This window comes from Emys orbicularis, chromosome 8 (assembly GCF_028017835.1).
Source record: "Emys orbicularis isolate rEmyOrb1 chromosome 8, rEmyOrb1.hap1, whole genome shotgun sequence".
NCBI lineage: Eukaryota > Metazoa > Chordata > Testudines > Emydidae > Emys > Emys orbicularis.
In genome coordinates this window covers 3055378-3335621 of record NC_088690.1, presented here as the reverse complement: position 1 = coordinate 3335621, position 280244 = coordinate 3055378, and the positions used below count along the sequence as shown (strand labels likewise).

The 280244-nt window shown below is 57.1% G+C and overlaps 5 protein-coding genes and 3 non-coding genes across 10 annotated transcripts in view; 3 read left to right on the top strand and 5 right to left on the bottom strand.

Moving 5' to 3' along the window:
- The window catches only part of EIF2B3 (eukaryotic translation initiation factor 2B subunit gamma), a 149826-nt gene extending 59029 nt beyond the window's left edge, over positions 1 to 90797 (top strand). For all 3 annotated transcript variants that reach the window (XM_065409141.1, XM_065409142.1, XM_065409143.1), the window contains 7 exons: positions 18096 to 18185; positions 45810 to 45937; positions 49082 to 49272; positions 53513 to 53593; positions 59999 to 60147; positions 77396 to 77499; positions 90595 to 90797. In XM_065409141.1, coding sequence (XP_065265213.1) covers positions 18096 to 18185; positions 45810 to 45937; positions 49082 to 49272; positions 53513 to 53593; positions 59999 to 60147; positions 77396 to 77499; positions 90595 to 90647 — 796 coding nt within the window. In that variant the 3' untranslated portion in view covers positions 90648 to 90797. The remainder of the gene's footprint in view (positions 1 to 18095; positions 18186 to 45809; positions 45938 to 49081; positions 49273 to 53512; positions 53594 to 59998; positions 60148 to 77395; positions 77500 to 90594) is intronic.
- Positions 90798 to 120019: 29222 nt separating this feature from the next.
- PTCH2 (patched 2) lies at positions 120020 to 163551 on the top strand. Its single transcript, XM_065409233.1, has 23 exons — positions 120020 to 120124; positions 121350 to 121542; positions 143514 to 143703; positions 143909 to 143978; positions 144436 to 144527; positions 149763 to 149958; positions 151627 to 151748; positions 152772 to 152919; positions 153782 to 153913; positions 153990 to 154145; positions 154666 to 154758; positions 155148 to 155273; positions 156615 to 156733; positions 157140 to 157536; positions 157782 to 158094; positions 158539 to 158681; positions 158802 to 158982; positions 159366 to 159649; positions 160615 to 160752; positions 161306 to 161448; positions 162154 to 162253; positions 162703 to 162969; positions 163108 to 163551. The coding sequence occupies exons 1-23, from the start codon at positions 120020 to 120022 to the stop codon at positions 163549 to 163551; spliced, it is 4152 nt and encodes a 1383-aa protein (XP_065265305.1).
- A 5619-nt stretch (positions 163552 to 169170) lies between these two features.
- LOC135883164 (U1 spliceosomal RNA) lies at positions 169171 to 169334 on the bottom strand. Its single transcript, XR_010561608.1, has one exon. It is a non-coding gene; the product is annotated as a U1 spliceosomal RNA (small nuclear RNA).
- Positions 169335 to 173280: 3946 nt separating this feature from the next.
- On the bottom strand, positions 173281 to 173444 carry LOC135883208 (U1 spliceosomal RNA). The gene has a single exon (XR_010561645.1). It is a non-coding gene; the product is annotated as a U1 spliceosomal RNA (small nuclear RNA).
- A 6387-nt stretch (positions 173445 to 179831) lies between these two features.
- LOC135883163 (U1 spliceosomal RNA) lies at positions 179832 to 179995 on the bottom strand. Its single transcript, XR_010561607.1, has one exon. It is a non-coding gene; the product is annotated as a U1 spliceosomal RNA (small nuclear RNA).
- A 6295-nt stretch (positions 179996 to 186290) lies between these two features.
- BTBD19 (BTB domain containing 19) lies at positions 186291 to 246416 on the bottom strand. The gene is made up of 8 exons (XM_065409268.1): positions 246328 to 246416; positions 234207 to 234435; positions 228159 to 228212; positions 205173 to 205232; positions 189105 to 189173; positions 187940 to 188071; positions 187052 to 187177; positions 186291 to 186413 (listed from the first exon to the last, which is right to left on the bottom strand). The coding sequence occupies exons 1-8, from the start codon at positions 246414 to 246416 to the stop codon at positions 186291 to 186293; spliced, it is 882 nt and encodes a 293-aa protein (XP_065265340.1).
- A 4002-nt stretch (positions 246417 to 250418) lies between these two features.
- On the top strand, positions 250419 to 255298 carry DYNLT4 (dynein light chain Tctex-type 4). Its single transcript, XM_065408859.1, has 2 exons — positions 250419 to 250501; positions 254554 to 255298. The coding sequence occupies exons 1-2, from the start codon at positions 250419 to 250421 to the stop codon at positions 255296 to 255298; spliced, it is 828 nt and encodes a 275-aa protein (XP_065264931.1).
- A 4713-nt stretch (positions 255299 to 260011) lies between these two features.
- Positions 260012 to 270120, bottom strand: PLK3 (polo like kinase 3). The gene is made up of 15 exons (XM_065409450.1): positions 269893 to 270120; positions 268345 to 268452; positions 268103 to 268219; positions 267054 to 267183; positions 266851 to 266938; positions 266210 to 266305; positions 265060 to 265258; positions 264400 to 264526; positions 263739 to 263848; positions 263418 to 263535; positions 262679 to 262762; positions 262019 to 262181; positions 261253 to 261382; positions 260813 to 260923; positions 260012 to 260206 (listed from the first exon to the last, which is right to left on the bottom strand). The coding sequence occupies exons 1-15, from the start codon at positions 270118 to 270120 to the stop codon at positions 260012 to 260014; spliced, it is 2004 nt and encodes a 667-aa protein (XP_065265522.1).
- Between the last annotated feature and the right edge of the window lie 10124 nt (positions 270121 to 280244).

Sequence of the window (280244 nt, the reverse complement as noted above, 5' to 3'; positions counted from 1 at the left end):
GGTCTGTGATACGTGTCCTGTGTGGAAAAGGCCATTCTGGGCCACTGCACTAATATTCAGGAACTATTTTAAGTCTGGATTAGTAACATCTCTTCTACCAATTTAAGCATGACAGTCGTGGTATGTCTCCAGACAAAGCAATCTGCCAGTACACCCACTAGAAAACCATAAAGTTCTTATTAGTTACAACTAGAAACCAGACTTTGTAATTGCAACCACATAAAACAAAGAAATGACACCAGTATTTACATTTTAAAAATACAGTGATGGGCACCATCTTGTTGGCTTTCAAGACAGCTGCTTTTCTTTTTTAAAAATGTTTCTTTAAACAGACAAAATCTCTGCTTTGTGGAGCTCAAAAAGCTTGCCTCTTCCACCAACAGAAAAGTTGGTCCAATAGAAGATACTTCTTCACCCACCTTGTCTCTCTCATATCCTGGGACCAACAAGGCTACAACAACACTGCGAAAATCTCTTGTATTTATTCTAAAAGCAGTTCCCCCACCCTCAACCAGTCTTCTGCATTAAATAAGTGAACAGGTGAAGCACAAGGTTCTGTTTGCATGGAGCTTCTACTCTGCAGGAGTCATACAGAGGAAGGAAGGTACCCTACTGCTCTAAACACTGGCTTAATCCGTGGGGTTAGCCAAGATTCCTGCTCTAGTTTTCCTCCGTCCACTGTGGTATTTTAACCGCAGTCTGGTCACTTTGCAAAAGGAACAAAATTACCGGCTCTCATTCTTGAGCAGTTATGCAGGCCCTGGTAAGCGAGTGAAAGATGAGAAAGACTCTTTAAATACCTAGACCTGTCTTCAGTGTGCGGTATATATGGTATGTTGACATTCAGTTGGGGTTTAAGGATGTAGGGTTCCAACTTTAACATCCTCCCAAAAGCATTTAAGGTGTAAGCTCGTTTCTTCCTAGTAAGTAATATGATGCACTGACTTCTGTTATTGCCATTAAAAGATCTGGAAATTTTAAATCATGAGTAATCTATTCTAAACAGAAAATAAGCCACTGTGGTTCCAACCGCTGTAGTTATGTGTTTAAAAATGTTAATTTGAACTCTTGGTGAACATCTTATTCTTTTTGCAGTAATGATCGATTTTTCTTGAGCTTTTTTTTCCGCTGACACTTACATCCATGGCCCCATGGTAGTTCTGAGGGTGTTCTTTATAAACTAATTAATAATTAAAATGTTTACATGCAGAGAGTTCTATCTGAATTAAAGTGATGATCTGAGATCTCTGTTAATTGGTTGTAATGTAATTCCAACTCTGCTTTGTTTTTAAGTCTGGTTAGAGATGGCAGTCGTACTAGAGTTCTGTCTTTTCTAATTACTAGTTTAGTTTTCATTAACTTGTTATTTTATACCTTTGGAATATCATTAGACAAGAAACAAATGTGTCCTGTGTAATTTATGGCTGTTGAGGAAAATATTATTTAAATATCCTAGTGTGTGTTTGTAGCCCTTATTACGGAAAGGGTATAACTTCACTGCCGGGCTCTAATCCGGGTGTTGCTCCTATCCCCCCCTGCCGTCCACACACCTCTCACCTGGGCTTGTTAGCCCAGGCTCGCATGCATGACTGAGGAATAGGCTTGGGCCAGGGTTTCACTGAAGCCTGGGCTGGCAGCCCACCTATTTTGCAATGAGGATGCGGGCTAATCAAGCTTGGGTGCTGGTTGTCGACCAAAGCCTTCCACAATTCTAGCTGGATGTATTTGTTGCCCTCTACCTCACTAGCACAGTAGGGCTTTCCAGTAGGGATGTATCACCAAGGGTAAGCCTGGGCTCCTCTGCAGTGAAGACATACCCAGGCCTTGGCTACACTTGTGAGTTACTGCACTGTAAAGCCTCCCCCAGCGCTGTAACTCACACCCCGTCCACACTGGCAAGGCATTTGCAGCACTGTATCTCCGTGGTTGCAGCGCTGCATGTACTCCACCTCTCCGAGAGGAATAGCGAGTATTGCGCTGCCGCTGCATCCCTGCGGCACCAGTGTGGCTGCCCAATGCACTGTGAATGGCCTCCAGAATTATTCGGCAGTATCCTACAATGCCTGTTCTAGCCACTCTGGTCATCAGTTCAAACTCTACTGCCCTGGCCTCAGGTAACCAACCATGTGACCCACCCTTTACATTCCCCGGGAATTTTAAAAATCCCCTTCCTGTTTGCTCAGCCCGGCGTGGTGTGGAGTGCTACCAGCGAATCTTTCCAGGTGACCATGCCTCCACGCGCCAAGTGAGCCCCAGCATGGAACAATGGCGAGTTGCTGGACCTCATCAGTGTTTGGAGGGGAGGAAGCTGTCCATTCCAGCTGCGCTCCAGCCGTAGGAATTACGATACCTTCGGGAAGGTATCAAAGGACATGATGGAAAGGGGCCATGACCGGGACGCCCTGCAGTGCAGGATTAAAGTGAAGGAGCTGCGGAGTGCCTACCGCAAAGCCCTCGACGCAAACGGCCGCTCGGGTGCTCCCCCCGCGACCTGCCGATTCTACAAAGAGCCGGATGCGATACTTGGGATTAACCCCATCTCCACTCCGAGCACCACCATGGACACTTCAGAGCTGGTGTGGGGGGGGAAGAGGAGGAGGAGGAGGAAAACGGGAGTGATGGTGGTGGGCCGGATGGAGACACCCCGGAATCCCTGGAGCCATGCAGACAGGAGCTCTTCTCGAGCCAGGAGGAAGGTAGCCAGTCGCAGCAGCCGGTACTTGGTGGAGGACAAACAGAAGAGCAGGTTCCCGGTAAGCGTTTTTTTTTTTTTTTTTCCGGGAAGGAATTTTTTCGGTGCGGGCTCTTTGGGAGAGGAGGGTTAGGCATGCATGCCTAGATGCGGAATAGTGCATTGATGTGGTTTATCACATCGCGGTAATCGGCCTCGGTAATCTCCTCGAATGTCTCATCCAGAACGTGTGCAATGCGCTTGCGCAGGTTTATCGGGAGAGCCACCGTGGTCCTTGTCCCAGCCAGGCTAACGTGTCCGCTCCACTGTGCCGCGAGGGGCGGGGGGACCATTGCTGCACACAGGCAAGCTGCATATGGGCCAGGGCAGAAGCCGCATTGCAGTAGAAGACCCTCCTTTGCTTCCCAGGTCACCCCCTGAAGCTGTTGGCTCTCCCCAAGGCACAGAAACCCAGAGGACAGTGCAGCCCTGAAACAATCAGTCCCCCTTACTCACCATTTTGAGGCTCCCGTGGGATATGTGTGCTCTGTTTCGGACGGGAAAATTATGCCATTGTGTAGACCCTGTGTGTTTTCTACTCCTTAAGTGTGGGGGGGATCATTACTCTGTCTGGTATAAACAATGCTGCCTCTGTTAAATGTTGCATTTTGCCTATACAGCTGCATCAACCTTGAGACCTCAGCCGTCCCTCTTATCGCCTGCTCAGAGACTGCAAAGACTCAGGAAGAGACCGCGAAAAAGCAAAGACGACATGCTGCAAGAAGTGATGCGGCAATCTATTAAAGAGAATGAGAAAGCACAGAACTGGAGGGAGAGAGAAAGCAGGATCCGCCAGGAAAATGCAGCGCACCGGCGGCAAAGCATTGATAGGCTCATAAGCATCCTGGAGCGCCAAGCAGATGCTATCCAGGAGCTGGTAGCCAGGCAGAAAGAGGAGCAGTACCGCGAACGCCACCCCCCCTACAGCCCTTGTCCCAAAACTCTTTCCGTTGTGTCCCACTGTCACCTCCAACCCACTTTCCCCAACTTCCGTGTTCTTCACGCCACCCGCTGCCTCCAACACCAGTATCTTCACCACCCAGCCCTGAAAACCACGACCCTTACCCTCTGCACTCAACCCCCATCACCATGCAGTATAGCTGTCCTGAAGTGCAGCACTCACTGCACGGCACACCAGACAGGACATATGTGAATCTGTGATTGTACCGTTCCCCGCTCCACCCCCTTGTTTCTTTTCAATAAATAATTTTTTTTTCTTTTCAATAAATGGATTCTTTGGCTTTGAAAACATTCTTTATTATTGCATAAAGTAAAAGACTCCTTAGCCCAGGAAATAAACAGGCACTGCAAGTCTGCTTGTCTGCTTAGCAAACACTGATTCCTAAAGATTGGAACTACTGCACTTCACTCCCGTGCAGGGCACCAGATAACACTGCTGGTTTTCAGCCTCAAATTGCTCCCTCAAGGCATCCCTAATCCTTGCAGCCCCGCGCTGGGCCCCTGTAATAGCCCTGCTCTCTGGCTGTGCAAATTCAGCCTCCAGGTGTTGAACCTCAGAGGTCCATGCCTGAGTGAAGCTTTCACCCTTCCCTTCACAAATATTATGGAGGGCACAGCACGCGGATATAACCGCGGGGATGCTGTTTTCGGCCAAGTCCAGCTTCCCATACAGAGATCGCCAGCGGGCCTTTAAATGGCCAAAGGCACACTCCACAGTCATTCAGCACCGGCTCAGCCTGTAGTTGAACCGTTCCTTGCTGCTGTCAAGGCTCCCTGTGTAGGGTTTCATGAGCCACGGCATTAACGGGTAAGCAGGATCTCCAAGGATCACAATGGGCATTTCAACTTCCCCTACCGTGATCTTCCGCTCTGGGAAAAAAGTCCCGGCCTGCATCTTCCTGAACAGCCAAGTGTTCCGAAGATGCGTGCGTCATGCACGTTTCCGGGCCAGCCTGTGTTAATGTCAATGAAACGCCCACGGTGATCCACAAGCGCCTGGAGAACCAGAGAGAAATACCCCTTCCGATTAACATACTCGGATCCTAGGTGGGGTGGTGCCAGAATAGGAATGTGCGTCCCATCTATCGCCCCTCCACAGTTAGGGAACCCCATTTGTGCAAAGCCACCCACTATTTCCTGCACGTTACCCAGAGTCACGGTTCTTCTGAGTAGGATGCGATTAATGGCCTTGCAAACTTGCATCAACACGATTCCAACGGTTGACTTTCCCACTCCAAACTGGTTTGCGACCGACCGGTAGCTGTCTGGAGTTGCCAGCTTCCAGATTGCAATAGCCACCCCCTTCTCCACTGGCAGGGCAGCTCTCAATCTCGTGTCCTTGCGCCGCAGGGTGGGGGCAAGCTCCTCACACAGTCCCATGAAAGTGGCTTTTCTCATCCGAAAGTTCTGCAGCCACTGCTCGTCATCCCAGAATTCCGTGACGATGTGATCCCACCACTCGGTGCTTGTTTCCCGAGCCCAAAAGCGGCGTTCCACGGTGCTGAGCATGTCCGTGAATGCCACAAGCAATTTCGTGTTGTACGCGTTACGCGGCTCGATAGCATCGTCGGACTCCTCACTCTCACTGTCACTTTGGATCTTAAGGAATAGTTCGACAGCCAAACGTGACGTGCTGGCGAGACTCGTCAGCATACGCCTCAGCAGTTCGGGCTCCATTTCCCGCAGACAGATCGCGCTGCCCAGAAACCGTTGAAAGATGGCGCCAAAGGTGGACGGAAACAAAGGGATTTCTGGGATGCGAAGCGATGCACCACGGGGCGTTGGGACAGGACCCAGAATCCCCCGCACCCACGCCCCCTTCCCACAACCCACGGCGCCAGAATGGGAAGAGATGCTCTGTGGGATAGCTGCCCATAATGCACCGCTCCCAACAGCGCTGCAATTGCCGCAGATGTGGCCACGCCAGTGCGCTGGGCAGCTGTCAGTGTGGACAGAGTGCAGCGCTTTCCCTACTCGGCTGCACGAAGTCGGGTTTAACTCACAGCGCTGTACATCTGCTAGTGTAGCCAAGGCCCCAGTGACGTTCATTAACTTCTGCCTAGTCTGGAGCCATTCAGTTGATTGCCCTTACCTGACCGACTAAATATCTTTCCATTCACACATACTGAGTGAGATCTGTCAAGGAGCAGGGCGGGGCTGCTGTGTTACCCCCTAGCAAAAGGGCAGCAGTTCTGTGACTCTGCAGTGCGAATCTATTTGGCTGCTTGGTTTTAAATCCTTGTTGTGTATCAAAGGTGAGACAGAAGCACTAGGCCTCGTAGGGAAGTCGAAGGGAATTGCAGTTCAGAACACTAATTCAGCAGGGAGTGACCACAGGGAGCATGAAATGAAAGTACTTCCCTCACCGTATATCAAGGTCCAAAGAAGTGACAGTGCTACCAGTTTTACTGCAGGGGAAGTCCTGTATGGGCTTAGATTGAGACACCTTTAATAATGTAAAACATAAGAATACTAGAGTTTTTCCCTTTGGGTTTATATATGCTTCCTGTCCCCTCTCTCTTCCCTCCTACGCTGTAAGCTTTTTGTAGGGCTAGAGACAGTCTTACCCAAGTTTTGTACAGCACCACACTCACAGCGCTAAATAATGATGAGTTCATAAAAACGAGTTTAAAAAAAAAAAAAAAAAAGCCCAGAAAAAACCTCTCCTTCTACCAGCCAGTCTTTGCAGGCTCTCCTTGGGCCCCATGGAATGTGATTATGGCAAAAGAGATGAATGTTGTGATGGATTTGCCAAGCAGGGGACTCCAACTCCCTTCAGCCTGCTTCCCACTGCATCCCCTTCCTCCTGGCCAGGTGAGGGGAAAGGTCCTAGCCCAGGAATGGCTGGGCTCAGTTTGGAAGCCTCTGCTGTACGTTGGCTAGCCAGGAGCTGCAGAGAAGCTGGAGCGAAGCGGAATCCCTAGAACTGCCCTGAGAGCCGCATGTGGAACAGGCTGTGGCTGCCGGATCGTACAGCTGGCTGCAGGCCTGTGTGGGACTTGCTGGGGAGCTGCAGTGGTTGGCGGGGAGTCAGTGCAGAGGGGCCCCAATGAGAGATGGTAACTGAGCCTGGACTGGGGAAGGCACCCCAGGCATTATCTCTGAAGAGTCTTGACTCTTTACTGGACTGCCCAAGGGACCCAGAACCACTGCTGCTGTTCACTTTGAATTGTAACGGTCTAAGCCTCTGAACCTAGGGTATTTGCAACCTTTTCCTTTCCTGCCCCCCCCCAGTAAAATACCCCTTCCCTTAGCCATGTGTGTCTGAGTGGTTATTGGGATCTACCGGGGTTAGTGCCGACAAGGCCCAGCTGCTGAAGCAACTCCAGTGCCTGCCTGAGTCACGGTGCTACTGGCATCCCACAGGTTGGGTGGCCTCTGGCACTGAGCAGCCACAGTAGTTATGAAATTAAAGCCGTGTGTTTTGCTTTGTGTTTGCGTTGTAAAAGCAGCATGTGAGGGGGAGCGGTATTGGCTGGCGTTTTATGAACATGCCGCTTTTAGCTTCAAACGCTCTTTTAAAAGAAGCTCTTTTAAGACTACACAAGTTCAGGCTTGAAAAACCCCATGCTTTCGAAATGAGGATTTCAGCGCTGTGGCACTCACTGCCCCTCTGCCCGTATGTGGGGCTAGGCACAACAGGGGCAGGGGGTGGAGGGGTTTTCAAATCTTTCTTTAATGAATTGATTGGACAGAAGGGGATGGCTTTGATTGGAGGTCCATTAGGTTGGCACCCAGTGGGAGCCATAGAACGCTGTGAAAGCTGTTGATGTCATCCTGCTGCTGGCACCACCCAGTAAAAGGGACGCACTCATTTTCACCTTGTTTTTTCTGCCCCCAGTTAAGTTTTTAGTTGCATTGTGACTATTTTAGTTGCAGTTTAGGGTGTTTGTTTTAATGACAGTGTGGAGCCCAGCAATTGCTTTAAATCTGCAGATTTTGCAGACCATAGATTTCCTTTCATAGAATATCAAGTTTGGAAGGGACCTCAGGAGGTCATCTAGTCCAACCCCCTGCTCAAAGCAGGACCAATCCCCAGCTAAATCATCCCAGCCAGGGCTTTGTCAAGTCGGGCCTTAAAAACCTCTAAGGAAGGAGATTCCACCACCTCCCTAGGTAACCCATTCCAGTGCTTCACCACCCTCCTCGTGAAAAAGTTTTTCCTAATATCCAACCTAAACCTCCCCCACTGCAACTTGAGACCATTACTCCTTGTTCTGTCATCTGCTACCACTGAGAACAGTCTAGATCCATCCTCTTTGGAACCCCCTTTCAGGTAGTTGAAAGCAGTTATCAAATCCCCCCTCATTCTTCTCTTCTGCAGACTAAACAATCCCAGTTCCCTCAGCCTCTCCTCATAAGTCATGTGCTCCAGCCCCCTAATCATTTTTGTTGCCCTCTGCTGGACTCTTTCCAATTTTTCCACATTCTTCTTGTAGTGTGGGGCCCAAAACTGGACAGAGTACTCCAGATGAGGCCTCACCAATGTCGAATAGAGGGGAATGATCACGTCCCTCGATCTGCTGGCAATGGTCCCCACTTATACAGATCATTAGCCTTCTTGGCAACCAAGGGCACACTGTTGACTCATATCCAGCTTCTCATCCACTGTAACCCCTAGGTCCTTTTCTGCAGAACTGCTGCCTAGTCACTCGGTCCCCAGTCTGTAACAGTGCATGGGATTCTTCCATCCTAAGTGCAGGACTCTGCACTTGTCCTTGTTGAACCTCATCAGATTTCTTTTGGCCCAATCCTCTAATTTGTCTAGGTCCCTCTGTATCCCATCCCTACCCTCCAGTGTATCTACCACTCCTCCCAGTTTAGTTTAGTGTCATCTGCAAACTTGCTGAGGGTGCAAGTTCACGCCATCCTCCAGATCATTAATGAAGATATTGAACAAAATGAGCCCCAGGACCTTGTGGCACTCCGCTTGATACTGGCTGCCAACTAGACGGGAGACATTGATCACTACCCATTGAGCCCGACGATCTAGCCAGCTTTCTATCCACCGTATAGTCCATTCATCCAGCCCATACTTCTATCCTTTGAGCCAACCACTAGTAAAATCCACCTAATCTCGGAGATGACATTGGTGAAGGGGACTTGAAAGAAAACTTCACCAAGAGCACACCTGGAGGACCCTGTGCAGTTTCTGCAGGGAAGAGGATGGGGCTGGAGGCAGGTCCACGATGCAGCGACCTACAGCTTTGACCCAATTTTTAGTTTCACGATTTCCCATGCATTCACTGTAATTATTTGATTTAAGAAAATATATCGGATGTCTACTGCTTGGCCCTTTGGGAACTGGCGTAGGAGCGAGCAACTGGAGCTGCTGTTCTTCAGTAGCATCCCTACAATCCTTTGACTTCTGATGTTTGCGTAAAGCTTGTTCCCCTTATGGGTTGCCATCTTTTCAGTCCTGTTGATTTCATGGAATAATTCTTTACCCAGGTGACTTTCCACTTGAGCACATGTGTTGGGAGGGATAAAAGGAGCTAAAGGTTGTAAGTCTTTAAGTTGCAGAACTTCAGTTGTTACTCCTTCCTTAATAAAACAGAAAATCTTCCAAAGCTTTATTAGCTTCCTTAAATCATTTTCTAGCCCAACATAAGAAAAATGAACTTGGAGACTGGATCTGATCCAAACTGACTAAATCAAGTTCAGTTCCAGTTAGAATTGAATCACTTTTAGTATGCAATAAATGGCTTTGCTGTTGGCCCGATTCTAGGTGCAGTTTCAGATGTTCTATGGAATGTATATTATATTGGTGCTTACCATTTGTGGGCAGTGCTTTACATGTTCACAGCACTTGGCAAACATTCGAAGGAACTTTTCCCGTTGTGTATGGAACAAATAATTGCCAGAGTTCCAGTTTAAAATCTGTGAATGCCATCTCGCCCTCTCCCATTCCCTCCCCGTTTCACTGGCTACTTCTCTAGTCAGTCTACCCCCTCATTCATACTAACCCCTCCATTGCTTAGTGCCTCCTCTCTGGCACGTGCTCTCTCCCTTTCGCTGTCCCAGTTTCAAATCTGAGTAAGCTACAGCAGAACAACATGTCTACCCTAGGGGATTGCATCAGTGCGGCTACACTGGTGCAAAATTACCCAGTGCAGGTAAGTCTTTCCACTCCCTATCCCGCATCATCTCTCCATCTCTTTCTCTGCATCCCTTTTTTTTTTTTTTTGCGTGCATGTGTAAGAAGGAGAAACATCAGAGAGAGGGAGGATGGGATAAGGGGAACTCTGTGCCCCCTTTTCCCCTGTCACTGTTCCCAGTGAGCGTCCCCAGGAGGGGAATCTGACCTCTGCTGCTCTGGATCCCCAAGGCTGTGTTAAGCTCCTAGAGCCTCCGCAGATTGCAGCACTGGTTTCTCCCTGGCTTGTTTCCAGGGCACTGACTCTGTGGAAATGGGGCTCCTAAGCCCCCAAGGTCAGCACTGCCTGAGGTACCCCAGTCACTTAAACACTCTGCCAGAACTGCACCCAAAGGTTGGAGTTTACAGTGCTAGTCTCCTTGGGCATGTAGACTTTGCACAGCCGAACACTTCTATGCTCCGTTATACTTACCCAGCTTCTGCGACCTTGCTGTCTCCTGGCCTGAGCTTCCTCTTCCTTCTGGCCCCCGTTACTGTGTTTCTCTTAATTTTTAAACCCCTCCTCGTCTCCTGGCCCTTTTTGTTCTTCTCTTGATAAATGTCCACTGATCCTACCTTACTGCCTCCCTTCAGAGGAGTCACCTACACTGTTTTTTCCCCTAAGGATGCAGTTGCTTTTTTGCATAACCTTTGAGGCTTAAGTATTGTCGTCAGCCTTAAGTATTTTGCTTTGTGTCTGTCTGGGGCTATCTGCTACAGGCCCCATCCGCAATAATGGATCCACACACAGACAGGCACTCAGAGTACAGCAGTCTTTCATAACACAACGTCACAGTATCCATCTGGATTAATAAATTGTACAGATCCATCACCCACCCACCTCCATTCAGCCACTGGCCCGGGGAATGGCCAGGAGGACCTGCAGAGCCAAGTGGAGGAAAGCGCTGTCTGCAGCAGCAGGCGTTTAGCTGAGTAGAGAGCATGGGCACTCACCTACAAAACCAGCCGCAAGCAATGGCACTTACAGTGTCCCTGGGAATTGGGGAGGTAGATAGTATTGCTATTCCCATTTTACAGATGGAGGAACTGAGGCAAAGTAAGTGATTTGTGCAAGGTCAGACAGTGAGGCAGTAGCAGTTCCCTGTCTAAAACGTAGATGCAGGAGACGCTGGATGAAATTCTCCAGCCCATGTTATGCAGAAGGTCAGACTTGATCATCAAGTTCAAGGGTTCAAAAAAGAACTAGATCAATTCATGGAGGATCGGTCCCTCAATGGCTATTAGCCAGGATGGGCAGGGATGGTGTCCCCAGCCTCTGTTTGCCAGAAGCTGGGAATGAGTGACAGGGGATGGATCACTTGATGATTACCTGTTCTGTTCATTCCCTCTGGGGCACCTGGCATTGGCCACTGTCGGAAGACAGGAGACTGGGCTAGATGGACCTTTGGTCTGACCCAGTAGGGCCATTCTTATGTTCATATATCACTCTGGCCTAAAACTCTATTTATCCTGTGCTCTGCCCATTAACCTATGCAGCTGTATACCCTGGGTAGAAATGTTTGTCATTTCTCAAGGGTAATCAGCTGTAAGAAGTGTTCTGTTGAGAGGCATTGTTTATCAAACAGTTCCATGGTTGTAACGACCAGTGTTGTATGGCATTCTTAATAATGAGTATTGTTTCAGTTTAAAGAAATCGAGAGCTATGGCATTATCCTTTGTTTTATCACTTGCATCATATCTAGGAGTTGGGAGAGAGAGATTCTGAGTCATAATATCCTGAGACCTTTATTTCTGACAAAAATGCATCACAAACCATTATGGTAAATCAAGCCACCTTACCAGGTGCTGTACAAATGCAGTGTCTCTTTGAAAGCAATAGTGTATTAAATAGCTAGGTGCAAAAAATAATAATCCTCATGTAATTTTTTTAAGATCTCTCCCATCAGCTGGTGGTAATCTGCTACTGGAATTAATTTGTGAATATGGCATATCCACTCTTTATAACTGTCCTAAGAAACCAAGTTGCGTCTTTCCTCTGTTGTCAGTAGCTAATGTTCTAGCATGGTTTGGGGGAGTCCGGAGCTGCTGCAGGTGCCGTATTTTGGATGAAATATAAAACAGTCCTGGTCACACATGCTCACGACACATTTTGTAAGACTAGCAGTATTAGCTGGTGTCGTTGTTAAATTCCAGTTCGGGTAATCCCATCTCTGCCAATTTACATTCCTCCCACAGTTTCCTTTGGATAGAATATTCACTGCTAATTGTAAACCAGTCTTCCAAACTTGTCATGAAAACTTACCAGTGCAGGCACAAAATCTACTACTGCTATTTTATTCACCCATCCAAAAACATGTCTGGTCTGGTGTGGGTGGGTGAATAGAATTTTGCAAGGCTGTCCTTAAACTGTGCACGGTAAACAGCTACTGCATTTCAGCCCAGAGGTGGCAGCATTTTGTTGGTGGGCAAAGTGCTCCGTAGTTACAAGTAGGTACATTCATTTTGTTATGTGCTTTGGGATCTCTTGGATTAAAGACACTGTATCAAATTGAGGTCATAAAGTGGCTGTGATTTTTGAAGAGCTGAAGTAAGTGTGTTTCCCCCCCCCCCCCGGTAATTTTTCCAGCCAAGAGCTGTACTGTAAATGAGCCATACATTTTATATGGACTTTCCTCCTTTAAAAAAAGGAATGCCTGTGATATTTAAAGGTTGGCTAGCAGCTTTTGCTGTAAGATTTCTGTTAGCTCTGAGCTGCACATTGCTTTCACATCCACAGCTTTACGTGAGAACGGCATCTCTGTGTAAACAATCGAGGAACAGTGATGTACATTTGGAACAGGTTCTGACCCTGTGAGAGTGTAAGAACATAGCACGTAGTGCAGGAGATATGAAAGACCTGGTACAGTGTGTGGGTTATACTGTATGTCCTTGAGTTAAGATGATGATTGAGGAATGTGATGCATACTTAGAGCATTTCATGGTTTGTTTGTTTTTTAAAGGGGAACAACACACCCTAACCACCCAGGACTACGGAATGCCCATAGATCACATGTCAATTAGTTCAAAGGTCAGAGGCCAGTTTAATCATTGCAGGTGTGAGTGCCTTTTCCTTAGGACAGTGCTCAGATTAGCGTTAGAATATGGATAACTTCAAGTCCTTGGGCTTCGTCGAGGGTATTTCTGCTCTCCATCCAAGCTGTACGAAGTTATGGGGAGAGGCCACAGGATTCCTCGTGCTCAGCTGGTTTATTTGTGAGGTGGGTGGGGTTAATGTGGCAATAGCCCATGCTTAGCAGAGAGACTTGTTGGCTTTAAACATTCCCTGTGCTCCCTGTAGATTTATGATTTTGACCCCAGACTGGAATTACCTCACTGTCCGTGGGAGTGCGAGGCTGGTTTGAACCTTAAGCTCTTAGTGGTCGTCTCTCTTAATTAGTTTACAGTTCAAACAAGTGTCCATTTTTTTCCTTCAAACAAGAGGAGTCTCCACTATCAGTGGCTGATTTCCCTGAGGGAGGAACTCCTGAGAGAGAGGTTATCAGGAAGAAAAAGCGTATAGAGCTCCATTTTCAAAGCGGTGGGAGGGGAGATGTCTGCATGAATGCTGTTAGTGCTGCTTACCGTTTGAGTGGGGTGTGAGGAACTGCATGCACAGACTTTTCTGACTGCTCATGGGGGATTTAGTGCAGACACATCCAAACACAGGATTTTATAGAGCCACCTGCCACTGAGCGCTAATTTGACCAATGAAATGACTTTTTTCATTCATTGCAAACCTCTTCTTTTCATCCCCCATTTCCCCCTGACTTCTCATAACATCACCATTGTAGATTTCCCTCCAGTGAGTCCCTCAGACCTCATCATTAGGGCTTGATCCTTCAAACACTTAGGGTATGTCTACACTACGGGATTAATCCGAATTTATATAATTCGAATTTAGGAAACCGATTTTATAAATTCGAATGTATTCGGCCACACTAGGCACCATTAATTCGGTGGTGTGCGTCCAAGCTACCGTAGTAGCATCGATTTCCAGAGCGTTGCATTGTGGGTAGCCAATAACATTGAATTGCCAATAACATCGAATTGCGGCCACACTAACCTTAATTCGGATTAACAATACCGATTTTGACGCTACTCCTCTCGTCGAGGAGGAGTACAGAAATCGAATTAAAGGGCTCTTTAATTCGAATTAAATGGCTTCGTTGTGTGGACGGGTCAAGCGTTAATTCGAATTAAAGCAGCTAAATCCGAATTAAAGTCGTAGTGTAGACCAGGCCTTAGTGCCACGCAAGGTGCTTATTTCTGTGAGCAGCCCTGTTGTCGTCTGCGGAAATACGCACAGTAGTAAGCACTGTAGCCTGATCCTGCACCATTGCATTCAGTGGGAGTTTTGCCATTTCATTTCAGTGAGGCAGGATCAAGCCCTAAGTTCAGTAGCATTTGCTGGACTAAAGTGTTCCTCAGTAGCTTGGTGCGATTTGTAGGAAGGTTTCATATGTGACATAAAAGAATTCAAACAGCGGAGGTTATCATCACGGCCCATATAATGCTCCGCCCAGAGAAATGTCTGGCAAGTTTTTTACCAAACAAACTGGCATTAATTATTTAACGCTTACCCAACTGCAACCAGCTCCTCCCAGCAAATACTATGTGACTTTGATGATATAATTAAAGGCTACTGCCTTATCTTTTCAGGCTGATAAACCTGGGTGTATCAGTGTTCAAGACATGGGTTAGTCAGTATTTGTTTCTCTCCCTATCAGCTGGTTCTTGTGGCTGTGACCCATTGTAAAGATTGTAGCAGGATGCCATCCTGCTTTTGATCTTCGTTTGAACTGGTGATGGAGTTTGCTGCCCTGTGAATCGATTAGATTACTTGCCTCTTTTTACTTTCACCTGAAGATAACCTTGGCTTAAACACTCTAATACATTAAATCAAATTTTTTCCTTAGTGGCCTGTTAGGATAGAGCAGTATTAGCAGTCTAGTTTAGTGTGGCTGTCCTCACCACAGGTTTACAGTGCTTAGACCAGAGCTTCATCCGCTTGACATTATAATCACAGCTTCAAATGGCATCTGTGGCTCTATTCTGCTGCAAATCACTTAGGTGATCTCTGGAGCACAGGAGTCCTCATCGAGAGATCTCCCTGCTTTAGCCAGCCTATTGTTCTGTTCTTGCCCAGTTCTGAACGCTAGCCTGGATACTTACCATCAGTTTGTCTTGCTGATGGAGCAGATATTATTTGACGGAGTTGTGAGCAGGATATCCTTTGGCTTCTGGCTGTATAATGTGCAGGACTGTAATTTTGTAACAATGATAGTTGGACTTAAATAGATTTTTTTCAAAATGTTGCGCAAAGATCAGCTTGTAAACGCTCACAATGCCACAGGGAGGTAAGTACTATCCATCTTGCCAGTGGGGAAATGGACACCCAGAGGTTGTGACTGACCCTGGGCCACACGTGAAGTTAGTGTCTGAGCCAGTATTAACTGAGGAGTTCCTGGTTTCCACTCTTCTGTTTGAGCCATGTAATAGGGTTGGCTGCCTCCTGAGCGCTCCCTCGTGGCCAGAGATCACTCTGCAGCACCGGGCCTCTGTTTCCCTCTCTTCAGGACCTCTTAAGAACGGTACATAGGCTTCTCTCTGGGTTAAAGCCACGCCTGCCTGGGGCTGGTTTAATAACGCAAACAGTTCAAAAATCCTCAGGGTCCCAAATTAAAGTCCATCTCCACAACCCAAAAGCTCAAACTTAGCTCTGGCATCTTCTAGCCAGAGCTCATCTTCCCAGTCTGTTCTCACAGCCCGTTCTCCCAGCTCTTCCTAGCTGGAACTCGGCCTTCTGGCTCTGGCCTCAAGGCCCAAACCCAGTCTGGGTTCCCCCAGGAGCCTCCTGGGCTCTGGCCTCCAAACTCCCCTGATGTCAGCGTGTTCCCTGCAGGAGCCTTTCTGTGTGCAGTTTCCTGAGCTTCCCTCCCTTTCTTTGCAGCTTCCTGCTGCTCTTTGTAGGGCAATCACCTGATCCCTCCCAGGTGTGGCTCCATAGCTGGCCCCAGGCCTTCCAGCCCTTAGGGTAAGCCACCCTGATCGTATTTACTAGACCTTTGTAGCCCAGGCAGCCTCCACTCTTCACCTTTGCACTTAAGGGGGATTGCCAGGCCATGTGCATTCAGGAAGGGGAAACCCAGCATTGTGTAGGGGAATTGGGCTTCTTGAATTAAGCCCTAAAGCTGGGAATTGTCTCGTGTTGATTTCCCTGCTTTCCCCCCTGCTTTGTCTGTCTCTCTTTTGCTCAGCTGCCTCTTCCCTTATCTGCTGCCTCCTCCCATCACTTCTCTTGTTTTCCCCTCCCCCTTCTCTTGCTCCCTTTCCTTTCTCTGTGTCACCTTTATATTTTCTCGGGGGGATGGGCCTGGCCTTTTGCAAACCTGTTTTTGTGAGCGAGACTATCAGAATTCTCCATCCTCCATAGAAAGGAGGAAACCTTTCCCAGGGTGCTGTGCAGGAGGGAGCCCTCTGGCTTTCAAATGCAAGACCTCAAAACTCTTTAAAACTAGTGGGATTCCCTATCCTCTTTGCATAGAGAACATTGCTATTAGGGCTTCCTTTCATAGCCACATCCGGCCCATTGATAACATCGGTCCTGGGCATTAGTAGGTGAGCTCATGTTTTTGTTAGTGAAGTAATCCCCTCCAAGGTTATAGATCAGTTTTTAGTGTAACACACTTTACATTACAGTAAAGTGTTACACTATTATTGTAAGATCTTTCCGTTACAAGTGGGATGTGAAGACAAATGAATACTTAGTTCATAATATCTTTAGCTTGAGCTGAATGACGCACTTGAGAAATGCTCCTAAATTAAAGTAGAATTGTCCTGCTTATGTGCCTTGATAGTCCAATCCAATAAATAAGAGACATACACAGAAAAACATTTTCAACAGAACACTCTGGTGTTCACCATAGTCAGGTGTAAAGAAATGTTCCCTGCCTACTAGTATTGTGAGTTTCTGTCATGCTCTGTACAGTGAACTCCTCTTTCCACCTCATCCCAAGACAACCGGCCCAGAGTTGTAAGTGATCCTTTTCCTGGCCTAACTAACACAAGTAAAAAGGCAAGTGCTCTTGATCCTGGTGAAAGCAGAACAAGAGTGGGGGGTGGTGTAGGGGGGAGTACACACTGGTAGGATGTGTTGGGTCAAACTTCATACAGTAATTGTATTCAGACATCAAAGGGGAAAGAGCTAAAAATAAAGTCAGATTCAGGTGTGGATGGGAGTTTCCCTCCTTACTAACCCTTCTTGGTTGATGAGTCTCATTAAAACTATCTCCCACAACTTGATAGTGTTTTATTGTTATCGACTAGCCTAGCACAGTCCCTGTGTTCTGCTCTGATGATCAGACATCCCTCTCCTTGTGCCAGAACGTTTTTGAATGAGACAAGTTTAGTATGGAGAGGAAAGTAAAATCAATGTGAAATGCCAGAGTCCTTCAGTACAGGGCTTCACACCGTCTTTAAAGGGAAAGAGGATGCGCAGGAGGAAGGAATAAATACGCCTCACTGCTCTAGAGGATGTGAACTGTCCTTTGTTCTTAACACTGATTCGAATCAATAGAGAATACTGAGAGTTACCAGAAATACTACCGCTGCGACCAGTTATAGGTAGGGCCTCCGCATTCACAGCTCGTCAGCGAGGGCCAGTGAGGAGAGTATTTGAATGGCCTTTTCTGTGTGACTACATCACATAACCACATGCGCTGTACTCGAGCTGTGACCTAGTATGGTGTTCCAGTGGGAAAGGTGAGCCGCCCCCTTCTCTCAAAGGCCCCCCAACGTGGTGTTGGAAGAAATACAGTTGTTGCCTCCTTGAAGTGAGTTGTGTTCATTAGAGGAGTATGACATTAAAGGGGGCTGGAGCTGCAGTGCCCACAGGTTAGTCTTTAAATGACTGTACCCTGACATTACTCGCTGTAACTTGGAACAGGCTGGGCCCGTTACCTGGGCTTTCTCCCCAGCAACGTACAATCTCAGCTTACAAAGGAAATGTAGCAGAAATAATGACTTTTGGGGGGAAGTGTTTTCCTGTGTAGTCGGTCAGTGCAGAGCCAGCAGGTGTACGTTTATAGGCAGATTCCAGTGATGGCAGCCATCACAGTTCACTTCTTTGTTAAGCCTGCAGTAGGTGGGTAGGAATACATTTGCGCCTTGTAAACTTTTACCATCCATTGCTTTAACAATAAGGTAGAGCTCTTAAAAATGGCTGTGGAATGCTGTGGTGTGAGTTCCCTGTTTTCTTTTCCCTTCCAGGCATCCTCGAATGCACATCAGGACAGGGCTGGCGGATGCCCATCTATACTGCCTGAAGAAGTACGTGGTGGACTTCCTTGCAGAAAATAGGTAAGGCATGGGCAGAGGGAGGTGGTGATGCCAGATGTTTAATGTGATACGTAGCTGTCTAGCTGCAGGGTTCTGTTAAACAGCGTTTTGCATCTGTTTCTAAAATCAAATAACTTGTCCAAACACTTAGCTGTGTTTAAAAATCGGTGATTTCTAACCAGAGCTTTTGTTTTAAATCCTGCAACAGCAAAATTTAAAAGCAGACAAATTTGCCTCCGTTCTGATAATCTCACCGTGTCCCTTGCTTCTACCTACACTGCTGTACTTCCTAGGCTAGTCCTCTCTTCTAGGGTTTCTTCACTGGGTAGAGATGTAAATACATTTCACGCCTATTTCTTTTTCTCCAGCACACGCTCAGTAATCACCTTTTCTCTCCCCCTTCCCCACCCACTAACCCTGTAGGCAGGCTATCTCTGTAGCATCCTATGTTATTAGTTTGTGTTGTTCCCATGTGGAAACTCTGAGACCACCCACCAAGGGTAAGGAAAACATCCATTTATGGAAGACGCGAGTGATCCTGGCTATAACATTTCATGAAACAGGAAAAAAAAAATTAATGTGTTTACCTTAAACCAAACACAGCTAGTAGTTCAGCCTGGGGACGACTTTCAGTTCCTAGATCTTCTGTGGCATCTGTCATGCCCACTCCAGATAGTGAATGTTCACTAAGTTCTCAGATATATTTCCCCCTTTGAAGTGAGATGGAGGCTAAAGGTCATAACTAGATGTTGAATTTGTAGCCATATTTCTTAGCAGAGAAACTGACAGGAGAGAGAACGTTGAGGAAGGAAGGAACTTCTAGTGGCCTTGATCACAAAGGAAGGCACAAATACAGGTTCTCATGATGCACGCCCTCTCTTGGGTATTTGGTTGGAGGTTGCAGGCTCAGGACTGTATGTGTGTGTCTTTTAAATGGAAAATCAGTGACAAATTCCCAGGGGACTCTCTCACCGCTGTTGAGTGTAGTGCTTCTCTATTGCTGGGGCTGGCACTTGGGAGCATTGGTACCAATCAGTTGAATTAATCATAGGCATTGGAAACAAATCTGCAAGATGGAAATGCTTGATTGGCCACGGGTAGTTGGTACTGGGAGCAGCCAAAGCTCCCAGTGCTTGGTTAGAGTTCATTTTAGAAGGCAGGTGGCATTGGTGGAGTCATGTTTATGGATCACATGACTTCAGAGTGAAACGTAGTTTGCGCCTTTCTTTCCTAAGTGAACACATAGGGTCAAATTTTCACAAAGGCCTCAACTCATTTAGTTTTACAGGTGCAAATGATAATGTTAGATGTCTCATGCATTTCACTGCCTCACTGTCTCTATTGTGCCCTCCTTGTCTGTGTCTTCTCTTAAACTTAGCTGGTAAACTCTGGGCCACCTCTGTTATATTGTTTGCACAGTGCCTCACATAACTCAGTCCTGGTCCCTGTGTGCTATACAAATAATAATTTCAGAGGGATAGAAACCAGCATTTTTTTATTGGCATCCATAAAAGGCCTGTGCAAAATTAGATCTCATTTTTGAAAATTTGGCTTGTAATATTTTTAAGGCTTGTAGCATAAAGCATGAAGCCAGGTGGAGGTTTGACTTCAGCAAGAGCAGGATTGCACTTTCTGTTATGAAAATGCCAAATTCTGTTCTCCACACCTGTAACCGCTCCCTGTCCTCTTTAAAACAGCTTTTCATTTGTGCAGTGATCATTGGTTGTCTTTTATCTGTATGCTGAACATGCCCACATCTCTTAAATTAGGTCTTATTTTCTAAGCCCTTTAAATTATAATTGACTTCTTGGCTTCATGTATCATACCATTTAGTTAACATTTTCAAGGCTTGATAACAAAACTCAGATTATCAACCACAGGTGTCTGCTAGTTTATCTTTATTCAGCTACATGTTTATTATTCAACCAATAATAGGGTGACCAGACAGCAAATGTGAAAAATCGGGACGGGGGTGGGGGGTAATAGGAGCCTATATAAGAAAAAGACCCAAAAATCAGGACTGTCCCTATAAAATCGGGACATCTGGTCACCCTAACCAATAACCAACTGCAAGAGAGCCAATCACAGTACAGTGTTGCCACGCTTGGAAAATGGGATTCCTGCCACAATGAATAACCCGGTTTTCAGGCTTCCGGCACTGGTGGGCATTCTCAGCTTGTTTTTCTTTTCTGGGGGAAGGGAAGGACAGTGCATACTCAGAGATCTTTCCATGCTCAGGAGCAGTATTCCAGGACTTTTGAAAGATCCTGTGGAATATTTTTGCCTCAAAAGTACTGACGTTTATATGATTGTTTTTTAAATACTTTGTTTTTCAGTCCAGAGAAAACTTTCATTAAGATTTTACTTTTCTTCAATTCCGTGCTGGGGCTGGAGAAGCTTAGATGCCTTGTTTAAGTTTGAGTGTGGTTAAAACTAACTGCAGAGCCTGAAGTGAACAGTGAAGCTGTTGTACTGTGCCAGGAAGCACTGACACAGTGTACTTCCTTGGTATTGCAATATTTACACTGTGTTAATATTGGAACCTGGGGGTGTGATGGTAGGAATTACTTGTCTTTTTTCATTGTTGCAGCATCAGTGAGGGATCCACATTTTGTTTTCATTGTATTTTAACATACACAAGCAGAAAACACCTTGCCTAGCAGTTAAAACCTCGGCTCCTAGGGCCAGCTATGGTGCAGCATGTTGCAGAGGAAGATTATGATTCCTGGCAGGTTGCGGGATCGCCTGGGGAGCACAGAGTGCCTGTCATTCCAGATAGCATAGGGGCCTGGTCTACACACAAAGTAGCACCAGTTTAATTGAAGATGTGAGTTTTAAACTGGTTTAATTAATAGATTCTAGGACTGGAAGGGACCTCGAGAGGTCATCGAGTCCAGTCCCCTGCCCGCATGGCAGGACCAAATACTGTCTAGACCATCCCTGATAGACATTTATCTAACCTACTCTTAAATATCTCCAGAGATGGAGATTCCACAACCTCCCTAGGCAATTTATTCCAGTGTTTAACCACCCTGACCGTTAGGAACTTTTTCCTGATGTCCAACCTAGACCTCCCTTGCTGCAGTTTAAGCCCATTGCTTCTTGTTCTATCCTTAGAGGCTAAGGTGAACAAGTTTTCTCCCTCCTCATTATGACACCCTTTTAGATATCTGAAAATGCTATCATGTCCCCTCTCAGACTTCTCTTTTCCAAACTAAACAAACCCAATTCTTTCAGCCCTCCTTCATATGTCATGTTCTCAAGACCTTTAATCATTCTTGTTGCTCTTCTCTGGACCCTTTCCAATTTCTCCACATCTTTCTTGAAATGCGGTGCCCAGACCTGGACACAATACTCCAGCTGAGGCCTAACCAGAGCAGAGTAGAGCGGAAGAATGACTTCTCGTGTCTTGCTCACAACACACCTGTTAATACATCCCAGAATCATGTTTGCTTTTTTTGCAGCAGCATCACACTGTTGACTCATATTTAGCTTGTGGTCCACTATAACCCCTAGATCCCTTTCTGCCGTACTCCTTCCTAGACAGTCTCTTCCCATTCTGTATGTGTGAAACTGATTTTTTCTTCCTAAGTGGAGCACTTTGCATTTATCTTTGTTAAACTTCATCCTGTTTACCTCAGACCATTTCTCCAATTTGTCCAGATCATTTTGAATTATGACCCTGTCCTCCAAAGCAGTTGCAATCCCTCCCAGTTTGGTATCATCCGCAAACTTAATAAGCGTACTTTCTATGCCAATATCTAAGTTGTTAATGAAGATATTGAACAGAGCCGGTCCCAAAACAGACCCCTGCGGAACCCCACTTGTTATACCTTTCCAGCAGGATTGAGAACTATTAATAACAACTCTCTGAGTACGGTTATCCAGCCAGTTATGCACCCACCTTATAGTAGCCCCATCTAAATTGTATTTGCCTAGTTTATCGATAAGAATATCATGCGAGACCGTATCAAATGCCTTACTAAAGTCTAGGTATACCACATCCACAGCTTCTCCCTTATCCACAGGACTCGTTATCCTATCAAAGAAAGATATCAGATTGGTTTGACACGATTTGTTCTTTACAAATCCTGGCTATTCCCTACCATCTTACCACCTTCCAAGTGTTTGCAGATGATTTCCTTAATTACTTGCTCCATTATCTTCCCTGGCACAGAAGTTAAACTAACTGGTCTGTAGTTTCCTGGATTGTTTTTATTTCCCTTTTTATAGATGGGCACTATATTTGCCCTTTTCCAGTCTTCTGGAATCTCTCCCGTCTCCCATGATTTTCCAAAGATAATAGCTAGAGGCTCAGATACCTCCTCTATTAGCTCCTTGAGTATTCTAGGATGCATTTCATCAGGCCCTGGTGACTTGCAGGCATCTAACTTTTCTAAGTGATTTTTAACTTGTTCTTTTTTTATTTTATCTGCTAAACCTACCCCCTTCCCATTAGCATTCACTATGTTAGGCATTCCTTCAGATTTCTCGGTGAAGACCGAAACAAAGAAGTCATTAAGCATCTCTGCCATTTCCAAGTTTCCTGTTACTGTTTCTCCCTCTTCACTGAGCAGTGGGCCTACCCTGTCTTTGGTCTTCCTCTTGCTTCTAATGTATTGATAAAAAGTCTTCCTGTTTCCCTTTCTTCCTGTAGCTAGTTTGAGCTCATTTTGTGCCTTTGCCTTTCTAATCTTGCCCCTGCATTCCTGTGTTGTTGTCATTACATCAGTGCGCGTTTGGATGGGGAAGTGCTTAAATCAATTTGAATGTCTTAAATTGGGCTACTTTAAATCAGTTTGTAATCCATTTAAAAGCATCTGATTTAATACACTGAGTTGCAGTTTAAATAAACTGGTGCACACACTGTATGTAGACAAGTCCAAAGTTGCTGAGCATCAGCTTCAAAGGAGGGAAAATATCGTTTAACAACAGCTTAACCAATTCACTGTTGGTTGAAGTACGATTGTTGCTTTGGATATGAGAAGGTCACACCCCAGAGAAGCCATCCAGTAGTGCAAGATTTCTAGAGAAGACACTGGTCTTGTGGTTCAAGAGCAGGATACGGTATCAGAATTCCGGCGTTCTGTTACCAGCTCTACCACGGCTTCCTTCATGACCTTGGGCAAGTCATTTCATTTCTCTGTGCCTCAGTTTCCTCCTCTGCCCGGGACTGTTCGGAGACTAAATTAATCAATGTTTGTAAAGTGCTTAGAACTATCTGATGGAAGATGCTATGAGAGGGCAAATTCTTCTCAACCAGTCCATAACTCAGCTCACAGAACTAAAGGCTTGATAATGTGTTAAATGTGAACGAGTAACTGATATTCCTGCCAGAAGTTCGGTTCTGTTATAGCAAAGTCTGGTGGCAAAGCAAACAAGTTCTAGAGCTTCCGAAAAGCAAGGTTCCCTAGTGCATCTGAATGATGGTCGGTGAAAACTGCCATTATTTTTGTCTGTGTATTATGTGTACATCAAATACTGCAATATTTGTGTCCTTGCAAAGTCAAGCGGTCACGCACCCTTGCTATTGTTTAAACCTGGGAGAGGTTTTTCAGGCTTTATTTCTTCACAGAAGGAAAAACACTCTTTGCGTGTGAAAAAGTAGATCTTTTTGGCAGTTAAAATGCCCCCCAAATCCCACGCAACTCTCAAACACTAGCCCAATTTTGAATTCCAGCGGAATAGGTCTATAAACTTGTGACAGTCCCACCCTGCCCCTGGCACGATACACACATTACACTAAAATGGTCCAAACTTGCTGTCTTCCTGGGGAGTTACCTGTAATGTAAACTTAAACAACAAGAAACAGACTTGGTCTAAAATGTACCCTGAGCTAGGCTGTTCCTAGGGATTTTCCCTGCAGGACCCTCTGTTCCCTCTGCCTGCGAGAGATTGGAGCTAATGGGACCACCTCGGTATTGGTGCCATGGTGAGTCAGCAGAATAGCCCTACATCTCTGAGCAGGATCCCTAGACCCTGATACCAGCGTGACTCAATAGAAGATCTTGCTTCTCTATGCAGGGTCCTAAACATGGCACCTGTGAGAAAGTTTTCCTTTAATTAAAAAAAAAAAAAAAAAAGCCTCCTTTTATGAGGATGTTAAAGATAACTCGAGGGCCAAATTGTTAGTGCTAGGAGACCCTCGGAGTGGTGAGGGAGAAGTGGAACAGTGCTGGCCGTGTGTTAATTACAGGAGCCATTCTGCCAGTGTGGGGCTAGATGGCTCATGGTGAACACCTGCACCTCATGGAGAAGTGCACAGTATTGCTTCTCTTAAAAGGATCAGCATGCAGCAAAGGCCAGCACGCTGCAGACAGCTGCAGAGGCTGAAGCTGGCTGGGGGCATACTCACACCCCACAGCTGGCAGGCCTCACACCCTTGGGGCTCTGTGGTGCTGGCCAGCACAGTAGCCAGTCCCCTTTTCTGGCACTCTCTCTTGAGCACTAGGTTGGAATCCTGCCTTCCTGCTGCTTATAGGGGAAATGGAAAAAGAGTCCTTATTCCCTTTTCCCTTATGAGCACAATCGGTAGCAGAGGGAGGATCTGAGCCTGTGCTCTTCGAGCACGCATGCTGTATAGGCAGGTGTTAATATCAGTGCAGTACGTGCTCAAAGTTGGCTTGCTTACAATCCCCAGGAAACTTTCAGTGGAAAAATAGTGATCTACATGAAATAACATAGTAGATTTTCATTTGTTCCTTTTCCAAAATATTTCCGAAGCTCTACCCTGGCAGAATTTCTGTTTAAAAAAATAATACAGCAACTTTTCTGCTTTACAGAGCTTATCATTGACTCCCCAAAACTCCTGTTGTGAATTTGTCCTGGCAGAGTGGAGAATGGGGGTCTGTGTAATTGGTGTGGATTCGTGTGCGTGCGTGTGCGCAATGTGTGTTTAAAGTACACAGGATGTATCAATGATATCGTGCCCACAGTCAGTTACAGGCACAAAGGATAGTATTTATGGTAGATGGCTAACTACTTGATTGTCCCCACAAATGAGGCCTCATCATCTGAATGCTATCATTTTCACCCTCAATTGATGGTGGGCAGTAAATTAGAGGCCAAGTTGAGGCCTCTTTAAAAAATATAGCCCTACTTATAATTTTCCCCAAAAATCATTTTTATTGTGTATATATAATATATGAAAAAATGTGGTTCTTGGCTAAGCTCACTTTTGTCAGACTTCATCCTACTGCAGATTTTTTCTGACCCCATAAAATACATGTTCTCCTTCGAGTCCGTGTCCGTGTGGATCCCACTGGAGCTGCACATGCACCCCATGGATGCGAGCTCAGAATCTTTTGCCTACCAGGTTGTGTCTGGGCCGCGCATGTGTCCTGAGTCACCTCATGCTCCCATAAGAAGGCTGAAAGAGCAAAGCGGCCCTGTGCTCTTCGATTCCCTCTTACCACTCATGGCAATGAGACGCAAGGTGGACTGTATCTGACCTGGTTCTGACTTTCAAACCTTACTTCAGTAAAGAAGATTCTTCCCTGATTCCTTTTTATTTCTTTCTGTATTTTAATTTTCTTTAAGAACATAAGAATGGCCCTACTGGGTCAGACCAAGAGTCCATCTAGCCCAGTATCCTGTCTTCTGACAGTGGCCAGAGCCAGGTGCCCCAGAGGGAATGAACAGAACAGGTAATCATCAAGTGATCCATCCCCTGTCACTCATTCCCAGCTTCTGGCAAACAGAGACTAGGGACACCATTCCTGCCCATCCTGGCTAATAGCCATTGATGGACCTATCCTCCATCAATTTATCTAGTTCTTTTTTGAACCCTGTTATGGTGTTGGCCTTCACAACATCCTTTGGCAAGGAGTTCCACAGGTTGACTGTGCATTGTGTGAAGAAATACTTCCTTTTATTTGTTTTAAACCTGCTGCCTATTAATTTCATTTGGTGACCCCTAGTTCTTGTTTTATGAGAAGTAGTAAACATCAGTTCCTTATCTACTTTCTCCACACCAGTCATGATTTTATAGACCTCAATCATATCTCCCCTTAGCCATCTCTTTTCCAAGCTGAAAAGTTCCAGTCTTATTAATCTGTCCTCCTATGGAAGCCGTTCCATACTCCTAATAATTTTTGTTGCCCTTTTCAGAACCCTTTCCAATTCCAATATAATTTGTGTGCCGCCGCGCGCCCTTCCCCCCCCCCCAAAAAAAAGAGAGCGAGAGAGAGAGCAGTTATAACAGACAGAGGGGAGACCTCCCTGTACAGTGGGGTGAGGTGCTTCTTGACAACCGCTAGTTATGGCGGACTCCAAATCTTTGGGGTTTAAACCCTGAACCCACCATAGAAGAAGACAGCAGCTGCCTGTTCTGTCTCGGGGAAGCACATGTCCCCAGCAAGTCTGTTATCTGCTGCTCCTTTTTGTCTTGCATGCGAAAGTCCTGAGATATGAGTCTCAAGTTACCCCTCTTGGAGCAACCCATGAGGGTAACTTCAGCTCCAGGATCTTGGCTGTCCTCCAGGATTCTTCGAGTGCTGTCTTTGTAGGGGCTCCACTTCAGGTGATGGTGCCTCCTGGCACTGTTGCTCATAGGCTGTTCCATAGCTGTACTCGTCCGGGCCATGCACGCGCTCTACAGCTGTCTCACGGCGCCTGTCTGTCCCGTTGAGCGCACGTTCCTTCTCAACCGTCCTTGGCTGAAGACGGAGCTCTCCGCAGTGCGACAGCCCTTTCTCCCTAGAGTATAAAAAAATAGAAATTAGTAGTTAAATAAATTTTCTTTTATTGTTTCATAGTTCGTTTAATTTTTTTTCTTCAATACTTAGATCTGTTAGTTCTCCTTAGTTCATAGTCCCCCCTCAGGGCATGAACATTAACGACTATGCCAGGTTCCCCTGGTTTTAAGAGATGCGGCTCCTGCCGCAAGGTAATGCCTAGATCCGATGGACACACTCAATGTGTGAGGTGCCTCGGAGAGATGCACATTCCTTCTAAGTGCGTTCCTTGCAGCAACTTGAGGGCATGAGCCCGCCGAGACCGGGACCTCCGCCTGAAGATGATCCTAATGGAGAAATCACTTCTCCCAGGATCAGACAAGGATCCCCCAATCACTTCCTCCCCCTAATAAGGAATAAATACATCTGAGTCATGACAGGCAATGTAGCATGCATGTTCTACATCAGCAGACAAGGGGGGGCTCGATCCCACTCCCTGTGCACCGAAGCCATGATGCTATGGGACTGGTGCAGCCACTACAATATAGACATCTCAACCTCTTACCTTCCTGGATGCCAAAACACCACCGCCGACACCCTCAGCAGACACTTCTCACGGGAACACGAATGGGAAATGAACCCCACAACCCTCCACCGAATATTCAGATGATTGGGATTCCCTTCCATCGACTTATTTGCCATGTCCCAGAACCGCAAATGTACCCGGTTCTGTTCCAGAGCAGGACTCTGCCCCCGATCCCTTGGGGATGCCTTTCTAATTCGGTGGGACAACTCACTTATGTACGTATTCCCACCAATACCACTAATCCACAGAGCCCTACGCAAAATAAAGGAAGACAAGGCCACAATCTTTGATTGCTCCAGCGTGGCCCAGACAAACATGGTACCCTTACCTGTTATGTCTGTCGATCTGTCCGCCACAGACTTTCCCATTAACATGAGACCTTCTGTCGCAGGACAACGGACAAGTCCTACGTCCACAACTAGAGAAGCTCCATCTGAAAGCGTGGTTCCTCCATGGTTCCACTGTTCAGAACAAGTGAAAAATATTTTGCTAAACAGCAGACACCAATCTACACGCACTGCTTACCTGCAGAAATGGAAGCGTTTCTCCACGTAGTGTTCAAACAACAGATCGCTACATGTATTGCACCATTACCAGCGGAACTAGACTATTTGGTCGAATTGAAGAATTCAGGACTATCGCTAAGCTCTATCAAAGTTCACCTTGCGACGATTAATACTTTCCATAACACAATCGAGGGGTTTTCAGTTTTCACACACCCCATTACAAAGCGCTTCATGCTTGGTCTACAAAACCTATATCTGGAGATGCATTCCCCCACCCCCACATGGGACCTCCATTCGAACCAATGGCTACCTGCTCCTTACTTCACCTGTCCATGAAGGTGGCTTTCTTAGTAGCCATTACCTCCACTAGATGAGTTAGTGAGATTGGCGCACTAATGGCCAACCCACCCTACACCATCTTTTTCAAGGACAAGGTCACATTATGACCCCATCCAAAATTTCTCCCCAAAGTGTCATCAACCTTCCATATCAACCAACCCATTCACCTTCCCACATTCTATCCCAAGCAGCGCATGTGCTCACAGGATGCAGCACTACACACCCTAGATGTCAGACGGGCGGTAGCCTTCTACCTGGACAGGACGAGATCTTTCCGAAAATCACCGAGACTCTTTGTCTCGACAACGGAATGTTCCAAAGGGTCAGCAATATCCAAACAACGACTTTCGAAATTGATATCGAACTGTATTCGTCTGTGCTACGAAACAAGGGAAATAGAACCCCCTACGGGCCTCAGATCCCATTCCACACGTGCTATGGCAACTTCTGTGGCTTTTCTTCACAATGTACCCATTTCATTTGCAAAGCCGCCACTTGGGCATCAGAACATGCCTTTACCGATCACCATTACACAACACTCCAGGGATGATGCCATACTTGGCCTTCCAGTCCTCTCTACTTTGGTTAGCCATATACCTCCAAAGTCCCCCCATCCTTCATGGGTACTGCTCTACATTCACCTGAAGTGGAGCACCCACAGGGACAGCACTCGAAGAAGAAGAAGAAGAGAAGCTTACTCACCTAGTGCAGTAACTGAGGTTCTTGGAGATGGTTGTCCCTGTGGGTGCTCCACTACCCACCCTCCTCCCCTCTACTTTGGAGTTTGATACGAGGACTGTACGGTAGAGAAGGAACAGAGTGGGGGTGGGCCGCACATGTGCGCTCAATGGGACAGACAGGCGCCACAAGACAGCTGGCCCGGCCGAGCACTGCTATGGAAAAACCTCAGATCAAGGGCGCCAGGACGCACCATCACCTGAAGTGAAGCACCCACGGGAGGACACATCTCAAAGAACATCAGGTACTGCACAAGGTGAGTAACCCTCTCTATTGTCTCAGCGAGCCCCTTGGCTGATGGGCACCACACTCACTTCCAGCAGGGAAACAAAGGTGGCAGAACCTCTGACATCAACATCCCTGACACCGGCTGCATTAACCTCGGCCCCAAGGTGTTGGCACCACTCCAGGGCAGAGAGACCCAGCTCTGTCCCCTGAACACCAGGCATAAGCAGCTCTAAGTGGACAACACATCCACCCCACAGGGAGGACTCTAGGTCAAGGAAGAAGCCCTCAGCACTACACCACAAGAGAAATTGAGTCTGGCCCAGTTGTACCGACTTCCATGCTGGCGCCAGAACCTTTCACGGCACCGAGTTATGCTTTTAAGCCTCCTTCGCTGCTCCTCTCAGTACTGGACTTGGCAATGGCCCTTGCACAGGCCATTCATCATGTAGGCATTGTGAGCGGATAGAGCATGTCCAGTGCACATAGACTCTTGGAAGAATTTAGCTGAAAAACAAAAGTCTCTTCTGAGCATGTGTGAACTGTGGTGTGGTTTTTTTTTTTTTTTTTTTTTGCACTCTTATAACTTGGCCAGATTTGGACATTTTTTCATGGGGATGGCAAATGACACATCCCTGACACAAAGGTGAACTTGTGCCAAATTTCAAGTCTCTGCACCAAAGCATGGAGGAGTGCTAGAGCTTCTCAACTAAATGTGTTTGGTTTCTTTTAAAGGTCGGGGGGGGGGGGGGGGGGGATGAATTGTTTGTTTGTTTTTTAACATGGACAAAACAACATATTTTTCCCTAATCTCATTCTTGGAAACGATTGAACTATTTTTGCTGAAACTTTCCAAAAAAATATCAGCCTGAGGCAAACACCTGTTATGAGTTATTTCAGCTGAAATGGTTAACGTTTGGCAAAGTTCATAAGCAAGTGAAAACAAGGTCTTCTACTGGAAAGTGTTGGTCAACTTTAACTTTGGGTGGCACCACTTGCCTGTAATAAACATACATGACAACTTAGGGCCTGAGTTTTCAGAAAGCAGATACTGTATTGCATTTGCCCTTGTGTAGTTACTTTACCTGTGCATGTGAATCTTGTGCAATTTGTGTGCACAATTGTGGTAATCGCATTTGCTAATGCAAGTGGACCTTTGGCCTCAATTTCCTGGAAATCAGACTCTTAAGCATGTGTATAAAAGAAATGACCATGGTTACCAACAAATGCGTTTCTTGCATATTGGAGCATTTCTCCTGTTCCTATTTCTTTTCAAGATCTGGGTATAATCGTTTATGTATCTGTGCATATTAAAAACCACATCTGTGCTTTGAACCTAGGAATCTTGAATTGTTTGATGCAGGATAATCTATTGCTTTTCTTTACAGCCACTTGGACACTGGACAGTTTTGTTTCATGGCAGGACTCCTGGTACTAACAGGGCAAATTAGAACCACAGTGAAGGACAAATATAATAGAGAGCGATTGTGTGATTACTTTGGAAGGTCTGACTGGGGAGAAGTAGGCATGATAGCCTCAATTCCCCCGATACAGTTCACTTGTCACTCACCACCCTAATGTCTCCCTCCCTCCCCGCTGAGTACTCTGCCCGCAGGGGCTTGCTGGAACCAGAGAGAGCTGATTGAGAGCTAAGGGAAAGGATTAGATCTTCACCAGTTTTCCTCAGGACTGTGGACCTAACAGCCAGGGTTACCAGTAGTAAACTGTTCCCAGAACTGAGAGCTAATCTCCTTTGCAACAAACTGTGTAGTGAAAGTCCAACTCGATCCGCTGGCTCACTTTCAATGAAGCTAACCGTTGCCTTTTGCACTGCTGAAATAAATAGAAATAAACCGGGCTTTTTCTCCCCTGTGGAAAAAAAGGGACAGCAGAGAGACAACATGGGTCTTTTAAAACGGGGTGAGGGTGAATTTGTATGAAGGCTCCCGCTTGGATGGCTGTGTGGTAGGTTGTACACAGAGGCCCCTTGCAAGTTTATGCTAAGGTGCTGCAGACTAAACCAGTGCGTTTTTTCCTTTTTCCCCTGTAAATGCCTTTTTATCATTCAGACTGTCACCTGTGTTTTCTGGCAAGCGCTGCTGGCTGGGGGAGGTCTGGCAGAGCTAAACTCCCAGCTTGGTGGTCTTTGTACGGCCTTAAAAACAGAACCTGCTCTGTGAATACCTGCAAGTTCACATGTGTCAGCCGTATGGTTGGAATGTTTTCTTCTTCGCTTTAAAGAGGGGTTTATAATGAATACTTTCCTTGTGATCAAAATGGGTAAATAAACAAACAGCTCCTGCAGGAAGTGTACTGTGTGTAGACAGAGCAAATAGATTGTAGCTCTCCAAACCAGCAAAAAAATCCCAGCCTCACCCAGCCGTGTGCATTTAAGCAGTTAGAACATGAAATGTGAATTGATCTTCTCCATTTTCCTTTCACATCAGATGTTGCCCCTTACCAGGCATGACAAGACTCAGAACTTGCCAGATCATCGTCTTTTTCTGGTATTGATTCAGCTTGTTGATGCAAAATTCCTTTATTGAAACTTAAATGGAAAAAACCTCAACTGTTCAAACTAGATCTGAGCAAATAATTCCCAACAAAATTGTATCTCTGATGAATGCAGCTTCTCTTTCTGTGTGTGGACTATCCACAAGCAGACCTCAGCTTCCGTGAGTTTGCTTATATGATTGGGTCAGTTTAATTCTGTGGCTTGATCATACATAGATCCTTTGGTGGGAGAGCTCAATATGCCATATTTGAAATATGAGCCTTGCTGGGGTGTTATGATTGGTCCAAAGTCACATGGTGGTGTTTCTGATCCCTGACTGGGTGAGCATGCAGGCACCTCTGTGACAAATACTTGAAAGTGAAAATGTTCCCATTTGGTTTCTGTAAATTCTTGTGCGTATGGTGTTGAAATTTGCCGTCCATGAGCATTTGTGCTAGTACGATTCAATGGGCCTGATCCTTAGCCATTAACTTCAGTGGAGGCACTCTGGCTGAGGATCGGGCCCATTGACTCTAACTGCGGAAAGTGAATTTCGAAAGGACATGAAAACGACCAACACTGATTCACTTAACAATTAAAGCAGTTTTGATAGGATTCTTTTTGCATTATTCTGCTACCTGTAGCCTCAGCGATTAGCCCCCAGTCCAATTGGACTTTGTCTCCAGGTAACCTTTAGTATGTTTTTTGAGCCAGTTATGTGACTCTAACAGGCCTGTCTCCTCTAGGCTTTTTAATCTTTGTCTCCTGGACAGTATTATCCAAACCTCCCCATACCTTCTTCTTTTCCATACAGTGCCACTTGTGCATAAGGCAGGATTTTTGTGTGGGAAAAGTCCATTTACTCCTGCCAGGCATTCCTCACTGGATGACACAGTCCCATGTGTATGATGTGACAGCATACGGTACCTGTTTACAGCTGAGAATTGAATAGCCTAAGACTTTCCTCTCCCAGGTTTTTCTCCCATGAGAATTAAAAACTGACATAATTTCTCCCTATTTATACCAGGAAAATAATTACCGGGTGGGGGGGGGGGCGCTAGTCCCTCCCTCCAGGGTTAATTTGGAGGCTGGCTTCCAGTTCTTTTCTCTCCACCCCAGATCCATCACAAATAGTCTGATCCACCTGAATGATCTCGATGTCCTCTCATCCAAAGCTTGATTTTTTTTCTGGAAAATTAAGGAAAACTGTAACAATTCCCCTCGCTCTCTCTCTCTCTCTTTCCCCACCCCCCGGATTTTTCTAAAAATGTTTGGTTTCCTCATAACTCTAAACCCGTTTCTATAGAAACGTCAAACATCAGTGCTCTGTGGCAGGGTTAGCTGAAACAATGGGGAGACGCACTAGAGCTGACAAGTGCAGTGGGAAATGACCTACTGCCGGCAAAGCCCACGGCTCCTTCACAAGTAGTAGGTACTTTCTTAGCTTGTGGAGATGACGGAGATATTTTTGGTGCTCTTGCAAAAATACGAAACTCAGACATATATTGTGAGAATATAAAATTCACAATAAATGTATATACATCTATCCACTTACTATAGATATGTCTATATTTTGAAGTGTATACATTCTATAGGTACATCTTTTAAAGTGTATTTTATATACATTTATCTAAAGGTATACATACGTATCTTAAGTTTACATAATACACCATTTTTTTGATATACAGACACCAGTTTGACTGGTGTGTTATTTACACACGTGTTGTCTAGGCATAATATCAGAAAGCCTCTGTTTGATGCACACTTTGCAAATTGAGCCTGGCCCCTCAGGCAGTTTGCAGACAGTGTGTGGCTCAGATACACATGATGCGGGGGAGGTGCTGGCAGGGAACTGCAGGTGGGGCTGATCTGGCAGAAGAAGGGGATGCTGTCTGGGAAAGATTGTGATCCATTACTGAGCAGTTGGTGAGGACTGCCAAACTCCCTGGGTGGCCTTCAAGGGCAGCAGAGACTTCCATTAAAGAGCAATTCTGAAAAGCTGTTGGCATTCCTAGGCAAAGTATTTGGTTAACCTGGAGCTGTCTGGTGTTCCTGTTGTTTTCTGGGTGGCTCTAGGTGGGCAGAGTTAAGGGTGTTTGGGTGATCCTGGGGATATATATATATATATATATATATATATATATATATATATATATATATATATATATATATATATATATATATATATATATATATATATATATATATATATATATATATATATATATATATATATATGTGTGTGTGTGTGTGTGCATACTTTCAAATGGTTTGGGCTTTTAGTTAAGAGGAACCTTCATTTACATGGTTTGTTTTTTAGAAAGCTACTTAGTTCTCTTAATGTTATTTGGCTGAAGTAGGTCCCTGGGAATATGACTACTGGCCTAAGTGAACCCAAACATTGATGGAACTCAAGAACAGTTTTGCTTTGTCCTGCCTTCACTCTATCGCTTCCATAATTTAGTCCACCCTACTTTCAGGTTGTGCTGCCTGTGATCATCACATGTGTGCTCCCTCTGACCAGTCATCACCACCAAGAGTCCTGAGATTTTAGAGGCAATTCTGGGGGTTTGAGAAATTCAGAAACTTTGGTCTCAGGTCAAAAGCCCGAGGCTAGGCAGGAACGCTGAATGATGGCTGTAGATAGAGTCACATGCAGGTGGTCAACTTGTCAGAACCGAAGGTCCTAGTTATCAAAAATCTGGGATAACAAGGATGGCAGCAGGCAGGAGGAATTGTCTTTCAACAGAATGTTTCTCAAAGTTTCCATGACTCATTTGCGGATTTTTAGCTCCATTAATATAAAAGATGCTCACAAATTTCCTAATTAACGTGAGATTTAAAAAATATAGATTTACTGTTTGCATCAAACATTTTTGTAGCAAAACAGGGACAAAAATGAAAGAAGCACTAATGTTTGTTCAGTGCCCTGATTAATGCTGTGGGTTATTAGGTGAGGTACAAGGAACTGCCTAACAGTTTATTGGCCCACCTGGTTACTTTGGAGTTGTTCTTTTATTGGTTAAAATTAGTCTTGGGTTAGAACAGTGGTTCCCAAACTGGGGTTCGGGAAATGTTACTGGGGGTTCTCGGGGAAAAAATTCCCTAATGGCGGAGAGAGCTGGTCTTAGGGACCCCGGGCAGCACGGGGCCAGCAGCCCAGAGCCCCTGGACTTCCAAGAGCTAAGCAGATCAAAGCAAGCATATCTATCACACTCAGGAGATTTAAACTCCAAGACTCCTTATAAGAAATGGAAAGGGAGGTGGATATTTTTAGCTGTTTTTAAAATGAAATAGGCAGCTAGTATTGTTTTTAAAATTATGATGAAGAACAAGTTTAAGCTTTGTTGTAACGTGCGTTGTTTGCCTGGACTGCTCAAGACCTGAATGCTTGTGTAGGAGGAGCTCTTTGAGTTGGCTTCTTAAATACCTTCATGCTGTTTCCCATCTGATACTCCTTGATGAAACATAGGAGCCTTGTCTTATAACAGGCTTATTCAAAGTGATACAAGCTACGAAAGTGAGATCTTGGAAGAGTGTTGCCGTTTTCATAATGTAATAAAATACTGTAATGATAAATAATAATAATAAATAGTGTGTAATAAGCATGTCACAAAAACAAATTTTATATTTCCAAGATCACTGCTTTTATCATTTATACTCCGGTAAAGGAGAAAAGCCCTGGAAATATTCATTTTTAGGAGGGGGTTTGCGAGACTTGACATTTTAGTGAAAGGGGTTCACAGGTTGTTAAAGTTTGGGAACCACTAGGTTAAAGAAAAACGAATAGGGAGAGAGGTTGTTGAGAGACGTGGGGCAAAATATGTCTTATAGCAGAACGCAGCAGAACCCCCGCCCCCCACCCCGATCATGCTGTTTAATTTTTGCTACTTTTTTTTCCCTTCTACATATAATCCACATTTGCTAGCTCCAAATTCTTAGCATGTCTCAGAAATTCCAGAGTTTTTTGCCCTGAATCAATAAGGAGATGGGAAAAAGGCTTGTAATTGCTTCTTCCATTGTGCTCGTTAAAACCACATTGTGGGAAATGGACCCAAACACTGTCTTTTAAGTGGTGTTGAGTCTGAGGCAGGTGGTATTAACTCAGGACTGCATTAACTCTTTTCAAATCTCTTTCCTATTTCCTTGAGGAAACATGCCTGGAGTGTCTATATGGCAAGGGCTGTTTGCCTGCCTCTTGCATTGACATTTTAATTTGGTCCATGATATAAATATCATTTCCCTAATCCTCCTTGCCCTGGCCTTGTTTTGTCTTTTTCTTCAAAGTGAGTTGACTTTTTTCTTTAAGGGAGAGTGGTGGGGGGAGGAGGGGATGGGAATGGTGGCTGCTGCTCTAGTTTAGAGAATTCAAAGCTGGGGGGGAAATCTCAGAGTAACTGTTGTTTCTTTCTTTGTATTCACATGGAAATTTTTAATCTCCATCAAAGGATCAGGAGAAAATAACATTGAGATTCAACAAGAGAGCTCCTGGCTTACATGGAATTTTTAAACGTTATTTGGCTTTATCCCTTAAACGATGAGAACCATGAACTATGTTACCTACAAGCTTCATCATTAACTTTTCTCTTTCTTCCTCCACCCCTCTATTTATTTTCCTCTTTCCCTTTTTCTTAGATCTTTATTATCCTATGTAACATGCAAAGCTCATTTTGGTCGATGCTATAATATTCCGTAGGATTTGTTTAGTTGTGTATATGTAAACACTTTGAACTTTAACCAGAAGTTCTGATTTGAAATATTGCACCATATTCTACTTTTGATGTGAATCTGGACTATCTGCAGCGAAGTCAATGGAATCACTCCGGTAACAGAGATCAGAATCTGACCCACTGCGTTACATAGCGCTACAAGAGCTAACATTATACTGCTAAAAAAGAAAGGGACAATGCTAGATAAGGAAAACACAAACAAGTTTCTGCTTTGTGGTTGTGAATCATAAACACTGTCTGCACCTATGGAAATAGCTGATTCAGTGAGACACCCCCCGCTCCACCCCCACTTCCCAGTAACTAACCCGTGGAGAAGGATGACAGATTTTACAGGTGGGTCCTGGCAACAACAGTAGATTTCACGCTTCCTCACAGATAAACTTAAAAAAAAAAGGGGGGGGGGTGTATTAACATGAAAATTCTCATTAGTACTGTTTTATGGTGTTTAATGTTAAACATGGAAAATAAAAATGAATGAGAGCCAGTAAATGGGACCGACACTTCTGTTACAAACTTCTCCAGCAAGTGAAAACTAGCACAGTGAAGCTGTGGGTGCTTACATTCCTGCTGCGGGTCAAGCCAATGGCACCATCCTAGCACCTAGACTTAATGCATTTTCGGGGGGGGGGGGAGTTTAAATAGGCAATGTGGTTTGTGATTTTTTGTTAACAATGTTAAGGAGTATTGTGACACAGGAAATCAAGGTTCTAACCAGTTTTGGTTAATAAAAATCACATCACACATTTTATAGCAAACCCAGACTAAATTCCAGGTTAGCTGATCATATTCTGCCTCCTTAACTCCACCTTCTGCTTCAGCTGGATCCATTGTTCTTCACTTCCTTTTATAATGCTGCCATGTTCCATCCAAGAGGTGGCTGCATTTGGTGGCTTGAAGTGATTCTTCTGTTTGTGAGTCTGTGTGCATTCAGTGTGTGTGTGTGTGTGTGTGAGAGAGAGAGAGAGAATGTCTGGAAATGCACAGCACAATCGGGACACTCAAACAACCTTAACTCTGCTCTGTCATGGACTCCTCTAACTTTCTGTACAGTTAAAACTCATGGAGATCTTGTGCAAAGGCTACATTTGAGTGCTATTTTGAGGAATTAATGATAATTTTTCTCCTTACTCTTCTTCATAACCAAAAGTTTCTCCTCTAGCAGAAACCTAAACTCTGTCCTATAGTGACACCATGCAAAAATCATACGATTATGATTAAGGCATTCTAGTGTGTGGGACCCTGATTAAATTAAAGTGATTTTTAAAGACACATTGGATTCTCTCCCCCTGCCCATGGTGTCATCAGGGGGCAGAGTTAAGGTTGTTTGGATGCTCTAACGATTCTGTTCCATACCTTAATGTGTTTGGATTTTTTAAAGTTTAACTTTCATTGTGCATTTCTTAGGTTTAGAATGCCTTGGTTTTGGGATGATTGCAACATCCTGGTATTATCGTTTAACCTAAGTTACTGATATTACTCTCAACTTTAACTCCATTTTAACGTAGTTTTGTTTGGACTTTTTTTTTTTAAGATTTCATACACAAACCTCTCAAAATTCCACTTGTCTCCTGCACCTCCATATGTTCCCCTGTCCACACACCACCAAATTTCCCCTGCCCATGCATCCCAGCTTCCCCCCTCTCCTTTCTACATCACCCTGCAAACACACATAAATACACCCTTGTTTCCCCCTTCCTCCTGGCCTGCCTGTTGAGTAGCTTTTGAAGGTATTTGGGATTAATAGTCATTTTTTGGCTGTTATTTTTCATAACTGAAAGTTTGAGTCATTATGAATTGACCCCTTTCAAAAGAACCACCATCTCCCATTGTTCTCACTGGGACTGGAGCTCCACTATTTTGTTCACTCTCTTTACACTTGATAGAGTAGCAGCATTTCTAAGGACTGGTCTATACTAGTCTGTTATTTCAGAATTAGCCAAGTTAATTCGGGGAAAAAAATGATTCCGTCCACACAACCAAACCGTTTTTTTGATTTAAAGGGCTCTTTAATCCGATTTCTGTACTCCACCTCGGCAAGTGGAGTAGCGCTTAAATCGAGATCGCAATCCCGGGTTAAAGGTATTGTGGATGCAATTCAACGTTATTGGCCTCCAGGAGCTATCCCAGAATGCTCCCTTGTGACCGCTCTGGACAACACTCTCAACTCCGATGCACTAGCCAGGTGGGCAGGAAAAGCCCCGGGAACTTTTGAATTTCATTTCCTGTTTGGTCACCATCAGCACAGGTGACCATCAGCACAGTCCACCATCACAGGCGACCATGCAGAGTCCACCATCACAGGAGATCACGCAGTCGTGGATTCGCAGACAAGCTCCAGCATGGTCAGAACGGGAGGTACTGGATCTCATTGCATGTTGTGGAGACGAATCTGTAATGGCAGAACTACGTTCCAAAAACAGGAACGCAAATACATACGCTAAAGTCTCCAGGGCCATGACGGAAAGAGGCTACTCCAGGGACACAGAGCAGTGTCGTACAAAAATCAAGGAGCTCAGGCAAGCGTACCAAAAAGCCAGGGAGGCGAACGGGCGCTCTGGGTCACAGCCCCATACATTCCGCTTCTACCGTGAGCTGCATGCAATTATGGGGGGGTGACGCCACCACTACCCCACCACTGTCCTGGACACCTGCAAGGGAGGAGTTGCATGGAGCGAGGAGGAAGAGTCATTGGAGGACAAAGAGGAGGAGAAGGACAGTGCACAGGCGGCAAGTGGGGAATCCGTTTCCCCCCCTAGCCAGGAACTAGTCTTAACGCTGGAGCCAATAGCCTCCCCCCACTCCCAAGGCGGGCTCTCGGACCATGACCCTGGAGAAGGTACTTCTGGTGAGTGAGAGCCTGATCAGAACCACGCGGTGGAGGGTGGGGGGAAACCCAGCCATGCTGGGCAGTTCGCGTTTAGTTTAAAGGGCTTATTCCTGCTCAGAGCCTCATCGGAGCCACGCGGTGGGGACGGGGGTGATGGTGTTGTGTGAAGCGATCATCCCAGAGAGCCCGCAGGCCCTCCTTTTATATGGCAAACCCACCAGGCATTGCTTGCTATGGGAAAGGGGGCCCAGCAGTTTGAAAGCATTGAAATGAATGCAGAAGAAGCAGAACCCTGCGTGCCCCTAGGCTGCCTGCAAGCTGAATTCTGTTGCCCGGCCATGTGTGATGGCTTACTCACACCAAAGTGGCAGGCACTTCAGTATAAGAGGCAAAATGCTAACTTATACAGAAAGAGCATGTGCTGTGTACTATGAATTGCCTGTTTCACTGAGAAGGAGTGTCCCCTTTGTTCTCTGAAATGTATCTTTTAAAATACTACCCTCCCTTTTTCTCCTCCAACAGGTGCAAATGTTTCAACGCGGCCCCTATCTACTCCGTTCCAGAGGCTGGTCCAAATTAGAAGGCAGAAAAAACGAACTCGGGACGACATGTTCGCCGAGCTCATGCAGTCCTCCCGCACTGATAGGGCCCAGCTGAATGTGTGGAGGCAAACAATTGCGGAGTCCCGTAAAGCATTACAGGAACACGAAGAGAGGAGGGACGCGCACAGTGAGAGCACGCAGGATGCTATGGTCAAGCTCATGGGGGAGCAAACTGACATGCTCCGCTGTATGGTGGATCTAATGCGGGAAAGGCAGCAAGACCAAAGACTGCCACTGCAGCCCCTGTATAACCACCTTCCCTCCTCCCCAAGTTCCATAGCTTCCTCACCCAGATGCCCAAGAACACGAGGGGGGAGGCTACGGGGACCCACACACTCAACCCCAGAGGATTGCCCAAGCAGCAGAAAGCTGGCATATGCGAACTTTTGATTTGGTTTCTGGACTTGTCCTTCCCTTCTCCTCCACCCCCCTAACCTAATACCCCTCCTCCCCCGGTCTACCTTCTGATTTCTCTCAATGTGTTGTGCAACAAATAATAAAGAACAGTTTTTAAACAATTTTGACTTTATTTCCTTTCATATATATAGGGGGCCGGTAACGTCAAGAGAAACAAACACAACTGTCACACCGTACCCTGGCCAGTCATGAAACTGGCTTTCAAAGCTTCTCTGATGCTCAGTGCACCCTGCTGCGCTCTTCTAATCGCCCTGTTGTCTGACTGTGCGAAATTGGCCACCAGGCGAGTTGCCTTAACCTCCCACCCCGCCATAAACGTCTCCCCCTTACTTTCACAGATATTGTGGAGCACACAACAAGCAGCAATTACAACTGGAATATTGGTTGTGCTGAGATCTAACCGAGTCAGTAAACTGCGCCAGCGCGCTTTCAAACATCCAAAAGCACATTCTACCACCATTCTGCACTTGCTCAGCCTATAGTTGAACTGCTCCTTACTACTGTCCAGGGTGCCTGTGTACGGCTTCATGAGCCATGGCATTAAGAGGTAGGCTGGGTCCCCGAGGATAACTATAGGCCTTTCAACATCCCCAACAGTAATATTCTGGTCTGGGAAGCAAGTCCCTTCCTGCAGCTGTTCAAACAGACTAGAGTTCCTGAAGATGCGAGCGTCATGCACCTTTCCCGGCCATCCCACGTTGATGTTGGTGAAACGTTCCTTGTGATCCACCAGTGCTTGCAGCACCATGGAAAAGTATCCCTTGTGGTTTACGTACTGGCCGCCCCGGTGTGCCAGGGCCAAGGTAGGGATATGCATTCCGTCTATCGCCCCGCCACAGTTAGGGAACCCCAGCGCATTAAAGCCATCCACAATGGTCTGCACATTATCCAGAGTCACTACCCTTGATAGCAGCTGGTCAATGATTGCGTTGGCTACTTGCAGCACAGCAGCCCCTACAGTAGATTTGCCCACTCCAAACTGATTCCCGACTGACCGGTAGCTGTCGGGCGTTGCAAGCTTCCGCAGTGCTATGGCCAGTCGCTTCTCAACGGTGAGGGCTGCTCTCATTTTGGTGTCTTTGCGCTTCAGGGCAGGGGACAGCAAGTCACAAAGTTCCATGAAAGTGTCCCTACGCATACGAAAGTTTCGCAGCCACTGGGAATCATCCCAAGACCTGCAACACTATGCGGTCCCACCAGTCTGTGCTTGTTTCCCGGGCCCAGAATCGGCGTTCCACGGCATGAACCTGGCCCAACGCCACCATGATCTCCCAATCGCCACATGCCGTGCTTCTAGGAACGTCTGTGTCCATGTCCTCATCAGTACAGTAATCGCGCAGTTGTCACTTCCTTTCCCGGTTTTGCAGGTACTGCACATACTGCTGGATAATGCGCGAGGTATTTACAATGGTCAAAACTGCAGCGGAGATCTGAGCGGGCTCCATGCTTGCCGCGCTATGGCGCCTGCACGGGTAATTCTGGAAAAAGGGCGCGAAATGTAGGAAAGCTGTTCGATTCAAGATGGCCAATAAAAGGCGGTAAATGGTTGTCGTCTGTAGCTTTCACGGAGTCGGGAAACTCGCTAGAGCTGCAAGAGCAGAGTTTGCGGCGGAAGCTGTGCGGCTCAGTTCACGATGGCCGAAAAACGGCGGGGAATTGTTGCCTTCTGTAGCTTTCACGGGAGCCCAGGACCGACAACATGGAAAAATTAGCTAGCAATGCAAGAGCGGGAGAGCAGAGTTTGCGGCAGAAGCTGTGCTGCTCAGTTCACGGTAGCCAAAAAAAGGTGGGAAATGGTTAGATAAAAGAGTAGATAGAAAGACGAGAGGACATGTGAGGTGGATTCATAGTGCCAGGAGACAGGCGGTGCACCGTACTGCACCGTCTGCTGGCAGTATGGCGTCTGCCATAGCTTTCACGGAGGGAGGAGCGAGTGACGACACACACCCAGAAACACCCACGAGAATGTTTTTGCCTCATCATGCACTGGGAGCTTAACCCAGAATTCCAATGGGTGGCGGGAGCTGTGGGATAGCTTCCCACAGTGCACCGCTCCGACATTCGATGCTAGACTCGGTACTGTGGACGCACTCCGCCGACTTCACGCGCTTTAGTGGGGACACACAACACCGAATGTATAAAATCGCTTCCGAAAATTCGAATAGAATAAGTTCAAATTAATTTCGTACTGTAGACGTACCCTAACACTTGGGCAGCTATATTGAAATCCTACTTTTTGCCGAGATGAAAGCAGACAGATATGAACATTTAAAAATAAAATCGTAGGGAATGGAAGATGAAAATGGCTTGTTACTTTAATTACAATTTATGAAAGTCCATTTGTTTTAGCAAATGTTTCTTAAAAGCAGGTACATCTGCTTCTTATCCCCCATTTTTTTCTGTTGGGTGTCAGAACACAGTCATCCAGCCATGGCTCTTGACAGGCTTTTTCCCTTAACTTTGCATTACCCCTCACTTCTTCACTCTGGAAATAGTAGAGGTTTCCTTATGTCATTTTCATCGTGTGTTTCGGCCTTCCTTGGTGCTTGAGTCAGGGTGGTACTGATACAAACGCATGGTGATAGAATAGGAGAGACTCCTTTTCCCAGATTTAACAAGCTTATCCTTTCTTCTCTGACTCTTTACATAGGCTCTTGTAACTGCTCTTTAGGATTTTATTATTACAAGAATATTTTTTATAGCACTGGGCCAGAAACCCTTTCTTCTTTAATTTTCCTGAATCTATGTGCAGGCCAGTTGGCCGCCACCCAAATTCTTGTTAATTTTTTCCCCTGATTAAGGTTTTTCAGACCTAATCCTTCTGTCTCTCATTCCTCACCTTCATTCTTGCCTCGGCCAGATGTTTGTTTGCCACTTTTCAGACTCTCAAAAAATGTTCTTACATGGTCACTTTGAGTAGCCACATTTGCAAAACATGTCAAGAGAAATTTCCAAATCTTGATTACCAAATGCCTCTCTGCTAATATTTTAAGACCTTCCAAAAGCAGGTTCCCTTTAACAGTTCCATTAAATCCTGTTTAAACAGTGTGAGAGTGAGATATTCGATAGGTGACCGGAGTTAGGCCCACCTTGTAAGTGAGGAATATGGATAGCATTTCAGAGAATGCTGGGAAGACTGTAAAAGTATGGCCAGGAAAGAATAAAACATCCAAAGTAGGGCAAAACTTTCTTTCCCCATTTCCACCTCTTTCTCGTCCTACTCTATTGTGTTGTTCTCTGCTTCAGACTGTTTAAGACTGTGCCAAATACTCAGATATTTTATAGGTAATGGATCCCATAAATGCCCTGGCCAACCTCTGAGGGAAAAACATGATTGTCGGTTTTGGACAGAGTAGAAAACCCAAGCAGGAAATCGTTGCTGAATGGCACAGCTGAAAGCAAACATTTTAAGCTAGTAAACTGCCCATCTGCATACCCACACGTATGTCAGAATGCAGGGCTAGGGAGACCATGGCACAGAGAGTCTGTAAATGGTTAGCGGTGAGAGATTTTGTGATTAAAGAACGAAGAGTTTTGCTTCATTAGTTCCTGAAATATGGCTACCTCAAGATGATATATAATTATGTTGTTTAAGGACAGATTGCCGGATAGAGCACATGAGCTCTTGCTCAGGACAAAAGTGAGACGATCAAAGGGTTAGATTTGGGATGGTTCAGATGGTTCCATATGCAAAACCTAAAAAATTACAGGGCAGGATATATAACATAAACGTTGCCTTCCAACCTCTGTTGTCAGTATGCCAGGATAGGGCTTCGTTCTGGTCGTTGTGGTAGGTCTGATGATCTAATCTGAACTTGCCCAGGGAAGCTACAGATGGAGAAGTCCTTTTTGGTTCCCAAACCCATTCCAGTGTCACACATTGCAGAGGATACTGGTGCGGGATTGTTCTGTGCTGCATATTTTTCAGGACTTCCACCACTTGAGAGTCTGTTCTGATGTCTAATAGATCTCACTACCCAGAAAGCATTTTCCTAATATTCAACCTAAATAATTCCTCCTTTAATTGAATCCATAGTTAACTCCTAGTTCTGCCCTGGGTACCCGCTTTCTTTCTCTGATGTCTGCACCCTTCCACTGATTATGGATATCCCCTGCTATCATTTAACCAAGCTATACATATTTGTTTCTTTTAACCTTTCCTCATACGTTACAGAAGTTATACAATCCCCTTTGTATAGGTCAAGTTGGATTAGTTTGCTGAATGGTTTTCCCAGCCTTTAAATAATTAACAGGCCAGCAACAAAATGCATATTGTTAAAGTAATGAAGCAATAACAATAAAACTGGTTTCAGACCCAACGTAAGGAAGTTATAGGCCACAGGCTGCTACTTCTCACATAGTACATCAATGATTACATGTGTGTTATTTTCAGACACTTTTTATTGCAACTTCAAATGATCTTCCAAAGTTAACTCTCCAATAAAATAGTAGCCTTCCAAGCTCATGTGTAATAGGCACGGCATTGGCCTTCCTGGGGGTGGGGGGAGAAGCAGGCTTTATTTGTTGTATAAAAGCAAAGGAGTAGCCCAGTGGAGGGCACTAGCCTAGGACTTTGGAGACCTGGCTGTAATCCTGCTCTGCCACTTACTGCCTGTATCCCTTTGGGCAAGTCACTTCATCTCTCTCTACCTCAGTCCCCATCTGTACAATGGGGATAACAGCCCTGGCTGGCCTCAGAGGGGATGAGGTTTTGAGGGTAAATACAACAAAAGATTGTGAGGTGCTGAGTTTCTTTGATACTGGGGCCAGATAAGTACATAAGACAGAAAGAGCCAATGCCCAGTAAAGTCAGTGGGACCCCTTCCATTGACTTCCGTGGCTGTTGGATTGAGGCCCTTAAAGAATATGACACCTCATTCCTGAACTTGTTAAGATATGTGTTAAACTTCCTTTGGTTAAGGAAATAAGTCTGAAAATGTTCTTTGGGTTTTCAGATGTGCAGTGGAACAGGACACCGTTATGGCTTGTGATTCATTGTTTTCATTTAAGGATTGAGTATTTCAAATATTCTTGAATGTTTCACTGTTCAACAAGTAGTTTCTTTATTGGTTTTCCCTGAGAAGGGCGTTGCAGCAGGCGCTGGATTCTCTTATTTTCCTGGCCCCACTTTGTGTTGTCGTTTGCAGCCATGCACAGTGGGTTCCAAGCATCACCATTGTGATCCAGTAGTGTTTCACACTCCCTTTGCAGACCTGAGGGACTCAAGTTAGAGAAACGGGGAATTTGCTGGGAAGGTCAGAAGGTTGTTTTGATTCCCCATCTCGCAAAGAAAGTTGAGTGAAGTCCCTTCTAGATTCATATATAGTAAGAAAGCACACATTTAATGGAAGCTGTCTGGGTACCAGATGCTCTTGAGCATCTGGCATTTTTATTTCTGCTAAATAAGCAACTTGCAAAATGTCTGGTAGATCTTCTGTGAAGAAATCAAATGGATGGCAGCACTTAATGTTCATTGATTTCATTTGTGGACATTGTTTTTTCCTAGGTCGTTAACATCTATCCGAAGTGAACTGATTCCGTATCTAGTTAGGAAACAGTTTTCCTCTCCTACATCATTACGACAAGGACAGGACAACAAAGAGCAGGATCAAAAGAAGGATCAAAAGTCATTAGGTGAGTGCAAGAATCACCTGGTTTAATGAAGATCTTGAATCATTTATGCTGCAGTTGAGCTACTGGATAGACTCCAGAGTTTGTCTACATCAGTGGGTCCTTTTCTTTTTTATGTATTCAACATGCTTATTATGGTAATGCTTAAGGATCAGGCAAGAGTGGAGCAGCACTGTGCGAACCACTGCACTAACACAAAGTGGTAGACGGTCCCTGCCCCGTAGAGCTTACAGTCTAAACAGACGAGACAGGTGCAGGCTTAGGGAAGAGGTGGAACACACAAGCAGGGTGAATAGTGTGATGGTGGTAAATGTCATGTTAGTTCCATTCTTCTGGGGAGAGGGATTGGGGGGTTACTTAAGAGGGGATAAGCTCAATGGAAAGAAAATGGAAGGGCATAATTTGTTGGGGAAAAGTCAACATGGTTTTTGTAAAGGGAAATCATGCCTCACCAATCTACTAGAATTCTTTGAGGGGGTCAACAAGCATGTGGACAGGGGAGATATAGTGTACTTAGATTTTCAGAAAGCCTTTGACAAAGTCCCTCACAAAAGGCTCTTAAGCAAAGTAAGCTGTCATGGGATAAGAGAGAAGGTCCTGTCATGGATTGGTAACTGGTTAAAAGATAGGAAACAAAGGGTAGGAATAAATGGTCAGTTTACAGAATGGAGAGAGGTAAATAGTGGTGTCCCCCAGAGACCGGTATTGGGACCAGTGCTATTCAACATACTCATAAATGATCTGGAAAAAGGGGTCAACAGTGAGGTAGCAAAATTTGCAGATGATATAAAACTACTCAAGATAGTTAAGTCCAAAGCAGATTGCAAAGTGTTATAAAAAGCTCTCACAAAACTGGGTCACTGGGCAACAAAATGGCAGATGAAATTCAATGTTGATAAATGCAAAGTAATGCACATTGGAAAACATAATCCCAACTATACCTATAAAATGATGGGGTCTAAATTAGCTGTTGCCATTCAAGAAAGAGATCTTGGGAGTCATCGTGGATAGTTCTCTGAAAACATCCACTCAATGTCCAACGGCAGTTAAAAAAGCAAACAGAATGTTGGGACTCATTAAGAAAGGGATAGATAATAAGACAGAAAATATCATATTGCCTCTATATAAATCCATGGTACGCCCACATTTTGAATACTGTGTGCTGATGTGGTCACCCCATCTCAAAAAAGATATATTGGAATTGGAAAAGGTTCAGAAAAGGGCAACAAAAATGATTAGGGGTATGGAACGGCTGCCATATAAGGAGAGATTAATAAGACCTGGGACTTTTTAGCTTGGAAAAGAGACGACTAAGGGGGGATATGATAGAGGTCTATAAAATCATGATGGGTGTGGAGAAAGTAAACAAGGAAGTGTTATTTACGTCTTCGCATAACACAAGAACTAGGGGTCACCAAATGAAATTAATGGGCAGCAGGTTTAAAACAAACAAAAGGAAGTATTTTTTCACACAACGCACAGTCAACCTGTGGAACTCTTTACCAGAGGATGTTGTGAAGGACAAGACAGGGTTCAAAAAAGAACTAGATAAATTCATGGAGGATAGGTACATCAATGGCTATTAGCTAGGATGGGCAGAGATGGTGCCTCTGTTTGCCAGAAGCTGGGAATGGGTGACAGGGAATGGACCACTTGATGATTCCCTGTTCTGTTCACTCCCTCTGGGGCACCTGGCATTGGCCACTGTCGGAAGACAGGATACTGGGCTAGATGGACCTTTGGTCTGACCCAGTATGGCCGTTCTTATGGTCTTTGGCAGGGGGAAGGGGAGAAGAGGATAAGAGGGGCAGGTGTGCACTGAAGCAGAGGTCGAGAGTGGGACAAAAAATAGCCAACTAGCCCAGGGCAAAGTCCAGTCAAAGCTATAGAAAGTTCTCTGAATGGCCAAAGGTCCCTGGTTTGGCTGCTTCCGCCCCTTCCGGCTGGGGTCTCTGGCTGGCTCGTCTCCGCAGTTTTCTCCCAAGCCCACATGACAGTAAAGATTGTAGTAGGCTATTTTAATCTGTACATTTCCGGATAGTGCTGTGGTAAAACTCTGCACCCTGTCCCATCAGTCACCTCAGTCCCCAACCCAAAAAGCCATACTCAGTATGGGGTGAGAGGCAGTGCTGCCTCTGTTCTCATGAGCACGTTTTCTTACGTTCCCTCCACGGCCCCAGAGCTAAGCTGCTATCCAACCAACACTTAGCTGCGTCCTGCTGGCTTATTCCAGGTGAACAGCTTGGAGCTTGTCATGGTGGGGCCTGTGGAACCGACGCAAGCAGTGGGCTGGGAAATCTGACCTCTGGGATTTAGAATTTAAAGGCAGGGGTAGGATTATTTTCTTGCTTTGTTTTGTTGGGCAAGAGGAGATGTAGGCAAACGCTCGTGGTCATAGGTGGGGCTAGCATGTAACGGAGTGGCCTACGGAGCTCTGTCTCTGAGAACCTCCTCTAACCCGTCATTGCAAAGTCAAACATATTACAATTGGCTAATGTCATTTCAAGCGACGTAAAAAACCAGAATTATTCCCTGTTTTGTTTGCCCGCTGTTTTTAAAGACCTAGAACCCCAAGATTTCTTGGTGTGCTTTCTGGATTTCCCCTTGTTCAGGGGTTGGAAAGTCAAACTTCCTTGGGCATCGCAGGGGAGTTTCTGAGATGCAGGCTTCTTCCCCGCTGGGACAGGAGGATGCATTATGGGGTTTATCCTGATCTCCCTTACGTTGGTGTAAATCAGGAGTAACTCCATTGTAATCAGTGAGTCAACCAGATTCTGGCTCTGTGTTTTTCTTCCTATGCCACAGTGCAAATCAATGTAATTGTGAAAATATGGGCAGTGGGTAGGGCACTAGACTGGGATTTGAGACCTGGCTTCTGTTCCGGTCAGCCACAGACTTCCTGGGTGACCATAGGCAAGTCACTTAACCTACCCTGGGCCCCAGTTCCTCAGCTGTAACATGGAGATGGTCACACTTCCCTACTGCATGGGAGAAAACCCTTAATGATTGTAAAGTACTCAGGTGAGGGCCCTGGACAGGTTTCCCCTCCCCAAGGATATTTTAAAACCGCTGTGTCTAGAACCCTTCTGTGGAGAGTGTTGCTATCTCTGTGAAGCCTGTCTCACATTGCATGTGTATGTTCTGCAGACATCTACAGTTACGTGAAGGGTGATAGCTTGCTGGAATTTGCTCCTGATAAATCGTGTTGGAATGGTCACAGCATAGATCTGAATGAAGCCTTGCACGGAGGAAAAGTGCGTTGCTACGTCCATATCATGAAAGAGGGGCTCTGCTACCGAGTGAACACTCTTGGGTTATACATTGAAGCAAACAGACAGGTAAGGAAAATATAAAAATTGTATATTGGACTAGAGCGTGCGTGTGTGTGTGTGTGTAATGTTGTTATCTGTAGGGATAGCTTCATCAGCGACACCCCTCCTTTTGGTGAGGATCACACGGGGACTGCTTCCAGTATCCAGCTGCTGACCGAGCACATCACCCCTTTTAGCAGCATAGGGCAACGCGGCATGGTCAGCTGCAGAGGGTATGCGACTTGGGGTTTAGTCCCAGTTGTAACCTCTGACTCGCTGGGCAACCTCGGGCAAGTCATGTAAACCTTCTGTCCCTCACTTCCCCCCCATTGTAAGCTGGGGATGATGATACCCACCCCTGAGAGCTACGGATGAAAACAAATGTGATTGTTATTGGGGGGCGCAGATAGCAACCCGCATATTTAGGCTGCCTAATAGCTTCCATTCTAAATGTACCATTGCTTGAGCAGGTTTCTGTCCAGGGTAAATAATGTAACGCAGGGCACTCCAGCTGACAGAGAAGATAACATCGATCAGTCACAATTCCAGTTCACACTTACCCTGATATAGAGCGTCATTAAATATGGGAGCAAAGGGAAGGGTTAAAGAGAGAGTGGCGTTAGTAGCAGGTGTTAGTGACCTGAGGATTAAAAGCTTTAACCCCCTTAGGATCTCATTTTTTGCCAAACCGTACATATCCTCACTTCCCCTATCAAGTGATGGGGTGTGTGCAGGGCCGGCTCTGGCTTTCTGGCAGCCCCAAGCAAAAAAAAACAAACAAAGCAAAAAAAAAAACAACAACCTGCGGCCCGGCCGGAGCCAGGGTGCAGGGGGACTCCCTGCCCTGCAGATGTGCCCTGGCTAGCAGGGGGAGGAGCCATGCCCCCTGCCGGGAGGGCTCCACGCCACTCCGGTCGGTCGGCTGGGAGGGAAGGACGCTGGCTGCCCTGCCGGGCTTGCTGCAGGGCGCTCCCGTCCTCCACGCCGCTGCCCCCTACAGAGCGGCCGGAGCGGAACAACAACAACAACCGTGCCGCCCCAGGACTGGGCGGAATACCGCCTCCTACAAGCTGCCGCCTCAAGCACCAGCTTGCTCGGCTGGAGCCGGCCCTGGGTGTGTGCAATCAGGACTGGCCGATTTCTTTGGCGTTTGGGGAGGCTGGCGAGGACTGGAGGGATGCTGCAGGGGAGGAATCGGGGACTGTGGCTGGGAGATGAAGGGGCTGGATTGGTATTCCTGGGGGTGGCCAGTCCTGTCTCTGCCTCCTGGATCCAGTTGTGGTATCTCATTGGAACGGATGGGTGACTGAATGCAAACCGTAGCTGGGGGCAGGGCAGAACTGGTACGAACCCAGGAGTTGTGGGCTTAAAGGCTCTGCATGCGCTGGGTGGGGAGGAGCTGTTTTGGTGCCTGTAGTCGAGCACACAGAAGGTAGGAAGGGCACAGTGCTGCTGACAGAGGGCAGCGAGCGAGTTCTGTTATAAGCCCAGGACAAGTGGGTCGGAAGGGTTAAGGGAGAGCACCACTTGCTAGTGGAAGTGAGCATGTGCATTTGGCAGCAGCCGCTTGAGTGAAAAGTTATTGAGTTGAGCCAGTCAGGCTCCATGTGGTTTGGGGTTTTTTTTAACCTAAATATTCTACATTTTGGTCAGTGCTGGAAATGCATTTGCTCCTGGGTGGTACGTAAAGTTAGTGCTTTGAATTCACTTTGGGACCTGCAATGTTGCAGAAGATTTTCCTTGAATTTTTAACTTTCCAGAATGGTAAGGTTCCTAAGGAAACTCTGCGGAGGTGAATCATATAACAGAACTGAACGAGGAGCCCTGGAAAAGGAGCTCTTGTCCTCAGTCTTGCTGCATTTTGTTTCTCTTACCACTGCTGGTAAAAGATGCACCCTTCATTTTATCTGTGGTTTTTACCTCTATTTTGTTGTTCTGCTCTGAGGACCCTTTGAGTCTCAGTTGCTCTCCTCTTGGGCTTTGTAGACAGTTCTGATGCCTTCTCTCTAAGGCTGCTACTGGCAGCTCAAAGCGAGCCGTGTGTTAAGAAGGCAGGCTTCTGACTACTGCACTGTACTGCTACTGCCAGAAGAGGAGCAGGGTTCTAAGCCATTGACCTCCTGGGGAGGAGACACTGAACCTGAATTGTTTCACTTCCAGCTGGGTTGCTGGATGCCTGAAGCCAATGTGTGGGCAGTGGGTTCAAGGGGGAGTTACCTTCAATAGCAGGAAATAGTTTCCTTCTAAGATGAATTAAAAGCAAAACATTAAACTTTCCCTTGACCCAGACACTCCCTCTAACTCCTGCCCCATCGCTAGCCTTCCCTTTCAGAGCAAAAATGCTTGCGCTAGTAGCCTTCTCTAATCATTCTGGTCACCTCCCGCGCTGTGCTAGCCTTGACTGATTTCAATCTGGGTTTTGCCCTGGCCACAGATGAGAAATCATTCTTCATCTATGTAACCACCTCCTCCTTTCTGCTGTTCAAGGCTGCCTCTCCCTCCTCATCTCCCAGACCTCAGAACAGCCTTTGACACAATGGACTGTTCCAGGCTATTTCATAGCTGTTCATTTCTCTCTTGGATCCCTTCTGTCATGGCTGCACTACTGTGTCTCAAGCTATGACAGCATCCCTGGGCCGAGGCAGCACCATTGGGGTAAAATTGGCCTTGTTGGGATGGCTCGGTGAGCTGTTGCTTTTCAATAGTGGCTGCGTCTTATGCATCAGGATCTCGCCTTTCATCCTTTAAACAGCTCCGTCTCTAGCTCTGCTGGTGGCAGAGACACCTTCAAGATGTGAAGAGTGACAGATGCAGCAGTGTCTGCCTGGGGCTGCTGGCAGCCTGAAACGGTTGCTCTCTGAGAGGGGTGAATTTAGCCATTCATCTCATTGCGGGGTCCACTCTGAACCCTTATGACAGTTTAAAAGCCAGCGTTGTGAACTCTTTCTCTGGTGAGCAGAGCATGTCAGAAGGGAGAGAGCTGATCATCTCTGCACAATCCACTGCGAATGGCATCTCATTGTGAGACCACAGGTTATTTTCTTTTATCTGATCCCTACACCTCCCACCTGATGGAATCCCCTGAGGTTCAGTCCTCTGCCTTCGGCTTTCCTTTACCGACCATCTCCCTTTTGGTGATCGTACTTCTACTTTTACCTTCACTGCCACACTTGAGGTGATACTTGGTTGTCCGTACAAAGGTGCTACTCACACTCCTCTGTCTGTCTTAACCGAATGTGGCTTTCTCTCAGCTCCATTCACCCGAATATCTTGAAAGAAGCCTGAGTATCCTGAAACACAGCCCCATGACCGCTCTCTTCTCAACATGGGCCTTTCATTGTCCATGACCGTGGCATCATTCCCAACCCTGAACTGTTCTCCTCCTGCATCTCGCATGTCAATCTGCCCCTGGCCACCTCTGCAGCATTGCCTGTATGCCCAACTGCCCCGCCGCTGCAGTCCTCAGCCACACTGTCATCTCCTGTGCCCGCCTGCTCCAGGCTGACTCCAGCGGGTACAGAATGCCCTAGCCTGCCTTCCCTCCTGCACAAAGAGGAAGGTGGGATTATCCCATCCTCCTTTAACACTAGCTCCCCACTCATTTCAGGAGCCAATTCAAAATTACTCTCCATGGATTTGTCCCTGGCTACTTCCTGGACCTTGTCTCTCTCTATTACTTTCTCTGCTATGTCTGCATCTCTAGCACCCGCCTTTTCCCCTGCAGCTTCTGCTCTCTGGAACAGACACCTCATCACCTTTGTGTTTTCCCCTCACACATCTGAAATAGTTCTTCTCCCTTGCCTGTGCTTTAGCTAGCTCCCTTCTACTAAATGCTTTAACTTAGTCATCCTAGGATGTCAGAGTACTCGGTTGTGTAATGTGTCCTGTATAGTTGCTGTGTTGTATTAAAGCATGCTGAGTTACATTCTGTACGAACTCAAATACTGCATGTCCTTTGAGTTCTGTGGGAGCCTGGCAGCTTGCTGCTGATTCCTGATTAGACCTAACTAAGCAGCAGGGTGTGCAAAGAAGAGACATACTAATAGACTGTACTGGTACAGTGCCGGCTATCTTCTCCTATGGAGTGAAGAGGGTAACTACCATGCATCTGTTGCAAGCATAAACCACAGGTGATAAAATGATGTCTTCTGTAAATGAGCATGTTTACACTATACCTGCCGTGAAACATAAGCCGCTTGGATTTGTCATGTAATATACTGATGTATCATTAGCTTGTTCACCTGTGACTTGGGATCTCCTCTTCCAGGTTCCTAAGCTGTTACCTGCTCTTCTGTGTCCAGAAGAACCATTGGTTCATGTGTCCGCTCAAGTCATGGACAGAGGCCTGGTGAGTGACTGTTCCTGCAGAATGTGTGAGGGGAGGTGGAACTATCTGCTATGCCTTAATTTCAAGAGCTGCCTCTTGTAATTCAACTTCTGTCTCAAAAATGTAGCCGAGGTTCTAAAGCACTGAGCTGAGATATGACTGAACGCAAAATAAAATGTCCTGAATGTGTATTCTCTTTCAGCTGCGTATTCTAAATACTACTGAGTCAAACAGAGTAATGGAAAACAACCCAAAACACCCACATGTCCTTGTCCATCAGTTCCTGCCCTTCAGTCTTTATTCATTAAAAACATGTTTTACTGTTTGTACTCTACTGTTTGATACTATACAAATTTTACCCAAAACCACTGCAGCGTCTTGTCCCCCAGCAGGCCGATGTGAGGTTTGGCAGATGATGATAGACAATCCGTTGGCTTTCCAAAGGCTAGCAAGCTTAGCGGGGTTTAGTATTTTAGTGCTGGCTCTTAGCTAAAGTATTTTAGCTGAATCCCAGCCCTAAACCCCTATGCTTTGGGCCCACTTTGGTGAGCTCTGAACTCACACAAATAGTCACACTGACTTAAATAGGACTACTCACATAGGTCCTTGCCTTCATGTCTAAGAGTTATACAGCTGGGGCCCTGTGTACTGAAGTCTTCCTGAGCTGGGAGGCTTGGGGAAACTGGCCAGCTGTCTGTTTGGGGCAGGGCCGGCTCCAGGCACCAGCCCACCAAGCATGTGCTTGGGGCAGCGCCTGGAGGGGGGCGGCGTGGCGGGGCGCTCCGGCCGGTCAGGGAGAGCGGAGAGCCCCGGCCGGGCTCGCCTCCCGGCACTCCGGCCGGTCGGGGATTGCGGGCCCGTGGCCGGGCTCGGCGCCCTCCCCTGCCGCGCTGGGGGAAGGCGGGGGGGCGGCGGGTGGCTTTTTTGCCTAGGGCGGCAAAAAAGTCAGAGCCGGCCCTGGTTTGGGGAATGGTCACCAGGCTGTGCTCAGTCAGGGGATCCTGTTGAGCTGGCCACCTCAATTTATCCAAACCCTGGAATCTGTAGAGGTCTTAGGTGTTCTCCAAGACATTCAAGGTCCTGCTTTGTATGTATTCAAGGTTAATATCTTATCCCTCTGCCACTTCCTGTATTCCCCATTCTTCTTTTTTTTTTTTGATGCAGTATTGCTCTGTGACTGCCTATTTCAACACACGGCTTGTCTCCGGGAACATTTAGCTTGCAGCAAGCTGGGGTGTGAATTTCCCCCGCACTAGCCTGTCGCTCACTAAGTATCCATGTAGACCCTGCTGCCGCACACTAACAGTTCCCTACTGTGCTTTGATCTAGTCCCATTTCAAAGCGGGATAGATCAAAGCGCACTACAGGGTCCACACGGACACTCAGGGCAGGTCTACACTAACCCCCCAATTCGAACTAAGGTACGCAACTTCAGCTACGTGAATAACGTAGTTGAAGTTCAAAGTACCTTAGTTCGAACTTACCTCCGTCCAGACACGGCAGGCAGGCTCCCCCGTCGACTTCGCGTACTCCTCTCGCCGAGCTGGAGTACCGCAGTCGACGGCGAGCACTTCCAGGTTCGACTTATCGCGTCCAGACAAGACGCGATAAGTCGAACCCAGAAGTTCGATTTGCTTGCCGCCGAACTAACGGGTAAGTGTAGACCTACCCTTAGTGTGTGAGGGCTTCCTGCAAACTAAGTGTTCATGGAGACAAGTCCATAGATTATTCTTTTAAATCTGCACCCTACAGATCGTACAGCATGCTTTAGACATGTCCACCAGGCCTCACCCACACGTACTCACTTCTTTGAGGTATATGCTTTACTTCCAAAACTGCATACTGGGGAAAAGATCTTCCCCTTAATCAAGAGTAAGATAGTTAACCTATGAAGGGTCACTTTTAAGTGGTGGTCTCATCTACGAACAAAGTCATCATAGATTCATAGATTCTAGGACTGGAAGGGACCTCGAGAGGTCATCGAGTCCAGTCCCCTGCCCGCATGGCAGGACCAAATACTGTCTAGACCATCCCTGATAGACATTTATCTAACCTACTCTTAAATATCTCCAGAGATGGAGATTCCACAACCTCCCTAGGCAATTTATTCCAGTGATTAACCACCCTGACAGTTAGGAACTTTTTCCTAATGTCCAACCTAGACCTCCCTTGCTGCAGTTTAAGCCCATTGCTTCTTGTTCTATCCTTAGAGGCTAAGGTGAACAAGTTTTCTCCCTCCTCCTTATGACACCCTTTTAGATACCTGAAAACTGCTATCATGTCCCCTCTCAGTCTTCTCTTTTCCAAACTAAACAAACCCAATTCTTTCAGCCTTCCTTCATAGGTCATGTTCTCAAGACCTTTAATCATTCTTGTTGCTCTTCTCTGGACCCTTTCCAATTTCTCCACATCTTTCTTGAAATGCGGTGCCCAGACCTGGACACAATACTCCAGCTGAGGCCTAACCAGAGCAGAGTAGAGCGGAAGAATGACTTCTCGTGTCTTGCTCACAACACACCTGTTAATACATCCCAGAATCATGTTTGCTTTTTTTGCAACAGCATCGCACTGTTGACTCATATTTAGCTTGTGGTCCACTATAACCCCTAGATCCCTTTCTGCCGTACTCCTTCCTAGACAGTCTCTTCCCATTCTGTATGTGTGAAACTGATTTTTTCTTCCTAAGTGGAGCACTTTGCATTTGTCTTTGTTAAACTTCATCCTGTTTAACTCAGACCATTTCTCCAATTTGTCCAGATCATTTTGAATTATGACCCTGTCCTCCAAAGCAGTTGCAATCCCTCCCAGTTTGGTATCATCCGCAAACTTAATAAGCGTACTTTCTATGCCAATATCTAAGTTGTTAATGAAGATATTGAACAGAACCAGCTTTCAAGCTGCCTTCTACTTTCAAATTCTCAACGAGTTCCTCCCTATTTGTTAAAATCAAGTCTAGAACAGCTTCCCCCCTAGTAGCTTTTTCAACCTTCTGAAATAAAAAGTTGTCTGCAATGCAGTCCAAGAATTTGTTGGATAGTCTGTGCCCCGCTGTATTATTTTCCCAACATATATCTGGATAGTTGAAGTCCCCCATCACCACCAAATCTTGGGCTTTGGATGATTTTGTTAGTTGTTTAAAAAAAGCCTCATCCACCTCTTCCACCTGGTTAGGTGGCCTGTAGTAGACTCCTAGCATGACATCACCCTTGTTTTTTACCCCTTTTAGCCTAACCCAGAGACTCTCAACACTTCCATCTCCTATGTCCATCTCTACCTCAGTCCAAGTGTGTACATTTTTAATATACAAGGTAACACCTCCTCCCTTTTCCCCCTGTCTATCCTTCCTGAGCAAGCTGTACCCATCCACACCAACATTCCAATCATGTGTATTATCCCACCAAGTTTCAGTGATGCCAACAATGTCATAGTTGTATTTATTTATTAGCACTTCCAGTTCTTCCTGCTTATTACCCATACTTCTCGCATTTGTATATAGGCATCTAAGATACTGGTTTGATCTTTCCTCCCAGTTTTGTCCTGACCCTCCTTTCTCTCTGCCAATATAGCCCACACTCCCTCTCGTTTCCGACCCATCTCCCAGGTCTCCATGTTCCCCACTTACCTGCGGGCTTTGCTCCCCTGTCCCCGTCGAACCTAGTTTAAAGCCCTCCTCACTAGGTTAGCCAGTCTGTGTCCAAATAGGGTCTTTCCCGTCCTCGAAAGGTGAACGCCATCTCTGCCTAGCAGTCCTTCCTCAAATAGCATCCCGTGGTCTAGGAAGCCAAAGCCCTCCTGGCGACACCATCTTCGCAGCCAGGCATTCACCTCCATGATGCATCTGTCTCTGCCCGAGCCCCTACCTTTGACAGGAAGAATCGAAGAAAATACCACCTGCGCTCCAAACTCCTTCACCCGTACTCCCAGAGCCCTGTAGTCACTCTTGATCCGCTCAGTGTCACACCTCGCAGTATCATTTGTGCCCACATGGATGAGTAGCATGGGGTAGTAGTCAGAGGGCTGGATAATCCTTGACAATGCCTCCGTAACGTCTCGGATACGGGCTCCCGGCAGGCAGCATACCTCCCGAGATGAAATGTCAGGGCGACAGATGGGCGCCTCCGTCCCCCTCAGCAGAGAGTCTCCGACCACCACTACCCTACGTTTCCTATTCGCAGTGGTGGCAGCAGACCTCCCAGCCTTAGGGGTACAAGGCTTCTCCTCCTTTACTGTAGGGGGTGATGCCTTCTTTCCTGTATCAAGAAGAGCATAACCGTTACCTATTACCACAGCGGGAGGGTTCGGAGCAGGGGTGGAGCACTGCCTGCTGCCAGAAGTAACCAGCTGCCAGTGTCCACCCTGAGCCATCTCCTCCTCCACCAGTGGTGTATCAGCAGTCCTGTGTACTGGGACAGCTACCTCAGCTGTCTCCACATGGACACTGTCCAGGAATTGCTCGTGGATTCGGATGCTTCTCAACCTAGCCACCTCCTCCTGTAGCTCTCCCACCTGCTGCCTGAGAGATTCCACCAGCAGGCACCTTTCACATTGGATGGTCCCCCCAGCCTGGATATCAGTAAGTGGAAATTGCAAGTTACAGTCTCTGCAAAACCACACCAGGATCTGGGTAGAAGCATTCATGCTCAGGCGCTCTGTCTGGCTACAGGCGCAGGTGGAGGAGACAGAAGCAGTGCTGGCACAGGTGTTGCGGGTCTTCCTAACCATCGTAAGCCTCCCTCTGTCAAACTCCCGTCTGCAGCCCCCTGTCTGCTGAAAGGGTTGTTTAAGCAAGAAGTTTTAGGTTTTAAGGGGAATAAAGGGAAAACAGATAGAACCGGCAAGGGACCCGCGCCCCTTCCCACTCCCCTTGCGAAACTCCCTGTTCGCAAAAGCTCCCTGGTCGCTTGTGCGCTGCTTTATAAAGCCCTGGCCTGTATGAATGCCCCGCCCACTGATTAAGGCTCAGCCAATTACCAGAGGCTTCTAGCTTTCAAACCTTCCTTTGAAGCTCACAGCTTCCAACTGCCAGCCACAGTACACGGTCCTTCAAACAAACAACCAAACAAACAGACTGACAAACACAAGCTCAGCACACAGCAAGTAACCCCCAAACACAAACAAACACACACTACAGACAGTCACTTACCCCAAAAGGGTGCTGTATTGCTCCTCCTTCACCTGGAGAACTCCCTTGCGAAACTCCCTGTTAGCAGCCCCTGTTTGCATCATTCACTCCTGGTTATGCTGTAGGTTTATGAGAGAAGCACTGTACAGATGAGATCTTTGTTTTAGTTAACACGATAAAAAATAATTTCTTACCCTTAACTGTGCTCTAGACTGAGAAGACATTACAAGCCTTTGGGTAGTTTGAATTTTGATGTTTGCTAGGTTTTTTGAAGATGCAAAATACGTTGACGCCAGTAACTGTGGAAGTGTCTTGTGTGGGCACAAGTAAACAAGGCCTATCACTGACCTATAGCTTGTATTATTCATGGTCAAAAAAACCATGACCATGACCGCCTCTGCACACTACGCAGTGTGCAGAGGCGGTCAAAAAAGCAAACAGGATGTTAGGAATCATTAAAAAGGGGATAGAGAATAAGACTGAGAATATATTATTGCCCTTATATAAATCCATGGTTCGCCCACATCTCGAATACTGTGTACAGATGTGGTCTCCTCACCTCAAAAAAGATATTCTAGCACTAGAAAAGGTTCAGAAAAGAGCAACTAAAATGATTAAGGGTTTAGAGAGGGTCCCATATGAGGAAAGATTAAAGAGGCTAGGACTCTTCAGTTTGGAAAAGAGAAGACTAAGGGGGGACATGATAGAGGTGTATAAAATCATGAGTGATGTTGAGAAAGTGGATAAGGAAAAGTTATTTACTTATTCCCATAATACAAGAACTAGGGGTCACCAAAAGAAATTAATAGGCAGCAGGTTTAAAACAAATAAAAGGAAGTTCTTCTTCACGCAGCGCACAGTCAACTTGTGGAACTCCTTACCTGAGGAGGTTGTGAAGGCTAGGACTATAACAATGTTTAAAAGAGGACTGGATAAATTCATGGTGGCTAAGTCCATAAATGGCTATTAGCCAGGATGGGTAAGAATGGTGTCCCTAGCCTCTGTTCGTCAGAGGATGGAGATGGATGGCAGGAGAGAGATCACTTGATCATTGCCTGTTAGGTTCACTCCCTCTGGGGCACCTGGCATTGGCCACTGTCGGTAGACAGATACTGGGCTAGATGGACCTTTGGTCTGACCCAGTACGGCCTTTCTTATGTTCTTATGTTCTTATGGTGTCTAGGTATATGGAGAATAGTCATGGGTTTTTTGATAGAGATCCTATATGAAGAACATTGACTTTGGGGATAACTTAATATACAGCCATGGTGGTTTGACTAAGTTTCCACTCTGTTCCTCTCTAGGTTGGATCTGACAGCATCATTGGTTCATCCACGCAGGTTGGAGAGAAGACATCCATTAAACACTCCATCATCGGCTCCACATGCACCATAAAAGACAGAGTTAAAATAACTAACTGCATCATCATGAACTCTGTCACAATCGAGGAAGGGTATGTTACTTCTCTGTATCTCCCTGTCCTAAGCTGCTTGTTTCCCTCTTGTAGAAAGGCACTGGGTTGCTGGCTGGCCTGTGAAAGGCTCCTGGGCCATGGCAGTTGGTCTCAGGAAGAAGTTAGTTTCTCATCTCCTGTGGGATGTAAGAATGAATCAGAAATAAGTTTTGTGTAATATCAGTAGGACGCTAATAACAAGGGAGAGAGTTAACTAGAGGGGTCCAGATGGGGAGGATTAATTCCATCCCATCCTTCTGGAGAGCCTGTTATCTGCACAACTTATTTTAAGTCATATAGATGGAATGGATTCACTCGTCTGTATGAGGTTACGTGGAATCCTTCCAGTACTGAAGGCTTATTTTAATGGCTTAGACTTTAAGATTTTTGGTATAAATATCTGCATACTCCTATAAAGCTGCTGATTTTAAAAAATTCCACATTTACCAATAAAAATCTTCCTACGGCCTTGGTATTTTGAGAGCCTCCACTGACATTCTCTTAGGTCTTTTCATTGTCATCTTAAATCTTTACATTAGCATTACAGTTGCTGGAAAACAGGGCAAATAAATAAGCTTTCCCAAAAGGAAATCTGTCATCCGGTAGAGGTTCCTTGTGTAGGAGACCCTAGCTAATGAAGGGGTATCCACACAAACAGTCACCACTGATACTTGGATGTTTAAAAATGAGACCTCCTCTGTCTTGACACCATTAAAATTCTAGCTGGTCACTATGGCAGGATAGAAGCAGACTCGTTAACTCGTTAGCCTCATTAATTTGTTAGCCTGGCATGCTGGAAGGGCTTGCAAACTGTAAAAGATTAAACCAATAAAAATGAACAGTTTTGAAGCTAGTTGATCTTTCATCCTGCCTCAGTGCTTCCCAAACCTGGAAAATCAGTCATTACTTGCAATGTCCTCTTCATGAGAGGATCTGCTTTGCAGATCGGAAGAAGAATCAGCCCAGTCATCAAATGATTCCCAGACTTATCTTCCACAGATTCCCCCTGCCCCCCAATACACACACGTTCTGGGGCTCCTGTTCTCTCATGTATCGGGGGGTAGCCGTGTTAGTCTGTATCTACAAAAACAACAAGGAGTCTGGTGGCACCTTAAAGACTAACAGATTTATTTGGGCATAAGCTTTTGTGGGTAAAAACCTCACTTCTTCAGATGCATCTGAAGAAGTGAGGTTTTTACCCACGAAAGCTTATGCCCAAATAAATCTGTTAGCCTTTAAGGTGCCACCAGACTCCTTGTTGTTTTTGTTCTCTCATGAGGGTCTTTGAGAAGTGATCTAGGTGCATGTAAACATTGCTTTGTATGATGTGTGTTATATATTCAGGGAGGAGCTCGCTCTGCTCCTAGTCTCCAAGGTAGATGATATTTATCCCACTTGTTTCTGTTGTGCTACTGAAACATCCCTTGACTCTTCAGTGAGGGGAAAATGACTAACCAGTTGCTGCCTGAAAGTTCCCACCTCCTCTTACAAGCCGGCTTCCTATGGGTGTCAGTGGAAAAGAAACTGCTCATTAGAGTCTATACAGGCCTTTATTAATTCCCTGCTCCTTCATGCCATGAGGTTTGCTGAGGGTCCTTGTGGGAGAAGTCAAACCCTTAAAAAATGCCAAGTTGGCTCTCACAGTCACATGCTTGAAAACAAAAAACCAAAGGATGTTGGGTCGGTGGAGAATACTACTGTTACAGAGCTAAATTACAGGTAAGTAAGTATGGTACATCACTGCCAGGCATTTAGCCTTTAATAGAAATACACAGTAATTTCAAGCACATCATAAATCAGAATTCCTTGGTGTGTAGATAATAGCTGGTCTCCAGTTCACTTGTAAATGGCTCCAGTATGGCAGTCTCACAGAATTCGCCGTCCTCTAAGTACCAGGAAATACTCTGATTTGACAACGAGCTACGCTGTTGTCTTGATTAATCGATTGGTACCACAGGCATTCTGGCAGGGTTTTGCATACGAGGTAAGCCGCTCTACGGTGAAATCACAAAGGGGGCTAAATGTATAAATAGGTAGCTAACAAAAGTAGCTAACAAAATCCGCATGTGTTCCTCTGTATTGAATATACAGCAATGTTCTGTTCTAAACCCTCAATAGGGATTGTTATCAGAATAATCATTATTCAGAGTGTGCCTTTCAGTATGTTCAAATATTGATTTGAAAGCAAAATACCATCGTGGGCACACTGGTTTTGTTTTCTGACTAACCTCCTCCTCCTCGCCATTATTGTAACAAAGCCAGTGCAGTCGCTCTCAGCAATCAGTCTTGCTCCAAACCGTAGCAACAGCCTTGATAGTTCCAAAAGTCCATCAACCAGAAGAGTCTCAGTGCCTTTTCTCTGTGTGGAATGTACATTATACACTATAAAGGTTTGTTTCAAAGTGCAACATGGTTCATATTGTATGTGATAAGCTTGTGTAAATATTGTGCTGATACCTTATTCCTGTATCACATTATGTAAATCTCTTGGGTTTGCTGGTGTGGGAAGCCTCTGGTGAACATCTAGGAAGGTCTGGAAATGTATCTGGAACCTGAGTTTTGGTAAGAGAAACCTTACTCATAACTTAATGAAAAGGAAAAATGACTGCTGTTATTTCGACCTTCATGTCTTTCAAATCCTTAATCACAGCTGGTGGATTTTTTTGTGTGTGTGTGTGTGTGATGTGTCCATGGCTGTAGCATCTGGATGCAGCACATAGATTAACTTTGCTGATGGTGTTTTAAACTACCCCCAATAGACAGCTCCCCTCCACAAACAGCTTCCCTATCTCTCGTGCTTCAAACATCTATAAGTAACCCAGCAATCATCCCAGAAAGGGCTTGCTAAAATGATGTCTTGCACTGTGGGCAGAAAATCAGTAAACTCTGGCTCTTCCGTACCAGCAGAGGGAATGATTTTCTCACATGGGGACCATCCAGTGACAATGTTCTGTCTCCAGTCCCCCAAAGCTGTGCTAATGAGTTCCAGTAGAAGTGCCACAGCATATCGAAGCCATGTTGGTGTTGCATAGGAAGAGAGGCAGTCCTAAGGCAAGCCAGCTCCATCACCAGGTAGGTTTTTAGATATTAGACATGACACCTTTGAATTGCACCTTGAAGTAGATGGATGTGCTGTTTATAGAACACAGGTATATTGTTGCAAAGTTTGTATCAAGGAAAGGAGAGAGAGCTAACTTAGCTAACCAAAAGATGTAAAAGTCAAGTGAGCCACTGCTGCTCCTTGGGAATCCAAGAGCTGATGGGTGCCCCAAAGTAGCCCAACATTCTGAGCCTATCGGCAAGGTGTGTTGATACTCTAGGGACACGTGTCACTGCCCTTGGCAATACCTTTTCTTGCTTCCCCTTGCCAACCGGTCTTCACCACTCACATTTCTGGATTGAACCTCTGCTAGTTCATTTTTTCCCTGGTTCAGATCTTTGCCAGGTATAGGGAAAGCAGAGAAGCCGCCCCCATCTGAATCGGATTGAAAGGTAATGTAGAATGATCCCTAGATATTACAGTGATGGTTGTCTTAGAAATACAAAAGAAAAACAGATGAGTGTTGTCAACATTTTGGTGGCACTGCAGCCCAAAATACTTCAGTCTAACGGTTCCATGTGCCTGCTGAACTGGAGCTGAGAGAGAGGCCCTGTATGAGAAGTCCTTTAAGGCTGCTGAGCAACTACTCCATACTACCCACTGAGGCCTATCAGAAAGAAGGGAGAAGAGTTACCGAAAACCAAGCCCATGCACCCTACCTGGTCTCTTGGGCTCGTCAGCAACAGCTCATGATCCGCCAAATCAAGAGCTACCGGAAAAGCTCAGAAAGTCAACATGCATACCCAAACTTGTGGGCTGGATCAACTGGTGACAGCAATTCAGTCCCCGTGTTATGGCCAGTCCTGACATCGGAGTGTTAGGGATCTAGAGAAGTCGGAGTGATTTAGATCAACCCGGAGCCGCCTCACTGTGACCTTTCTAATAACTTTGCCCGAAAAGGAATGTTTATGGCAGCGCACTCATGGCAAGAGCACAATCACCAAAGGGTGGTTTCTTGAGCAAGGGCCTAGTCAGCATTTGGTTAAGGGATATTGCCCTCCTTGAAGGAACCATTCATGATCCCTGTCAGTGAAGGAGGTACAAACCTTCCAGCATCCATGGGCACCTGGCTCCATCTTGCCGGTTAGCGCAGTAATAGCCCATCTGGGGGTGAAGCCAGAGGCACTCCGAAGAACCTGCATGAACGCTGTAGAGTCTGGTTACAGTGTTTGAGGCCAACCTCAGAGGCTTTGATTCACTAAATAAAGTGCAAGGGAGGCCAGGAGGTTTTTCTCTGAAACTCCTGGGCACCATCACCTTGCACTTCCACGAGATAGTGCAAATGGTGGTGATTACAGTGCGAATCCAAGATGCTGTAGGAACTGCTGCGTTTCCTGATATTTAAGGATTCACAAAATTCCATTTCCCAACCAAAGAGAGTTTTTTGGAAGCCTCCTCGTGAAATTTAACACCAGCTCTTGGAGACGGGTAAATAGCTTCCATGGGAGCAGATGGGACTGTCACAAGGTGCATCCTCATAAAACTGGATTGACGTTCTGAGGTTTTGGTTAGCTAGTCATGCAAAAAACTGAGGTAATCACCTGGATGATACTTCCAGACTGAGGCAACTTCTTCCAAAAGAAATAAACCGAGGAATTTTGGGCCCTGTTGTACAGCGGCATCTTCATACTGTTTTCAGATTTCGATCAATTTCTCCATTGATGATTTACATAGATCGGTCCGGCAGACCAAAAGCAGTTTTATTGTGGAATCTTCAGAAGAAAGCAGGCGTAGTACGAAGTTATTCTGTAACCTGGCTCTTGTTAAATGATTTGGGTGGACATGAATCCCTGTCCATAAGAGATTACAAAAGGATTAAAGAAGTTAATAATGTAGGGGAAATAATCAGCAGTTCCTCCTTAATGTGTTTCCCACTGCACAGCTAATTCTTCCATCAGTTAGACAATAAAATAACAAATATTACATATGTGCTGAATGATGGACATGCTTGACCACGTTTGGAGAGACGGGCAGCTGAAAGCTGCTAGAGGAGGTAATTCATAGAACAGTGCAAGCGCTGAGAGATGCTGAGTGCCCAGGTGACATGCTGCAGCATGGAAAATGTTCTTGTTCCCTCTGGACAGCTCCCTGGAGCTCAGTGACAAATGACTGCACTGAGTTACATAGAGGAAAACTACTAATCGAGCTGAAATAATAGGTCATCTGAAAACTCCTGCCTCTCTATCTACACTGCACAGTAGCTGTGGGCATCTTCAATCTGTCTAGCAGCTGGGGCTGACCTTTCTACTTATTGTTTTGGTCAGGGTGGAGGAGGTGCCTTACCACGGGGTTCTGAGATTTGTGTGTGTGAATGTCTTTGATGTAAAAGTCCTCTGACTACAGGTCATTTATAGTGCAAGCACCCACGGCAGTGCCATCCTGACGACGATTGAAACTAGTTACCTGAGGAGACGCTGCTGATTACAGAGAGAGCTGGTATCACTAAGTTCCATCCTGATCCCTCTGCTGAACAGAAAGTACTGCTTGTAAATAACCAGCATGATGCTGAACTGAGCTCCCTAAACTTGTTTCATGTAGTGTCTCGGAAGTAGACTGGAGCTGTGGTCACTTACATAGATCATCGCTCCCAGCAGCTCCCAGCGAAGCTTGACTTCTCTGAAAATCAGGCCGCTTATTTAGGTGTTTTAATATGGATTTAGGAGCCTAACTTTAGCCCCCCATTTTTTGAAATCTTGGCTCAATCTTGGTCCTTCAGTTTTCTACACTGTGGGATTTATTTGGATTGTAAACTCTTTGGGGTGTTTCTGTTCTGTGTGGGGGGTCCAGGTCCATGACTGGGCTCCTATGAGGCGGGGCTTAGCTGAGGGCGCAAGACGTCAGGAGCTCAGACCAAGTAGCACAAGGTTCATGACCAGCTTGATAAGTAAACACTATTTTAGAATTGTCTTGTTGAATTTTGGAAGTCAGTACAATAGTAACCATATGGTAGATTTATGAACCGAAGATACATATTTTGCTGCATCCTTGACTAATATCTTTAGCAAAGCAGCAGGCAGGCATAACCAACTCTTGGTAAGTAAGAGTTTCCACATCAGCCATAGATACTGTGTTTGGCACTTTCCTTAGAAAGCAGGAAGCCATCATGGAGGTGATGGCAAGATGCTTATGATCCAAAATTACCTCTGGATTCCCAATTAAATCAACACCTATGAGGCCTGGACCTTCTGAGTGCAAGCCCAGGAAGCGCTGCCTGCTGCACCAGTGCTTTAATCAGAGTGGCTGGAAGCAAAGCCATTATTCAGAGGGTTTTTTTAAGGCCAGAAGGGACCATTACGATCATTGAGTCTGGCCTTCTGCATAACACAGGGTAGAGAATTTCATCCAGTTATTGTTGCATCCAGCCCATCGTTTCTGCTTGAGCTGGAGCATATTGTTCAGAAAGAGACGTCCAATTGTGATCTAAAGAGTTCAAGTGATTCGGAATCCACCCCACCCCCCATTGGCTGGTCATTCCAGGGTTTAAGTTACATGTTTGTTAAAAATGGGCACCAGAAGAATCCAGTCTTGTCAAGTTACAGCTCCTGTCCTGAGGCGCTTACCCTCTGAAGTCAGTATGCTCCAGCATGGATGCAGTTGCCACATTAAGGTCTAAACCTGGACAGTCCTCAGGGGAGGGGCTGTAGCTCCCTTCATGCCTTGTGTGCTCAGCCCTGTCATGTGGACACTCCACAATAATGCTTTGCTTGAAACTCTGTAAGTTCTGCGCCTTCAATTGTAAAAATGTCACGTTTCGCCTAGTCTCAGTTGCGTGGATTTATTTTAAACTGATGTGTCATAAGATTCCCCAACAAAAAATGCTATTAATTCCTCAAGCAGAATGCCAAAAAGCCAAAAGGAACCAGGGAGGAAAAGATTCCTTTCTGAAAGGAGTCAGCCAATCTGACACAATTGGCCATCTCGGTTCAGGAGAGCCGCAGGACTGGAATTGCAGAAGGTGGCTCATGTCAAGTTTAAAGCGCTTGACTGCTTTATAGCCTGGCTTGTTTGAGTGCAGCTAACTGGAGTTTACTAGGTGTTGAAAGAAATAGCGTAACAAAGTTAAGATTTTAAACAGATTGTCATTTCTGGCAACTAAACGACAGTGAAAAAACCTCTGGGATGTTCAGATGAGAGAACATTATAGGCATGTAGGGTAAGTGACTAAGTTGTTACGTGTGCTGGTTAAGCTTTGGCTCTAGGGAGTCGTGACTCACCACAGTGCCGTATGTGGTGAAATTATACTAATTTGTCAATGGCAAACCCAAAGCGTAAATGTATTTCAATTCTTGTGTGTCGGAGTGTGACACGTGCATGGGCAAAGAGAGATGCGGGATTTCAGTAAGATTCTTACTCTCACCGTAGTGTGTAAGGCATAACTAGGTGCGTGGCTTATGATATGAGCATTTCCGTGCTAGTGGAAGTCCTCACCAGTGGCAGTGATATTGAGCTCATTGCTAAAGGGAGCATGTTTGGCAGGGTTCTGACATTGGGTGGTCTCTGCCTATTAGCCAGATTTATTTTTTATATTGTATGTATAATCAATAGATTTGACAAGTAACAAACATGACAATCTTGCAAGCCCTATGAGCTCAGCCTTTCCTTGCCAATAGGCCTTGTCGATGAGAAGGTGTATCCTCTTTCTTCAGTGTATCATGAAATCCAAGGGCAAGGGCAAGCAGAATTGGCAATTTCCTGGGGAAAAACTAGGTGAGGACAGTAAATACAGGCTTAGCCCCAGGAAAAATAATTGTATCAGTGTCCAGCAAGCATAGAATGAATCTTTTCAAACTTTGGGTACATCCATTCAGAACTGAGGAATAGGCTCGGTCAGTCCGCTACATCAAAGTTGGTCTTCTGCGACAGAATGCTGCGTGGCCAAATGGACCTAGACTGGTCGTCTGCAAGGCTGCGTGCTTCTGCTTGCTTAATGCTGCAAGCCTACAGCACTGCATTATTGGTGTTTTCATACTATTGAATGTTTCTGACTTTTGTTTATATAATACTCAAAACAGAAATATGAGTCATGCCCTGGAACTTCCTTGAGAGAAAACCCAACCAAAACGTATACAGACATTCTAATGTTCAGTACTACAATTACATATATTCTTACTATGCCCACTGCAGTTTTATTGGTACAACCCTAAATTAATCTATGAATCTACTGCCTTATGTAGCCACAATTTGAATATTTAACTAAAACTATATGTAATGTGGTGTGCATTAATAAAACAGTACTTGAAATAGAAAATGCCTTAAACTGGGATTAACTGTTTTTTCCCAGGGAGGTAAAAACCACCTCTATTAAATACCATGCTATCCCTGAGTGCAAGGAGTATGGTTTATAGATTAGATTGTAAAAACTTCTGAGCAAGGACCTTGTCATCTTATGTATTTGCAAAGCTATTACATGTTGGCACTATATAAACAAATATGAATATCATCTAAACCCAACATGGGTTGAACTCTCCGGGTCTCTCTCTTCCAGTGCTGAGGGGGAAGAGAGAAAAACCCATATGCTTTAGGTCAAATTCACCACTGGTGTAAACAGATGCCACTCCATTGAACTCCATTACGCCAGAAAGGAATTTGTCCCTTTGGTTCTAAGACTGTTCCAGTATGTGGTAAAGAGGGGTTGATGATGATTTCCAGAGATGGGGCATATTTGTGTCCTTCACAGTGTCTCTGTAAGGGAAGGTCTGTCAAATCAGCAGACAGAATTTCAGCTGTTATTTGACCACACACCAACAATGTCTGGACATCACTAAGAATGTTGGGTTCAGATATCTAATGATTGTAAAGAGACATTCTCACCTGTACAGCCATCTGACCATGCCCATCTGTGTAAAGCAGTGGTTTTCAACCTTTTTTTCATTTACAGACCCCCCTAAAAATTTTCAAATGGAGGTGTGGACCCCTTTGGAAATGTTAGACATAGTCTGTGGACCCCAGGGGTCTGCAGACCACAGGTTGAAAACCACTGGTGTAAAGCAGTCACTTCCCGTTCTCTCTCTCACGTATGTGTACTTATCACAAAGTAAATGCCACATTATTGCTGTATCTGATTTTGTAACCCAGAAGAGCACTAGTAAGAATACTGGCTCATTAAAGGAAACTTAGTTATAGTTCTTCCTCTTCTTCTTTTAGTTCTATTTATTTTTGCAGTAAGAGCTATTAGGATGGGGGCCCCGTTGTGCTAATGAACTATGCAAATGCATTCGAAGACACGGTGCCTGCCCCATTTAGCAACCAACCTAAGTAGACAAGGTACATATTAAGGGGAGAGGAATACAATCAAGTATATACAAAATATGTGTAGGCATGTATTAATGTGCAGGTTTTCATAACTATATGAATTAAGCTCCAACAATTCCCATCTGTGCCATCGTGAATAGGCTGAGTCCTTGGGGACTTTGCAATGCAAGTGGGTTTGGAGAGATCCAGAGGATTTATGTGTCTCTTTAGGGAGGCTGTTTCACGTGTAAGGAGCTAAAAGTAAGACCGAACAGAAACGTGTGTGAGAGAAGCTGGCCCGTGTAGTAAAGGTGAGCAAACAAACAGAGGGGTGGAGTTGTGAAGGGCCTTGAGGACAAGAAGCTGATGTGGTGAACCAGAGGGAGCCAGTGCGGGATTCAGAGATCGAGGTGAGGTCTTAGCAGCTGTCTTTGATATAAACCTGAGGTGGGACGGAGAGGAGGAGCTTACAGTGATCAGGATAGGAGTTCTGGGTGCATAGGAGAAAGAAAACAGTGACTTTTAAAATCAGTACGGAGGAGTAAGCAGCAAGATTTGGACATGACCTGGTTGCACAGGGCAAAAGATGAGCAAGAATTATCACCATTGATTCTATATTGACCAAACTGGGATCTTCCCTGGTCAGACATAGTGAGATAATAAGCTACGTGTTGGATTTTGTTAAACAAGTTCCAGCTACCTGTCTTGAAGCAGAGAGCACACATGCTTGCTATAGTTGTTACTCAGTAAACGGACTTAAGAGGGACCACATGTGTCTAGTTAAATGCTGTTCTAGTTTACCACATGTCTCCAATTTAATGCTACTTTCTATGAGAACATGTACAAAGGGAGAAAACAACAAGCAAAGCAAGCTGGATTGACTACTAACTGCAGATTGATTGTGAAGTTTATTGGTTGTTTCCTTGATAGTGCTAAATCAGCACCTGATGTATGAAGCTGGGAACGATTTGAAGAAAGTTCTAATTAAAACCAGGATGGAATGGAGAATTTTATAGGGGTTCAGCACAGAAGGGGTCCTATTTTTCCCTTTGGATATTACCAGTACAAAGGAGAGATCCCACTGCCAAGGCACCATTTGTGTGGCATTGTAAAATACGTTTTACAACACGTCCCCTCATGAGAAGGAATGAGGACATGCAGTTGCTTCGAACCCAATAACTTGCAAAGCTGGAAATAAAATTATGCTCATGCCGGGACCCTCAAACATTTTATATCGTGCACCACTTTTAAGATGGCAGTTGTCTCCTCCAGCGCCACTTCCACACGTTCCCTGTGGCAGCAGTAGAAGTAGTCAAATTAGGACAGTTACGGAGAAACATTTCAGCATGTGCTTAATAGGGATGGACTTTATGTACATGCTTAAAGTTAAGTAGGTTTGTAAGTGCTCTGCTAAGTTGGGGCCTGAGTTTCTTAAATGTGAGCTGCATGGCTGCTGGGTTATGCAGCCTGTTCTGGGCTCTCTATTTCTTCTCCCTGAATGTAGGGCATTACATTTAGCAAATCTCCACTGCAAGGTCTAATCTCTCTGGGTAATGCTGCAACTGGGTTCTGTCCTCTCTCGGTCTCTGTTTGTTGCGCCTCCAATGTTGGATGTTGTCTGCACATTGGATCAGTTATTGGTTTTGGTGAATTATTTGTTAACCAACAGCCACATGCTTCGTGCCCTACAAGGCAATGAACAAAGTACAATCCTTGCCCCAAAGAGCAGATTGTCTAAATGATGAAATGGAAAAGGTGGGTCATTCCGGGAACCTCTAGAAAGGAATAAGTTTGAGCTACTCAGAGGGCTGATTTTTCAGCCACCTTCAACTCTATTGAAGTCCACTTTGTCTATATTTAGGGCATTCCTCCTCATAAAATACCTACATCTTGTGGATGGTTGAGCTGTTATCAATAATCTCCCCAAAGAGATTACTTTTGGCTAACATTGTTTTACATCAAGCTGCATTACATATATTACCACTTTTTTAACATGGATACAGATGTTTCTCTGATAGCACAAGGAACTCTTGCCAGTTTTCAGAACATTTGGTTCAAATAAAAATTACATCAGAGGCTAAGCTTAAAGCATTGTTGCACTCTGAAGAGTGACTATGTGAAATGACCACTTCCAGCTCTGCTGATCTGCTCCTTGTGTCCTGCCAGAGTTGTCTGGCTTCAGAGACACTAATAAGCTTCTGCTCCTGCTAGCCGTGTAGATCCAAGAGGGGAGACTTTCAAAGGCACACGTGGCAGTTAAGCACCTGACTCCCATTGACTTCCAATGGGAATTCTGCACGTGGGTATGGGAGAGCGAGGTGAACTTCCGTAGCATCAACACAATTGTTAACCAAGTTCCTGTGGGAACGATGGGGTTGCACAGGTGTAATGGAGGGTGTCATTTGAAGACCATGACAAGTGAACAAATGTAGCCTAAGGCAGAACTGGGCTGCAGAACCTTTTTTACTGTTAATGTGAGAGAAGGAAAGAACCTGGCTTGGCTGTCAGGTTCCAGCTCCACTGGCAGGACAGGCATTTAGAAAAAAACTTCTCAAATGGGCTCACTTTGAATGGAGGTTAATGTGACATCCTAAATGGGGTACCCCACAATACCACAAAGAACTGCACTTGAAAAATCCCAAGGAGAGTGCCATCCTGTTATGTACTCCAAATATCACGGCATCTGCTTGGGGTGGGTCAGCTAGCAAACCTGTGGATTAAATCAGAGTTGGAAATTAAAGAATAATTGTTCTGTTTCGAGCCTTTGAAATGAGGAACAAATGACTTCTGCATCAGATGAGTATGCATGTGATCGCGGGCAATACAGCACTCCTAAAATAAGACCTGTAAACGATTGAATCCTGAGAGACAAGTTGTCGTGTACTGTGGTTCCTACAATGAAAAAGGCTACGACAGATCTGCCATGTATTACAACTGGACTTTTAGCTAAATGAAGGGCCACAGATGAACTTACTCCAAGATCAACAAGAGGTAACTAAACTGAAGTGTCAGAGGTGAGGAACCACTTCCCAGTCCACCTTGCCCAGAAACCTGTATTTCACCTTCTAAAACCAGTGATGGTAGCTCAGAGGCAGTTCTTCTGGGTCAGTTATGTGAAGGATCCCGTGAATTGTAACTGGAAAACATGAATGCAGGCAAGTACACACAGTGCATAGTTCAATATTTAGGGTGTGGGGCAGGAGAAGTGTATAGCAATCATACCATTGTAATGAGCACAGTATATAGACCTGGCTAGAAAAGAGACACAAAACAAGTTCCTCAGCAAACACACCCTCAGAGATCATACAAATTGCTTAAGAACTTAGGGGGTTGGTAGGAGTTTTGTGTTACTCCCCTAGAGGGAGAGCTGGAGATCAAAGCCCATATTCTTTTAACAGACTGGTTCCTTTGAAAATTCTCTCTTAAATTTAAGCACATTCAGTTGTCATCTACTGTAGCCTTTGGGATTTACTTGAGTGTATAAACAGAGGAGTTGCATTATCCCAACTCATTATTAACATCTGAAAAGGTATTTTTATGAAAGTGAAAGTTCAGGATTCTCTAGGTTCCTGACAATGGGCTTGGGAGCTCTCCATTTTTTCCATGATCTTAGTGTCCGACCCCTTTGATTGTGTGTCATAGCCCCCATGCCACTGGCTAAGAAAGACTAAGCGGGACTCCTTTGGAAGGTATTGGCAGCTGCTAGAGCACCAAGCGTTTCTCTTTGTTTCCTTGCTTTTCATCTGCCACCATGAAGGCCTCTTGTGGTGGCTGCCATCTTTCTGGCCAAGCAGGACTGGCTGTACCTCCTTTGGGATGCATCAGTGCTGCCCTCTATTCAGCCGGCCGTGTAGCTCTCGAACAGCGCTCCAGGCTCCATGCCTCTTAAAGCTTGTACATCTCCATTCCACAGCCCGCTCGACCTCTCCTCCACTTCTCAAGCCTTTGTGAGAAATCCTCCATCCGATGTGTAACACACCTAGCTTGCCTTGTTGCCTATCACCTTTTGTTGCACAACTGGATTAAGCTAGCGGCCCTGGATATTTTCCATCTCCATTTCAGCCGATTTGCTGTAAGGCAAACCTGTGACATCCATACCTTCCTAAGTTTGTACGTCTAGGGCCAGCGCTCCACTTGAGGTCTTGACCTCCGTTATTTAAGCCCCTTTCTTCCAGGAACGTTCATCACTTTAATCATGGAGTCCTAAATAATCAGTGGGTAGCCTGTAATTATGGGTTGTGTGTTGGATTCCTGCAGACTGATCCTTGTGTGCTGAGCATTGCATATTTTGTAAAGGTTAAGAAGAATACAGTACCACAATTCCTGGGAGAGCTGACTACCTTAGGTGGTAGATGCTTTGCTTTTCTAAAGTAGCATGTTGCAACTGCAATTGACAGATTTGATTTAAGAGTTTGATTTATAGACTGATAGCCAGGCTGAAAGTCATCAGTTCCAGGGCTTCATAAATCAGCCTGTCTCTGGGACTAATATTTCCTTATTTATAATTTTGACAGGAGATGGAATTCTTTCCCAATTCTTTACATTGCTTTCAAATGCAATCGACCACCCTGTCCTCTGGTTTAAAGCTATGAGATTTTGCCACAAATTGGGGGGCGGGGAAGGGAGAGAAGTATGCCTAGTCCAATAAAAGCTCCATGTTGTGTGTTTGGACACTGGCTCGGCCCACACAAGAGATGGACTGCGTTTTTGGCTTTCTTCTCCCCTCCTCCCCCCCTCCCCTACAATCTCTGACCTTTTAGAAAAATAAATAGAAGATAAAGAAGGGCCTGGAATGTTGCCGAATGTGTGTACATTTTGCTCTCTGTTGTTTTCTGCTGGGATTAGTTGTTTACAATGTGGGGAGGAGGGGAGAGGAGCTGGGGGGTAGTGTGTGGCCGTACTGAAATTAGTGGCATTTCAGAGTGATCTTGTTAGGTGGTCTGCAGCTTAAAGACCTAAATCCTTGTAACCCTCCCACCCCCCGCCTCCTTGGCCATTACTACTCTTCCTCTTGTTCCTCCCATTTTTTAAAAACAAAGTCAGTCTCTCTGTCTTTGAGACACACACACTCGGTCTCTCACTCGCGCATTGTACCTGTGGAGCAAACGAATACGCTTTAGCTAGCCGCCGTCTACATCTGTTACCACTGCAGGACTGGACTTGTAAAACACTCGCTCTAGAATGCAGACGCACACTGCATAGGTCTATTTATTTTCAGCAAAATACCCAGCTGCCAGACTTTCAGCTGTGCAATCTCACTTAAAACAAATTCTAATTGAAATTTCAGCTGTAAATCAAACGACTCAAATTAGTTGTTCTTGTGGGTTTGAATGTCGTCCTCGAGTTTTAAGGTCAGAAGATATCCATTTTCACAGTGCTGAAAAGTTGAAAAATATACTACGTTTTAGTAAGAAAAATGTGGTTCCCATTAGGATGCAGTAAATCAGTGTTCATCAAACTGACTATCAGAGCTCCTACCAGGATAAAATAGTATTGAGTATTTGAAACAGCCACGAAGTGCAGTGGCCAAAGAGTTAGAGAACACAATAGACTTGTCCTGAGATGTGACATTTACCCTGCAAGAGAACAAAAGTTCCTTCCTCGCTCTTTACATTAAAAAATAAATAAAAATAAAATAAACACACAGAATACTTCTCTTGGCAGCCTGCAGAGCATACTTTTTAAAACGGCATTTACAAGTGGTTTCAAAATGGCTGCATTCCATCTGTCAGCGATTGCAAGGAACACCCACCAAATGTGTTTATATCTGTTGAAGTTTTGCTCCACCCGAACAATAAAAACTGGATCCGCTGCTACTCTGTGTGAGTGGGGGGACAATGTTGCGAATTATTTTAAAATTCTGTGCGCTTGAGTGCTTTGATCAGCTTTGGAGGTGGTGATTTTTTTATCTTTTTTTCCCACTGGCGGTGAAGAAGGGCAGGTTTCCCCTGGTTTGCTAGCACCTGACCTGCATCAGCAAGTTTCCTCTGGTTCCCTGGCATCAGCACAGCCTACCCCAACCACCCACCCAACTTGCTTATCATTGATACCAGTGCAAAGATGATGACAGCGTGAGCTGTTTCTTGGTTATAACCCCAGCTTCTCCTTATCAAGCCTCCTCCAAGATTTTCTCCACACTCAGACCCAGCATTCTCCTATCTGAGCCTTACCAGTCACTCCTGAAATCCCTTCTCTGCAGATACGTGCACTAGCGGGTAGTGGGTAAGGGCTTATAAACCGCTGGTGGAAGCCTGAGCACTTGCAGTTCCTTTTGTAGTCAGTAAGAGTTAGGGGTGCTGGGAACGCCCAGGATCGGGCCCCACGTGAGGCTGGGAAGATAGACTCTAGAATTGGCCCGTGCAGTGCTCACACACTGATCAGGCTCTTTGAGCGTGGGGCACGCTTTGGGTAGGTTTTTCTAGTTAGGGGGCAGCTCTGTCCTTGCTAGGAAAACTCTCAGCAGCACCGGGCAGTCTGTGCTGAACTGATTCATTCCTTAACCTGACCTCTACTGATAAACCTGATTTCTGCGCTAATGCTCTCTTCCGGAACATGCTGGCCTCCAAACTGCTGTGTAGTGCTGGAGCTGCAGGAAAGGCAGCAGCTGTGACGGTGCTACAGTAACCGAAAGCAAAGACAGGCTGGTGCCTTTTCCCTGCTTGATTATCTTATTAACATGTTTTTCATAGAAGCTTGGCAAGGCAACCTGAGCTGGACAGCTCCAGAGTGAATCCCGAGCGCCTTTCCTCGTGGGGGAGGAGGGACTGGGCTCACGCATGGTTGTAGTCAGAGCACGTGTTTATGGTGTCCCCTTCTTACACCCCAGACCTCCCCTTGTGTACTCCTGGGTCTGAACTGAGAACTTCTACTGACTGAAGTGAGGGGTTGCTCCTGTTAGCCCTGCAGACTTGCTGCAGCTCTCAGAGAGGGAGCTGGATTCTGCCCTGACTCGTACATCAGCAGGAGAATTGCTGTCTAAGTTTGGGTGGCAGAATCTGTGTCTGATGATGGTGTGTGAGCAGGGAGGAGCTCAGGGTGAGTTTGTAGGGCTGGCAGGTGGTGGTGGGGAAGCCTGTCTTAACTTGGGTCACTGCAACCACATCCACATGGCTCCAGTTCTACAGCTCTGTCCTGTTAAGCCCTCGTGGGATTGGCTCTATCTAGCTACATGGTAGATTGCCTGTCCATCGACCACCAGGACCTCCAATGGCTGCAGCATTCTGCCAGAGCAATGAAACTGTTTACCAAGGGGGGGGGGGGGCCGGATGCTCATGAGCAAAGATCAAAATGGCTGGGAGCTTCATCACATGTAAAACTGTGGAACTCCATGCCACTGGAAATCACTGAAAGCAAGAACTTAACAAGCTTCAAAAAGGGACATTTATATGGATCAGAAGAATATCCAAAGTTGTCATAATTAATCCTAAAAATAGTTTTGTGGCAGGGATATTGAACCTCATGCTTTAGGAGGAGACCTAATTTGGGAGGCAGATTACCCCACTTCTGCCCGCTATGGGGTTCTTACACTTTCTTTGAAGTATCTGGTGCTGGCTTCTGTTGGAGACAGAATACTGGCCTAGATGGACCCTGGCAAGTCCTATGCCCCCCTATTACCAATCAGCTAAATGCAAAATTATCTCTCTGTGTAACTGTCTTCCAGTAATTTCTGCAAGCACACATTCGTTGTGTACCCATTCGGACAGCTGGCAGGAAGGTTCTATCAGCGCAACTAGCGCAGTGGGCAGGGAACGTGTGGAATTTGAGGAAAGTCCAGGCGAGATGGGGCTGATCAGAGCTCGGCCTGCCTACAGAATCGTGTGTTAGGCTCATCAGAGAGCGTGGAGCACTTAGTTACTGCACTTGCTTGAATCTCTAGCTAAATTCTGTATCCGACGACTTTTTGTGTTCCCCTTACAGGAGCAGCCTCCAGAGCTGCCTCGTCTGTCATAACGCCGTGATAGAGAAAGGAGCTGACCTCCGAGACTGTTTGATTGGAAGCAGCCAGCGTCTGGAACCCAAATGTAAGCAGGGGGCTGTATTTATCATGGGCTTAGAATTAATTAAAGGAACTGGGTATTTCCTAAACTTTCTACCCTAGAGTTTATCCTTCTTTCCACCTGGATGCAGCAGTAAGCTAAAGGGCAGGTTCTGCTCCCGCAACATGGGACCTTGTCACATTAGGATGGATTTTTTTGTGCAAGCAACATCCTCTTGAATGAAGGGGAGTTAAGGGACTGGTGCTCCCACTGAAGTCACTGGCGAAATTCCCATGGACATCCCATGGAGATCAGCACTGGGCCCTGAGACAGTCTGTTCCCAGAGACCACAATCAGCCTGCAGGTTGCCATTGGCACAGAGTCATTATTTCGACTAATAAACTTTGTCACATCCAGGGGAACGAACGCAGCCCACCGAGTTGGCCCATGCAGTCCCCTGCCTCCCTCGCCTTTGAAAGTGCTGCTGCCCACAGGGACCAGCGCACGTCCCTCTCTTGATCCAAGGGGACATCATTCGAGTCAGGATTGAGTGTTGCATGCATTACAATCTGCTCAATATTAGCTATCAAGGCAGCTTCGACCAGCTCTGTTTTATGCAAATGAAAAGCACCTTCTGGGCTCTGGGGAAGGGAACAATCTTTGCCTGGTGGGTAAAGTCGGGACATCATGTTAGGACTAGCATCTTGGCAACTGCCGGAGTAGAACTGTCCTGCCTTCATAGATGACAAAGGGCAGATTGTCTACATAATCCTATCACAAACAGGGGCTTTAATGAATATTTATGGGGTGGGGAGCTGGCAGATCTCTACTTCAGGGTGTGGAATGATGAGAGTCTGGACAGACTCCATGTGAAGTCATTCATTCTGACCTGGATTTGGTTGCTTGCTTTTATGTTCAGAGTGTACTTTTTAATTTTAACTGGCTCTAGTGCCTGGGCTGTGTGGTGTTAGCCCTGCTGTAGACTTGTCTACGCTACAGTTTTCTCTTTAACTGGAAACTGAAGAGTGAAACTGTTGCTCATGAAAGGGAAGTACTAATACGATGGATGTGATCCACAGATCGAGCAGGCAGGCTCTGTGCAGGTGTTCTCCCAGCCATGCCAGCGCACATGCAGCTTTGCCAATACACTTCCGTTTGAATTGACGGGACCTCCTGCTACTGCAGTACCGGCCTGCCAGCCCCATGTGCTCCCAGATTTGCCAGTGTACCTCAGTCCTGCTGCTGCTCCATCGAGCACAGATTGTCAACAAGGCTGAACTGTGTCGCATTTTGTTAGTCTCTGCCATGAACCCGTTTTCACTTATCAGTGGCATGAGGCTGTTTTCACCTGGTTTCCCAAAGCCCTCCCGAGAGTTTGGGGTCTGGAAACGTCAGCTCTGTTCGGTTTCTTTGGTGAATCCTAGCAAACAGTTTGCTGTCCGCGTGGATCACTTCATGCCGACGCCTAGATGCTGCCTCTTCTCCTCATGACCCCCGAGCGCTCTGATGAAGCAGTCGGGGGCGCGGGAGCCATTGGCTTCACTGGCTCTCTAACCCCTTTTGCAAAATGAAACCTAGTTACGTGCGAGCAGCCCGGCTATCCCAGCTCCTGGGCAGATGTAACTCACACCAGTTCATCTCCTTTTCCTTATGTAAAAAGGAGGGGCGGGGCATGTGTAGGGTGGTTCGGACGGCACAACTGAGAGTCTTGGGACTGAGTTAAACAAGTTGGGCTGAAAAGCTGGAAAATGTTCCCAGCAGTCGGGCCTACGAGGCTGTGGAATAGTCTGACCAGGGCAGTGGTGAGAGCCCCCGTGACTTCCTGCGGGGCGTGGCACAACCCTGCAGACGAAGCAATCCCGCATTAGCCGTTGGTGATAGGTTGGAGGCAGCCTGCTAAAGCTTCTCCAGCTCTAGGGTCCTGAAAATCAAAAGAATATTAGGCGCCCGAGAGCAGGGCCGGCTCCAAGGTTTTGGCCGCCCCAAGCAGCCCCCAAAAAAAAAAAAAAGCCGCGATCTGAGGCGGCAATTCGGCGGGAGGTCCTTCGCTCCGAGCGGGAGTGAGGGACCGTCCGCCGAATAACTGGACGTGCCGCCCCTCTCCGGAGCAGCCGCCCCAAGCACCTGCTTGCCAGGCTGGTGCCTGGAGCCGGCCCTGCCCGAGAGGCTCGAGAGCTGATTTCTGCAGCACCCTTCCAGTCCTGGCTTGACCCCTGTCCCCACTGCAGCTAAATGCCACTGATACAACGTGGGCGTGGAGCTGCTGTGTCACTTTAGTAAGCATCTGAATTTGTGCAGCATGGTTCCTGAAAGCCCTTTCTCTTGCTTGTTGGTTTTATTACCCTGCTTAGGAACCCTCCACTTTCTTTCCTCTTTGATGCCTTAATTCAGGGAATGTGTTAGCAGAGAAATAACAGCCAAGCTCCCTGGCCTGGGTAGCAGTTTGAAAGACACAGTGCCTAAGACAAGGGAGGTAAAGGGATGGATGGCAGTTCTAGAAGAACTTAATTCTGCAAAGCTTTCCATGGTTCACTGTTTCCAGGACTCTGTTATTAGGATTACACTCAGCCTGTTTGAAAAGATGAGCTCAAAAGAACCACAGACATAGGGATATTTTATAAACCCTGAAGTCTTGTAGGGTGAGAGAGAGGGAGGGCTGCTTCTGGGGCTTAGTCAGGAAGCCAGCCTGGGGCAAAGTTGGCCAAATGACCCCTGGCGTAAGTGGGTGCAACTCCCAAGGGAGTAACTAGGCCAAATTCAGCAGCGAGCAAGTTACGCATCTGGTATAAGTTAGTCAAACCAGGCTTCAGTAATAAATTGGCATAGCCTCCCTTCAAAGCAGTGCGGAACTAGCGAAACACATGCTCAACATCCCCACTGTTCCCTTGGTTTTGATGCCCTTGTTGTCTCAGCCTTCATCCCTGTTGTCGTTGGGGCAGGGCCCTGGCCTGTCCATTTGGTTGTTAAGGGGCTCGCACGCGTTAGGGGCTGTATTAATAATCACATCCCCCCCCCCAAAAACTATGTGCAAAGGACGTTACAGCTGCACCGCAAACCCCGGGAAGTTAGGAAATGCCAGAATGAAGGTTGCCCGTTCACCCTTCATTCCGCCCCCTCGTGCGATGCTCTAGGAGCCAGTCGTCGCGGGATCGCAAGCTGGCTTGTGTCCAGCGCGCAGGACGGACGGTGCACACGGAGTGAACCGCTGCCTGATAGTTGGTTTTCTCCTCACTGAACAGTGTGTGGCTCTGGGCCTTGCGCACTATTCCAACCCTGCTCTGAAGACAGAATTCTTGATTTCCTCCTGACTGCTTTGTGTGGCGCTCATCACCAGAGCGTCGGAGAGCTTCACCAACAGGCATGGCGTTATTTTCCCTCACCCCTGTGAGGGGAGGGGATGTTGTTACCCCTAGTTTACAGATGAGGCACACAAGCACAGCTCCTTATGGTATTTAGGTGCCTAATGCCCATTGGTAGTACTGGCAGTTAGATACCGTTGAGGATCTGGGCCAGAGAAATTAAGTTCAAAAGGATCCACCAATTCTGGGTGTCCAGTTGGAGGACTTCATTTCTGCAGAGCACTTCGCATTCTCTAGCACGTTATCTGTTCCGAGCACAGCTCCCGTTGACTCCCCTTGGAGCTGAGTGCTCAGCCGCAGGCTCTCAAGTTGGGCACCCAGAAAATGAAGAACACGCAATGGAAACACTGGAGTTAAGTGACTTGCCCAGCATCGCACAGGAACTCTGTAGCAGAAGCAGGGATAGACTCAAGCTCTGCATGGCAGTCATTACCTTAACCATACGACACTTCTTTCTCTGCCTGCACTTCCCTGCTTCCTTTACTACACAACCCTAACCCTTCCCCAGAGCAGGTGCATTCTGGGCACTGAATGAAGCAGGGGTCCTATGGAAAAAATAGTATGAGATCATGTAATTAAAGACTGTGTCTTAATGCATATACACAAGGGCGGGGCTTCAGTATTTGGTAACTTTTGAGTACTTGACTTTGCAACTACATTCTTTTAATGTAGTTTTTGTAGGTAATTTCCTAGGTTTAAAAAAAAAAAAGCCTGAAAAAACCAGAAATTCCCTCAGGTGGAATCATACTGGCCTCTACGTGGGTCATCAGTAGAGTTGGAACCTTTAGCTCCACAGCAAAACTTCTGCCACTTCAGCTAATGGAGTAACTGACAGCTGTAGTAGGTTGTCATCTTCTGTGTGGACCAGCACTAGAAGGGGATGAGACGCACTTTGCCAACCGGTGTCACAGATATTTGCTGACAGTAGAGGACTGTTGAGACTGGGAATCCATTTCAGGTTATAGAGGGGAGGGTGTAGTCATCGCCCCTGTTTCTCCAAGCCTGGCCCCTTCTGCATCATCTCCTCCAACCTGTCCCTGTCCTGTCCTGTCTGTCCCTCCCCTCCTCCCTGCTCCTCATCTCACTCCAAGTCTACCCCCACCACACTCCTTGTCCCAGTCTCTCTGCCTAACCAGACCCAGTCATCCACCCCAGCTCCTCATCTGATCTTAGACACCCCAGTCCCAGTTGCACCCTTCCCTCCAGCTCCCATTCTCAGTCTCCTTGACCAGTCAGTCCCAGCATCTGCCCTCTCCTCTCCTGAGTCGTCTTGTTCCAGTCAGCTCCCTCTGCCATCCCCACTCCCAAGTCAGGCTCTTGTCCCTTCTGCATTTAAGTCAGGCAACTTCTTTCTTCATGCTGGAGCATTGAGCGCAAGGAGAGACACTGTCCCTACTCGGTCCTTGTGCCAGTGTCACAGCGGCCAGAAGCAGCAATTGCAGGGAAAGTCCAGCTCAGCTCCTGCTACCCCAGATTGGAGCACGCTCAGCGCAGACAGACTCTTCGGAGAATTTAGCTGCCAAACTAACAAGTCTCTACTGAGCATGTGCAAACTGAGATTTTTCAAAGGCTCATAACTTGGCCAGATTTGGGCAGTTTCTCACAGGTATGACAAAAGGCCCTGACACCAGGGCAACACCCCCCTGCAAACTGTCAGGTCTCTGCTTCAAAGCCTGGAGGCGCTACAGCTCCTCAACAGAACAGTCATTAAAATGTTGTTAATAAGGACAAACCAATGTATTTTCCCCTACTCTCTTTCTCTGAAGCCTGGTGTATTTTGTACAGCCGTACCCATACCCCACTGTGTCAGTGGCATTTAGCTGCAGGCCAGTATTGCAGTGGGGCTGATGTCAAGCCAGGACTGGAAGGTTACAGGAGACAAGAATATATCGCCAGTCACTCTTTGGCATGTGTCCTCCTGGTGTAGGCAGGAGGCGGCCAAATCGGTGCACGCCAAGGGATCTGCGAGTGAGTTGATGGATCTTACCAATGCCCCTCTATGTTGGAATAACACCCATTGTATTTAGGGTCTGCACGATGCTGAGTGCCCCCTAGTGATGGCAATGGGCATTGAGAGTATTTAGCAAGTTTGGAATCTTATTAATCACCAGAGCGCTTGCTGCTGTGCCGGTAGCCACGGCTCAGTTCCCCCAGGTTCCCAGTGCAGCGCGGACACAGGCAAACCAGTTCACACACACGCTCAGTTTGTCAGAGGCCAGTGCGAGCTGGAGATGATGTCGAACTCGTGCAAAATCATCGTTGAAGGCTGGCTTCCTTGGAGAGGAGGTACTGGGCAGTAAAAACAGGCATCTCTTAAAGAAATCATTTCCAGGTCATTGGCACATTTCTGACTGATCCCCATACGTCCGTTTTCCAAACACTGGATAACGGTGGTGTATGAGATCTGTCCTTCAGTGGTGGTATGTAATTTCCCTAGGACATCCATTCAGTAACACTTTGTCTACCACTTTCTGCTATCGCGGACTTTTTGGTTGCTAGCCCTGGGATTCTCAGCTGGGGAAATTCAGGCTTCCTGCATGAAAGGGTTAAGTGAACTGCCACATACTCTGCCTGTTGATTGTGAAAAATCTACCCGGAAGGCCTCAGTTCTTAACCTTGTAGAAATATTTTCACATGCTCCATCCAGAGAAAATAACCACTTGTGCGCTCCTAGAATTCAGGCACATTAAAGAGCCAGGAGAAATACCCTGATGATTGCCTACGCAAGGAAAGGAAAACTCGACTTGTGCTCAGCGTGGCAATCAGCAAGCTCTTGTGGTGACAAGCTCCTCATACTAGGCACACGCTGCCGTGGGGAATAAAGTCCTTCAAATTGACATTTCTGAGATCCCTGCTGGCAGGAGTAATTTTGCTGATAATTAACAGAAACAGTATGGGAACAACCGAGTATAAGCCACTTCCCGTTCTTCAGCCCAGTCGGCCGCACCTTTCGTACAATCAAAATGCTAAGTATCTCACTTAGGTGGTGCTGGTTGGTGTCTTGTCCCAGCGTAATCATATCAGGGCATGAAGTTCAAGAATGAATCTGGCAACTCTGACAGGCTTTGTAAAGGTTTGATCCAAGGTGTCAGATCTGAAGAGCTTCATTTCCCTTAGTGTTCCATTTCAAAGCGTGGGAAGGTGCTGAAACCTGCTCCCGACCTGACTTGCCGTGTGGATCTATCTTGGTCCCACCTCTCCTGATTTTCATTCCTGCAGTGCGCCCTGTCCGCTATCTTATGATAGTGGATGTTCTTTTCGGAGACACTTTGATACCGATCAGATGATCTTTTAGCTTTTCATTGTTTAGTTCCTTGATAGCATGTCAGTATCCTCCCCCAGTGTCATTCCCAGGGGCGGCCCCAGACACCAGCGCAGCAAGCGCTTGCCTGGGGCGGCGTGCTGGTCGCCGTGAGGGTGGCAGTCAGGCCGAGTTCGGCGGCATGCCTGCGGGAGGTCCGCCAGTCCCGCGGCTTCGGCAGCAATTCGGCGGCGGATACGCCAAAGGCGCGGGACTGGCAGATCACCCGCAGAAACGCCGCTGAATCTGCGTGACCAGCGGGCCTCTCGCAGGCGCGCCGCCGAAGCCGCCTGACTGCCGTGCTTGGGGTGGCAAAAAACATAGAGCCACCCCTGGCCATTCCTACCTGAGTTTCTGAACTTTGGCCACAGCATCAGATGCTTCTCTCCCATGTGTCCCAACATGTGATTGGCTCCCCTGGAAAGTCAATCTGCTGCCCTGCTTGCCAATCCTCCCAGCCGCTGTCTGAGGTGCATTGCTGGAAGCATTCTGGTTCCTTTGAAAAGAGCCCAGGATCTCTTCCTACGAGTCAACAAACAATCCAGCACCTGCTTCCATTTCTTCTCTGCTAGTTTCTTGCAGGTTGTGACGAACTGGGACTGTTCTTACTGTGGTCTTTAAATGCTGACAGGGGAGTGTGGCTAGGATAGTCTGCATTGGGGGATGGGAGACTGACCGACGGAGAATACCTGAGCATGTAACATGAGAACCCAGGAAGGGGTTAGAGGCCAGGTGACACCTTTGCCTGGGAAACTGAACAAAGGCTGTGGGAGGGGTCGCTGAAGGCAGAGTCTCAGGAGCTGGCTGGTGATGTGGCTGGGAGGCAGACGGGGCTCTGACCTCCCAAGGGGGCTGTGGTGCCCTGGGACCCCAAGATGGACCTAACTGAGGGGGGTCCTGTTGTCTGTGCCTGCAAGACCTGTTTTGGACTGTATTCCTGTCGTCTAAATAAACCTTCTGCTTTACTGGCTGGCTGAGAGTCATGGTGAATCGCAGGAAGCCGGGGGTGCAGGGCCCTGAGTTCCCCATACTCCGTGACACAGGTGCAGTGAGAACATATTTCATTTCAGCCAGATAATTTGAGCGACTCTGCCCCGAGCTACTGCTCTTTCTTGTACTCTCTCCGTTAGGCCACTGAATAAAGACGCCACCGTAGTCCGTCTTGCCCACACACACACCCAATCAAGTTCTCGCTCCCACTGACTCCCTCTCCCATCACCTTGACCAACCTGCCTCCTGAGACTCCCTAGAGCAGACCCACCATGCTTCCCAGGGCCTCTGCTCTTCAGCCGTCCCTCCCCACACCCGGGATCTGATCTGACCCACAGGGACATCTGCTTCACCACCTTGTTGCCTCCCCCCTACCCCGTCCAACACACGAACAGCCCAGCCCCCTGGGGAGGGTTCCGGTGTGCAGGGTTAACACGGATTGAGCAGTCTGAGTATGCCTTTGTTATGCTAGCCCAAATCCTGAGGCTACCATCCTCCAGAGCAGCACACCAGTGTTAATGCAGTTCTCGCTGCCAACTGTGTATTGACCCTACCACTCAGCCAGAGTCCCAGAGTTGCTCACTTTACTCCCGGGCACCCCCAGCTTCCAGCCATGTGGCCCTCTGCATTGCTGGGCAGAGCAGTGTGGCTGCTGCGTCCTTTGAGTCAGTTAACAGTTTACCCTCAGCTTTTCTCCTTGCCTTCCTTCGTTCCAGGCCTGCCCGGCTCCGCTACCCTGCTAGGGGAAGGGCAGGCCAGCCACGCCCATCTGCTTGAGATAGGGTTACCATACATCCGGATTTTCCCGGACATGTCCGGCTTTTTGGGCCTCAAATCCCCGACCGGGGGGAAATCCCAAAAAGCCAAACATGTCCGGGAAAATAGGGAGGGGCCGGCGCCGCTGGGTGCTGGGCTGGGGGCCGGCGGTGCTGGGCCGGGGGTGCTCGGCCGGGGGCTGGCCCGGGGCCCGGCGGTGCAGGGCCGGTGCTGGGGCTGGGGCCGGGCCGGGGGCCGGCAGTGCTGGGCCGGGGGCTGGCGGTGCTGGCCTGGGGGTGCTCTGCCGGGGGCTGGCCCGGGGCCGGCACCTCAGGGCCCGAGCCGAGCCAGGCTGGAGACGCTGGGGCCGGGGCCGGTCGCCGGAGGGAGCCACTCAGTTGGGGGGGCCAGACTGGGCCGCGCCTCCTCCCCCCCCAGCTTACCTGCTGCCTGCTTCAGGCTTCCCGTGAATCAAATGTTCGCGGGAAGCAGGGGAGGGGGCGGAGTTGGGGCAGGGACTTTGGGGAAGGGGTGGAGTTGGGGCGGGGCCCCGTGGAGTGTCCTCTTTTTGGACACTCAAAATATGGTAACCCTAGCTTGAGATTGCAGGCTCCTGAGTGCCAATCCAGTGCGTCCCAGCTCTCGGCTCCAGACGCACCATCTGCAGTCTCCCCTTGGGTCAGACGACTGAGTGGGCAGGCTGCTCGGCAGAACTCTCGGCCACCTCTGGGGGCCCGCACTTTGCTCCCCCCGATGGGTGCTGATTGTCTAACTCAAGTCGGAGGGGGCTAGAGCAGGCCTTGGCGAACCCCCTGCTGCCTTGTCAACACAAACACCTCGGCCCCCGCCACCTGCTTCCCTTCTTTATCTCCACATGCCCCTTCCAAATCCCCCGCCCCCCCAGCCTGCCAGTGTCAGACCGCAGCTGCTTCCCCTCATCCTGCTCTCCTTTCACTTCCTCCCCAGGGCTAGCCACGGTGCTTCTCTCTGGCTCTCCCATCCTTTCTGTCCAGGGGAGATGCTGCTAGGAGCCACCCAGCGCAGGTTTTCCTGTGGGTTTCCACAGCCTCCCCTCCCCCCGCCTTAGTTTGAAAGCGAGCAAACCTCCGGCGGTGGCTCTCCTCCCTGCTGTGTAATGGAGCAGTAATTCTGTGCCAGGAGCTGATTTCTGCTGGATTGTAACGGGTTTATAAAACAGCGTATGTCATGAGTGAGTAAACGGAACTGTTTGCTGGAGCCCCCGAGGGCTGAGCCGTCGGGGTGGTCCTGGGCCTCCGCCCTAACCTTGTTTTTCCCCTCCTCCCCCTCCCCCTTCCCAAGGGAGCATTGCCACCGCCACCAGCAGTGGGGCTAGGTCTAACTGAGCAAACAAGGAGATGCTTTCCCGGTGCCCTTACCGGGATGCTGCGGCATCTCCTTCCCCCAGAGAGCGCGGCCCATGCTGGAGAGGAAGGCCCTGGGCCATCAGCGCCCAGGATTATGGCTGGGTTTGCGCTGGGATTCAGAGTCATTTCCGCCCCGTGTTTATTTGCATTACAGTTTGTTTGGAATCAAGCCGCAGAGGCTCTCTGGCTCCCCACATACCGGGCTTGCGTTTCTAAGGCTCTTGGACGCACAGTGCCTGTAAACAAATGCCTTGCGAAGCAGAATCGCATCTGTAAGCAGTGACAGATTTTTGATTTGCGCCCAGTGAAATCTCCACAGACGTTCGGCTTGAGCGCCCAGACCGACCCTGGGCCGGGCCGCGCCAGCAAAGTGCTAATCGGGCGTTCAAAGGTGTCGAACCGCTCTGCGTTTGCATAGCGCCAGATGCTCCCAGGTGGAGCAAATCTCGACGAACACGATTTAAGTTTGCGGAGTCCAATGCTCAGGCTTTTTGAAAGTCCTTCCTTTAATCCCTCTTCTTTCTGCGCAGTCTGAATGCAGCTGTAACCCTGGCAGTCTCTCAGAAACCCTGGCAGTCTCTCCTCTCCCTACGCCCAGGGGTTCAGCATGAACTGAGATTGTGGAGATCAGGCTGAGCCACTGGCGGGCAGCAGCCATGTCTGTTAACGAAACGCTGTCTGTATTCAGCTCTCCTTAGCAGCCTCTGATCGGCACCCACCAGGGACTCCGAATGGCCTTTCGTTCCAGAGAAGTCAGGGAGGAGACGGGCAGTGGGCGTAAGCACCCAGTATTCTCTCCTGCCTCTTGCATGCCTGCCAGATAACTGCTAAGCTTTTAATTTCTAGCCAAACCATTCCGCTTCGTATTAAAAACCAGTACATGGATTTACGGTTCACCCCCAGACAGGTGAAAACGGGTCTGGTAGCTTCATTGTAGTCTCTGATCTAGCAGCAAGGCCCAGGGGAGCCTACAGGCTTTCAGAGTCATTGGCCCAGTCGTGCTAAGGCCAGGCATCACATACTGGGACCGTCTGGCTCTCCTTGGTGATACCGACAGGCAGTGTAATTTAGCAGACCGAGCAAAGGGGCTAGGAGTCTGGGAACATGGGTTCTTTCTCCACCGTGCCCCTGACTGACTCCGTGACCTTGGGCGAGTCTCTTAAGCTCTCCGTGCCTCGGTTTTCCCATCTGTAAAATGGGCTGGGTGGTATTCACCTGCTGTTGCAAAGCACTTTGAGCTCGTCCGATGTTAAAAATGTGAGCTATTGTAAATATTTGTGAGCTGTAGAAGTCCAAAGTACCCCAGAAAGGTGGCAAAATATTTTACAAAATACAGCAATGCTCCACAAGCCTAGGACAGGAAGTGAGGGACACTGGATGAAATGAAATGGTGTTTGTTAGAATAGACAAGTTCTACAAATGCATATATAGAATCCGAAATTGACATGGGTCTTTACAAACTTCACTGAAGACACATTTAATCTGCGCTGGAATCTAGCCAGGGTCTTATCCACATCACACAAATCAACATGATTGGCAATCTGCTTGGAAGAGGTTCAGGAATGGAGTAGCAGGAGTTGCCCGGGGCCTGTCTGAGGTGTATTGGGAAGGTTGCAAGGGGGCGAGGAATGGAATAGCAAGACGTGCTGCGGGTCTGGTTCGAGGCACGCTGGCAGAGCTGTGGGGGGTCCAGGACTGGAAGAGGAGTAGGTGCTACAGGCTGGGACTCCGGTCTGCTGCTTGCATGGTGCTTGCCTACAGCACATTCATACGTGGCACCAGGACAGTCAGTCCTTCATTATGCAGAGCCCCAGATTTTCCCTGGCATGCCTCTCTGGCCAGTGAGGAGTCTAACAATAAATAGACACCAGACCAAATGGGAGCGAGTGGTGAGGATTGGATTTCGAAGTTGGAAATCCAGGCTGGGGCTCTGAGCATGCCCCATGAGTTGGAAGGCCAGTTAGGAGCAAAGGGTCCAGTTGCCCACAGGCGACTCTTGAGTTGTTCTCCCTAGACTGGTGGGAGGTCTCTGGAGTGAGTCCGTGATTAGCCCATGCAGCCCCCGTGCTGACGAGAGGAAGGGTCGGCAGAGTGGTGCCGGGATAGGGTGACCGCTGGAAAGACTCTTGTTGCAGGGCCAGGACTCCTTGAAACGTGGCGTTCTGTGAACATGGCGTTAGTTGTGTACCTGGCACACACCCGCAGCGAGGAGAACACCTTGGCTTGCCAACGGATCAGGACTGCTAAGGATTTGCTTAATCTTTGCTTTGCAAACTCCTCCTCGCCCAGGGGAGTAACGGAGATGGGCAAGTAAAAGAGCATGAGTCTTTACCATCATTATGGCCACCACCCTCCAGCATCCTGGTCGATTCCTGTCTGTCCTAGGCCCATCACTGCAGTGTGTGAGCACCTCATGACCTGGACCTGGAACAGATTTGTCCTCACACCCCCAGGAGGCGGGGCAGGGCTGTGACCCTCGCTGGACAGCTGGACCCTGAGGCAGCGAGCGGCTAAGTGACTTGCCCAGGGTCGCACAGGAATCTGGGGCAGAGCCAGGGATGATTGTGCCTTGGCCACTGACTATTCACTCAGCTGGTGCAAAGCTGGGGGAGTAGCCAGAGACGGGGTATTGACAAACTGGCCCCTCCTGACTCGCCTGACAGCTGGGAGTCTGAGTCTCATTTTCCAATTTCACCTTCCCCAGAGGCGGGATATGGGAGTGTGAGCTGGAGTCTGCCTTAAGGGTCCCCGCTGCTAAGCCCACCGCCCCCTGCCCACTGCTGACGTTGGAAAGAGCCTGGCTGTATTCCTGGATCCCGGGGGCAGGAAGCAGCAAAGGAAAATCCTGCCTCTTGACTTGTAAAATGAGCCTGTTTGACCAGGGATCATAGACACTCACAATCCCTTTACAAGTTACTTGTGAAACTGGGCCTGATCCTGCAGGGTCCTGAGCGCACCCAGCCCCTGCTGACTGCAGTGCAAGTTGTGAAAGCCCCGGCTGGACGTAAAGTTCCTGTCACACTCTCCCCCTGGGTTTGACGCTTCCATGCCGGTGCCTAGACACACACCTGTCGGCAGCAGCGGTGCCTTGGGTAGTAAGTGACACCTACGTGGGAGATCTCATTCCATTACCCTTCTGGTGTTTGGTCAGTTGTTTAGGCCTTTGCCGTGTGGGTGGGACAGTGACTGAGACACACGGGGCTGAGGGGGGGGCGGATCAGCAAAGCAATGTGGAAATTCACTGGAATCTGCTTTTCCCATTTTCTCCTAAAGATGCTGATTTGAAAAGTGCTGGGTTCCAAACTCCGCTACAAACCCCAATTCCTCCTTTTTGTTTTTAATCTTTCAGCCAAACACGTTAACGAAGTCATTGTGGGCAGCGAACAGCTGATGGAAATCTAACACGCCGGTTGTAAAGATGCCTTTAAGGAAGCCAGAGCCCGCCTCTTCGGAAGACCCTTCGTCTGGAGCAGGCCTGGCAGAGCTCACGCTGTCAGCGCTCCTTTCCCGTGCAACTTTGTATTTATGTCTTAATAAAGAAGCATTTCCCGAGTTGTGTCTCTCTCTCTCTCTGGCCCCTCCCCACCTGGCTGATCTGCCTGCTGCTTTGTGAAGCCCGGTATCGGGGCCTGCCCGCTGAGCGAATGCACTGTACTCTTCCAGTAGCACTAAGCTGGGACCACACAGACTGTGCCCATTCAAAAGAACGACTTAGTCGATCTCATTCTGATACAAACCCAGGCTCTGTGGGCTTGCAGCACCGTCCCGATCCCTTAGGAAAGCCCGGTTCTGCTTTATGCACAATGGGAGGGCTGGGAAAGCCCAGCAGCAAAGCAGGATTACTTCCTTGCTGTTCCTGCAGCTTCTCCAACCCCCCCCCCCCTTACGCTGGGACAGACACGTTGAATCTACGCAGCTGTTTTTCGTCTATACTGTGATTGAGGCTGGTGCGCCAAAGGCGTTCCCATCCGTACCCTCTGGATTTGGCCTGTTGCTTTGAAATTAAGCCCAAGACCGCACGTGTGGGGAGCGGGGAAGGAGGAAACCTGAACATAATTAGAGGTTATGTCACCATCAGCGCTATCAGCCTTATTTGGACGGCCCCTTTGCTTGAAAGCCCAGCATGTGTCAAGCCAGACGTGAGGTCCCTCTCCATGCACTTAAACTGTCTGTGGGTGACTCACAGGGCGAGATGAGTAACAAGCTGTCATGTGAACTCCAGGGCCGTGTGGTTGGTTGTCCTGCCAGGGCTGGAAAGCACCTGGATGGGATTGAAGCTCGAGCTGTTCTTGCAACTTTGCAAATTAGCCTGGGGCTCCTGCCTACCAGCTCTTGACTGGAACCTAGTCGGATTCAGTGGGACGCTTCTCTGAGCCTGGCAGTTTGACAAGGAGAGGCGCTTCCAGCTACTCGCCGGGAGAGATGATATTTCATTAACTGCCGTGATGCATTCAAAGCCGTGTCTCGTGGGCACAGACCCCCTGGCGGAAAATCTCAGCTTCCTGACCCACACGACGAGGGAGAGGTTCTAATCCAGCCCTGCCCTGCCTTTCAGACATTACAAACCCACATCAAAGGCCCGCCTAATAATGGGAAGTGTGGGGAAGGATGGTGTGCTGGCTCGGAGGGCTGTGCCAGGCTGTGGCGAGCACAACGCAAGCTAGAGTTCAGTTCAGGTTAGCATCACCTGTGAGGCTGGTGTGTGAATAGATGTCAAATCCCTTTCCTCCAAGGATCTCGGCTGTTTTGTGTATGTTAATGAGCTATGCCTTGAGCCGGAGGTAAGTGTCGTACCCATTTTACAGATGGGAAACGAAGGCACAGAGGCTTAAGTGACTCGCTTAATGTTCTGCTAGAAATCTGTTAGAGACAGGTGTAGAGTCCCGATCCCCTGAGTCCCGGGGCTTCCCCTTGAGCCCAAAGCCATCCTTCCCTTCCGTCTATTGATGTTACGCATCTTCTTAAAAACCAGCTTCCCCTAGGTTAATAGCTTCAGTTTTATCTCCTTGGGCCGTAATTCTATGGTAACGCCTCGCTTTAGTCCTTTTGTTGAGCTCATGGAAGGAGAGGCTCTTTATTGTGCAATTAGAATTGCGGTATTAATTTAGCGTTCTCTGACACTTTCCAACCTCGCTGGGCTCTGAGAAGTATTCTTTTCCCTTTTCAACCTGCAGGTGTTTGGTGTGAGATAGAAGTAGATTGCAGAGCAAGATTTCACAGCCTGAATTATCAAAGCGAAGAGTCCCTCTTGATGTACTCGATGTGTGTGGCAGTAATGACGAAGAGTATTTCGGAAGAGTAGTTCCTTCACAACCCCCAAGGCAGGCACCGGGAATTAACCCTTGCTGACCTGCCGTGGACTTCGTGGACCAGGTGGAACTACGAAACTAGCAATCAGGGTGACATTTTCAAAAGTGCCTCAGTGACTTTTGAAAGCCCAGCATGTGTCAAGCCAGACGTGACTTGATGACTAGATGACTTTTGAAAATAGGACTTAGGCTCCTAAGTCACTGACGTGCTTTTGAAAATATTACCCCAGAGCTTTAACGCACAGCTCTTTGGGAGTGCAAATGTGACTCTTCCATACAGTACACAGGCCCGTACATGTGGCTGTTCTCACTGTTGATCTGCCATGCTGTAGCAATTGAGCAAGCTGGTGTCTCTTACCCATTTGCAATGTGCCGATCACCGGGGTCTTTAGGCACCCTGACCGTGGTGTACAAAGCAGCGTACCTTTGAAAGGATCAGACTTGCCAATCCTCTATAGATGCTGGCACTTTCGGAGCAGGCTTGTTCTTGAGCATTTCCAAGGGGAGCGGAGCTGGCGGTTGGCATCACTGTTGCGAGAAGACTCATGAAACGGGCAAGTCCTGCAGGACGCCCAGAATGCAGCAAAGCCAGGGCTCACCCTTTCCAGTGGCAGGGAGCTCGCCAGCGGAGGGCCTGATGCTGCGAACATCCAGCCCTTGGCTCCTGAGAAGGGTCTCAGCCTCTGACTTAGCTAGGAGTCAGCCCATTGGGCGCTCTATGGCTCAGCAGCAGGACCTTTGCAGCAGCTCGGGAATTGGCGAGGAGGCAGTGTCAGACCTGGTGTGCCGACGTGCGGCCTGGCCGCTGAATGCTGGTCCAGCGAACGGTTCGTGTGGCCTTCTCCTTCAATCCTAAGAGCTCGTTTCAGACATTCAACCTCGGGGGTGACGGCATGGAAAGCTATTGCTTTGGCTTCGTCTAACAGGAAAGAATGCAACCTGCTGGCTAGGCAGAGAGCAGACTGCATTTCAGGCCACAGCTGCTGGTCGCGGGGCTGGGAGCATGGAGAAATCTGGAAGAGCCCTAAGAGTGCATTTGCCTTGATAGTGAGAAGATACCGTCAGTGGGAGGCAAACTCAGGGCTCCTGGTCTAGTCCCCTGCTCCCATTCACTCCTGCGGTGTTAAAACCAGGCAGCCCAAGGGCATGTGATCTCCGTCACTCCAGTGGCCCTGCCATCCGGGAGACTTGATGAGCTGGTAGGAAGAGAGAGGCAGCTTGTGGCCAATTGTGCCCACTGTCATTGACCTGGGGCCTCCCCTATCGGTCAGGGGTAGATGGGCCTGGTGCTAATCAGAGCTTTCAAATCCACTGACCTTTGGAGACTTTGGATTGTAGCCTGGGGGGCACAAAAGAAGGTAAACTGACCTCTTGCTACAGACACTCAGTATGTCCAGTGAGCATGATGGCTTCCTTCCCGCATCCGTATGCCTGGCTAGTGTGTGCCCTGCTGGGGGTAGAGGACAGAGAGACCGGCTAGTATTTACTTGGGGCGATGTCGCTGCTTTGTTCGCAGTGCTAACGCCAATACGATCTAGCTCACAAAAACCAGACCTGAAGCTGAAATACTGGGTCCGCATCTTATGTTACGTTTCACGTAAGTCAGAAAACATTGCTGAGCTCGAAGCCACATGCCCTCCGCTCACTTGCTTTCACCCCTCGTCTGTCTTTCATGCCTGGCTGCTTTGTTTTCGCTGGGCTGGCTTGGGCTCCTAGAGGAGTATTTGTCACGATGCCCTGCTGGTCCCGCCAGCTGTGCCCTCACTAGTGGGACTGTCCCAGAATCACTCCAACAGCTGGTGGCCCAGGGACAGAAATGTTCTCACATAACGAGCCGCGCATCTCGCTTTCTGCACTGCCAGGCCCCATTGGCCAAAGGCTCCAAGGAGCAACGGCAGGTTCGCCTGGGTTCTAAAGGGGCAGCTTAGTTGTCTCCACACGCCGTGCCCAAATCCAACATGTTCCCCAATCCCCTTGTCACGTGTCAAGATCCGCCAGTGCTGAGACCTGCGTTAGAAACGGTGGCAGCGACTCCCTCGTTCCGTCAGCTTCCCCAAGCACCTGGAACCCGCCCATGCGTTTGGCGGTGGCGTGCTGGGTCACGAGCTTTGATTATCCTTGATTATGCCGAGCACACCCACGAGTAGCTTCCCAGTAGACAGACAGGCCCGCTCTCCCCCAGAGCCTCAAATCTGGACTTCGACACGCCCCTCCAGGGAGTGGTAACGCACCGGAGGGAGCGGAGCAGGAGTCTTGCAGGGGTTGAACAGTGAAGTGCTAATTGATCCCCCATCTCAGGGTCCGTTCTCTCCAGCCCTTGTCTGTCGGGGAGAAAGGGGCTTGTGCTAACTGACACTGACGCAGCTCTCCTATGCCGGCTCCAGACAGCCCCCTCCCCCTCGATCTCCTTTCTCCATCGGTAACGGGGGGGGATGATACCGACGTGCCAGGGCTGCAGGCAGAGAGCTTGGAGATCCTCGCGCAGAGGCTGCGAGGGGAAGAACAAGTCTTATTCCCTCACCTGCTAGGCGAGGAAAGCAGGCAGCCGGGGGCGAGATTACGATTGTCAGCACCAACAGCGCCAAGGGGAAAATCTGCCCCGGGAGCTGACCCTGGGCATCCCAGGAGCTCCCAGCAAGTGGATCCTGGGGGATCGAGGGGTCATTCATTAGCTCCCCAGCTCTAGCAGGCCGAGCACCCACTGATGGCAGCAGGAGCTCGGCCTGGGCAAGCACTGCAGGATTAGGCCCGTGCACGGTTCCTTTCTTGTCTCTCTCTGGATCCTGCAGGTTTTTGGTTCATCTCCTGGGTGCCAGGAGCCAAGATGCGCAGCCTTGCCCTGCCTCTTAGACAAATCAGCATACAGCAATTCCTGAAAGGCCTTCTAGCCAGGCATCGCAGATCTGGTCGGATAGAAATCAGTAAGGCAAGAGCTTAGCAGCCTATATAAACTTGTATGTTTACAGCTTTGAAAAGGCGAATACTGAATGTTTTTTAAAGAAAGCAATCGGATTGTTGGAGTGAATTCAAGGACAGCTGATGAGCCTGGAGCGGCGCCTTTACAATTCAAGGCAAATGGTGGGCTGATTTGGAGAGGAAAAAGGGATTTTCTTGTTTTTGTTTTTAAGAGAAAATAAAAAGGGCAGCCTGCCGCTTCCCTCTCCCGCCCCCGCCGTCAAAGCAGCGAGCTCCTGGTGTTGTATGCATAAGCTACTCCTTTGTGCACCGTCTAAATGGTTAATTGTGTTTGAGGAAGATGTGCGGGCGGACGGGGAGACCACCCAGCACGAAACAGACAAGAAAGAGCAATCTCTGCGCTCTTTCACCAGAGAGAGAGCAAAGTTGTTTAAAAATATTTAATTTACTGCATTCCATTCTGCTGATTATAAATTGGCCATCCAGGGAAACGCGGCTGCATGTGGGGAGGGATCCAGGAAACATGAAACAAATTCTTGGGATTGGTTTGGGGTTTGTTTTTTAAATCTTCCTCTGCTGGTTTGTTGTGAGTTTTAACCCTGGGTTGCCAGTCAATGCCTGCCTTTTTCGCGAGCTGAAAGCTGAGGCCGGGCTCTATGGTTGCATATTGGGCATCAAAGCCTCCTTGCAATCCAAGGGTCTGTTAGAGCCCTTGTGTTTCACGGGCTGCTTCTCTCTTTGCTCCTCACTTAGACATGGGGGGGGTTGGGTTTTTGCCCAGGGTTGGCACCATGATATCCTGGCGGCCTTGGCGGGCAAAGCACTGCGGCGTGCCCGCCTCGGGAGGGGTCTTGTGAACATTTCAAACCCGTCTCTCTCTCTCGGGCACCCTCGGGCAGGAAGGGGGTTTAGGGCTCGGGCGGGAGAGGGTCAAATCCAATTTTTACTTTGGGGGGGCCTTCAGAGGACTAAAATGCTCCTTGGACTCCCCCGCCCTGCGTGGCACTGATGGGAAAGTCGCAGGTGCTGGTCGGGAGGTGGCAAGCGCTGACGAGACGTTACCGAGCGATGCCGACTCCAGACTGTTGTCATCTGTGCTTCGATGAGAGTTCAATGGGAGGGGGCATGTACCATGGACCTGTGAGCAGTCACCTCGCTGGGGGTGCCGTGATCGGGCCTGGTTCAGTGCTGCGGGTGCCGGGCGAGCCCGCGTCTGTTTTGTGTCCAGATCTGTAACATACAAAAGTGACTGTTCCTTCCCCCCTCCCACCCCAGCGCCAGCCCCAGCGCCCAGCAATCCTCCCAAAACGTTCTGGGGCACGAACGGTGTAAGGGGGGTACAGAGAAGAACCACCAGGTGTGGGGAGCTCTCGTCCCCCCCCACGTCTGCAGAGGCTCTCCCTGAGCTGGTGCGTCCTTCGATAGTGTTGAGGCTTCTCGATCAGGTCAGCCTGACTCCGGGAAGGCCCCGCGATTCCCCAGGGCTGGCACAGGCTAAGTGCCCGGATGGATGCTAGAGCACTGTTTGTTATGATGATTTATTATTTGTGTTCCTGTAGCACCTAGGAGCCCCAGTCAGGGACCAGGAGCCCAGTGTGCCAGGTGCTGCATACACCCAGACCACAACCCCTGCCCCAAAGATCTGGCAACCCAGGGATACGCCAAGAGACAGATGGATGCTGACAGACAGGCGGGAGTACAAGGAAACAAGGACAGGGTGCTGGTCGACAGGGCAGGCTGGGGTCTCTGCATACCACTGCCAGGCTTTTTGCAGACATCATGGCAAAAGCGAGGGCTGAGGAGGATAACGAGGCCTCTCCAGGGGTGTTCCCATGGGCTCCTCCCAAGCGTGAGGGGCAGCACGCCGGCCCTAATGCGAAGCCTGTGGCGTGATTTGGGTTGGTCACTGTTATGGGTCATTCCATTCGATCTCACATCCCTCGGAGATGCACTATGAAACCTAACCACGAACACCACTGCGGGAAGATGATTTCTGAGTCGCCTGGTAGCTTGATCCATTGCCTGGTCTGATGATGATGTCGTTATGGCAGATGTCAGCAGGAGGCACCGTTACACACAGTCTTCTAAGCCCTTTTTCGTAGTGTGCGAGCAAGTGTGCAGTCTTGGGAAGACATGCTGTTCAGGGCAGAGGTGGGGGCTCCATGGAGGAGGAGCTGTGCGAGCAGCTGCAGAAGTCACTCTCTGCTGTGGGCTCTGAATAGAGTCGATGCTTGAAGCAGTTGCTCTTTAGGAAGTGGGCATTGGTGATGGGCTGAGAGCCCTGAAAGAAAGGATTTGCCTGTGTTCTATTTGTGACCACCTCTGTTCCAGGCCGGGGTAAATAACCAGGCAAACTTAGAACGTACTCTGACTCCGTCTCCTCCACTGGGAAGCGACCAAGGCCTGGACAAAGGCTGCGGCCGGGCAGAAGGCAATGCTGGAGTTGGGCAAAGAGGGCAGCTTTGCCTAGCATTGGTGGATAGCTCTGTTATTGTTCCAGATGCTGAGCTCCCATTTCCGCTGTATTTGCGGGCAGTGAACATGTTTCACTGTGGTCCTGCTCCTCAGGAAGCAGCGTGCTTTAGCAGTGAGACTGGGACTCCTGGGTTCTTTTCCTGCCCTGCCGCTAACTTGCAGTGTGACCCTGTGCAAGAGAAAGGTGCCTCACGTCTGCTTTGTGGGGCGGAGCCTGGCCAGTCCCTTTGCCATCTCATCCCAGGCCCGATGCTCCAGATTGTCTCATGTGTGTGGTCCTCTTTGGGACGCTCGCCAATTTCAGGCTGTTTAAAAACGACGTGGTGCTCGACTCTGCCTGCCGCATATCCTCCGCTGAGCCCCGGCGAGGGCTGCGGGATCGTTACCCGGGCTGAGCTGAATGGGGCACAGCGGGCACAGTTCGAATGTTCCCAGATCCCACCGGGTCACGCCCCTCCCTGCTGGGCTAAGACTCACCCCCTCTCTCTCCTTGCCGAGGATGTGACCGGGGTATCCATCATGTCGACTGGCCCACGGGCAAAGCCGCAGAGCCGGGACTGGAACCCAGGAGTCCTGCCTCCCTGAGCCCCCGCGAGGAGCGGCTCTGGATTGCCGCTGGGCTGGAAGGTGACTCTGACTCTATTTTCTACACAGCCCCTTTCGTGCCAAAGGCTCTCCTGTTTCCACCACTGAACGCAGCCAGGAATGCAGCCGCCCAGCGGTTTAGGACAGGAAGTGGAGAAAACCATCTTCAGTTCAAAGCACAGGAGGCACGTGGATCAGGACTGAATGCCGGTGGCTACTTGGGTTTCCAGCTTGGCCGGGACACTGGGATGAACAGCCCAGCTCCGAGGGGTCAGGGAGCCGGCGCGGTCGGGGCTCGGCGTCCCCTCGCAGCCTAGCCACGTCGTTCGGCTCAACAATAACAGGCTGAATAGCTGTAAAACGGAGCCGGTGTCAGCCCCTGTGCGTGTCTGTGGGGGTTGGGCCCCTGGAAGGGTCTGTGGGTCATGCGGTGGGCCAGATGACTGGGGTTAGATAGCATGGGGCCCGGCGACCGCTCACGCCTCCACCCCCACCCGGGGGCCTGTTCCTGGGCCCAGCTGCTCTGACGTCGCCAGCCTAACTCCCCCCTCCCCAGTGTCAGGCCTTTGATCCTTGCCCTGGCACTGCCTGCAATGGAGCCAGTCTCCTTCCAGGTGCGTCTAGGCCGGGACCGTGTCTCCTCGGAGCCTCCCCACTGGCTCCCAGGGGCTCAGTCTCTCCTCGGGCGTCTCCTCGGCCGGGCCCTCATTTGCGCCTTCTCCAGGGCTCCCCTGGCCTCCGGAAGGCGCAGGGCTCAGAGCTGCCCACAGCGATCTCCCCCAGGGAACTCACTGCCACAAGATATTCCCCAGGCCAAGAGCTTAGCAGGATTCAAACAAGCTCTGGACATTGGTGCAAGCAGGAAAAGCCACACGCCTGGACAGGAGCCCGAGGAGATGGGGGAAACGTCCCAGGGCAGAACCCAGCCACAGATTTCCCCCAAAGCCAGGTTAGACCGTGACTGCCTCTGGAGCAGCTGGCCAGGGCAGGCCCCGGCCACGGCTGAGCAGAGAAGACATTGCCGAGGTGGCTGTGGGCTGGACTCGGAGCAGCAGTTCTGCTTGTGCTGAGCCCCCTGGAAATCAGTGAGAGTTGGGCGCAGACGTCAAGTTGCTCCTGTTCTTAAGGAGTGTCTGGAGTAAGGCTGGGTTGAGGCCCGGGCTTCTGTGCTTTTCTCAGTGGGGCTCCCTGCCCTGGATCCAGGCCCTGATCCTGACCGGTGCGAAGCACCTTCCTGCTTGGCTTCACAGAGAGGAAGGGATCGGGCCCTCAACAGGGCGCAGAACCTGCCCATGTCGTCCTCCGCCCCCACCTCCCCCGTGTGTCTAATCCCCCCTGCACGGCCCTGCCTAGCCCCCACTCCAAACGCTTGCACTGATGTCAAATCCACTTAGTGCCTTCAGAAAACATCTCGCCCTGACACCTAGTTAACTCCTCGCCAGGGGTCACGGCTCTGGCCTTCTCCTTCCTGCCGTTCCCCTAGCCCGCTGAGCCGGCAGGCGCGCCCCGGCGCTGTTAGAGATCTGTCGGGGAACAAGAGAGCCAGATCGCTTACAAATTAATTTGGAGTTAAACCTACAGCAAATGAGAACCATGCTGCTTTGCAGGAGACGGGGCTTGGCTGGGGCTCAAGAAAAATCCATCAAACCCGCCCGGTTTGGGGAGCGCGGGGGCGCTGCTGTTTTCTTTGTGGCGGGGGAGTTGTCAGCGGTACTTCCAGTGGGCCACGGCCTTTCCTGCCAATTCAATATCCAGCAAACCAACCACCCAGGGAACCTGCTCCCCGGCGCTGGGGGGGCGGGCGGCAGAGCGCAGCAGGCGCGGGGGGATGTGATCTCTGGGGCGAACCAACCCCTCTCCTGCCCCAGCACGATCGTGTCCAGGGGCTGCGGGCGTGCAGTGGGCCGGGCGGGGTAGACCGGGCGATGGGATGAGAACGCACCTTGGAGAGGGGGGTCGCTCCCGGGCCACGCCAGGGCATCTCCCCAGTTTAAACCAGTTCGGGGATGGTCAGCAGCATCTCGGCAATGGCACGTCCAAGGAGCCTGTCACCCCACGCAGAGGGTGAGCCCAAAGCCAGGGCTAGGCCCTGTTCCCATGGGGCCGGGGCCTGCGCTGGCTCCCTGAATTTCACTCCCCCGAGCTACGGCCCAGGCTGCGGGCTGGATGTCGGAGGGCTTTGCAGCAGGCCCCTCTGACTGGCTTTATGGCAACAGCACTGAAAGGGGAGTTTCTCCCCAGAGCTAGGAAGGGTGCCCCTGGCGCGAAGCTGCCTCTGCGGAGGACCATGGCTGTGGATCAGCCCGTGGCAACGCTTCGTGACACGGCAGGGCAGGAGGAGAAAACGAGGCTCCAGTCCAGTGAGAAACACACACGGGAGCCCCGGGTGATTCCTGGGGATGGGGACTTCCCACCACGGCCAGGCTGTGACCCCCACAGCCCATCTCACCCGCCCTGGCACGTGCTGCTTTCCCAGGCTAGGGTTGCCAGGGGTCCAGTCTTCGACTGAAAAGTCCAGTCGAAAAGGGAACCTGGCGTGTCCAGTCAGCTGTTCTGACCGGACGCTAAAAGTCCAGTTGGTTGCAGTAACTGGATTCTGCCACTGGGGGGCGGGAAGAGCAGCAGCTGCGGCTGGAGCCACGGGAGGAGCTGCTGACCCCTGACAGAGAGCAGTGATTGGCTTCCGGACGGGCTCCAAAAGGTAGGTGCCACCGCCCGGGGGGTGGGATCCTGTCACTCCCCCTTCTGCCCCGCCGAGCCCCAATTGCCCCGGCCCCTTGCTCCAGGGACTGAGCCCCCCCCTCCCTGTTGTGCCCTGATTGGCCAGGCTCCGTGTCAGCTCCTCCCAGCCTGGCTCTGCGGGTAGCAGGTGAGTCCAGGGAGAGGGGGAGTAAGTGAGTGGGGGCGAATGAGTGATGGAGGGAGGGGAAGAGGTGGGAGTGGGGGCGGGGCCTCGGGGAGAGGCGGGGCCTCAGGAGAAGAGGCGGGGCTTCAGGGGGAGAGGCGGGGCAAGGCTCTTTGGTTTGCAGTAATTAGAAAGTTGGCAACCCTACCCCAGTCACGGGGGGCCAGCTGCTGCTCAAAGGCATCTGGGCTCCCCGCGCTCCAGGGAAGCCAGGAGCCTGATTACCGTTCTGGGGCTGGGGCTGGGGCTGGCTTCCTTGGGTCGCCAGGAATCGGCGTCCACAGCAGCAGCTGAGCTGGATCTGTTCCCACTGCTGGCCCGGTCACATGCCGCGGCGTCCGGCTGTCTGGGCCCTGCTCCTGGTGAGCTGGGGATGCCCGAGGCCCTGCCGTGGCCGCACTGCCCACGCTGCGCCCCAGGCCTTGCTCTTGCCCTGGGCGGCGCTGTGTGCCGAGGTTCCCCTTGCTCCACGTCTGCCTGGCCTCTGCTGGAGACCCTGGTCCTCGCCGGGCTGAGCCGTAACTGCTTCCGCTGGCCCAAGCCGGCTGGGTTTGGAGGGAGGCAGCAGACAGCCCCTGCGGCGCTTCCTGACCCCGGGACAGAGGAATCACGTCACGAGGCTGCTGGGCTGCAGCCGGGTCTCCCAGGCCTGATTTGAAGCCAAGCTCTGATGCTCCTGCCCCGGGCCCAGCACCTCAATCCACCCCCTCCTGCGCCGCTCTGCACCCCCGTGGGCCTGGGGCAGCCCCACCCGCCCCGGCCCTGCCCCGAGGCCCTTGCACACGGCCCAGCTGGCTGCTTGGGGGGACGTTCCTGGCAGGCTGGGGGTTCAGGCTGGGGGCGGGTGTGTGGGGGATGGATCCCAGGTGCCCATGGGTCAGCGCTGGCCGTGTCCGGGGCAGGCTGCCCTGCACTACTGTGCCCTCCCTCTCCTTCTCCCAGGTTCGGCCTCGCTGCTCTCGGGTAACGCCAGGGAGTCGCGCCCTCGGGACGCCCCGTCCCTCAGCCTCTCCTCCGGTCGAGGGGCGTGTGGACCTGCTGGTCAGTGGGATCTGTGTGCATCCACCTGACTGGCCCCCACGTGGGAGCCTGGGCGCTGCAGCTTTTAGCCTGGTTCCGGGCCGGAAGTGCCAGCCCAGACGGCAGCCGTCCCGCTTGCCCTGGCGTTCCCTTCCCGGCGTGCCCAGAGCTGTCACCTCTGCTGTGCAACACTTGGGTCTGGCCAGCGTCTGCCTTCGTGTGCCACCTTCCACTGCCGTGGGGCAGCCACCCGCCGTCACACTGGGCCTGGACCCGCACCCGGTTCCCTGGGCCGCCCCGTGGCGCACAAGCCACGTGATTGGTGAGATGGCGCAGGGGTGAGGCGGTGAGATAAGCCAGGAAGCAAAGCGGGGATGAGACGTGAGAACAGAGGCCAGGCTCGCGCCGCTGGTTGTTTGGCTGGCGAAAAGTGAGCCACCGAGGAGCCAGCCCCAATCCAGCGGTGGGACCAGCTGCCGAGAATGTGTGCGGAGCTCTGCTGGGGGGTGTCTCTGTCCGTCTCTCTCTAAGGCTGGGGCTAGCTTAGAACTTCGCCCCGTGCCAAAGCGAAGTCAAAAGCCAGGCAAACCAAGGCTCCTGTCTTGTTTCCGCCAAGCCAAATGGCTGGGAGCGGAGGAGGGGATCTGTGCTGGGGGGCAGAGGCTTTGCTCTCCCAGGTGGCAGGGGAGGGGCAGGAGTCGCCTGGGCCGTCACCCCAGCTTACAGGGGGCTCTGCCGCCGCTCCTGACCCCGGCACGTTCACAGGGCACTTCTGAAATGTGTCTCCTGCGCTCCTGGAGCGCAAGCAATTTCCTCCCCCATAAAACAGCCTCAGCGTGAACGGACCTGCCAGGACCCCCAGGACTCGGCACCGCTTTCCCATTGTGGGCGGTGCCCACGGACCCGCCTGGTGCCCATCTCAGCTGTGACGGGGGAGTGGGCAGCCGAACCCGTTAGCCACATGGCGTGTGCACGGCGGCCCACCGGCTCCGGCTAATTCCCTTCGGCGGCGGCTGAAGCCGTGTTTCCCTGCTAGTCTGTAGACCTGCCATGTAGAAGCAGCACCAGCACTCCCTGCAAAGCATGGGATCTCAGGGAAACGAATGAAACCCAGGTCCCGGCCGCCCCTCTCTGGGCTTGGCCCCGGGAAGTTACAGGGGCTCCAGGGAGAATCCCCCAGGCCGCGTGCCTGGCAAGCCCCGGGAATGGCCGCGGCAGGGAGTGGGGCAACGCCCGGCTCCTCGGTTGCCACTGCCCAGCGCTGCCCATTTGCTCCGCAAAGCGCCTGCTGACCCTGCGGCTTCGCCCCATCCCGGAGGGCCGATGGGCATTCGCTTGTGCCAGTGCGCGGCCCACCCGGCGTCTGCTGGGCAGACGAGGCCCGTGTATGTAAACCGCGGGCCCGTGGCCTGGCCCCAATCCCGCCTGGGGCTCAGTGGTGCAGGGTCCTTTGGGACCGGGAGTAACCTGACCATTGCTGGGATCCTTGGCGTAAGGGGCCATCTGTCACCCGGGCCGGCTCACCGGGGAGCGAGACAGCTCGGAGCACCCAAGGGGCCGTCTGTGACTCCATGGTCAGGCCGTTACAGCGCCGGGGTGGTGAAATCTAAGGACAGGACTCCGAGCCAATGTGAGGTTTGTGGTAAAGTTGAACCCTCTCCTCTAAAGCAGCCAGTGAAGCAGGGAGTCCCGGGCGTTTCCTCCAGGGGTGCCTGATTCCCAAGGGTGGGGCAGGGCCAGCCCTTTGGATCCCAGGTGGGACAGGCCCGCGGGTGCCAGTCGAGTTAGAGGCAGAGGGCGAGTAGCTGGGTGGTGCTGGATGAGAAATACCTTACGCTGGAGTTAGAGGTTTCGTTGCCTGACAGTTGATTTTCCCAGGCAGTAAAAGAGCCAGGATAATTCGCAGATTGCGTCTCCCAGCACCTGAAATTGGGAGCTTCTGGGGTGCAGGTGACCCCAGCCCTCAGCCGGTGCCCTCACTCCCGACCCACAGCCCCCTGCTCGCTCAGCCAGTGCCCTCGATCCCGACCCACAGCCCCTGCTAGCTCAGCCGGTGCCCCTCACTCCCGACCCGCAGCCCCCTGCTAGCTCAGCCGGTGCCCTCGCTCCCGACCCGCAGCCCCTGCTCGCTCAGCCGGTGCCCCTCGCTCCCGACCCGCAGCCCCCTGCTCGCTCAGCCGGTGCCCCTCGCTCCCGACCCGCAGCCCCCCTGTTCCCCGACCTCTGGGCTCTCCCACCTTTGCTGATGCACTCCACCAATAACCCCCCACTATCCTAGCTCTGGGCGCTGCGGCCCCCCACCGCCCCCTCCAGCAGGCCTAGGCCTCCCTGCTTTGCGCTGCGGGGAGAGCCTCAGCCATGACTATCCCTGAGCCTGGGCTGCAATGGGGGGGCAGGGGGAGCAGCTCTCCAGCTGGGCCCTGCTCTCGTCACCTGGGGATGCGGGGGCCTGGCTCTGCTCCGGGGCGGCCTCGGGGCCCCTCTTAGAACCACGTGGGCAGGACGGGCCCTGCCCTTGCCAGCCGGCGCCCGGAGCCGCCCTCATCCAAACGACTGCCAGGGCGCGAATGTGTCCGCCCCGCCCCCGCCCCGCCCCGCTCGGCTGGGGAGAGCCGGCTCCGAACCCCCCGAGCGAGAAGAGCCCGATCCTGGCATCAGGCGTAAATCCCCAGTGGGGGCTTTGCAGGGCCCCGTCCCACCCAGCCATGGAGGGCTCTCGGTGGGGGCCGGGGGTGGGACTCCTGGAGGGGCCCTTGGGGGGGGGCCTTGGGCGGGGCTCTTGGGGGGGCTCTTGGAGGGGCCCTTGGAGGGGAACGGGGGGGGGGGGGGGCGTGGGACCGCAGCCAGCACGGCCCCAGCACTGGGGCTGTTTGCAGCACCGGGGTCAGCCAGTACTGTGAAGCCGCTGAAGGAGTTTCCCGGCCTGCCCCCCCCCTTGCATCCCAAACCAGCCCCCCCAAAAAAGCCCCCCAAGGATGACAAAAGGGCCTGTTTGGGGGCCCTGCCACCTGCTTGCCCCCACCCGCCACTAGCCCTTAAAAAGGGGCCAGACAAAGGGCCTCGCCATCTTAAAGGGGCCCATTCATTAGGGTGACAAAGGAAGAAAGAAATCCATTAGCATAATTAATCCGGGGGCTGGCGGTGGGTGGCAGGGCCGCTGGTTCCTGAGGGGGCGTGGGGACGCCCGGCCCCACCTCCACACGCTAGGGTGGCTGCTAAGGATCTGTTTAGCTCTGTAAACAAAACAACCCCCCCTGGCCAGGGGCCAGTGCCCCCCACCTCACCCCCTCGCTGGTTTGGGGTGGCCCCAATGTATCCGCCTCCCGCCCTCACCTAGGGAGAGACCCCACAAGCCCGGGCTGCTGGGGGCCCGTGGTGCCCGTTGCCAGCCGACAGGCCACTGGGCAGCTGCCGTTGGGTAATACCTGGGGCTCAGGGAGGAATTTGTCCCTGTGCCTGTCCCAACCCCCAGTCCCACCAGCTGCCCGTGTGTGACGGGGGACCCCCGGGCACGGGACTCGGCCGGGCGTGTGGGGGGTGGGGGTGACAGGCTGCCCCCAGGCACGGGACTCGGCCGGGCGTGTGGGGGGTGGGGGTGACAGGCTGCCCCTGGGCACGGGGCTCGGCCGGGCGTGTGGGGGGTGGGGGTGACAGACTGCCCCTGGGCACGGGACTCGGCCGGGCGTGTGGGGGGTGGGGGTGACAGACTGCCCCTGGGCACGGGACTCGGCCAGGCGTGTGGGGGGTGGAGGTGACAGGCTGCCCCTGGGCACGGGGCTCGGCCGGGCGTGTGGGGGGTGGGGGTGACAGGCTGCCCCTGGGCACGGGGCTCGGCAGGGTGGGCGAGGGTGTGTGATCGAGAGTGGGTGCCCCTGGGGGGAGAAGGCCGGTCGGAGCCCCGCGCGGCACTCGGCAGGTTTGGGGCGGCCCGTAGGCCCTGGGGGGGTTTGTTGCCCCAGCGGGGGCCAGGGCAGATGGTTCCCTGTGTCCCCAGTTCTCCCCTCTCGGCTCTTTCAGACCAGCTGGGCCCAGGCCCCTGGGGCCCTGAACGTGGCCGGGGGTGGGGGGAGCTCGCGGCAGCCCATGTCGCTGAGCGGGCGCCGGCTGGGCTAGCCGGAGCGTCCCGTGGGCCGACGGCTTCGTGCCCAGCTATTGTGCCATCCGGCCGAGAGGGATGAAGGGCGAGTGACCCGGACCGGGAGCGACCCCTCGGATCTGCTGGGGGGGGAGCGCGGCCTCAGTGTTTGTGCCATGTTCGGGGGGCTGGGGCGGGGGGAAATGTGCTCAACTCCCCAGCCTGCAAGAGACGGGCTTGGTCCAGCGGCCCCCGCTCAGGATCGAACCAGAGACCCCGGCTGGGACATGGCCCTGGCCTGCCACATCAGAGGGGCCGGGCGGGTTCACCGGTGATGCCAGCAAGGTGCTTTGCCCGGGCAGGGGCTGGGTATTAACTCCATTTTTTCCGGGGTTGGTAGAGTTTAAAGCCAGCAGGGGCTGCAGGGGCCGGGTGGGGGGTGGCCACACAGACCAGGGCAGGGCAGCAGGCGAAGGGGGTGGGGGGTGGCAGAGCACGGTGCAGGGGCCGGCACGAGGGGTGCTCCCAGCCCTTCCTCAGCCCCCGGGGGGCAGCAGCGAATCCCAGGGAGTGCCGGGCCGTGGCACGCGCCGGGGGCCGTCTCCTCCGCAGCATCCATGCAAAGCCCCTCGTGTGCCTGGGTCGGGGCCATCTGGCTAACCCCCAGCCTCATGTGACTGGGCTCTGCCTGTGTGTTTTGGTGGCACCCCTAGGCCATAGGCAGGTGCCCTTGTCTGTGCTAATGGGGGCCAAGCCAGTGAGTCGCAGGGCACCCCTTCCTGCAGCGGGCACTGATAACCTTCCACCTTCCCTGGCAGTACTGGGGTGTTCCGGCCTGGCCAGGCCCCCAGTGTGCCCATATTAGCACTGGGCTGCCTAGTGTGGCTGTGACACCTCTTCCCCTGCTGGATGCAGTCAGAACTGCTCCACTGTGTGTCATATGCCCTATACTGCTCACAGCGATTCCCCCAGGGCTGATGTGGCAAGGGCTTTGGAAGCAGGCGGCTCCAAGTGCTGTCCTTGGTGCCATGTTGAAGCACATGGTCATCGTAGCAATAGGCATGGGCCGCTCTTCCAGCACCCTGGCCTCCTGCAGGGCCGTCCCCCGAGGCTGGCGTTGATGAGTCAGGTGTGGCCGAGCAGGCAGGCCTGGTTCACAGGGTGGGGTAGGTCCGGGAGTGGGACTGGGCCATGAAGGGCTGTGTCTCCTAATGGGCAGCTACCCCACTAGCCCTGGCATTAACTGGCCTATGCCCATTTCGCACAGGCCCATCACCGGGGTGTCTGAGCCCCCCACAGATGTGCAGGAGAACACTGGCTTCCTTCTAGACAGCCCGGGGCTCCTGAGACACCCGCTAGGCTGGTACCAACTGCATGGGGCACTCGCTGCGAGCGCCAGACCCGGCCACCCGGGAAGGCTGGAATTCAGGCTGGGGGCAGAACGCTGCCCAGAACGCTTTGCTCCCACCCCCCACTCCCTGTGGCCTTGGGCTGAGCTGGCAGTGCCCAGCCTGTGCCCTCCCGTCCCTGCCGGGCTGGAAGGACCTGCTATACTACGGGCAGGCAGGGCAGGGGCAGAGCCCGTGGGGCTGGGTGTTCACAGGGGCCGGCTGGAGGCCTGGAGTGGACGTGGGCTAGTCTAGCCCAGAGGCCCTGGCCAACAGGACAGGAACCAGCCCCTGGGAGAGAGAAGGCGGCGTTTCTGTGGCTGGAGTCATTTGCCTGGCTTATGGCCTTGGAGACCTGACAATCTAAACAGGCTGAGCGTGGGAGGGGAAACTGAGGCAGGGAGCAGGGATGTGACTTGCCCGAGGTCACCCAGGGGCAGAGCTGGGAATCGAGCCCAGGTCTCCTGAGTCCCAGCCCAGTGTCCAGCAGCTGTGAAGCCAGGCTCCTGCCCCACCTTGGTGCGCCCAGTGGAGGGTGGGTGACGGCTCCCGCCCCACCCATCCGCACCGCCTCTGTCTTCCCGGGCCGGCGGGGCAGGGGCCAGCCCAGGGGAGTTAGGAGCGTGCGGCTGAATCGGGCCCCCTGCCTGCGGCTTGGTGGGGAGCTGGTAGCCTCTCCCGGTGCCCGCGCAGGGTGGCGTTTCACTTGCCCGTCGGAGGCTGTGGGCCTGCGCATGGCACGGCTGGCAGTGTCCCAAAGAGCGCAGCTTGTCGGGGGCTGGGCAATGGGGATCCTGGGTATAAGTCTGTGCCAACCCCCTGCGCGCTCCTCCCCGCCCGTCTGGCCAACCCCCCCACGAGCCTCTGACCCCTCCCTGCCCCGTTTGCACCCCCAGGGATCACAGGCCCTGAAGGCTGGGCCAGGCCAGCGGTGGGAGGCGTCAGACAGGGCAGGGGATTGGATGATCTCCCATGAGCGACCGCCCCTCCCCTCCCCCACTTCCCAGAGGCCTCTGCAGCTCGGGGGGGGGGGGGCAACAAATTGGCAAGATCATGAGTGCAGGGAGCTGGCATTACCCCTACCCGCCCTCCACCCGTCCCACTGCGCTTACATTCTCAGCAGCTCTGGCCCCGGTAACGCCCTCGTGGGCACAGTGACTATGGACGGGCTACAACAGACAGAGTGCCCAGTCCCTCCCCGCGCCCCCCATGGGTGGTGGGAATTCTTGTCTCTAGCTCACAGACGGGGAAACCGAGGCCCAGAGAAGCAGGGGTTTGCCCAGGGTCCCCAAGAGGGCAGCGGCCGTGCCAGGAGACGTGCCAGCTTCCAGACAGGGAGCTCCAGGGGGCACAGGTTTCATCTCCCAAAAGAAAAGGGGGGAAACCCCAGACCCCGGGCCAGAGCCCTAGAGAACCCGCGGCAGGAGCAGGCCATGCTGGGTTACGGTGGAAATGGAGCGGAGATGGCTTGTCCGTCTGTCCGTCCGTCCCTGGAGCATCCATCCACTCGCTCTCATCTCGCTGGGTTTCCCTTTGTCTTCCAGGGGGACTAGCAGCCGCCTGGTGCCTGTGCCAGGCCTAACGCTGCCCCAGTCCCGGCTGAGGTTCTCGCAGGGCCGGATCCGCGTCTCTTGCGGACGCATCTGGGCACTTTGCGGGTCTCTGTCTCTGTGGGCCTGGCCCCAGGTGCAGGAGGAGACTGTCTGCGCGTGCCGCTGGCCCTGGCTCCGAGGGACGCTGGCGTCGGCCCTTTCTGCGCTTTGTTTACAGCAGAGTCTCCTTCGATTGTTCTCTCTCTTGCCCTGTTTTGTGTTGTGAGGGGCACGCTCTGCGCAGGCCAGCAGTGCTGAGCCCAGCCAGGGACAAGTCACTGCCCCACCTCAGTTTCCCCACCTGTGTTGTGCGGAGGATGAGACTTGCATCCCAGACGGGGCAGATTCATTATCTGGTTGGGAGGGGACTTGTGCTCCGGAGGGGCGTTGCAGAATCCCACCAAGGGACGCATTAAGGTCACTGGGTTAAGTTGAGAAATGCCAAGGATCCAGGTCATGTGCCACCCTCCTCAGCCCCTCGTGCCAGGCCTAGTCTGCGGCTCACGGCTGGGAGAAGTCTCGCGCCCCGTGCGATGCCGTCAGGGTGCCCAAGTCCCGCTGGAGGTGCGGCCACGCCGATGGACGGACGCTGGGCCGACCCCTGCTGGAAGCAGCCGCACGCCGGTGCTGTGCCGCTGTCGTGCCAAAGCGCCCACTCCGTCTCTCATGCCGAGAGCCCAGCGGCACAATGCAGCCCGGGGCGATGTTTGTACCTCGGCTAGGGCCATTGTTCTAAGGGCTGGGACAGAGCGACCGGCTCCAGTCTGGGAGCTGCTGAGTTCTTCCTTCTCCAGGTCGCAGCAGCCACGTGCTCTTCCGCCTCTTCTCGGCAAGCACCGCACCCTTCCAGCACTTCGCGGGCCTAGCTAACGCCCGCCCGTTGGCATTGCAAAGCAACCCCGGGCAGAGACCCCACTGGCTTTTCCTCCCAAATCACTAGCCCCTCCCACTGGAGCTGAAGGCAAAGCTCTGTGAGCACCTCGCAGCATGGGGTCTATGACCCGCAATGGCAGTTCTCAGGCCATCCAGCAGAGGGCGGTGGTGCACATGACCAGTGAACCCTGGCTCTGTATGTTGATTCACTTCCTCGTCAGGGGATAGATATTTGCCAATTATAAAGCCAGGTGCTAGTTACCCATCTGCAGCTTTGGGACCTGTGTGTGCAGCCTTTCCTGCAGCTGTGGGGAAGTCACAAAGAAATCCCTGTCCGGCCCCCCCCAGTCCTCGTCCAGGCCTGGTCAGTGCCGCAGAACCTGCCTGCAGGGGGCGTGGTGCTCAGCAGACGCCATTCTGGGCCTGGGCCAATCAGCAACATTGGGAGGGAGTCCTGCTAGTCCTTCTCTGGGAACCAAAGAACTCTCAGTCCAGCCACGCGGAGTTCATGACACTTCTATTGGTCTTATTAGAAGATGAACAACTCTTGGGATCAAATGTTGGGAATCACTAAGAACGGGATAGATAATATGACAGAAAAGATCATATTGCCGCTACAGAAATCCATGGTACGCCCACACCTTGACTACTGTGTGCTGATGTGGTTGCCCCGCCACAAAAAAGATCTATTGGCATTGGAAAGATTCAGAAAAGGGCAACAAAAAATGATAAGGGGTATGGAACAGCTGCCGTATGAGGAGAGTTTCATACTGTGACGGGATCCCCAGGGTGCAGCCTGGGACCGTGGGATCACTGGGCCCCCTGAACTCTCTCCAGCCTGGGCTGTCTCTCACAATGCCTTGCTAGTGACCAGCAGCAAACCCCTCCAGGTGCTGTGATCACTCAGCACAGCCGCATGTGGAGCCCCACCCCCAGCTAGATTACATGACTGCTCCCACAGCCACTCACCCAGAGAAAGGCACCAGCCCAATCCCCCCAGCTCCCAGCACTGTACCCCAGGAATATACTGTCTTGCACTGCTCAAGACGAGCAGTGCAGATTTATTAATTGGTTCACCACTTCATCAATGGAAAGTGGACAGACACCAGCCTTTGCAAAACCTGAGCAGATTTGCCCCACACTTCAGGCAAACTCACTGGTAAAGATAAACAATTAAACAAATGTATTGACTATAACAGGTAGATTTTAAGTGATATTAAGTGATAGGCAAAAAGTCAGAGGTAGTTACCAACAGAAAGCAAATACAAGCACGTAATCTAACCTCTCAACCCTATTAGACTGGCAGCAACTAGATTCAGCAGTTTTTCTCGCCCCACTGGATGTTGCCGTCCTTAATATACAGGATTGTTCCTTAAACCTGGGCCAGTCTCCTCTGCTGGAGTCTTGTCTTCTTCTCAGTGTCCTGGTTGCTTGCAGCAGAGGTGGGGGCAGGAGCAGGGCCCCGAATGTGTCCACTCTGCCCGTTTTACACCCTCAGTCCATGTGCTTGGGGAGCACAAGTCCAGGCACCTCTAGGCCATTGCTGAGTCTCCAGGCAAGGTTGAGCAATTCCCCTGGTGGGGCCTCATGCAGGTGAGTTGTTGCATTGCAGCTCCTTTGCTGGACAATGGCTGATGATGGGATGTTTGACACCCCGCCCGGGCGTTGGTTACTTTCCTTGCTGTTGCCTCTAGGGAGCTAATCTCTGGCTGATTCCCCAACTTACAGTGTGTTTTAGTGACCACCCTACTACACAATACTCATAACTTCATATGCATTAATGATACACATGTACGGATAGAGAAATGACTTTCAGCAGATCATAACCTTTCCCCTGATACCTTACATGGCCTGCTTTATATGTAAGATCACGATTATATACAAGAGAGGAATATGGGGGGTTACAAGGTGCTCTCCCAAGGTACAGAACGTCACAAATACGACTGGGACTTTTCAGCTTGGAAAAGAGACGACTAAGGGAGGATATGCTAGAGGTCTATAAAATCATGACTGGTGTGGAGAAAGTAACTAAGGAAGTGTTATTTACGCCTTCGCATAACACAAGAACTAGGGGTCACCCAATGAAATTAATGGGCAGCAGGTTTAAAACAAACAAAAGGAAGTATTTCTTCGCACAACGCACAGTCAACCTGTGGAACTCCTTGCCAGAGGATGCTGTGAAGGCCTAGACTATAACAGGGTTCAAAAAAGCTCTAGATAAATTCATGGCGGATAGGTCCATCGATGGCGCTTAGCCAGTGGTATCCTGCCAGGGCTCACAATCTAAAGAGCCAAGACAGACAAAGGGTGGGAGGGGAAACTGAGGCAGAGAGCAGTGAAGTGACATGCCCAAGGACCCCCACCAGCTCAGTGGCAGAGCTGAGAATAGACCCCCCCCCAGCTCTCCTGAGTCCCAGCCTCTGCTCCAGACTCACACGCTTCATTGGCCAGATGGGGTCGCTAGAGAGTCAGTGACGCTGCAGCCCTCTCCTGACAGCTGGGCACCAAGGGCCATGGTTGGGCTCTGAACCAGCTCCCTGCCACGGTACCACCAGGCCAACCCACGCTCCAAAGTGGCTCCCCCTCCAGACCGAGGGGGGGTGCCTGCATTCGCCTCCCCTCCCCCTCCCCCCCAGTGCCCCATGTGCTGCCCCACAGCCCTGGGTTAGCACTGACTGGCGGCACTGCAGACTGGTGCCCGGTGCAGGTAGCCTTTAGCTGGGAGCCCCAGGAACGTGTGCTGGCTTTGCTGGAGCTGCTCCTGGCTGACGAGCGCAGGCTCAGGACCGGGGCTGGGGAGGAGCAGGGGCATGAGGGCCGGACCGGGGCAAAGCTTCGTGCATCGCGAGGGCTGAGCGCGGATCCTGCTGTGCCGTTTCCCTGCCGTGGGACCGCGGGGAAGCCATTCCCTCCCTTGGTTTAGTTACCTCACTTTATTCATTGCCCGAGGCATCCCGCGTGTCCCCGGCCTGCTTCCCATGGCCACACCAGCCTCCTGCTCCAAAGCCGCAGGCCGTTCCCATAGCAGCTAGAGGAGAATCTCTGCTGGCAGTGTAGGGCCTATGACATGCCGTTGAGCAGTTCTGATTCCATGCAGGAGAGGGCAGCGGTGACGCACAGCAGACAGCTCATTGCAATGGGGCTAATCCTGATGCCTCCCAGGGGTGCTGTGGGGACAAATCCATACGTCCTTGGGGGGCCAGCAGAGCTGCCGGTGATGGAGCGGGCAGTGGGGCGGGGTCTAGCCAGGCTCTGGAAGAAAGACGGGCCAGGCTGTTGGCTCTCGTTGGAGCCAGGAGCAGGAGTGGCCTGGCAGAGAGGGGACATTTCACGTGGCACTGGCTCTACGCACAGGGGGCACCGGGTGAACAGGCTGTCGCTGGGAACCGGAGCCTGCCAAGCTGGGGGTGTGCCGGAGGTGCCCGTCGCAATGCGAACGGCATTGCATGCTGGGAGGCTCCCCCAGGACAGCAGCAGGGCAGGGGCTCGGGCTGGGCGTTAGCAGCCCAGTCCCTTGGTGTGCTCAGTGCCCGGGGTGGGGTTTGCAAGGGGGGACACAAACTGAGCTGGACTCCGCTGAGTGTCAACGAACCTACCCGCTACCAGCTGCCTGGTGCCCATCGACCGCTCCCTGGGGGGGTATGGACCATGGTTAGATCCCAGTGCCAGTGTTAACATGGCCACCATGCTGCCCGCCCTCCTCTTGCTTTCTCAGCCACGCGGTGCTCAATCTGTGCCAGGCACCGTGCCACGCCGGCAGCAGGGCTCCCCCGGCAGGAATCTGGTCCCTGCTGGCTCTCCTAGCCAGCGTCTCCTCCCTAAGTCCACGGGCTAACCGTCTGGGCCCCCTCTCATGCGCTCCCTGCCAGACCCGGCCCCATGGAAGTCCGAGGGGGGCTGGCGCTCGGGACTGGCTGCTCCCTGAGTTGCGTACCGCGGTTCCTCCCTGCTCTCCAGCTGGGCCCAGTACAGACAGCTTTTCCCCAGCACCTCCGGGCTGATCCTCGCCCGGGCAGCCACTCGCTGGGCCCCGGGAGCCTTGGGGGGTTGCCCCGGGAGCAGCTTCAGAGACCTCCTAGGGCCTGGGAACCCAGTGCTCCCACCTGAGACAAATTTACACGGGGGGGGGGGGGGGGTGTCAGAGTCAGCCAGGAGAAGTTGGTCTCCGAGAACCCCGACAGGCGGCAGGGGCCGGGTTCAGGCCCAGTGGAGCCGCAGTGGGCCGTGATGGGAGAGTGTTACGTACGGCGCCACATATGACAGGGGCGGGGGAGGAACGCTGCCCCCTGCTGGATGCACCGTCCTGCCCCTCGAGGTCTCCAGCCCATGGTTGTGGCCTGCAGGGGCCGTGAGCAGTAATATGCGAATGGCGAGATCCCGTCCCGCAGCGCAGAGACAGAGACAGCGGGTCGGGCGGCCCGGTCCCCAGGCCCTGTGTGTGCGGATTGCTGCCCTCACGGCACTGTGAATCCGGGAGATCTCGGCCCAGGAGTTCAGAGCACGGAGCAGGGGCGATGTGCTGGGGAGGTGACGGCGGGTGCCCTGAGCGAGCTGAGTTGTCAGGAAGGCACATCTGGCAAACGCAGCTCAGCTTTGGTGCTGCCTGGCGTCGCTGGGTCTCTTGGTGCACAAGGCACCTACCGCTGCCGTTTGGGTTGGACGCTGATTCACTTCCTGTCCTAAACTGTTGTGCCACGTTGCAGCGTGCTGCTAAACAGCCTGTGGTGGGGGCCATGAGTCCTGTCTTGTTAGCCGGTACGTAGTGTCTAGTGTCCCCTTTGCCATGTCGGGGTGAGAGAACCTGCCTGGGAGAGGACCGGCGTTAACCCACCGCTGCTTCCAGCGGCTTGCGTAGATCCCCTCCGTGTCCTGGGGCACCTGTGTCCTGGTGGACGTGCTGGCAAGACTCGTGAGTGCAGCTGCTGGTGACCCTACGGATGCTCAGAACTCCCACTTCTAACGTGCCCTAGACCTTCACCACCCCGCTGTGCAAGCCGCTCTCCAGCACAGACGAGCTGGCCTCCCTGAGTCTGCACTGGCCATCCTGAGTCGGGGTTACCACCGCTCTGCTGGGCCCAGGGCCGCTCCCAGAGGGATGGCACAAGCTTTGTCTCTCCCTTGCCCTTTTGGGTGATCTCCTTCCGGGAGGGAGGACAAAGGGGGAGGAATTTGCTGGTTGAACCTCTCTCGAGACGTCCTGCAGCTCCTCTGCACATCCCCAGATCTTCTGGAGTTCTCCTTCGGGAAACCAGCTTTTCACAGCTCGCCTGGGCCTCCAGATCCTGCTCCGCCATGTTATCGTGCTCAGGGTTAACCACCACCAAGGCAGCATGGCACTCAGCAAAAAGCTGGGGGGGCCCGCAGATGGTGGACCCCGCGAAGCGTGGAGACAGAGAGAGAGCTCTGTTTGAATCGACAGAACCAGAGGGCTCTACATCAGAGCGCGGCTGCTTGCCTGGGGCAGAAACCAAGAAGGAAGGATGTCTCTCTTCTTTCTCTGGATGAGACAATCCTGGAGTGGGATTGTCTCTCTGCAAAGCAGGCCCCTGACAAACGATGGGCTGTGATTATTTTTTCTTTCCAAGATGGTTTCTTAATAAAGCTCCTTACCAGATTGCTGAGGAGGGGGGCTCTGGCCCAGACCCCATGTGCCAGGGCTCTACATCCTCTTAACCTCTTAATGTCTCTGTGCATCGAAGTCCCGACCCTGCCTCACTTCCTGTGTCTTCTCCACAGTCCTGGGGCTGCAGATGGAGACACAGAGGCCTTTCCCCTCAGCCGCCGCACTGTAACTGACGTCCGGCACCAAAGAGTCCAGATCTCTAATGCGCCCCTCCGCCAGCCCCTTCCAGCCAGGCGCTGCTGACGAGATCCCGTTCCAAGTCCCGGTGTCTCTGGAAGTTTGTGAGGCCACCAGCTGCCGTGTAGAATCTAGGGATGCTCCTCTTCCGTCCAGATCAGTCATTTCCACGGGGGAGTGGGACTTCATGGATCCCAAGGCCAGAAGGGACCATTGGGATGAGCCAGTCTGACCCCCTGGATACCACAAGCCCGAGACTGTTCCCCCAGCGTGATCCCTAGCACAGATCTGTTAGAAAAACAGCCCGTCTGGATTGAAAAATGGCCAGTGATGGAGAATCCGCCACACCCCCCGGGGGAAATGGTTCCTGTGGTTAATTACTCTCACTGTGACAAATATACGCCTTAGTTTGTCTAGTTTCAGCTTCCAGCCATTGGCCCATGTTATACCTCCCTCTGCTAGACCGAAGAGCCCATGATTAGCTATTTGTTCCTCATGTGGGGCTTTCGACTGTAATCAGCTCACTCCTTAACTGTCTCTTTGTGATGCTAAAGAGACTGAGCTCTCAGCCTGTCACTGTCAGGCGTGGTCGCTAAGCCTTTAATCCTTCTCCTGGCTCTTCTCTGACCCCGCTCCAATTCATCAGCCTCCTTCTGGACTCGTGGGTACCTGAACTATACACACAGCTCCAGCAATGCCCAGTGAAGAGGTAAAACAACCTCTCTGCGCCTACATGGGATTCCCGTTCATACACCCCAGGATGCCATTAGCCTTTTTGGCCACAGGGTCCCACTGGGGGCTCAGCTGATTAGCCACCAGGCCCCCCCCCAATCTTTTTCAAGGTCGTTCTTTCCCAGGGTAGAGGCTCCCATCCTCGATGTATGGCCGGCAGTCTTTGTTCCTGGATGGATACAGTTGCATTTAGCCATATTCAAAGCCATGTTGGTTGCTTGCGCTTCTCCCTCCCCCCCCCCCCCCCCCGTTTGCCAAGCGAGCCTTTGGCCACGTCCCGTCGCAGTGATGTCAGGGCCTGAAGCCATCTGTTCCGGGGACCCCGGAGGGTGCCCTGCAGAGCCACTTCTGTGGCCGGGGTGCAGCCGCGCTTCCCATTGGGCTTTGGGCATTAGCCAGTTGCTAGGTACTGGGGGCTAGGAAGCAACTTCTTGGGGGCAGGTTATGCCACATTTGTCCACAAGGGGGTTTCTTGCAGCTGGTGTTTGCCACGCCTAGCGGAGGTGGACCGTGGCTCTGGGGCTGCGTGGCCCAGCCCAGAACTCTCACATGGAAGGAAGGAATTTCAGGCCTTAGCTACTGGTGCCCATCATTGTGGCATCGGGTTGCATTTTGCGTGGTTTGAGTTGGGTCATTGACATTCCCAGTAAGAAGAGCAAACCAGCCCCAATCCCATGCAGCCCGCCAGGGGAGCTGGGCTTTCGGCCACGGGGTGCCGTGGAGAGCAGGAGCAGCCCCCGGGAATGTGTCAGGGAGCACGGGGTGATCTACGCGCTGCCATGCAGGCGTCCCGCACAAGATGGCCGAGGGAGAGTGTCTGCGCAGCTGCCACATCAGTCCGGGGTGGAGCCAAGGTCAAGGGGACAACTAGGGGCTGCAGACCAGCTAAACCCCACCATGCCCTCCCCCCCAGGCCCCGGCTGCTTCCTGGCTGGCTTGGCTGGCTAATGGACAGCGGAGGCCAAGCGGCCTGGGGCAAGACGGGCGGAGGGGGCTGCTGGCCACGAGGGATCTGACACCAGCACTCAGGGCCCAGGTATGGAATGGGGAGCGAGGGGACAGAGCAGCTACCCCCACCACTGGGGGGTGGGATTGTGTCTATCTGGCAACCTCCCCTAGCAGAACTGGGGGGGCGGTGATGAAATGCTCCAGTCACTGCAGGGTGGGGTGGGGTGGCGCAGGGCGGGGAGCTGCCCCCAGGGGAGGGGGAGGGCTTGGGTTTAACTGGTTCACACTCTGGGAACAGCTGAGCTCCATGGGTGGGTTCTAACAACCCCCCGCCACGGCACGTGGCGCTGGCCACTGTCAGAGGGGCGATACTGATTCAGTGGGCCTGGGGCCTGACCCCATCCGAGTCCTGGGCCCAGACAACGGCGCAGGACTCGCCTGCAGCCTGGGGCCTGCCCCTCGGCTCCAAGGGCTGGGCAGCGGGGGTCACACTGAAAGTCCCTGGGCCGTGTCAGATGGATGGGAGCCCTCTGTGCGCCGCCTTAAGAAGTGCAACCAATTGATCTAGCAGTAGATGGCAGGTTGGCCTCAAAACTGCTCCTTCCCGGGGGCAGGCAGGGCCCAGGCGGCCGGCCTCCCCCTGAGCGTGGGGGAAAGGGGCATTTCCAAGGGGGGTCCTCAGCGGGCGCTGCTCCCATCTCTTGTTACGCAGCCCGGCAGCTGGGCAGGCAGGGCTCTAAGCAGTCATTTGTTCACAGTAATTAAGCCGCTTTGGGGCTCCCCCCTCCCCACATCCTTTTCTTCCTTCCTTTCTGTCTCCCTGCCTGAAGCCTTGTGGAGGGCGCTGACCACAACATCTGGCGCTGGGGGGGGGGGGGGGGGCTCTGCTTTGCATGGTGCAGCCTCTGGCTTTCCCACCCTAATGGCCGGGGGGGCAGGGACTGCTGTTACTCCAGTGGGCTGAGGACAAGGACTCACTCTCCTAGTGGGTGCTGGAGGCTCCAGCTGCGTTTTGCAAAGGATCCGTCCGTAGAAGGGGCAGCCCCCCACTTTCCCCGAGCAGGGAGTGAGGGGGAGGGGGACCCGGGAATCCTATAGTCCATTTTCCCACCAGAACCACTTGCAAGTGGGGTGCTGAGTTTCCTTGAGCCAGGGGGTCTGTGCCCCTCAATTGCCTGCAAAACTCAAAAAAAAACCAGCCAGCTTTCCCACCGGGCCTGGGCCCGCGGCTTGGCTGTGCCACCCCCTCGCCCAGGCCGTTGGGAGGGGGAGAGTGGCTTGGGTTTCTGTTTGCCCTGGTTTGTTGCAACTTTTCTAGTGTTTCTTTTTGAAATCAATTATACTCCAATGCCAAGCCCAGGGGCTCTTTCAACGCCCCCCCCCCTTTGAAATTCTCCCTGTTCCAGTTTAAGGAGGGGGGGGGGATGTTTGGTTTTTTCCCCTTCCCCTCCTTGCAAGGGACAGTTTGCAGCTGTCTCAATGGGGCCATGTCCGCTTGCAATAATAAATAAAAGAGGCAGGCCAGGAGCTGGGGAAGGCTGGAGCATTTGAAAGGCTCTGGAGCAGAATTCCTGTGTTTAGTGAAGTTTTTTCTTCTCCGCTCCCTCCAGTCTCTGCCCTCATTGATTTGCGGGAGGGAGGGAGCGAGGGGGGCTGCTTGGGTGGTCTTCCCTCGTCTCCACTTTGGTGAGCTGTTGCTTAGCAGCTAATAATAGGAGATGTTTGCAAAGTAATTTGCCTCTTCCTTAGCCAATGGGAACCGGAGCGCTTTCCCATCACCCCCCCCCCCCTTCATGATCTGGAAGGGAGGCTGCGGCTCGCTCCAAATGTTGGTGGGACAGGATCCGAGGCGCACGGGGGAGAGTTGACGATCGGCTGCTGCCGCCGGCTCGGAGGGGGTTTTCCCCGCGCGTGTGGCTCCACTGTGGGTGCCGCCCCGCACCCCGGTGCTCTCCAAGACGCCGCGTTAGTGCACAGCCCAGCGCGAGGGCGCACGGGGCCCGCTCGCATGGCCCCGGGGCTGGCCACATAATGTTGGAAGGGATCCCCCGGAGCAGAGCGGAGCCCTCGGATGCTGCCCGCTGCCCCCTGGATTACCGCCCTCGCCGTTCCGCCGTCCCCGCCCGCCCTCGCTCGACCCCCGCTGGAGCCGGACCATGGCCTCGGAGCCCCGCTTTGGAGAGCGCGCCCCGAGCTCCGCTCCGCCCGGCCGGGGAGCCGGCTGCGCCCACGCCGCCTCGGCGCTGAAGCGGATCTCCAAGGTGAGGGGGCGGCAGAGCCGGTCCCACGGAGCCCCCGGGGACACTGCAACGGGGCGGCCGCGGCCAAGTGTGGGGGGGGGGGGCACCTAAAATCTGCCCCGCCCTGGTCCCGGGCAGCTCGGGGAGGGAGCCGCTTGGAGAGGTGCGTGCGCCCTGGCGGTGCCCCGGCCGGGGGGGCCGGTTCCGGGAGCTCGGTTTCCCGGCCGTTTGGGGGGACACAGGGCTGCGCCCTCCCCTCTTTCCTTGCCGGGTTGGCGCGGAGCGCGGCCGGTGCCCCCGGATCCGGCTTTGCTGGAGGGGGGCCGGGGAGGGACGCCAGGCAAACTGGGGAGTTGCGCCGGGCCCCTCTGGGGAGAAGTTCGCCCCTCGGTCGCATCCCCCTGGGGCCGCCCCCCCCCCCCCCCCGGAACGTGTGACACTCTGCGGCCAGTAGGTCCCCCCCAGCCCTTGCTGCGCGGAGCCAGAGGGGGGAGCCCGGGGGACCTTGCACCCCCATCACTGGCCCGGGGGGAAGGGTCAGGCTGGATGGAGCTGACAGGGGCATAAAGAAGGGAGGGAGACAACCCAGCAAATGCGTGGAGACGCGAGGACCCTGGGGGGTGCAGAAGGGGGGCGCAGGGAGCTGGCAGGGTGGGGAACGCGGGGACCCTGGGGGACAGTGGGGGGGGGGGGGGGCGCCGGGAGCCTGCCGGGCAGGGTGGGGGACGCGGGGACCCTGGGGGACAGTGGGGGGGGGGCGCCGGGAGCCGGCCGGACGGTGGGGGACGCGGGGACCCTGGGGGGTGTAGGGGGGGCGCAGGGAGCCGGCCGGGCGGGGGGGGGGACGCGGGGACCCTGGGGGGTGCAGGGGGGGCGCAGGGAGCCGGCCGGGCGGGGGGGGGACTCGGGGACCCTGGGGGGTGCAGGGGGGGCGCAGGGAGCCGGCCGGGCGGGGGGGGACGCGGGGACCCTCGGGGGCAGGGGGGGGCGCAGCGAGCCGGCGGGGATCTGCGAGGCTGGGGGCAGCTTGTCTCGCTGGGCAGAGGCAGTGGTGGGGGATGCTGCGCGCAGGGGGCGCCCTGCTCCCCAGGACACCCCCGGTGGGGAGCCAGGCCCCTGGGGCTGCGAGGAAGGGGGATCCCCGGGGTCCCTTGGCCCAGGCGGAGGGGGGTGATGCGAGCACCTGTCACCTCCCCCCGCAGCCGGCCCGGGCCGGACCGGGGTAACGCTGCCCCTCTCCCCCCAGGGCGAGGCCGGGGGCCCCAAGGCCCCGCTGTGGCTGCGGGCCCGGTTCCAGGCGCTGCTCTTCGCGCTGGGCTGCCGCATCCAGCGGCACTGCGGCAAGGTGCTGCTCGCCGGGCTGCTGCTCTTCGGGGCGCTGGCCCTGGGGCTCCGCGCCGCCGCCATCGAGACCGACCTGGAGCAGCTGTGGGTGGAAGGTAAGAGCCGGGCCGAGCGCCGGGGGGCTGGGGCTGGGGGGCTGCTGGGGGGCGGGAGGATGCTGTGGGGGCTGGGCACTGTGGGGCGGGAGGGCACTGTGGGGCTGTCTGGGCGCTGTGGGGCGGGAGGGCGCTGTGGGGGCTGGGGGGCTGCTGGGGGCTAGGGTGACCTGACCAGATGTCCCGATTTTGGGGTCTTTTTCTTATATAGGCTTCTATTACCCCCCACCCCTGTCCCGATTTTTCACATTTGCTGTCTGGTCACCCTAGCTGGGGGGCGGGAGGGTGCTGTGGGGGCTGGGCGCTGGGGGGCGGGAGGGCACTGTGGGGGCAGGGCTGTCTGGGCACTGTGGGGCAGGAGGGCACTGTGGGGCTGTCTGGGCACTGTGGGGCGGGAGGGCGCTGTGGGGGCTGGGCTGTCTGGGCACTGTGGGGCGGGAGGGCGCTGTGGGGGCTGGGCTGTCTGGGCGCTGTGGGGCTGTCTGGGCGCTGTGGGGCTGTCTGGGCGCTGTGGGGGCTGGGCTGTCTGGGCGCTGTGGGGCTGTCTGGGCGCTGTGGGGCGGGAGGGCGCTGTGGGGCTGTCTGGGCGCTGTGGGGCTCTCTGGGTGCTGTGGGGGCCGGGCTGTCTGGGCGCTTTGGGGCGGGAGGGTGCTGTGGGGGCTGGGCTGTCTGGGCGCTGTGGGGGGGGAGGGCGCTGTGGGGCTGTCTGGGCGCTGTTGTGGGGGAGGGTGCTGTGGGCGCTGTGGGGCTGTCGGGGCGCTGGGGGGGGGGAGGGCGCTGTGGGGCTGTCTGGGCGCTGTGGGGGGGGAGGGTGCTGTGGGCGCTGTGGGGCTGTCTGGGTGCTGCGGGGGGGATCTCCGTGCCCCTGTGGGGGTAGGAGGAAATGGTGGCTGTTGTAGGCAGGAAATGAATGCGCCTGGGCTGCTGAACCGGAATCCAGCTGGGTTCGGCTCTGAGCCGCTCTGGGAGCGTTACTGAAGGGATCCTCCATGCGCCCTCCCAAGGTGTGGGTGGACACCTGGCACATACAAACACGTATGTGAACATGTCTGTGATCCACGCTCTGCTCCGGTCTCATCTTTGACACCTCGGCTGTGCTATAGGAGAAATGCATAAAGGGAGAGCCCCACGCTGCACATGCATGAACATGTGAACCCGTGCAAACATGTATGTCCGGACATGACCGTACACACGCCCCCCCAGTGTAAAAATTCGTAGAACAATGCACGGCCCCTTATGGAAGTATTTGCTGCCTTGAATCCTCTGGCATTCCCAGAGCAGCTCCTGGCGCTCGGTGGGAGAGGAGACTGATGAAGTAGTACATTCCCCAAGATTTTGGTAGCTCTGGGGCACCCGTGGGAGTGCTTTCCCCGGGGGGGGGTGCATGGGTGTGCACGCCATGGCGGGTGCGTGGGGTTCTGTGCGGGAGCCGGATCGCTGTCGATGCACGTCCGTGTCTCCACGGAGGCGCGTGTAATTAAATTCTTTCCCTCCGCGAATGAGACGCACCAGGCCCTTGCTCCAATATCGCATTATTGATATGAAGATCCGGAAGGTGCTGACGGAGGAGATAATGAAACCTCTGACAGCGCTGTCGGTTACGGGCTGGCTTGGGGCACGTGCGCCTGCCCCCCGGGGGGAGAGGGAGAAGGGAATCGAGTGAGAACACAAACAGCCGAAAGCAAGGGGCAGACGAGAGCAAAGCCTCATTTCCTAGTGGAAACGTTTGATAAAAATGATTCCTTTGTTATTAATAAGTTCAGCCTGGAATTCTGCGCTCTCCCCGCAGCTGCCGGGCGTTCCGAGTTTTCCTTCTCGTGCTCCGGGAGGACTTTTCCTTTCTGGCCTCTCTGCCCCTGGGACACCCGCGTAGCCTCTTCTCGCAGCCCTTCTCCGAGGCCACATCAGGTTGGACTTTCACACCCTCCGGTTGTGTCAGCCATCTTTGAGCTACAGCGCTCCTCCCTCCCCGCCCCCCAGCTCCATGTGTGGTCCTCAACTACTCTTGGATTTTGTTCAACAATAGAAGCAACTTTACTCGCCCAGCCCTTTAAAAGAGCCCCCCTCCCTCCCTCCCCACCGTGAATGCCAGTAAAGTTTACACACCTGTTTCACACAGAGAAGAGGGGTGTCTGAGTGGCTGTTAAGAAAAGGAGGCGAGGTCTTATCTCCTCCCCTCGCTCTTCCTCTGCATTACACAGATTTGTGGCAAAAAAAAAAAAAAAAAATAGATCCATCCCAAACTGCAGCTGTTCAGCATTTACAGATGGGAAATCCCCCCCCCCCCCTTTATCCGCATCCAAAGCAAGGCTGTACCATGGGGGATTTTGGTCGCTTGGGTTCGGTAGCTTTCAAGACTGGTGTCTGTTGAACGGGGCAAGGAACCAGGATCTCAGATGTGTTCCTGAGGGAGATGAGAGCTGGGCTGAGTGTCTCAAAGGGGGGGATGGGAACAGTGTGGCATGGGGGGGAGAGATGTGTGGGGAGGAGTGCTTTCAATCAAGGTGTGCTGGCACGGCTAGGTATCCTGCTCCGTGTGAGATCTCAAAGCGCGGGGGGAGTTTCAGGTGACATAGAAGCCCAGGATTGTGGTTGTTCTGAGATTCTCTGTATGCCATAGGATGTGCCAGGGGCTGGCCTGGGTGCCGTGCTGTCTGGCTCAGGGCTGCTCTGTGCTGACTCGTGTTTGCCCAAGAGGCCGCTTTGTGCTGCCTGGGTGTTGTTTGGCACGCTGAGCACTGGTGGTGGCTTTGCGGGTGCTTCGGGCATGCGATGGGCTGTATGGGTTAGAGAAACAGTCATGGGTTCAGGAGGCAGGGTCCAATTCTGACTCACCCGCTGGGCTTTGGGCACTTCCAGCGGCCGTTCTGTGCCTCGGTTTCCCCATCTGTGAAATGCAGATGATAACCTTTACCTGCTTGGTAGCGCGCTGCAAGGTGGCGTCAGGTGACATCTGCCCAGTGCTTTGAATGGGCAGAGAGTAGTGCCAAGCGCTGCCGATAACCGAGTGATATCTGCCGACGCCGTGTGAACTTTCTGGCTGTGAGACGATCACGCGGCTGAGGCTGGCTTGTGCGGTCAGATCTGTGCTTCCGAGACTGAACTCCTCTGGGCCGTGGCTCGGCGTGATATTCTGGCCACTGCTGAGTGCGCTGGTGCTCAGTGATGGGTAGATGCGGGGGCCTCCATGCAAAGAGGGGCCCAGTGTAGTGCCCTGCCCGTGGGCTGTGCAGGGCGTAAGTGCTGTTGGAGAGTCTGGAGCAGGCCGAGCGGCTGCAGTGTCCCCTGGCACGGTGCTGGGCTGCGTGTCGGGACCCCAGGCAGCTCACTCTGCCCACGGGCATTGCCGCCTGCCGCTCCCTAAGGGCAGCACGTGCCGATGGCTTTCGCTCCTGGTTCCCAGTGGGGCAATGGCACAGCCCTTGCCACAGGGTCTCGGGCCACGTCTAGCTCTTCCGTCAGCCGGCCCTGGGGATTCCCATCAGTCTGCGGAGCCAGGGCTGACCCCTTCATCAAGTGGGCATGGGGGCTAGATCCTGTGGCAGTGGCTCGTCCCCGGTCCCGCCTCTCGGGATACATGTGATGTTGAGCAGGGTGGAGAGGGTCACACCGAGAAGTGGGGCCGGGGAGGGTGGCAGCGAGGGGTCTCTCTGCCCTGGGAAGGGCTGGGTTTGATTTTCCGGTACAAGACGGTTCAGGGCAGCTGCTGCTTGTATCTCTGTGGGGCAAATGATAAATCCGCTGCAAAGGAATGGCTGGAGCAGATCAGCCCCGGTCTGAGACGGGGGTGGAGCTGGGTCAGCTGAAGTCCCTGATCCTTTCTGTCACTGGTGCCTTTGCGCTCGGCCTACGAGTAGAGCTGCAGGTTCCCCGCGGATCGGGGTCACTGGTGACAGAGGGGTTGGGATCGGTTGTCGGCCAGGGTGTGGGGGTGCCAAGGGTCCCTCTCCAAACCAGCCCCAGCGCGGCGGGCACTGAGCAGACCTAGAGCAGTTTCGGTAGCGAGACTGAGGACAGAATGGGCCAGGGAGGCTCAAGTCCCGTCTCTCCCCACGGCAGGGCCGAGTCCCATGGGCCGGGGGCACTATATGGGAAGCTTACACTGGCCTGTGGAGAAGCCAAGGCCTCGCGGGTCCTGTCGGGTGGGTACCTTGCACCAGCGCTTGGCTCCCTGGCAATGCAGCTAGCTACCCGCTGCCCTGCACGCAGAAGAGCATTGCCCAGAGCACGCCTGTGGGGGGAGAGGGTGCCCCCGGAGCCACGGGCGACAGCAGCAACTGATCAAGCCCCCAGCCTGGGAAGGGGCTCCACGCTCCAGGACGTGTTGCCGGCTGCCGTGGCCTCGGGCTTCTCCAGAAGGTGACAGCAGGGATGGGTCTGCCCCTGCTGTTATGTGGGGGGAAGGAAGCAAGCAGACCCCAGCGTGCAGCACAGACCCTGCCGCACACTCAGCTGCTGTGTGGCGCCTGCCACAGGCTGGGACTGGTGCAGGGAAGAGCTGTGAGGATGATAAGGGACCTGAGGGCCTGGCTGCTGAGAGGAGCCAGGGAGAGCCGAGGGGGGACTTGATCTTTGCTCTCTTGCCATACACCTGGGGTAAACGCCACCTAGGGAGGGCGACGAGCTCGTTAAGCTGAAGGGTGGTGCTGGCACAGGAACAAATGGGTACGAACCAGCCAGGGGCCAATTCAGGCTGGGAATTAGAAGAAAGTTTCTCCTCGTTGGAGAGCCCAGGTTCTGGAACAGTGGGGGGCAAACAACGTAATGAGTTTGAAGAGAGGGCAGGATACGTATGAGCATGACTCTCTGGTGGGACCGCTTGTGATGGTGGGGGCCAGGCTCAGCACCTCTGGGGCTCACTTCCAGTTTATGGCTTATGTTCTGAACACTCATGCTTCAGGGTTTCAGACCCCCACTGGCAGGGGTCAGGAAGGGATTTTCCCTCCCCCAATGCATTCTGGGATTTTTTGTCTCCTTCTTCAGAGATGTCCCCGGCTGGAGATGGGACATGGGGCTGGGTGGGGCCAGTGCTCTAAGGTGGCAATGCGCACTCTCTTCTAAAGGCTCATGCCATATGTGAGGTCAGGAAGAAATTTCCCCCCGGTCAGATTGGCAGGGACGTTGATTTTTTTTTTTTTGGCCTTCCTCTGCAGCGTGTGGGTGCGGGTCACTTGCAAGGGTTATCTGGGTATCTCTCTACCGCCGGACTCTCTCCTTCCCGGGGCGGGCCGGCATCGGGCCGGCCTGTGAGGGGCCCGCTCCATTCCCGTGGTGGAGCCTGTCGTGAGAGCTCGCCTCCTGCGCCAGGCCAGCGGGATCGGGACCGTTGCGGAATGAGGGAACATGACAGGGTTACAGCTGCCGCTGGAAGCAGGAGGGGTGGCACGTGGAAAATGGAAACCAGCCCAGGCCATACAGGCCGTGCCCATGATGGAGAAGGGGTTATTGACCGGCCTGATCCACCGGGGGGGATGGGAAAAGAGACGGCGGGGCCCGTAAATTGGGATTGCCTGTGGAAATGTTCAATTAGGTGCCTCTAAAGCGATTAGCTTCTTGGAGGCTTTGAACCCCCCGGCTGAGTGTTGAGTTACCTCTGGCCACCTGGCAGCTGTTCCTGGCCGTCTGAGTGTGTTTGCAGGGCCAGGGGGCTGGGCTGGGGATGATTTATGGGGCCGAGAGCTGGGTCAGGGGAAGGCTGCGTTAGCCCCAGTGCCCTGTGCAGCAGCTTCCCAGCCACCTGGCGTGCGGGAATCTCCCCCGCTCCCTGTCCCCCGGCGGAAGGACTGTGGAAAGTGGGGGGCTCACTGCCCCCAAGCTCCAGTATGTGGGACCAGGGGGGCAGAGAGGGGAGATTCGGAGCCTGGCCTCTGCGAATCAGCCTGGGGAGGGCGGGGCGGGACTTAGGGAAAGGGGAAGGGAGGCAGCCGTGGGGGGAGGGCAGAGGGAAGTTGGGTAGTAGCAGTGGGTGGGTAGCAGATGCTGGAGGGAAGCTCTCTGGCAGGTGCTGGTCAGCGGCCCTCACCGAGATCCCATTCGCAGGTCCCCCCACGGCTCCCGAGCTCCTGGGCAGCAGCGCCCCCTGGAGGCCAATGTGCATGCTGGACCCCTCGCACCTAAGACTGGTAGCATGTGCCCCGCTCAGCGGCTGGGCTGTTGGACCCTGAGTGCCAGGCCCAGTCCTGGCTGGGGTTGGACCAGGAGGCACTGGTGGCCTGTTGACCCGCCCGGTGTGGCAGGCCTCTCTGTAGCCACCTGGCTTCATTTCGGACAGAGCCAGCGTGGCTCACGGGGCTGTCTGCTCGGGGAGGTGTCGGCACCGTGCTGGCACGCAGTGGGCTGGCAGGAGGGGGACGAACCCCTGGGCACCTGCAGCTCGCTGGGGGGAGCTGGGCGATGGGCCCCTAGTCCGGGGGATCTGGCTGGAGCTGACCTGCCATCTCCACGCAGTGCCCCTTGAAAGAGGGACGAAGCCACGTGTCAAAGGGCCAGCATGGGGGGGCTGGGGAGGCGTTCTGGGGGCCTGCGCACATTCCGGGAGCTGCGCCCTGGCCTCTGCTCCCAGCTGGGCCCGGGGGCGAGGAAATCCAGTGGGAGGGGAGCGGCGGCGTCTGCAGAGCAGAGGCTGGGGGTGGGCACTGGCAGTGCTGGGTGGTCTCCTGGCTAATGGCAGGCTCCAGAGAGGCGCTGGGGGTGCTAACGGCCGAGCGAGGAGCTGGCCTGCGGGAGGAGGGGTGTAGGCGCTGTGAGGAATCAGCCAGGCTGCTGGAATCCAGGCCAGCTGGCGAGCAGTATGTGCATGGGGGGCAGGGGGGGTGTCTGTGGATGCTGCGGCGCACTAGCCTGGGGAGGGGGAGTAGCGTTGCGGGTGGGGGGATATAGTCCATCAGGGCCGTCACTGGATGGTGCGGGCAGCGGAGGTCACGGGAAACCAAGCCAGGGCAGTCGCATCGGATCCCCCGGTAGCCGCTTCCTGGCTGCGGCCGGAGGAGTTGGGAGCTCTGGGTGAGGGTGGCAGAGCGAGCGGGGAGACCGTGCACAGGCCCCGTTTTCCGGAGGGAAGTGGGGAGCCCGACCTGGGGCGCTGTGATGCCGCGGGAGTCGCTCTGTCGGGAAGTGTTGAGCAGCCGCCCTGTGAACCTCTAGCCCGCGGGAGATGGCTCAAGTTGGGGGCCCCCCAAAATCCCGCGGCTCTTTAGAGCTGGTGATGGGACATCTGACTGACTGGAGCCTGTGCTTGGTACAGTTCAGCTGCCTGGGCGTGTCTCTTCCCCCTGCTGTGTGCTGCCCCCCGGAGAGGGGACTGGCAGGTGCACCCACCTCTGGCTGGCATCCCAAGATCATTTACTCCGGACTTTTTTGTGGATGCCACTTTGCTGCTGCCCTCGGCCAGAGCATTGCCCTGGTTCCTTTGCGTCACGGTGTCGTTGTTCAGCTGACTCTTCCCCCCGCCCTGCTCTTTTTTGGGGGGAGGGGGTGACCCAGATGCTAGTCCAGACCCTCGGGGACAGACCTCGCTCTCCGCACCAGCGAAAGAGGGAGCCAGGCTTGTATTCAGGCAGCGAGCGGAAGATCCTCGCCTTGCCCCCCCAACACACCGCAGCCTGCTCCATTAGCTTCACAATCTGCTTTGTTTGCTCCCTCCGCTGTGACATTTGCTCTGAAGCATCTTCTCCCTGCAGCCGGGGCTGGCTGTGAAAGGCGCTTTCTTGTCTGAAGCCAGCTCAGCGTCGGAGCCCGGCTCAATCTGCCAAAGCTGCGTGAGGGCAGAAATCTTTGGTTTTCTATGGTGGGGGGAAGTATCTTCCTGGGTCTCTTCTCAGAGCCCCCCCCCCCCCCCCCCCTGAGTGACCAATTGATCGCTTGTGATGGATGGAAAAAGTGCTGATTTTTTTTTTTTTAAAGACCCGGCGAGAGTTTTGTGGACAGCAGCATTTTAGTGTTTGGTGTTTTCTATTAGGGGGCGGGGGGGGGGGGGGGAGCAGGGAGAGGGGCCGAGAAGAGTTTTATTCTCTGCTTCCTCCTCGGGCCTGGAAAAGTGGTCTGAGTTCAAAACCTTCATTTCGTGCCTGAATGAAGGCAGCAAAGTGGAAAAATTCCCCCATTCAGAGGGGGATGAATGTATGTTTCAGCCCCGCATTAAGGCACATTAGCAGGCAGTGGAGTGCCTAATGCAGCCATTTTTCACAGCGCCCGACAGAGGAGATGATTAGCATAATTAGTCCAGGCAGCCCTATACATATGGAAATAGCCAGGGCCTAAATGCCAACACCAGTGGAAATTTATGTCAGTGCTGACAGGAGTCTTAGCAGTGAATGGTTCCCAACCGACTCTCCCCCCCCCCCATATTTTGGGGGGTCGCGCTGCCCCTCATCCCCGGCTGCGGCTCTGGGAGCTCCTTCAGGAGAGGCCTTTCCCCTCCCCGCCACCCCCAGAAGCCAGCCCTTGGGATTTCTAGTGATAAAGACGTTTGTTTGGCGCCGATAGACGCAGGCTGGGCCGGGGAAGCTGGTCGCCCTTTGCCTTGTCTTGTTGGAAAGGCGGCTGGAGAACCTGCTTTTGGGGGGCCGGGGTTGTTAGAGAAGGGTCTGTGGGGGGCCCAGTCTGTGGCATTCATCCCCCAGCCCGGGGTCTTCTCTGCCTGCCAGGAGGACCCCCAGCTGCTGCTCCCGCCGGCAGGGCGGGGGGGCTCCCTGTTGGGGCTGTCTGAGGGGAGGCACCTCTCCCCTCAGACCCTCCAGTGCCCACCCCGGGCACCCAACTGGCTGTATTCCCTCCCCCCCCAGGGCACGGGGGCTGCGGAGCAGAGCGGGGCCCCCGTGGCCGTGTTGTGACAGGCAAGGCTGGCGGCCGCGGGCGGGCCAGGTGAAAATGGCTCTTTTAGCCTGCCCTCGGCGCGACTTCCTCCGAAGCAGCACGGCTCCTTTCACCCGCTCCCTAATCCCGCTAATCCGCCCCACAACACTTTGAAGGTGGCCCCCAGCCTGCGTGCACCGCAGCCCTCAGGGCCGCGGCTAGTGAGCTGAGTCAGAGCATGCGGGCGTGTGTGTGTGTGAGTGCTGGGGGGGGGGAGGCCACGTCTCTCGTTTGCCCCCTCCCCGCCCCAAAGGGAATCGGGGCCCGTCCCGGGGCAGGGAAGGGCTGGGCTGCCAGGTCCCAGCGGAGCGCAATGGGGCATCTCCCCTTTGGGGCCTGAGCCGAGCATGTTGTTGGAAAGGCCCCTATGGACTAACTGGGCTTGGGCAGGCCCTGGGCTGGCCCCTGCTGGGGCTGGACGGATGGCAGGAGAGGAGCAGGGAGCCTGGCGACGGCCTAGGCAGCAAAGGACCCGTCTTTACGGGTCCTTAAATCAAGCCTGGCTTGTCTCATAGCAGCAGCCTTGTTCTGCGGCGAACCCGGGAGCCTCGTGGGCCAGCGGCCACAGGACAGCAAGGGCCTGGTGCAGTCAGGTGGCCGCCCCAGCCCCGGATCGCCCTCCCTGCTTGTGTTTGGCCAGCGCTTGGCTGCTGCAGCTCCATCGCTGCCATGGGGCTGCTCCTGGCTGCAGGAGTGGGGCCTGTTACACTGGGCACTCCCTGGGGTTGGCAGTGCCATCCCAGAGGCCCCGGCAGGGGCAGGGTTGCGTGCACTCAGGAGGAGATTGTCGTGTTTAACTCGGCTGGGCTGTTAAACCTCGTGCACGGCACTGCGTGGCCTCCTGCGCACCGATGGGTGTGGGAAATACCCCAGAGACCGGGGGCATGCACACACGAGGGCCACTTCTGAGTGCGGCCCTTACCAGGTGTATTACGGTAGCACCTGCCGGCCCCAGCTGAGATCAGGGCCCTGTTGTGTTAGGTGCTGCCTGGACACACAATGAGACAGCCCCTGCCAGCAAGGAGCTCCCAGGCTACACAGACAAAGGCAGGATTATTAGCCCCATTGCATGGATGGTAAACTGAGGAACAGCGCGCATGCTCACACATCCTGGGATTTACCCAAAGTTGCAGAGTGGGGATTTGAACTCAGGTTGCTGGACCCCCAGCCCAGTGTGTTCCCCCCCCCCTTTTCTTGGGGGATCATGATGTCACAGTGTGTCATTGTGAGGCGCCAGACGTGGGCGGCGGGTATTGTAGGCTGGGGAGGCTGTGCCGCTCCAAACAGCCAGATGTGTCCCCACCCATGCTCTGCCCCCAGAGCCCCCCTCCTGCTTCCCACTCTGTGTGGTGGCCCCAGCTCGGGCCGTACCACCCGCTCTCCCAGTGCTCCGGGCCTGGGGGCGCTAGCCTGGGGCAGGGGCCAGCGGCCGTGGGGGGGGGGGAGGGCATGGAAGGGGCGGGGTTGGGGGCTAGCCTCCCCCAGCTGGCGGAAAGGCGTGATGTCACGTGTGACGCAGTGTGATGTCACGGTCCTTATCGAATAGAAGGACTGGAAGGCACCTCGAGAGTTCATCCCCTGCACTCATGGCAGGACTAAGGATTATCTAGGCCAGCGGTAATCAATTATTGTCAAAGTCCACGTTTCTGGGGCCAGGTACAGTCAAGGTCCAGACTCTAGAGAAAATAATACAAAAATGACAACAATCATGATGATAGTAAATAAAAAGAGTGTGTGGTCTGTTCAAAAGCGTCTGGCAGTCAAGACTTGGTCCATGATCCGCCTGTTGACTACCCCTGATCTAGACTGTCCCTTGTCTAACCTCCTCTTACAAATCTCCAACGATGGAGATTCCACCACCTCCCTGGGCAATTTATTGCAGTGTTAACCACCCTGACAATTAGGAAGTTTTTCCTGATGTCCAACCTAAACCACCCTGGCTGCGATTTAAGCCCATTGCCTCTTGTCTTCGCCTCGGAGAACAATTTACCTTCCTCCTCCTTGTAACAACCTTTTATGTCTTTGAAAACTGTTATCATGTCCCCTCTCAGTTTTCTCTTCTCCACATTAAACAAACCCAATGTTTCCAATCTTCCCTCATAGGTCATGGTTTCTAGACCTTTAATCGTTTTTGTTGCTCTTCTCTGGACTTTCTCCAATTTGTCCACATCTTTCCTGAAATGTGGTGCCCAGAACTGGACACAATAATCCAGTTGAGGCCTAATCAGCGCAGAGTAGAGCGGAAGAATTACTTCTCGTGTCTGGCTTACAACACTCCAGCTAATACAGCCCAGAACGATGTTCGCTTTTTTTGCAACAGTGTCACACTGTTGACTCATACTTAGCTTGTGGTCAGCTATGACCCCCAGCTCCCTTTCCGCAGTACTCCTTCCTAGATTGTTCCTTCCTAAATGGAGTACTTTGCGTTTGTCCTTATTGCATTTCATCCTATTTACTTCACACCATTTCTCCAGTTTGTCCAGATCATTTTGAATTTTAATCCTCTCCTCTAAAGTACTTGCAACCCCTCCCAGCTTGGTATCGTCCGCAAACTTTATAAGTGTCCTCTCCATGCCACATTATTATCTGAATCATTCAGCAGGTGAGCCGGCTCCGGTGCCACTTGGTGTGATGCTGTGTGACTGTGTGTGATGTCGGGGGGCCTGGCCTTTTTGTGTTACGTAGGGGGCCCGGGCTGTGTGCGACGCTGTTGTGTGTTACACGGGGGTGGGGGGTGGGGCGGCCTGTGTGTGACACCATTGTGTGTTACGCGGGGGTCCAGGCTGTGTGTGTGATGCCATTGTGTGTTATGTGGGGGGCTTTGGGTGTCCCCTCTGTCCCGGCCCAGGAGCCCTGCAGCACTTTGTACCCACGCCATGGCCCCATACTGGAGCCGCTCGGCTCCCCGCGGGTACGAAAGCAGGGCAGCCCCATTGGAACAGGCCTGACCCTAATGTTTGAGGACCCCGTGGGGGGAGCTGTGAAATCAGTGGGTGCCAGTAACTGCTACCACAGGGCTCGTCACAGGGAGGGGAGAGGAGATTCCAGGAGCCCAGATACCAGGGCGATGGGCTCAGGCTACAATCCCCTGCGATCGCGAGGCTGAGCAGTAGGGAGGGGCCCAAGCAGGACTGATCAGGGCTCCGAGCCCATGGCAGGTTGTAGGGTGGTATGGGGGGGTGCCCCATAGCTGGAGGCGCCCAGGTGCCAGAGTGGCCCCCACGCTTCATAGTGGTGTCCAGCCCAGCGGGCCAGCTCCATGGCTGTGGGCTGGGGAAGCCCCAGTACCCAGAGCTCCCAGTCTCCCGTCTGTCTGTGTTCCTGGCCCTGGCTTTCTTCGTCTGCCTGGCAGCCCCTGGCTGGGAGGAGAGAGCTGGCTTCACACGGGGCCTCTCGTCTGGGTGAGTGAGCCATTTCCCCCGTGTGTGTCTGGAACAACCCTGGGATTTCTGCCCTTTGTCCCAGGATCTCAAAGCACTTTGCAGACAGTATGGCACACAGCCTCCCACCCCGCAGGATCGTTAGTCCCATTGCTGCCAGTGGGGAAACTGAGGCACAGGGACTAGAACCCAGGTGTCCTGACACTCTGTCCCCCCACTCCAGATGCTCATCCTCACTGCCCTGCCAGGGCTGGGGATGGAATTGCAGTCATCATTCCTGGGCGACTCAGCCTATAGATTTCTAAGCAGGGTGACCAGATTTTATAGGGACAGTCTCGATATTCGTGGCTTTTTGTCTAGGGGGCAGTTTGGGCGCCCCTGCCGTAGAAGCCCCGCTGGGTGCTCTGAGCCTCTGGGAGGTGCAGTGGGGGGCAGCCCGCTGGGAGACCGGGGTTCACAGGCCCGTCAGCTCACGATGCCCCTGGATTGGCCAGGGGGGTTGATGATGCGGTTGGGGGTGAAGGGGGTTTGGGATGGATGGGCGGGTTTCCTGGGAGCTCTGCTCATGTGGCCGCGTTTCCTGGGAGCTCTGCTCGTGTGGCCGCTGTTAGAGCAGGAGCGTCTGGGGGAGAGGGGCAGGTGCCGGGGTCCAGCCTTTGCCAGCCCTGCCTCCCAGACAAGGCTCTTGGGTGGCTCGTGTGATGAGTTGGGGGGGGGGAGCGGGGGCTCAGCCAGGCTCCCCGTAGGCCCAGAAGCCGCCATCGCCCGTGGTTCTTGCTGCCCCCTTGTCGGCAGCCTCAGCAGGGAGGCCCAGGGCTTGGTGGGCCCCAGGCTGAGCTCCCGGCTCTGCCCCAATGCTGGTTCCTGCAGGGTGCGTGGGAGGGGGTGCTGCTGGCCGTGGAGTGTGTGTGTGACTTCAGGACCCCCGGGGCGGGGCGCTGCTGGGCTGTAGGTGTGAGTGCCGGGGAGGGGGGCAGGCAGCACGAAGGGGCGGGCAAGGAGCTGAGGGGTATTGGTGGTGACAGGCCCGTTGGCAAGAGCATCTCTCCCTGCCCGGTTAGGTTGTATCTGGCTATGCCGTGTTCCTGATGGCGTACACAGCAATGCACCTGGACTCCGTATGCAATTCCACCCTGTCCTCCAACCAACCACTTGCCCTCTCCCAGCTGGGGCGTGAACACCCTGTAGGGCTGGCTGGCTGCTGGGTCCCACACGGCCCGCGCTCTGCTCCGCAGCTTTGGGGCACGGCTCAGGGCATCCTGGGCGGCTCAGCGGCAGGTTGGGGCTGAGTCTGCCAGGCTTGGCAGCTGGCAGCAGCGTGGGCAGGACTGGATTCTCTCACTCACTCTGCTGGAGGCAGCGAGGGGCAGTGCGTTGGGGCGTGAATTCAGCTCCTGGAGGCTGAGTGTAGGGGCGCTGGCTGGTCGCGGTGACCCCGCCCTGCCCTGAAGAGGGGAGCCCCAAACTCTCCTGCTGCAGGGGCTGCGGCGCTGGGTGTGCTGCCCTGCAGAAGCTGGGGTGGCCTCGGGTCCCCTTTCACGGCCCATCCCAGGCAGCAGCGGCCTGGGTCTGAACCCATGGATGGCAGGTGCAGACAGTGGAGCCGTGTGTAGGGCTCCGGCAGCCATGGGGACGTCCCTGCCCCTACTGGTTGTGGGGGGCTGGGGAGATCTCTGAGGGTAGGTTGCAGCCCAGCCTGCCCAGGGAAAAGGGGGAAGCCCCCTGGCTCCTTGGTGCGTAGGTGGGGGGAGATGATGGGGCAGTGGCCAGAGGGATGGGATGTGGTCCATAGGCCTCTCCTTGGTGCCCGTTACCCATCTGTTTAGCTCCATGCTGCTGCGTCCCCTGGAACTTGGGAGCCCAACGCTGAGAGGTGCAGGGGGACCCTGTGGTGACGCCCCAACCCCCAGGAAATACCCGCCCGCTGGGCCCCATTGCTGGGCCGTGTGCCAAGGGGGGGCGACACCTCGGCCAGCAGGGCCCCAAGGGAGTCACGGGGCAGTGCTGCTTCAGAGACGGGCAGCGCCCACGGCAGGGCCTGCTGCAGGGGGCCGGGTCCATCCTCGGTGCGAGGCGGGGCAGGAGATGCTCCTTTGGGCGCATTCAGCATCAGACAGGCACTTCCGGGGTAGCACTGTGCACCCCAGCTCAGAGCAGGCCTGGATGATGGCCGGTGGGTGCCATGCTGTTGCTATAGCAGCCAAAGGAGAGTGCCCTTAAAGAGTAGCGTGGACTGGGCTGGCGCGGCATCAGCCCCACCTCTCTGCCCATCCGTGGGCACCTGGTCCTAGTCCAGCAGCTGGCCTGGGCCCTCTGTTGCCATCTCCCCCGCTCCCTGCAGGGGGAAGCTGGGGGGCAGCGTGGTCGCTTGTGTCCCTTGCTCTGCCTGCTGGAGGAGCCTGGCCCAGCATCTCCCTCCACCCCCCCCCCCCCCCGGGCCTGGCATTGAGACTGGAGGCTGTGTGTGGAGGCCAATTGGCACCAGAATGGGCACAGCCCTGTTGGTCCCGGTGGGTCCATCCCCTGCCGGCTGGGCCAGGCCAGGCTGTGCTCGACCAGTGACATGAGGGGTCCCTGGTGCAGGGCAAGGTCCAGCTTACAGTGCAGCGCCATGGGGACCCGGGTTTCTTCGGGGGCATGTCGGGGGGCGGGCTCAGGCACTGCCCCGAGGCTCCTGAGCCCCATCCTCAGCCACCTGGGTTTCCCGGGGGGGCAGGGTCCCTCGGTGCCTGGACGCTGAAGCACAAGGGGAAGGGGGAGTGGGAGGGGGAGGGTCTGGCACCCCAAGCCCTCAGGGCTCAGAGGAGATTGGGACCCGGCTGCTCCCCCTGCAGGGCTGCTGGGGGGGCCTCCAAAACCCCACTCAGAGGCAATTTGGCAAAGGACATTAATAAGCCCAAGGGGGGGGGAGGGGGGGCTGGCTGGAACCAGAGGGACCCTGTGCATGAGAAAGCCAAGTGCTCCTTTTGTTAATTGGAGGAAAGGAGAATTTGCATAGTGCTCCTCATTAACATGCACATTGTTGCTATCTTGCTGGCTGGCAGAGCCCGCTCCCCTCCCCCCGCGCAGCCCCCTCGCCCCTGGCATGGTGGCTCTCCCTCCGCTCAGCTCTGGGGGGCCGGGGTGGGCACACACCCCGTGTGCCAGCGCTGGGGCCTGGCCCGGCCAGCCAGCGAGCCTCCCGTTCGAAGTGCGCTTGGCAGGCCTGGGCTTCGGCCTTGTCTTTTCATCTCGCTCCCTGGTTAATTAGGGGGTTGGAATTTGAGGCTTCCTCAGTCGCCTTTGAAGCTCTCCCATGGCTCTGGAGCGCCCTGTTCCAAATTAACACTAATTACAAGGGACCCCCCCCCAACACTTGCAGATGTGCAGCGGCAATCGGTGGTAACAACAGACGCACCATGGCAATCCCCAGCAGCTGGATGGCTGGGGCTCGGGGGGGGGGGGGCAGGATCGCTGGGGGGTCCCTGGGGAATGCGTGGCAGGAGGGGCTAGACAATAGGCCTGCGAGCTTGCTAGCGGGTGCTGTCTATCCATCCTCATAACCCCCCCAAGCACCCCATCTCTTTCTCCCACCCCCTTCTTTTTCTCTCTCTCCTTGCTGGGTTTCTCCTGGGTGGCTGGGCTGAGCCCGGAGCAGCTCAGTGCACCTCCCGCCTGACCTCCCAAACAGCCGGCAATGGATTGGATGCCTCCTCCGACACCCACGCAGCACCCCCTGCGTCTCACTGTCCCCTTTCACAGGCACAATGGCTCCCCCCGCCTTCCCTGGCACGGCCTCCTTCACAACTGGCATCCGACTGTCCCCAGCTGTTCCCGGGGCCCTTCAGGGAGGGGGGGATGGAAAAATAAAAGCATGAAAGAAATAATAATAAGTCATTAAAGGCGAAGATTCTGTTGCTTATTTGTGGTCTGGCTCTCGCTGCGCTTGGCCTCCTGTGCGCTGGCCGGCAGCCAGAGCTGGCAGAGTGCTGCACTGAGCCGTGAGCTGGAGGGACGGAGTGTGGTCCCAATCCTGCTCCCTTGGCCGGGCGCTGGACGGAGGCTGGGCCCCGCTGCAGTCCTTCCCTCCCAGCCCCAGGCCGCGCCCTGCTGGGATCTGGGCTTTAGGACTGAGCCGACTGTAAACCTGGGGGCTGGGTGCCAGCTGGGTCACTGGCTGGCTGGGTGACTGTGGCAAGTCACCCCCTCCCTGGGCGCGGGTTCCCCTCAGTGTGCCCTTCGGGCAGGGGCATGGGCAGTGCCTGGCACAGCGGGGCACCAGGCTGCAGGGGCATAATATACAGAATGAGAGAAGGAAACCTGGGCAGGCCCAGCCCTCCGTGTGGTGCCCTGTCCTGGGCCGTTCCATGGGGTGTCCCGGGCCCGTTCCGTGGGGTGCCCCGTTCTGCATGGCGTCCCGTCCCCCGCCTCTTCCGTGGGGTGCCCCATTCTGCATGGCGTCCCGTCCCTTGCCCGTTCCGTGGGGTGCTCCGTTCTGCATGGCGTCCCGTCCCCTGCCCGTTCCGTGGGGTGCCCCGTTCTGCATGGCGTCCCGTCCCCCGCCTGTTCCGTGGGGTGCTCCGTTCTGCATGGCGTCCCATCCCAGTCCCATTCTGTGGGGTGCTCCGTTCTGCATGGCGTCCCGTCCCTTGCCCGTTCCGTGGGGTGCTCCGTTCTGCATGGCGTCCCGTCCCCTGCCCGTTCCGTGGGGTGCCCCGTTCTGCATGGCATCCCGTCCCCCGCCTGTTCCGTGGGGTGCTCCGTTCTGCATGGCGTCCCATCCCAGTCCCATTCTGTGGGGTGCTCCGTTCTGCATGGCGTCCCGTTCCTTGCCTGTTCTGTGGGGTGCTCCGTTCTGCATGGTGTCCCGTCCCAGTCCTGTTCCGTGGGGTGCCCCGTTCTGCATGGCGTCCCGTCCCCCGCCTGTTCCGTGGGGTGCTCCGTTCTGCATGGCGTCCTGTCCCAGTCCCATTCCGTGGGGTGCCCCGTTCTGCATGGCGTCCCGTCCCAGTCCCATTCTGTGGGGTGCTCCGTTCTGCATGGCGTCCCGTCCCCCGCCCGTTCCGTGGGGTGCTCCGTTCTGCATGGCGTCCCATCCCCCGCCCGTTCCGTGGGGTGCTCCATTCTGCATGGCGTCCCGTCCCTTGCCTGTTCCGTGGGGTGCTCCGTTCTGCATGGTGTCCCGTCCCAGTCCCGTTCCATGGGGTGCCCCGTTCTGCATGGCGTCCCGTCCCTTGCCTGTTCCGTGGGGTGCTCCATTCTCCATGGCATCCCATCCCAGTCCCATTCCATGGGGCATCCCCCGCCTGTTCCGTGGGGTGTCCCTGGCCTGTTCTGTGGGGTGCCCCATCCCTTCCTGGGCCTGTTCCGAGGGGTGCCGTGTTCTGCAGGGTGTCCCGTCCCGTCCCGTCCCAGGCCCGTTCTAAGGGGCATCCCCTCCCATCCTGGGCCTGCCATTGCTATGGTCTGTCTCAGGTGGACAGGAATGTGCGGGCCCCTGGCTGGTTGGGGGAAGAGCGATAGCACCCACGCCTTTCCCCTTTCATCACAGCACCCCCGCAGCCTGCCGCCACCCCGGGGAGGAGGAGACTTGGTGCTGGACAGAGGGGGAGCCTTGCCCAATGTCCCGTGGCAGAGCTGGGAACGCACCTGCAGCGTGTCTCCCCCCCCCCCCGCCAGGTGCTCTGGCGCTGGAGTGGGAGACGCAGGGAATAGCGCTGTTCGGGCCGGGGAGCCAGGAAGGGAGTGGGGGGCCCGTCAGAGGAGGGGCTGGGTCTGCCTGAATCTAGGAGTTGCTGGACAGTGGGCCCAGCCGGCACCTGCTGAGGTAGTTCTGGATAAATCTGCTTTTCCGGTTTCCACTGGGTTGAATTCACAAGGTTGTTCTAAGTGCGGGACTGGTGAAAGCTGCTGGTCAGTACGGCAGATGGGCTAGTGGGGAGCAGGGCCGCACGGCAGTGTGTGTCTTCGGCCTGGGGCTGCAGGGAGTGGAGGGAAAGCGGATTGTTCCTCCGACGGGAGATGGGAACGTTATGGAGACTGGCCGCTCAGCAGCGCGATGGACTGGCCAGGTGCTCACGTGGGAAAGGGCAGGAAATGGCTCCGTCGTGGTCAGACGTGCCAGAGAGCAAGGGTGGAAGGGGGAAGGCAAAGACGAACTTGATAAGAAAGTTACAGTCGCCTTGTGTGGGGGATCAAAGGAGCGATCTGCAGAAATGAGAAACTCTGGCCCCGCTGCTGGGTGGGGCAGGAGCAGAGACAAACCAAAAGGGCCAAACCCTCTCCAGTGTGCGTCAGATGGGGCGACGCGAGGAACACTCTGGGCTGGCTACAGGGGTACAGGCGGGAGGCAGTGAGCGGCTGGAGACGGTGAGCATGGGCTGTGTGGGAGGGGCTGAAGACGTGTCCGTCCCCGGCTGCAGCCGCAGGGCTGATGTTGACATGGGCCTGGACCAGTGGTTCCTCTAATTTTTTACGTCCATGTGCGGAATGAATTTTGTTATGTGCACCAATATGGAGGTGATGTGTGGTGGGGGTGGGGCTGATGGGTTCAGGGTGCAGGAGGGGGCTGGGACAGAGGATTCGGGTGCAGGGGGTGAGGGCTCCGGCTGGGGGTGCAGGCTCTGGGGTGGGGCCGGGGATGAGGGGTTCATGGTGAGGGAGGGGGCTCAGGGCTGGGACAGAGGGTTGGGGTGCAGGGGGGTGGGCTCTGGGGTGGGACCAGGGATGAGGGGTTTGAGGTGCAGGATGCCCCGGGGCTGCGGTGGGGAGAGAGGACTCTCCCAGCCCTCTCTTGCCGCAGCAGTTCTGGGACGGGGGAGAGGCGCCTCTCCCCAGCGCGGCAGGTCGGTGTAGGGCCGGCAGGGATAGGCGCCTCGCCCCGGCGCGGCAGGTCGGTGCTGGGGCCGGCAGGGATAGGCGCCTCGCCCCGGCGCGGCAGGTCGGTGCTGGGGCCGGCAGGGATAGGCGCCTCGCCCCGGCGCGGCAGGTCGGTGCTGGGGCCGGCAGGGTTAGGCGCCTCTCCCCGGCGCGGCAGGTCGGTGCTGCGGCCGGCAGGGTTAGGCGCCTCTCCCCGGCGCGGCAGGTCGGTGCTGGGGCCGGCAGGGATAGGCGCCTCGCCCCGGCGCGGCAGGTCGGTGCTGGGGCCGGCAGGGATAGGCGCCTCGCCCCGGCGCGGCAGGTCGGTGCTGGGGCCGGCAGGGATAGGCGCCTCGCCCCGGCGCGGCAGGTCGGTGCTGGGCCCGGCAGGGTTAGGTGCCTCGCCCCGGCGCGGCAGGTCGGTGCTGGGCCCGGCAGGGTTAGGCGCCTCGCCCCGGCGCGGCAGGTCGGTGCTGGGCCCGGCAGGGTTAGGCGCCTCGCCCCGGCGCGGCAGGTGGGTGCTGGGCCCGGCAGGGTTAGGCGCCTCGCCCCGGCGCGGCAGGTCGGTGCTGGGCCCGGCAGGGTTAGGCGCCTCGTCCCGGCGCGGCAGGTCGGTGCTGGGCCCGGCAGGGTTAGGCGCCTCGCCCCGGCGCGGCAGGTCGGTGCTGGGGCCGGCAGGGTTAGGCGCCTCGCCCCGGCGCGGCAGGTCGGTGCTGGGCCCGGCAGGGTTAGGCGCCTCGTCCCGGCGCGGCAGGTCGGTGCTGGGCCCGGCAGGGTTAGGCGCCTCGCCCCGGCGTGGCAGGTCGGTGCTGGGGAGAGGCATTTCTCCCTGCTGCAGCCCTGAGCCCCTGTGTGGGGCTTAATAGGCAGCTGGGCAGCTGAGAAGAACTGAGGGGGCAGCGAATGGAAAACGAAGAGGATGTCTGAGCAGCTCCGGTGCCGCCATCCAGCCTCTGTCCGCCTCGCTGCGGAGCAAGCGCTGCCTGACGCCATCCTGAAATGCAGGCTGGTAGCTCAGAAATTCTTCCCCAGGCGCCCTCAGGCTCCAAGCTGGCAAAGGAAGTTAGTGTGCCTGGGGTGCCAGCCACCCGCTGGAGTGGGCTGTCTGCGTTTTGCATCCAGCTGCCGTCAGTGGATTGACATTTGTAACGAGCGTGAGGGAGATTCGGGTCAAACCCGCAGCGCGCCCCTTCCCCGCACAGAGGGACTGGCCCAGCCGAGCCACAGTGGCTGGCAGATTCCTGACGTCGTGACCTCCGGGCCAGTCTGACTTCTCTAATGAGCAGCAAAGAAGAAGGAATTAAAGTTTGTTTGTTTCAGTGTGCAGAGGCCAGCCAGCTCTGGGCCCCACCCTAGAGAGGAGAGTTCCCTGCCCCAGAGAGCGTGCAGTGCGTTACAGAAACCCCACGGCTGGTCCCAACTAGGCGGGAAGAAGAGCCCATCGCTCCGAGCCCGTCCCTCTCGTCTCGCTTTGACTGGAGGGTCCCACAGCTCCCCCACCTCTGTGTTAGCCCAGGAAGGGTGGGTGGGTCTTGGCTTGGGGCACCCGATGAGCGGGAGGAACGTGACAGCACAGCTGAATTGAGAATCGAGTCCGTTCCCAGACATCCTGCCCAGCCAGGGCGGCATCTCCAGGGGGGTTTCAGGTGTCGAGTGGGTTTGGCCAAACCACAGTCATGGGCTAGGTGCTGAGAAAACAAACACGTGTGTCCGTATTTACCGGTGGGGTGCCTTGTTCACCGGGTGCGTGCAGCATAACCCTGCTCACGAGGCGGCTCGGGCAGGACATGCCGGGGAGGAGTGTGGGGGGGGTTTGCTTCCTCTTCTGTTTCTATTCTGGTGTATGCGGGAGGTGCCCCATAACGTAATGCAGTCATTGTCCAGGGTTAAACAAACCCCGGGCCTTGGTAGACAGAGACTCAGCCCTCTTCGTGCCACGGCAAACGCACCCTTAAAACCCTTCTAACCTTTCGTTAAAGGGAAAACCACGAAAGCCTTTGAAATGCCAATGATAAACTACGGCTTGCAGCCGCTCCCGCCAGCTGAAGCCTGTCCTTAGAAGGAAAGGCCCCCTTGTCTGAGCGTAGCTGTAGATGGTCTCACAGATGGTCAGAACGGTCCCCTCAGCTGGCGTCTGGGATGCGGCTGGAGCCGATAGGGGTGGCGACGTCGGCTGAGTCCGTCTCTCTCTCTTCTGGTCAGGACACGTCTCGGGATCAGCGTGACAAAGGCCCGGGGCCCCAGGAGGCAGTGTGGGTGGCAGCTACGATGGTGGGGCTCACTCCAGTAGCCTCTGTCTGTTCTTTGTGTCTTTCCCGACAAAATCTCTTTCTTTAAGGCCCCACCAAGGGCCAGCCCAGCCCCTCATGATTTTGTCCACCAGTTAGGCCTAATATCGGACATATCAACTTTGGTACATTAACTTCTGGCTGCACATCGCCTGTTCATTTCAGCACAGTCCTTGAGTGATGTCAGCTTGGCCTTTTGGATTAGACTAAGTCTGTTTTTCTGTCGCCCTTTCGGATCTTTGCTCGCCCATGTTGGTTATTTTAGGTTATTGTAACCTCTGATAAACTTTTTACAGCTGAGCTCACAATTGGGGTAAATTTGTAGGCCCCGCAGGTCTCAGGAGCCATAGAAACTTCTGATCCCCTGCTGAGCTCTGGGATATCCTGTGGCAGGGAGTTCCACGGGTTAATTTTGCATTGTGTAAAAACATGTTCTCTAATTTCTTGCCTCCTCATTTCGTTGTGTGTCCCCTCGTTCAAGTGCTCTGTGCAGAGCTGAGCTCCAGCCAGACTCATCTCCAGGGGGCGTCCACCGGGGGGAGCTGGCTCCGGGAGGGTCCCCAGCCACCTCGGGGGCGGTGCGTTAATTGGCGCTCTCTCGTTCTCTCCCCAGCCGGCAGCCGTGTCAGCCAGGAGCTCAGGTACACAAAAGAGAAGCTGGGGGAAGAATCCGTCTACACGTCCCAGATGCTGATCCAGACCCCGAAACAGGAAGGGGAGAACGTCCTCACCCAGGAGGCGCTGGCGCTGCACCTCGAGGCGGCGCTGGCGGCCAGCAAGGTGCAAGTCTCGTTGTATGGAAAGTGAGTGTGACGCAAAAAGGCCGCGGGTCATGGGGGTCCCAGGGTCTGGATTCCACCCTGCCTGCCCCTCCTGATGCCCCAGCCCCTGCCCCTCCTAACTCTTCCTAATGACCCTGTCTCTCTTGATGCCCCCCCCAATGCCCAGCACCGTACAGCTCCCTCCGCCATTCTCACCTTCCTTTCATTTCTCTGCTTATTTTCCCAGATCCTGGGATTTGAACAAAATCTGCTACAAGTCCGGCGTCCCCATCATTGAGAATGGCATGATCGAGCGGGTGAGGCCCTGGGACCGGACCAGCGCGGCGGGAATTGGCCTGAAGTGCCCGGGAAATCACTGACGTCCTGCTGCCTGGGCCCCGCGCGCTGGTGTCGCCCACAGGGGCACGTGGGGTGCTCGCTCTCCATGGCCCGTTGGCTGCCAGGGCCGGTGGTGATGGGAAAAGGCTGGATTGGATCCAGAGCTTGTCTGGCCCCAGTGCGAGGTCCAGGCCTGGCCCTGCTCTGGCTGTGTGCAGCGCAGAGAGGCGAGGGGGCAGGGTCTGGCTCTGCGTAGCGGGACGGTCCCAGGGAGGCTTCTGGAGCTGCAGAGGAGCTGGGGCTGGAGAGGTGGGGGCCGGAGCCGGCAGTGGAAGAAGCGTGCGGGAGGTGGTGATAGTGCCACAGGGGATCCGGCAGGGGATGGTGCCTCTGCTGTGGTTCTGATCCCTCCCCTTGTGTCGCCCCCTCCCCCAGATGATCGAGAAGCTTTTCCCCTGCGTGATCCTGACCCCGCTGGACTGCTTCTGGGATGGCGCCAAGCTGCAAGGAGGCTCCGCCTACCTCCCGTGAGTGCCCTCCCCCTGCTGCTCTGCGGGAGGTGCTGGGGCCCCCTTTCCCAGTGGGGTCTGCCTGCGGGCTCCCGGCTGGGCTGGCGGGGTATCGGTGGGGCGGCACACGTGGCCAGCTCTGCCCAGTTCCTGCTTGCCAATTAGCTGCTGCACCAGCGCCCAGGGTCCCTGGCGTGCGCGGTACCCCGCTTCGGCCACCCTGCAGGAGCTAGTGAGTGCAGGACTCTTCTCTCTGCCCACCGGGGTCGGTGCCCGCTCGGCTCTTCGAGACTGTTCGCGTGGGCCCTGACCGCCGCTCAGCCAACTGTGCATGCTGCTCCCTTTACAGCCCTCCGCCTCCCCCCGGCCCTTTTCACGGCTCTCCTCTGAGTGCCCCCCAGCTCGTGAGGAGGCTCCTGGGCACTGGGCGTCCTAGCCAGCCTCTCCCCTCTCAGGGGCCTCCCCAGATCCAGGCTGTGGGAAGCCGTAGTGCCCTCCAGTAGCTGGGCACCCCATGGCGATAGTCCCCGGGCACGTAGGCCCAACCCCGCGGGCAGGGTTACTGCCCACCAGGCTGTGCGACGTCTCCATCTGCTCCTGGACTGGCCCGTGGCTCCTCAGAGGGCAGCAGGCCCAGCAGGGGTCGCACCCTCACTGCTCAGACGTGTGATCTCCCCCCAGGGCAGGGCATGGTCGTGACCCTGTGTTCGGGTCGGGCTGGCGGGTGACGCAGGGCCAAGTGCCTCCTGGTTACGGTGCAGGCTGTGGCCCTGGGCCGGGGGCACCGTGCTGTGTAGCTGAGTTGATGCTCCTCGGTGCCCAGCCCGTGTGCCAGCCCTGTTGGCGCTGCCCCTGGAGGGATGGGCGGTGCAGAGGCTGCGAGACCCCCGAGTGTTTTGCAGGCACTAGTCACGAATTTGAATTAAGCCTCCCTGCGAGTGAGCAGCAGAATGCAGGACTCCTGGGTTCCTGGCTCCGCAACTCACTCCCTGAGTGACCCTGGGCAAGTTGCGGTGCTGCCCTGTGCCTCGGTTTCCCCACCTGTACGTGGGGACACCGATAGTCACCCACCTCGGCGAGGGGGACGAATGTCAGCAGTCAGCGTCGCTGTCCCTGTTATACAGACATGGAAACTGAGGTGGGGAGAGTTGGCCAAGGTCGCCTGGCGGCTCAGTGCCAGAGCCGGGAGGAGAGCTGGGTGCATTAGCTGCCGGAGCAGCCCCCGTCGGGCTCCACTGCCAGGTCGTGGGCCCTGACGCCTCTCTCCCGGCTGTCCTCAGGTTTCTCCGAGGGTGCATGGGGGAGTCTGGAGGGGGGTGGGGAACAATACTTGGCATTCTTTCTGTTTACACGGCTGTTTGTCTGCGAGGCCCTTTGTCAGCAAACGGCAGCGCCCGCATTCTCATGCTAATGCCGCCTGAAAGCCGCCAGTTGCCCAACAAATGAAAGAGTGGTGGTATTCAGCCTGCTGCCCCACGAGAGCGGGAGAGAAGGGGGGCTGGGGGCTTTCAAACCCTAGCAGATAAAGGGAGGGAAGGATTGTAAAACAACCCCCCCAAAGCCTGGGCCACTCCACCCACCCCCTTGACTTTGGGATGGGTGGCAAAAGAAGGGGGTGCTGGAGGCAGGGGAAAACGTGGCCGGGGGGCTGTGATCTGCCATGCCGGGGGTCAGAGTCTGCCGGGAAGCCACAGCACCCCGGCCGGTAAAAGGGGATCTTGTGGTCGCACTCCGAAGCTGTCAGCGGAGCGGGGAGCAGGCACAGCCGGGGTGGGATCACCCCTCTTCCAGGCCCGCTCCTCACTCCTTCCTTCCTTTCTGCCCCTGTGCCCAGCCCCTGGGCCGGAGGGAAAGGGGATCTCTCTCCCAATCCTGAACGTGAACAAGTCTCAGTGCGGAGGGGCTGAAATCTCCCATCTTTTCCCCCTGCCCCGGCTTCCACTTCAGTCCAGCTGAGGGGGTCTCTCTTCCCCCTTCCACCGCGAGAGGGGGAACAAAGCGCAGCCATCGCTGGGAAAACAAAAGGGGCCGGCTTGGCTCAGTGAAGCAAGAAGCAGCAGATAAAGGAGCTCTCTGGCAGCGGCAGCAGCGCGGTTTGGTATGTGGGAAGCTCAAAGCGCTAGCCCAGTTCCGAGCCAGCCGCCGTGAATTATTGGAGGGAGTTTCTGCCCCATGCCCAGCTCTTCTCCGCCTCATCTCGCTCCTGCTCTCGCTCTTCCTTTCTCCTCCCGGAGCTCGTTCTTCTTCCCTTCGTTCCTTTATGAGAAAGGAGAACTCGCCCGACACGACGCGGGCCCCTGCCAGCCGGCGCGGACCCTGCCATCCCTGCCTCCTGCTCTTGCGTGGGCTCCAGAAGGAAATACAGCGGAGGGCAAGCCAGAGCCGAGGCCCAGAGACGCCCTTCGCCCCGTCAGGCAGGATCTACTCAGGGGCCGACGCTGCGAGCGGAGAGGGCGCTCGGTGCTTGCGGGCTCGGACCCCGTGCGGGTGTGTGGCCGTTTTGCGATGGACGTCCGCTGCCGTCTGCAGGAACTGGGAACGGCTCCCCCACCGGGATCTCTGCCACGTTCTCGCCTGGCCTAGCCACGGCGGTTCTGAGGCCCCTGCCCAGCGCTCCTTCTCCCCTCTCCCGGCAAGCCCGGGGATGGAGCTGCGGCTTCGGGCTCAGCACAGCTCCTGGAGCGGGAGGTGGGGCCAGGGCTGCGGACAGCGTCTGAAGAGATAGCTCTGCTTTGCTGCGCCCAGCCGGTCCCGTGGGCACTGGGAAGAGCCTGGCAGGGGGCTGAAGAGGCGTTGGCGTGTCCAAGGAAAGGCCGGCTCCGGATCCTCCCTGACGCGCTGGAATCCCTTGGGCCCTGCCTGCTGGAAGCTGGAGCAAGCAGATGCAGAGGCTGGGACCCATGGTGCCCTCCTCCCGCCAGCCGGCACGGCTGGACCGAGCTGCATGACCAAAGCAGCAGGAGAGTCCTTGGCACAGGAGACCCCAGCTTCTGCCAGCCCGAGATCAGGGCCATAGGGTGGCTGGTGCCCACTGGCCAGGGCTAGTGCTAGTTCGATCGTCCAGTGGCTGGGTCCACCTCTAGCCACAGGGCCATAGAAGAGGAAGCCGGGGTCTGGCCCCACCACGCCCATCCCCGACTGCCAGTGCAGGGTTGTTTCCTACGGGCCAACCTCTGGGGCCGGGCCAGCGTCTCTGGCGAGGGGGCTCCCACCTGCCCTCGGAAGCCGGCCCCGCAGTCGGAGTTGCTCCCGGCTAGATCCTTCTGGGGTGTGTTCGCCGGCTCGCTCTTCCCCGAGCTTGTGGAGACGCCCAGGTCGCCCTTCCCTGCTCCCCTGCAGGTTCCACACGCCTCCGAGATGTTTCCCGCTGAACCCCCCCACAGGCGTGTCGCTTACCATCTGCCCTGTGCCTCAGCCCCATGGCCACCGAAGTCCCTCCGGGCTGGCCAAGTCCGTTGAGCGCTGACGTGTGGCTGGCGCCCCCTCTGCAGAGTGCCCCTGTCCCGCTGGGCTGTGCCCGTAGCCTGGCCCATCTCTCTCAGGCCCTGCGGGTCGAAGGTTTGGTTCGCAGCCCCCCGTGCGGTGCTGGGGGGGTGTCGGGCCGGGCTCCCTCGGCCCATCCCGTGGGGGCCAGGCGAGCAGCAGATCCCAGGGCTGGCGCGGTGTTACTGTACGGCATGGATGGCAGCTGGCCCGGGCCTGATCCGGGGCAGAGGATGGGGTGAGCGGCCAGGCTGTTGGGAGAGGGAGGGGTTGATAACAGCCCTCCCACCCCGGGCATTGCTCCCCCTCCTCCACTCAGACGTGCCCCACTTCCTGCCTGCACACCAGGGGGCGCCGGATTCTTGTTGGTCTGCCTACCTGCAGCCCCTGCACCAGCGGGTCCCCGCTGCTCCCTCTCCACCCCGTGCCCAGCCCAGATGGACGGGGCTCTCAGCCGGTCTGGGGGGGCTGCAGGGAGCAGGCTGGGACCAGACCGTGGTCTGCACTGGGGGTCCAGGAGGCTTCAGTGAATAGCGTTTTGCTGGGTCCCTGTGTCTGGGGACAGTGAGGAGATGGCTGAGGAGCCAGGCCATCCCAGGGCCCACCCGGTCCCCCCAGGGCGTGGCCAGGGGTGGGAGGCAGCGCGGTGCTCCCATGCATTACAGGGGACCAGCTCTTCCCCCGCCCTTTGTGATTTCCCAGGGATCTCTGGGGCCTGGCTGTGCCACAGCGCTCGTGCCCATGGGTTGGAGCCCTCTCCCCCTGTGTGCAGGGGGAGAGGGGTGCGTTGGCATGCGCTCTGGGCTGCCCTCGGCAGGGCAGGGCTGGGGGGAGGTCACACGCATGGCAGCAAGCAGCCCCTGCTCCAAGCAGCCTACACGCTGTGTAGAAGAGGCTGGCGCAGGGTGTGGGGGGGGAAACTGAGGCACGGGGGGAGAGACTCGCCCGGGCTCGCCCGCAGGTCAGCAGCAGAGCCAAGAAGCTCCTTCCCCACTGGACCCCACTGCCCCGCTTGTAAAGCAAATGTCAGCGGCAGGTGCCAGTCGCTGTCCCCTTGTGCCCGCTACATCCTCTCTGCGCCATCAGCGGCTGGGGGGCAAGGAATGGGGGGAGGCCCAGGAGAAGTGGGGATGGAAGGGGGCGGGAGGTCCCAGGGGGCAGTTTGCAGTCGGTTCTCGCTTTCCCCCGCCTGCCCCGGGCCAGCCGCCTGCTCCCCTCTATCAAGACGTCAGGGCGCGGGCGCTAATCGCCCTGACTGGCGGCACAAAGGAGGGGCCAGGAGCAGCGCTGGGCTGGGGGCGTGTAACAGGATCAGCCATGCTATTTGACTTGGCATCTGGTGCCGGCTTTGGGGGCAGCCGCCTTGCAAAGGGGTGGGGGTGGGGGCAAGGGGCCTGTCACAGCCCCACGGGGGGGGAGGGGGTTGGCAAATCCTCACAGCCCCATTGCTACAGCTCCCACCCCACCCTTTCCCTAGTCCCTCCTGCAGCGGGTAGCGGGGCAGTCCTGGGTGCAGGGAGAGGGGCGTTTGCCAGGGACCCAGGGATTGGGGACAGAGGTTTCTGGGTGGCTGGGGACCAGCCCTGTGTGCAGCCGTCTGCCGCCTGGCCCGCGAGAGGGCACCCTCCTGCGTTACTAGCCTGGGCATGGCCAGAGGGCAGGTGCCCAGTGCAGGGGGCCCCGATCCCGCCCGGCCACATCACCAGACGTCAGTCCAGGGGCAGGCGGCCGGGTCCCTGACCCTCTGGGCGCTTGCTCCTGTTTTGCCAGGGGGCGGCCGGACATCCAGTGGACGAACCTGGACCCCGTGCAGCTGCTGGAGGAGCTAGGCCAGTTCACCTCGCTGGAGGGCTTCCGGGAGCTGCTGGACAAGGCGCAGGTGGGGCAGGCCTACGTGGAGCGGCCCTGCCTCAACCCCCGCGAGCCCGCGTGCCCCGCCAGCGCCCCCAACAGGCTGAGCCAGCAGGTGGGTGCCACCGGACGCGGGGGGTCCCTGCCTGTATGTGTGTCCGTGTGTGTGTGTCCCTGCCTCTTCTGTGTGTGTATCTCTGCCTGTGTGTGTCTGTGTGTCCCTGCCTGTCTGTGTTTGTGTCTGTGTGTGTCCATGTGTCCCTGCCTGTGTGTGTGTGTGTGTGTCCCTGCCTCTTCTGTGTGTGTATCTCTGCCTGTGTGTGTCTGTGTCCCCCTGCCTGTCTGTGTGTCCGTGTGTGTGTGTCCCTGCCTCTTCTGTGTGTGTATCTCTGCCTGTGTGTGTCTGTGTGTCCCTGCCTGTCTGTGTTTGTGTCTGTGTGTGTCCATGTGTCCCTGCCTGTGTGTGTGTGTGTGTGTCCCTGCCTCTTCTGTGTGTGTATCTCTGCCTGTGTGTGTCTGTGTCCCCCTGCCTGTCTGTGTGTCCGTGTGTGTGTCCATGTGTCCCTGCCTGTGTGTGTGTGTGTGTCCCTCTGCCTGTCTGTGTGTGTATCTCTGCCTATGTGTGTGTATGTGTCCCTGCTTGTGTGTGTGTGTGTGTGTGTGTCCCTGCCTCTTCTGTGTGTGTATCTCTGCCTGTGTGTGTGTGTGTCCCTGCCTGTCTGTCTGTGTGTGTATCTCTGCCTGTGTGTGTCCATGTGTCCCTGCCTGTCTGTGTGTGTATCTCTGCCTGTGTGTGTGTGTGTGTCCCTGCTTGTGTGTGTGTGTGTGTCCCTGCCTCTTCTGTGTGTGTATCTCTGCCTGTGTGTGTGTGTGTGTCCCTGCCTGTCTGTCTGTGTGTGTATCTCTGCCTGTGTGTGTCCATGTGTCCCTGCCTGTCTGTGTGTGTATCTCTGCCTGTGTGTGTGTATGTGTCCCTACTTGTGTGTGTGTGTGTGTGTGCATGTGTGTGTGAGTTCAGCTCGCAGGCTCTGTGGGGGGGACACTGCCAGGGTGAAATGCGGGGCTAGCTGCTCCCTGGTGTCCTCCGTGGCCAGCTGTGGAGGAGCCGGCTGTGTATTTCAGACAGGCCGTCCCTGTGGCCCGGCCCCGGCTCTGACCCTGCCAGGGAATTGGGGAAGTCTCGAAGCTTCTCCTTGCTCCGTCTCCATCCCTGTCTGGGCGCCGTGTCCCCCAGCCCTGTCTGGGGCTGCGTTGACCCCTTTGCACTGCGTCCAGTGACTCCTGAGACTGCCAGGACGCAGGAACCGGAGAGCGAAGAGACCCCCCCCACTGCAGGGCGGGGCCCTCTGCCGGCAGCTAGTGCTTTGGCAGGGTTTAGTTCTCTGCCACCCGGCAGACAGCACTGGGCCCTGCGGGTCCACAGCCCCGATCCAGAGCCAGCGGCTTCGCTCCCCCGGCACAGTCAAGTGCAGAATCTGCAAGGTCGGTTCCTACTTTTAGCCGTGCCCGATGGCTCGAGGCAGCTGGAGAGCCGGGCCAGCGGGCGGTCTCGGGTCTTGTGTGTGTGCCCTGGACCCTGCCCCAGCTCCCGCCTGCCCGGTGCAGCTCCCGGCGGCTGGAGCCAGCAGCTGGGAGGCCTCGGGCCGTGTCCTGCCAAGGTGACGCCCGTGCGGCTGGGGGCCCAGCTGGGCCCCTCGCAACGTTTTGGGCCTGGGAGGTGCACGGCCTGGCTCACCCAGCTCCTGTGCCTGTGCTCACCCACCCCACCCCCCTGCCCCCCCAGGACCCCGACATCCCTGCCGAGCTGACGGGGGGCTGCCACGGCTTCTCCCGGAAATTCATGCATTGGCAAGAGGAGCTGATCCTGGGGGGCACCACGAAGGACCCGCAGGGCAGGCTGCTGAGGTAAGTGTGGGCACGGGGGGGTGAGGCCTGGGCCTCAGGCTCCCCCCGTGTGGGGCTGGTCACTTTCCCATGGACGAGCCCACGCGGCGGGGTGGGGAATGGACGTGGCGGGGAGAGCGAAGGCGCTTTGAGTTCTCTCCTGCCTGGGCGCCCGACCCGCTGCCCCCGAGCTGCTTGGGATTCTCGGATTTCCTTTCGAGCAAGCAGGGAGTGCCCCAGGGGTTTGGGGGCTGCCCTGCTGCAGTGCTCTGGAGGGGACACTGGGGGCAGGGCCGCCCGTCCAGATGGGGCGCTCTGGGGGGGGGACGGGACGACACGGGGGGGGGGGGGGCTGGCCGCCCAGCTGGGGCGCTTGGTGGAGGACGCGGTGGGTGGGGCCAGCTGGGGTGCTCGGGGGGGCGGGGCGGGCTGGGGCGCTTGGGGGTGGACGTGGGGTGGGGCGCTCGGGGGGGGACACTGGGGGTGGGGGCAGCCACCTGGCTGGGGCACTCGGGGGGGGACGCGGGGCGGGCTGGGGCGCTCGGGGGGACGTGGGGCGGGCTGGGGCGCTCTGGGGGGGACGCGGGGTGGGGCGCTTGGGGGGGGACGCGGGGTGGGCTGGGGCGCTCGGGGGGGACACTGGGGGCGGGGGCGGCCGCCCGGCTGGGGCGCTCGGGGGGACGACACTGGGGGTGGGGCCGGCTGGGGCGCTCGGGGGTGAACGTAGGGTGGGGCGCTCGGGGGGGGACACTGGGGGCGGGGGCGGCCGCCTGGCTGGGGCGCTCGGGGGGACGACACTGGGGGTGGGGCCAGCTGGGGCGCTCGGGGGTGAACGTAGGGTGGGGCGCTCTGGGGGGGACACTGGGGGCGGGGGCGGCTGCCCGGCTGGGGCACTCGGGGGGGGACGCGGGGCAGGCTGGGGCGCTTGGGGGGGGACATGGGCCGGGCTGGGGCGCTTGGGGGGGGACACGGGCCGGGCTGGGGCGCTCCGTTGGGCACTAGGGGTCCCATGGCTGGGCCCTTAGGTGTGTCCTGTCCCGGCAGCGCTGAGGCCCTGCAGAGCATGTTCCTGCTCATGAGCCCGCGGCAGCTCTACGAGCACTTCAAGGACGACTACGAGATCCAGGACATCGGCTGGAGTGAGGAGAAGGCGGCTGCCATCCTGGAGGCCTGGCAGAGGGAGTTTGTGGAGGTAGGAGGGGTTGGCAGCGGGGGGCCGATCCCCACCCTGTAGGGGGACGGGGGTGGCCACTCATCAACAGAGCAACACGGTGGGACTTGCGGGGTCTTTGTGCACACATCTGTGTGCATGTCTCACCGTGGGTGTGCACGGCTGAGCGTGCCGGGAGTGTGTGAGCGTGCCGGGAGTGTGTGAGCGTGCCGGGGGGGTGAGCGTGCCAGGGGGCTGAGCGTGCTTGGTGAAGGGCAGCATGGTGCTACATGGCCGTGTTCTGGGGGCTCTGGTGAAATGGGAGCGGGGGGGAGGGGGTGGACCCCCAGTGATCTCTCAGCGTCTGCGCTCAGCCCCCCTGTGGGAGTTGGAGCCCCACAGAGGGCACAGCACGTCTGGCATTGAGGCCTGGCTGGGACAGTGCCAGAGGCAGCTCTGGCCGGCTTGGGGTGGGTTCAGGGCTCCCTCTTCCCCCAGCTGTTAGTGCCAGGTTCCCACAGGGGCTCAGCCAGATACGGCCCTGGCCCGCTGCCAGACCACGGCAGAGCCCCCGGCCTGGGGTTTGGCTGCAGCCTCCTCCCGCTTTGCCTCATGGGGAGGGCACAGGCTGCCCGCTGGGAAGAGTGTGGTGGGGGGAGGGAGGGCTGCCCATTGGGAGGGGCGTAGCAGGGGGTCGGGTGCCTGCTAGGAGGTGCGTGGTGGGGGCAGACTGTCTGCTGGGAGGTGTGTGGCGTAGCAGGGGTGGGGTGCCCACTGCGAGGGGCGGAGGGTGGTGGGAGGGCTGCCCCCTGGGAGGGGTGTGGCATGGCCAGGGGGCTGCCCATGGTGCTGCCCTGGGCGCGATGCCCTCCGGCCATGTCTCTGAGGCCCTGTCTCTCCCCAGCTGGCACAGGAATGCCTCCCGCAGAACAGCTCCCAGCGTGTCCACGCCTTCTCCACCACCACGCTCAGCGACATCATGAAGTCCTTCTCGGACGTGAGCGCCATCCGCGTGGCCGGGGGCTACCTCCTGATGGTAGGTACCTTCCCCCGCCCCCCGCCCGCCCGCGCTAACCCCGCCCGCGCTAACCCCGCCCCTGCTCTGCTTCCAGCTGGCGTACGCCTGCGTGACAATGCTGCGCTGGGACTGCTCCAAATCCCAGGGGGCCGTGGGCCTGGCCGGCGTCCTGCTGGTGGCCCTGTCTGTGGCGTCAGGACTCGGGCTCTGCTCGCTGCTGGGGATCTCCTTCAACGCAGCCACCACCCAGGTACCGCACGCCAGGGCCGGGCAGGGCCATGGGGAGAACTGCCTGCCCGTCGTGCCTTGCTCACCCTCCTGCGTGGGGGCTGGAGCTGGCACCTCCGGGGCCGGGACCCGCCTTCTCACCTGCTACGCAGCCGTATGGGAGACCTGTGGGAATAACACGGGCACTCTGCCCTCGCCATCAGGACTGGCCCTGATGCCCTAGTGCGGCACTAGGGGGCGCTGTGCTGTGGAGCAGGGCGTGGGGTGGGGTGGGGGGGTCAGTAGGGGGCGCTCTCCCCAGCGTCTGAGCCTGGTGCGGGCGCTAGCTGCCCTTGCGGGGAGGCAGACGGGGGGGCTGTGCCCCAGCCTGTGGGATCCCGTGCCCTGTTCCCATGGGATCCTGGGTTCTCCGGGTGGAGCTGTGGCGGGTGCTTCTCCCCCAGAGGTGGGCACACTCCGGCGCAGGGAGAGGCAGCCCTGGGGTGCTGGCAGCTGTACCGGCTGCAGAAGCTCAGTATGGAGGCTGGTTTCTGTCCCCGCAGGTGCTGCCATTCCTGGCCCTGGGCATCGGGGTGGACGATATGTTCCTCCTGGCTCACGCCTTCACCGAGACCAGCCAGCACGTCCCCTTCAAGGTGAGGCCACCCTGGCCTGGGCGACCTGCCTCAGGGGGCGGGGACGGGCGGGGGGCGCTGCGGTGACCTGCCTCGGGGGGCGCTGGGGTGACCTGCCTCGGGGGGCGGGCGCGGGGCGCTGGGTGACCTGCCTCGGGGGGCGGGGGCGGGCGCGGGGCACTGGGTGACCTGCCTCAGTGGGGGGGGGCAGGCGCGGGGCACTGGGTGACCTGCCTCGGGGGGCGGGGGCAGGCGCGTGGTGCTCGGTGACCTGCCTCAGGCGGCGGCGGGCGCGGGTCACTGGGTGACCTGCCTCCGGGGGGGTGGGCGGGGGGCTCTGGGTGACCTGCCTCGGGGACGGGGGTGGGCGTGGGGCACTGGGTGACCTGTCCTGTTTGTTTCCCCCACAGGAGCGGACAGGCGAGTGCCTGAGACGCACGGGCACCAGCGTGGCCCTCACCTCAATCAGCAACATGATCGCCTTCTTCATGGCAGCCCTGGTGCCCATCCCTGCCCTGCGCGCCTTCTCCCTGCAGGTACGGGCCCCCCAACACCCACCCCGCCCTTGCCCTGCACCCCATCTCCCTGTGGGTACGGGCCCCCCAACACCCACCCCGCCCTCACCCTGCGCCCCTCCTCCCTGCGGGTACAGGCCCCCCAACACCCACCCCGCCCTCGCCCTGCGCCCCTCCTCCCTGCGGGTACGGGCCCCTCAACACCCACCCCACCCTCGCTCTGCGCCCCTCCTCCCTGCGGGTACGGGCCCCCCAACAGCCACCCCACCTTCGCCCTGCGCCCCTCCTCCCTGCAGGTACGGCCCCCCAATACCCACCTCACCCCGCCCTCGCCCTGCAGCTCTCCCTGGGGGTGAGTCCGTCTGCCCATCCCAGCCAAGCCGGCAGTATTGAGGAGACGAGGCGATGCCAGCTGGGCGGGTCCTACTCATACCCCCCATGCCCATCTGCCTTGCCCTGCCCCAGTCCAGGCCCTCGTCCCCTCCACACTGCCCCGCCTTCGGGGTACCGTGGGGGGGGCCGAGCTAGAACCCGGGGCTCCCAGTGTTGGGGGGGGCTGCGAGGCTCCGGCGTGTCTAGCAGCCAGTTGTCTGGGGAGCTCGGGGGTCACCCTGCCCACGGCTCCTGGGGGTCACTGGGATTCAGCAGCACGGGTGGGGAGAAGGCCCCTCTGCCAACAGACTTCCACTCCCAGTCCTGGCAGAGAGCCCTGGGCACCTCAACTGACCGATGTGAAACATGGCCCCACACACGTGTCGGACACACACAGAGACCCAGGCCCCGTTACTGGCCGAGGTGTGACATGGCCCCACATGCGTGTCGGACACACACGGAGACCCAGGCCCCGTTACTGACCGAGGTGTGACATGGCCCCACACACGTGTCGGACACACACAGAGACCCAGGCCCCGTTACTGACTGAGGTGTGACATAGCCCCACACACGTGTCGGACACACACAGAGACCCAGGCCCCGTTACTGACCGAGGTGTGACATGGCCCCACACGTGTGTCAGACACACACAGAGACCCAGGCCCTGTTACTGGCCGAGGTGTGACATGGCCCCACACGTGTGTCAGACACACACAGAGACCCAGGCCCTGTTACTGGCCGAGGTGTGACATGGCCCCACACGTGTGTCAGACACACACACAGACCCAGGCCCTGTTACTGACCGAGGTGTGACATGGCCCCACACATGTGTCGGACACACACGGAGACCCAGGCCCCGTTACTGGCCGAGCTGTGACATGGCCTCACACGTGTGTCGGACACGCAGACCCTGGCTCCCCGGCAGGGTGGTGAGCAGGGTTTAACCCTTCGAGCCCCGTGGCCTGAGCTCTGCGCCCCATGTCCCTGCAGGCTGCCGTGGTGGTGGTGTTTAACTTCGCCATGGTGCTGCTCATCTTCCCAGCCATCCTGAGCCTGGACCTGCACCGACGCCAGGACCAGCGGCTCGACGTCCTGTGCTGCTTCTACAGGTGCCGTCTCCCGCCGCCAGGAGGGGTGGGGGGCGCCCAGGGCAGAGCCAGGCCCGTGCCGTGCTCCGGGAGGACGGCGATGGGCGGCAGAGCCCACGTGCCAGGCACGGCTGGGCCCAAGTGTGCGCCCGCAGACAGCCCCTGTGCAGATCATCCTGCCGGGCCAGGATCGGGCCCCAGCTGGCAGGGCTAAGCAATGGCTCTGGGGGGTGCTTGGGGCCTCGCCCCCCAGCTTGAGCACAGCTGGGCGCCTTTCCTGGGGCGGCCGGGGGGGGGGGGGTCGCTCCAGGGAGAAATCCCACTCCCAGCAGTGGGTGCGGTGACCACCAGGGCAGCCGTGCGTGGGCAGAGGGGCACCGGCACCCATGGCAGCTCTTTGAACGTCCCCCGGCTCCTCCTCCCCCAGCCCGTGCTCCTCCCGTGTCATCCAGATCCAGCCGCAGGAGTACGCCGACGCCAACGAGAACCACGCCTCTCACCCCTCGCCCTATGGGCACCCGGCTGTGGCCACCAGCACCCAGATCACCACCACGGTGCAGGCCTTCACCCGCTGCGACCCCTCGGGCCGGCACGTTGTCACCATCCTGCCGCCCACCGCCCAGGTCTGCACCGCGCCGCTGGCCCCTGCCGACCCGCTGGGCTCCCAGCTCTTTGCCCCGGCTAGCTCCACCCGCGACCTGCTGGCCCAGCTGGACGGGGCCAAGGGGGGCCGGGAGTGCGTGCCGCTGCCCCTGTGCCGCTGGAATCTGGCTGACTTCGCCAGGGAGAAGTACGCCCCCCTCCTGCTGCAAACCCAGACCAAGGTAGGGGGGCTGGCCCCTCATCCCCCTGGGTAGGGGTGCAAGGTGGGGGCCGGGGGCGGACCGGGGTAACTCCCAGGCTGTGCAGGGGAATGCTGGGGGGCTCCCTGGCACTCCCGGGGGGAGCTGGGTGCCCACTGCTCGCTGTGGGCCTGTGCTGCAGGGCAGGGGGCGGGGGGCTGTGCCAGGGTGGCTCTGCCCTGCCCAAGGGGGCGCCCGGCACAGCCTGACGGGCTCCCCGTCCCCAGGGCATCGTGGTGCTGCTGTTCCTGGCGTTGCTAGGCCTCAGCCTGTATGGCAGCACACTGGTGCACGACGGGCTGTACCTGACGGACATCGTGCCGCGGGGCACCAAGGAGCACGCCTTCATCGCCACCCAGTCCAAGTACTTCTCCTTCTACCACGTCTTCATCGCCACCAAGGGCGGCTTCCACTACCCCAGCTCGCAGGAGGCGCTGTACGGCCTGCACCGGGCCCTGGGTGCCCTGCAGCACGTGGTGCGCGACCACGCCCGCCAGCCGCCCAAGATGTGGCTGCACTACTTCCAGGACTGGCTGCGAGGTGAGGGTCCCGCCTGCCCTGCCGGCCCCCGCCTGTCCTGTGTGCCCCTGCCAGCCTCCGCCTGCCCCCGCCTGCCCTGCGTGCCCCTGCCGGCCCCCGCCTGTCCTGTGTGCCCCTGCCAGCCTCCGCCTGCCCCCGCCTGCCCTGCGTGCCCCTGCCAGCCCCCGCCTGCCCTGCGTGCCCCTGCCAGCCTCCATGTGCCCTCACCTGCCCTGCGTGCCCCTGCCAGCCTCCATCTGCCCCCACCTGCCCTGTGTGCCCCTGCCGGCCTCCACCTGCCCCAGCCTGCCCCGCTGGTCCCCGCCTGTCCTGTGTGTCCCTGCCAGCCTCCACCTGCCCCCCTCTGCCCTGCGTGCCCCTGCCGGCCTCCACCTGCCCCCCTCTGCCCTGCGTGCCCCTGGGAGGTCTCCGTCCGTCCCCGTAACCCCCGCGCTCTGTCCCCAGGCCTGCAGGCCGCCTTCGACAAGGAGTGGCAGGCCGGGCGCATCACCCGCGACAGCTACCGGAACGGCTCCGAGGACGGCGCGCTGGCCTACAAGCTGCTCATCCAGACGGGCGACAAGAAGGAGCCATTCAACTACAACCAGGTGTGAGCCGGCCCTGTGCCCGGCCTTGCCTGAGAGCCTGGCCTGGCCTTGAACTCGCCTCTGAGCTGGCCAGACCCTCCGGCCCCCGCAGCTCACCCCATGCCCGTCTGCTCCCCGCAGCTCACCACGCGCCGCCTGGTGGACGAGAACGGCATCATCCCCCCGGAGACCTTCTACATCTGCCTGACCGTGTGGGTGAGCAACGACCCGCTGGGCGTCGCCGCCTCCCACGCCAACTTCTATCCCCCGCCGCCCGAGTGGATCCACGACAAGTACGATGCCACCGGCGAGAACCTGCGAAGTGAGTGCAGTCGCGGGCACGCCTGGGCACGCACGGGCAGATACAGGCTGGGCACGCGCCAGCACGCGTCCTACCAGACACCCCACACACGCCACACGGGGTCCTGCTGGGCACACCCCCATGCGCCAGCTTGCCATGCAGTGTCCAGCCGGGCACCCCCCACATGCCACACAGGGTCCTGCCACCCCCATGTGCCAGCGCACCACACAGGGTCCAGCCAGACACGCCAGCTGGCACCCTAGTTGTACTGAGGTCCCCGTTCCAGTGTTGCCCACCCATCTGGGCTGGCCCGGGCGCCGGCGTGGGAGGAGGAAGGGGGCAGTGTTGGGAGGGCAGGGGCCGTGGCGTCCCCCTGCCTGACCCTCGCTGCCCCCTCCCCCCAGTCCCCGCAGCCCAGCCCCTGGAGTTCGCCCAGTTCCCCTTCTACCTGAGCGGCCTGCGCCAGACCGCGGACTTCGTGGAGGCCATCGAGAGCGTGCGGGCCGTGTGCGAGGAGGCGGCCCGGGAGCGCGGCGTGGCCAGCTACCCCAGCGGCTACCCCTTCCTCTTCTGGGAGCAGTACATCGGCCTGCGCCACTGGTTCCTGCTGGCCGTCAGCATCGTGCTGGCCTGCACCTTCCTGGTGTGCGCCGTGCTGCTGCTCAACCCCTGGACCGCCGGCATCATCGTGAGTGCGCCCGGGGCGGGGGGCACCACGGGGTGGGGTTCAGATGCCGCCCATCCCCCCGGGATCCCTTGGAGAGCTGGGGCCTGGGCCCTCTGGCCCTGCAGCTGTTGCTCGAGACCTCGCCTGGGGCGCCTTGTTCACGGACGGGCCCCCTGGAGCCCGCGATCGCCCCCGGGCTGGAACACAGTCCAGTGCCTCCCGAGTGGCTCCAGGGGCTGAGCGGGAGCTCCCAGGGCCAGGGTGGGGAATGGACCAGGAGGGGCTGGCTTGGGACGCAGCCTTTCCCTGGCCTGGCCGGGCTTCCACCCGCTGGCACCGGCGCTCTCCCAGCCTGGGGGTCCCTGGCATAGCTCCCCTCCCTCCACCTGGGCGGGTGCTTTCACCGGAGCGCTGTTCCCACGCTGACCCCTGGGCTCCAGGCAAGCAGATCCGATTGGTGGTTGGGGGGGCGGGGGGGGTGTTCATTCCAAATACCCCCCACCTGACCTGGCGTCCTCCCCCCCCCCGCCGCCATCGGCATGTCCCTTCACACGCCCATGGTGCCCCTTCCCCGGGCGGCTGGGCAAAGCGTCTGTAATTGGTATCGTTCACGGCAATAGGGCACCCATCACCCTGGCATCTGGGCTCTTGTCTGGGGCAGAGTGGATGGCTGCCATGGGGCAGAGCAGTGGGACAGAGGGGCATGGGACACTGCAGTGGGGCAGACAGGAGGGTGCAGAGTGATGCAGCAGGCACAGTGGGGCAGATGCTGTGGGGCAGGGCCGTGGGATGGATGCCATGGGGCAGATGCCGTGGGCCAGGGCAGTGGGATGGATGCTGTGGGGCAGGGCTGTGGGCCAGGGCCGTGGGGTGGATGCCGTGGGGTAGGGCCATGGGGGGGGACAGGGCCATGGGGCAGATGCCGTGGGGTGGACGCAGTGGGGCGGTCCCTGCTCTCTGGCCGACTCTCCCCCCGTGCCCGGCAGGTGGCCGTGCTGGCCATGATGACGGTGGAGCTCTTCGGGATGATGGGGTTGATGGGCATCAAGCTGAGTGCCATCCCGGCCGTGATCCTCATTGCCTCGGTGGGCATCGGCGTCGAGTTCACCGTCCACGTGGCCCTGGTGAGTCGGGGGTGGGGGGGCGCCTGGTCCAGCAGGGCTGGGCCCTCTGCGGGTCCACCCCCAGCGCAGCCCCACGAAGGTCGGGAGAAGCCCATTTGGGCCAGGGCAGCACCTGTTCTGGCACCGTCTCCCTGCGCCCCCCAGCCTGGGGGTGTCCAGCTTCCCCAGCCCCCCCCCCCCCCCCAGCCTAGCTGGGCAAGCCCTGGGGCGCTGGCAGGCCCCGCTCACCAGAGCTCAGCCATGAGACGCACTCGGGGCCCACTAGTGAAAGGGGCACAAACCCCCCATCTCCCGCTGAGCCCAGCTCCCCCCGAGCCCTCTGTGAACCCGGCCCCCAGGCCAGCGCCAGCCACCTCTAGAGCCCAGCTGGCTGGAGACCCTCCCCGGCCAGGAAAAGGTGGGGCAGCAGAGGGGAGGGGCAGGGGCAGTCTGTCCAGCCGGCCCTTGGGGGAGGGGCAGGGTCAGTCCGTCTGACTGGCCCCGGGGGGAGGGGCAGGGTCAGTCCGTCTCTCTGCCCACGCCGGCCCAGAGCTGAGCCGTGTCCTGCCCCCAGGGGTTCCTGACGGCCATGGGCAGCCGGACGCTGCGCTCGGCCCTGGCCCTCGAGCACACGTTGGCACCCGTGCTGGACGGGGCGCTCTCCACGCTGCTGGGCCTACTCATGCTGGCCGGTTCCGAGTTCGACTTCATCCTGAGGTACCAGCGCGGGGGAGGGGAGAGCGCCTCTTTAGCTCAGCCCTGGGGGACCGGGGGGCATGCGGCTGTGGCCAGGGGTGCAGACGTGCCCAGAGTGCCTGGGGGGGGGGGATGTGTGGGGTGTGTGCGAGCGTGCAGCGGTGCACAGGTGTGGGGGGGGGGCATGGGCGAGTGTGCAGGCATGTGGGGGGGGGTTGTGTGCAAGCACGCAGGGATGCCCGGGTGTGGGTGTGGGCGTGTGAGCTTACAGGGGTATCCAGGGGTGTGTCTGTGCATGTGGGTGAGCGTGCAGGGGTGTGTGGGTGTGGGTGGGTGTGAGCGTGCAGGGGTTCCTGGGGGTGTGGGTGCATGCGGGTGTGCCCGGGGGGATGTATGGGTGTGCGTAAGCGTGCAGGGGTGTGGGTGTGGGTGTGAGCGTGCAGGGGTGTGTGGGTGTGCGTAAGCGTGCAGGGGTGCATGAGGGCAGCGGTGTTGGGAGGCCGGGCAGAGAGGCCGCCCTAGGGCAGCAGAGCCGGATGGGGTCATGGGGTGGGGGGCGCAAGGCCCCAGTGTGTGGGTGCTGTGCACCCCCTGGGCCCATTTGCCTCTGCGATGTTCCTACTCTACCTGTCAGGGCTGAGGGGGTGGGCCCTGTTTACAAAGCATGCTGGGATACCCCGTGCCCATGGCGCGGCCGGGCTCCTCTCACTCCATCTCCTCTGCCAGGTATTTCTTTGCCGTGCTCACCGTCCTGACTGTCTTGGGCCTCCTGAACGGCCTGGTGCTGCTGCCCGTCCTGCTGTCGGTCATCGGGCCCCCGGCCGAGGTGAGAGCCCCCAGGGCCCCCCTGCAATGGGGCCTGGCAGGAAGTGGAGACTAGTGCTTGAAGAGGGGCATGGCCACCAGGATGCCTGGGTTCATTCCCAAGTCTGCCTCTCCCTTGCTGGGTGCCAGGGTCAGATGTGGGGAGGGGGAAACAGTGGTCTGTGCCTCACACTAGCTCCGCCCACACCCACAGGCTCTACCCACAAGCCCATGGGAGCTAGATGTTTCTTGGAGAATGATCAGTGCTGAGGTTAAAATGACCACCATTAGGTTCAGAGTTAACGTTCGATTGAGCTGGACCGGGGGCACCTGTCCTAAAGCTGCCTCTGCAGGCCTGGAGCCCATTGAGAAGGGCCAGCCCTGGCTCTGATAGTGCCCCCAGCCCGGTTCCCTGTACCCTCTGCGCATCCCGTTGCCTTCCCGTCTCACCCTGCGCCCTCCTCCCCCCAGGTCATCCCGGCGGATAATGGCAGCCGCCTGCCGTCACCAGAGCCCATCCCCCCACCCATCAGCCATCACGGCTTCTACATGCGGCCGCCCCCGGCCTGGCCCGGTGCCTTTGCGGACTCCCTGGACTCGGAGTACTACTCGGAGAGCACCGCGGGCTCGGGGCTGACCCACCCCCAGCCCTACGACCCCGGCGCCTACATCCTGCCGCCCGCCCCGGCCCGGGTCCTGGTGCAGGCCAGCAAGAATCCCAGCTTCCCCACCATCACGGTGAGTGCGGGCGCGGTGCCCCTGCCAGACAGCGCCAGCCCCAGCCCCCCCGGATGCGGCCTCCGGCTGCCCCCTGTTAGCAGCCCCCCCGCCTCCCTCTTTGCCTGCTGGACTCATGGGAGTCTCTGCCCTGCACAGGTGGTGAAAACCTACCAGGAGAACCAGGAGCCACCAGGGAAGAAGGAGCCACCGAGCACCAACCAGACCCAGTCCCTGGCTGCCGGCGACTCCCTCCCATCGTCCGGCCCGGATCTCAGGGACTTGCCTCAGCACAGACTGCCCCGGCCCGGCCCCCCCGGCGCCAGGACTGTCCCGCACCGAGCCCCCCGGCCCCTGCGGACTGCCCTCCCCGCCTACAGCGGCAGCTACACCACAGTGACGGCCACGGCCTCCGTGACGCTGGCCCTGCACCCGCCCCTGCCGGGCTCCTTGCAGGGTTACACACATGACAGCTACGAGGACAGCGAGTCCGACTGCCCGGAGGAGCCCGGCCCGCCCGCCTGCAGCGCCCCCGGCTCCGCCGCGCCCGAGACCCTCGCGCTCCACCACCGGGGACGGGCAGACGGCTCTGCAAGGCCCTAGGTGAGGCTGGGGACTGAGCCCTGTGCCAGGGGCTCCTTCGCCCCACCCCTGCCAGGCAGTGCCAGCACCCAGCCACCTCTGGGGGTTACCTTGGGGCCAGCACTGCCCCTGGGGGTACACTCCCTGTGCTTGGCGGGCGCTGGCGCCGTGGGGCAATTTGATGACAAAGCAGCGGCTTTGTATGCATCCCTTATGCCCGCAAACAGTGACACACACAGGGTGCACACCTGCCCACACAGATGGTGCACACTTGCACACGCACAGATGCTGCACATCCACATGTTCCCACGGGGCTCACACACTCGTGCCCGCAGACAGGGACATGTGCAGGGTGAACGCACGCTGGTGCACACACATACACACACACAGACAGTGCACGTCCGCACATACACCTCTACGCTGTCCTCGGGAGCCAAAATCTTACCGCGTTATAGGTGAAACCGAACTTGCTTTGATCCACCGGAGTGCGCAGCCCCCCCCGCCCCCCCCGGAGACTGCTTTACCGCGTTATATCCGAATTTGTGTTATATCGGGGTAGAGGTGTAGCTAGTGGGCTTGCACGCTCGTGCCCGTAGACAGGGACACACACAGGGTGCACGCATGCCCACACACATGGATGGTGCACACATGTATATGCAGGGTGCACACACACACAGACAGTGCACGTTCACACATACCTAGTGGGCTTGCACGCTCGTGCCCGCAGACAGGGACACGTGCAGGGTGCATGCCTGCCCGCGCACGTGTGCCATGAAGCGTGTCGACTCCACGGGTGCTCATGGCGTGTGGGAGGCCCCTGTGGACAGATGCCTTGGAGAAGCCTGCAGAGCTGGTAGCCCAGCCGGTGGGCACGGGGATCCGGCTAACCCGGCTGCCTTGTGTCTCCGCACAGGTTGCCCCTGCCTGCCGTGTGTCTGGATCCAGCTCCCATGCCCAGGGAGCGGGCAGAGCAGAGAAGAGACGCTGCGAGCGCTGGCACCCTTGCGTGGACGCCAGCTGAACACTGAGCTGGAGCGAGCTGTTGGACTGGTGACCTGCGCCAGGCGCTGCCAGCAGGGGCAGTGCCCACGGGCGGGGGCAGGAGCTGCCGCCATCCCTGCATTGTGCTGCTATTCCCCAATGATTAATTATTTTATTTTTATTGCTCTGTGCTGGGACAGAGATCTGCCCTGACCCCGCCTGGCAGCACCCCCTGACCCCGCAGCAGAAGACGACTGGGCTGGGCTGGTGGGGGCTGCTGCCCCGCGGGGGGGAACAGCTGGGCCTTTTGGTGAATCACTGCGTCGAGGTTTCTATGCAAGGTGTGTGTGAACGGGCTGGCCGGGGGAACCCCCCAGGGGCTGCCGAGACACCCCCTGCCCCCCAGCCTGGCCTGGGGTCTCGGTTTGTATCCCCCCCCATAGTTTCCCCTCCCCCTCCCAGAGCAGGTGTCTTTTCTGCGCCCTAGGAACTGCAGCACGAACGCCGGCCCCTTGTCACTTCGGGGGCATCTGCGGGCTGGAGGAACGGCCTGGGGAGCCTTGGCAAAGCAGCTAGAAACCCCACCCCCGTTGTGCCCCTCAGCAGTCCCTCTCCCCATGGACCCCAGCTGTCCCCCACTCCGTGTGCCCAGGTCAGGTCCCTGCCCAAGCGCGTGTCCTGGAGCTCTGCACCCTTCACTGGCGTATGGCGGGCGGGGGGCTCAGCGGATCCCTTGGGCAGGAGCCGGGGCCGTACCCTGCCACCCCGCCCCCAGCTCCGAGTCGGGGGGCTCCCTGGGAGACCAGCTGTGTCTGGGGAGGGGCCCAGCAACCCCCCCGCAGGGGGATGAGATGCCAGCCCCAGTGGGGATGGGAGGGTCAGGGGGCTGAGCTCTGGCCCAGGGGGCGCCCTGGACTCACGCGAGGGGCTGGAACGGGGGCCATGTGCACCCTTCCCTGGGAGACGGGCACGGTCCCGACCCTAGTCATTGAGAAGGGAAACTCGCGCTTGAGGGGAAGGACATTTTCTCACTTTAACACCTAAAGCCTGACACCAGCAGGGCCCAGATCCGGCGAGGCCTAACGGCTAAAGCGCTGGCCCGGGCCTCAGGACCCCTGGCTTCTCCTCCCCGCTCCTTGGGAAAAGCCCTCCCTGCCTCAGTTTCCCCATGGGGACAATGCTACCCATCCTCCTTTGTAAACGGCTGTGAGACCGAACTGTGAGGCTCCTCCGGTGCGTTTGATGGGCGGGGGGGAGGGTGTGTCCTGGCAGGAAGGGGGTCAGGGAAAGGAGGAGATCTGGGGCAAATTGGAGGGGGATGTGCCCCCCCCATACAGGCCCGTCCAAGGCCTAGGTACCCCCTATGTCTTTCTTACGCCCTTTATGGGGTGCCTTGGTCTGGATGCTGCCTGACAGACATTGATTGGCGGGGGCGGGGTGTATTCCAAATAGCCCCCCGCCCTCGTGCAGTCACACAACTCCCCTGCGTGACCCGACACCCACACCCACCTGTGCTGCTGCAGCCAGATCAGGGAGCCTTTGAGAACCAGGACCCTGCCCTGCCTCCTAGGCTGGGCTTTCCCCCCAGCCGGCCGGGCCCCGATCCTGCAGCTGGGGCCGCTCGCCGGAGGCAGGCAGGGATCAGTTGGGCTCCTGGGGGTCTGGTGTGGAGTCGCTGGCGCTTGCCTCTCCGTTCCCTGGCACTTTAAACCCCCCCCAGCCCAGGGTCCCCATCAGCCCCCGCCTGGGGCTTTCCTTTGGGTTCCTTGCCCAGGGCAGCGAGGGGGGGCCCCGTTCTCAGCGGGTGGGGCTGGTCAGTACCGCGTGGGGCCGGGGTGCCCGCTGCCCCGAGCCACCAAGCAGCAGCCTGCCCCCGGCGTCCCCAAGACGAGCAGGGCCCCAGCCCGGCCATGCCATATAAATTATTTATATTACAAAGAAGAAAGGTTTATTTTTGTAGTTTGTACAGGCCCTTAGCCGGGGGCTGGAAGGTTTATTTTTAAAGAGTAAAATATATATTGTCTATCCCGGATTTGCTGGTGTCCTGGCCTCGTGCTTCGTCTGGCCCAGGAGGGAGGGAACGTGTGTTCACACGCGCGTGCCCGGAGTGGGGGGATCTCTGCAGGCTGGGGGCAGCGTTAGCGAATGCACACGTGTGTGTGGGCACATTGGTGACAGGGCAGTGTGTGCGCCCCATGCATGTGTGGGGCAGTGTGTCCATGGCTGTGTGAAGGCAGGGGGGCGTGCACAAAGCTGGGGGCCTACTGTGAGGGGGGGGTTATAGAGGACAGTGGGAGCAGAGACAGGGAGGTGGGCGGGACGCTGGGGCCCAGGCAGCACCTTGGAAGGGCACAATGCAGGGTCCTGTCCCCCCCCCCCCCCCCCCCCCACACACACACACACCGGTTAGAGCCCCCCCCCCAGCCCTGCGCTTGCAGCGTCACCCACATGGGCAGCACACGGGTGACCGTCGCCTTCTCGTGGCCGCAACGTCTCCGCCAGCGAACAGGGCCTCACTTGGGGCTCTCAGGGCAGAGGCCTGCGGCCCTTGGGGTGGGGGCAAGGTGAGCTGCCCATTTGGCTCACGGCTGGCTGGGGTGTGGGGGTTGGATCTCCCCCCAGTGACGGCTGGCACAGCCTCAGCCGGCCCAGGACTGTTCACCGGGGGTGGGGTTTCTGGCGCCTTGGGACCTGTGCACGCATGAGGTTCCCCCCACCATCAGCGCTGCCAATGCCCCTCACTCCCGACCCGCAGCCCCCTACTACCAGCCCTGGATTCATCCTCCCCCTCCAAGCTCTGCCGGTGCCCCTCACTCCCAACCTGCAGCCCCCTGCTACCAGCCCTGGATTCATCCTCCCCCCCCCACCACCCAGCTCTGCCGGGGCCCCTCACTCCCGACCCGCAGCCCACTCACACGAGCCATGTAATTGCTCTTTGCCAGGGAGCTGATGAGATTCGGATGACCAGACAGCAAGGGTGAAAAATCAGGACGGGGATGGGGGGTAATAGGAGCCTATATAAGAAAAAGACCCAACAATCAGGACAGTCCCTATAGAATCGGGACATCTGGTCACCCTAGATGGGATTGTAGGTCAAACAGAGGGGGAGCGCGGGGGTTGGGCTCCCCAGCCAGGCACGAACTGTGCTGAGGGGACCTGGGCTGGCCCCTGCCAGGTGAGCGATTCCACGTGCAAACACTGCCCCCTGCAGGCCCTGTGCACACCTCCATGTGGGCCCAGGGGATCTGGGCACTGCCTGGGGCGGGGTTACAGGGACTGTTTTAAGGCATGTGAGATGCCCTTGATGTGACCCACATGGGCAGGGTTTACGGCACCAGCCCCCCCAGCGGGCGAGGAATCGCAGACTACCCAAAAAACGAGGGGGGGCGGGAGCAGCTCACCAGGTGGGGGGATGGGGAGGCTGGCATCAGACGCAGGCCACGTTGTGAACAGGACAGGGGGCGGGGGCTGAACACCAACTGTGCGAGGAAGCAGCTGTGCAGGTGTATGAAAATATCAGTGATGACCGGCTGAGGCCCCACAAATTCATCACACACTGGGCCCCGCCCAGTGATTGCCCACAGGGCAGAGCCGGGAGCCCCAGAAACGCGGGTCAGGCCCGTGGTGTGTTCAGTGAGGGGCTGGGGGTGCCAGGCCCCTGTGCAGAGCTGGGAGATCTGCGGGGTGGGGGAGATGCCAGGGCTCCTTTCCCACCACTCTTTGGTGGTGGGGGCACATGCAGGGTCATTTCCTGCTGGCTAAGGGCACCGGCTGGCTCAGCCTGGGCCTGGTGCTGGGCCTGGCCATGCAATGAGTTTGGGGCACTCAGCCCTGATAGCTCAGGCAAGGCGTTCACGGCGCACCCAGCCCGGCCCCGAGGCTGGGGAGAATGAATGTCCCACCAGGCCCGGGAAGGGAGCTAGGAGGCCTGGACTGCATGTGCCAACACACCAGGGGCTGCCCCAACCCACTCAAGTTGGGCGGATGTCTGCCCCGGCTCTCCATTTCAGAACTCTGGCTCCTCTGCCTTTGCCCTAGAAGCTTTTTTGGTTGCCACCCTGTGGGGCCGTGTGGGTCAGCACAAGGACGAGACAGCCTGAGGGCCTCTTGGAGGGTCCGGCTCCCCTCAAACCTCCGTGGCTGTGTCACCACCAGGGCGCTCCACTCAAGAGGCTAGTCAGGCTTCTTCCGTCCGTGTAGGCCACCCACCTCCATGAAAGGCAGGAGCTTGGTGTATGCTGACACCTAAGTCACCATCGCTCTGCCCGTCAGGAGTGTGTAAAGGGAAACCCGTTCCCACGTCGCCCCAAGGGCGTTTAGAGAGAGGATGGGTCTAAAGCAATGGAAAAACCTCCTCTACCACAGGACTGACTAGTCTCTGTAACACCAACATAGCTGGTACCAAAATCGAGAGTATTTCCCAAAAGCCAGATGAAATACAACTTTTGGACAGAGCTTTGGGTAAGAAGAGCCCAAGAGAACAGACGAGCAAAGGACACCGGAGAAAAGACACGGAGCTTTGGAAAACAAGATGGTAAAATAAAGCAAAAGAAAAAAACATGAAAAAACAAACAAGAGAACGGTTAATACGCAGCATAGTGAGAACAGTACCGCCAGCGGCTCACAAAAAGATTTATTTCTCTGTCTTTGACCAATCGCCAGGGGAGAGCGCGAACGCAGTCCCCCACTACCACAAATTATGCAGTCGAGTTTCCCGCATTTGGGGAAATCGCAGGGGTCAGCACACCCGCAGTGCAATGGATGAGCCTCACCCTGGGAAAACCACCTTCGTGATCATGGTATCTCCCCTGCCAGGTAAGTATGAGTTTCCAACGCCCAGCCGCCACCCGCCCTCGCTCGCCCCACACTTTTAACCCGCGGTGGGGGACACCGCGCCCCGACCGCCGGCCTCGCCCACACCGGCCCCCGCTGCCGCGAGCTGCTCCGCCGCGGCCTCCGGGGCCCCTTCCTTCTCCATGCCGAGCCCCGGGTGCCAAATTCGGGCCCTGCTGGGCAGCCTGCCTCCGCTCCCACAATGCTCTGCTCGAACACATATCTGCATACGTGCTCACGCGGCTCCGCCCCTCCGGTCGGGCCCCTCCCCCTGCCTGCCCGGGCCCGGCGCTCTCCCCTGGCCAGCCCCGGCTCTTGCGTGCCCTATATCCCAGGAATCCAGGATATCAGAGAGACAAGGTGGACCCCACCTTCGTCTGGGGAAAGAGTGCAGCTTGCATTTTGCTTCTCTCTCTCCCCACCAGAAGTTGATCCAATACAAGAATTACCTCCCCGCCTTGTCTCGCGTCAGTGTCTTGTCGGTGCAGAAGGTCCGGTGCCATCCCTGCATTGTGCTGCTATTCCCCAATGATTTATTATTTTATTTTTATTGCTCTGTGTTGGGACAGAGATCTGCCCTGACCCCGCAGCAGAAGACGACCGGGCAGGGCTGGGCTGGGCTGGGCTGGCGGGGCCTGCTGCCTGGCGGGGGGGGGAGAGGGCGCACAGCTGGGCCTTTTGGCGAAGCGCTGCGTCGAGGTTTCTGTGCAAGGTGTGTGTGAACGGGATGACCAGGGGAAACTGCCCAGGGTCTAATTCCCCCACATAGCTTCCCCTCCCAGACATCAGCCACGTATCTTTTCTGCGCCCTAGAAACGGAAGCATAACGGGCCCTTAAGAACATAAGAACATAAGAAAGGCCGTACTGGGTCAGACCAAAGGTCCATCTAGCCCAGTATCTGTCTACCGACAGTGGCCAATGCCAGGTGCCCCAGAGGGAGTGAACCTAACAGGCAATGATCAAGTGATCTCTCTCCTGCCATCCATCTCCATCCTCTGACGAACAGAGGCTAGGGACACCATTCTTACCCATCCTGGCTAATAGCCATTTATGGACTTAGCCACCATGAATTTATCCAGTCCCCTTTTAAACATTGTTATAGTCCTAGCCTTCACAACCTCCTCAGGCAAGGAGTTCCACAAGTTGACTGTGCGCTGCGTGAAGAAGAACTTCCTTTTATTTGTTTTAAACCTGCTGCCTATTAATTTCTTTTGGTGACCCCTAGTTCTTGTATTATGGGAATAAGTAAATAACTTTTCCTTATCCACTTTCTCAACATCACTCATGATTTTATATACCTCTATCATGTCCCCCCTTAGTCTTCTCTTTTCCAAACTGAAGAGTCCTAGCCTCTTTAATCTTTCCTCATATGGGACCCTCTCTAAACCCTTAATCATTTTAGTTGCTCTTTTCTGAACCTTTTCTAGTGCTAGAATATCTTTTTTGAGGTGAGGAGACCACATCTGTACACAGTATTCGAGATGTGGGCGAACAATGGATTTATATAAGGGCAATAATATATTCTCAGTCTTATTCTCTATCCCCTTTTTAATGATTCCTAACATCCTGTTTGCTTTTTTGACCGCCTCTGCACACTGCGTGGACATCTTTAGAGAACTATCCACGATGACGCCAAGATCTTTTTCCTGACTCGTTGTAGCTAAATTAGCCCCCATCATGTTGTATGTATAGTTGGGGTTATTTTTTCCAATGTGCATTACTTTACATTTATCCACATTAAATTTCATTTGCCATTTTGTTGCCCAATCACTTAGTTTTGTGAGATCTTTTTGAAGTTCTTCACAATCTGCTTTGGTCTTAACTATCTTGAGTAGTTTAGTATCATCTGCAAACTTTGCCACCTCACTGTTTACCCCTTTCTCCAGATCATTTATGAATAAATTGAATAGGATAGGTCCTAGGACTGACCCTTGGGGAACACCACTAGTTACCCCTCTCCATTCTGAGAATTTACCATTAATTCCTACCCTTTGTTCCCTGTCCTTTAACCAGTTCTCAATCCATGAAAGGACCTTCCCTTTTATCCCATGACAGCTTAATTTACGTAAGAGCCTTTGGTGAGGGACCTTGTCAAAGGCTTTCTGGAAATCTAAGTACACTATGTCCACCGGATCCCCCTTGTCCACATGTTTGTTGACCCCTTCAAAGAACTCTAATAGATTAGTAAGACACGATTTCCCTTTACAGAAACCATGTTGACTATTGCTCAAGAGTTTATGTTTTTCTATGTGTCTGACAATTTTGTTCTTTACTATTGTTTCAACTAATTTGCCCGGTACCGACGTTAGATTTACCGGTCTGTAATTGCCGGGATCACCCCTAGAGCCCTTTTTAAAAATTGGCGTTACATTAGCTAACTTCCAGTCACTGGGTACCGAAGCCGATTTAAAGGACAGGTTACAAACCTTAGTTAATAGTTCCGCAACTTCACATTTGAGTTCTTTCAGAACTCTTGGGTGAATGCCATCTGGTCCCGGTGACTTGTTAATGTTGAGTTTATCAATTAATTCCAAAACCTCCTCTAGTGATACTTCAATCTGTGACAGTTCCTCAGATTTGTCACCTATAAAAGCCGGCTCAGGTTTGGGAATCTCCCTAACATCCTCAGCCGTGAAGACTGAAGCAAAGAATCCATTTAGTTTCTCCGCAATGACTTTATCATCTTTAAGCGCTCCTTTTGTATTTTCATCGTCAAGGGGCCCCACTGGTTGTTTAGCAGGCTTCCTGCTTCTGATGTACTTAAAAAACATTTTGTTATTACCTTTGGAGTTTTTGGCTAGCCGTTCTTCAAACTCCTCTTTGGCTTTTCTTATTACACTCTTGCACTTAAGTTGGCAGTGTTTGTGCTCCTTTCTATTTGCCTCACTAGGATTTGACTTCCACTTTTTAAAGGAAGTCTTTTTATCTCTCACTGCTTCTTTTACATGGTTGTTAAGCCACGGTGGCTCTTTTTTAGTTCTTTTACTGTTTTTCTTAATTTGGGGTATACATTGAAGTTGAGCCTCTATTATGGTGTCTTTAAAAAGGGCCCACGCAACTTGCAGGGATTTCACTGTAGTCACTGAACCTTTTAACTTTTGTCTAACTAACCCCCTCATTTTTGTATAGTTCCCCCTTTTGAAATTAAAGGCCACAGTGTTGGGCAGTTGAGGTGTTCTTCCCACCACAGGGATGTTGAATGCTATTGTATTATGGTCACTATTTCCAAGCGGTCCCGCTATAGTTACCTCTTGGACCAGCTCCTGCGCTCCACTCAGGATTAAATCTAGAGTCGCCTCTCCCCTTGTGGGTTCCCGTACTAGCTGCTCCATGAAGCAATCATTTAAAGTATCGAGAAATTTTATCTCTGCATTTCGTCCTGAAGTGAAATGTTCCCAGTCAATATGGGGATAATTGAAATCCCCCACTATTATTGGGTTCTTAATTTTGATAGGTTTCAGAGTAGCAGCCGTGTTAGTCTGTATCCGCAAAAATAACAGGAGTACTTGTGGCACCTTAGAGACTAATAAATTTGTTAGTCTCTAAGGTGCCACAAGTACTCCTGTTAATTTTGATAGCCTCTCTAATTTCCCTTAGCATTTCATCATCACTATTACTGTCCTGGTCAGGTGGTCGATAATAGATCCCTAATGTTATATTTTTACTAGAGCATGAAATTTCTATCCATAGAGACTCTATGGAACCTGTGGATTCGCTTAAGATTTTTACTTCATTTGAATCTACACTTTCTTTAACATATAGTGCCACTCCTCCCCCTCGCCCTTGTCACTTCTGGATCAGCTGCAAACCACCAAAGAAAGATACGCCCAAGAATAGTAACAAAAAAGCATGAAAACAAATAAGGAAGTATTGAACACACAGTATAGTATAAACAACCCATGAAAAGATTCACTTCTCTGTCTTTGACCAATCGCCAGGGGAGAGCGCGAACGCAGTCCCCCACTACCACAAATTATGCAGTCGAGTTTCCCGCATTTGGGGAAATCGCAGGGGTCAGCACACCCGCAGTGCAATGGATGAGCCTCACCCTGGGAAAACCACCTTCATGATCATGGTATCTCCCCTGCCAGGTAAGTATGAGTTTTCAACGCCCAGCCGCCGCCCGCCCTCGCTCGCCCCACACTTTTAACCCGCGGTGGGGGACGCCGCGCCCCGACCGCCGGCCTCGCCCACACCGGCTCCCACTGCCGTGAGCTGCTCCGCCGCGGCCCCCGGGGCCCCTTCCTTCTCCATGCCGAGTCCCGGGTGCCAAATTCGGGCCCTGCTGGGCAGCCTGCCTCCGCTCCCACAATGCTCTGCTCGAACACATATCTGCATACGTGCTCACGCGGCTCCGCCCCTGCGGTCGGCCCCTCCCCCTGCCTGTCCAGGCCCGGCTCTCTCCCCTGGCCAGCCCCGGCTCTTCAGCGCTACGGGAGCTAACCGGGGGGGGGTCGCGGTGGTGCCCATCGAGCCAGGGCGGCGGGGAGATCTCAGCGCGGCCGGGGACCCCTGCCCCACTCTGGCATAGTCGTGGGGGGGGGGGCAGCTCCTCACTCCCCCAACAGCATTTGGGGGTCAGCTGGGGGCGTGACCCAGACCCCACCCTACAGGAACGTGCCCTGCAGCCTGGGCAGGCCTGGCACCCAAGGGGTTACAGCTGCTGGGGGCGGGGGGCACAGGTTTGAATCCCCCCAGGGGTCCGGGGGCAGCACCCATCACTCACTACCTCCCCCCCCATGAGATTGGCCAAGGCAGAGGACAGGCTGGGTCTGAGCCCCCACACTAGGGAGAGGGGCACTCTCCAACTCGGCTCCCCCAGCTCCCTGCACCCCCAGCCTGTGTGTGTGGACAGCCCCCCCCCCCCCCCCCAGGCCTGAGCTGGGGCACGAGCGAGGGCAGGGGCTCCAAGCAGCAGCCGGCCCCTCCGCCGTGCCAGGCCTGGCTAATCCCCAGCAGAGCAGCGGCTGGCTCCTCCCTGCACCCAAGGAATCCCGGCTGGTGGGGGGTTGGGGCGGGGTGGGGCGAGCTCCCCTTTTGCCCCAGGCATCATCCCACTGGGAGCCAGAACCGGGCAGGGGGTTCGGGGCAGGTGCCGGAGGCAGCAGGTTTCCCCCACCCCGCCCAGCTCTGCCTCAGGCTAGCCCCAGCCCCAGCCCCAGTGCCAGCCCAGTTTCTATGGTGCCATAAAGGGACTGACGCACACTTCACCCCCCGCCCCGCCCCTGCCAGAGGGATAAGGAGGCAGCTGCTGGAATAACCTCTGCCCCCCTCCCCCCCAGCCAGGCTGGTCAGTGGGCATGAACAGGGGCCCTGCACCCCACTCCTCGCGGCCTTTGGACTCCAGAGTCACTGGGAGCAAAGGGCTCAGCGGGGGGTGGGGGAGGGGGGCACTGAGGATGGGCAACACCCAGTGCCAACCCCAGGCTTGCAGACAGGAGAGGGGGACCCATCCTGAGCCCCACTCAGGCACATCAGAAAAACAGGGCAGTAATGAGAACAGGAGGGGCTGCAGGTCAGGAGTTAGGGCTGGGCTAGCAGGGGGCTGCGGGTTGGGAGTGAGGGGCACCTGCAGTGCTGGGGGTGGAGAGCCCAGGGCAGAGATAGCAGGGGGTTGTGAGTCGGGGTGAGAGGGACCGGCAGAGCTGAGGGGGTGCCCAGGGCTGGGGTAGCAGGGGTCTGTGGGTCGGGGTGAGGGGCACTGGTAATGCCAGCCAAAGTCAGGCAGCAGAACAGCAGGGGGTGCTGTAGGCTGGGGCTGGTGGTGGGGGGGGGGCGTGGGCAGAGCTGGGGGGTGCACACAGGGCCCCAGCTTTCACTCAGCAGCTGGAATAACTCGCTCACAAAGCCGAGGAGTCCCCCCGCCCAGCCCCACACCTGGCTCCAGATGTGTTGCAGCAAGCAGGCTCCTGGGGGTGGGGCGCAGAGCCATGTGCTTGTGTCAGGTCTAGTCACAGCTTCTCAGCTCTGGGTCTAACCTGGCTGGGTCAGGGGGCAGGTCCCACAGGGGCAGGGCCGGGGAACCCTGTGGCCAATGGTGGGGTGGGGTGCAGGGCTGCGTCATTCAGGTGCTGATTGCTCAGCTCCAGGGGGCCTGTTCAGGGGAAAATCAAGGGCCCAATCCTGCCCTGGCCCTGCCCGTTGGGCCTAATCCTGCCCCAGCCCTGCTGACCAGTTACCCCTGTGCACACCTGCATGTGGGCCCGGGGCTCTCAGCACTGCCTGGTGTGTGTGGGGGGTTACAGGGACTGTTTTAAGGCATGTGATGTGACCCACACGGGCAGGGTTTACGGCACCAGCCCCCCTCAGCAGGCGAGGAATCGCAGCCCGCCCAGCTGGGCCACGCCCAAAGGGCTGCGCTTGGCTCTAGGTTGGCATGTGCCCATTAACGAGCCAGCTGGTGCTGAACGTGCCGGCAAGCTGGGCAGACACCTGGTGTGAGTGCTGGCCTGTCTAGCCCCTGAGCGTGGCTTAGGCCCTGCCGTGCCACAGGGGCTCCCCTCACTGCATGAGCTGCTGTGAGTGGCACAGGAGGAGATGCCAGCCGGATGCTGCGGGTCCAAAGAACGGTCAGCGCCCAGCTAACCAATGCAGTGCCTCATTATCTTTGAAAACTCATGGCGATCAGGGGAGGTCCCGGATGACTGGAAAAAAGGCTAATGTAGTGCCCATCTTTAAAAATGGGAAGAAGGAGGATCTAGGGAACTACAGGCCAGTCAACCTCACCTCAGGCCCTGGAAAAATCATGGAGCAGGTCCTCAAGGAATCAATTCTGAAGCACTTATTCGACATTGGTGAGGCCTTATCTGGAGTACTGTGTCCAGTTTTGGGCCCCACACTACAAGAAGGATGTGGAAAAATTGGAAAGAGTCCAGCGGAGGGCCACAAAAATGATTAGGGGGCTGGAGCACATAATTGTTTAGTCTGCAGAAGAGAAGACTGAGGGGGGATTTGATAGCTGCTTTCAACTACCTGAAAGGAGGTTCCAAAGAGGATGGATCTAGACTGTTCTCAGTGGTGGCAGATGACAGAACAAGGAGTAATGGTCTCAAGTGGCAGTGGGGGAGGTTTAGGTTGGATATTAGGAAAAGCTTTTTCATTAGGAGGGTGGTGAAGCACTGGAATGGGTTACCTAGGGAGGTGGTCCTACTTTGAGCAGGGGGTGGGACTAGATGACCTCCTGAGGTCCCTTCCAACCCTGATATTTTAGGATTCTAAGCCGAGCCGTACGGTACAGAAAGGAGCCCCATGGACCCGCCGTCTGGCACGCAGCTCGGTCTGGCACCTGCCACGTGCTGCCGAGCCGGGCCCACCCCCACCCAGCGCTCGGACCAAAGGACTCGGCCGGCTCTGCATTGACATGGCGCCTGTAGTAAGATGAGGCCCTGAAACATAAACTCTTGTGTCAGAGGCCTAGTCTGAGGCCTGAAGCCTGAACCAAAGTACTTCCAGGCATTGCTAAGCAAAAGCTGGGCTGTGAGCCAGAGGCAGGCCCCGCTCACAGAAGTGGCGAGAAGAGGAACTTGTGCCAAGATGACATCTGGACACTCCACAGACATAACAAGGAACAGGCAGGTGCATCTTAAAGACAGGACAGCATGATGGATAGATCTGTTTGTCTGGAACAACATGATCAAAGGGGAGACAGCACCCTAATGAGCCAAGGGGCTGTACCTAATACGTCAGTAGGGATGAGTAATCTGTCCTGTAACTGTATAAAAATAGGTCCTGGAGTGCACATCTTTGTCCAGCCTAGGGGGCAGTGGAAAGTCCTGCCACTGACTGAGCCAGTCCATTGCCAGGGGGCACATATACGTAGTATATCCTGTAGAGTTTATAGGAAACTATTCCTGTGCTTTGTTTGATAACAAACCTGGCTCGGGTTCCTTCGTACCTTACTAGAGTCTGTGGTCTTTGGGGGTTCTCTCGGGGTCTGCTGTGTCAGCGATCTGCGCAGAGCCGGGGCAGCACACAGAGGGAACACACACGCAGCCGACTGTTCTCATCATCGAACAAGAGCAGAGCACCACACCGGTAGCTACTGACAACAGCGCCCATTCGCTAGCACCAAAGCCGCCGGCAACTTTGCAAAGTGCTGGGGGAGCCGGGCCCCAGCCAAATGAACTTGGGGGGGCAGGGGCATGAGCCCATTCAGTCCCACCGTTGCCCTGCACCCGGGCAGCTTATACTAACAGCACATGCACAGCCCCCGGGAACGTGGGGTCGGCGGAGCGTCGTGCCTGGAGTGGTGCCCAAAGGGGCCACCGCGGTAGTGCTCTGGGATGTTTATGGGGAGCTCATTGCGGGGCAGCAAATGCAAAGGGGCTTGTTTAAAAACACATAACAAGGCTGGTGCCTGGTGTCACCCGCGGGGCCGGACCAAATAGTGAGGGGCTGGTCTCTTTTAGATGGGGGGGGGCTAGCAGACGAAGCATGAGGACACACCTGGGTTCTAACAAGCTCTGGGAGCATGTGGGGGCCCTGTGGTTAGAGCAGGGAGTTCTAGCCCCGGCTTTGGGAGGGGAGTGGGGCCCTGTGGTTAGAGCAGAGCAGGTGGGCTGGGTTCTAGCCCTCTGCCTAGTTCCAGAATCCTGCATGGGGCAAAAGCGAGGAGGTCACCAGGTGGGGGGATGGGGAGGCTGGCATCAGACGCAGGCCACGTTGTGAACAGGACCAGGGCGGGGGGGGGGCGGCATTGGACACCAACTGTGCGAGGAAGCAGCTGTGCAGGTGTATGAAAATATCAGTGATGACCGGCTGAGGCCCCACAAATTCATCAGACACTGGGCCCCTGCTCGGCGATTGCCCACAGGGCAGAGCTGGAAACCCCAGAAACGCGGGTCAGGCCCGTGGTGTGTTCAGTGAGGGGCTGGGGGTGCCAGGCCCCTGTGCAGAGCTGGGAGATCTGCGGGGTGGGGGAGATGCCAGGACTCCTTTCCCACCACTCTTTGGTGGTGGGGGCACATGCAGGGTCATTTCCTGCTGGCTAAGGGCACCGGCTGGCTCAGCCTGGGCCTGGTGCTGGGCCTGGCCATGCAATGAGTTTGGGGCGCTCAGCCCCAAGAGCTGGGGCGAGGTGTTCACGGCACACCCAGCCTGGCCCCAAGGCTGGGGAGAATGAATGTCTCACCAGGCCCGGGAAGGGAGGCAGGAGGCCCAGGCTGCATGTGCCATCACTGAGCGCGCCTACCTGGTGGAGCTGAGCACTTGAGTGGGTTGGGGCAGCCCCTCAGTTGGGTGTGGGGGGGGGGAAGGGGCCCCTACCCCCCATCAAGCAGTTAGTGGATCCAGTTCTCAGAGGAGCTGGGCTGAGACACCCTGGGCTGCCCTGGACACATGCAGGTGCCAGCACCAGGCAGGGCAAGCACTGGACAAGCCCCCCTCCAGCACAGGGACGCTACCCTGCCCAGTACACCCCATCTCCCCTCCCCCCAGGGCCTGAGGGCCACAAGTCTTCACCTGGGCAGGGGCTCCCAAGAGGTCCTTGCACTTGCACCTTCTCCCCACAAGGGGGCAGCAGGTGCTCACACACTGGGTTTGAGGGCCAGGGGAAGCCCAGGGGGTTTCCAGCCACACCACATGCCAGGGAGCTCTGGACACATCGGCCTTAGGGATTCCCCCACAGCCAGTGCCTTGATTGCACCCCCAGCTGTCCATGGACCCATTCTCCCCCCCCCCCGTGTTGAATGGGGCCTCGTCTGACCTTCCTGCCCTCTGCAGCTAGCCCCGGTTTGCATGCACGGCTCCTAGGCTGACCCTGTGGAGGGCCTCCGAGGCTGGCGCTCTTCAGCGGAGGTGGCCCCTGCAGAGGGCAGACGATGGGGAAGCCCAGTGGTGCCACTGGGCGGATGCCTGCCCCAGCTCTCCATTTCGGAACTCTGGCTCCTCTGCCTTTGCCCTACAGGCTTTTTTGCCTGCCACCCTGTGGGGACGAGGGGGGGAAGCACTAGGACAAGACAGGCTGAGGGCCTCTTGGAGGGTCTGGCTCCCCTCAAACCCCTGTGGCTGTCACCACCAGGTGCTCTAGTCAAGAGGGTAGTCAGCCTTCTCCCCATCTCCACAAAAGGCGGGAACTTGGTGTGTGATGACACATAAGTCAGGAGTGTGTAAAGGGAAACCCGTTCCCACATCGCCCTAACCCCCCAAGGGCATTTGGGGAGGCAGTGGGCCTAAAGCAATGGAAAAACCTCCTCCACCACAGGGTGGTGCCAGCCCAGTCTCTGTCACAGTGACATAGTTGATACCAAGAGCGAAAGTGTTTCCCAGAGACCAAATGAAACACAGTTTTTAGACAGACCTTTGGAAAAGAAGAGCCCAAGAGGAACAAATAGATAAAAGACTGTAGACAGAAAAAGACACAGAAGCAGAATAACGCAATTGTACTCAGAAAGGAAAAAAAAGCCATGAAGCATGAAAGTAAAAACCAGCGAACATAGTGTGGAAAACACTACAAACAAGACTTATTTGTCTGTCTTTAACCAATCGCCAGGGGAGAGCGCGAACGCAGTCCCCCACTACCACAAATTATGCAGTCGAGTTTCCCGCATTTGGGGAAATCGCAGGGGTCAGCACACCCGCAGTGCAATGGATGAGCCTCACCCTGGGAAAACCACCTTCGTGATCATGGTATCTCCCCTGCCAGGTAAGTATGAGTTCCCAACGCCCAGCCGCCGCTCGCCCTCGCTCGCCATATATTTTAAAGCCACGGTGCGGCCCGCCGCGCCCCGACCGCCGGTCTCGCCCACACCGGCTCCCACTGTCGAGACCTGCCTCGACCTGGTCCCGAGGCCCCGCCCTTCTCCACACCGAGCCCCGGGTGCCAAATTCGGGCCCTGCTGGGCAGCCTGCCTCCGCTCCCACAATGCTCTGCTCGAACACATATCTGCATACGTGCTCACGCGGCTCCGCCCCTCCGGTCGGCCCCTCCCCCTGCCTGTCCAGGCCCGGCTCTCTCCCCTGGCCGGCCAGCCCCGGCTCTTCAGCGCTACGGGAGCTAACCGAGGGGGTCGGGGTGGTGCCCATCGAGCCAGGGCGGCGGGGAGATCTCAGCGCGGCCGGGGACCCCTGCCCCACTCTGGCACAGTCATGGGGGGGCAGCTCCTCACCCCCAACAGCATTTGATGGTCAGCTGGGGGCGTGACCCGGGCCCCACCCTACAGGAACATCCCCTGCAGCCTGGGCGGGCCTGGCACCCAAGGGGTTACAGCTGCTGGGGGCGGGGGGCACAGGTTTGAATCCCCCCAGGGGTCCGGGGGCAGCACCCATCACTCACTACCTCCCCCCCCCCATGAGATTGGCCAAGGCAGAGGACAGGCTGGGTCTGAGCCCCCACACTAGGGAGAGGGGCACTCTCCAACTCGGCTCCCCCAGCTCCCTGCACCCCCAGCCTGTGTGTGTGGACAGCCCCCCCCCCCCCCCCCCCCCCCCAGGCCTGAGCTGGGGCACGAGCAAGGGCAGGGGCTCCAAGCAGCCGCTGCCCCCTCCGCCGTGCCAGGCCTGGCTAATCCCCAGCAGAGCAGCGGCTGGCTCCTCCCTGCACCCAAGGAATCCCGGCTGGTGGGGGGTTGGGGTGGGGTGGGGCGAGCTCCCCTTTTGCCCCAGGCATCATCCCACTGGGAGCCAGAACCGGGCAGGGGGTTCGGGGCAGGTGCCGGAGGCAGCAGGTTTCCCCCACCCCACCCAGTTCTGCCTCAGGCTAGCCCCAGCCCCAGCCCTAGTGCCAGCCCGGTTTCTATGGTGCCATAAAGGGACTGACGCGCATTTCACCCCCCCGCCCCGCCCCTGCCAGAGGGATAAGGAGGCAGCTGCTGGAATAACCTCTGCCCCCCTCCCCCTCCAGCCAGGCTGGTCAGTGGGCATGAACAGGGGCCCTGCACCCCACTCCTCGCGGCCTTTGGACTCCAGAGTCACTGGGAGCAAAAGGCTCAGCGGGGGGTGGGGGTGGGGGCGTTGAGGATGGGCAACACCCAGTGCCAACCCCAGACTTGGAGGTGGGGGGGGGACCCATCCTGAGCCCCACTCAGGCACATCAGAAAAACAGGGCAGTAATGAGAACAGGAGGGGCTGCATGTCAGGAGTTAGGGCTGGGCTAGCAGGGGGCTGCGGGTCGGGATTGAGGGGCACCGGCAGAGCTGGGGGAGCCCAGGGCTGGGCTAGCAGGGGGCTGCGGGTCGGGATTGAGGGGCACCGGCAGAGCTGGGGGAGCCCAGGGCTGGGCTAGCAGGGGCTACAGGTCGGGAGTGAGGGGCACCGGTAGATCTGGGGGAGCCCAGGGCTGGGCTAGCAGGGGCTACAGGTCGGGAGTGAGGGGCACCGGTAGATCTGGGGGAGCCCAGGGCTGGGCTAGCAGGGGCTACAGGTCGGGAGTGAGGGGCACCGGTAGATCTGGGGGAGCCCAGGGCTGGGCTAGCAGGGGGCTGCGGGTCGGGAGTGAGGGGCACTGGCAGAGCTGAGCAGGGCCGCCTGGGGGGGGGGGCAAGTGGGGCAATTTGCCCTGGGCCCCGCAGGGGCCCCCACAAGAGTTTTTCAGGGCCCCTGGAGCGGGGTCCTTCACTCGCTCTGGGGGCCCCGGAAAACTCTTGCGGGGCCCGGGCCCCTGGAGCTTCTTCCGCTCTGGGTCTTCGGCGGCGGGGGGGTCCTTCCACACCGGGCCCCGCCGCCGAAGTGCCCCCTGAATCCTCTGGGCGGCCCTGGAGCTGAGAGGGTGCCCAGGGCTGGGCTAGCAGGGGGCTGCTGGTCTGGGTGAGGGGCACTGGTAATGCCAGCCAAAGTCAGGCAGCAGAACAGCAGGGGGGTGGATGGCCAGGCTGCCAAGGCCCAGGGCTGTTCCTACCTCTCCCCGCGTCAACCGATGAGTCAGTGCATGCCAGAGGGCTCAGCAGGGCTTCCCTGCGGGCACCCAGCCAGGGCTCAGCTCCACGGCCACTTAGCAACCCACACCCCAAACAAACATGGGCTGCAGCCAGCCCCTCCTCGCTGCATGGCCTGGACTCAGCTGCTGTGGTGCCCCCCAGTGCCATGGCCACAGCAGGGCATGGTGCCCCCACAGCTGATCCCCTGTAGTCCCCCTAGCCAACCCCCACACTGGGGCACTAGGTCAGGGAAGGCTCCCCTCTAGCACAGCGCCCCCTAGCTCTGAACGGGCCCTGCAGGGCATCACCCCCCACTGAATCGCCATCATCACGTCGTCCTGGTGTGCCTGTCACGGACTCACAGATCGTGCCCACTCTTGGCCCCGTGCAGTCCGTGGGGGGTGCCCCTTTCAGTGAGACAGCCCTTCTCGGGGGTCCACTCTCTCTCAGGGTCAGGCCCCTCCACCTCCTGGAGCCGCACCTCTCTGAGCCTTAGCACGTCTGTCTCTGCCGTGGGCCCCCTCAGGGAGTCCACGCGCTCTGGACCCCCGGGGCCTCCACCCCCGAAGGGGTTGATGCCACCCTGTTCTCTAGACCGGAGTGACTCTCAGCCAGCATAAAACAGGAGGGTTTATTGAGAGTTGAACACGGCACAGGAAACTCTCAGGGCCTCAGGCCGGGCCTCCCTCAGCCCAGCACATCCCAGTCTCTCTGCATCCAGGTGGGCTCTGCCTGCTCCCCCTCTCCAACCCAGAGCCCACCTGCTTCCCAGCTGGGCCTCTGAGATCACCGGCCCCAGGCCCCGCCTCTGTCCATTGTCTTCTCTCCAGGTAAACAGGGTCGTAAACCGGGGCCTCCTTTCCTCGCTTCTGTCCTCTGGCTGGAACCGGCTGGTTAGGTCACTGGGTCCTCACTCTGCAGCCCATTGTCCTCCCATTGGCCAGAACCGGCTGCGTCTCCTCAGCTGGGCCTCCGGGTCACCAGGTCGCCAGGTCACCGGTCGCTGGGGTATCCATCCTCCCGGCCATCGGCTGGGTCCCCAAGTCCTCTCTCCGGTCCTCTGCAAAACAAACTCCCTCTCCCCTCACCTCGTTAAACCAGTAACACCCAGGGAAACTGAGTCCCACCCCCTCCGCATGCAAACCATTGAAACTCCACAGAAAACAAGAAAACCCCCCACTTCGTCACAGTGCCTGCCCCAGCCCCCAGGTCCTGCCCCAGCCCCACCCTGCTGAGCCTGGGCACTCGGGGCAGGCCCAGCCCCGAAGCTGCAGCCTGGGCTGAGGCCCTGAGACCCTCCCCCCCCCCCCGTCTCACCCATGGTCTTTGCTGGCTGCTTCTCGGCTGACAAGCCCCTGGGTGTGAGCAGGAGCAAAGTCCCTGAGCTGGGCCCACCCTGGCCGGACGCTCCGGACCACCCTGGCAAAGAAGCCAGTGGAGAAATCCAGCAGCTGCCCCGGGCTGAGCTAAAACTCCCCTCAGCCAACCCAGGGGCTCAACTGCCAGTTCCCAGGGCGCCAAGAATCGATTCCGTCCCGTTCCTGGTGCGGGGCCCAGGAAAGAGGAGCCGGAGTAAGGCCCCTGCCCTGCCCCCCGCCCTGCCTGCGGGAGAGAAGCCGGACCCCTGCACAGGGTGGGCATGCAGGGCAGCACATCCCGCCATTGGCCCCGGAGGAACTGACTGTCCTGGGCAATCCAGCCTCAGTGTCCCCACCCTGTACTGGCGGGCCCCTCACCTCTGCCTCTGGGCTCCCTGGGCAGCAGGGCAGAGCACTGCTGGGCGTGGAGGCAGCCTGCTGCCCCGGCTCTGCCCACCCCCAGGGGCTAGCTGCAGGCCAGGTGGAGGTGACCGCACCGAGCGCAGACCCGGAGCCAGGGAGGCAGGGGGCGTAAGGAGGGGGAGGGCAGAGGAGATGCCAAGGCTCGTCGGGCTGCACCAGGCCCCAGTTGGGCTGGGCCACGGGCTGGCTGGGGTCCCTGGAGGTAGAGACCCATCAGTGCCACAGGGACGGCTCAGAGCAGCGCTGGCCTCGGGATCCAGCGCCTTGCACTGCCCCTGGGTGGCTGCTGCTACGTGTGACGGGCAGGGAGCTGGGCAGGCTAGACAGAGAGATGGGGGGGAGGTCTGGACGTGCCGCACTGTGCCTGCTGCTGTGACCCACCCAGCTGTCAGGTGCCCTCATTACCAGCCTTGGGGGACCCCATCTCTGGAGTCACCCCTCTGTGGGCCCTGGATGGTCTCAGCCTGGCAGCCCTGCCATAGATGGGGCACAGAGTGAGCACACAACTTCCCTGAGGTCCCCCAGGGGGCCTGTGGCAGAGCAGGGCAATGAACCCAGGAGTCCAGACCCCCAGCTGGGGCTACAGTCACAAAGGGGAGCCTGCTGTCTCAGGGGCCTTCCCAGGCACAGCTCCAGTGGGAGGCAGTAATGACCAGCAGCCCCTTGCCCCCACCCCGACTCACCCAGGGATGTGGGGTGCAGGGACGTGGGGTGCTGGCTATAGACCATCAATGGGCAACTCCTCCCCAGACCCCCTTAATCTATCATACAATCATAGAATATCAGGGTTGGAAGGGACCTCAGGAGGTCATCTAGTCCAACCCCCTGCTCAAAGCAGGACCAATTCCCAACTAAATCATCCCAGCCAGGGCTTCGTCAAGCCTGACCTTAAAAACCTCTAAGGAAGGAGATTCCACCACCTCCCTAGGTAACGCATTCCAGTGCTTCACCACCCTCCTAGTGAAAAAGCTTTTCCTAATATCCAACCTAAACCTCCCCCACTGCAACTTGAGACCACTGCGCCTTGTTCTGTCATCTGCTACTACTGAGAACAGTCTAGATCCAGCCTCTTTGGAACCCCCTTTCAGGTAGTTGAAAGCAGCTATCAAATCCCCCCTGCAGCCCCCTGCTAGCCCAGCCCTGGGCTCTACCCACCCCCAGCTCTGCTGGTGCCCCTCACTCCCGACACGCAGCCCCCTGCTAGCCCAGCCCTGGGCTCCCCCCAGCTCTGAGGCGTTGCTGAAATCAAGACGCTGACTCAGCAGTGAGCTCCATGGAGTTTTATTGATCCTGCGTGCGCTGCAGGGCAGCCCCAGGGCCCCGAGTGACCCCCCTGAGGCCTGGCCCACCATGTGCCAGGGCTGGCCCCCTCCTTTGGTGGCCCTGTGACTTGGTGAGGGGCATGGTGTGGCCCTGGGGCTTGCGGGCATCCAGCCCCCATCCGGGATCAGACACACGCTGGAGAGGTCGGCCCTGAGGCAGGGCCTGTGCACAAGCACAAAGGGGCTGCAAAGCAGCTGGCATCCCAAGCTGGGGCTCCCTCCGGCTCAGGGGGGTCCCTGGGCAGCACTGCACCCCGGGGGAGGCAGGAGGGTCTCACCCACCAGGCTGGGCCAGTGGCGTAGCCAGGTGGAGGGAACAGGGGGAGCGGAAAAAGAAAAAGGGCACCACCTGCTGCGGCGCTTTTACTGACGGGGCGGCGCTGCGGGTCTTCGACGGCGGGACCGTCACTCGCTCCGGGTCTTCGGCGGCGCCTCGGCGGCGGGACCGTCACTCGCTCCGGGTCGTCGGAGCGAGTGACCTTAGTGTACATTAGAGCAGTCCCTGGGCTAACCTGACCTTCCCCAGCTCCACACGAGATCGGGCTCAGACGGGAGGCTGTCGTGTCACCCCCCTCAGCCTCCCGTCTGGGCCACAGGAAAATCCAGGCCCGTCCCAATCCACTGCTGGGGGCGGGGCTGTCGGCTCAGGGAGCTCTCAGCTGAGGAGACGATGGGTGGGAGCCTCTCCCCGGGCCCTGCCACCCCCAGCCATTGCAGCTGGGCAGCCTGCCCGGCCCACGCAGCAAACTCGGGCAAGGGGGAGCGTTGTGGGCAGCCCCCGTCTCAGCCCGGCCCCCCCACGCAGGACCATGGCCACCCTGAGCCTGGCCCGGCACTGGCTGGGATGGGCCAGGCCTGCCCCCGGCTCTGGAACAACGGGTGCACAAGGCCAGCGGCGTCCTGGGAAATGCGCTTTGCCCCGTCACTCCTCCCGGAGACGAGGGACCAGACTCTCCCTGCCCTCCGGCACCCGCCGCTGGCTGCCACCCCCTCACTCGAGATAGCCGTGGTGCTCCCGGGGCTGGGTGCCCCTGCGGCGCTGGCACAGACGGGATGGCGCCCCGCTCCCCTTCCTCAACGCGTGGCACTTCCAGGCCTCAGCGATGCACTCGACCTGCGGGGGGGACACCAGGCTGCTGCTGTGCCGGCCGGTCCGAGCCACACCGGGGCTGGCTCGCAGCCGGGCCCAGCTGGACACAGTGCCGGGCACCTGGGCTTTGGGGGCAGGACAGGGCCGAGAAGTGACAGGGATGGAGAGGGCGAGGGGGCTGGTCCCTGGCAGAGGGGGCCATGGGGCAGGTGTCTGGGTCAGTGCCGCAGATGTCCCTGCTTCTTCCCGGCAGCAGCTTCCTGACCGCAGTCCCTTGGCATCTCTTGCCAGCCTCTCCCCGCCCTGGAGGCACTGTCCAGACCCACCCCAAGGGGCGGCCCGAGGGCCTGCAGCAGGTCCCATGCCCCCCCCCCCAATGCCTTAGGCCAGCCAGGCCTTCCCAAGGGCCTGATCTCAGCCAGGGGCGCGTGGACAGATGGACACAGACACAGAGTGGGTGCATGGCCAGACGGACACAGACAGACAGACGGACATAGACAGATGGACGTAGACAGCCAGGGCCACAAGGACAGACAGATGGACACAGTCACAGCTGGGGCGCATGGACAGGCAGATGGGCACAGACAGACAGACACAGACGGACGCAGCCAGACGGACACAGCCAGACAGACACAGACGGACACAGCCAGCCGGCCCCTCACCGGGATGAGCGGATCCCTCTGGTTGTGGCTCTCCAGGGCTGCCAGCTCGCGGGGCGAGAGCAGGGGCAGGCGGAGCTCACGCACCGGCCCCGCTGCCACCTCTGCCACCGGCCGCTCCAGGACGGCCTGGAACAGGAGTGCAGGGTCAGGGGCCAAATCCATGACCTGGGGAGCCAGCGGGGGGGGGGGGGGGGGGATGATCTGGGGAGCCAGCGAGGAGGGGGGATGCAATCTGGGGCCTTTGACCCTGGGGTGGCAGGGCCCCCCAGCGCTTTGGCAGCCAGTGGGAGACGGGCCGGGTGTCTCGGCCAGGTTCCCAGGTGATGGGGGCCAACGTCACCAGCCAGCACCATCTGCCCTCCTGTGTGCCCTCCAGTCCCCCCCAGGCACCCCCAGGGACAGAGCCCTGGCATCTCGCACCCAGGGCAGACGGGAGCACTGAGGGGTGCGCAGGGACTAGCATCACCTGTGCTTGTGCCCCAGAGATTGGGGCCTGGGTGGCAGCCGGAGCCTGGGAGCTGGGGACAGGTGCCCTCACTGGGACACCCTGGGGCCCTGCGCTCTGCTTCTCCAGGGTGGTCTGGGGGGGAGGTGGCTGGCAGCCAGGACGCCTGGGTTCTATCCCCAGCTCTGGGAGGCGAGTGGGGGGGGGCAGAGGGATCTGGCAGCCAGGACACCTGGGTTCTCTCCTGACTCTGGGCAAGGAGTGGGGTCTACGGGTTAGAGTCGGGAGGGGGGTCCATTCCAGCTCTGCCATGCACTCACTGGGTGACCGGGGGCACATCCCTCCCCCCTGCCAGCCTCCCCATGGTGGGGGCTGAGATGCCTGCAGCAAGCCCCTGGCTTGGTGAGCCCCAGCTCCTGGCCCTGCGGGCCGCCGGCACTCACCGAGCTGACGTGGGCCCATTCCCGCACAGCCTGGATCAGGTCCGGCTCGTCGATGGCCAGCCGGTCGCTGCGCAGCACGGCCACCAGCGCCGCGGCCGACAGCTCGTGGAAACTCCGTGTCTGCACCACCTCCTACGGCACCGCAAACGGGCTGGATCACCCCTGGCAGCGGGCCTGACCCCCACCTGGCACGGGGCGGCCACAGAACCTCTCCCCACACCTCCCGGGCATGTACCCTGCCGCCCACCCCACCCCCATCACCCCCTGTCCCTGTCCTACTAGCCCTCTGCCCCGCCCCCATCCCACCACCCCTGCCTTGCACCATCCGTCCCCCCTCTGCCCTGCCCCCATCCCACCACCCCTACCTTGCCCCATCCCATCCCTCCTCTGCCCTGCCCCCATCCCACCACCCCTGCCGTGCCCCATCCCGTCCCCCCTCTGCCCTGCCCCCATCCTACCACCCCTCTGCCCTGCCCCCATCCCACCACCCCTGCCGTGCCCCATCCCATCCCTCCTCTGCCCTGCCCCCATCCCACCACCCCTGCCCTGCCCCATCCCGTCCCCCCTCTGCACTGCCCCCATCCAACCACCCCGCCGTGCCCCATCCCGTCCCCCCTCTGCCCCGCCCCCATCGCACCACCCCTGCCGTGCCCCATCCCGTCCCCCCTCTGCCCCGCCCCCATCCCACCACCCCTCTGCCCTGCCCCCATCCCACCACCCCTGCCGTGCCCCATCCCATCCCTCCTCTGCCCTGCCCCCATCCCACCACCCCTGCCCTGCCCCATCCCGTCCCCCCTCTGCACTGCCCCCATCCAACCACCCCGCCGTGCCCCATCCCGTCCCCCCTCTGCCCTGCCCCCATCCTACCACCCCCCTGCCCTGCCCCATCCCGTCCCCCCTCTGCCGCACCCCTGTCCTGCCCCCTTCTCTTGGCTGCTCAGGGCCCAGGATGCTGTCAGGCTGGTACCACGTGGGGCATTGGCCGCATGCCCGAGTCTGCTAGCGGGTGGCAGGGGGCGGGGGGTGGGGGTATTGTCAGAGCTCATGGGGGAGCAGGCTGATGCACAGGCCCCCCCCCCACCTCGTGCTCTTAGACCCCAGGGCCATGCACCTCTGGCCAAGCCCTGCCACCCTGTGCCCCCCCTCGCTCTCTGAGTGGCCATACCCGCGTGCGGTCCTCCACAAACACCAGGCAGTGCTCCCGCAGGTCCGTCTGTCTGTAGGTCACAGCCGCCTGCGGGGAAAACACAGACAGACAGCTGGAGTCAGCTGGAGACCGGGTCACTGGCAAAGCAGGGGGCTGCGGGTCGGGAGTGAGGGGCACCAGCAGAGCTGGGGTGGGGGGAGCCAGGCTGGAATAGCCGGGGGCTGCGGGTCGGGAGTGAGGGGCACCAGCAGAGCTGGTGGGGGAGCCCAGGGCTGGGCTAGCAGGGGCTGCGGGTCGGGAGTGAGGGGCACCGGCAGAGCTGTCGGGGGAGCCTAGGGCTGGGCTAGCAGGGGGCTGCGGGTCGGGAGTGAGGGGCACTGGCAGAGCTGGGGGGGGAGCCCAGGGCTGGGCTAGCAGGGGGCTGCGGGTCGGGAGTGAGGGGCACCGGCAGGGCTGGGGGGGGAGCCCAGGGCTGGGCTAGAAGGGGCTGCGGGTCGGGAGTGAGGGGCACCGGCAGAGCTGGGGGGGGAGCCCAGGGCTGGGCTAGCAGGGGGCTGCGGGTCGGGAGTGAGGGGCACTGGCAGAGCTGGGGGGGGGAGCCCAGGGCTGGGCTAGCAGGGGGCTGCGGGTCGGGAGTGAGGGGCACCACAGAGCTGGAGGGAGCCCAGGGCTGGGCTAGCAGGGGCTGCGGGTCGGGAGTGAGGGGCACCGGCGGAGCTGGGGGGAGCGCAGGGCTGGGATAGCAGGGGCTGCGGGTCGGGAGTGAGGGGCACTGGCAGAGCTGTGGGTGGGGGAGCCCAGTGCTGGGGTAGCAGGGGGCTGCGGGTCGGGAGTGAGGGGCACTGGCAGAGCTGGGGGTGGGGGTGTCTGACTAGCACCTACCTACAACCTCTCTCAGTCTCACAAGCTCTAGGGTTCGCCACGTCGCCCCACGCAGCTGGTGGAGCCAGCACTCGGTGCCCACTGGGGCATTGTTACCCTTCGCTGGGAGGGAAACGGGGCCACGAGCCACTTGCCGGGACTGTCACCCTGGGAGCCCCAGGCTCAGCTCGGCTCTGCTGGGGGCTGCAGGGACCTGGGCTCTGGGGGGGGCCGGCACCCCATAGTGCTTCCCTGCAGGGGGGCTGCCCCTCCCCAGGGAGCCTGTGGGTCAGGGCCGCACTAGGCCGGGCGGCTTTGCAGGTATCCCCACCCCAGAGAGCTCCCAGGGTCACTGCAGCCCCCAGGCCCTGGGCCAGGGTTGGGGGGGGCCCAGCGAGACTGCTGCTCTGTGGGGGGGGGGCAGAGGGGAGCATTGCCAGGGTGTGTGTGTGTGTCACGGAGAGTGGGGGGACACAAGGCCCTGCACCCCCGGCTTCCTGCGATTCACCATGACTCTCAGCCAGCCAGTAAAGCAGAAGGTTTATTTAGACGACAGGAACACAGTCCAAGACAGGTCTTGCAGGCAGAGACAACAGGACCCCCCCCAATTAGGTGCATCTTGGGGTCCCAGGGCACCACAGCCCCTTGGGAGGTCAGAGCCTCGTCTGCCTCCCAGCCATGTCACCAGCCAGCTCTCAACTCCCTCCACAGCCTTTGTTCAGTTTCCCGGACAAAGGTGTCACCTGGCCTCTAACCCCTTTCTGGGTTCTCATGTTACATGCTCAGGTATTCTCCCTCGGCCAGTCTCCCATCCCCCAATGCAGACCATCCTAGCCACACTCCACTGTCAGCATTCAAAGCCCACAGTAAGAACAGTCCCAGTTCGTCACAGTGTGTCCGTGACTGGGGCTGGAGCTGTCACCTGTGAGGCACTGGCCACACGCACAGATACAACGTACACCCAGCACACGCAGCTAAAACACACATGGCACACAGACACACACACAGCACTACAATGCACACACGGACACACACACACGGCACAGACCCACGCAGTACAGTGCACACATGGACACACACACAGCACAGACACACAGCACTACAATGCACACACGGACACACGCACACAGCACAGACCCACAGCACTACAATGCACACACGGCACAGATACACGCAGTACAGTGCACACACGGACACACACACACACAGCACAGACACACACACACACACAGAAATGCACACACATGCCCTGCCTCGGACGGGATCTCAGCCTGTCCTGTTCCCCAGCCTCAGCAGGGTTTTGGGCCGTGCCGCCGCGGCAGCCGGGCCCACCTGGCATTCAGTGGGGTCAGATCCTGGGTTCCTGTGAGGGTCGGTGCCAAGGGATTTACACGGTTTGTAGGGGCGCCAGCAGGGGGCGCCCCAGGGCCAGACTGGAGCATGGAGCTGCTCGCCCAGCCAGCCCAGGGCTTGGCCACCGCTGCGATCGGCTCCCTCAGCCCCACCAGCCCCTGGCACAGGCCAGCTCTGTCCCCCAGCCAGGGGGTCTCGGGGGATCCCCGTCCCCAGCAGCTCGGCTCAGTGGCCTGGGCTCCTTGGAGTGGCTCCCTGCCCAGCCCCTTGCGCCCCTGGGTCGCACGTGGAGGGGCCGGGGTGAGGAGATGGCTGTGGCCGAGCTGTGCCTGCTAGCAGCAAATCTCCCCGTGGGCGGGGATGGGGCACCGGGCGGGGATGGGGCACCGGGCGGGGATGGGGCACTGGGCTCTGCCAGGGCTCTGCCTGCGCTGGGTCTAACTGATCGCCCGGTCTGGGGTGGGGAGGAATTTCCCCCTGTGACGAAGTGAGGGTGGGTATGATCTGTGAGTCCGTGACACCACCCGGCTCAGATTGGCACAGACCCTGGGGGGTTTCGTTGTCCCCTGGCTGCAGCGTGGGGCCCGGTCACTCGCTGGTTTGAGCTGGTGTCAATGGGGGATTCTCGGGAAGTCTCGAACCCCTGCTTAGAGGGGCAGCGACTCAGCCTGAGGTTCTGTGCCCCCCGTGCCACGGCAGATCACACTGGGCCCGTTTGGCCGTGAAGGCTAAGAGGCTGCGAGGGCAGCGGCTCTGCTGGGTCTAGGCCCCAGCATCACCCCGGCGCCCCGACCCTTGTCCTCACCCCCCATGACACAGTCTCTGGGTGGGGGACGGGAGGGTGAGCCAAGAGGCCTCCAGCTGCCCCAGCACGACCTGTCCAATGCCTGAAACCAGCTCGCTGGCCTGGTGTCCACCCCAGGGCACACGCCTGCACCCAGGGGCCCCCTGCCTTTCCCATCTAGCACCAGGCACCTATGCTGGGCTGGTGCCCACCCCCGGGCATGATTGAGCCGCCCTGCCAGCAGGGAGCCCGCTGCCTACAGCCCGAGGCAGGGTGGGCAGACAGGGGGCAGGACGTTGACCCCATGCTGGGGGTGGGGTGCAGAATCATAGACCCAGAGGGTTTGACGGGACTGCCAGGATCATCCTCTCTCCTCTCAAAAACCGCCAGCGAAGGAGCTTCCAGCCCCTCCCGAGGCCCCTGCTCCATGGGCCGACGGGCCGACGTGGTTAGGACGTTTGTCCTGAGATTTAACCGAAATCTGCTGTGCCGTAGTCTGAGCCCGTCGCCTCTCGTCCTGCCCTCTGGGGCCAGAGAGAACAACTTTCCGCCAGCTTTTTTAGGGCAGCCTGTCAAGTATTTGAAGACCGGCCGCTCTCATGTCCCCCCTTAATTTCCCCTTTTCCAAACTAAACACACCCGGGTCCTTCAGCCTTTGCTCCTAGGGCTGCGTTCCAGCCCTCTGGTCCTCTCTGGCGCTCGCCTCTGGATCCTTTCTCTACAGCAGTGACCAAAACCGGAGCCAGTTCTCCAGCTGAGGCCTAACCAGCGCCGGCCCAGCGGTACTGTCACCTCCCGTGACTTGCAGGCGCTGCCTCGGCTAATGCAACCTACAATTGCATTTGCTTTTTTTGCAACGGCCTCGTGTTGCTGACTCATGCTGAGGTTGCAATTTGCTCCCGCATGGGCTGGAAGGGAGCAACAAACAGGCTGGGGCCAGGCGCATCCTGACGCTGTGTCTCTATGTGTGCGCACACCCAGCCTGGTGTGTACGTACATGTATGTAACTGACCGTGTGTGTGTGTGTGTACCCAGCCACGTGTGCCTGCACGTCGGTGTGTGACTGATCACGTGCCTGTATGTTTGTGTGTGTACCTGAGTCTGTATGTACGTCTGTACCTCACCACGCGTGTGTGGGCACCAACCACATGTGTACCTGACTGTGTGTGCACCTCACTGTGTGCGTGTGTTGTGACACACTGTTACGCCCAGTTGTTTTGAGGACAAACAGTCCCACCCCCGGGCCCACTTTTCCTGTCCCTGCTCCGGGGCTGGGTGACCACAGCCCGGGCGAGTATTTCGGTTGTAACGCCTCCAGGCAACGGCCTCCCCGCCGCAGGGTAAACAGGAAGTGTCTGACTTGCCACAGCAGCGATGTCAGCACGGCTGCGAATGCGCCCGGGGAAGCAGGGCGCCAGGGGCCCAGCGCGGCCGCAAACGCGCCTGGGGGAGCAGAGCGCCAGGGGCCCGGCACGGCCGCGAACGCGCCCGGGGGAGCAGAGCGCCAGGGGCCCGGCACGGCCGCAAACGCGCCGGGGGGAGCAGGGCGCCAGGGGCCCGGCCCGGCCGCAAACGCGCCGGGGGGAGCAGGGCGCCAGGGGCCCGGCACGGCTGCGAACGTGCCCGGGGGAGCAGAGCGCCAGGGGCCCGGCACGGCTGCGAACACGCCCGGGGAAGCAGAGCGCCAGGGGCCCGGCACATCCGCGAACGCGCCGGGGGGAGCAGGGCACCAGGGGCCCGGCACGGCCGCGAACGCGCCTGGGGAAGCAGAGCGCCAGGGGCCCGGCACGGCCGCGAACACCCCCAGGGGGAGCAGAGCGCCAGGGGCCCGGCGTGGCCATGGAGTGGGTCAGCACAGATGGGCCCTGCCACTGATGCAAGGCCCTGGCGCTGGGGCGGCTCGGCGCGCTCAGGGACTCTGCATGGGCCTCCAGCTCCCTCAATCCCAAGCTGGCTTCCCCCACGGGTGCAGAGTCCTCAGTCCAGCCACCCCCTGGCTCCCCTCTGCAGCCATTGGCGTCCCACTCCCCTAGGGCTGGATGGGACCGCGCAGGAGCTGAGCAACCAGCCGGGTGACTGGCGGTGGAGAGACACCCCTCCCCCCGCTACAGCCCCCCAACAATGGCATGGCCCCTAGCCCCCTCCCATGGGGCCCAGCACCCCCTGTCCCTCCCACCTTGGCACTCCCTGACCCCCGGTGCAGCCCTAACCTCACCCCATCCCCAGCTGCCAAACCCTCCCCCCGCTCCCAGGGACGGGCTGCCCCCACCGGCCTCCCAGCGATGCCCGGGGCCCATCAGCAGCCCGCTCTGCAGCCCAGAGGCCCTGATCCCAAAGCCGTGGGCAGAAGCTCAGCAAGAACCGTCGCGCCCGGCAGACCCAACCCGCCTCTGCCCAGCGGACAGGCTGGGGTGCCCGGTTGCCCTGTAACAGAGGGTGGCCGCTGACTGTACGGCTGCTGACGCTCCTACACTGCCAGCCCTGCCCAGGGCAGGGAGGGGGCCCGGGGTTATTTGTGTGCCATGCCATCACAGGTCGCAGCCAAACACGGGGAAATGGGCACCCGTGACATCTGTGGGGGAGGCACTGGAGTGCAGGCTAGTACCGCCAAACCCTGCCTGCCACCCACGGCTGGCGAGGGCAGGCTGGCCTGGCTCTCCCCGGGTGCCCATCACCACAGCATTTGGGTGCCGAGCAGGACAGTCACGACAGCAGGTAAAGGTACCTGGGTCCACACGGCCCTGGAGACCAGGCCCTCCGCGCTCTGGGCAGGGGCACCATCCAGACGGATCCAGCTTCGCTGGGTGAAATCCCTTCCAGCGGCAATGTCCGTCCTCGGAGCCAGCGATGCCCTGAGAGCCAGAAAGCGACTCCCTGGGAGCCGGGCCTGGCTGGGGGCTCAGCCCAGCAGCTGCATTAGCTGCAGGCTCAGAGAGGGTGGCCGTCCTGAGCGCCCCACAGCGAAATGCCCCACAACCGAGTGACAGAGTCTAGGTCAGGGCCCTCGCTGGGGTCACTGACATGGGACCAGACAGCGGGGGAGGGGCACCAGGGGCCCTCATGGACGGGAATGGGTGCTGCACGGGCTCCATCCCCCACCCCCAGCCAGCTGCAGAGGGTGAATGCAGATCTCCCCCGCACTGGGGGCAGGGCCTCCTGGGACGGGTCCGTGCACACATCACAGCCAAAGCTGCCCTGGAAGGGGAGCCACGGGCTCCTTCCCCTGCCAGACGGATTGTTCCACGCGCCGGGGCCCAACCGTCACCTCGCGCACCGGCACTTTCCAGGGCACCTGACACCCATTTCCCCTCCTGCTTCTTTCCGCTGAGCAACGCTTCACGTGGTGCCAGCCGCCCGCGCCAGGGAAATCCTGCTGAGACAGACCTGCCCCGGCCGCATCACAGCAACCACAGAGCCGGGCGCCGGGGGAAAGCTGCCAGCGGAGAGAATGATGAGTGTAAAGCCTCCCGCGAGGGCCTGCTCGGGGAGGGCTCCCATCCGGGTCTGATGGCACCGGGACTCCATTAGCCACGATGAACCCAGCCCTGCTCAGACCCACTGAGGCATGCAGCAAGCCCAGGAGCACAGAAATGCCTCCTCCTCCACTGAGTGGTAGCAGGCGCCCGGGGCCTCGTGGCTTCCCAGTGCAGGAGAAATCTGTGACACGGAGTCAGGGTGTATTCAAAGTGCAATTGGCTTATTTACCCACATGCACCCGGCCTGGACCAGAGCGGGTCACAACCAGCATGTGGGGAAATCCCAGCTCCCAGGGGGCAGCTGCCTCACGCTGCGACTCTAATCAGAGCCCAAGGCAGAGAGTAACGCTGCCGCGGCTGGCACAGCTGCCTCTGCACAGAACCAGGGCCTCACCCCACTGCTTGTCTGCCCAAGACTGAGCACTTGCTCACGCGTTTGGCAGACTATGTAACAGCGCCACCCCCCAGCAACGCCTGCCATGACCATACACACAACGAGAGCCCACGTGGAACGTGCTGGCCTCAGAAACGTCACAAGGCAACGTCCTAAGGACATGGGGCGGCTGTAGTTGAAGAGATCGATCATTGGTCCAGCCAGCCCAGGGGCAGTTCCCCACCCACAAATGCGCCTCGTCCCTAGGCAACGCTCTAGCAGGGGGAGCGTTTCTCTTGGCTCGTTTCATGCCCTGAGCACCAGCAGCTCCTGGCGGGCTGAACTCTGAGCCCTGCTTCAGGCAACAATCCCTTCGATTTTAACTGGCCTGAGAGAGGGGCACCGGCAGAGCTGGGGTGGGGGAGCCAGGCTGCAATAGCCGGGGGCTGTGGGTCGGGAGTGAGGGGCACCGGCAGAGCTGGGATGGGGGGAGCCAGGCTGGAATAGCCGGGGGCTGCGGGTCGGGAGTGAGGGGCACCGGCAGAGCTGGGGTGGGGGGAGCCAGGCTGGGCTAGAAGGGGGCTGCGGGTCGGGAGTGAGGGGCACCGGCAGAGCTGGGGTGGGGGGAGCCAGGCTGGGCTAGAAGGGGGCTGCGGGTCGGGAGTGAGGGGCACCGGCAGAGCTGGGGTGGGGGGAGCCAGGCTGGGCTAGCAGGGGGCTGCGGGTCGGGAGTGAGGGGCACCGGCAGAGCTGGGGTGGGGGGAGCCAGGCTGGGCTAGCAGGGAGCTGCGGGTCGGGAGTGAGGGGCACTGGCAGAGCTGTGGAGACCTGCGAGCTGGGTGTGGTGCGGCTCTGTCCATGGGTCTGCCGCAGCCCCGAGCAATGGATGAATTCACCGCCGAATGTCGGACCAATGGCAAGCCAGGCTCTGTGGCCGGCAAACTATGGGGGCTAAGGGGTGGCCCCTCGAGGCAGGCGGGGGGCTGCACTGGCAGCCTAATGCCATGCTCCGGCTCCCAGCATGACGCATGGGCAGGCAGCAGGCTGACGCAGACCCCCAACGGGGCCGCCCCGGCGGGGGGGAGCAGAGGGGCTCTGCTCCAGCAGGGCCGGGGCAGGACTCGAGGAAAGGGATAAAGGAGCTGGGTAAAGCTGGTTTCCAGGGACCAGCGTGTCCCTAAGGAGCCGTCGGGAGCGCAGAGCCTTCTTCATGGGGGGCACCTCAGCCACTGGCCCTCTGGCCTGCCCCTGGGGCCCGGTGCCCAGGCCAGCGGGGGCCTGTCAACCTGGCTGCTCTGTGAGCCGGCAGGGTCATTTGGTCTGATCTCCAGGCCCAGAGCCGGGCCCCGGCCGGCCTATGGTACTGCCAGGCAGGTCTGCCCAGCCTGGCGTGCTGGGGCACAGAGTCCTGCCTGCCCATGTCTTGTGGCCATGCTGGTCATGTCCAGCCCTCCTCAGTCAGCGGGATGGGGGGGGGAATGACACCCCCGGGCGACAGAGCCCCTTCCAGCGGGGAACCCATGGCTACATCCTCAGGGCCCCCCCAGCCTGCCAGCGTCAGCGAGGGGAGAATCGGGCCCTTTGAGCGACTCCTGACTGCACCGGCGCAGGCCCCGTGGCTGTTGGGAGCAGCATTTCGGTGGAACAGAAACTCCGGCGTCAGCATGTTCTCCGGGGCCTCCTCCTCACCGCCAGCCCTGCTCTGAGCCACTCTCTGAATCAATCAGCAACCGAGAGCAGCTCGCAGTCCGAGGGGGAAAATCTCCCTGCGCCTCGGAAAGCCGCCCCCCTCCCCTCCCCGGCCCTGCCCTTGCAGACCCGGTGCCCTCGCTGACTCTGTTCCGGCAGAGCCAGGGCCCCCCTGCCCTGGGTGCTGTGCAGAGGGACAGACAGCCCCTGCCCCAAAGAGCTCCTCAGACTGGGAGGGGAAACTGAGACACGGGGAGGGGGAATAACGTGCCCAAGTTCCCCCAGCAGGCCAGTGGCAGAGCCAAGAATAGAAGCCAGGTCTCCGGAGGGCCAGCTCAGTGCATCACTGCCTCTCTGTCAGCGCCTGCTCTCAGCCCTCCCCCGCGCTGCAGAGGCAACCTCAGCTCTGCTTGGAGCCGGGAGCAGCCCGGGCGGAGGGGTGCATCCCCCAGGAGGCCAGGGCATCGCCAGCCTGCTCTGGAGACTGGCTGCAAGGAGCAGTCTTGTGCCTCGGTTTCCCCTCCACTCTCCACGCTTGGCTGGCTCCCGTGGCCAGACAGACCAGGGACTGCCCCGCCGAGCAGGGCGGGGAACACCCCACTGCCACCAGAGGGCTTTATGTAGGGCCTGATCCTGACCGGCTCCCACCTGGCGCTCAGTGCCTCACAGGATCGGGCCCGGAGAGCGGCTGGCCTGGCCAGATATGTTGAGGTTTCTTAGGCCAAAGGGTGACCCCGGTGGGTTGCTCCTGGCTCGGCCTGGACACGACCAACCTGCCGCGTGGCCTGCCAGCCCCTCAGTGTCAAACATGGGGGGCTGACGTGCCCCATTTTGGACCTTGGGAACTTTCCACATGACCTGCCTGGGACCCGCAACCCCTCTGTGCTTGGGGCCCAGGGATGAGAGGCTCAGCTCCCTCCCCCGGGGGGCAATGACCCCCCAAAAGCTGGGATCCCCGGCGCTGAGTCCCAGCGCAATACAGATGGCACCCAGCTCCTCCCGTACCCCCTTGCCTCTCCTCCCACACCTGCCAGCCTGCTCCTCTTGTTTGTGCTGCCAGCAGCTGGCTCTGTTCCCTGGCCCTCCCCTGGCCCTTGGCGCCACCTCTCGTGCCCCATCTGACGCTGAGCGTGAGTGGCGCTCGCCTCCCAGGGCGGGCCCAGCGGGGCCCAGCCAGCCAAGGCAGGATTGTTCCCTGCGACCGGCGTCTAACGCTCCAGCCGGTCGAGCCGGCGCCGTCTCAGCCGCAGGCCAACTCCGGAACAACCAGCTCGACTTTTCCCTTCGGGGGCAAGTGAAGCCCTGGGGAGACCTGCCCCGCACGGTGCCCTGGGCTGGGTGACGGGGGGATCCTGGCTGCCTGTGAGGAGAGGCCCGTCTCCGGGGGGCGGGCGGAGACACAGGCTCGCCTCGGGTCCCGGTGGACAGGGCTCGGTGGAAATGAAAGCCACCATCCCCGCTGACATCAGCTGGCAGCGGAGCGGGAGCTCACCCTGCCGCTAGCCAGGCCGGCCCCGGGCTGGGCCACGCCCGCCGCCCGTCAGTCTACGGCTGCCGAGCCGGCACTTTCCCGGCCACGGATGCACGGGCCTCGGCCTGGACGTGGCAGTTCGACCCAGGCCCTGCTGAGCAGCCGGCGGGCATTTCCCTCAGCAGGCCCTTTGGCCCAGGCACCACCAGAGGGGAAGTGACTGTGGGTTTGGTGCTGAGCTGCCTCGGTGCGGCTCTGGCTGCGCTGCCCGGCAGACCCGCGACCAGGTCCTCCCCGGCTCAGCCTCCCGGCAGCACGTTCTGCCCTCTCAGCATCCTCACTATCGCCCCAAGGGATCCCCAAGCCGGAGCCGTGGCACGGTGCAGAGCCCGTCCCCACCTCCAGCCTAGGCACCACGGACATGTGGGCCCAGCTCTGCCGCTAGCAGAGGGGGGGCGGACAGACAAACTCCTTCTGCCGGGGCCGGTGGGCTGCGCCAGCACAGACCCAGCCGTCAGCCAGGAACCTGGAGGAACTGCCAGCCATGCCCTGCCTCACCCGGAGCGGGCCAGGTGCCCGCGTATCTGCCCTGTCCCATTCCCCGTGCCCTGTTCCACTCCTGACTCCACCATCCCTTTCCCCCACCCCCAGGCCGGCTCCCTGGCCCGCCACAGGGTTAGGAGCCCAGCTGAGCAGGCAGCACGGGGGATGTCCCTATGCCCAGGGGAGCTGCTTACCCAGATGGTTACGCCAGCCTGGCTGGGGCTGGGGGAGGGGAGCGCACACTGCTTTAATGTCAGCCTGGGGCAGGAACGTGGGGAGCGTCCCAAGCGCGTCACCAGCGCGCCAGGCGCGAATGTAAACTCCCCCGGCAAAGGTTACCGCGCCGCCCGGGCGCGCTCACCCCATCCCCACCCCCGCCTGCAGACGGGGCCCTTTGCAGCAAAACAGGAAGTGCTGGGGAACGGCGCTGACCTCACTGCGCTATTATTAGCTCCCCGGCTTGCTGAGTGGGGCACACGCAGCTGTTTACACGCGTCTGCCCCACACCGAGGCCTGTAGGGAGCTCCCAGAATTCCCAGGAGGGAGCCCAACAGCCTGCTTGTTCGGGGCGCCCAGACGCTGCGGTGACGGGCGCGTCGGCAGGGACCGGCTCTGTGGAAGGCGGCCTGGGGCAGTGAGGGTCAGGCACAGATGCATGCCCAGCAGGAGGTGCCCTGATATGCCAAGCGGGGGCAGCTGAAGGGCATCCCACAACCCAGCTGTGCCCAGCAGAGCTTTCCAAGAGGGGTGCGGCCGCGGCGGACGATCACCGGCTAAGAACTCCGTCCCTCTCGCCGCAATGGGGTCACAATCCCAGGGAAGTGCCTGGCTCCCAGTCTCTTGCTCAGACCAATGTGGTCGCCCAACCCCAGGGAGGCAGCGCCCCCAAACCATGAGAACGTGCGTGTTCGGGGCTCTTCGCCTTCTGCTTTCGGAGCCTTTCGGGGTCACTTGCGCCTGGTTTTCTGCAGTCACGGGGGCTAGAAACTTGTTTCTTTTGAAATGAAAACTGTGCCTCTGCGGTGATCACAGGACTCCAGGAGCTGGGGCTTCAAGGAAACCACCCTGTGACGGGGTGCGATTCATCACGCTAGCGCCTCCTGCTGGCTGTCCCGGAGATTAGCTCTGCTAGCCAGAGCACCCTCTTCTGGTGATGTCTCGCCACCATCACTTCTCCTCCTGGACCCGTGCGGCATCCTCTCAGGACAAAGCCCCCCAGTTGTGCCCCACCCTGTGCTCTCCCCTTCCACGGGGAGGTGCCGCCATCTGACAGTCCAGCCCCTTCCTCAGTGGTGAGTGGGGGGGGGACCCGGGCCCGTCCACTCATCCGGGTCCCAGCCCAGGGACCCTGTAGATAGCAGCCACACGCTGCATCCCCGCCAACCTCTCAGTCTACTTCCCCGGGCCGCTTCCAGCACCTTCTCCGCCCTTATCTCAGGGCCTCAGCATGCCAGGCTTAGCAGCCAGCCAGGAGCTTGCTCGCTCTCCCCTGATCCCACCCAGCGCTTCTCTGTGCAAGGCAGCCAGTCCTCCCTCCTCGAGCTCCAGGGAGCAACTAAAGCTGCTCTGCCCAGCAGCCCTTCTTATGTAGGCCTGCCCAGCCCTGATTGGCTGCTCCTCCCAGCCCCTCTCCTATTGGCTGCTTTCTACGCAGCCTCCTTAGGGTCCCTTAACCCCTTTATAGGCCAGTGTGTGGCAGATGCCCCATCACACACCCGCTACCCAAAGAGCTGGCACCAGGGGAGCAAAGCTCTTCCTAGGTGCTGATACCCACTAGCATTGGTAGGGCTGGTGAACCCTGGCAGGCAAGAGAGTTGGGGGAGGGGATTTGTAGAAAAAGGCGCTGCCCCTTCCCGCGCTGGGTCTCAGTGCGAGAGGGATTTGGGAACGGGCTGGCGGAGAGAAATGGGGCGAGTTCACTGTCCCTGCTCACTGGGAAACTAGCGGGATTCAAGGTAGGGAGGAGCCGCTTCCTCCCGGGTCTGTCCTCACTTACTGAGCCGTCTGCCTGGCATGCTGCCCCCGTGCCAGGCCGGCATGCTGGGCTGCTGCTGACCTTTCCCCAAGCTCCCCACCATGACACCCGGGCCAACGGAGAGCCCAGTGGGGGGTGATCGACTCGTTCCTTCCAGTGTGCCTGAGCCGCCAGGCCCCCCGCAGGGCCTCCCCACTGGTCCAGACACAGCTCAACCCTTCTGGGGCGTCTCTGGTCTGGCCAGTTCCTTGTTCCGCTCCGGGCACCGCACGGAGGCAGCGCGGGCTGGGGCTCCCGGCACCGCGCCACGCCGCACGCTCGGCTCTTGGGGAAATCTACCTCCAGGTTTGGGTGCTGAGCACTTGAAAATCTGGCCCTGGCTCCTGCTCAGGGTTTGCCACCTCTGTGCCGGTGCCCAGCCAGGTAGTTTAAGAGCCTCGCTCATGGGAGACTCGGCCGAGGCCGGAGTACTCAGCACCGGAGATTATAAACTCTGCGGGCAGGGCCCACCCCTCGCTGCACAAGGGAGCCCGATCCGGAGCAGCTGGGATCCAGTCAGTGCCGTCTGGTTATCGCAGGCGGGGCTGTACATGAGCACTGTCCGTTTGTGCCCTGAGCCAGGCAGGGGCCTCGGGCCAGGGGCTGACTTCACATAGCTGCGGCTATTCATTCCGGCGCGTCCTAGCTTCTGCCAGCGTTCTCCCCGGCGTCTCCCCGTGCGCGGCTGTGAGGTTCACAAACCCCCACCCCAGTACGGCCTCCGAGCCAATTCCCGCAGGCCCTGTCCTGTGCCCGTAGCGAGCAGCTGGGCAGTGGGGCGAGGCAGACAGCGGCTCAAAGAGCCAGGGAGCCCCCAGGGCCTGGGCATCAGCCGAACGCACCATCGCCTGCCGTGCAGAGACCGTCCCCGGGGTTACAAGCGGCCAGGCTAAGCCAGGAGGGGCCCAGATTCTCCTTGGGCCTCAGGCACAACCGGCGAGGAGAACGGGCTGCGGGGCGGGCGCTGGCCTCTCCCGGGGAGAACAGGAGCGTGGAGAGCCACAGGCCGGGCTGGATCCGGGCGCTCAGAAGCAGAAACCCCGTCCCGACGCCGTGTGAGAGCTCAGGCCCAGGGGCCTGACTGCGTAGGAACGGGCCTGGCGGGGAACTTGGTCACCGCCCCAGCAAGCTCCCTCGCGCAGTCCTCGGCCCTGCAGTCTGTGCCCGCCTGGGCAGCACTCAGGGCAGGGCTCCCCGAAGGTGGGAGACGGAGGCGGTGGAGCTGGTCACTTAGGCAGCACGTCTCTCTCTCCCCCTGCCCCGTTGGGCTGCGAGTCCCTCCCCCCTTGCAACCGCCAGCCTGATGGTCTTGTTCAGCCAGGGAGCAAACGGCCTCCGAGGCGCCCAGCTCTGACCCCCTGGCTTCCAGAGACAGGCAGCCTGGGCCATGGCCAGTGAGCTCCCCCCCCCCGTGCCACGCTGACCTACGGGCCAGGAGCTGCAAGCCCCACGCCCCCAGGGCAGGTAACATGGAGTCTGCATGCTGAGCCTGCAGGGCCCGGCTCTGATGCAGGGCAGCTCCTGACTTACCCCGGCTCCGTGAGGGCAGAATCGGACCTAAGCCGCCCCCTGCAGCCCCCAGAGCTCCTGCCCGGGGCAGCCCAGGGCTTGTGCCTGGTGTCACAAGGCCTGGTGCAAAGGCTGTTCGATTCCAGTGAGCTCTGGATCCGGCCCCAAACTCCTGAAACTCTCAGCCCCTCTGTCCACAGCCGGCACATGGACTCGCTGTCACCCCCATGAGGCAGGTCTGAGGGGAAAGGAGGCCACAGCCACATCCGAGAGCCCAGGGCCAGGTGCCGATCCGCTCCCCCGGGCAGCTGCCTCGGTGGCCGGGCCTGCCCCAGGGCTGCTCCACGCAGGGCGGGGTGAAGACAAGCAGGCTCTGGCTGCTCCGTTCTGGCACCGAGGGGCTGGGAGGTGGGCTCTGCCTTCTCCTCCAGCCACGTTTCCATACTGTGCTCGTCCCGCAGCACCCGAGCGCCCAGGCAGCGTGGAACCCGGCCTCGATTTCCCCCGGGGGCCCACAACCACCACGCAGGCGACGTATCCAGAACACTGGCTCTGTGGGGCTGAGACGTGGTCGCCAACTGGCCTGCAAAGCACCTGGCACGCGGGGGGCTCCTCAAGTCGTCCCGGGATCCCTGCTGCCCACCGTGCCCATGTCCCACCCAGCGTGATGGCTCTAGCCCCATCCCCCAGCCAGCGCTCGGGATCGCGCCAGGCAGCTGCGAGGACAAACCAGGGCAAAGGAGACAAAGTCAGCACGGGCCTTTTGTCAGATCAAAGGGGCCCGGCTCCCGGAGCCGGCGGGGAGGGGACCAGGAGCCGGCTGCACAGAACAATTTATTAATTTATTAATTTAATTTATTAATTTAATTTATAAATTTATTTATTTAATTTATTTTAATTTAATTTAAAATTTATTTATTTAATTTAACAATGCCCCACTCGGTACCGCATGGCGCAGCCCGGCTGATACCAGCCCACCCCCCGACTCCTCCGCCAGGCCCACGACCTGACTGCTAGGCCACGCTCCCTCCCGGGGGCTGCCATGGGAACCAACCAGCCAGGGCTTAAAACCTCGCAGCGGGGGGACAGATACGGACGACCCCCTCCACCAAAACCCTGGCTCGGCAGACAAAGGGCCGGCTGGTGCAGGGGCCGCGGGGCCCATCCGCACGCTGCAGCTGCCTGGCTGGGCTCCTTTGTGTCGGCAGGGCCCAGTTCACTTCCTTAGCGGCAGGTGTCCGGGCACAAAGAGCCCCCGCACAACAGGCCCCCAGGGGGGCTGAATGGGGCCTTGGCTCCCCTCCCGGGCAGCGCAGGGTGGATCGAAGCCGGGGCTTGGAGAGGGGCTGCTGCACTCCACCCTCCCGCTCCTCTGGCAGGCCGCACGCTGGGGGCCCAGCTGGGCCGAGCTGCGAGCACCCCCCTCCCAGGACCTGGGGCCCGGGCTCTCTTGGAGGGGGACTCAGGGAGCAGCCCAGGGCGACAGCCCCCCCCCCCCCCCCAGGGCGGGGGATCTGCGCTGGGCGCGTTCCCTGCTCCCGAACGCTCGGGCAGGGGGGATGAAGCCGGAGGCGATTCTCATAAGGGATCCCGCCGGCATCTGCAGGCGCTGGCGCAGGCCCTCGTCCCTGTTGCGGGGGCCTTGGCTGATCTCCGGGACACCTCAGAGGGTCCCAAGGACCCCCCCGCCCGGCTGCCCCAGTCTTCCTCTCACTCACCTTAGACATCAACCTGCTGCCTGGGGCCAGATCCTGCTGGGGGACCCTCCAGGGGAGAGGCCAACCTGCTCCTCGCCATCAACGCCCCGCCCCAGGCCACGTGCCCTGTCTGTCGAGGGGTTTGCCCAGGCACAGGGCCGAGCTGTTTGGGGCCGCACGGCGCGTGGGCAGAGAGCCCCCACGTGTCCGGGGCTGCGTGTGAGAGCAGCGGAGGAGGAGGAATCACAGTCACGGGTTCCCCACCCCAGCCAGCTCCTGGGAACAGAGCCAGCCGAAGGGGAGGGAGGGGACTCACCTGCAACGCCTCGCAGACCAGCTCCACGCTCAGCGCACCCGTGAGGAACTCGACGCACAGCTGCAGGAGACACAAAGAGACAGACAGACTGTGGGGGCGGTGAGAAGCCACCGTCACTCCCCCTCCCACACCGAGCGCCGCCAGGAGATCCCCACCACGGCTCTGACTCAGCACCGTGGGGAGGCTGGCAGAAGGGGGAGCCCCCAGTCCCTCGCCGGGGCCCCTCTGCCAGGTGGATCCAGGGGAGTGTCACGGCGTAGGCCTGGCTTGACGTGGGGGACTGAGCCCGGGGGAGGCTGCATTTCGTGGAAGACGGGGCAGGGTGGTGAATACGACCTGGGAACGGTTGTGCCCACTGAGGCAGGTAAAGGGGTGAGTGAACTAAGCACTAGCCTGGATCTCGGGAACCATCACCGAGAGCCAGAGGGCAGTGGACAGGGAAAGAGGCGGCTGAAAGGAGCCGGCGCGTGGGCTGCCCAGGGACGGTGATCAAGCCAATCGCCCAATGTGGGATGCACTGCAGAGCAGATGCAATGCGATGGGCCAATGTCAATACAGGGACCGAGTTTCGGTGTCACTTTGAATCTGGGACGTGCCCGGATCAGCTCAGCCTGGAGCCGAACCCCGTCCTGGGGAAGGCGAGAGCAGAGAGGGCTCCGAGGAAATCGCAGCATGCCAGCTGACCCTCAGTTTCCAGCCACCCCTGCCGTGTCCCCAGGTCCCCGCTGGAGGAGAAGCCCCCCCCCCCGCCTTGCTCACTGTTGTTAATACCCTCTCCACCCCGGCTGGCTGGTTTTGGGGGGTTAGTTATTTCTCTCAGGCTCGGGGCGTGTCCTGTGCCGCTGGGGTTAAGGAGCCACGTGAGCCCTCGGGCCTGTTTTTCGGGGTGTTTAAGGTATTTGAGTCCAATGGGAGTTAGGCACTCGGAGGCTCTGGGCCTTGGCCCTCGGACCTGGGGGGTTTTGGCTCCGCGTCGGCACTGCACACCGGTTAGCCCTGCGGGGGGCGGGCTGCTCCAAGGCCGGTGCAGACCCTGGCAGGGCCAGCCAGCAGGTGCCAGCGACCAGACCTGGCACAGCTGCGCTAACACCGCTCCCCACTTCCACACAAACCGTTCGATCCCCAGCCCCAGTGGCACCGGGCCCTGCCTGTGGTTGTGCTGCTGCTTTTGGGCCTCACACCGGGGCCCCAGGGCAGAGACCCAGCGGTATAAACTACGCCCGGGAACCAGCCAGCAGTGCTGAGGGGACCCGGAGCCGCCAGCCAGCGCAGCCTCCAGGCAAGGCTCTCAAAGCACCTTACAAACACCGGCCACTTACTTTAACCACTAGGCCTTGCCGCTGCTCCCAGATGCAGCCACGAGCCCCGTGCACTGGGCTGGTTGGTTCACAGAGGGAGGCCAGGCAGCACCGGCAGGGATGTGGCACTGTGGCTGGGGGAAATGAGGGGGTTTCAAAGCTCTCCCACCCCAAGATGTACTAAAGGGGGGTGGGACAGGAGGCTCCTGCTGCGCCGTTCCAGTGGGATGACCTGGTGCGGTTCCTGACCTCTACCCCTCGCAAAATAAATGGAGAGGGGCGGTGACTGAAGAGGAACAGCTTGGCCGACCCCGGTGTGACAGAGTGGAACTTTTCATAATATTTTGTATGACTTGTGTGTGTGCCTCAGTTTCCCCGATGTGCTGCCTGGGTAACTAGGTGGGGGGGGGGTTGTTTCCTTTGCAGAAAGAACCCCGAGAGCCAGGTGGGGGTGACGCCTAGCTGGCTTGGGCCTGGCCCAGATAATGGCCCGGCCATTGGGGACCTATCAAGTGACGCCCCTGGCACTCTGCAGGACGCCAGCCAGTTCTGGGTCCTCTCCCAGAATGTCCAGGACGCCCCCGTGCTGCCAGCTGGGAAATCCCTCGGGCCCCGGGAACATCGCCCCACAGCATTGCTGCTCGTGGGACACATGCAAACCAAGACGGGGAGTGCCCCGAACTTGGGCCAAGGTCGTAGGTGGCCAGGCCAGAAGGGACGTCTAGGCTCAGCCCCCTGCCTCCAGCCCCAGAACCTGGGGTGGGACCGACGCACGGGCAGGAGGCAGTGCTTCCTCGGGGCTGGGCCCAGCCTGTGGAACTACAGACCAGGCCAAACCTCCCCCTGGTGCCGGCGCAGGGCTCCGACCGGCCTACACCCAGAGCGCTTACAAACCCCAGCCCTACCAAAACAATCCACCCCACTGCGCGCCCACTTCTCCCCCTGGGGACAGCTCGAGCCCCCGGGCAGCCACACCCTCAGCGCACGCCCGGAAGGTGCCCGGGGAGCAGTGTGAGCTGAGAACGACACGGCCCAGAACAGGACGAGGCTGCTCCTGCCTGCGGGCGCCTGGCTCCAGAGCTCCCGGGCTCACCCCCCACGGGCAGCTCCTGCGGGGGCATCGGCCCATTCACCCAAGCGATTGCCCCAGCCCTTTGTGCCACGGCTCTGCCCTGGCTGTGCCACTGTCCAAACGCTGGTCAACACCGGTCTATGGTCCCGGGTGGCTAAAGGCCACGGACTGAACCGCCACTCGCTGGAACCCTGGGCACCCCGGCAGGGTCGGGGGGGGGGGGGGGGCGGCTTAGGAACACAGGCCAGGGCATGTTTGGAGCTTTGTAGCCAGTGGCCCTGATTCCCACTCCTGGCTGGGAGTCACAGCCACCCTCCTTGCCTGCTTCCTTGTGCACCATCGCACTGCCCACTCCATGTGCCGCCCACTCTGCCTGGCACCCTGACTCGGGCACAGGGCACCGACCTGCCAGGATGGGCGTGTCTGGCTCCCTTCCTCGTGGGAGGGCAAAGGAGCCCCATGGAGACGCATCCGGCCTCCCTCCGACCCCTCGCCGCGCCGGAAGCGGTTCACAGTCAGGCCTAGCGCGGGTCCCCGCTGTGCTGTGAATCTGCTGGGGGCCGAGGCCCCCAGCCGCGGATTCCTGGGGGGATCATTAGCAGAGCCATTAAATACATCGCGACAGCCACTCAGCCCCAGAGCCCCTCCCCAGCCCAGCAGCCAGGAGCAAACCCTCCGCGGTCTCGACCCCTGCGAGAGGGGAGCGCGCCCAAGGTGCCAATCCCCATCTCTGAGCCCGGGCCCGGGGAAAGACAGGGGCCAGCCAAGGGGGGATCCCCGCCCCAGATGTTTAGTGCCCAGCAGGCTGGGGGCGATGGGTCTGGTGGCATTACTGGGCTTGTCTCCTGCCTTGTAGCCCGTCAGCGCCGGCCGTTCCTGAGTCACCCAGGGCACAGGACGCCAGAGACGAGGTCCCGGGAACGGGAGTCCCGGCGTCACCGTGGAAATTCACCTCCAACCGATCTCGGACTCCGGAGCAGCCGGGGAAGAGGTTCCTCACGGCAGGCCGATTTCCCAGCCCCAGGCGCTCAGCAGCCCCGCAGGACGGGGGTTGCATTACCACGGTGCTAGAAAGAAATCAAAGCCCCGCTATTCTGGCCCGGCAGCCCCGGGGGCCTCGGGCTCTTTCCTCTCCCCCGGAGGCCAGAGGATGGGCTGACTCCTCAGCCAGGCAGAAAGCAGGCGATCACGTACTGCCGGTGAGCAAGGCCCCGCTGGGCAGCACCCTCTCCGAGCGCCCAGTCCGTCCCCAAGCTGCCGTCACCTAGAGACAGTTACCCAGCGTCACAGCTCGCATTGGTCCCACCGGGGCTCGGCCGACCTGGGCAGGAGGCCCGGCCGGGATGGGAGAAGGAGCTCCTAGGAGAAGGGAGCTGGGCTGGGGTTGGCGTTTCTCCCCAACGGCCCCTCTTCCCTTGGGAGAGGCGCCAGCCCCGGTGGTCGCTGGGTTCCCATCACTGGTGCTTTGCCGACGAGGGAAGAGGTTGGAGGATGGGTCCGGAGGCCTCAGCTCCAGGCCCAGCTCTGCCGCCGGCTGGCGGTGACCGGCCCCCAGGCTGTGATTCAGTCCCAGGCTCTGAGGCTCCCCGGAGAGGCTCCGGGTTCCTGCGCGGGGAGGCGCGGGAGAGCAAGGCCGTGGCCCACGAGGGCAAGGGGAGGAAGCTGGCGCCTTTGCCTGAGGGGTCATGGGAAGGTGGAAGCCACAAAGCCAGGACTCCGCGCCAGGAGGTTACATGGCGCAGCAGAGGGGGAGCAGGCCGGGCACCCGCTTGCTCCAGGAGCCCCAGGATTGCTCAGAGGGGACGGGGCACACCCTCTATGGCCTGACCACCCCCTCTTCCCCCGGTTTCACCCAGCGTCTGTGAGCAGAGGAAGGAAAAGCCGCACCCTTCCCAGGAGCCCTTGGCGGCTACGCCTCGCTCAGCACTGTGGCCATCCTGCTCGGCCCCACTCCCAACCGGGCGTGTCCAGCCAGCGCGGCCCCGGAAAGCAAACCACAAGCAAAGGAAATTGCAGCAGAGGGCGATGCTGGCACTAGAAGCCAGGGCTTAGGGAAGCTGGCGACTTCCTGCTGCAGCCACGCGTGGCCCCTCTAGCCCGCTGGTGAGGCGCGCCAGGAGGCACCGAGCTGAGTCCACCACGTGGCACGTGGGTGAGATGCCTCTCCCACCCCATCAGAGCCCGCCCAGCCCAACCCTGCTCTGCCACGGCCCCACCCGCCCCACCATGGCTCCACTGGCCCAGCCACGCTCTCCTCAGCCACAACCTGCTCTGCCACAGCCCCGCCCGCCCCATCACGGCCCCGCCCACCCCGCCATGTGCCCCATGGCCCCACCCGCCCCGCCATGTGCCCCTCAGTCCTGCCGGCTCCACCACGGCCCCGCACCACCTGCCCAGTCCTGCTTCCCTCAGCCCCGCCTACTCCTCCACGGTCCTGCCCACCCATGCTCCCCTCGGCCATACCTGCCCCGCCACGGTCCCACGCACCCCACCCAGTCCCCTGCACTCAAGGCAGGACTAAGGATTATCTAGACCATCCCTGACAGAGGTTTGTCCAACCTGCTCTTAAACATCCCCAGTGACGGAGATTCCACCACCTTCCTAGGCCATTTATTCCAGTGCTTCACCACCCTGACAGGAAGTTTTTCCTAATGTCCAACCTAAACCGCCCTGGCTACGATTTAAGCCCATTGCCTCTTGTCCTAGCCTCAGAGGTTAAGGAGAACAATTTTTCTCCCTCCTCCTTGTAACAACCTTCTATGTACTTGAAAACTGTTATGTCCCCTCTCAGTCGTCTCTTCTCCAGACTAAACAAACCCAGTGTTTCCAATCTTCCCTCATAGCTCATGGTTTCTAGACCGTTAATCGTTTTTGTTGCGCTTCACTCTGGACTTTCTCCAGTTTGTCCCCATCTTTCCTGAAATGTGGCGCCCAGAACTGGACACAATACTCCAGTTGAGGCCTAACCAGCGCAGAGTAGAGCGGAAGAATTACTACTTGTGTCTGGCTTACAACACTCCAGCTAATACAGCCCAGAACGATGTTCGCTTTTTTTGCAACAGTGTCACACTGTTGACTCATACTTAGCTTGTGGTCAGCTATGACCCCCAACTCCCTTTCCGCAGTACTGTACACTCCTTCCTAAGCAGGCAGTTCCCATTTTGTATGTGTGCAACTGATTGTTCCTTCCTAAGTGGAGTACTTTGCGTTTGTCCTTATTGAGCAATGGGGTGTTGTCAGCCCCAGACACTGGGCCAAAGGCAGCCTGCGGAAAGGAGGGGGCTGGAGCAGCGGGGCCCCACGCCTGTGGCGTATACAGGGCCAAGGGTTAAGTGTATCTGTGCAGCCGCTGCCCCACTCACCCCCAGCCTGCGCCCCGGAGCGGGGCTCTGCAGTGCCCGGGGCAGGGCCCCCATCCAGCAGAGTTGGGGCACTGGGGAGGTGCAGGGCTGGTCTGGCTGGATCAGCAGCGTCTGTGCCAGACGCTGTGTGGGAAAAGCCGGCTATGGCCTTGGGGCCGTTGCATCAGGAGCTGGGCCCGCCAGCACTGGGAAGGGAGCCTAAACTTCGCATCTGTGTCCCAGCCAAGCCAGGCTGCCCGGCTGGGGATTTCCCACTGCTTCCTGCTTACCCCTCCACCTGCATCCCAGGGGGCAACGCCCCCTCCCCCCGCCTGCTGCAGCGTTAGGAAAGGAGGCAGCCGGCTGGCCCGTGGAGGTCTCTGGTCTAATCACAGGGGCTGGGGCTCGTTAGCCACCCCGGATCATTATGCCCACAGGTGATGAGAAAATAGCACAGAAACGCTTTCTCTTCTGGGTCCCTTCCTGACGCACACGCCCTGGCCCGCAGCCCCCAGCAGCTGTTGCAGAGGCTGATGTTTTGGGTTTCCGACTCAGGCCTATCCCAGCCACATCCGCCCGGCCAGCCACAGAAGAGATATCCCTTCCCCTCTGGCAGGAAAAGAGCTGGATTGATGAGCCACCGAGGGAACTGGCCTCCAGCTTCCTGGCTCGGGGGCTGGGACCCACTCCTGGCCGATGGCCCTTACGTGCAATGAGCTGGGCGGAGCTCAGACCAGTCCCACCAGGCAGATGCCCGCATCACCAGCGGGCAGTGGCTGGCCCCCTCACCTCTCCGGCTCAGACACAGGGTTGCTCGCATGGCTCAAGAGAGGCTGTGGGGCTACCGAGCTGGCTCCTTTTCCCAGCACAGAGAGTTAAGGGGAAATCTCTGTGGGACGCAGGAGTCCCCCCCGCCCCAGGACATTGCCACATTCGCCCTTGTGTCCGCCGTGCCGTGTGGGGGTGGGGCACAGCGCTGGCGGCAGCCACTTCCCGGCCGCTGGGGGCTTCAAGGCTGCACAAAGCATGCTGAGAGCACCCGAGGCCCCCGCCGGAGCTCACCCAGGGCGCGATGCCTGTTCCCGCCCCGTGAGTGCCGGTACAGCCCCAATGGGTGGATGGCGCCCTGCCCTGTCAGCATTTGGCGAGGTGCCCAGCTCCTGTGCGTGGGCCTGGGAGCTCGCAGGCGAGGCTGTTGGCTGTGCAGGAGCGCTGCTGCAAGCCGGGCTGACACCACACCTTCAGGTAGCTGTCAGTGTGGCAAGGATGTGGAAAGCAAGAGCGCGCCGGCTGCCAGAGGACAGGCTGGAAGGTCACTTCTGCTGTTGCATCAACTCCAGGGCCACCCACAGCTTCCTGGTTCTCACCCAGCTGCATGGCAGAGTTACAGACAACTTCACAGTGACAGTGACTCAGAGCCAGCTCCCAAAGCAGCAGCCCCTGCCTCTGGAGCAAAGGGAGACTCCCAATTAGCGGAGAGCAGTATAGGGCCTATGACACAGGTTAGGTCTACACTACCCGCCTGAATCGGCGGGTAGAAATCGACCTCTCGGGGATCGATTTATCGCGTCCCATCGGGACGCGACCATCGATTCCCGAATCGACGCTCTTACTCCACCAGCGAAGGTGGGAGTAAGAGCCGTCGACGGGAAGCCGCAGAGGTCGATTTTGCCACCGTCCCTACAGCGGGGTAAGTCGGCTGCGATACGTCGAATTCAGCTACGCTATTCGCGTAGCTGAATTTGCGTATCTTAAATCGACCCCCCCCCCCCCCGTAGTGAAGACGTAGCCACAGAGTAGAGCAGGTCTGATTCCAGCCTGTAGGGGGCGGTAGTGCATAGACACACAGCCCAGTTCTTTCCAGTGCTGGCAAACTTTCCCCTCCCCCCAGGAGGTGAGGGGCCTTAGCCAGGTGAGGGGCCTTAGCCTTAGCCTTAGCCAGGCCTCTCGTCAAACTCAGCACCCCGTGCTCCCACCTTTCTGCCAGGCCCATCTGCCAAGCTGGGGCACTCAGCAGGGAATTCACTGGCATCTTCCTAGCTGGTGTCGGGCACCTGCGGGGCAGGGCTGGCTGCGGGCACCCTGATCCATGGCTCCGCAGGGTCACCCGGTGACCACCCCACCGGGAATGAAACCCCAGAGCACAGAGAAAGGTGCCAGGGACAGAGAGAACTGGACTGGGCAGCGCTGCGGAGAACATCCCGTCTGCTCCGGTGACGGGCACGGACCGATTGCTGTTATAAGCAGAGCCCACGCCCAGCCGCAGGCAGCACATGGACAGGGCCTTCCAGCAGCACCCTCTGCCCGCTGCGCCAGGACACAGCTCAGCCGGTGCCCCTCACTCCCGACCTGCAGCCCCCTGCTACCCCAGCCCTGGACACCCCCCCCCGTGCCCCTCACTCCCGACCTGCAGCCCCTGCTACCCCAGCCCTGGACTCCCCCCGTGCCCCTCACTCCCGACCTGCAGCCCCTGCTACCCCAGCCCTGGACCTCCCACCCCCGTGCCCCTCACTCCCGACCTGCAGCCCCTGCTACCCCAGCACCTCCCACCCCCGTGCCCCTCACTCCCGACCTGCAGCCCCTGCTACCCCAACCCTGGGCTCACCCCCCCATGCCCCTCACTCCCGACCCACAGCCCCTGCTACCCCAGCCCTGGACTCCCCCCGTGCCCCTCAATCCCGACCTGCAGCCCCCTGCTACCCCAGCTCTGGACACCCCCCCTCACCCGTGCCCCTCACTCCCGACCCGCAGCCCCTGCTACCCCAGCCCTGGACCTCCCACCCCCGTGCCCCTCACTCCCGACCTGCAGCCCCTGCTACCCCAGCCCTGGACCTCCCACCCCCGTGCCTCTCACTCCCGACCTGCAGCCCCTGCTACCCCAGCCCTGGACCTCCCACCCCGTGCCCCTCACTCCCAACCTGCAGCCCCCTGCTACCCCAGCCCTGGACACCCCCCCCCACCCGTGCCCCTCACTCCCGACCCGCAGCCCCTGCTACCCCAGCCCTGGACCTCCCACCCCCCCCAGGCCCCTCACTCCCGACCTGCAGCCCCTGCTACCCTAGCCCTGGACCTCCCACCCCCGTGCCCCTCACTCCCAACCTGCAGCCCCCTGCTACCCCAGCCCTGGACACACACCCCCACCCGTGCCCCTCACTCCCGACCCGCAGCCCCTGCTACCCCAGCCCTGGACCTCCCACCCCCGTGCCCCTCACTCCCGACCTGCAGCCCCTGCTACCCCAGCCCTGGACCTCCCACCCCGTGCCCCTCACTCCCGACCTGCAGCCCCTGCTACCCCAGCACCTCCCACCCCCGTGCCCCTCACTCCCGACCTGCAGCCCCTGCTACCCCAGCCCTGGACACCCCCCCCACCCGTGCCCCTCACTCCCGACCTGCAGCCCCTGCTACCCCAGCCCTGGACCTCCCACCCCCGTGCCCCTCACTCCCGACCCGCAGCCCCTGCTACCCCAGCCCAGCACCTCCCACCCCCGTGCCCCTCACTCCCGACCCACAGCCCCTGCTACCCCAGCCCTGGACCCCCCCCCATGCCCCTCACTCCCGACCCACAGCCCCTGCTACCCCAGCCCTGGACCTCCCACCCCATGCCCCTCACTCCCGACCCGCAGCCCCTGCTACCCCAGCCCTGGACCTCCCACCCCCGTGCCCCTCACTCCCGACCTGCAGCCCCTGCTACCCCAGCCCTGGACCTCCCACCCCCGTGCCCCTCACTCCCGACCCGCAGCTCCTGCTACCCCAACCCTGGGCTCACCCCCCCCCCCATGCCCCTCACTCCTGACCCGCAGCCCCTGCTACCCCAACCCTGGGCTCACCCCCCCAGGCCCCTCACTCCTGACCCGCAGCCCCTGCTACCCCAGCCCTGGACTCCCCCCGTGCCCCTCACTCCCGACCCACAGCCCCTCCTACCCCAGCCCTGGACTCCCCCCGTGCCCCTCACTCCCGACCCACAGCCCCTCCTACCCCAGCCCTGGCCTCCCCCCGCGCCTCTCACTCCCGACCTGCAGCCCCTGCTACCCCAGCCCTGGGCTCCTCCCCCACATGCCCCTCACTCCCAACCCACAGCCCCTGCTACCCCAGCCCTGGACACACACACACCCCCGTGCCCCTCACTCCCGACCTGCAGCCCCTGCTACCCCAGCCCTGGACCTCCCACCCCCGTGCCCCTCACTCCCGACCTGCAGCCCCTGCTACCCCAGCCCTGGACTCCCCCCATGCCCCTCACTCCCGACCCGCAGCCCCTGCTACCCCAGCCCTGGGCTTCCCCCCGCAGATCTGCCAGTGCCCCTCAATCCTGACCCACAGCTCTGGGCTTCCCCCCCCCCCCAGCTCTACCAAGGCCCTTCAATCCCACACTACCCCTCTTACTCCAGTCCTGGCCCTCTCCTGAGCAGCGGCCGCCTGCCATGACAAACTGCGCCCCTGCAGAGCCTGGCTCGGGCAGCACCCGCATTGCCAGGCAGCCTGGCGGTGACTTGCTCGCGAGCCTTTCCCAGAGGGTGGCCGGCGTTTGGGGGGGTGATCTGGGGCAGAGAAAACCGGATTAACTGTCACCTGAGCATCGGCAAACAGGCCTCTTCCCTCAGCGCTTTCCATGAGCCTGGGCCCAGGGCCAGCTGGCAGGTCGTCACTGCCCCATCCCGCTGCCCGGAGGTAACACCAGGAGGTGTCAACAGTATCACAGCAGGCTGCCGACTGCAGCTGCTTCCCACCATCCAGGGGAACAGGAAAACCCTAATCCTCCTTCCAGCTGGGCCACAGAGAGCCCCCCCCATTCCTGGCCCCACTGCCTGCCTGCGGGGTGCCAGGCCATTACTCCTGGAGGGGGGAGAGGAGGCATTGTCTCAGCAGCATCTCTCCGACCCCCACCCACCACAGCCAGGGGTAGGGACTGTCCATCCCATCAGAGTACCCGGCTCTCCATCCTCACCCATCAGCCAGTGCCCCCTCCTCGCCAGTCAAAGCCAGGCTCCGGAGGCACTGTGGAGAGCCGGGGCGCTGGACCCGCACCCAGTTTTAACGTTAGACGCCTGCTCTGACCCCAGAGCGCTGGAGACCCAGGTGGTGTCGATCCCACCCCCCTTGGGCGTCACTGCTTTGGCAGGGCAGAGGGAGCATGCCATGCAGGGGGCTGGCAGAGGGGATTTTAACTTGGGCAAGCCCAAGGTTCGCCACGACCGACCGACGCGCAGGGGGCCGGAGCGTCGCGCCTCATGTTCCATGAAGCAGATGGAAGCAGGCACGGGGAGTGTGGGGGGGCGTGATGGAGACTGCCCCCAGCTGATCGTGCTCTGCCATACGCTGCCTGCACCGCAGCCCCCACCACAGGCTCCACGGAAGAGCTGCCAACCCCTTGGCTGAGCCCGCATGTGTCTGGGCACGAGGGTCTGCCGCTGGGGGCAGGCGCGAATTCCCCCCGGAGTGACGCAGTGCGTCGCCAGGCAGAAGGAGGGTCCCAGCGTGAACTGGAACGAGCTTCAAGTGCTGGCTATTGTCAGAGACCGGGGACCGGATCAGAGCGCACTGGTCTGGTCTGGGACCAGCCTGGATCCCAGCCTAGATGGGCCGCTGGGCTGGGCTGAGCCACAGTCCGGGAGTAGCCAGAGATCTCCCGGCCAGCAGGGACTGCTCTGAGCATCTGGTCTGAACCCCCCCGGAGAACGTCACCCCGGGAAGCCAGCAGCGAGCTCGGTGCCTGGTGCTGGAGCTTGCCTGGCGTTTACTGAGAGACTCCCCGGGATGGAGAATGCACCACTCCACTTTGACGGTGGCTGGCGGCCCGGCCTGCCTTGGACTTCACCTCGGGTGCGCTTTAACCCGCCGGGGGCTACTTCTCGCCTGGGGCAGCGCACGCCGGGAGGACAATCAGCCACAGGAACCACTTCCCAACGAGCGAGCTCAGCAAACGTTTCATTAACCGACAACGAGCAACGGCGCAGGGCGCGAGCCAGCCAGGCGGGGCCGGGCCAACCAGAGACAGCTCCAGGGCCGCGTCCCGCGCTGGGGGACACGGAAAGCCAGGGGCCAAACCGGCTGTTGCAGACGTGAGGCCGAATTGGTGCCCAGAATACCGAGGGGATGGGCTGTCCCCTGCAAAGGGGGGAACTCAGAGAAACTTTGGCATGGCAGAGGGAAGCGCAGCCCGGGCCGGCTGAAGTTACGAGACGAGGAAGGAGCAAACGGCACCATGGGATCCCAGCCTTCGCCAGGCTGATCCTGAGGGGTGTCCTGGGGCCAGGCCAGGGAAAGCAAGAGCCAGCCGACCTCGCCGCCTCCGCCACCTGACCCCAAACATCGCCCGCCATGTGAGACTTTGTCATCCTCCCCCACCCAGCGTGATCTCTTCCTTCCCCCCTCCGACCGCTCAGCGTTTGCCTTCTGTTTAACCAGAGTCTGGCTGAGCCAGCCAGGACGGTGTATTTTGAAACACGGCTGGGAGCCTGTGACACAAAAAGAGGCCGCTAAATGCAATGCCCTAAACAGCCCGAGGCTGGTATGAGCTAGCCAGGCCTCGGAGGGGCTCCTAAAACCCTGCACTGTCCTCCACAGTGCTTGCAACCCCTCCCAGCGTGGTGTCCTCCCCCCACTGCTCCATCCTCCTGGCTTCCCAGCGGGGCGCAGCTTTTCCCGTCACTTCCCTGCTCTGCGCTTTCCCTGCCGTTTGCTTTATTCTTCATTGGCAGCCGCCCCCATGCACCAGAGCCCTCTCCGGGAAGGAAGCAGAGCTGCTTGGCTGCGTGTCTGTGTCCCTATATTGCTCCCAGTTAATGGAGATTTGCTCCCTGCGCCAGTGACGGGGTCTGAGCTCAAGCCCCACTGTGGCTGTGAGTCTCCCAGGCGCGCAGCAACATCACCGCCCCGGCAGGCGACCGCAGCTGTGTCACAAACAGCCTCCGCTTTTTGTTTTGGCTTCCTGCTTTCTGGGAACTTCACAAATAAATCACTGCCCCCGGCCCCTCCCCCGCAGGGTGGGCAGCATCGTTGGAACCGACAGCGGGGCCGAGAGGAGCCTGGCTCTGGATTCCACGTGCCAGCTGCTCACCAAGACCAGGGGTGCGGCTTTCTACCGCCCCCCAGCACCCCCCCGAACTCACCCTGCGGGCAGGCGGGGGAGGGAGAGGGAAGGATGGTCGTGGGGAAGAGCCGGTTGCTAGGGGTCAGAAGCCCAGGATTCTGTTCTGAGCTCTGGCAGACTTCGGCCAGGCCCCTGCTCCCTGCCTCAGTTTCTCCAACAGGGCAAACAGACAATGGCACTCACCTGTCCGGCGGGAGGGAGCGAGGCTTAGGGGGTCTCCACTCTGAGTTTTACCAGCATCACCATGGCGGCCGGTGGCGGGGGTGTGAGGGGTCAGCTCGAACGTGGGGATGCAGATACGCGGGGAGGAGGCGTTTTACACCAGTACCGATTATTTGGCTTCACCAGACCGGCATGAGCTACGCTGGCCTGCGTGCTTTTATCCCAGTCTGACCGCGTCCGCGCTGGGGGCGTCCGCTCCGTGAACCCTGCCGGCTTAGTCAAAGCACCAAAGTGGGCCAGGGCGGGCGCTGGCCGCCTGTGAAGCTGTGGGCATGGACGGGCCTAGAAAAGGGCCAAGCGTGGAGTATTCGGGTGGGAGTGAGGCGCAGGCTGGACAGACCCCCATGCAGACATGCCAGCCAGATGGCCAGGAGCGCCAGGGGCGGGGGGCGACCCGGGGGCATCGCCCGCCCACGTGCTGTGAGGGGGGCAGGTGACTGAGGAGCCGGGCCCGATTCCTCACTGCTATGGAAGTTAATGGGAGTTCGTTCGGTGCCTTTGAGGATCGGGGCCCCCCTTGGAGGCCCCTCAGCATCGCCAAAGCCTGCTGGAGAACTTCACGCAGGGCTGGGCAGAGATTCCTTTCCGCCTGGCCTGCGGGGGAGGGCTCAGCACCGCACGCCCCCGGCCTCTCCCCCACACCACTAGGCCCCGCTGCCGGCACGTCCAGACCTGCTCTTTGTTCCTTGTCCTGCTGGCTGCTTGGCTCCGGGGCAGCAGGGCACGACATGGGAGACCGGCCCTCTGCCAGGTGCCTAGGGCTGTAAAACGCTTTACCTGCCCCAGAGGGTGAGAGCGGTGGGGGCACGGGGTAGCCACTGGCTGTGACTGCCCCACCCCCACTCCAAGGCACCTCAAAGCCACTCGGGTTTAGACTCACAGCTCCCTGCCCCAGCCCAGGAGGGACGTATTGGGGTCTCCAGTTGGCACAGACAGCGAAGTGACTTGCCTAAAATCCCAGTGAGTTGGGACAGAACCATCAAAACCAGAAGCCAGGCGTCCAGTTCTCTGCTCTAGACCAAACTCCCCTCCCGGAGCTGGGAAAGGAACCCAGGCGTCCTGGTTCCCAGTCTGCCCCTCGACCCGCTTTGGGGCCTAGCGCTGTGAGATTGCACACACCCCCCCCCCGCTCGGAGAGCTCTGTCTGTCTGTCAGGGCTCTTCTAACACTGCCTTCAGAGCTGTGAGCGTGCACAGCCCCGCAGGACCCACACGCCAGGTGAGAGACGCCAGGTGGACAGGCCTGGAACAGGAGGGCGGCAGGGCGAGGACCTATGGCTGGCAGGGACAACCAGCCCCAGGGGGACCCAGGGTTCCCAGCCTTTTCTGCATTGTGACCCCAGGTTTGAGAGGCCACCCCCCATGTGGCATTAAAGGGGGTGGTGCCCCGAGCCCAGGTTGAGAATCCCTGATAGAGACGTGCTGGCCTGCAGGGTGCAGCCCTTAGACAAGCCAGACAGGGAGATCTCAGCACAGCCCAGGAGACAGGGGGCTGCTTACCTCAGTCAGGGAGAGGAGGGGAGGTTATGGGGGAAATGGGGGGCTGTTACCCCAGCCAGGGGGCAAAGAGAGGAATGGGGGGCTGTTACCCCAGCTAAAGGGAGGAGCAGGGCTGTGGGGGGGTGTTGAAGGGGTAGCTGCCCCAGCCAGGGGGAAGAAGGGGGGATTGGGGGGCTGTTACCCCAGCCAGGGGAGATGGGGGGATTGGGGGGCTATTACCCGAGCTAGGGGAGAAGGGGGATTGGGGGGCTGTTACCCCAGTCAGGGGGAGAAGGGGGGCTGTGGGGGTGTTGAGGGGGAGTTACCCCTGCCGGGGGGGAAGGGGAATTGGGGGGCTGTTACCCCAGCCAGGGGAGAAGGGGGGATTGGGGGGCTGTTACCCCAGCCAGGGGGAGAAGGGGGGCTGTGGGGGTGTTGAGGGGGAGTTACCCCTGCCAGGGGGGGAAGGGGGGATTGGGGGGCTGTTACCCCCAGCCAGGGGGAGAAGGGGGATTGGGGGGGCTGTTACCCCAGCCAGGGGCGATGGGGGGATTGGGGGGCTGTTACCCCAGCCAGGGGAGAAGGGGGGTTGGGGGGCTGTTACTCCAGCCAGGGGGAGAAGGGGAGCTGTTAGCTGTGCTCCCCCTAACTCGAGCTCCCCTCCTTGTCCCTCCCAGGATGCCCCTTGCTGCGTGTGCGGCAGCCAGGTTCCACTGCGCCTGCCCGTTGGGGGCAGAACCGGCATCAAAGCCACGCCACAGTGCTGGGTGACCCGCGTCCATCTTGCCGCCACAGCCCAGCGCTGCGGCTCTTCCCCCGCCAGGGAGAGCAGGGAGCAGCTCGACGCCCTGGCCGCCTGGCACGGCAGCAAGGCCCACGACTGCTCCGAACGAATCCTTGGATCCCCCCGGCCCCGTTCCCCGGGCCTGAGCTCCTCTTTGTCTGTGGGACGGCAGCTGTGCAGTGCTGGCTCCGGCCCAGCGCTGCGGTCATTTCCTGAGCCCCCCCGCCTCCCGGCCCACCTGCCTGGCTTTCATTAGCCCAGCTCCCAGCCCGGGGGAGGCACCCGGGGGCTGCGGGCGGGAAGTGGCTGTTCCCAGCCCGGGGAGGTGAGCAGCCAGCTATTTTTAGGAGACAAGCTCAACAAAACCCACCCGGACGGACGGGGAACGAGGCAACCTTACAATCAAAACAAAGAGAAGCACGTTCCCGGGCATGGGCCTGCTGGGCCCACACCCCCTGCGCCGGCCCCCCAGTCTGGGTCTGCCAGCCCCACATCTCCCCCACTGCCAGCCCCGCGTCTCCCCCACTGCCAGCCCCACGTCTCCCGCACTGCCAGCCCTGTGCTCCCCTCACTGCCAGCCCTGCGCTCCCCCACTGCCAGCCCCACGTCTCCCCCACTTCCAGTCCCACATCTCCCCCACTGCCAGTCCCATGTCTCCCCCACTGCCAGCCCGACATCTCCCCCACTGCCAGTCCCACGTCTCCCCCACTGCCAGCCCGGCGTCTCCCCCACTGCCAGCCCTGCGTCTCCCCCACTGCCAGCCCCGCGTCTCCCCCACTGCCAGCCCTGCGCCCCCCTCACTGCCAGCCCTGCGTCTCCCCCACTGACAGTCCCACGTCTCCCTCACTGCCAGCCCAGCATCTCCCCCACTGCCAGCCCCGCGTCTCCCCCACTGCCAGCCCTGTGCCCCCCGTGCCAGCCCAGCATCTCCCTCACTGCCAGCCCCACATCTCCCCCACTGCCAGCCCCGCGTCTCCCCCACTGCCAGTCCCATGTCTCCCTCACTGCCAGCCCAGCATCTCCCCCACTGCCAGCCCCACATCTCCCCCACTGCCAGCCCCACATCTCCCCCACTCCCAGGTCTCCCTCACTGCCAGCCCAGCATCTCCCCCACTGCCAGCCCCACATCTCCCCCACTGCCAGCCCCGCGTCTCCCCCACTGCCAGCCCCACATCTCCCCCACTGCTAGCCCCGCGCCCCCCTCACTGCCAGCCCCGCAGCTCCCTCACTGCCGGCCCCACACCCCACGCCCTGGCCCCATGGTTCCCAGGCCCTGGCCTGGGTCTGCCAGCTCCGCACCCCCTGCATCAGCCCCACAGCTCCCCCACTGCCAGCCCCATGCCTCCAGTGCCAACTCCACAGCTCCCTGGCCTGGGTCTGCCAGCCCCATTCCCCACACACTGGCCTTTAGCCGCGGCTTCAGGCCCAGGGTTCAGAACATGCTCATCCAGGAATTAGCAGGGGTGAGACACACATACCCCCCCGCACTCCCACCACCACCACTTTCTTCACACTCGGCTAAGAGGAAGCTTGGAAGCCCTCGGCTCCTTCCAGCCGGCTCCTGCCCCATCCAGCTCTGCCTCTGGCCGGGGAGCCACTGTCCTGTTAGTCACAGGGGCAGCCCCACATCAGTGAACACAAGGGAAGGAAACTAGCCTTCAAAGCCCCTTCCCGCAGCTGCTTGGGCTGGACAAGGCCTGGGAGACGAGACCTCCCCAGGCCCGGGAACTCAGGCTGGTTTTCAATGACCCACACATTGCCTTGCCTGCCAGGCCTCACCGCCAGGCAGCTTCCCCTCCGCCATGCGTTGGCCTGGGCTCGAAAGGAAACGTTCCCCCACAGCCGTGGGCTCCCGGGGAGCAGGCCCAGGCCCATGTGCTTCGGGTGGACAATTCCTTAGTCCTGCACGGGACTGGCTGGGTCCCTTTCACCCCAGGTGGGTCCAACACCCCACACTGGGCCTGGCTAAGTCATGGGGGAAACTCCGGACCCTCCCAGAACTCACCATGCAGTCTCCAGCCCATCATGCTCAAGGTGGAGCGCTGCATCCTGGGAATTACACTCTCCGTTGTAATTCCCGTTCTCATCTGCTCTATTTATGTGCCCATCCCATGTGGCCTTTGGGCTGTTGGCAAGTTGCCAGCCTGGCTTTGGTTGACCCTGCAGAAGATACTTTGCTGGGCTCCTCCATCCCAAGCCCAACCGCTAAGAGACGCAGCCGAGGAGTGGGCCGTAGACAAGCCCTGACTGCGGGTTCCCCTGACACGATGGCTGGGAGAACCAACAGCGGGCGTGGGTTCCCTCGCCGACCAGCGTCGCCAGCCGGGCGGGTTCTGGGAAACGAGAGGTGCTAGTCCAGGAACAGAGCCGCTGGGAAGAGGAAGTCACACATGCAGAGAGCGCTAGCGACACATGCTCCTCGGGCAGGTTATGGGAAAGGAATGCAGGCCTCTACGGGAAGGAAGGGGCGAATTCCCTGCTGCTGACACCACCCGCGCCCGGAGAGGGATTCCTGAAAAACTGAAAGTGCCTAGAGATCCGCATGGCACGCAGGTTGGGAAAGAGCTGGGAGCGGATAGCCAGGGGCCGCTGGCTTCATCCCAGCACCTCTCTGAATCACACCGTGCAGGCATGAGGAAGACGCAGGAGATCACCACACCCAGGCCCTGCTGCCATGTGCAGAACGGGCGTGAGAATCTGCATCACACCAGCAATGGGGCTCACACCACGCCCCGGGGGAGGCTGTTCCGCAGCCGCATGGAACCGTGCCACCAGACAGCTCAGCCTGATATTCAGCCTAAATATCCCCCCCATCTAAATCTCATCCTACGGCTCCTCATTGTTCCTCAGAGCATGCCTCTAAATAATTCCCCTCTGCCATCGTTCAGACCAACGCAGGGTTCCTATGGCTCCCCTTCCAGCCCCCTGGTCTCGTCTACACTAGAGAAGTTGACCATGCTGTGAACTGGTTTCACCTCTTAGTTTGCTCGTAACACACATACGCCCACGCACACAGGTTCCAACCAGTTCACAAATGTGCTAAGGGGACCGGTGCGTTTTCCGGGCTAGATCCCAGGTTAGTGTCAGTGCGGCTGCATCAAAACGGTTCAACGAGTCACCCCACTGCTATCCCACAGGGCACCAGCCATCTTGGGGCATCTCCCACAATGCACTGTTTCTGGAAGCTTAGCAAGGAACTGTGGGATAAGTACTGTGACGAACTGGGACTGTTCTTAATGTGGTCTTTGAATGCTGACAGGGGAGTGTGGCTAGGATAGTCTGCATTGGGGGATGGGAGACTGACCGACGGAGAATACCTGAGCATGTAACATGAGAACTCAGGAAGGGGTTAGAGGCCAGGTGACACCTTTGCCCGGGAAACTGAACAAAGGCTGTGGGAGGGGTCGCTGGAGGCAGGTTTTCAGTAGCTGGCTGGGGAGCTGGCGGGGAGGCAGACGGGGCTCTGACCTCGCAAGGGGGCTGGGGCGCCCTGGGACCCCAAGATGGACCTAACTGAGGGGGGTCCTGTTGTCTCTGCCTGCAAGACCTGTCTTGGACTGTGTTCCTGTCGTCTAAATAAACCTTCTGCTTTACTGGCTGGCTAAGAGTCATGGTGAATCGCAGGAAGCCGGGGGTGCAGGGCCTTGTGTCCCCCCACACTCCGTGACAAATACCCAGAAGGCATTGCACCTGAAATGGCTTAGGAAAATGCCTACGGCATGACTAGTGCGGATACACGGAGCCATCAGTGCTTAAACCAATTCAATACAGACTCAGCAGAGCCAAGGACTTTGTCCTCATTTAGCCAAAGAAATGAGGTTAGTTCTTTAAAGCATTCCTCAGAAACCGCTCCCAGCCCTTGATCTTTTTTATGGCTCTTCTCTGAACTCCCTCCAGTTTGTCAATATTGTCCCGGTAACAGAATAACCGAGAAGGGGCCACGCAATCCCACAGGCGATTGCAGAGTCAAACAGGGCCTTCCCTCCCCAATCGGTGACCGGCTGATTCTGTGCGCTCAGCTCACCACGGGACTGGACGGGCTTTGATGCGATGTGACACTGCAACTTTCTGCCCATTTTCAGCCCTGGGTCTCCTCCAGACACTGCTCCTCCCCTGATTTCTCGCTGCATATCTGGTTTGAATGACTTTGCCTTTACTAGCTGGGTGGTTTCTGCTCAGATTTCTAGCTCCTCGATCATTAACTGGCCTCACAATGCCTCAGTTTAGGACCAGCTGCACTGTTTCCCCCCCCCTTCCAGGTCATCAATGAAGATATTCAATGTGAGACCAGACGACCTGCGCTACCCCTGGACGTTTCCTTCCCAATTAAATACCTTGCAGTGAATCCTCAGCCCGTGTCTACATCCAGTCTGCAGTCCATGGAACAGTGCAGACCAAAGCGCATTTGCATTCATTTCATGCGAGATTGCAAACACGGAGCTAAAATTCCAGTGCGCACGTCACACCCGGCCTTCCCTGCGTCCGCTCTTGCGTCCACCCAGCCAAACAAGCAGCCAGCTTTGCCTGACGAGCTCTGGCCTGGGTAAGCACATGCTGCTTATAGCACTTGGTTGTGTTCGGTAGGAGTTGGGCGCCATTTCCCGCCGAAGATCGGTTCCATGATTTTACTGGGGGACTGAATTTCATCCCCCAAAGCGTAACTGCCTGGAGGACCCTCCTTTCCCATTCGAAGATCAGTGTCACATGTGTTAGTTGACAATTTTCTAGTGCCGCCCCTATTTTCCCCGACAGCTCCGTGCCTCGGTTTCCCCATCTGTAAAATGGGAGTAACGATACCGCCCTCCTTCAGACCGTGCTTTGAGATCGACAGATGAAAAGCGCTGTATAAAACCTGGGTGTTATTTTAGGAATAATTATCAGCTGTCCCAAGTGTCTGGAAGCTAACACTCTAGGATGCCTGTCACCTGGCCATGCTAAGGCGCAGAATTCCTTTCCCTGCTCTTCGTAAAGAGCTAGTTTCTCTTAGTCCCTTTGACTGTCCTTCCCTTTGGGCTGCACCCCCTCCCCCGCACTATAACTGCCTGTTCTGGTTTGCTTCCTTCTCCTCTTCCACCCGGGTTTTAAACCGCAGGGTTTCGAGCAGTCAGTCCCCCGAGAACCCCATGTCAGCTGTATCTCACACGCCTCTTTCCCAGTCTGGGATGTGCGGACCCTTGGAACTCCCCGCTGGCTGGAGTGACCCTTTCCTCCCTTCTCCCCTAGATCCTCCCGGCGCTCTCTTGCTGCGTTCACCGGGAATTCAAGTGGTTCATGGCTACTCTCATATCCGCGTTAGCGTCTGTGAGGAGTACAGTACAGAGAGAGGGGAAACCCTGGGTGAGTCTCCGGATCATAAGGCCGATTCCACCCTAACTTAGGAATCTCTTTGATTGCGCATATTTGTCTGTGTGTGTAACCCAGCAGAGAGATGCCAGTGGTTAAAAACCCCCATGACTGCAACGTCCCATGCTCTCAAGTCCCTTGGCAGCTGGCCTGGGAAGTTTTCGCTCTCCCCACCCCCCACCCCAGTCCTGGGAGTGGGCAGGAGAGTCTGCCTGTCACTTCCCTTTTGTTTTTCCATTCCTCACCCCCTCTTCCTCCTAACCCGAAGGATTTCACTAGTTTGCTCAGACAAGCACAGCCCTGGCTTCCCAATCCCTGCCCCCAGCCCGGTATCTCTGCCTGTTTTCTGAGCCTTCACTTCACTCCCGGCTCTGAGAGGGACGGCTCAGCCTGTCTCGGATCCTCTCACACTGCCGCAGTCACAGCTGAGCAGGGGAAGTCTCTTGCTTCGTGCAGGATCGGCCATTCGGAGCCACTCCACAGCTAGGCCGGTGTCACTGAAAGGACACTGGAGCAGCTCATGGCTGCGCGTCGTAGGGAAGTTGGCCATTACATGGTGTCGGCGGGTCCCGTGCGGAGAGGACCGGCTGAGTGAAGGCACTTTTGCTGCACTCAGCCAAGTCACTATGGGTTGTGTCTCTAGCATGCCTGGAATGACCCTGACACATCCCCAGTGCACGTGGCTAGGAGGAGTCTGAGTCATCAGCAGTGTAAGGATCTTACTTAGAAAGCAAGGAAGTAGCCCAAGTGCGGGGCCGTCTGGCTTGGAGTGGATGACCTCATGGGGTTTTCCCACCTCGGACCTCGATGGTCCTGTGACACCGTGGCCAGGGAAAGCCGGCCGCACCCACGCACTGGAATGGAGGGAAACGGCTGAAGAACAAGCGGGTACGTGTCCCCCTCTAAGATGGGTGCCGAAGAGCCGAGCTCTGAGATACATGCACAGGGCGAGCCAGGGCCCTGGATCTACACAGCTGGCAGGTGGTGACCCCGTCGGCTCTGGACACGCAGGATTGTGTGGTGGGTGAGGCACCGGACGGTCAGTCAGGAGAGCTGGGTTCAACTCCTGGCTCTGCTGCGGAGGACAGGCATGTCATTATCCCTCCATGCCTCAGTTTCCCCATCTGTAAAACAGGGATCATCATCCCTCCTTCATCAATACAGACTCTTCCGGTGAGTGACCATCTGTTACTGTGCATAAATACGGTGCCCAGCACAAGAGGGCCCTGATCTGCTTGGGCCTGCAGGTGCTTCTGTCATCAAATAAATACAGTAGAACTGACAGGTCAACCACATACCTCATTTGGAATCGGAAATACACAATCAGGCAGCAGCAGAGACAAAAAAATAAATCAAGCCAATACAGAACAGTGCTTTGTTAACTGTAAAGTACTTAAAAAATAAAGGGCAAGTTTAAAGAAAGATTTGACAGGCTAAGGAAACTTTCTGTGCTTGTTTCATTTAAATTACGATGGTTCAAAGCAGCATTTTTCTTCTGCATAGTAAGGTTTCAAAGCTGTATTAAGTCATTGTTCAGTGGTGAACTTTGGAAAGAACCAGAACGTTTTGTTCAGCGTTATAAACAACCTCCATCCCAGAGGTGTCCGGAACTCGGAGGTTCTGCTGTAACTTTTCATAACCTCTGCACTTTCTGAGCTGCCCAGGGGCGCCAACGGGCTCCGCTGAGATCACGTCGGGGAACTCGGCTCCGTTTGCTGGACTGAGCACAGAGAATGAGCCTCCCATTGCCCAGTTTGCCCAGAAATAGAGTCGCCCAAAGTCTACTCATGCAGAGTTGGCCCTTGACTACAAACTCCCGCAATGCAATGCACCCACAGGGCCAGTTCCTGAGCCGTCCGTTCCCACTGGCCTGGCTGCTTTCTCTGCAGTGATTCCAGACAATCGCCGGCAGGGCGGAAGCAGCTGGCAACCAACAGCCCTGGTTTGCTGCCCCGAGACATTACCTCCCTGCACCCTTAACCGTCTCCAGCGACCTGCTGAAAGCAGCTACTGGTACCATTCCCCTGCCCTCAGCTCCCTTTAGAGCTGTACAATCCGAGGTGTAAGAACAAGCCTGCGACCGAGGGACACAATCACCCGCTCCTGCCGGGTCCCTCCTGGCATGGTACCGGCCCAGCCCTCCGATGGTGCCAGTCTGCATTGCTGGGGTGACGTGCCCCCCTAACGTTAGCAGCCCTATGTCGACCTACAGAAATACACCCACTCGCTCCCTCCCCCCACCGGGCTAAACGTGCAGTCCCTGGCCCGCCGGACATCACCGCCCCTCACCCGACTGTCCTGTCCCCCCAGCACCCGTGTATTTAACAAGAGGCAGCTCAGGCCGCGAGGCGAGGGCCTTACCTTCCTCAGGTCATCCAGCCCGTACTCCACAGCCGAGGTGAGCACCTCCAGGGCCTGCGGAGCAAAGAAACACACCGGTGAGCAAGAGAGCGCAGGTGCCAGGCTGGCGGGGCCGGGGCCCTCAGGTCTGTTCTCTGCATCTGACCCCTCCAGCCGCTCTCAGCTGGTCGCACCTCCACCCCCCATGCATGGGAAAGGGACTGGCCCTGGTTGGGGGCACAGAGTGTCTTGGGGGCTCCAGCAGGGGGCCCCCACCTGATAAACATGTTTGAAAAGAGACCAAGGGGGCTTTGGAAACGTTACAAAGGAAGCTGGCACCTGCTGGAAGCAGCCTGGCCTGCTCATGGGAGCTGAGGTGTTGACAAGTGCCAGGAGACGCACACGTCCGTAGGCTCTCCCCCGACGCCCTCCTCCAAGCAGGCACGTGGCCCAGCCACCGCAGATTTCAGCCACCAACGCAGCAAAGCACCAGGGCCCATTCTGACCCTTCGGCATTTCACAAAGCTGTGGGCAGCAGACGGCACAGACATTCTCCCCTTGCCCGGGGGCGGCGCTACCCCGGGCTCTGAGCAACGCTCGGGGCTCTGTTCCCGCTCACAGCTGGCAGAACTGCTGCCAAGCACCAGGCAGCACAGATCTGACCCTCAGGCTCTCCTGGGTCGGCCTGGAGATGGGAGGCCTCTGCTCAGCCCCAGAACCAGCTCGTGCTCTCCTTGCACAACTCCCCGTCCATGTGACCCAGCTGTGATCTAGAGGGCCCAGTCCACGCTACCATTCGCACAAGGCAGGACAGCTGCTCTCCCCTCAGCCTAGAGCAAAGGGGACCTGGCCACCCAGGGTGGATGGATCCCAGCCCCTGGAGCCATCCCATCCTCCCCGCATCGCTGGGCGTTGCTAGCCTGACAGTCCCCAGCCCGCAGCTCCAGGAGTGAGCAGCCGCATGGGAAGGGGGAGGGAGCTGGGCCGGAGTCAGAGGTGCTCCGAGGGAAAGCCACTGCATTGCCTCAACAAGCCCCAGGAATGCCAGGAAAACTGGAAGAGCCTGATTCTTAACTTCCCAGCAGCAGGACGCAACTCAGCCTCACCCTCTCCCAGAATTGCTGGGCACAGCGGGTAACGCCGGGAGCCTGTGTCATTGGCTTGATGTGCACAACTCCAGCTGCCTAGCGACCCACCGGACACGCATGCCGGGCACGGGTCAGGAGAGGTCTGCTCAGAGCTGGGGTCAGCACAAGGGGCGGAAGTCGAGGAGAGGAGCTATGGAGACAGTGGCTGAAAGGGGCAGGCCGCTGGGAACCCATGAGCCCTGGCAGGGCTGTTATCCAGCCTCCAGATGGTTTGCAATTTCCCGCCATCCCCTCCAGCCTGAAAAGTGCAAAGGGAGGGACTTATGTAGCAGGGACAATGGGTCAGAGAGGAGGTGAGACATCCCCTCCTGGGTGACACCCCCAGCCTCCTGTTCACTCTCCCCGTGGGGTTATTTCCTCACTGCTGCCTGGAGCTGGGCTGCCACCTTCTTCTGCGCATGCCAGAGAAGTGCTGGACATCTGTGTCTTTATGGTGCGATGCGGCACCAGAGTGAGGATGCTGGGTCCCCAGACCACGACGCAACTCATGGCGGGGCAGCAGGCTGGGCCGGACCAGGCACAGACTAGCTGGGACATACTAGACCAAACCATCCCTCATGCCTAGGATCTTACCAATGTCACTGAATGTTGAGCATTTTGCTTTTGCTCCTGGCAATGGTATTTCACCCAGTCAGCGAATACCGACAGCTGCAGTGATGGATGCACGGATATAATTTCGTCCCTTGGCCGGAGATCCCCAGCTTAGGCAGGGTCCCTAACCGTGGGCCTCTCATAACAAGCACGGGTGCATGCAAGAAGCAGCCAGGGCTTTCTTGGAGAAAGGGCTACACCCCAGTTAAAGTTAACTGCAAATGCACAAGCCAGATGGCTCCTTGGAACGCAGTGATCCTTGCCATTAGTTTGACTATTGCTCTTTTCCTGGTTAATTAATGAACCAAACCCTAACAGAGAGATTGTCCCTGCCTCTGCCACTCGCCCTCCCAGTCACAGGGGCTACTACAGCAGCTGCTTCCAGGGGAAGGTAAAGGAGTGGGCATATTTTTAGTTCTGCAAGTGTGAGTAACAGCTGGAAGCCAGGAGGAAGACCCAGCCCCATGTGACCAGCCAGCTCTCTGCAACCACCAGCGAGTGTCCTGCAGACCCCAGGCTGGGAACCACCGTCTCCCTGCCGGGATCACTGCAGGATAACATGACCCCAGCAAGGAGTGCTCCTAGCCCAGAAGGCCGCAGACTGGCCGTTGGCATTGGGGCCTGCTGGCTAGAGCAGGGGATGCAAGTTGGGGCTCTTCGGTGCGATTCCTAGCTCAACCCTCTCCGTGCCTCAGTTTCCCCACTGCCTCACAGGTGTGCTGAGAGGCTTCACCAGGTCACGTTTGCCCCTGCTTGGCTTTTGATCGCCTCAGAGGAAACCTCAAATACCATTTGCATTAGAACGCCAGCTGGGTTTCCACGCAGCGTAGCCAACCCAGCAGCCACGCCCACTACAGCTGGTCCATGATGCATTTGAGATGCCGGGTCTCCCACGCTCAGCCAGACCCTGGGTGAGGAGCATTTCACACGTCCCCATCCGCTGACCACAGACCTGCGGGGCCCAGAGAACACAGCCAGGTGACAGCACTAAAGGCTAGTCCAGGCTCCCTGGATTGGAGTAATTCCAGAACATCTGGGGCATGAAAGGCAACTGCCTCTTTCCACCCAGGGATGTCCCCCTTCCCCGGCTGGGTGCTGCACAGATCCTGAGAGGGAGACGCTCCCCGCCCCAGTGAGGTCTTTAAACCATGATTTGAGGACTTCAATGACTCAGACATAGGTCAGGGGTTTGTTACAGGAGTGGGTGGGTGAGATTCTGTGGCCTGCGTTGTGCAGAAGGTCAGACTAGATGATCATAATGGTCCCTTCTGACCTTAAAGTCTATGAGTCTATGAGAGTAGAGAGCGCAAGGCAGGAGGGGAACAGACTCAACTGGTCGGTGGCAGAGCCAGGATGAGAACCCAGCTCGGTGCCCCCCCCACTGGACCGTTCTGAACAGGATCGGGCATTCGCCCACACAGCCATGGGCACTGGCCGCCAGCTGGGCAGAGAGAGACAGTTTCTGTCCCACGACAGCCTGTGTGGCCAGGTCTCTCCTCCGTCTTCCCCAGGCCACGTGGGCCTCGGAGGGCAGCTCAGCGCGACTGGCTGTCTGCAGTGAGGGCCGTGAAGAGGCCGCCCTGGGAAGCAACCCTTGAGCCCAGCCCCCGGCAGGGAAGGGAACACAGCTTGGCCTTTCAAGCAGACCCCTTGTGACAGTCCTGACCCCTGGCGTCACCCCTTGGACAAAGTATAAAACTCCTATTTGCTGGTCATTACTGTCCTGGTAAAATACCTGGCAACCTTGTGTGTGAATGTATAAGCTTGGAGTTACTCCACCTGTTAAGAACATAAGAACGGCCGTACCGGGTCAGACCAAAGGTCCATCTAGCCCAGTCTCCTGTCTACCGACAGTGGCCAATGCCAGGTGCCCCAGAGGGAATGAACAGAACAGGGAATCATCGAGTGATCCATCCCCTGTCGCCCATTCCCAACTTCTGGCAAACAGAGACTAGAGACACCATCCCTGCCCAGCCTGGCTAATAGCCACTGATGTTCCGAGCCTGGGGATCGGCCAGACCCGTTCTTCAGACAGAGGGCAAGCTGGCGCCTCAGCCAGGCGTGGACAAGGTCACACGGGCCATCGCCTGCTAAGTGCCCATTCATTGGCAGGGCAAAATATCTCCATCCTAGCAAAGAAACAGCCTGGGGGGCCCAGCCCCGCAGCCTGCCCGTTGCCCCGCTCCCAGCTGGAGCTGCTTCTCAAAGCTGGGGGAGGGGGGGCTATAAACCGGGGGGCAGACGCCCCAGAGTTTCCCGGCCTTTCTCTGCCTCTGGCAGTGCAGACACCTGAAGAACAAAAGCAGCAGCGCTGGGCTGGGGCAGGGACCTGGCTGGAAAGCTGCTGAGGGGTGGGGCAAGAGAGCTGGCTTTGACTGTAACCGGGGCGGGGCGTCAGGCGTGAGCTGCGGTGTATCGGTGTCACTCTGGCAGCCACTTCTGACTGTTGTGCCTCGTGCTGTGTATTCACGTAAAATCTCCCTCTTCGGAGTTAATCAGCTCGTTCGATCTCATCCAGTGTGGAGGGGTTTGGGAAAGTCCGTCGGCGGGAACCGAGTCTGTGCTTTATGTCCCTCGCTGAGCTCACTGACCTTTGTGAATTGGTATTGGCCGGGGCGGGCTGACCCGTGCAGGACGTTTGGTTCTGGGGGGAACTCCCAGACCGAGGGCGTGTGGGTGTCCCCAGCTGCAGTTCACACCCCGATGGGGCTGTGGGCGGCTGTTTGTGAGCAGGCTAGCACTGGAGGCGACAGCAGCACGGCCGTGTAAAGGGCACCCCGGGTTCGAGGGCAGGGGAACACAGCTACTCACTAGTCTGGCTTGGACCCTGGGGATGTCACACCCAGCTCTGGGCTGTAACAGCCTCCAGCCCCTGCGTCACCACCTCTGCCCTGTGGCTAAGAGGGGACTCCCCCAAACTCCCCCAGCGCCGCTGCTGCATCGGCCAGAGGGGGGACCATGATGCTCTGCTGGGGCTGCTGCCAGGCCACCCCGCCCGCCCTGCAGCTGCCTAGATCCAGGGGTGGTGGGGGGGACCGGGGGGGGGGATGGGACGACATGAGGATGGCCGTGCAATGACCGTGCGAATGGCCGTGCGAATGGCCGAGTGATGTTAATACTGAGGGGCGCTTCCCCTCCCCCCAGCTGGCTTTGGACTTGCCTCATGCTCTGCCACGGGAGCGGGGCAAGGGACTGGGACCTCCGGAGAAGCCTGATTCTTCCATAGCCCAGGATCTACCTTGCAGGGCCGTTGGGGGCTGGGGAAAGGCCTGGCTGTGCCCACGCTCCCCGCTGAGTTCTGGGGCCCTTCCTCTGCACCGTGGGCTCTCGGTTTGGGGCTGGCGGGGAGGTTAAAATCCATTTCACGGCAGGAACATAAGGTGATCGCCGGGGCTGACCTGCGCCTCTCCACGGCTGCCGGGGGGGCTGGGATGCCCCCGGCCAAGGCTCAGCAGGTCAGTGTGTGGGGCCAGGAGGTGGGGAGTGTCTGAGCCAGGAGCGTGGAAGAGAACGGGCTGAATTCCCCGGGTGACTCCGCCCCTGAGCAGGGCAATGGCCGGGATGCCCCTGGCTGGCAGGGTTTTCCCGGGGGTGGTTCCCGTTTCCTTGGGCTGCGTTTATCTGAGTTCTCTGAGCCGGGTAATTCGCACCCTGTTCCGGTGCTGCATGGAGGGGGTGGGGGAGGACACTGCTCTAAAAATAGCCTGGAGCAAGCAGCCTCCAATGCCGTCCCCCCTCCCGCTGCCGTCCCCCCTCCCCCCTCCGCCCCACCTTTTCCCCTTGACCCCACGGTAGGCGCCACAGCCCCCGTTCTGAGGGGTATCGAGGATTACAAAGCTGGCATAGCGGGGGCTGGGACAAGCCAGCACTCCACCCCCCGCCGGCCTCTTCCTGCAGCCCCCAAGCTAACCAGGCCTGGGCCAGGGACTGCCCCCTCTCCCCTCGGCCAGGCAAGGCTGGGGGAGCTGAGCGGGGCAGATGCAGCCCCAATCGGGCGGTGGCGCTGTCTGGATCCGGCACTGCAGAGTCTAACTACACTCTACAAGCCACAGCACATGTACCTTCCCCTGCACGGGCTGGGCTTGAACCCGGGACTGGGCACAGCCCTCTACCACTTGAGCTAAAGGACTAGATCCCTTAGGGGGCAGCAGTAGTAGGCTGTAATCCTCTCTGTGGCCCAGCTGCTAGAGGGGGATGGGACATGCGCCATCCCCATGTATTATCCTGCCATGCCCTCCCTGCAGCCCGGTTTGGGGTCCCTTGTCATTGCGTCTGACCCACCCCTGCCCTTCCCACGGCACCCGGCCCCGGGGCAGCACGCGGCACTCACCATGAAGCTGTTGAGGGTCACGCTGTTGGTGTACAGGAACTCGAGAACGGCCAGGAAGACCTCGGGCTGCACGTGGCTGAGGACCAATGGGGCCTGGGGGGGCCACGGCTCCTGGGCATCAGGCTGGGGCTGGCTGAACATCCCCTGGAAGGCCTGGCAGCGGCAAGCGAGGATGCAGCGATGGGCGAACACCTCCTGCCTCTCCCTGCCCACCACAAATGTCACGTCGCTGTGGAGACGGAGACAGGCCGAGCCACGCCATGAGGAGCGGGGATTGCAACAGGGCGTCCGCTGCCTGAGTGCCCCATGCAGAGTACCCCGACCCCCATACAGAGTACCCCTGCCCCCCATACAGAGTACCCCAACCCCCGTCCCCCATGCAGAGTACCCCCATCCCCCATACAGAGTACCCCTGCCCCCCATACAGAGTACCCCAACCCCCGTCCCCCATGCAGAGTACCCCCGACCCCCATACAGAGTACCCCTGCCCCCCATACAGAGTACCCCAACCCCCATCCCCCATGCAGAGTACCCCCATCCCCCATACAGAGTACCCCTGCCCCCCATACAGAGTACCCCAACCCCCGTCCCCCATGCAGAGTACCCCCATCCCCCATACAGAGTACCCCTGCTCCCCATACAGAGTACCCCAACCCCCATCCCCCATGCAGAGTAGCCCCGACCCCCATACAGAGTACCCCTGCCCCCCATACAGAGTACCCCAACCCCCGCCCCCATGCAGAGTACCCCCATCCCCCATACAGAGTACCCCTGCCCCCCATACAGAGTACCCCAACCCCCGTCCCCCATGCAGAGTACCCCCATCCCCCATACAGCATACCCCCGACCCCCATACAGAGTACCCCCATCCCCCATACAGAGTACCCCTGCCCCCCATACAGAGTACCCCAACCCCCGACCCCCATACAGAGTACTCCTCCCCCCCATACAGAGTACCCCAACCCCCGCCCCCATGCAGAGTACCCCCATCCCCCATACAGAGTACCCCAACCCCCGTCCCCCATGCAGAGTACCCCCATCCCCCATACAGAGTACCCCCGACCCCCATACAGAGTATCCCCAACCCCCATCCCCCATGCAGAGTGCCCTCAACCCCATCTCTCATACAGAGTAACCCTGCCCCCCATACAGAGTACCCCCAACCCCCATCCCCCATGCAGAGTACCCCCGACCCCCATACAGAGTACCCCTGCCCCCCATACAGAGTACCCCAACCCCCGTCCCCCATGCAGAGTACCCCCGACCCCCATACAGAGTACCCCTGCCCCCCATACAGAGTACCCCAACCCCCGTCCCCCATGCAGAGTACCCCCATCCCCCATACAGAGTACCCCTGCCCCCCCATACAGAGTACCCCAACCCCCGTCCCCCATGCAGAGTACCTCCGACCCCCATACAGAGTACCCCTGCCCCCCATACAGAGTACCCCAACCCCCGTCCCCCATGCAGAGTACCCCCATCCCCCATACAGAGTACCCCTGCCCCCCATACAGAGTACCCCAACCCCCATCCCCCATGCAGAGTGCCCTCAACCCCCATCTCTCATACAGAGTACCCCTGCCCCCCATACAGAGTACCCCCAACCCCCATCCCCAATGCAAAGTACCCCCATCCCCTATACAGCGTACCCCCGACCCCCATACAGAGTATCCCCAACCCCCATCCCCCATGCAGAGTGCCCTCAACCCCATCTCTCATACAGAGTAACCCTGCCCCCCATACAGAGTACCCCCAACCCCCATCCCCCATGCAGAGTACCCCATCCCCCATACAGCGTACCCCCGACCCCCATACAGAGTATCCCCAACCCCATCCCCCATGCAGAGTGCCCTCGACCCCCATCTCTCATACAGAGTACCCCTGCCCCCATACAGAGTACCCCCATACAGCATACCCCCGACCCCCATCCCCCATGCAGAGTACCCCGACCCCCATACAGAGTACCCCTGCCCCCCCATACAGAGTACCCCAGTCCCCATACAGAGTACCCCGACCCCCATGCAGAGTACCCCCATCCCCCATGCAGAGTACCCCCGACCCCCATCTCTCATACAGAGTGTCACGAAGTGGGGGGAAGTCAGGGCCCTGCACCCCTCTTCCTGCAATTCACCGTGACTCTCAGCCAGCCAGTAACACAGAAGGTTTATTAGATGACAGGAACACAGTCCGAAACAGAGCCTGTAGGTACAACCAGGACCCCTCAGTCAGGTCCTTCTGGGGGGGTTAGGGAGCTTAGACCCCAGCTTTGGGATTCCCTGCATTGCACCACCCAGCCCAAACTGAAAAACAACCCCCCTCTAGCCATCTCTGTCCCCCTTCCCCCAGCTCCTCCCCTCCCTTTGTCCAATTTCCCCGGGCAAAGGTGTCACCTGGCACCTCCCCCCTCCTGGCTCAGGTTACAAGCTCAGGTAACTCTCAAGTAAAGTCATCCCCTGCTCTCCCATCCCCAATGCAGACAGTCCCAGTAAAACTAACCGACATTCCCAGGTCAATCCGTCCCGCTCCCTACTGCCTCACACAGAGTACCCCCAACCCCCATACAGAGTGCCCCTACCGCCATCCCCCATGCAGAGTACCCCGACCCCCATCCTCCATACAGAGTACCCCTGCCCCCCATACAGAGTACCCCCAACCCCCATCCCCATACAGAGTACCCCCAATCCCCATGCAGAGTACCCCCGACCCCCATCCCCCACACAGTGTACCCCCAACCCCCATGCAGAGTACCCCCTAATCCCCCATGCAGAGTACTCCCTAATACCCCATGAAGTGTACCCCCATTCCCTATTCAGAGTACCCCATCCCCTATCCCTTATGCAGAGTACCCCCTACTCTCCCATCCCCCATGCAGAGTACCCCTGCCCCCATACAGAGTACCCCCATCCCCTGTTCAGAGTACGCCCTTCCCCCATGCAACTTACCCTCTAAACCCCCATCCCCCATGAAGAGTACCCCTGACCCCCATCCTCCATGCAGAGTACCCCCTAATCCCCAATCTGTAAGGATAAGGCCTTGGTCTGCAGCCAGATTAAAAGAGCGGCCGAGCAGCAGCCATTAGCCGAGAAGCAGGAAGACACATCCTCACATTCCATCTAAATGACATTAAAACAATGTCATATCCGGCTGTTAAGAAGGAGACCTCATCCGAATGGCCCCACTAGCACCAGATAAAGAAACAGATCTTCAGATGGTTAAAGAAAACTTAGTTTGACAGCATCCTGCCTGGCAAGAGCTCACTTATCAATGGTTGTGGTTGTGAAATCCTCCTTCCTTTCATTATGGTCCCCACTTCCCTATGGTTTACCTGTCTGGTCTCTGTCTGGTTCTTTAATTGTCTGTCTGCTGTACAATTAATTTGGCTAGGGGTCAGTTAATTAGGGGAGTGGGATATTATGTTACAATAGGTTAGGATTGGTTAGACAGATTTCAGTACAATGGTTGATTAAGGTCCAGCTAAGCAGGACTCGAGTTTCACTCTATAAATTGGGGTCCAAGAAGGAGACCAGCTGGGAAGAGAAGAAGAAGAAGAAGGAAAGTGCTGGAGGAAGAAGATCTCACCCCCAAGACTCAGCCTCAGATCAGAGCTGTTACGAAGCCGCTGCACCGTGACGTGCAGCAACTAGGGCCCAGCCGAGACCAGCCTGGCCCAGCCGATGGGGAAAGTCCGCCTGCGGGAGCTGGGCTGGTGAGCCTGGCACTGTGTGCTTAGTGGGCATTCTGCGTGGTGTCTGTGAATAACGAGAGGATCGGGGGATCACTGTGTAAGGCTCTTTCACTGGTAAAAGGTCCTGCACACCTGCAGAAGTAGTAAACATCCAGAGCCCTACGGCTTGGGAAAAGGTGGGGTGCCCTAATGTGTGCAGGTGTGATGTTATGAGTGTAAAATAATATTTCATTGAAAGATGACAGGGCCAGAACGAGTTAATTAATTCAGACTGACCTGACCCAGGGGTGAACTGTAGAAACTGGTTAGGAAGATATGTAAATACATAGAGCTTTGAAATGCAAGTCTGCATTGTTAGAGAGCTCAAGGGTAGATGTTTGCTCAGGTCTTGTGATGTCAGCAAACAAGTCTTGTCTATTGCTAGAGCTTTAATTCGCAGATCAAAAAAGGAATGTTAACGTTTATGATGATACTTGAGGGAAATAGTATTATTGTCTCTATGTCTCTTTGAAGGTTGGGGTAACCTGTATCTGAACTGTTTAATGGATAAATTACCCTGTGCTAATTGCCAGGATGTTTGGAAGGAGAGTTAAGCCTATTGTTTTCTCAGGCCGAAAGGCTGCTGGAAATGAATAAGAACCCTGGGACATAATCTGTCTTTATCTCAGATCCGCTTTGGGTTTCAAGAGGGGGAAACCTTAAGCCACAAGGATTGAGATCCGCAGTCACTGACTGGAGTCACCCTGAATATGGACATTGGACTATAACCTATGGACTATTTCTAAAAGGACTTTTGGTAACTACAAGCTCACCTCTGCTATGTATCTGAACCTCAAGAATTGAATTCAAGTCTGTCTGTATATTGATCTTTTAACCAACACTCTCTCTCTTTTCTTTTTTTAATAAATTTTAGCTTAGTTAATAAGAATTGACTATAGTATGTATTTTGGGTAAGATCTAAGTTATAATTGAACCTGGGTATGTGGCTGATCCTTTGGGATTGGAAGAATCTTTTCTTTTATATGATGAAGTAAGATTTTCAGTAATCCATCATCATATCTGACAGGTGTGTCTGGATGGAGGCCTGAGGCTGGGTACTTTAAGGGAACTGCATTGTTTGGACTTCTGAGTAACCAGTGAGGTTTTATAGAAGCTGTTTTGTGCTGGTTGGTAAATCTAAGTATTGGAATAACCACCAGCATTTGGGGTTTGTCTGCCCCATTTTGTTTGCAGTTCACCCTGATTGAGTGACCTCATCTGGCTCCCATGGGCAGCGCCGTCACAGCAGGTAACACATCCCCCATGCAGAGTACCCCCTACTCTCATACAGAGTACCCCCTTTCCCCATGCAGAGTATCCTGACTCCCTAATACCCCATGCAGAGTACCCCCTACTCTCACACACAGTACCCCCTTTCCCCATGCAGAGTATCTTGACTCCCATCCCGCCATGCAGAGTATCCTGACTCCCATCCCCCAGGCAGAGTACTCCCTAATACCTCATGCAGAGTACCCCCTACTCTCATACAGAGTACCCCTTCCCCCATGCAGAGTACCCCCAACCCCCCATGCAGAGTACCCCGACGCCCCCATCCCCCAGGCAGAGTATCCCTGCCCACCATGCAATGTACCCCCTAAACCCCCATCCTCCATGCAGAGCTATCCGTGTGCTGCCTCCCTGCAAGTGACTGAGTAAATCGACTCCAGCAGGAGGCCAGGACATGCAGCCTTCACCCCTCCACCTCGCTTCCCACCCACAAATACCAGTCCCACCATGGGGGTGGGGTTACATCCCACTGGGCGGGTATGTCCCTGCATACACACACACGGTGCCTTCTACTGGCTGGACTCAACTGCCCAACCAAGTGTCACGGGCCCTGTACTGCTAGCAGCTAATGGAGATTCCCCTTGCGTTCCCCCCCAGGGCTTTGTGCAGCGGGTCAGGAAGTGCTGAGGGTTCTCATTGTTTGCATGGCTGGTATTGTTTGTTTGGTTGGTTCAAAACTCCATGTAGGGCAGGTAAACCACTTCCTCTGGAAGATTCATAAAACTACGGGCTGCACACCAGTGTGGAGTCAGAACTGAAAAGGAAAGTGCCGTGGGCCCATCGCCTGCACGGAGGGGTTTTCACTCCATGCAGCAGGGAATGGAAAGTCCGGCTGCTGAGAACCAGAAATCTGCTTTTTACCTCCTTTGACTCATGACCCTTGAGTCAGGCAGCTGGGCTAGAACCAGAAATGCTGACAAATAATTCCACCGCGGGTAAACGCCTCCAACCTCCCCATTCTCCCAGGACGCCAGCATGTGGGTGCTGCTGCCAACACCCGCCTGGTGGCACAGCGGGGCCGGCCTGGTTGGGGGCTGCCGCTGCTCACAACGCACAGGAGGAGCCAATTCTACCACCCGAGGATCGCCTGTGCCCACCTCACCATGGCATCTGGGCATTTCACCCCCAGCCAACGGGCCAATCCACCCAGCATCTCTGTGAGCTAAGGCAGGATTCTGATGGTCCCCATTTTGAAGGGAAGGAATAGAGGGGCAGCTCCTCATGGGGCCTGAGGATTTACATGGAAGTGAGGGGCCTAAAGTCTGGGCCTAGTCTGTGGTGGAGCCAAGCCCAGGACCCAAATCTCCCAAGCGCCAGGCACTTGGGACATGGCAATAGGCTGCCTGTGTAGGCTGTGGCCTGAAGGGGCTGGTGAGTCTACTGACCTGGCTTTTGGGTTGAGCCTGTTCTGTGTTTAGTGACTTTTGCCATCTCCAAGCATTATCGTTGGGGCCCTCTCTCTGCCAGCTTATCACAAGCACACCTGCCATTCCCCGAGCACTCTCCATCTCAAAGCACTTCGGGATCTATACACCCATAATGAAATGCAGCTGCCTCTGGTGTGGAAGACATCAACCACCAGCACACATCACGGTGTGCCAGCGGAAGGGTGGTGAGCGTGGCATTTTGGCCAAGAACAGCAAGGCAAAGCTACCCTCTGATGAAGTGTGGGCTCTTTAATACCCGTGTAGAGCAGACAGGGCTTCAAGGACTCAGCCAAAATGCCACAGGGGTGAGTGGCAGGGGACTCGATGTGCCTACGCTGGAAGGCTGAGTCAACCCTGTGGGATACAGGCCGGAGCCCTGGGAATGCAGAGATGATGCTCAGACAATAAACCACCCTGTTAGCACTAAGGGGCAGCGCGTGCTGCATTCCTCGACGGAGCCTAGGATATTCTCTCCATTGCATCACCCAGCCCAGGTCTAAATGAGCCCAGGAACGGGGCATGTCCACCCTCCCCACAAATGCTCTCCGGCAGCTCCAGCCCAAGTGGCCTGGGCTCTCCCAGCAAAGGCCACTGCAGCACGGTCCCTGTCTCCCGCTGCAGACTGCAAACCCTGGACCGGTCTCACTCAACCCACCCTGTTCCTCTCCTGGTGGGCAGTGGGAGCCAGAGGCTGCCCCAAGCAGCTGGGAAAAGCCGCCTGACTCATTGAAACGGGCCCCCCCGGGTCTGGTGTTAAGAACGTTGGAACCCTGTCCTTCGAGGAACTTTGGCCACCTGAGACAAGCCAGTGGCTTGAGCTGTGTCCTTATCCGGCCCCAGCACCTCTGAGCACCTCACTACCTTCAGCGTAGCTTTAATATTACAACCCCCATCATCCTGCTGGGGACCCAGCCTCAGAGACTAAGGGACTTTCCCAAGGTCACACGGGGACTCTGTGGCAGAGCAGGGAATCAAGCCCAGGTCTCTCAAGTGCCCGATGCACGGGGCTGAGCGGTGCTGTCCTGCACCCTACCGCGTGCACTGCAGCCATAGAAGGTAACGCGGGCTGACAGCAGCCAGCTGGGCCCCTGGGGGGTATTTCATGAGCCTGCGCCAGGGAGGAAGGCCCAGAAATCAACAAGCATTAGGAGCCTAAATACCCTGGAGGATCTAGGCCGAACTGTGTAAATCCATCCTTAGCAAGGGGAGAGCAGCCTTCGGAGGGCTCTTGCCTGGCAGAGCAGTTGAGTGAGTGACCAACACGGGCCAAGCTCCATATCCCAGCACCTGAGCCGTCCCATTCCCCCCCACGCGAGACGCTCCCGCATTGTAGCATCAAACTGGCCCTCACGGCACAGAGAACCCCGGGAATCAAAAGGCCCCCGCTCAGGGCAGAGCCTTGCAGGACAGGGCAAAAGGCAGGGGAAGGGATCACTGCCTGTTACATTTCATCCCAAGCTGCTTCCCAAGCCAGCCTCACATCATGGAGCCCGAAACTGCAACCACCTCTGGGGTGAAACACAGCAGCTGTTTAACAGCGCACATCAACACGGCACAACAGCTGAGGCCAGGCAGTGGAGAACATGGGGCCACCGGACAATGCCGGCTGCGTTTGTAATGACTGGGGTTGGACCCCAGCCAGGACACCGGCCCGGCAGTCCCACATCACCTGCCAGTCCCTAGCCATTGCACGGCTGACGGCTGCTCCAGCTGCCTCCTTCCATTACGTGCCATCGGCATTTAGGCCTGAGCTTCCCGGTCCGAGCGGGACTAGGAGCCGGGGGAAGCGAGCGCTCAGAAACCTGCCCCTTGGGTCCCAGATGAAAGTGCTGATGAGGTGCTAGAAAATCTGTTAACCACATTTTTCCACCAGCTCAGCAGGTTTGTCTTTGTGCTTTCGGCAGCCGCCTGCAGCCCTGCACGGTGCTGGAGAGGAAACCCTGCTTCTGCTCACCCCACACGGCCTCCACGAGCAGCAGCGCTGGGCAGCGGAGCCAGAGCTAGGTGCACGGGCCTAGGGCGATGCTTCTTCCCTGCACGCCTTGCTCGCTGCTCTCCCTTAGCAGCCTCAATAAAGCTCCTCCTTCCCGCGGCTCCAGCTTCCTCCTCCACCTCCGGCTCCGGCTCCACTCCGCTTCTAGAGACTAGAGGCTCTTCTCCAGCCCTAGAGCAGGCAGGGCCCGGGCCAGTGGCCAGCCCCGCCCCGCGCTGCCCCGCCCGGGGGCCCGGAGGGAGCAGATTGCTCACGCCCAGCGGCCCGTTCAGCTCTTGGGCTTCTCCGCTGCAGCTGCCACCGCGGGAGACAGTGATGGGCCAATCGTGCTGGGGTGTTGGGAGGCTCTCTGGGCCCACCCCTAGCGAGGCTGGGCTGTGCAAGGCTCGCAGGGAGGGGTGACTTCGCACGCACCCCCGTCGCGCCTGATCGAAGCCAATGGAAAGGTTTGGGTCAGGCCCTTCGGCACGAACCAGGGCTCACGTGACACAGCAGCTGCTCCTGGGTTTCAATTTTAGTGACATGTTGCTGCACCAACTGGTGAAACCCACCACCGGGAGCAAAGGTTGCTGCTTCGCTTGTCCGCAGCCAGTCCTGTCCGGGGCGGGGTGGAGCCGTGTGTGGGGCATGCCGTATACGTCGCTCCTGCCCCGCTGGGCCGGCTCTGCCCTCAGCCCAGTGCACCGCTGGGCCTTGTGACAGGTCCTTCCCTGCTCAGCTTTCGAGCGCTGAAAACCAGCCTGATTTGTTAGTCGCCTGTCACCGGAACTGCAGATTTCCCTTGATCAGAGCAAGTCCCTGGGATTCTAGTTGCTGAACAAAGCAGCTGCAGCGGCGCTGGGGCGGAGCGGTTCTCCGGCTAACTGCACTTGGGGAATGAGGTGCCCTCCTTGGGTGCCCCGGGGGGGCGGGTTACCGCATCATACCTGCCATGCTGGGACTGTCCAAGTCCCCTGATGCCTCACCAATCTGTTGCCCAGCTCCCAGCTCTGTGTGCCACAGGCCCCAGAGCCAGCTGGCCTGGGAGGAAGGACCCTGCGGGGCGGGAGCGGCATGTCCAGGGCAGCGCCAGCCGCACCCGCGACCCTTCACAACTAGATAATGGCCAGGAGGCAGGCGTAGTCGGCCCGATGCTGAGATGAGGCGTGAGCTATCCAATGGTGAGTGGATGCAACTGTATTTATGGGTTTGGCTCCGCTCAGGGCCTCCGGGGTCTAGTACAGACACTGATGCTCGGCCTGTGCCCCACGGCAGAAGAGGGGGTCCAGGGACCCCAGACAGAGCAGTGACCCAGTATGGGGCTGGCAAGGCCTGCCGACGAGGGGGTGGCTGGCCAGGCTCCAGGCGGCCGGGTTAGTCAGCATGGCGTCACCAGCGCGTGTGAACCAGGGTGCACGGCTGATCCTATCTTCAATGGGGGCTTGTGTCACGCCCCCAGAGGGCTCTGCACCCCAACTCTGCAGTGACTCTCGGCCAGCGGGTGAAACAGAAGGTTGATTAGTTGTCTGGAACACAGCGTAGAACAGGTCTTGCTATCACAGAAATCAGGAAGGTTCAGCAAAGTCTGTCTTGGGGGGGACCCAGAGCCCTCGGCTCTCCCCCCGAGTCCCAGTCCAGGAGACCGACTCACTTGTTGCCCAGTTGCCCCTCCTCCATCCTTTGTCTCTTTCCCAGGCAAACTGGTCACCTGGCCTCCATGTCTCTCTTTGTTCTCCAACTCCTTCGGCTGGCTCCTTGAAGAGGATGGGCCCCGGCCATCAGTTGCCAGGATACAGAGTGTCCGGCCATTGTCTGGGCGCTGGCAGCTACCCACTAGGGTTTCTGCCACAATCACGCACCTCTGTCCCACCAGCTAGATACTTGTGCAACACATAGGGGAAACTGAGGCACACACAGTACTCATACAAAACATGAAGAAAGTTCCCACTTCATCCCAGCTTGTCCTGGCCCCTCCCGCCAGCAGAGGTCCTTCACCTCGCCGAGAGGCGGTAGCTAGGTCAACAGAAAGATTCTTCCATCAACCCAGCGCTGTCTACACGGGGACTTAGGTCGGCTTAACGGCGCTGCTCAGGGGTGTGGATTTTTCATCCTCCCCCAACTGACGTAGTTAAACTGACCTAATTGTCTAGTGTAGACCAGGCCTGAGTCAAGGCGACGTGGCTGAGTTCATGGGGCATTAAGTTCCTCAAAAGAAACAATCGTGGGCATGCGACTGGCTTCCCGCGCTCACCAGCTAGCCACGGCCTCAGCCCCCTCGTCAAGCAGGCGGTTTCCATTTCACAGGAAGGGAACCCAAAGAGCAGTGGCAGCGCACACCTTCCTCACGCCGGGGTCTCTCACCGGCCGTCCCAGGCTCCTGGTTCCTCTCTGAACTCTCCCCAGCATGGCTAGCAGACAGCAAGTGCCCTAAAACAGTCACGGGGCGGCTGCACTGTGCTCCAGCGCCGAGCTGGCAGGGCGGGGCCAGTAGCTGCATTCCAGCCTGCTCGCCGGCCAGGAGCAACGCCGCTGGGGGATGTCTCCTCTGCAGGCAGCCGCTCGGTTCATCCGGATGACGTTCTCTCCAACAAAATGGAGGTGATGGTATCGGCTCTCAGATCCAAGGAGAACAGTGTGACTCTTCAGACTGGGCGAAGCAGCTCCAAGACTGTGGCCCCTCCACAGGGGAGCCTGGAGGGTGGAAGTCTGGGGTCTGGTGCGTTTATGAGTTCAGTATCAGATCCTGCGTTGTCTCCCACAGGGACTTCCACCCTCCCCTTGGTTTCAGTGCTCAGATGGGCCCCGCAAGCTCCCCCCAGAATAAAGAACTGTCGGTGGCTCAGCTCACAGACCCACACCACGGCCCCATCCCCTCCCCCTCGAATGGATTTCAGTGGGTGACTTGCTTGCATCAGAGCACAGGGTTGTCCCTAGGTTGGCGAAATCAGCCCTCAGGTGCCAGCCGGTTCTGCACACGGGCTTGTCAAATGGTTTGCAAGAAGTGAATTGAAATTGCAAAAGTTTGCATAATATTCTTAGCGTGGGGGCCAATTTAACTACAGCTACCCTATCCCATGGGCTTGCTGTCGGCAGCAGCGGGGCCAGCTATTTGTGAGAGCGCTAGGAGGTTACATCTGACAACGCTCGCTTTAAGCATAAAGCTGAGGGTCCTTGGCCACTGCGTGGTAACCAAGTCAAACATCTTCTGCGTTGCATTCACAGAGCACCGTTCATTCTGACGGAGCCCAGCGAACTTTGCAAACTTACATGGACAGAGACAGAGACAGATTTTCAAAGCAGTCTAGGGGACCTCAACACATGTTTAGATACGTGTCTAAACCCTCTAGGCTGCTCTGAAATTTTCAGCCGCCCCACACAGAGCACTTTGTCCAGCACAGGAATGCAGCCATCTCTGGGATGAGACGCGGCAACTGCTTCACGGCCCACAGCAACGCTGCACAAAGGTTTTGGACCGGAAATAAAGGGAGTAGCCCACAGCATAGAGGCCCTCAGGAATGATGCTGGGTACAGTGTGGCCGGGCAGAGGGCTGTGCCCGCACACACTCTGGCAGTGGGCGCAGAGGGAGGGTGGCTGAGTTTCCATAGGGTGGATTTCAGGGACAGTTAAGTGCCCACCCTCAGTACCAGCCGTAGCCTCCGTGCCCAGGCATATCCCCGGCCTAGCCCAGCCGCTCCCCCGGCCCAGCTCACCTGAACTGCGGGTTGTTGATGAGGCTCCTGACGGCTGCGGCGAAGGCAGCTGCGTCCCCTTCCAGGACGGCCGAGCCGGCGTAGGCCATGGCCTGGGGTGGCGACCGAGGCAGGCGGGAGGGAGCTGGGCTGAGCGTGTGGCAGAGAGAGCCAGCCAAGTTCAGCCTCAGCCAGGGCTCCCCCGGCCTGCGGGTTGCTATCTCGCTCAGCGCCTTGTGGAGAGCTGGCGGGAACGGGAGAGGGAGCAGGGCCAGAGACGGGGAGGCAGGCTTAGGCCACGGGGAGGAGGCCCCTGCTGCAAGTAACAGAGCTCATCACTAAGGAAACCGGCAGCTGCCCAGCTCCAGAAATCCAGCGGCTGCCGACAGGGTGTGTGGGAAACCCGTGAGCCTGAACTGAGAGGAGCAGGGTCAGAGTCTCGAGCGAGGCAGCCAGCCGGCCCCGGGGCCAGGCCGAGGAAAGGCAGCAAACTAGAGGGGAGCAGGAGTGGCAGGACAGGAGTTCTGCACCGGAAAGCAGCTGGAAAATCTCCCCCCTCCTCCCCAGCATCTCCTTTCCAGAGCAAGCCAGAGCCAGCCACGGTCTCTGAGCTCAGCAGTGGCTCAGCCTCGGAACTGACGGGCTGGTCCGCGGCCAGCTCCTGGGGCGACGCTATTGAGCTGAGCTCCGTCCCTGAGAGAAAGCAAACGGATCCCGGCGGCTGAGCACTTTCCGGTCCCCCCCCAGCCCCACCCGTCGTTCAGGTCGGCTGGATAGCTGCTGCCACTTCCGGGGCCCCCGCAGGCTCTTAGTTCCCAAACGTAGGGCAAAGTCGCAGCTGGGGTCCCAAAGAGCATGCGTGGGCGTGTGGGCACGCACCTTTGCTATGGCGCTGTCTGGGCCAGTGCTCGGAGTGGGCCCAGGCCTCCAGGGGAGATCCCGGTGCTTGCAGGAAGAGGTGGGGTGTTCTCATCCCATGGGAGTCCTTGAAAGCCCAGAGGAAGTCTACACACACCAGCCCTGTGCCCCTCTTGGCTAGCGATAGCCCACAGTGCTACAGCAGAGGGGCCCACGCTCAACACTAACGATCTGTCTCCAGCCTCCCCTGCCTGGGTTTTGTCCCCGAGAAGCTGGTACTGAGGCAGCCACTGACCTTTGCCAGTCCCCTTGCGGCCGGACGATGGAGGGAGGGCGGGGGCGCAGCTGCTTGGACGAAGGGTCTCTTTGTGCCATCTCGCGGATGAGCTGCAAGGAGCCAGGGCCCGCGTGGCAGAGACAGCAGCCTTGCGACGCCCGGCCTCGAGTCGCTGCGGGTACTGCTAGTGCAAAAGGCACCCCAGCTGCCGTCCCGCACCCAAGCCCACGTTCACGCACGCCCGACCCTGGAAACAGGGCCTCGCTGCCGGGCACTTCCTCGCACCACTCCGAGGCCTGTGGCCACCCCCTGTAGCAATGCGGCTCCCCGTCTCCTGACGCTGCTTCGGCGCGTCAGCGGTGAGTCCCGGTGGTGGCTGGCGCGGCAAAGGAGCATTGCAGCCACCCCTCGTCCTCGCCAGCCTTCCCATGTGGCGTCCGACCAGGATCACACCTGTTCCCCCCTCCCTTTCAGCAAATGCCCGGCACCCTGGCAGAGGCCCTGGGCTGCCACTAGCACACCAGTGGCTCCCAGGTGCAACGCTCCTTTGCAGGAGACATGACCGACCCAGGTGGCACAGTGCCAATGCTGATGGGAAGTGGGAACGGCTGGGAGGAGCTGGCTGGGGCCTCAATGAGCTGTGAACCTCCCTGCCCCTCCCACCCGCCCTCAGACACGTGCCCACAGGAACGAGCGGTACCCGGGGTGTGACCCTCAGGAGCAGGGGGCTGGTCCCTTGAACATCTGGACCGGTCCTGGTGCAGAACTCTCCTGTTCACAGGGTCTGTCCACACGAACGGACACCAAAGCAGGGCTGGAGGAAGGCGAAAGCACTTCAGGCTCGTGCCAACTCCTGGCGCCTCGTGTCCAGATCAGAATCTCAGCATTCACTAGAAAAAAAATGTTCCCCACCCTCATGGCTGCAAAGAAACGTTTGACATGTGACCTGACTGTAACTGACACCTGCCTGAGTCTGCAGACAGCCTGAAACAATCTCTCCAAGTAGGTGTGAACCGCCCCATTCATCTTACCCTTGAAACTTGCTGCCACCCTAGCGAGACCCAGGGACATGATTATGGGGGGTACCCCCTTTGAGGTGTCCGTAGGAACCCAGATTGCCTGAAATTTGGATTTGTTCCTTTCCCCTCTCTCTCCCTCATCTCCAGTCTTTGGTTCAGGGCTGAATTCAGTGACCCACGGCTGGCGAGAGCAGAGTCCACCTTGAACCTTCTGGCAGCTACGGTGAGCGGAGCCCTATAAATACGTGAGGTGAGAGAGAGACCCGCAAGGCCATTCACTCCTCTCCTCACTGGTCTAGTGCATTAAACAAACAAATCATTGCCAAAACAAGCTAGGGTGGAAGCATGAGGGTGATCCATCTTCATGCTTCAGGGCAGAAGATAATTGCCAGCGAGGGGACAGGAGGAAATCTCACAGCGAGGTGAATCATGGCATGAGAGGCGGCCCAGTCTTCCTTCAAACCGTCCAGCTCTGACCCGTGTTGAAGACAGAACTGCGGGCTGGATGGCGTATTCGTCTGTTCTGCAACTGCAGGAAGCACAACGCTGGACTGAATGAACTGTGCCGGGGCAGGAGCTCCTGCCGCATGGTCCTAGATTTGCCCTCACGCAGCTGCGCTGACGGGCGCATTGGCCACGTGGGGAAGTAGAAGACGCCCTGCCTGAGGCTGCCCCTATTCAAGAGGAACCACTTGTGTTCTGGGCTAGTGTGAACAGCGCCTAGTGCAGTGGGGTTCTGGTCTGACAAGAGCGCCTAGATGCTATGGGAATATAAATGACCAATAATAATGAAAGGGACACACTCTGCTGAAAGCACCCCTTGGTAACACACGTCCTTCCCTGGGCCACACACAACACTTCAGATTATTAAAGAGGAAAGAATTTTAGAAACCCATTGAGCTTTTCTCTAGTTCTGCTCTTCGGTCACCCGGCGTGTCTCTTTTTTTGGCCAATAAAAGAGAACGAAATCCTGGTCACTGCTCTCAGGGGTCTGGGAGGGCACTGTTGGGTTGCAAACCCTTCCGGGAGCAGTTATACATTTAAAAATATCTACTCCGCTCGGATTTTTTTTTTTTAACTAATAGAAACATTTCTACAGGCCTTTAGGTTTGTACAAGGTTTGTTTGTACAAAGTCTAAATCTGAGGGCAAAGCAGAGGTGATCGCTCCCCTCTCAAATGCTGGTCGGGATCCAGCTAGCTAGATACAGGTGTCACAGAGTGTGGGGGAGTCAGGGCCCTGCACCCCTCTTCCTGAGATTCACCAGGACTCTCAGCCAGCCAGTAACACAGAAGGTTTATTAGATGAAAGGAACACGGTCCCAAGCAGAGCATGTAGGTACAACCAGAACCCCTCAATCAAGTCCTTCTGGGGGGTTTAGGGAGCTTAGACCCCAGCTTGGGGTTCCCTGCGTTGCACCACCCAGCCCAAACTGAAACCAAAAACCTCTCCAGCAGCTCTCTCCCCCCTCCCCCCAGCTCCTCCTCTCCTTTGTCCAGTCTCCCGGCCAGAAGGTGTCACTTCTCCCAACCCCCTCCTGGCTCAGGTTACCAGCTCAGGTAGCTTCCTTTCCATCCCCAATGCAACCCCCCTGCAACAGTCCCAGGTCAAATCCGCCCCACTCCCTGCTCCATCACACCCGGCCACAAAACAATCATACACCATAAGAGTTGGTTCTTTTAGAGTTGACACCCGCAGCCACTCCCTGTGTTCAGGGCAGTTTGTTCACACACTCGATGCTACAGGGAGCTAGATTTGGTAGCTAGACAGGTATAGATTTGGTGTCTGGGTTTGTCACTTTCTTAAATGAATCCCCAAAGAGAGAAGGCGTGTGTTGGGCAGAATGCAGAGGAGAGCGCCCGGTACCGGGCAGCGAAGAGTTAAAGCTATTCAGCATGAGGGCCAAAGGATTTCAGAGTCACATAGCAACACCTAATGTTTCACTACCAAATAAACACAATGCCTTTCATTTTTGGGCAGCGTCCCTACTACACAATGTCCCGGCCCCTCCTGGAAAGTCACACAGGAGCCGAGGGGGAAAGGTAGGTCTGGTGGTGAAGAAATCAGCGGCCAGGCAATGACTCCAGCTCAGGAGAGTCATGGTGGGACGAGGGGGGGGCTGAGACTGGACTGAGTGGGTGGGAGCAGTGGCATGGAGGTGACCAGGCAGGTTGGAGCATCAGAGAGGACCGAGGGAGGGGGATGCAGTGAGGGAGGGCAAGAGGCCGCAGGACAAAGCAATGTGGAGAGTCAAAGGGCAGTGTGATCAAGCAGGAAGGATGCGTGGGGTGATGTCTGGGAGGATGCACATGGCACTAGTCCTGGAAGCTTTGCAAACCAGGCCGGGCAATTCTGAATTGGATTCTGACGGAGGCTGGGGTGAGAGGGTCCAACAGGTCCTCAGAGCCAGAGATCAGTGGGGCTGCGACATCCCGAAGCCTCTGAAGTGCAGAGTGGAGATAAAGGAGACCATGAAAGGTGCGGTGATAGCCAGGGCAGGACGTGATTGAGAGATGAATACGGCTCTGATTAGAAGCAGGGTCGAGGCCAGGATCCATTCCCGAGAGAGGCAGGGGACAGGGGACTCAGAGACCAGGGACAAGATCTACAAAAAGAGAGCCCTGGTTTTGGGTGCCCGGCTTGAGACCCCTTAAAGCCCCGGCCCTCTGGAAATCAAGGCCTTTGTATCCACTCGCCCCTTCTGACACTGTTGGCCAAAGCAACGAGGGAGGAAAAAGGTGTCTGGGGTGAAGTGGGACTCCCAGGTTCCTGCCCTCCACTAGGGCTGGGCAAGGAGAGGGGCCAGGGGCATGCGGGCACTAGTGGATATTTAGGTCTATGGCAGAGAGGTGAGAGAGCGTCTTGATGCAGGGGAGGGCCAAAGACAAGTGGTGAGTGAGGAGGGGGCCAATAACAACCCCCCGGGGTGCTGGGAAGAGATGGTGGAACTTCCTTGGCTGCCAGCCCCGGACACGTGACATGGGTCAGGGTACAAGACAGCGGTACCCCTGGCACATGGCAAGGGCTGGTATCGGCTCCCTCCGGGGGCTGCTGCCACTTTAAAAAGAAAAAAATTGCAAATAAACCTGCATCTCACCCCAAACCGAGGCCCCAATCCTGCCATTAGATCTCCACGGGTCAGGTCTAGCCCCGGGGGTGCCCCATGGGCGCAGGGGGTGCCTGCTGGGATCCAATCCCAGGATCAGGGCCTGGGAGTCAGGGCTGGAGGTCGGGGTAGGTGATCTGTTGGCCCCTGCCAGAGGAGGGGATAGGACAGCCTGGCCTTGCCTTCTAGCAAGCAAACCCTGCTGCCCAAAACACCACAAAATTCAGGAGGGAAAGAAGGAAAAAAACCCCAGGGCTTCAGAGAAATTGTACAGGCAACACAGTCACGGATCGGAGCCTGCCTGCCCTGCCCCCGTGCTTTTGAAGACTCTTGCATTGAACTGTCACATCAACGAGCCAATGATTTACCGCAGCGGGGGGAATTATTAAGCCAGCAGGCAGGGGCAGGGGCCTCCAGGGGAGCGCACAGCAAGCCAGTGCAAGTGCTGGCGAGATAATGGGCATTAACACTCTTCCCTGGGGTATCTCCGCTCACGGATCCGGGGGACGGTGACCAATCCCACAGCCCCCCCGTCGGAGCAGGTGGCACTGCCAGGTGAGAGCGCGCCGGAGGCTTGCCTGCTGAAATGACACCACAAATTCCTTTCGCCCCACTGCATTTGGGCTGTTTCCAAGTGAAGGATCAATTATTAATTGCAGGCTCGTTTATTTTCTAGCCATTGCAAAGAAAAAGCAAATGACAGTGAAGCTCAGAAATAATATTGCCCTGGCTTCCATTGTAACTCGCCTGCATGCAGATGGATCCTCGTTTTCTGTGAAAACGCCCCAGTGCAGATGGGACGCGGGCAGCGAGGTGTCCTGCTTATTTATTTGTTCCCACTGCATTGCTTATAGTACAACTGAGCCTTCCGGGACCGGGACCGCCCACCCACCCACATGCACAAGGGACGTGAGCTGGCACCCGTTGGCGTCAATGGTGAAGCTCCCACTGAATTCTCCGGCGGAGGATCAGGCACTGGGAGATCCCGCCTAGGTGTGGGTGGGGGCTGGGTCCCAGCCTACAGCCACACTCGGAGCTGGAGGTGGGACACCCAACTCAAGTAGGGTGAGAGTGAGCCGGCTCAGCAGGATGGGCCGTGGTGAGCCGTGGGAGGGGCTAGCCGCCCCAAGTACAAACCCACTGAGACCTCATGGGTAGCTCTAGGACAGCTAGTGCGAGTATGTCTCCTGGGGCTGGGAATCACGCCACCACCTCCAGTGTAGACACAGCCCGGTGGGTTGTACTCACCTGCTCACCCGCCCCGTGAACCAGGCGCACTGCAAGGCTGGGGTCTCTGCCTTTGTACCCAGGGCACTTGCAACTGACTCAAAGAGCAGGGAGACTCCTGCCCCTTGGAAAGATGAAGCAGGCGCGCTTTAGTGGCTACATATTCTCTCAATGGCGCCCCCAGAAACGAGCAGGCTCTTTGCATGAGCTGGACAAAGCACTAGAGAACATGTGTGCCTTGACCCCAGAGGAACGTCCTTCCTGGCTCCTGTACGTCTCTGGCTGGAATTTGTTTCTTATTAGTCCATTTAAAGGGGGAAACCCCCAAGCGTGCCCACGTCGGTAACGGGGAATGGCACTGAAAACTGGGAGAGACGTGTTAACATCAACCCCATGCTCGCAAGGGGGTGACGGGTGAATTTCAGTGAAGTTCTCGGGTGTGGTCCAGCTCGGCCCCCAGAGGCTCCGATCCTTAGTCCGACCCTCTGGCCAGGGCTTTCCTGACACCCGGCGTAGGGGTGAGAGACTTCCCGTATCCAGCGAGGCCGGAAACAGCCCAGAAAGCCAGCCTCCCTCCTTGGCAGTTCTGCTTCTTGACTCTTGGCGGCAGTTGGGAAGTGCAGCCCCGGGGGAGGCCAGCCAGACTCCCTCACCCCTCCACGGAAAGGAGAGTGCACACTGGGTCGGGGCTTGTCCCGGCCATGCCAGTTTTCCGGCTTCCATTTCATAGGTTCTCAGTCACAAAGGCACCAGATACCACGGGGATGGGCCCGAGGAGACTAAAATAGGAAATCTCTTGTCAAAGCCAAGGGAGCTGGTGCTCCGTTTAAAATGCCCCAGTCACATGCAATGGGACCATCCTCCGGGCCTTAGTTACATCCCTTTGACTGAGTAATTGGCCTTTCTTGGAGGCCCTTGTCTTTGCTGCCCTTGGCACAGCTGCTCTGTATACGTCTCCCAAAGGGAAAGGGGATCGGCTCTTGGTCATCCTCCCACCGAGCGGCCTGTCAAACGGCCCAGCCGCTGGGACTCTTGCCGGGGTCTCTCCGGAGCCGTTTGGCTCGCCGTGGAATGCAGGGACTTGGGGGCAGAGTAAATACTAGCGAACCAGAATAGAAACAGCCTTGAGCTCACAAGCTAAAGCTACAGCGGCTGGGGAGTTCAGAGCGGGGTTAGGGACAGGCAGAGTCTGACGCTGCCAATGGCTAGACACAAAGGGGGGAGAAAGCAGCCGGAAGGAGTTGAAAGATGCCTGATGTGTCTGCGAGTTAACTCGGACCTTCCTGGCTTTTGTGGGCGTTATCCCCAGAGCACCACCGCAGCACAACAGGAGAGCGATTCTCAGGGAACTCGCTCAGCGCAGGCCAGGGCACTTGGCGGGAGGCAGCTCCGGCACCGGGGTTCCTGCGCTACGCGGGTTGGAAGCAGGAGCCGCTCGCTCAGGCTCGCTGATGGTCCCAGACACTTTGCTAAGAGCATCCAGGGCTATGGAACGTGCCTCGAGGTCTCGCTGCACCAGGGAGATGGCCCCTTGTTCCAATGGTTGTCAGTACCAGGTCCGCCCAGATCCCCGTCCCCATTTGGTGTTGGAAGCTCCTTGAGCGTAGCAGGACAATGCCATTTCCAGCATCGCTACGGGAAGGCGTTAGTCGCCATAACCCTGAGCCCAGGGGTCCTGCCTGCCATCGGCCAGGCAGGCGGCGAGCTGGGAGGGTGGTGGAAGCGGGGTAACCTGACAGCACAGCTCTTCTCTTTGCCCAGACCCAGGTGTCACCCCGGGGCCATGGCAGGCAAGCCGCTAGCACTGTCCCAGGAGGCTCTGGCCCAGTTCAACCAGGCGGTAGCGTCAGAGAACCCGGAGGCCGCACGCCTGAGGGCGGGCTCGCTGTCCACCCGCCGCAGCTCTCACTCGGTGGACAACCCGCCCAGGCCCCTGATGCGGCTGAAGAGCATAGAGGAGGGGAAGCCGCCCTCCCTGCACTCCCGGAGGAGCTCCGTCATGAGCATCACCAACGCCCCCTTCACCAGCCGAAGAAACTCTGTCTCCATGGCAATGGGAGGGAGGCGCCTCTCCATCGGCCCCTGGATGCACAGCGGGCGGGTGAGTTTCTCGGGGCTCCCCCTCTTCCAGCCCATCCGGGAGACGCAGTATGAGAACACCTACAAGACCCGGCCAGACGAAGGCTGCAAGTTCGACGCCTGCCGGGCCCAGCGGGCACTGGAGTCTATCCTCGCCAGTTACCTGGGGGATGCCAAGTACAACCCGGTGACGAGCGGGCAGCTGGCCCAGAGCCTGTCTGAGCTCATCCGCAGCCGCCTGAAGGACCTCACCCCGCCCCGCTACAAGCTGGTCTGTAACGTCTTCCTGGGCCAGCAGGACCAGCAGAGCCTGCAGGTGGCCAGCCGCTGCCTCTGGGACCCGGAGAATGACAGCGTCGCCTCCGCCACCTTCGTCAACGCCTCCCTCTTCGCCGTGGCCACGGTGCACGGGCTGTACTTCGAGTAGCGCCCGGGCCAGCTCCTGCCAGGATCGGAGTGCCACACTCCGCCGACGGCACGGCAGCAGAGGCCCAGCCAGAAATAAAGAGAAGCCCGCCCTGACCTCTGGGGCTTGTATTAACTCACGTGTTTTCTTAACCAGATGTGGGGCTGGCCGGCGGCACGGGGAAGCCTGGCCTTTGTGCTTTGCTGGCATGGCTGTTCCCCGGGTTCCACTCGCTGTCGGGGGGTTGCGATGGGGACTGCTGTACCACATAAAGGCCCCAGCCGAGCTCGGGGCCCCACTGCGTCAGGCGCTGTACGACAGAGGGAGAGCTCAGCGTGTGCACTGACCAGGCAGGCAAAGGGGCGGGAGCGGGGACGTTCTGCCCCTTTCGCAGAGAGAGGAAAGCTCAGATTGTTACGCCTGCCTACAAGGTTTCGACGTCTGGCAACCTCGGCCTAAGGGACTTTCCCCAGGGCACATGGGGAAGCTGTAACAGAGCCGGGAACTCCTGCATCCCCCGCTGGTGCCTGGATCGGGGCCTGTCCTGCTGGGAAAGTGAGGGCAGAGATTGAGCACCAGAGCTCTGGCTGTTCTGAGCAAGTCCCTGGAGCCCTCCCAGCCCCGGCTTTCTGGCTACTCCCGCGGTAGGAGGCCGCTGCTGAGCCCCAAGGACAGGGGCGCATTGGAGGCCCTCCTGCCGCTCCACCTAGCCACCCCCCAGCTCGCCCAGCCTGCCCTGAGCCACAAGGGACTGGTCTGAGCCAGTGGTCCCGACTCGTGTCCATCGGGTGAGAGGGCAACTAGCCCCTAAGGGCAGGCCAAGGACCAGCACGAACCGGAGGGAAGGGCGCTCACGGGCAGATGTTAACACCCTCCCACCCAAGCCCAGGCCTTAGGAGCCTTCCAGAGGGCATGAGTGGGAAGGTATGGAGCGCCACCCTCGCCCCACGCAGGGCAGGGAACTGAGCGCCAGAGGACTCAGCGGGTCTGGGCTCGCCAGGAGCCCTGCCTCCCACTCCCACAGCCAGAGCCATAGCGGGGCCCTGCAGCTCTGTCATCACGTGCCCCCATTGGCGCTAGGCCCCAGCTCGCTCGTGCTGTGCCCCCAGGGGGGCCCAGACTGAGAGAGTAGCTGTGTCACCACCAGCAGCCTCCCACCCACAGAACAGCCCCTTTGTCTGGACGCTGACAATGCCAGCACAGTCTGCGCGGGCGCCCACCCGGGAGGAGGCAGGTGCAGCTCGCGCCGGGCGCAATAGTGGGGTCTGCAGGAGCCAGCTCCGGCCAGGAGAGCACCGGAGGCAACAGGAACGGGGCAAGGGGTGGCTAAGAAAAGGAGAATCCTGGGGGTGCTGCCAAAAATGGCTGGAAAGCTGCAGAGGGGAAGGCGCAGCCTAGGGAGGAAGGCTGGGCTGGTACTTGGGGAGCAGGGCTGGAGGGAGCTGGGTTCGCGGCCCAGCTCAGCCACCATTGCCACCTCTCACCTTTGAGGGCCCTCGGAAAGCCCCAGCTCCTGGAGGCACGGGGGCGGCGCCGCTTCCCGTTCAAAAAGGCAGAGGTAGTTCCCAGCCCTCGAGAGCGTGGAGAGAAGCTCAGAGAAAGGAGCTGAGGGGACCCCACGACTCAGCCGGCGGAAGGCCAGGTTCAGGTCTGAAATCTGGGAACGTTAAGCCAATCTCAGGGGTTTTGAATGCGTGGGGTTGGCGACCTGCTCTCCGCTGGTAGCACCCCAGCTCCCTCTCCACGCAATGGGGCGAGTTCTTCCCTGCCTCGCGGGGTGAAGCTGTTAACCAGCGGCAGGTGCTGACGTTCTAGTGGCAAGGAGCCCCTTGCTAGCCAGCTGCCCAAAACTCCCTGCCCTGCAAGCACCAGGCAAAGGAAACTGCACCGTGGGGGGCTTTTTACTTCCCTGGGGGGAGCAGCTAGCACCTCCTTGGGCCAGACCTGCAGCCAGGTCACACCCACTGGGGAGGAAGGCCAGCAGCTGAGGGATTTAATGCAAGGCCAGCTGTTCTCAGGCCTCTCGCTTTCAGAGCTCAGGGAGTGGAGGTTCAGCCCAGCACGGGATTAAAGGACTGCACATTCTTGGCTCCTCTCCCAGCTGCTTTCACAAAGGGTAACCCTGTCCCAGGGGCCCCATTGTGTCCTACCAGCCCTATGAGCCATGGAGGGGGGCTGGCTGGACCTCCCCCTCCCCCCAGAGCTGCAGAAACCAGCCCGGTGAGCTCTCAGCTGTAAGTCACTGCCTAGCCCCTCCACCAAGGCAGAGCTCAGGCTGACAAGCCGTGCCCGCTGCCTTGCCAATGCACCAAGCCCCATTTGGGCTCACGCAGCACCCGGCCCCTGTGCCTGCCAGCTCACCTCGCTGCCGCGGATTGAGGGGGCTCTGAAAACGTCAAGCGGCTCATAAAGGAGAGAGCAGGCGCCTAGGAACCCAGATCCAACCCTCTGACCCCACCCCAGCAGCCCAGATCCGAGACAATCTTCCCCAGCCCCTGCTTTGGAGAGCACTTTAACCACCACTCCTTAGTAGGCAATAGCGGAGAAACCTCCTGCCCAAGAGCTCTCCTCCCTCCAGCCCCCCTTTGCACCTGGCCTCACCCAGGTAAGGTGGCACCAGCCCAACCCTTGCTCAGCATCCTACAGCAGGTGAGCAGGGGCAGGAGCAGCGTTATGGATACGGGCACGGATTGATTTTGCTCCAGCAGTTTGGAGGGACAGGAGTTGAGCTTTACTCCATCAACATTAAAGCAAGAGGGGCCTAAAACCAGTTTCTCTTCTCTGCCAGCAGCGACAGCCCCTTGGGGGTGATGGCACAATCAACGCCTAGCAGCGATCAATCCCACACAGGTGGGAGCATGGCCGCGGTGTGTGTCAGACAGCATTGAGAATCAGCACTGGGATGGCCCTGATTTTAGGGTGCTGTCTCTCCCGCACCCCTTACCCCCCCCCACCCCATGGGAGCACTAATCTTAGCCCGGGCTCCGACGACACCCAGCACTCAGACAAACCCCGTACAGAGCAGCTGCTAAATAGCAGACTAGGGTACTGCCCCTCTGCTATAACACACCCCTGCACCCATCCTAGGTGCTGTGCTCACCCTCTTTGGGAGGGGCAGCTTCCGAGGAGCTCGAGGAACTGGAGGATACATGCGAGTCGTTTGCATAGGGAAGGTTAATGTCCTCAGTGCACATGCAGACAGGCAACCATCTTCGAGCCAGGGGCTGCCTGGCAGGTTGCTGCCCTGCCGCACGAGATGGCCCTGCCCCCGCCAGGGCCAAGCTGCCCAAGAAGGCACAGAAAAGGGCGGCAGCAGGCCCTTGTGTTTTATAAAAGGAACACTTTTATTACTAAGTGAGGGACGGAGCAAACGGGGCCCTGCACAGACAGGAGACCAAGGAAGGGGTGAAATAAATAATTCACTATAAATACAAATACATAAATAATTTCATCAGGCCAAAGCACCTGTGTTTGGAAACAAGAAAAAACAAAAATCAACCCTGTTTAGGGCCCAGCTGGCCAAGGGCTCGTGGGGTCCCTCGTTAAAGCATTTCACGTCTGTACCGTGGCCATTCACATTCCCCGGCGCACGCTGCAAGGGGATGCGCCCGCACTGAGGACCCCGCCCCCTCATTAGTGTAACAATTCTGCAGGGCTCCCGTTCCCCACACATGGCCAGAAGGGGGGCCAGCCTGGGCTGACAAAGGCTCTGCCTTAGAGCTCTGGGCAGTGGTAAGATGGCAACACTCCACACCCTCCCTCAGAGAGTGAGCGCGGGCATCGTTCCCCCCGCGCCAGAGCGATCAGGCTCCTGGTGCACCTTGAGCATTACGCTCAGATTTTTTCAAGTTCAATAAAGTATTTCCTGGTCTGTCTGTGCTTAGGCTGGTCTGCCCCACAGCACAGCAGGCTCTCCCACCCCTCCTGGGGGGCCCCAGCCCCCATCCAGCTCTCAGGCCTCTAGGCAAGAGGTTCGCTTTAGCCAAGATCCCACACCCACCCCCAGAGCCGGACAGGGACATGGACGACACCCCCTGCAGAAGAGAGTCCCTAAGGGTAGCAGCTCGGCATAAAGCAGCTTCCACTTCACCCCAGCCACCCACAGGCTGGGCAGGTTTCACTAGGAGCCTTCCCCACGTGGGGGAGGCAGGGCGGGAGCAGGGAGGTTCTAACCAAGCCCAGATGGAGCATGGTTCTCAGCTCCCCCCTGCCCCAGCTCCGAGGCCAGGACAGGCATGGGGCTCTTAACATTGAGGCATTTAGACAATGGACAAAGATTTTTCTCTCCCTTAAAAGTCAGGTTTGTTCCTTCTCTCCTCAGCTTGCTCCGCCTGGGAGGAGAAGGAAGAGCTGTCCCCCGGAGATTCCCCTACCCAACCACGTGTACGACTTAAGCTGTGTAAAGATTACACAGGAGTAAACTGGATGTGTACCTTCACCCCCCTCCACACACACACACCCCTCCCCTTCTCCTCCATGGATTGAAGCAGTCAGCTCACAAACGCCAGGGCAATGATTTCAGTATAAACAGCTGGCAGGCATCACCAGATGAAGGACGCTGAGGCCAGCTGCTGATAAGCCAAAATATCCAGATGCCCTTATCTAAGTTCCTTCCGCCCAGCCATATTTAGCTGGGTAGGAAAGTTCTGGTGGGCAGCCAGAGCGGTCACTCATTCCATTGACACGACAGGGGAAGGCTTTCGAATCCAAGGAGGCTTCTCCCATGGCCCCAGCTTAGGTGTCGGCCCTCTCCTGGAGGAGCTTGAGGACGTACTTGAGCCGGTACTGGAGCTCTGGAGAGCAGCCCAGCTCCCGGATGCTGCTCAGTTTGTACGTGTAGGAGTTGCGGTCCTTGGTGACGTAGGTCAGGAGACAGGAATGGTCTGGCTTGCTGAGGATCACCTTGGTGTGATCATTGTAAAAGTTCACCTAGGAGAGACAGACGAGTTACTTCTCCAGCCTCAGGCCTCAGCCAGCCCCTTCTCCCTGACCTGTGACAGACCTTTGCCTGCTCCACACCCCATCCCACGATCAGGAGGGCAGCCCACGTGCTGTGGCTGGGCCGAGCAGCAGGGGGGCCTCCAGGCTAACGAAAGCTGGGAGGGACGCACGTGGCTCAGGGTCCCATGCTGGGAAGCCATTCGTTGGCTACTCATCCAAGGAGCCCCCTTCCCCCTTACAAAGGCTTCCAATCAAGAGGTTAGCCAAGCAAGAGACCAAGCGGATGGTGCTCTGCGCCTGGTGTCTCTGCCTAGGAGCCCCAGAGCTCTGGGGGAAGACTAAGAAATCCCCCGTAACTAGAACTGGTTTCTAAGCCCTGGTGTGAAAACTCCAGCCCTGAAACAGATTCTCTGGGGTAAGTGGAGAAGCACTGAAAGCCGCTGCTCCCTGCAGGTGAGGAAAGCAGCCATCAGCAGAGGGGTGGGGGCTAGCTCTGTAGAGCCAGCCTTGGGAACCCTACCCAGAGATCTAGGGACCGGCAAGCCAGGCAGACGCCATCTTCCCTCCTCTCGCCACAGGACCCCACACACGTACCTGGAGCGTTCCGTTGCTGAAGAGCATCAGCAAGGCCTGGTCAGTTTTCACCCACTGCAAGAGCAGCAGTGCAGGATGCTCAATCTCGTCGATGCTGGGCAGGTCTCCCCCCTAGGAGAAGAATCCGCATTAGCCACCGATTCCTGCCCGAGCGGCAGCCCCTCTGCAAGCTGGGCCAAGGACAAAAGCCAGCCAGCGTCTCCGCCACGCACTGGTTCCAGGTTTCTGCTGCAGCGAAGCTTTAGCCAGCGCCTGGGCCAGGCACAAGCCCCCAGCTGAGCTCCCCACGGAGCATTCCCGGGAGCACACCCGTCCCTTTCTCCCGGTATTTATGCAATGCCACCTGCTGAGCGGCAGGCTCCCCTTTCAGCAAGTGAGCGCGCTCTGCCCGGAGACCACCCCTCCAGCACCTGCTTCTGGACAGCCCGGAGGCCACTCACCTTCATGAGATGCTGCTCCATGTAGGTGGCAAAGTACCGCAGGACGCTGGTCTGGCTCTGCAGCTGCTCTGGGATGGCCGACATGGGAAAGGCGAAGTGTTTGCTGTTGGTCAGGTTGTAATGTACCATCCTGCAAAGGGGAGGAGCCCAGGTGAGCTTCTGTCTCCAGCAGCGAGTCCCTGTACTGCCACCAGTGCAGTACACATGGGCTCCACCATCAGGTTCCAGACCGGGGGGAGCCCAAGTCACCCTCAGCTGGCTGGGGGGTTCTAGTGTAAGCGGCAGAGCCAGCAATAGTCTCGGTGCTGCTCCCATAGGACAGTGGCCCTGCGGAGGAGAGGAGCTGGCAGCCCTGTTAGAGTCTGATCTTAGCCCTGGGGAGAAAGGCATTGCCTCCCCTGGCCCAGCCCAAGCGCTGCCCAAGTCGGCTTGGAGTCTAGGAACAGGGCTCACAGCCAGCCAGGTCTCCGGCAGTCGTATCCCCTGGGACCTGAATGTGCTCCTTGGAGTTCACACCCTTCGGCGTGTACAGTTACTGCCTCCCGCTCCCCATGGGCCTGTAGCCATGCTAGTCCTTGCTCGGCCCAGCCCCTGGGGAGGGGAAGGCTGCTGTTACACACTTTCTCCTCCCCTTCTCACTTTGAGTTCTAAGTGCCCTGCAGCTGCCCAGTGGCCAACGCAGGAAGAAAACCAGGAGATCCCGCTCTCCCCCCCCCCACACACACACGGAGCAGAGACATCCAGGCGGCCCATGGCCTCCACTTACTTCCGATCGGCCGACAGAGCCATGTGCGTCCCGTCGTTGAAGAGGACCCCGATGCGGTGGTTGGACAGCTGGTAGCCGAAGCCGTATTTGTTAGAGTAGTCCACCCACTTGCTCACCCAGGCGAAGTGCTCGTGGCAAGCCAGAGAGGCAGGGTTCCGCTGGGCTGGTGGGGGCAAGAAGGGATTGTGAGTGGGGTGACACCCGGGACATGCCTCACAAAGGAGGATGCTAGCAAGCACCGGGTGGCCTGAACCTCTGCTGGTCCTAGCAGGTGGATTTGGAGCCAGCCAGGTCTCCAGAGGCCCAGTCCTCTGCTCCAGCCACATTACCCACCCCAGCTACCATCCTCCCTAAGCCTATTAAGCCAGGCAACACCCCCAGGCTTGAAGATCGCACCGGAAGTAGCTGGTTCCCTACAGGAGGCACCAGTCTCCATTCTGAGTGTCTTACAGACGCTGGAGTCCCACAAGTACCACTGGGCAGCCATGGGGACACATCCCCCTCATAGGTTTCACACTCCAGGACTTTGGAAGCCTTTTCTGACCAAGCCAACACCAGCCTCGAGGAGAAGCTACTGCCTGGCCCTCCTGTGCTGTCCCGTACGCAGGGTTAGCAGGGGGATGCTTGGAGAATCGGCAAGAGCCTGAGAATCCACGTTACCTGGCGGCATGGAGGACAGGCAGCTCTTCAGGAGTCCGATGGCAGACTCAGTGACTGCAGAGGCCGGGACGCACTCTTCAAACGCTGCAAGGGAAGACAAGGGTCCGTCAGTCACGCCTGAGCTCCGGAGGCAGCTTGACGGCCCCTACTAGTCCGCAGAGAGCTGCCGATCAGCTCAGAGGCTGAAAGACAGGTAGCCCAATCGGCTGCTGCTGAGGCGCACGCGGTGTTTGAAGCCAAATGAGGTCCCAAGACACAAGAGGACGTCCCCTCCTGACAAGGCAAGGGTGGGGATCGTATGGAGCTGCCACAGTGCTACTGTTCTGTTTGAATTCACAGCTCTGAGGTCAGGAGGGGAATAGAGGTGTTCCATTTAGGCCCCCCGTCTTCACAACAGGAAACCACATCAGCCAGAACCAGGGAGTCAAGCATGGGAGGAAGAGATCTGGGGTCTACAGTAACTTGTCATTCAAACCCCCTGTCCTCAGCTGGGCACAAAGTGTTCTCTAGACAGGGCCTCTCCTTGCTGGGAAGAGCAGTGTCAGCACCAACCCCCGCGGGGCAGACGGGGATCAGTGCCCCTCCCCCAGCCCAGTGCAACACTTCGGCAGCAGCTTCTGGGTCTCCCCGCCACTCCCACCCGGCAGGCCAGCGGCGGGACTGCAAGGCGCTCGAGAATCTCCGCACAGGACGGCGCTACATACAGGGGCCACTCCAAGCAGGCTTCTGCCTCGCTCACCTTCACAGCTGCTGGCTGCTGTCCCCCTAATGGACCTGGAGACTGACTTCCGTGAGCCCTCTTCTGCCAGCGTCTCCACGGGGCTGCAGCTGACGCTGGGACAGGTCACGGGGGTCACCTGGAGAGAGGTTGTGCATATTGACACTGTCCCACCTGGGCCCCGCTCCAGGAGCAGCCCCACCTCCTCCCACTTTGAGATTCCACCTCATCCCTGCTCCCCTGCCAGGACACTGACACTTAGGGAAGAGCATCCATGTCCAAGGAGCCAGCAAGCATCCCCAAGGTACAAGGAGTTACTCCTTTCACAGCCTCCATTCTTACCTCATTCCCTTCCACGGTTTTGTAGCTCATCTGCCTGCAGATAGAGGTCTTCATGAGGCCAACAACCAACTTGGAGATGTCATCCTTCTCTTCAGAGGGGCCCTTCTTAACTAGAAGGAAGGAGGAGACGTTTAGTGAGCAGATCCAGCAGATGTCAGGGAGGCCAGCAGAGTTGGTGGGTCAGAGGATAGCTATTTAGAGTCCTTCCGCTGGCCAGGCCGAGAGCAGAAGCAGTTTGACATCTTGTTTACATTCTCCCACCCCGATTCTGTTCCAGTTTGGCACTTCACCCAGCTGGGCCAGCGAAACCAGGCTGGGCAGTTTTAGTCAGTTTCATTTCCTGGTTCTCATGCACCCGCTGACCTTGCGAAGGTGCAAGGGAACATTTCCATCCCCAGGGAGAGGGATTGGAATGAAAACGTCAGCTCCGAGCACGTCCTGCAGCACCTCCGGAGCGGGGCCTCACCTGCTCGGAGCGGTGCTCTGTTCAGAACGCCAGAATAAAAGCTTCCGGGGAAGGTCAGGCCCCAGATTTCCAGAGAGCAACTGAGCTCCAGGCAGCTAGGTGTCAGGCATGCCATCCTCCACCAGGTTTAACTGGCTTCATGCTACCGGCTGGCCAACAACAAAAGCCGAGACAGACAAGAGGGAGAGAACTTACTTGTGGGTTTCTTTTTCCCAAACAGCGTCTTGGTGACTTTTGCAAACAGAGTCTTTGCCGGGTTGGGAGGATTGAGCTCAGGCACCATCACACAGCTGCTGGGTGGGAGCTTATCAGGTGTGTAACCCTGGGGGGAGAGAGAGAGCGTCATGGTCTGGTTCACAGTCATACAGCAAGACAACAGCTGCCCTTGCTTTGGTGGCAGTGGCACTTTCTCTCCTTTGACGGCCAGTGGCAGCTCACTTTTCCGGGGAGCTGCATTGAAAGGGCTACACTTGGGAATCGTCCAGCCCTGAGACGCAGCCTCCGCTCATGTGGAACAGCCACATGGGCCCAGGAGTGCAGAACTGCCAAGAGCGACGCAGCTCAAATGGATACAAGGGGATTTAGAAGGCACACTAAGGCTAAAGAGCCAGTGATGTTAATGGCCAATAGGCCAGGCTCATGGACAGCTGTCACTTGCAGGTTAGTGTCTCCAGCAGACTGGTGTCCTTTGCATCCTGCAGGGGCACTGGGTCATGGGAAGAGTGCAGTGTACTGAGACATACACCCTGGGAGGTTTGCCACCCGAGCAGAGACCAGGCCCACCCTGCTTTTATTCTCCTTCGACTGGTTGGGGGGTGACGGGGGGAAATAGCTGCCCGCAGGAGAGCCACTCACTTTGGTGAAGAATTCGTGGTCCAGGATCTCCTCCAGCGTGAGGCGGTCAGACGGGTTGCGTTTCAAGATGCCCGTGATCAGCTGCTTCGCTGGCGTGGAGAGGAAGGCCGGGAGGGTGTATTCCACCTGCTTGATACACCTGTACGTCTCCTTGAGGTCCGAGGTCTCAAAGGGAGGGTTCCCGCACAACAAGGTATACCTGGAAAGAGAGGTGGTGGGGGTGAGAGCTGGGCACACGTCCCCCTGGCCACACTCCGGCCTGACTCACCCCCGGCCCAGCAGTTACAAGGCACGGAAGTTAGTCAGGCACTGACAAGAGGCCGCACCTGGCTCTAAGTGCCACCTGTGACGAGCCTCTGAGCAAACGCCATCCTCTGGGGAGCGAGAGGCTGCAGTCACATCCGGAACGCCCCAGAGATAAGGAAGCCTTGGGAACCAGGAATGTCGGTTGAGCCACGTCTATATTTAGCAGGGGCGGGGCTAAACTCTGCCCGGATCCCGCCCCCCGGCAGCTGAGCTCACCGCTGTGCGAGCCCACCTTCCGCCTGCATCTGTCCAAGCGGCTGAGTGAATGGAAAGTTCAACAGGAAGCCTGTGGCTTACCAGGGTGAACAGCCACGCGCGAGATGTTTACGATTCGCACTGCGGGGAGCGATCGCCGCCCATATAAATAGATCGGTGACCGGCCCCCGCGCCTGACATTTTCCATTGTTTTGAAAGCGCTCTGAAGAGCGGTGTGGTCTGCAGCGACAGGACTCGGTAGCACCCGGGGGTCCTGTATCGCTGGGCTCATTGGAGGACACCCCAAGAGCCAGCCATTTACAAGCACGGCGGTTCCCCCCTTAACTGCCAGCCCTGCAGACGCCACAGGATCAGTCCAGCTGGGCTTTGCTTCCAATCCATGAGCAGTAATAAAACCTCTGCAAGCTAAACTCGGCCCTCGGCAAGGCCGGAGCAGCTCCCACTGCTCTCAGTGGCATCTGACCGGTACTGGTGCAAACCGCAGGCCAGAGCGGAGACCAGCTCACTCATCTGCACTGGGGAGCGGCTCTGGCTGGATTACCCAGGGAGCTGCTCAGGACGGCCTCATTCTTCCAGCCCCTTTTCCCGCCAGCCCGGCCCTGCTTTGCGATGAGAGCTGGGAACTTACACGACACAGCCCAGAGACCACACGTCCGACTCCGGCCCGTGGCCCTGCCGGTGGAGCACTTCAGGAGCGAGGTAGTTGGGGGTGCCACATATCGTCCTACGGGGAGAGCAGAGCACGGTCAGCGGCGCGGTAACAAACCGGAGCACAAGTCCGCTCTGCCCCAGCTGGCGTCCTCCTCCATGCAGCCCCCTGTCCGACAGGGGAGGAGAGCCAAGCCCTGGGCTCCAGCATGTCCATTCTGCATCCAGAGCAGCAGAACTCCATCACCCCCATTCTCCAGGGAACGCACTAAGCACCCCGCCCCATCCCTTCAGGGTCCACTTTAACCCCCACGATCCCTCCGCCTGCCTCCACAGACCACCTCTCCCCCTCCCCACTCTGCTGACCCAGCACCAAGCTCCCTCCAGCCTCGGATCCCCACACAGCTGCCCTCACCACCGCCTGAGTGCGGGGCCAGGACAAGGAGGCACCATCTTCCCTGTGCATTCCCCTCCCCTCTGGCCAGGCAGGGCCAGCAGTTGATTACAGCAAGGTAAGCGATGGAGGGAAGTGATGAATTTCCCAGGCAGGGTATGGGGCCGAGAGGAAGAATCAAGTATTGGGTGGAGGTGAGCAGGAAAGCCTGGAGACTTGAGACTTACTTTTTCTTCTGGTCCATAGATTCACGCCGGGCGGCAAGGCCGAAGTCTCCAACTTTCAGTTCCATGTTGTCATTGACAAAAAAGTTGCCTACAACGGAAGGGAGGCGTTAGGATACCAGCGCAGGGACGGATGCTACCCAGGGTTCTCCTCCACACCCCACACCCCCGAACAGGCGCTCAGGGTCTGAGGTCATTGTACACACCCAGTTTGAGGTCCCGGTGGAGGATGCCTTTGAGATGGAGGTACTTCAAGGCTGATATGATCTGTTTGAGGTAATACCGCACCTCCGGCTCCAGCAGCGTGTGCCGGGCTTTCCAGATGTGAGCCAGGGACTGGAAGAGGAAAAGCAAAGCAGTTAGCGACACTGGGCCAGAAAGGCATGGAGGATGTTCTCAGAGGCCTGAGACACTGTAGTGCGAGCAACGGTTTGCAGCGTGCAGACACCTGATTTTAATCTGGCTCTGGTACCACCAAGGCTGTGTGAGTGGCTCTGGTTTGTTCTCCGGCCCAGACTAGATCACCTCAGCGATTTCTTCCAGCCTCAGGCTCTAGGACCAAGAGGTGCTGCCTACTCCTGGAGCACAATGTTTTGTCAGGCCAGAGACTCTAAGTACCGCCTCTGGTGAAGTGGTGGCCGTGAGCCGCTCATTTTACGCAGAGGCTGTTCTGAGAAGTTGCCAGTGTAACTGGATGGTGAAAGCCTGAATTGATCCAGGCAGGCCCAAAGATGCCACCTTAGCAGCTTTGGGGTACTGAAGGATTTTGGGTCAGCCCCATTGGTGTTTACAAGAGAGTCCATGAAGGGAGTGAACTGCTGGCAGGAGAGTCAGACTAGAACAGTTCGAGCAACGTACAGGATCTACGAACAGCCCTGCCAGGAGAAGCCCAGTCACAGGGTTAGTGTGGTTATGCAAGACCAGCACGCGGTGTTTAGCTAACCGGTTACCCAGCCGATGACACATGAGGCAAGGACTGGAAAATGAAAGGGGCACATCTGACAAGCAGCTGAGTGTGAATCCAAGCATCCGTTAGAAAGCGAGATCTGCATCCGCGCATGAGTGGTGAGTCAAGAGGGGCCTGCTGGGACTCGGGGAACGAAAACACAGCTACGACCTTGTCTACACTAGACAAATCGGGTGCGTTTGCTGCACAGTCCCCCCTTAACACGACTGACACCTCGAATCCACACTCCAGTGCTCCCAACAGCGTCACACCAGCCCTGGCGCCATACGGGGCGAGCCCACCACTTACTTTCCTGCTGCAGTGTTCCAGGAAGATGTAGATGTTCTCCGAATCCTCAAAGTGATGCGAGAACTTGACAATGTGCTTGTGATGCAGGCCTCTGTGCAGCTCGATCTCATTCATAATCTGAAAAGGAGGAAGGAGCCCATCAACCAGCAGCCCCATCACTATGCAAAGACCTTGCTCCGGGCAAGCTTGAAATCTCTGCTCTCCCCCAGAGCTGATCGCTCAGCCATCACCTCCACACATACCTTCTCCCGTTGGTGGGGCTTAGCCACTCGGCTGTGAGGAATAACTTTCACTGCATAGGTTTTGTTGCTGTTGACGTCTGTCATTTCATAGCATCTCGCAAATCCGCCCTGCAAAGGAAGAGGCAATCATTACCCCTGGGTCACCCGTTCTCCAATCCTCCCCTCTGCTCTCAGGGAAGTCACCAAGCACTCAACACATGTCAGTGACTCACTTAGTCACAGCTCCACCCGGTCAGGATAGAACAATTGCCATTTGACTTCCTGGAGGTTTCCCCGGGAACACATGGGCTTTGAAGAAAGCCAAAATATCTGGTTTCCTGTCATACTAGAAGCCCCATTATTAAAACCTGGAGTGACAGCCTTGAGTCAGGCCAGTTTCTAAAATCAGTTCCTGTAAAGTCTGTAGCGTGCCTCGCCTCCCACCACACCATCAATACTGTGAGTCTGCTCCCCGAGAGCGACTGGAAAGTCCTGCACATGGGAGGGAAGTGAGAACAGGCCGAGATTTTGGACCACGGGGAGAGAGAGAACCGTCCAGGCAGGTTTTTCTGCAATGATGCAAGGCACAAAGCCACAGAATCCCACACCATGCGCCTTGCCATTGGTGGAACAATGCTCTGAAGAGTAAGGAGAAGGCGAGCGGCTCTTTCTTGGGGGATCAGCCTCTGCCCCATAGCACCAGCAGCCAACGGGCCCAACCATGAGGCACTGGCCAGGGGTGAACAAAGAACTCAGCACTGTTCAGTACTTCCCCTCCCTCCGGCTGTGAGGTCACTGGCAGGGCTTTGAAACAGAGGTGCTAAGAGGAGTTTGCAGAGCTGGGCTGAAGGCAGCATTTCACCAGAAGCCTCCAAAAGCCACGGGGGGGGAGGGGGGTGTCTCTAAACATAATGAGTTATGGAGTCACAAGGGTGAGAGGATTGAGCCAGGGACACCTCCCTCCACAAGCCAACTGGGGTCACCCCAGGCAGTGGAACGTGGGTGTGTCTCAGCCAAACACCTGCTCCAGCTCCTGGATCCGGAGGCGGCTCCCGGGGCAATGAAACCGGAGGCCGTTTCAGAAAGAGACACAGGCACCGCAGGGGCTCACCGGGGGCGGGGGGAGAGACAGGGAAGGCCCAGGGGAGATTTGCTGGGTCCCACCCCAGAGCAAGTCCCTAAAGCTGCCCGCGGGCAGCCGAGCTCGGGGAGAGCCCGAGTCTCCCGATGGCCAGTGCCGGGGAGGGGGGCGGGAAGGAAGGGGTGACTCACCCGCTCACAGCCGCAGCACCCCCCCAGGGCCGTGCACGCAGATAACGGAGCCAGGCTGCCCACGGAGGCCTCCACCCCCCATCGGCAGGTAGCCCACGAGCAGCTCCTACTCGCGCGGGGGCTGGGATCGGAGAGCAGAGCCCTAGCCAGGCCTCGGGGGTGGGTCCAAAGCTTCGCCCCGCGACGGCACGGAGAGACCAGGGGAAGGGCCTTCTGCCCCCATGGGCGCCGACCCGGCCACAGGGCCCCCACCCCAGCAGGCCACCCCGCGCCCAGCGCCCCCGGGACAGGCGGTACCTTGCCCAGCAGGCGTCCCTTGCAGTAAAGCCTGCCCTTGACCGGGTCGGCGATCATCCGGGTGGGCTCGGCCGCTCTGGGCTGCGGCGGTGCCGGCTGATGGGGCTCGGCTCTGGCCCGGCTCGGCTGGGGCTGGGCGGCCCCGGCCGCGGGGAAAGGCGGGTACGGCTCCGAGCCCATGAGGCTGCAGTGGAAGGGGTGATGCTGCGTGTAGCAGGCGAGCTCCATGGGGGGCGCCGGCCGATCCGCCTCCAGCCCCTCACACGTGGCGAACCGCCCTGGAACTTTCACACACTGGAGCCGCGCAGCTAGGGAACCCCGGAGTCTTTAATCACTGCAGGGACCTGACGTCACCCCCGGAACCCCGCCCTCCGGCTGGGGGCGGGGCTGGCTCTTAAAGAGACCGCTGCGCTCACAGGCGAGGGCCGAGGACGGGCGGGGAGAGGTGTTTCCCTCGAATTCCGACCGAGTGAATTATCCCAGGGACACGGGCAGCGTAGAAATCCCCCGCCCGCGCCCCTAACAGCTGGCAGGAATGTTAACCTCCATTGGCTGTGCTGCCCCCTGCTTTCCTTTCCCCCTGGACCCGGCTGGGAGTGAAATCAGAGCAGCCGGTTCCGTGCTCAGGGTCTCCTGCCCGCCCTGGCGCAATTGCTGCGGGGTTTGGGTGGCAAAACCCGCGGGGTATTTCCACTGGCATGTTAAAAAAAGCGTTAAACAAAATAACCTGCAGGTGGGGGTTAAATCTGACCTGACACCGCCCCTCTATCCCAAAGAAGGGAAATTCAGCTCACAGGGGCAGGCCTGGAAACTGAACCACTTCACAGAAACCAGCACAACAAAGGCTGCAGATTCATTCCCTGGAGGTTTTTGTTTTTAATTTGTTTGTTTTAGTCCTTTGGGCCCAAACTCTGGCTGCCGGGTGTTTGCTTTTCTTGGTGTAACGGCCACAGCCCCTCAGAGCCCTCCTTTTCCCCAGCCTCTTTCCTAGACGAACAAGAGATGGAGGTTTCTTTCCAAAAGTATTTTATAACCAAATCACTCCACTATCCTGCAGCAATGGCCCCAAATACTGCGGCAATGCTCCTGCAACCTGCTGTGTTTGGGTCTATTTGGGTAAGATAATGGCCCAGATGCTCAAAGGTATTTAGGCACCTAACTACTGGGATCCGGGCCAATGTCTGACGGGCCCAGGCCTTAGCTGCCATCCCTGTGTTGCCGGCTCAGTAACAGACTCACACATCTCTTGGTGGCATGAGCATTGGTGTCCTGCTGGCAGAGGATTCCTTGCCTCCTTCTCCAGCTAGGGAGTTGTACAAGATCTCCAGGGGGTTCTTACTCTACCCGGCCCAAGATTTTGTCACCAGCAAAGCTAGAGTCCCAAGTAGCAACGCTTCCAATGCACTGAGCTGACAATGGCATGCAGACGCTGCCCTCCACTAGCGAATCAAGGCATTGCCCTCCCTGCCATCAAGAGCTGTCTTTCCCAGGCAGGCTGGTTTCCCAGTACTGCTGCTGCAGTTCGCACCCTGGCGGGACTTCTAATTGCCACAGCTGGCTTCGAGATTAATTACCCTCCAGAAGGAATCAGAGAGGGGAAAGGGGGGGGGGGCAGGATGTAGAGGAGACAAAAGGGGCTTAATTGGCTTCCCAGTCACGTATCAACATGGGGAGCGGGCTGGTAGGGTCCCAGGAATCTCTCTTCTAGGGTTCAAAGAAACAAGACTTCTCAAGGGAGCATCACTTACTTCACCCCCATCTCCCCAACCCCGCTGTTCTCCTCGCCTTCCTGGACCACCCCAAGTCTCCATCCAAGGATCCCCTCCAAAGAAACGGACCCAATGTTGTGGCCCAATGGCCCTTAATGCAAGCGAATGCGAAGAACCAATTCCTTTGTCTTTCCCAGGCTCTGCCCCTGACTCCCTGTGTGATGCCTCTTCCCTGCTCTGTGCCTCCGTTTCCCCACCTATCCACTAAGGGGCGTGTTACCCACCCACCTCCCAGAGGGGACGGGAAAGCTTCACTAACTTCAAGTTTAGGATGTTCTTTGAGGCTGCAGAGAGCTACATACTAGAACGACTTTCTGCCCAGCTCCAGCATCCAAGGAGCTCAGCACTTCGCAAGCACAGACGGATTTAGCCTCACCCCCATTTTAGAGATGGAGAAAACGAGGCACTGAGCGTTGGCAATGGTTCCTCGCTGTCTCTCCCCCTTGCTCTGTTTCTCTCACATTTCCAGCTGTCACACAGGAAACGAACATACCAGCCACCACCACAACAAATACAAGGGAGCTCCGCCCTCGGTGAGAACAGATGCCGAGGGGACCTTCACCACTTCACAGAAACTAACCCTCTCCACCCAGCCGTAACCACCCCCAGCCCCTGTTTCCAGGCTCGGGAGGGGGCAGGAGGCGTCACGGGGCAACCCTGCACTTTCCGTTGGAAGCCCCAGCTTGCGTGGAACCTTCTCCACAGGGAGCTGACTAGACAAGACAACAGAGCCCAAGCGCTGGAGGAGCCCCAGTAGAGCTTGATTGGCCGTAAGGGGTCTGGAGCCTTTCACCCTTACATTCAGGTTGGGCCTATATCCGTGGCTGCTCAGTGGGAGTCAGGGGGTCACAGGCCAGCACCTAGCGGCAGCAGAAAGGATGGAAAGACCTGAGCTGAAATCCCTGCTCTGCTGCAGCCTTCCTGCGTGACCTTGGCCAAGTCACTTAAGCCCAGATCCTCCAAGGAAACTAGGTGCCCAGCTCCCATTGGGGTTTAGCCTCCGTTCCCCATCTGTTCCCTGGCAATGATACCACTGCCCTGCCTCCCGGGTGTGGGAGGGTTAACAGCTGTCAGGTGCTCAGATACCCCAGTAATGGGGGTACACGGATAAGTACCTAAGCCGGAGGCTTGATCGCCAATGTCCCCAGCAAGGAGGTGGATGGGCCGTGGAGACCGAGCTTCCCTCTCCCTTTCGTGGGGATCCCTCTGGGGCAGGGGTGCAGCTCAGCAGGGCACTGGGCTCAGGTCGGAGCCCTGCAGGCCTAGGCAGGCGGAGGGGGCCCAGCCAGCCTCGCGTCGCAGCATTTGGGAAATGCAAAAGGTGCCACTGGATCTCCCTGGCTTGCCCAGCCCAGGAACCGCCCCCCAGACAGGCTGGCCAGCCAGGTGCCTGCAGCCCCCAACGCCCCCGTCAATCGGCCACTTGGCAGGAGGGGGTGACCCTGATACCATCCCCCTGTTTGTTTCCTGGCCATGGCCTAACTGGGCTGGGTTCTGAGTCACAGGCCTTGGGTGCCCTCTGCTGGCTGTTCAGAGCCCAGCAGCTGCGCTCTGGGTTTGCCTCCCCTTCTCCTAGTCACACACGGCTCCGGCTCCTTCCTCCTGGGTGCGTGGACCCCAGAAACACCCCGCTCTGCTCTTTGCCCCACTGGCGTAGCCTCTGGCCAGTCGGTGCTGATCCTGGCTTGCAATCGGGACGCTTCCCTTCTCCTCCCGGCCACGGCTGGGGAAGCAGTTTCTTAGCCCCGGGGACGGCAGAGTTTCACACACCCCAGTCATCCCTGCAAACCACGAGCCTCGGCCAGAAGTGGGTGTCCAACCCCCGGGGCCCACTCCTTTACGTCAATGGCAGCAGGACCAGGCCCCAGAACACAGGGCCGGCTCTACCATTTTTGCCGCCCCAAGCAAAAAAATAAAAAAAAAAGGCCGCCCAGACTGTGCCCCCCAAGAATAGACAGAAAGCCGCCCCTTAGCATGTGCCGCCCCAGGCACGTGCTTCCTCCGCTGGTGCCTGGAGCCGGCCCTGCCAGAACAGCATCTGTGACCGCATGGCCCAATAACACAGGCTGGTGTCAGCGTTTTGCCATTGGCTCTGGACTCCTGCCCTTGGGGGTTGAAAGCTGGAGACGATTCGTGAGTGTCACTGGGGCCCTGGCATGCAATTCCCCTGGGAGCACCCTGGACAGTGCTAGGATAGGAGAGCAGGTCTGGGGCCGCCCCCCAGGGCTGAGAAGTTCCAGCCCCCCAGCAATGTGGCCTCCCCAGTTAAAAGACGCCAGCTGTGCCCAGAGGCCAGAGCTGGGTTCATTTAGGGTGGGCCGGTTCTTGACTGCAGAGGCCAGACCAGGACTTAGAGAGGCTGTGTGGTGCCACCATGCAGCACAAGATGGGCTACTCAGAGAGCGCCACAGGGTCGGCCCGTGTCCAGCAACCTCAGGAAAGATCCCTTCTTGCATTCGCTCCACCTGCATCCTGTTGCTTTTCCACCACGAGGGATACTGCAGACACTAGCCAATGGATCACTTGGCCTGGGAACCTGGCTGAATGACAAGGGGTGGTTCGGGTGAGGATCCCGTTCCTGAAAGCAGGAGGCCAGAGCTCGGCAGGGAGCCCTAGGCCAATGGAGTTGTCACTGCACTGATCCCTGCCACGACAGGACTGAACCAGGAAATAGGCAGCAAGCTCTGTGGAGTGGGGAGCAGCCCGGAGATCCGCGGTGCCTTTAAACATATGGCCTCTAGTTTAGTCAATAGGTTTTTTTCTGTCCTAGGAGCCAGTTTTCGTTCATTTTTAAGCTACATTGCGGCCTCCCCTTCTACTGATCCAATCCGTTCCCATCAACACAAGTTAAGGGGCCGTGTTGTTACCCACCCCACCAGCAGGGGGCGTGGCACAGCCGGCAGGGCACATGGCAGTGCTCATGTGTCAACGACACGCCATGGACAGCGTTTCATTCCCGACGTCGGTTTCCCTTGGGTTATGTTGAACCCTTTCATTCAGCACCTTTGCCCCTTCTTCATTAGTTACATGCCAAGGGGCATTAAGACTGTGAGGAAGGGTGGCCCAGCGGCTAGAACAGTAGCCTCTGACTATAGCCATCTTGGTTCAAGTCCTTGCTAGCCACAGACTCCCTCGGCCAAGTCCCCTGCCTGTGCAAAGGGGATAACTGCGCTGCCCTCCCTCCCTGGGGTGGTGGTAGGATAAATACATTAGAAATTATGAGGCATTTGGCTACTCTGGTGATGGGACCACAGAGAGATTGAATTAAATGCTCACTGATTGAATCAAAGGGGTCCAAGCTAATGAAAACAGAGGATGGAGCTTGTATTATTATTGATGCAAATGCTCAGTTCCTGAGGTTTTGATCAAACTGGCTGGAGGCTCAGATAAACCAGGGGCCGCATGACAAACCATGGCTGACCCAGGAGTCCTACGAGAACAATAGACAAGGGTCTAGACAATCCATGTACCAGCACAGGGCCTAGCATCTGCAAAGCACTTTCCATCTTCCCAGCCCTGAACAAGTGTTACATAATTCAACCCCACAGCCGCCTCGGAGGTAAGTATCAGTGTCTCCATTTGACAGAAGGGGAAAATGAGGCATGACTAGATGAAGTGATTTGCCCAAAGACAAAACGGGAGCCAGTGCCAGGCCTGGGCTCCCATCAATAGGACTCACCTCCCCATACAGCTCAAGAGCAGAAGGTGTAAAGATCTGATGATGTTTTAAGTGAACCCGAAACACAGAACCGGGAGGTGACGTCTGAGTGTTTGAAGGGTCACACGTAAATCCCACCAAGGTCAGAGGTCACGCCATGTCTTCGGAGCAAGGTCTGTCCCCCAGATTCGCAGTAAGGATTTGGATTTGACCCATGGCCTGAGTGTCGGGTAACTATCAAATTCCACATTAGGAGGAAAGAAGGAATAATTTCTTTGGTGGGCTGACTTGGGGTGAGGGCACTTAGTTCTCTAAGGCTGCTTAGAGGCTTGGGGTGTTAGAGTAAGTCCCAGGGGAAATGGACGGGTGGGCAGAGCGATGCAGAGGAGGTGGTCAAAAGCACCTGACTGCGATCTCCATTGCTATAGGGGTTTGCAATTTATCATCTGGATAACACCATGTAGGTGATTGGATGCATGAGACAGCACATAGGCCGCATGCGGGGTGGAATCTGCTCCTGCTTGCTTATGTTTGATATTTGTGGGCACTGCTGCCCTCTGGTGGAGGGACATAGATCTCTCTCTCTCTCTCTCTCTCTCTCTCTCTCTCTCACACACACACACGCACACACAGAGAGAGAGAGAGAGAGAATGAGAATGAGAATGGAATCTGACCTGCTGAGTGTATATGTTTGCAGACCTGCTGGGGCCATGTTGGTCCCAGGAAACGAAAGAACCCGGGTGGGTGAGGTCATATCTTTAATTGGCCCAACTTCTGGTGGGGAGAGAGACCAGCCTTCGAGCTCCACAGAGCTCTTCTCCCGGCGAGTCCAGCTCCTGTCTTGTTGGGGAGGTGCCCCAGCAGCTGGGAGGGTAAGGCTGGGTTTGGTTTTCTGCCCCCTGGCATCACACTGGGGCAGTGAGGTCTGTATTGATTCAGAGGGGCCAGCGCCTCGTATTGCGTCACCCACCCCCTTCCCGTCAGCAGCCTGAATATTCTCCTGGTCATCTCCCATCCAAGGGCTGCCCCTGCCCAGGCCGGCTTAGCTTGTGAGAGCGGACAAGACCCCAGCGTGAGGTCGAGGGGCTGCACAGTACTCCAACAGGCCATGTCTATATTCAGACGTAGCAACAACCGGCTGGAAGGTGCCCTGGGGAGCAGGGGGGCTGGAATGATTTGTATCGTGGGGGTGCTGAGAGCCATTGAACTAAGCTGTAAACCCTGTATATGATGGAGACCACTTCCAGCCAGGGGTGCGGCAGCCCCCCTAGTTCCAGCACCTAGGCTTGGGAGGGGCGTTTACAGAGTTGTATGCTGGACCTGGACTCTGGCCTGGTCGGACCGGCCCCCATTTCATAACCCACCTTTGCTCTTGCTTCACCAGTTTCCACACATCCGTGCATCGGCCCCAGGGTCAGTGACCATTAGCTCCCTCTGCTGGACACGGTCCACCCCAACCCATGCAGGGCCCTTGCAGTTCATCAGCCCCCAGGGCGCGAGGGCAGAACCGTGTTACAATCAGTTTGTGGCAGGAGAACTGGGACATAACGCAGGGGGAAGGGAGAGCCTCGCCTGAGCCACAAGCATCACCAGACCATGGGACCAGAGCGAAGCCAGCGACAGAAACAAGGGGGAGGAAGAAAGGAGGAGCAAGAGAGATGAGTCATTGGGCCCACCTCCACTCTGTCAGCCTCTAGCAGGGCCCATGCAGGGGGCAGTTAAATATCCCAAGGCGCAGGTTGAAAGGAGGCAGGGACCAGCTTTTATTTTAGAGTCAGGGGAGATCAAGAAAACAGGAAAGGGAAAGTGTCCATGAGAGCAAGGGGGCAGGTAAGGGGGTGTGCATCTCCTTGGCATGGCTGGGATCCACCCACAGCTGCATGGAGCACTACGCTGCCCGCACCCGGTGCATGCAGAATGGCGGTCAGGGGCCATCAACAGGATGTGGTTTCAGCCACTCTGAGCCCCCCGCCAGGCACTCGATTTCCATGGGGAGGACACAGGGCATTACAGACCAGGGCTGAGGTTTTCAGGAGGGAGTGCCCCGTCTCAGTGCCCAGCTCTCATGGAGAGAGCCGACCAGGAACCCCTCTGGCTGGGAGGACAGCCTACAGAATGAGGGTAGTACCCTGACTCATGCAGCGCTTTTCATTCCCGGAGCTCAGCATCCCTTGCAAAGTTGGGGCAGGGTCACTATCCCCCTTTTGCAGCCGGGGTGTGAGTTCTCCTGGGTCACCCAGCAACAGAGCTGGGAATGGCCGATCAGGTAGAGTAGAGGGGTGGGCATCACTTCCGGATACAGCATCAGCGAGGCCATTACTGGCTGCTGCATCCAGCTCTGGTGTCCGCACTTCAGAAAGGATGGGAACCAATTGGAAAGGGTTCAGGAAAGAGCTACATGGACAATCTGAGGTCTGGAAAACCTGCCTTCCAATGAGGGTCTGAAGAAACTCAATCTAATCCCAAAAAAATTAAGAGGGGACTTGCTCATGGTCTACAAGTACCTCAGAGGGGAGTAGATTTCTGAGACAGCCGAGGGCTCTTTAACCTAGCAGGAAAAGGCAGAACGAGATCCGGTGGCTGGAAGCTGAAGCTAGACAAATTCAGACTAGAAATAAGGCCTGATTTCTAACAGTGATGGGAATTAGCCATCAGAACAGCTGACCTCGGGGTGGGGAGGAGTCTCTGTCATTTTAATTCTTTATATCAGGCCCAGATATTGTTCTAAAAGATCCGCGATAGTTCAACCGCACGTCGCGCACGCGCTGCCGGGATCGCTGGGCGAGGCTCTAAGCTCTGTGTTGTCAAGGAGGTCAGGCGGGATGATCCGAATGGTCCCTTCTGCCCTTAAACTCTAGGAATACCCAGGGTCTGGAGTCCCAGCCAGGCTCTGACCACTAGACCACGTTTGCAGGGCTGTGGGGAAGGCCTCTCTGCTTCCAGCACTGAGTATTGCATAGCAAAAGCCGTCCATCTGCAGTCCTTGTCTGGTCCCCTTCTCCATAATATCTGAGCCCCTCACAATGTAGTGTTCTTACCCTCGCAAGACCCCTGGGAGGGAGGGCAGGGCTATGACCTCGTTGTACAGATGGAGAACAGAGACTAAGGGACATGCCCTGGGTCACACAGGGAGACTGTAGCAGAGCAGGGACTTGAAACCAGGTTTCCCACACTAGCGCCCTACCTAATGCACCACCCTTCCTCTCTGCACCCTCTTCCTGTAACCTTCAAACACTCGTTCCCTGCATCACACCCAACAAGGAACTGTGTCTGTTTCTGTTTCACCCGCTCTGAAATCCCCAGTCAGGCACACTCGGCCTTTTGTTGCTATGGAGTTTGTTTTGTTTGCTGCCTGCTGCAGACAGAGCCCGGCTGCCTTTTCACGAGGCCCGTTGCTCATCTGCTACCCTCAGCTCTTGCTGCTGACCCACCTGAGCTCACGAGGGGATCGCTCCGGATGTGTCGGCAGAGTCTCATGGGGACAGGCACAGGGTCATTCAGGCAACGGGAAGAGAAGTAACACTGGAAAGGCAGGCGGGGTGTACTCCAGTGGACTCCTTACAGTAATGAAACCTAGTCACTTTTCAAACATGAGTTAAAAGCTGTTTTGAGACCGGGGTCTCCCTGCCAATTTCTGCGGCTTGACAACCACATTTTCCTGTTTTTCAAAAGTGTTTTTCTCTCCCTCGCTGCTGTGAGAAAGAACCATGCAGACAAGACGGGAAACTGACAAACCACCTGCCTCTGCAAAGGAAACCGTGAAACTGATTAGACCCAACATGTGGGCAATGTACAAAGCTAACACACTGGAAAACTGAGAGATTCTGCCCCGCCCCCCAACCTCTTTCAGTTATAGTGATCTTAGCTGTCACTTGTAACAGCAGTGAGGGGGAAGCCATGGACCATGGCCCCACTGCACACACAGAACAAAATCTCCAGGTACTGCACCTTTTTAAGTTGGTCAAATTTCTTTAATCGTAAAAAGCTCAAAAGACGAACAAACCAGCGTAAGCACTAAATACTATTACAACTTGCAGGGGTACCTCACATACGTCAGGTGATAAAAGCAAAGAAATAAATCCTTTAAAATATTGGCCCCTACCTACCTTTGTCTTAAATGATGAGCCATAACAACCTCTTAGCACATCTTATGGCACCGTTTATTCCAGGCATGTACTGTGATCTCTGGCAGGCTTACTAGGTGATTAGGAGGCAGAGTGGTTGGAGAAAAGGCCGAATACATTTATTATTAGCTGTAGGAGCATTCAGCTCACACCAAGCCTCCTCAGGCTTCTGGAAACATTTAGCTTGCACTGTGCATGCTCAGACACAGATCTCATGCTAGGCCAGGTCTACGCTTAAAAGTTTTGCCAGCATGCGGTGCTGGTTGGGGTACCATTGTTTTTATGATGTAGCTGGGCCAGCAAAAGCCCTCGTGTAGACGCAGTTATACTGGCAAAAACCTGCTTTCGTCCGATTTCAAACTGGGATGAGCGGTGCCGACAAAAGCTCCTTTGTGCTGGTATAACTGTGTCTACACTAGCCGGATTTTGAAGGTGTAGCGACAGCGGCAGTGTTTTCAAGTACAGACAAGGCCTGTGAGTACAGTCAGACCCACACCAGTATTATATGGGCTCCATCACACACTCACTCCCCTGCTAGTCAACCGAGATCTGATTCCCTCCAGTCTTGCACAGTCACTTACGTATGTGCAAAGTGGGTGTCAAACGCTACTGGTTTGATGCACAAGCTTTGCACAGGTTTAAAGGATGGTTTAAGGTTCAGGGCGCTGGGGCACCCCGAGCCTCAGTTTACCTAGCTGTATGGTCATTTTTATCTGCCTCCACCCAGAGTCATGGTGGGAATCAACATTTTATGACTTGCTGGAGCAAGGATTTATTCGTTAGCATGGCCAATGTTTCAAA

Bases quoted from the DNA above. Each gene is read 5' to 3' on its own strand.
- PLK3 (XM_065409450.1), bottom strand. From the start codon at position 270,120: ATGGAGCTCGCCTGCTACACGCAGCATCACCCCTTCCACTGCAGCCTC. The intron at 266,306-266,850 runs GTAAGTCTCAAG...CTCTCCCCGTAG, and splicing joins TCTATGGACCAGAAGAAAAA to GACGATATGTGGCACCCCCA. The intron at 260,207-260,812 runs GTACGTGTGTGG...TGTCTCTCCTAG, and splicing joins TCAGCAACGGAACGCTCCAG to GTGAACTTTTACAATGATCA.
- PTCH2 (XM_065409233.1), top strand. From the start codon at position 120,020: ATGGCCTCGGAGCCCCGCTTTGGAGAGCGCGCCCCGAGCTCCGCTCCG. The intron at 154,759-155,147 runs GTGAGGCCACCC...TTTCCCCCACAG, and splicing joins GCCAGCACGTCCCCTTCAAG to GAGCGGACAGGCGAGTGCCT. The intron at 158,095-158,538 runs GTGAGGGTCCCG...CTCTGTCCCCAG, and splicing joins CTTCCAGGACTGGCTGCGAG to GCCTGCAGGCCGCCTTCGAC.
- BTBD19 (XM_065409268.1), bottom strand. From the start codon at position 246,416: ATGGCCTACGCCGGCTCGGCCGTCCTGGAAGGGGACGCAGCTGCCTTC. The intron at 228,213-234,206 runs GTGAGTGCCGCG...TTTGCTCCGCAG, and splicing joins TGACCCTCAACAGCTTCATG to GCCCTGGAGGTGCTCACCTC. The intron at 186,414-187,051 runs GTGAGGGGCCGG...TCCCCCCCGCAG, and splicing joins AGAGGGATCCGCTCATCCCG to GTCGAGTGCATCGCTGAGGC.
- DYNLT4 (XM_065408859.1), top strand. From the start codon at position 250,419: ATGCCTTTCATTTTTGGGCAGCGTCCCTACTACACAATGTCCCGGCCC. The intron at 250,502-254,553 runs GTAGGTCTGGTG...CTCTTTGCCCAG, and splicing joins ACAGGAGCCGAGGGGGAAAG to ACCCAGGTGTCACCCCGGGG.